The 242,604-nt window shown below is 32.5% G+C and overlaps 6 protein-coding genes, 1 long non-coding RNA gene and 4 other non-coding genes across 15 annotated transcripts; 5 read left to right on the forward strand and 6 right to left on the reverse strand.

Moving 5' to 3' along the window:
- Positions 1-3,980: 3,980 nt before the first annotated feature.
- On the reverse strand, positions 3,981-18,458 carry LOC105322968 (centromere protein C). 2 transcript variants are annotated; one of them, XM_034455968.2, is made up of 24 exons: positions 18,300-18,458; positions 17,880-17,941; positions 16,981-17,069; positions 16,352-16,578; positions 15,794-15,843; positions 15,531-15,619; positions 15,231-15,313; positions 14,990-15,006; positions 14,582-14,625; positions 14,330-14,437; positions 13,289-13,634; positions 12,991-13,056; positions 12,101-12,379; positions 11,756-11,923; positions 9,512-11,376; positions 9,104-9,262; positions 8,645-8,797; positions 8,208-8,345; positions 6,993-7,100; positions 6,561-6,662; positions 6,289-6,423; positions 5,416-5,591; positions 4,736-4,826; positions 3,981-4,180 (listed from the first exon to the last, which is right to left on the reverse strand). In XM_034455968.2, the coding sequence occupies exons 1-24, from the start codon at positions 18,306-18,308 to the stop codon at positions 4,080-4,082; spliced, it is 4,665 nt and encodes a 1,554-aa protein (XP_034311859.2). In that variant the 5' UTR covers positions 18,309-18,458; the 3' UTR covers positions 3,981-4,079. The 2 variants fall into 2 exon arrangements, with proteins under 2 accessions (XP_034311859.2, XP_034311861.2); XM_034455970.2 differs by having other exon boundaries at positions 12,101-12,367; positions 18,300-18,454.
- A 150-nt stretch (positions 18,459-18,608) lies between these two features.
- Positions 18,609-34,983, forward strand: LOC105322969 (HAUS augmin-like complex subunit 3). Of its 2 annotated transcripts, none has more exons than XM_034455973.2 (14): positions 18,609-18,835; positions 22,649-22,843; positions 23,195-23,308; positions 23,740-23,823; positions 24,476-24,587; positions 24,889-25,080; positions 25,203-25,345; positions 25,472-25,606; positions 25,978-26,161; positions 26,405-26,557; positions 31,449-31,545; positions 31,858-31,996; positions 32,667-32,844; positions 34,767-34,983. In XM_034455973.2, the coding sequence occupies exons 2-14, from the start codon at positions 22,668-22,670 to the stop codon at positions 34,890-34,892; spliced, it is 1,833 nt and encodes a 610-aa protein (XP_034311864.2). In that variant the 5' UTR covers positions 18,609-18,835; positions 22,649-22,667; the 3' UTR covers positions 34,893-34,983. The 2 variants fall into 2 exon arrangements, with proteins under 2 accessions (XP_034311864.2, XP_034311865.2); XM_034455974.2 differs by having other exon boundaries at positions 18,616-18,805.
- Positions 31,865-33,063, reverse strand: LOC136269861 (uncharacterized). Its single transcript, XR_010707430.1, has 2 exons — positions 32,932-33,063; positions 31,865-32,826 (listed from the first exon to the last, which is right to left on the reverse strand). It is a non-coding gene; the product is annotated as an uncharacterized lncRNA (long non-coding RNA).
- Positions 34,984-52,017: 17,034 nt separating the features above from the next.
- On the forward strand, positions 52,018-66,040 carry LOC105322971 (transcription factor atf-2). Of its 3 annotated transcripts, XM_011421886.3 has the most exons (3): positions 52,018-52,130; positions 52,332-52,402; positions 61,723-66,040. In XM_011421886.3, the coding sequence occupies exon 3, from the start codon at positions 61,859-61,861 to the stop codon at positions 63,392-63,394; it is 1,536 nt and encodes a 511-aa protein (XP_011420188.3). In that variant the 5' UTR covers positions 52,018-52,130; positions 52,332-52,402; positions 61,723-61,858; the 3' UTR covers positions 63,395-66,040. The 3 variants fall into 3 exon arrangements, with proteins under 3 accessions (XP_011420188.3, XP_011420187.3, XP_065921732.1); XM_011421885.4 differs by lacking the exons at positions 52,018-52,130; positions 52,332-52,402 and adding an exon at positions 52,512-52,918; XM_066065660.1 differs by lacking the exons at positions 52,018-52,130; positions 52,332-52,402 and adding an exon at positions 61,031-61,051.
- Positions 66,041-69,936: 3,896 nt separating this feature from the next.
- On the reverse strand, positions 69,937-70,100 carry LOC117685012 (U1 spliceosomal RNA). Its single transcript, XR_004598752.1, has one exon. It is a non-coding gene; the product is annotated as a U1 spliceosomal RNA (small nuclear RNA).
- A 1,775-nt stretch (positions 70,101-71,875) lies between these two features.
- Positions 71,876-72,039, reverse strand: LOC117685001 (U1 spliceosomal RNA). The gene has a single exon (XR_004598744.1). It is a non-coding gene; the product is annotated as a U1 spliceosomal RNA (small nuclear RNA).
- Positions 72,040-73,797: 1,758 nt separating this feature from the next.
- Positions 73,798-73,961, reverse strand: LOC136270449 (U1 spliceosomal RNA). Its single transcript, XR_010708198.1, has one exon. It is a non-coding gene; the product is annotated as a U1 spliceosomal RNA (small nuclear RNA).
- A 4,163-nt stretch (positions 73,962-78,124) lies between these two features.
- On the forward strand, positions 78,125-78,288 carry LOC136270460 (U1 spliceosomal RNA). The gene has a single exon (XR_010708209.1). It is a non-coding gene; the product is annotated as a U1 spliceosomal RNA (small nuclear RNA).
- Positions 78,289-81,886: 3,598 nt separating this feature from the next.
- LOC136270288 (protein draper-like) lies at positions 81,887-114,040 on the forward strand. Its single transcript, XM_066067527.1, has 11 exons — positions 81,887-82,023; positions 98,558-98,782; positions 101,968-102,210; positions 102,415-102,549; positions 103,128-103,352; positions 106,559-106,801; positions 108,032-108,169; positions 108,303-108,443; positions 108,541-108,675; positions 111,016-111,133; positions 113,662-114,040. Exons 1-11 carry the CDS (start codon positions 81,960-81,962, stop codon positions 113,816-113,818), a joined length of 1,824 nt encoding a protein of 607 aa, XP_065923599.1. The 5' UTR covers positions 81,887-81,959; the 3' UTR covers positions 113,819-114,040.
- Positions 114,041-144,638: 30,598 nt separating this feature from the next.
- LOC105345728 (receptor-type tyrosine-protein phosphatase epsilon) lies at positions 144,639-184,870 on the forward strand. The gene is made up of 26 exons (XM_066067549.1): positions 144,639-144,764; positions 145,505-145,735; positions 145,975-146,214; positions 149,513-149,650; positions 149,730-149,870; positions 155,366-155,500; positions 155,807-155,938; positions 156,109-156,207; positions 175,084-175,195; positions 175,595-175,677; positions 175,807-175,973; positions 176,063-176,150; positions 176,595-176,665; positions 176,861-176,897; positions 176,985-177,082; positions 177,204-177,332; positions 180,459-180,607; positions 180,687-180,822; positions 180,996-181,154; positions 181,273-181,366; positions 182,729-182,799; positions 183,111-183,245; positions 183,398-183,517; positions 183,613-183,761; positions 183,939-184,074; positions 184,257-184,870. Exons 1-26 carry the CDS (start codon positions 144,701-144,703, stop codon positions 184,326-184,328), a joined length of 3,186 nt encoding a protein of 1,061 aa, XP_065923621.1. The 5' UTR covers positions 144,639-144,700; the 3' UTR covers positions 184,329-184,870.
- Positions 184,871-220,001: 35,131 nt separating this feature from the next.
- On the reverse strand, positions 220,002-241,123 carry LOC136269848 (receptor-type tyrosine-protein phosphatase epsilon-like). Its single transcript, XM_066065253.1, has 26 exons — positions 240,965-241,123; positions 240,265-240,486; positions 239,420-239,671; positions 236,490-236,627; positions 236,264-236,404; positions 235,988-236,128; positions 232,838-232,978; positions 231,803-231,922; positions 230,641-230,746; positions 227,288-227,370; positions 227,032-227,192; positions 226,851-226,938; positions 226,646-226,716; positions 226,481-226,517; positions 226,299-226,396; positions 225,104-225,232; positions 223,908-224,056; positions 223,682-223,817; positions 223,304-223,462; positions 222,607-222,700; positions 222,290-222,351; positions 221,916-222,050; positions 221,636-221,755; positions 221,383-221,534; positions 221,079-221,214; positions 220,002-220,795 (listed from the first exon to the last, which is right to left on the reverse strand). Exons 1-26 carry the CDS (start codon positions 241,026-241,028, stop codon positions 220,724-220,726), a joined length of 3,207 nt encoding a protein of 1,068 aa, XP_065921325.1. The 5' UTR covers positions 241,029-241,123; the 3' UTR covers positions 220,002-220,723.
- Positions 241,124-242,604: the final 1,481 nt, after the last annotated feature.

Consider the following 242,604-nt stretch of genomic DNA (forward strand, 5'->3'; position numbering starts at 1 on the left):
TTTGTCAAGTAAATGAGCATCAGTCACCAGAATATCACAACCGCAAATAGTCAAATGAGTAGCATAGTTCATATTTGTCGGTTATCTGAGTACCATAACCATATGATGGTCACCCGAGTACCATAGCTCATAATGGTCACATGAGTACCGAAGTCCATATGATGGTAAACTGAATACCTAACCCCTGATGGTTACCTGGGCATCATAGCCCAAACATAGCCTGTCATTGATCAAACGTTTAAACCAAATCAAATGCAGGATCTGCATGTTATTTCATATTCCTTGTCTACACTGTAACCCGAAGACAATGTTCGAAAACAATCACACTTGTTAAACGCGAAAATATGAAATATTGTATAATAAATGAAGTAGTATTCCCGAATGTTTTAAAGATAACGGTATGTGTCTACTTGAACGTGAAAATATGAAAAACTATATGTTTAATAAGGGAAATAGTATTCCAAAATGATATCTATATGTGTCTACTTAAACATATGTAGAAATCAATACATTTGAACATTATATTTTAATTATAATGCCATGACGTTCCAACCGAAAGTTGAATCCCTTTTCCATGTCATGGCTTTTCACAATTTAAATGGGAATTAATATTTTATCATACATAACTATGATTAGATAAGATTTAATTTTCCTTACTATATGCAGTATATGGCCATAATAACCCCATCCAAGAAGTTAAACCAAGAGACGAGGAACAATTTGTGAAAAGTTTTAAAACCATTAATTTAGGTTTACTCTGACATCAAATTGATTTTATTTGTCCTTTTTTGCAGTTTTGGACCCAATCATAAGGGAAGAGAAAAGCACAAAGTCTAAATTTACATTCCTCTTCTCTTAACCAAAGAAGCTTTAAAAAATCCTAATAACTAACACCCAATGTTTTCAAGAAGAAGTTAAAGACGACGACGGCGATAACCAAATGCAAAAGGTCACCTGAGTGTCCTGGTAATTCTTATTCTTTGGAAAATCAAATAAATGTTATTTCTTGTTCATTTCTTCCCTCAATTTAAATGACTTTTACCGGCGGTAATTAAAATGTCATTTGCGTTTTGTTTACATGGAAACATCAGCTCGACTCGGACAAAGTTTCCAATTGTAGCACAATAAACACCGTTCTCATTACATGCACATGAAACTTGCCTCGACATACTTACGAAAAATTGCCCGACCTAATTACATTGTAATAGGCTTTTTTGATGTCCATGATTACTAATTATGAACTTCAGAAAAGGAAAGAATATACCACAGCCAAGTTTGTCTCTCGTGAATTGACATATTTAGGTGAATCAACTTGACGTGAAATTATTTTTACATATCACAAAATGCTGCCAGATGGTATGAAATAACTATACTGGCACTGTACCAGTTATCGGCTAAAATTTAACGTTTTCTTTTCGTAATTTCTTATTTCTTGATATTTTTGGATAAAACTTGACATACTTTAAAAAGTGAACTCCTTATTTATCAATCTGTTAGTTTATATCATTATTTAGAACCCAAAACATCTTGTTTTGTGCTTTTAAGCACGCCCCGAATTTTCCTAGTTTTTACGATTTACTGTACCAGTTATCGGGTTCGTGATTATAACATAGTAAAAATCCGTGTTCATGTTGATTTTATACTCTGCTAAATGTAGTTTGTATTATGCCCCTTGTGAGGTCAGACTAAAGTATTTGGGGTCATGATACATTATAAACAAAACTCATAAAATAATTCGTTTATTATCATACGGTAATACACCAAATTACCAAAAAAATACACACTATTCAATACATAATTGTGAAATCAGGCGTTCAATTGCGCTACGAATCTCTCGGAAATTCGTGAATTCCTTTTGTTTATACATGTTAAATGTATCGATTTTATATGTCAAATCAAAGAAGGGATATAATAACGTATCACAAAGAGGTAATATTCTATTTTTAACTTATTACGTCACGTCCCCCACTGCTGAAAGTGCAAAGATGTAAAATCAGCGGTAAACAATGATCGTTTAAGCTCATGTATAAAACATATTCAAGAAAGTTTTCAAGCAAACTTACTTTTCTTTATTCGAAAAAGACGACTGAATTAAAAAAATCTTGGATTGTCGCGTGCTATAAACCCGAACTCTCAGTTTAGCCGATAACTGGTCTTAGCCGATAACTGGTACAGTACCAGTAGTAACTGCTTGAGAAATGCATTGACATATTAAGGTAAATCAACTTGACATGAAATTATAATTACATTTCAATTATAGATTTCACAAAATTTATCGTATGGTATGAAATTCCAAGCTTGACAAATTCTGCACTTTCATCCAGTTGGATCGTTGATCTCATTCCGAATTAATATGCAATGTTTGAATGTAAAAACTTTTTAAAAAAATCAAAGTACTGAAAGCCGGGCTCTTTTGATGTGTCAATATGCATATTGTGTATTAAAGACTGAAAATCTCTCTCTTTCTCTCTCTCTCATGCTTTTAATGTCGGCAAAGTGTCAGAGAGCAACCAAATTTTGTAAGCGGTTATAGACAAAAATGTCTGTCTAGTAGAAAAAAATTCAACAGTTGCTGCCTTAAATTTTGCAAAAAGTATTATAAACTCAATTCCCATTTCTTCAATGCCCAGCAAAGTAGTGCATGGCAATTCATGCGCATTGTACGTGTCCAAAATGCATGCAGTCTTGTTTTTTAAACACGAAATTTATGAGAAACCTAAAAATATAGACAATTCTCTCGAAATTAAAAATAAAACAAAAAAAACCAAAACTTTTGACAAAACGTGGCTCTTTCTGTAACTATTTGGTATGGCGGAAGCTTTTACTTTGACGCTGTTCGGTTTTTTGTTTACATTTGAAGTACAGTATAACACGCTTATAACGAAGTCCCAGGGACAGACAATTTTACTTCGTTATAAGCATAATTCGTTATATCCGTCAAGTTTACAACGTGTAATAAAGTCACGGGGAATGAAAATCTCACTTCGCTATAAGCGTCAATTCATTGTAAGCGTGTTCGTTATAACCGTGTTTTACTGTAGCGCTATTTATAGTAACATTGGCGATTTGCCAGCCTACAGCCAGGACTCTGCTTTCAGCAGAGCCCGTCTAAACAATGATAACCTTACACATACCTTATTCACAAGTTTTTTTTTTTTTTTTTTTTTTTGTAAATAAAATACTTTTGTCTTATTGAAGATTTCTCAGTAATGTTTTTATTAACACTATTTGACTATCATTTCATTTTAGAAATATTACATGTATTCATACTTTGATTTTGTTTCAGTTATTTAATGAATACACAACAAATTCGAAGTAATGGACTGTTATTCATTGTTTTACAGTGCCTATATATTATTACACACAATTGGACCAAGTAGCTTAAAAGCACGTGTCCAACGTATAATTAGAAAATCATGCATTCTTTGAAAATGTTAAAAATCTTAAATACACATCATGTTAAACACAATTTCTTCTTTTTTTATAGTTCCATGTTTATTTATATACTTATGAAAAATGATTATACATATTATTTTACATAATCATATTACATTTGCCCAGGCAAATAACACCAACCTTAGTTAAATTTTGCGACATGTTTGATCATATATAGATAATTTGTATAATTTTTAAAAGAATTATAACAAATTTGGAATCTTTTAAAGATTTTTTTTGTTTTCAATGTTACAAAAATGATTTAATACCAATTTGAAGGTACAATATAGTTTTTCATAAGCAACTAATTACACTAATACGATCACAAAGCAAATATACATTGTTTCTGTTTTGTACAACCAAGCAACAATCAGAAAATGTTTACTGGTAAATCTGATAAAACAATTATATAAAGAGATACATAAATACCTTCATTTAATTAAATGAAAATGTAGCACATAGCCTGTAACCTTGTGGCAAACTACAGCATCATGGTCACCTAGATGTATGACACTCTTGGAACAGCCTGCTGATAGACAGTGTACAAATATGACACTCAAACAATGTCCTGTTGTTAAAATTGGCTCCTCACTGACCTAATTGGAATAATGCGCCCCTTTAATGGTTCTGTTCATGAATGGCATTCATTCACTGGAACTTGAAGATTCGTCCTCTCCGAACTTGTAACAGGAGAACGTTAGCCGTGCCTCCTCTCTCCTCAGATTCTCCATACTGTAGGTGTTACCTGAAATAATCACAGTAAGCTTATAATGACGTGTGATCAAATACATGCTTTTAATACTGGCTAACTTTTGATTTTAATGGTGAAAAGACAATATCGTTTCCCAAAGTTGATTGAAGCTAGACACAAATGTACATGCAAGAATACGTTATATGAATCATGATAAAATATTTTAAAACCAGTTACATTTAAATTCTCAGTATTAATTTCTAAATGTTAAAACATTCTTCATTTCCCAGGTAAAGTTCGATAATAACTTTGATTTTAACAAACTACAGGCACTTGACTGTGTATTGGGCAGATTCTTGACTCATTTAATAAAGAATTATTCTTAGTCTTGACTCTTGAAAGAAGTCTGTGCTTGTCAGTTTATTGCTATTCAACATATGAAAATTACAACAAGGTCAGCCACCTATTGTACAAAATTCATTGATTGTACCAGGTGGCTACATGTACATGTCTATAGATTGCATCACAATAATTTTAAATGAAATTCAAATGATTTCAACATTACGATGAGAATAACTACATACGAGATGAGCAATTACAGTCCTTTACCTTGTGGAATAAAAAACATGTCACCAGCCTCCATAATTCTCTTGGTTCTGTGAATGGTCACTGAAATCTTTCCTTTGAGCAGACAAAACACCTGTAAATAAGTGCAACCGTTTGAGTATGTTACCTTACAAAGAATACAGTGTGCAGGGCTATTTTTAATCTCATGTTATTTTTGCCCTATGTACATTTGCAAATGGCTTTGTCCAGTCTTGAATTCGCCCAGACATAGTAGTGTCAAAAGAGATAAAATTTGAGACATTGGAACTTGCCCTGTCTTAAATTCACCCACTGATAATGAAGACACAAGGGGTGAATATAATACAGGGGCGAATATTTCCCTGTGTACAATATGTATCATACCATGTAGATTAACTTGTGTTGCAAGTATACATTGTATAGCACATGAACATGCTACAGTATAGAAAGAACAATTATTAATAAAATAATTGAATTGATTGTAATGCAATTATTGAGCATCTTGCATTTCAGTGTAACATACATGTACATGTAAGGCAGATTAAAAGATTCGGTTAATTATAAAATAATAATCACTCAGGCAGTAAAAATTGACTGAATATTCTTTTTATAAACCACATTTTTTAAAGAAAACCACAAATTACCAAAAAACCCAATTTTTTAGAAATAATTTTGATAAAATAAAAAGGTCTACTTGTTATTACCATGGTTCCTTTATTGACAATTTGCTCCGGCTTTGTTTTCAGCGGCCTCAAGTACAGGCTACCCATCATAAACTGCTTCTGATTCAGTCGCAGAGACATGACGTATGGGTCCGATGAAATCGGGTCGTGTTTTGACGGCCCAACAAACACCTCTGAATCCTTGGAACTGAAGCACTCTGAGGAAAATAATAATCATAATGTTCAAGTTCTAGTACATTACAATTATGAAACCTGATTACCTCAATGGATGGCAATTGCTTGATTAACAATCATTCTCCTATATGAGCTCTATGTACATTAAAACTAAAAATAGTACAAGTATATTTCTGTAAAAGGTTTACATTTACAGTTTATACAAGTATGTGAAAAAATGAGAATACTTGTCTGAGTTTTCAATTACCTGGTATTCTAAGATAAAGTCCAGCAGATGTGAATAAAGTACATGTATATGTACAATCATTCAATGACAAAGTGGGCAAATACTGTGAACACCAGATAAAACTTGCATATACAAGTACTTAGTATATCAAGGGATATAACTTAAAATCTAAAATGCTAAGACTAATAAAATATTAAAATTATTTTAAGAATATAGTGAATATAAAACAAATCCTATGTTTGATAAATGTTATCATTTTATTAATACAAATCTTTTCTACAAAAGTATCATCTTATAAAATAGTCTTTCTAATGATAATAAAAAATTTATTGATTAGGGACCCAAATTTTTAATTCCATCTTGATTATGATTTTCTATAACCTTCCTAATATAAGTAATTATGTCCATAGCAAAGCCAGTCTGTGAGAAAATATAGCATTTCAGTTAGTCTATGAAAAACAATTCCTTCCTTTAAAACCCAATTTCTTTCCTACCCATAATGACTTCCTCATCTGTACCAGGGATCACGACCGGGATTTCTGAATCACTGCCGTCCTGAAGCTCAGGGTCCAGAGTGGTGTGTACTGACAGATTTCTCCTGGGGGAGGGGGTACTTTTTACCTGTTTACCTGCAGAAAAAAATTACCAAATACTTATATGTGGTCTACAAAGTAGGTACCTTTATTTAAAGCTATATATCACACTTAACTTAGATGAAATCTATCAAATTTGTGACAGATGTGTGATTTCAGAGTACAATATTGACCTTTTTGGCGTCTTCGCTTGAGGACGTTCTTCCTCCGTTTGGCTTCCTGGGCCATCATTAGCATCTCTACATGAGATGGCACAACTTTCTTAATGCCAAGACCTAAACAAGAAAATAAGAAAACAGAAAATTAAAATAACCCCATAGCTATTATCAGAAAACCAATTTACAGAAACAATATCAAAAACAATTTTATGGGAAGACAATACCGTAGTATCCAAATGTTCATTTAATGAAATATATTCCACACAACTTTAGAAGCTGCAGAACCATAATTAAGATAATAAACAATTGTTTTGCAGAAATATGTATCCAGAGGCTCAGTGAATAAAAGAAATATATTTTGCACAGCTTAAGAAATTGATGCATTTTTGACATGGATAATTGTACATTGAATCAAAGAAATGTATTCAGTACAACTTGTCATTTCACCTGACTTTCTTCGTTCATACACCAATCGCTCCCCTTTGTACCAGGCCACGGGTTGGCAGCGAACTCTTCGTGACCTTCTGAGGCCATCAGAGGCATCCTCAGGAAGGACTGGTAAAACACAATCAACATTAAAACATACATCACCTGGTTAAAGAATTTATTTTTCTAATTAATTCTAAATAAAATTTTTAAGTCTGTAATTTAACAATATCATTTTTATTTTTTTCTTCTTGCCTGCAATAACACTATATATTTACATTCTAAATATTTTTTGCATGTAAAGTGCCTGGAAAGGTACTGCAGTTATAAGACTGTAACACACACAAGGTACTCAAAGGTTAAAATGACGAGTTTTATTATGACGTCACAAACGTTGAACGCTGTAAAATGTAACGTCACAAGCGAGAATCAAAGTTCACGCTTGCGGCTGTTACAGTGGCTCTTCCATTAATTAGAACTTACCCTTAGGATAAAACAGAAATTTTGACCTATAAATCACATTTGCAGACAAGGCAAGAATTAAAAAAATGTAAATATAAGCATTAAATCATTATTTTTTGAAAGATATAGTCTCATTACTGCAGTGGTGTGTGCATACAAATTTTCATAACGCGCTAGGGCACGTTACTTAATTTTTATGCACAAACCACTGCAGTTATGAGACTATATCTTTCAAAAAATAATGATTCAATGCTTAAATATCGATTTTGTACTATACAGTCCAATAGTTTCAAATGTTTGATTGGGGCCCAAGCGGGGTTTGCTTATTCATATTCAAATATGCAATTGTACAGTTGCTGAAAATAATATAAATATAAGTAATATTAAAGGAATCATTCTTTGGATATTATGAGGGCTTTATTTGATTTAAAAACCAAAATTATCACCTCAATATTCTCAAAGAATGATTTTTTTATTCCTAGTGTTTTTTTTGCATAGATTTCAATTAAAATATTGGTTTTATTCAATACAATTATTAAACAAAAAAGACTTTGTATCTCTCTCAATGACATACACATATACATGTATAAAGAAAAAAACTCCTCCCTGAAACAAACTTTAGTTTTTTTTTTTTATTAAACTACGAATAAATTGCCACTTGTTGGCAATATGAACTGTTCTGGGAGTATTATCAAAGTTGCTGGAGATCACACGTCAAGTACATAGTACATGTACTTTACGTTTTGTATAAAATAAATTCTTAAGTGACCTTACATATTTTAGGCTGTGGTGGCATTAACATCTGTGGAACAGGAGATTCACTGGTGGTTGTCTGGAAGATGTGGACAGGTGTTGTATTGAGAGACATCGATGACAGGGAACCAACACTGGTGGACAGTCTCTCATGCTCTCCTTCAAAAACATTCCAAAATAATTTCGACAATGGGTAATTTCAGAGAGATGAAAAACTGCCATATTTCCTGTTATTTTTTGCGATGGTCATAGGTGTATTTTCCATTTTTAGCGATCAATTTCACATTGTAAAATAATAACAATTATATCCACTAGTTTTTGTTATTAGAAACTTTTAAAATTGCTAAATTTGACTGACACAAATAAACGAGGTAACCCTGATACATATTAACCCCATTTCCTTAAATTTTGTGAAAAACCCCTGGATATAAAATATTTCATGTAAGTTATCCACTAACCAGTTTGAAAAGACTGCTCCTGCACTAAATGGTTGATGGTCACCCTCCGCTTCTTGCCTCGCTTGACTGACCCTGGCTGTCTCAGTATCGGGGTCAGACCTGGACCAGGGGATTCCATAAAACTCATCTGCTTCTTTCGAGCAACTGGAGTTTCTATCACAAATAGAAAATGACAAAATGATCTCACTGAACAATCAGTACATTTTTGTCTGTTTTTACACTAAATTTCATTGTAAATAATACATTCATATAGAATATCAACACTTTTGAAAATGCATTGTTAGTTAGTAATGTATGCTCTGACAAATATTAAAGCCCAGTGTTGAAGTGATGAAGCATTTTTTTTTTTTTATTAAAGACACAAATGATTGTAAAAGTATCCATTAAATTAAATTTAATTCAGCTAATGCACATACAAACAACAAAACTTAGACCTCCAAATCTATCGAGGATTCTTACTGTCAAATGTGGTAAAATTCATGGTTGAGTTTTTGACTAGGGTGCGGTTCCTTTGTCTAAATGAGACCCCGCTCTTCAGTAGGTCTTCATCAACCTGGTACACAGAGACTGGGGTCATTGCCAGGCTCTGTTTTCTGCTTAATGCATTTTCCTGCTGAACTAAAAATCAAAAGAATTACACTGTTCAGTTTTCAAAAATTACAGCTTACATTTCAACAATACATTCAGCATGTATCACATTTGACACACTTCAGAAGATAAGATGTTCATCTTAAATGAGTAGATGCTATGAGATAAGCAGTTTGCAGTGGTGTACTTTGCTTACTGTTTTTTGATAGCTTTAAATGTCCATCTCTTGCATATAAAATACATGTACATGTATAATAAATGACTGCTCCTAGATTTTACCTTCATCATGAACACTAGGCTGGTCATTCATTGCTTCATTGTCATCCATATTTGTTCCGTCCTCAGCTTCCCTCAATACATCACCATTTGTCAGGTCTACTGAATCTTCATTAGCCACTTCTGCTGCAACTTCCTCAGGCATTTCCACTTCATCTAAACTCTTATTCAAGTTTTTTTTGCCTGATTTTCCTTTCCTTTTCTTAGAGGTTGTTAAACTTTTTGCCTTGTTTTGCCCTGTTTTATTCTTTATGGAACGATTTCCAGTTTCATTGTGTTCATTTTGATCATCATTATGTTCAGCTTCATTCTGAACATCTTCAACATCTCCCTCCTCCATGGAATTGTCAACTGAATTCTCCATTTTCTTTTTTGATTTTTCAAGTTTCTGTCTTCCCTTTGTTCTTGTTTTCCTTTCATCAGGTTTGTCTTCTAGTTGTTGACTCTGCTTCTGTCCTTTTCTTTTACTTCTTGTGGATTTTACTTTCTCCTTTTCCACATAAAGGTCATTGGGGTCAATATCTTCCACACTATTAATTTCAGAATCCTCTGGAAGATCCTCCTTCCCTGGAAGACTCTCCATTGTGCCAATAAAAGCTGAATGAAGACTCCTGGATTTCTTCATTGATTTCCTTCTACTAACATCAGCATCGGACTGACTAGGCACATCTTTTCTTACTGACCCTCTCCCATTAGAAAAACTTTTACTTTGGAACTTGTTGGATTTCTGAGCACTGTTCAGTTTTCTTTTCATCGAATCATTCCTGGTCTTGGCTTTTCTTGTTTTATAGCCCAAACTTTTGGATCTTGAACTCTTGTTGCTATTGTCCTCCTCTTGCTTGTCATGGTCATCTAACAAAAAACTGTGAATGTATCTACTCGCATGAATCGAAGCATTTGTTTTAGGAACAGTAACTTCTACACTATTATTAACGTCTGATACATGTGATTTGTCTGTGGATGACTTTCTGGACTTTTTAGTTGGTAACTTCTGACTCCTATTCCTAGGCGTCTTGTTGGTAGTTAAATCAGAATCAGACACACTGCTTTTGCTTGTTTTAGAACCTCTCCTTTTTTTGGTAGTAGACACACTTCCTTGATTATCCACATCCTTCTCTGTTACACTGTTTCCACCTTCTTCGTTGCCATGATGCACAGAGTCCTCTGCCATTGTCACAGCAGTGACACTTGGAATTTCCACAGAATTTCTTGACACTCCCAATGGAATACTGTCTTTGGTAGAGCTAGATTTCCTTTTTCTCACTGATTTTGAACCATTTGTGACTTCTTCCTCTATAACTAACTCTGATGCCTCTATATCACTAAATACTTCATTGTCTTGTGTATCCACATCATCTACTGATTTATCAGAAACTTTACTATCCCTACCACTTTTTCCTTTAAGTATTTTTGGACCATCATCATCATTTGATTTTGATCTTCCTCTAGAAGCACTGCTGTCCTTTCCTCTTTTCTTTCCTTTCAATTTCTTTGGTGGAGAATGAGGTGGAGGTTCATCGCTTGCCTCTACATTGTCTTTCTTATTGACATCAAGTTCATTTTTTCTTTTCCCTCCCACTTTGGGCTTTCCCTTTTTCCACTTCTCTATCTCAATGTTTGGATCCACTGAATCGTCCGCACTGAAATCTGAAGCTGTGTCCTTTGCACTCATTGATTTGACCAGGAGACTTGACTTTCTTTTATGCTGAGTCTTGTTTGTTGCCTTGATCTCTTGTGTTTTACTGTGCGTGGTCTGGGATTTCTCTGCCCTTCTGTCTTTGAAGAACAAAAACTCCTGACTGGCGTTAGATGCCGTCTCGTCATCTTGTTGATCCAACTCTTCTTTCTCCATATTGTTCCTATCATGACTAAATATCATTCCGGAAACAAAAATATAAGATATGAACTGATATGAATTTCATTATCAAAGTACACTGTATATAACTGCACTAATCTTGAATTGTTAATACAATATAGGAGCAGGACTTTTGACATTAAAAAATTGGTTGATTTTAGTTTGGCTGTTTCAATAGTAAACATATCAAGTGCATGCACCAATAAATATAAACATAAAATAAAATTGATGGGTATGTACATGTTATTTCATAGAAATGCTGTAAATGAAAAAATGTCCAATGATTTCCAAATTATCAATTCTGCAATTTTGATGGAAAAAATTAAATAATCACTTGTTAGCCAATTCTTTGAGTGTGTGGCTATAACTTTACACAACTTGGGAATGCGTACCTCTCTATGACAGCTTTTGTTAGCTCTCTATGGTCTGATGAATTCAGTTCCATGGAACTACTATCCATACTCCTTCCTCGAATTTTCCGGGACGATTGTTTTTCACTGGAATCCAGCTTAGATGTTTCCAGTGGCAACAAAGAGGAAAGAGATTTTCCACGTGCACCCCTTTTAACGAAAAATGTGAAGTAGAAATAAAAGAATAATATAAAATTCCTAGACTCTCTTCCTATCCATTAATTTTTTTTAATATAATTAATCAATTGAATAAACTACTATCAGAATTTAATCATATTTTATTACATAAGTGACATGAATTATTGTAACAAATCACTTTGTTAATACCTTGTTCTTTTAACTAAGGATGAATTCTTGTTCTGTATAGATTTTGAACTTCTACGACCTTGGCCTTTGACCTTGACCTGTTCATCATCTGATTTAGCTTGAGATGATCTTAATGTGGCAGATGTTCTTGTTTCCTGAGAACTCTTCCTGCCCCTTGATTTCCGATCTGTTTCCTCTTCATCTTCATTAACAATGATAATATCCACACTATCCGCATCACTGTCTGGATTTGCTCCTGGTACTGTCACTGGTATACTGGCTTCACTTCTATAAAAAACCCTTCATGACCTATACTTCAAATTTCATAAAATACATGCACAAGACATTGTTTCCTGTCTTCTACAATTTAGAAGTTGGTTGAAATAGAAAATTTTCTTTCCTATAGTTTAAGAGAATGATAAATAAATATAAAATAAAATATCCAAGTATTGAACATTTGATCAGTAAATATGCAGGTATTTCACATTTTTACTTTTTAACAATCTCCAATCCTCAGCAATGTTTGATAACTCTAATTTATATGGAGTTTTTTAATTCGTACCAAAAATCTGCCTTTTAAATAGACAAATTTGATTAGTCTTGTAGTGTTAATATTACAAACAGCTATTCAATGAAATGCTTGGCTAAGTGGTTCCATAGAGACCTACTACATAAAGGTAAAGGGGTTCAAGCCACCGATGCACTGGTACAACCTTTTTTTTTTAAATTTGATCTCAACTTGTATATGCATTCCATTATATCCATCAGTGTAATGCATATTTGTAAAATGCATGGATATCTTCACTAAATTTCTTTTTATTTCATTTCATTTATAAAGTTCGAAGGACAAAGAATATTTTTATGGTGAAAAAAAATACTTTGAGGCTGAAGATCTGAGGACCTTAACTCACTTGTCTTCTGCTGTTGCTTTAGATGATCTCCTGCTGGCATTGAAGTCAGTGACTGAAAATGATATCCTGCAACGAAATGCCAAAATACACATTTAACATCTAAATATAAACATAAGCAAGATATTATTAAGGAATATCATTCAAATAGAACCCCTCTCAGGTATTTATTGTTATAAAGACAAACTGCACTTACATGTAGCATGATTGACTTTGGCTTACACAATGACGACTCAGTTAAAAAGGCACTTTTCCTCTGTTCATGAAACATTAATACATAGGTACTCAGTCTTATACAAACCTTTTGCGAGTCCTGAAGCTTGGCACAACACTATTCGTGAAATCCTCCGACTTTGTTATCGACCCTGTCTTGTTGCCGCCAATGTCCATGTGGGAGGCTTTTGTGATCTCTGGGTCAGTGGCGTGTTCCTCTATTCTACCCTGGGTGGGTGTTTGACCACCAGATCCATCCTGCGAGGGACTCCCCTGGGAATGAGTGCCTGTCCCTGCGGTAAACTCACCAGTTTCTTCGTAGGACTGAGTGGGAGTTTTTTCATTGGTCTGGTCATTGTCTGGAGAATTGGCACTGGCAGTGTATGATGATTTATCTGCTTTTGGGGTCTTTTCATCTTCAGATCCAATAGATTCTAAAAAAAATAAATTGTCATGTATTGATTTAATGGACAAAAACATCTTTGAAATGGGTTTGACAAACAACTTTAGACTAATACGTATGGTTAACTGATTGATCTCAACATCAATGACCAACAAATAACACATTTCTTACTTTCTGGGACTTCACTTTTATTGGTTGCCTGAATATTCTTGACTTTCCAGAGGATAAAAGTGGTCATTCAATGTGGGATAAGGCATGATTTTTAACATGGAAAATTAATTGTGGACACTAGCAACTTGAAACAAGATTTCATCCAATGAGTCATTAAGCACAGGTGCAGAGCACTGGATAACAGTTACAGTACACAGGATTATTTTTGACCCATGTTTTTTTTTTTGTTCTAGCAAACTGTTTCGCCCCTTCTTGAATACACAGTATACACAGATACTCTTTCTAATTAACACAGTATTGAAAACTAAAAATTGCTTTGAATTTGCCCACTTTTAAATTTACCATTTGACAAGGAGAGTGAACAGTGAAAATGAAAATAAATAGGGACTAATATTACCTTGTGGACAGTATCTCCTTTCTTGAAATTAGCAAAACTTCTAGTATATTTCACCAGGAAAATACATAACAAAGTGTTTTTTAATAACTCCTCTATTAAATGTGTGAAATAGAGAGAAGACAAAATGATTGCTGTAATCTATTAAGAATGTTACATACCTTTATTACTGGCCATGGACTGGGTCCGTGTATAAGTGGGTGTGTCTCCCTCCTTCTGGGTGCTATCATCCTCCATACTGTCTACAGACCTGGTCCTGATTCCGGACGCTAATGCCAGCAAAAAGGAAATATCTTTAATTATTTCAGAGCAATTTTTAAAAGTCCTTAGAGTGCTTTTTGAAAAAAAGCTGGTATTTTTTTCTCTTTGTAATGTAAGTTATGGTATTTCATTATAAATATCTTAAAACAGACCTGAATGGGAGGCTTCAGCACTTGTAGACATGCTATCATCATAACTAAAAGATAATCATTAAAATTTTAAACAAAACAGACATTGGAGATTGTTGTTCATCCCAGGAGAAATTAAACTCAGATCCCCAGTTCTTTAAAATAAAATTATTGGAATATATTATACATTGTAATTGCATATCAAACAAAACAAAAAAATCACGAAATAATTGTAAGTACAGTCAAACCTCATTATCTCGAACTAGATGAGGTTGGTTAAAAACTTTGATATATCCGAGTATTCGAGATATCAAGGGTAAAATACTTAAAGTTTAAGTGTTTGGGACTTAAAAAATCACTTTGACATATCCATTGTATTCGAGATATCAGTGTCCGCGATACCGAAGTTCAACTGTATCTAAAATCACTTACTGTGTATGATCTTCTGTCTACAAAAACAAACAAACAAGGATTACCGTAAAATCATCAAACATCATAAAAAAATTGTGTTTTTTTTGCCAATTGATTCATGGAAGGCTTTTTTTTTTGTCTAAAATCTACTTAATATTTAATTAAAAATCTACCATAACTAGTAAAGATGTTTGAGTCTGAAATTTAGTTCATGTCTAATTAATTAAAAATCTACTGAAGATGTTCATCAAAATGGATTTACCAGTTTGGAAGGTTCTCTTGTGAAGTTGGTCCCCGTTCTTGACAGATAACTGTTCATTCCTGAACTGCTCAAGCTGTCTGGCTCTGTTGGTTATAGAATCTATTTTACAAATGTCATCTGAATAATCATTGCATGTCCATGTACATGGGTATGCAGCTAACTTTTAATACACAGTGCATTTTTATAAACATCCCTTAAAATCTTTATCAACTTTGCTTGTAGAAACAAGATGAGTCACTACAACATAAATTAAATGTTTAGGTGTACAATTGTACCTGAATAGTTTGTGTCTTATTTTACCTGACTCTGATAAGTAATCTCGGAAATCTTCAAATCCATCTGCATTTTTCTTTACAGTTTTACCAGCTAATATTTCGATGCCAGTTCTCCTATAAAATTAGAATAAGAACTTCAAAATCATGTAAAAATTAAATCTTATTATCAAATGACAATGCTTATCCAAATTAACAAGACTTACATTGTACTTTGAAGCTTGAATGATAATAAAATTAGCAGAAAATTTTAAAAAATATAGATTATAAGAAACTGGAAAGTCCACTAACCATCCATATTTTCTGCTAAATGGATTTACAACCTGTCTTCTATTATTTTTCTGGAATGGCAATTCATATTTGATTACTAAAACACTGACTTTTATGTAATTTTTATGTACTTTTATACAATTCCAATATTCAAGTAAACAATAAACGGTAATGACTCCTAAATGACATTGATCAAATTTTTAACAAAGTACATATACAAATATTTACTTTTTCAAATGCATGACTTCTTTGAATCAAAGTAAACAATGTGCCTTAGTGCTTAAAATGTTGCCACATACATGTTAACATAAAAAAACTACATGTTAATCTTCTAGTTCCAAGCTGTTTATGGATATCAATACTCTCTTATGCCAACTATTAAGACAAACAACCCTGTATTCATATGTTGAGTTTATGAAAATTTGCCACATTCATCTTCTACATGCAAATAAAACTTTAGTAAAAAAAAACCAAAAAAACTATGAAAATGACACTGTTCAATTTTTCAAACCTTTTGTACATTTCTAAGCTATTGATTATCTAAATGTAATATCAATACTCAGAAAGTGAATGCCTGACCTGGCTGTTATTGATTGAAGATATCCCGAGCGTGTCCCCATTGTACACCTCCGACAGTGCCCCTCCCTGCGAGGCCTGGCTACACATGGAGGAGTACGCTGTTGAATGAGCAGAGGGCTGGGGCAGATATTTCCCCGCCAGCTTTGAATGGGGATAGGGATTCTGTCTGTTCTCCTTTAGCACCGAGGCATCCTCCACAGCGGAAAACTCTGAGGTGGTCTCTGCCTCTGTGATACACAAATCATCCTGTCAGTCAATCTACAGGTATATTGCTTATATCCATTTTAATACTGTAAACATTTTATATTTAGTGTGTACTACGTTATTGGTAGAAAATGGTTTTTCAATAAATTAGTGTGGATTTGAATTGGCGTACAACCATAACTTGTTTGCCCAGAGGAAGGGCCATGTCCCTTTAATAAAAGCAAAGCCCCTCTGACTTAAGGTTGCTTTGTACCTAATGTCATGATCAAAATGTTTTTATAGATGAAGATGAAAATGTTTAAGAGTCTTCAGTTAATTATGACCAAGAAGACTGTTGTAACAACAGAAAATTGGATTAAAAAAAATTGAATCCTAGAAAAGACAAATACAGATTTACAGTAATGTATCTTGGATCTATATTTTACCTGACTCAGATAAGTAATCTCTGAAATCTTCAAATCCATCAGCATCCTTCCTGATTGTTTTACCAGCTAATATCTCAATACCACTTCTCCTGTGAAAAAAGATAAATAAGAACTGGAGACTACAGTTTCATTTGAAATAGCTGTCTCTATCTGATATCCTTTTACTGTGGAAAACAATTACAACAGAACCTGGTGGACTTTGGGATATTTTTTAAAATTAATTTCCTTGAATATTAAACTTCCTTAAATTGTGTTAAATCTAACAACATAGAATGACTAATAAAATTAACCACCTTTGTCTTTGAATTGCATATTAAGATATTACTAAACAAGACGAAAGGTTTTTTTCCAGATTTATACTGATACATGTTATAGCATACACATGTACACAGTTTAAAATGAATGTAAACATATAGAGCATATTTTATGTCCAATATGCCTTGTAGTATAAATATGCTTAAAAATTACAAATGACTATGTATGATAAAATGCTTGGGGTAGAGGCATTTTTAAACCAAGGACATATTGTCATATTCAGGTAATAGCACCCAGTCTGATCTCTCATTATTTCTACCATCCTGTTACATTTCATGATATGCCAACCCCTGGAACTGACAGGTTGACTCCTGCCAGGGAAAGAATTAACTTTGGGGATGTTGATTTTTGATGGCAAAAATCATTTGAGGGGAGTTCATTTTGTTAATGGTCAGACCCATTTGATTACCAGTGCCATATAGTTCGATTGGCTTACCACCTGACTAGAGATTCTGGGGGCATGTGTTCAAATCCTGGTCTTGTCAGTCATTATCTTTCCCAACCCAATACACATTCATACCACATATACAGGTACTGTTTAACGTAAATAATATTATATACATCATGCAACATTAGAGACATACCATCCGTATTTTCTGCTAAAGGGATTAACAACCTGTCTTCTATCCGAAGCTCTGGTGCTTTTCTGAAATATAAATTGAATTATCAAAATATTGCTCTATTATTATACATATGAAATATCCAGACTAACACAGTAGTGAATGTGATTTTCATGTTGTGTAGATTCCATAAGGCATTGTAAATGTAATATCACGGATATTCCTTTAAACTCAATGTTCATCTAAGTCAAATTTAACATGTTTAAGTACACTTCCCTACATGCACTGCAGGTAAATCAGTGAAAATGAGTTCAGATTAATATAAAATAATAAATTCATATTGGTACACTGCTGATTGAGGCAATACCAACGCAGTGAATACAATGAGTGACTAAAATTACAAAAAATTATATTTTACTATCGTTACAGTAAACTTTCTCCTACCTGTGACATCTCAGTGCTATAAAATAAGTTATACTTGTGGAAGTTGGACTACGCTTTTTGTTTTTTCCGCCATTTGTTCGGTTTAACGAATGTAAAGTTTAAAATGAAAAAATGGAGTTACAGTTTCCGGAAAGACCATCACTTACAAATTAGTAAAATTTCTAATACAACGAATATAATTTAACAAATCTTCTTGATAAGTTCCAAAATTATCGATCGTTTATAAAAATAAAAATTTCTATTAAAAAACATTCGAATGTTAGAACACCGTCAACACGTTTGATTTTTCTGCTCAAAATCTGTGTGACAGAAGCGCTTTATCTTCCCGCGAAGATTGAAGTTTCTTTACGACGAAAACATTCATACTAACAGAGTTACAACAGAGTTTTGGGATTAATTTATCTCTTTTCACGCCAGCTACTTAGATTCATGGAGTCATACAGTATACAATATTGCATTCGGATAAGAGAATAGATCATAACTACAACTAGAAAGACTTGCATAATGTACGTGTACACTACAGCAAAAGTGACTTGGTGAGTGTATGTTATGTAGTGATAGTAGTTTGTCTACTTTCAACTTCATGAATACAATTATTTCACTGCTCCAGAATGAAGTTTCTACATAAAAACAAGCAGGACAAGAGATCTTTCCTTAGTTTCTGCTTCCACCATTTTTTGTTCAATATTTGTTAATTAATATCAGGTCTAGTACAATCATTATAGACAGGTTGGGACCAATCTCCCAAATGGGATATAATAGCCCGTTTGAGATACAATAACCCAAATGGGATATAAATTTAAAGTGCAAAAAAATATTTTTTTTTAATTTTAAAATTTTTGATATAAATCTGCATTAATGTGAATCAAATGCAACAACTTTTCGTTAAGAAGTTTTTCTATGTCTATAGTTTGTAAGATTGATCCCCAAGAAGTTTTGGATATACTGAGGGATCAATCTCTGTGATAGTATAGCTACAGTAAAGGTGTTTACCAAAAGTTGTTCAATGTATTGTTCATCTATTCTAATGCGGATTTATATCAAATATTTCAAAATCAAAATTTTTTATTTTTTGCACTTTAAATTCATATCCCATTTGGGCTATTATATCCCGAACGGGCTAATATGTTTTACGGTGCGACCGTTGGGGCGAGCACAGCATGTGATCAAACAATGAATTATAATAAATTAATAGAATAAAATTAACAACGTGAAATTTGAATGCCAAAAAATAAAACATACCTATTTTTCAGTAAATTTTATTATTCATAGTTTATAAGATTTGTTATAATTTATTTATTTATATGTAGAACAATAGTTTAATCTCAGATACAATGTTGTTAAATAATAAAGATTTTAATATATAAATATTCATTGCACTGCATCTCCTCTTTTAAAGTGATTGTGATTATGATTGATTGATTGATTTCCCCCTTTTTTTTTGCAGTAGACATTTTTTCTTAAACTTACATATAAAACTTGACTCATCATAGAGCTCCCCCATGCTAAAATTTTTTTCATTTTTGTCAATTTATACATAGAAAATCGACTTATCATGGATTTGCCCCTCCACTTAAAAAAAAATAATTAATGTTTAATTTTATTTTTAATTTACGCTTAAAAATATTTGCTTATCATTTTAAAAGAACATGGTGTTGTCCCCCCCCCCCCCCCCCCCCCCCCCCCGCATGTAATAAATGGAAGTGAAAATAAAGAAACCATTGAACTGCTAAAGAGCTGAAGGATTAGAATTTTTTATGATTTATTTTTCGTTTTGCTTGCAAAGATTTTTTGGATGAGGCTGCCATCCACCCACCCACCCCTTTAAAAAAAGGCGCTGCTACGTATAACGTTACGTTTCAGGAATTACTGTAATTATAGTGAATAAAATATTTGTGAGCATTCATCCAAATTAGTGCAATTTACAACTGTTTCCTGTATCTGAAGAAATGTCCTTATTCGTCAGCTGTTCTTTATCTTAGCCTTTGCAAGATTTTAAGAGGATTTTGGTCATTTCAGCAGATTTACAATAACTTCAATTAGAGTAATTTCCCCTTATCAGTGCTTATTGTGACGTCAAAGCTGACGTTGGTTAAGTGTCGTCTTACTCTTTAAAACTCCCCGGAGAAATAAAAGTATGCAAAGTATACTGTTTTATTTACTTAAAAAGCATGATGTTCTTAAAATTACACATCTTATAAGCTTTTCAAAGGTTTTACTTTGATTCTCGGGAGAACGTGATGTTGGAACGTGAGGTTGGAAACCATTGGTACTATGAATTGTGGGTCAAAATTTACTGACTCCGAAAAAATATATCGGATCAATGTGTAAACGTTTGTGACGTCACACGATTATTTTTGATTGAAAGTGTACTGAGGTGAACTTTAGAGGTAACATTGACTGTATGTCGCTTACATCGTTATTGTTTTTACTGTCTAAATTTGTCTTGCTGATTCTCGTGAGAGTGTGAAGTGATAAAAATTGCCATGATTACAGGGAACTACTGGGACGATTAAAACGATGCATTACTGGTCCGATTTACTGACGCCAAAAAAATCCGTTGAATGAATGTGCAACTAGTCCGAATTTTCTATTCACACACGCCTTGCCGGTAGAGCTCGCTTCGCGCCGGCGCTGTGTGCCGGCGAGCTGCGCTCGCTATTATATCCCATTTGGGAGATTGGTCTCAACCTGTTAGATTTAGCTACAGAGTTTGAATTAATTACATTACTTACATCTATAGCTTTATTTATCTACCTGAACATGCTGAAGTAGGATTTATTTATCTACTCAATGGTACTTTACATAATTGAGCATTTATTTGCACAAAATTTCGAGGTGCAGCAATAATTTTCAGCTTTATAAATTCACCTGAAAACAACATGAACAATTCATGCAAAAAATAACTCTTAAAGATGTTGCTCTTTCAGTGCAATTGCAGTCAAAGTTTTAAGTTCAAAGCTTTGTATGACCTGTTTTTGTGTGACCAAACAGCTACTTCTTAAATGAAATAACAAAGAACATTTTTGGTTAACATAATAAATGGTTGGTTATAATTCAGCACAATGTAAAGTAATCACACTTATCCATGCCTCGTCGCACAAAAGATGACATACAGATACTCAATATATCTAGATTGAGGGTTAATCGCGACTTTTTGTCTGTTTAAGCATTGCATAAAAGTAGTTTATTAATTAATAAACCTAACTGCTTCAATATAAGGTTGGTAAATAAAGCTATGAAGATAATTTCAGCTATGTAGCTAAATCTAGTGATTGTACCCGACCACAAATTAAGTTCATCCACTATGAAAAAAGTCCAGATTTTCTGATTTGAAATGCCCCCTCTACCACTTCAGGTTTCAATACACAACCAAAAATAGAAAGCAAAACCAAAAGAGATAATGGGGCATGACAAAACAGAAATTTATTGTAGTGAGTGAATGTAGTTTGGGTTAAAAGATATTTATGATTATCAAAATATTAATAAAAGAATGGAAACACATTAATACACCAAAGTTAAATTGCAGTCGGTTTCTATCCTAAAAAATATATTTTGTAAAAAATCTTGCATTCAAGTATTGATTAATGTTACTTTTTTTTTGATAGACAATGAATTTTACCTTATTTGGAGAATTTTTTTAAAAAGTAGATAAAAATAATGTGTGTAATGTTGTAGACAACTACAACATACTTCTTGTATGTGTTTATGTGTAATACACATGTACAAGCTAGTCCAAATCTCTGTTTTTCCGAAATCTTTTAACCCTTATAGAAACATACTTGTCCTGAAATGTCTTGACCCTACACCAACTATACTCTTTCTCGAGTTTTTGCTTCCACCAGTCCACTTTTTGCTTGATATTTCAATAATAATAAATACCTTTATGCTCAAACTACGTTCATCCACTAATTTGAAAAACGTTCAGATTATCTGTTTTGAAACGCTGCCTTCTACCGCTTCAGGTTTCAATACACATCCCAAAATAGAAAGTCTACGGGGATTTTGCATTGCATCAGCCTTTAACAAGCCCGCATGATAACGTTGAAAGGGGTCCCAAGTACTTCCGAATGGAGAAAAGATGTAAACATTTCCCATTATAAATCTCTTTAAGAAATTTGTTTTCGTTCCTGTAAACTTTTATGAGTGAAAAGGGATAATTTGTTAATGAAGATATCTTTGATATATTCCATTTCATCGATTTCAACTGTACTTCTTTCACATGTATGTGTATTTTTATCAAAAATCATCAAAAAGTGATGGAAGCAATAACTTGGGACAGACTATAGACTGCAGAAGTGAAATACATATATGTAATATGAATACTTGTTCTACTTTGATCTACACAGGTTTTGAGCTGAAAGAAAGATGAGTGCGAAACAAATGATAGCAGTCCTCCAGGAACTGGGATATCCCAAGGCCAGTAAGCTGGATCCCAAAGGTCTGGAATGGATGTTTGAAAATGAGGCAATGCTGCCATTTTTGGAATGGTTCTGTAACAGTGTGAGCACTGCTAATTTTCTCTCCAAGGCCGAAGTCGAACAGTAAGAAAATGATTTATTCCTCATTTTGCATCCCACACAAGTATATTTATGTCTTATCCCAGCTGAGAAATCTCTATGAACATGTCAACTTTAGTTGCAAAGTTAGTCTGTTTTATAAAATGTTTGAAATTCAATTTCGAAATGAAATTGCAAATCATTTGCTCACAATATTATAATGAATTTAAGTCTCATACATTGATTTCATTTTATTGACAATAACTACTCTCTGCAAACAGCTACAAACAAATACACATTGTATACATGTACGATCATAACAAAGACCTGTTGCATAATGATAATTTTCTACTAGTATAAATTGTATTATCTGATTTGAATTCATAAATTTTGTAGATTTCATTCATTTGAGAATTCAGAGGAGGGTATTTTGGAAGGAGAACAGTTAGAACTTGCTTTGAAAAACATGAAAGTTTCTCAGGATGAACATGTTTCTGAGGCCCAGTTAGAGTAAGTAACTAAGTCTATTGTTTACCAGATGGATGCAGGTTATAAAATTAATCGTATGTGAAGTTGAGGAATTTCATTATGGTATTTGACAGACTACATGAGTGCACTTCATTTGAAGACTTTTAAGATCATTGTAAAGATTATCTTTACAATTTATTTATTATCATTTAGTTTTTCCGAGAGAAATGTGATGGCAACTTGTATAAGTAAATCTATTGCTTATATCTATAAGTGAATGGTGACTTGCTTTGTTCATCCTGTTGGGTTATTGCTCTTTACACACAAGAAACTTGCAATGAATTGATTTTGCACTAGTTGACCAATCACCTTTTTTGTCTACAAGCAAAACCAATTGTATTCCATTTTTATCTTTGAAAAGAACCCCTTTAATAGATGTATGTAGTAATATACAAGATATTAAATTATCTTAGACAAGAAATTGAGCAGTTGACAGATAGTTTGGAGAGAAGTCAAAAACGAAAGCAAAGCCTTATTCAAAAAAGGAACAAGTTGAGGTAAGACTTTTTTTTTCACTGCTGATTAAAGATTTTTTCTCGTGATTTTTTTTTTTGCAAAATTAATTTTATATAATATATTAAGATTGGCCTTGTTATGTGCTTCAGATACTGTAAACGTACTACATTTGGCTGTGTATTCTATTTAGCGCTTTTGGCGGAACGATACTTTCGCTAAATCAAGTACCGGTACATTGCTAAATGCCATGCATAAATGTATAACAATAGTTACATTCAGGAAAACGCTAATTCAAATCCACGTCAACTTGTTCAAAAACTAATTTCCGCCAAATATCGTACACGCAAAATATGATACGTTTACAGTATTCAAATCTTTTCAACTCACTAACTACTCTAGATTCCTTATTTTATGCGAGTACTTAATTTCGCGATTTAACGGTTTTGCATCAAATTCCAAGAATATAAAATCGTGAGCACCGAATTATTTTCATAATTCCAAATAGTTTAAGTCTGTTTGACAAATAAAAGTGAGATTTTGAAATCTGTGAGATGTGCTTCTCACGATTTTACGTGGATATTAACTCTTCCCATTAAATTTGGAATTTACAGTACTTTATGTAATCTGTGCCTCAAATGGTAGATGAAAATAATGCACTTTAACTGGATGTTGATTTTTTTTTATAATTTTTAGTCTCCACCACACTTCACTGAGTCATACACAGTCTAAACTGTCCCAAACAGAGACCAGAGTAAGAGCTCAGTATAAACGAAGTCTCGATCAAAACCAGACAGATAATGCAAAGGTAGGCAAAGAACGTGAGGAAGTTAATTTAGAATTAAGTAATAAACCATCAATATTTGTATTTAACTACTGTAAAATCTTGTTGAAATCCAGATCAAAACCAGACAGATAATGCCAAGGTAGGCAAAGAACTTTAGGAAGTTAATTTTAATTTAGTAATAAACCATCCATATCTGTACATTGAAAGTCTTGTTTATCAAACAGGAAAAGGCAAGTAAATTAGAGGAGGGCTGAAGATCATCAATACCGTTATATTGAAATTTACACATAGCTTGGTCAATGATAGAATATGTCCTTTGTAGATTAACACTAGTTTGGAGCAGTTAGTTGAGACAGTTGGTCAGCTGAGTGAAATTTATGAGCTGCCTGTTCAGGAAAAAGCAGAGGAAGCTATGCCAATGTTTTTATCTCAGCTCTCCTTAGATGAATATCACCAGAAAGAGGAGAGATTTTCTCAGGAGTTGTCTCACTTTACAAAGAAGAAATTTTTTGAGGTTAAATTTTCATTTTTTTCAAAACATTTCTATTAAACTTTAAAAAAAAATGATTGATAGAATTAAACTAATGGTAATAAATATTGCTTGTTCAAATTACAATTGACTTTTAATAATTGCAGGGTATAGCAGATGTGGCCGGCCAGAGTGAAGGATCTCGTTATGAAATATTGGAAATTAATGACCCCAGTATTTCATTAATTAAAGGGGGAGGCCAGGAAGTCAATATAAGCCAATGTAAAGAATTGTCCAGAATACAAAAAAGGTGAACATTTCTAAAATTAAACTTTTAAAGTTAATATTATGGTGACTTCAAGATTAAGTATATATACTTGTGAGTATTTTCTTTTGGGATTGGATGAAAAGCAAAAGCGTTCTAATTATTTTTTAGTTTTCCTGCTGCTAAACTAAAACACATAGAAGCAAAGTTAGCAAGTACCCAAGCTGACCGTCGTTTAGAAACTGCAGAGGATATACTGAAGTTAATTCAAGCTGGAGAGTTTGCCAAGGACCATAACTCTATCAAGTAATTCTTGGAACAATTTGAATGCCAACTTTTTATTGTTAAAGTAGTATTTAATCCACTGATGAAACTTTCATATAGATCAAAATGATTGATGAGGTGATGAGTTCTTGATTCAACTTATTGAATATTGCTCTAAAAGTGTTTAAAGTAATTATAAAACTTCCCATTAATTAACGTATCAATGTAGCTAGTATAATGCTATCATGGCTATATAATTCTAGGTTCAATGATAAACTTGATATTTGATCTATTTTTAAGTACCTGTACATGTATTTCCATGGTCCCTCTAAAGTTTATTTTTCTTTCAACACTTGATTTTGATCCTCATTACCTCATTGATATGTCGTAAACTTGCTTCCTGTTTCTCTAAGTGAACGTTTAAGTGACACAGACTCCTCTCTACAAATGGTGGTAAGGGACCTAGAAATTTTGTCCCGAGATGAGATCCCAGGATTAATTCAGGAGAGCCTAAGTTCCCAAGTCTCCCACATTCTAACAGGGGATTACAATCTCAAGCTTGCCAGGCAGGATTACTTCATTTCAAACCAGGACCAGGTATAGTTTGTCTTGTAGATCATCCCAATTCTGGATCTGTTAAAGTAATTTATTTGTTTGGATTCATGTGTTTGGTTGTTATTTGGATTCCATGTATACATGGAATAGTATGCAACCCGTAATCTGGGTCAATCACTGGGTCTCATGTGATATGTTTTACATACATCAGATCCATTTTTTTTTCTAACAAACGCAAGTTATTTAACGCTACACGTATAATCTTTTCTTCCTTCCGTTTTGTAGGTTATACATCCTTTAGTTCAACAAAGAGCAAGGAACGAATTCCTTACGATGGCCTTTGAGCTTGAGAACCGTAACCATAGAGACATCCATCGACTCCTTGTGGCGGTCAAGCAGCTTCTACAGAATCATTTAAAAGATTGGCATGCTAGAATGGTAATGAAATTCATGATTTATATGTATTTGTTCATCATATAATAACATTTTATTATGAGACATTTCTAGTGTTGGTAAAGGTTTATAGAATTTAACCTGTGTGTGACTTATATGACTTATGAGCTCATGAATCAAAAGGGGACTTACCCGTAATCCCTAGTGAATGACTTGCACTATTCAATTTTATTGTGATTTTCTTCAACCTTTTAAGAAAAGTTCTCTCAAACACTTACTGGTTATGAATTTGCATTTTTTCTCCCACTAATAAAATCATAGCTAGCAAAACTAAAATCATGTCATGATGACCTGCATAATTAACATTGCCTCAAGTGTAAAGGGTTGAAAAGGGAAAGTGATGATATAAGGAATTTCTTGATTTCTTTTATTCTTCACATAATAATGCTTGGTTAATAAATATATTGAAAACGTTCAAATGCTTTATTAGATCCAAAAAACAGGATGTATATATCAATTAATTCTACATCCAGCATTAGCAAAAAGACTCTGTAAGAATCAGTAGTATAAATTTGCTCATTGATGTATGATTAAACTAAATTAAATTGAAATTTGGACATAAGTTCAAGGCAGGTAGAGATATTGCCAATGTGAAACCAATATTTGTCTTGTCAGAAGGTCTACAAATTTCACTCATTTTGAGGTTCTATGACCATAATCAAGGCTACGTCATCATTCATCCAAAGAGGTCCCACAAAGGTATTCCGAAATAAGTTTTTCTTGGACAGCTTGGTTTAAAAGAGTTCTGAATCCTAACTTTTCAAGTTATTTAGTCAATTCACTCCAAGTCAATTATCTGCTATGAATATCTGATCCTAAATTTTCAAAAATCTGTAGTGTTTTAATTGAATTCAGTTATGTTGCCAAAATAGTTCAATTTAAAAAAAAATGAACACTGTCAGCTTTCATGTACTGATAGCCTGCAAAACAAGCATGGGATGTACCGGTAAAATGGGCTTTATGAAGTCTGTTGTTGAATTTAAAGTTTGTGCATAAAAAATTCCTTTACCTTGAAAGTTCAAAGAAATTGGGTCAGGTGCATGTTAAATGGGTTTGGAGGCAACTGGAATTTTTTTGTTAGGCCTTTTAGAAAGTAAGACATCATTATACCTGTATATCAGGTTTTTCCGCGAGTATCCAATTTCCACTTTGTTTGAGATGATTTCAGAATAGCGGAAAATAAATAAAAGTAAAGGACTATATATGGTTTTAGCCTAAAATGGCCCCCTAAAATGAACATTGTCATGTTACTGTAATTCTTTGTTTTATTTGTACAAATATACATTTGAAGTTTTTTCATTATTTTCATTTTGATTTAAGTGCCCACAATTTAAAAATATGACATCCAAAAGTTTACCTTTTCCCGCCATTTTCTCATTTTTAGCATAAAATGGCTTGTTTTGAGTCAGTTTTTCTTTAAGGAAACATTGAGCGACTGCTTGAACAAACAAAATATTTTCACCAAAGATGTATCTCTCCAATACTTATAAGTGACAAAAAGTTCGTTCTTGTTCAAAGAGTCGCTCTTATATTCCCCATTCGAAAAAAGATAAGAACAATGTCAATTTTTGATTGATTTTGATTGAATTATAAAAATAGCGTCACTTCTGGCGTCATATACAGCCAGTGAGTGCATATCAATCAAATAAATAGGTGAAAAACATTTTTCATGTCATCTCTTCTATAAAATAACACAACAAATTAATGTACCGGTACCTGAATCATTTTAAAAATAGCGAATTTGGGGGGCCAAATTTGACTAATATCATATATATAGTTCTTTGGTACAAAGTCTTGTTCTTGTAACAGAGTTCTCTCTTTCCTTACAAAGTAAACAGTAAATAATGAAAGTACGATGAACTGTAATCAGATAGTAGAGGTAGAAAATGCGGGATCAGGGCCTGGGACAAGCACCAGATAACAAGTAAGCCTCTCTGTTTATTTAATAATCCACTGAAAAGCTAACTAAAGTAGTCAGAATCGTGAAATATATTCTCACTATGACTTTGAAATAGTGAAAATTTGATTTGCGCTAATTTTATATACCGGTACTATTCTAGGTTCTGATTTGTGGAAAAAACATGACTAAGAAAAAACCTGATATTCAGTATTCATTCCATTTATTCGTTCTATTTACATGTATCATACATATTTCTTATTTTTTTTGAAAGTTTCTGTATAAATTTTTCAATATTGTATTTGACTTTTGAATTGGAGTTGTTGATAAAAACTTTTATCTCTTTTCTTTGTTAAACATTTAAAAGAAAAATCAAACAGGTTGATGGAAGTCATAAACATATAAAATCATTAAAGAGGGTAAAAAGGACTTTGCAAGATTCTACATGTATATCTGGTATTTTTTTTTGGGGGGGGGGGAGGAATATGAAATGGCCACATAAAAGGTAATAAAAGGCACACTTCTTGCTGATTGATTGATTGTTATCAGTGCTGGCTCTCATAAAGGACATGATCCTCTGAAATGTATTGCTTATCAGGCAGTTGACCTCTTTTTATCTAATCTAAAAATAATTATAATAAATAACTGGTATTTAATATACAGAATTTAACCTTCAATGTAACAGACTAATCACTGCTGTTTTTGTTATCAACTAGAATAATGTGATTCCATGTCACACTTTTTATTGTGGTTCACGCAGCGGAAGGAAATGTGTTGGTGTCCCACAATTAAACGTAGGTTCATCAATTTTTAGCAATTTCAATGAAACCCAGCCCTATCGCCACTTGTGATAAATATGTTATTTTTGCCTACTTGCTGAATATAGCCTTCCTTGAACTACTTATTGATCACCTTATACCGAATTTGTGGGTTATTCATGCAACAGTGCATATTTTATTTTGTACATAGCAATGTTTTTGTAAATAGCTGGTTGACACAGTGAAGAATGAGTTGAATCAGCGATATGGTTGATTGATAATGATAGTAGTAATTGCCCATTGAGATCATATTTGTAGGTAATAAAATTATTTTCGCAAAAGAAATAGGTTTATGAATGTTTGGCCTTTATCCGTGATAGTTTTGTGTTTATTTGCAAAAGCTACACGTTTATTCGCGAAAGTTTTGTGTTTATTCATGAAAAAAACCATTTGTTTTATGTATGAAAATGAGCTCAATGGGCTTTGGTAGAATACATATATTACGTTAACAAAAATAAGAAATATAAAAAAATTCCAGGTAACATACTGTTGTGATAGAAGGATTGATTGACGGTTGGAGAGTGACAAGAATCTTTTTAAATTCAAACTCATTTTTAAGTGTGAATTAATGTACCTACGATGTATTAATTATTTATTTTTGCTTGTACTACAACATGAAGATATCAACTGGCCTAGAAATGGGTAGAATCTGACATTATGTAGATAAATGTTAACAAAATATGGTAAACAACTTGTTTATTAGGTTGGTTATGTTAGTTGACATTTAAAGGAAGTGAACATTGAGAAATAATCAGGGCTAAAATCTGTCAGTATGATGTAAATAATGATTTCTGAAAACCATATAGACACAGCTTTCCTCCGTAATAAGATATTCCAATAAGAATAACTAATTCGGCACTGCAATATTGTTAAATTTATTACCTCCCTGCTGGGTTTTCTCAAAGCATCTAAGAGAGGGCAGCACCAATGCTGACGTCAGTGAGACACATTGCATTTTTACACACACTTAGTAACAGAGTTAAATTGCCATCATCAAAATTGGAATTAAATTAAAACTTGGAATGAATGTAAAGAGTTGTTTTTTTGAAACAAGGTTTTTGGAGGAAGATATTGGAAATCAAAACACCAGGGAAGCAATTCCTGATTGCTGGTAAACAGTACTAAGGACACAGAGATATATTGTGTTGAATAAATTTAAAAGGGCATGGTCATGATTTTGGTCAAATTCTACTTTTCTGGTTTTATTATTTACAATGCATTAGGAATGCATTTCTAATAATCAAATGAAATTTGAGAGTCAGTTGTAGAGTTATAAGCAAGATAAAGGGCTCACAATTTTTTGTCCTATAAACAAGGCTGATGCCCTGTTTTTGTTTACATAGGCTCTATATACCAGTAAAAAATCTTTTTCAAGCTAATTTGTTTATCTTTTTATTCATTTTAAGCATAAATAAACAGTTCCTAATGGTTAAAACATTCATTTTAGGTCTAAAGCTGGAATTTTCAACATTCAACATGTAAACAAAAGCTTTGTTTACATAGCAAAGAATTGTAAGCTCTGTAACTCACTTATAACTCAGTGAGTGACTCAAATTTTGGTTGTCTATTAAAAATGCCTTACTGAAAGTTTGTTAACATTAAAATCGAAAAAAAAAATTTTGACCAAAATCGTGACCATGCCCATTTAAAGAACTAGATTCGCAACCTAATCAAGTACCGGTATTTAATCATTGTTTCAAAATAAAAGAAAGAAAAATAATCTGAATCTTGGAATGCAATCAATTTACTGGACTTAATTTAATTAAAAAGGGTCATAATTTCATTGTGAATGTGCATCCAAAAACTAAAATGTCTTATTAGTTATTTTGTTTACTCACGAATATTCTTTATATCAAACATATTTAAAACAAAGTGTTGTAAATATAATATCATAATTTTACATTAGCTTATTTTGAAAATGTTTTCAAAATAATTGTTAGAATTGTTTCTTTACTTCATAATTCTCCAAGATTTTTTTTCAAAATAATATCTTATTCAATGGCTCTCAAAATACACATATGGCATATTTTTATCTTAAAATTGGTTTGCCTTGTACATTGTATTAGATTTTTTTTTTTAATTTTTGTTGTTTTTGTCTGTTTTTATATTCAATGACACATAAACCTCAGATGAATCCTTTATCTGTTTTTTCATTTTGTAGAAAATGATGGATGATCCTATGTTGACTCCAGCTAAATACAAAAGAAGTACCATTGACTCCCGGGATGGCTTTGCTAAGAGACTTCACAATGTGCTAGGTATTGTAAGGATTTCTTGAGGTTAATCTGAATATGTTGTAGTGTTACTTTATATGATAGCAGATTCACAAATTTGGTCAGTTGTATAGTTTACATAATTATTCAAAGATTATAAACACTCAATACCTCATTAAGGTGAAATGAATTTAAACTTAAATGTTTTACATATACAGGGATAGTAGCATGCTTTCTCATGTCCTTCACTCAAAGTTATTTTTTATAAAATTTGTAAATAACATTCAAAAGAACTTTATCTTGAAGTGATGTTGAGCTAGAATGGTCAGCTTTTAATTGTTGTGATAACTTTTTCAGAGGTAGACAATGCTCAGCAGTTATTCCTTACTTATTCAAGTCTGGAGGAGGGAGCTGATAGGTTGAAACAAGTGTACTCTATGAGCTGTAACCAGGCAGAGACGGCACTTAGCAACAAGGAGGAAATACTGGAGGCTTTGTAAGTCATAACTTGCAACATGTATAAACAGTGGAATCGTTTGAAGTTGTTGGGGCCAATGTTCCTTGATTGTAGGTTATTTGCTTATTAGTGGGGATGTAATTTCATGGATCCATTTGTTTTCAGTTTCAGTAAGATAAACTCTTTCAAAATTTGTTTTCTTAAGGATGTAAATTCGAGGGGGAGTGCTACCCATGAAAACCCTGAAAATTGAGCCACCATGAATTCTAATGATTCAACAGTAAACAAAGAATCATTGCTCTAAATATGAAAAGTTAAACAACAAATATATTGGTATTTCAAATGTGGGTGTAAGAATAGAGGTTAAGTTTTGTTTTAATGTGACAGCAGGATTCAAATGTAAACATACAGTGAACAAAGGAGAAAGAGAGTTGATATACGGTATGAAGTCCATCTTTAAAAAATTGTTTAAACCTAAATTGAGCCAAAAGTTATCAAAAAAAAGAAGAAGTGATCACTGGTTCATGATTGAACACTCTGCAAGCCATTAGATATTTTGAAGAAAAAGATTGTCTTGAAAATCTTTCCAGGTTTTGTAGTTTTTTGCCAGTTGATCAGAATAGTTTCCAAATAGTGTAAAATATTAAAAGATAAATTACAAAAATAATGTTAAAAAGAAAGAAATAAGTCTAGGCCTTCTCTTCCACAGAGAACAAAATATGCACGGCTGTGAAGAAATGATCTACTCTGGGTCTAGTACCACGCACGGTCAACCATCCCTGACACCACCTCAGCTTCAGTCAGCCATGACACAGTTAGAGGGAATGCTGGGAAGGCTGGAACATAGCATCAAGGATATTGTCAGAAATCTAGAGCAGAAAAAACAGGTAGGCCGTAATTTTTTAGTCAATTTATAATGCTTTCGAATATCGGTAAGTCTGTTCTGCTGGATTCAAAACAATAAAAAAAACTACCATTATCACTGTTTGCTGTAAATTAATTGGTAATATATGCCCTCCTTCAAGAAGGAAGGGCATATTGCTCTGCAGCTGTCAGTCGATCGGTTAGTCCATCATAAGTTTCCATTCAGTTTCTTCACAGAGATTCGGTATGAATGACTAATTTTTGACAGAGTTATGCCCCTTGGACTTAAAAAAATCCTAATTATTTGCAGTTTCCGTTCATTTTCTTAGTAGAGGTTGCACCCACTGAAATTAAATTTTTGTATACTGGCACTGTACCAGTTATCGGCTAAAATGTACCGTTTTCTTTTCGTAATCCCTAATTTCTTGATATTTTTGGATAAAATTTGACATACTTTAAAAAGTGAACTCCTTATTTATCAATCTGTTAGTTTATATCATTATTTAGAACCCAAAACATATTGTTTTGTGCTTTTAAGCACGCCCCGAATTTGCCGAGTTTTTACGATTTACTGTACCAGTTATCGGCTTCGTGATGATAACATAGTAAAAATCCGTGTTCATGTTGATTTTATACTCTGCTAAAAGTAGTTTGAATTATGCCCCTTGTGAGGTCAGACTAAAGTATTCAGGGTCATGATACATTATAAACAAAGCTCATTAAATAATTCGTTTATTATCGTACGGTAATACACCAAATAGTATACTATTCAATACATAATTGTGCAATCAGGCGTTCAGTTGCGCTACGAATCTCTCGGAAATTCGTGAATTCCTTTTGTTTATACATGTTAAATGTATTGATTTTATATGTCAAATCAAAGAAAGGATATAAAAACGTATCTTAAAGAGGTAATTTTCTATTTTTAACTTATTACGTCACTTCCCCCACTGCTGAAAGTGCAAAGATGTAAAATCGGCGGTAAACAATGATCGTTTAAGCTCATGTATAAAACATATTCAAGAAAGTTTTCAAGCAAACTTACTTTTCTTTATTAAAAAAAGACGACTGAATTAAAAAATCTTGGATTGTCGAGTGCTATAAACCCGAACTCTCAGTTTAGCCGATAACTGGTCTTAGCCGATAACTGGTACAGTACCAGTACAGATTTACTGAATATCTAGATCAAGTTCACTTTTGGGTGTGATCAAGCAATTTTTGACAGAGTTTTGTCCTGTTGATTAAAAAAATTCCAATTATTTTAAGTTTCTGTTCATTTTCTTTACAGATGTCTTCAAGGGAGGGGGCATAAGTGTTTCACAAGCATCTGTTGTTGTTTTCTTTTCTGATTTGTGACCTTAATTTAAATGCTCATTTCTTTAACGCAAAACAATTGCTCCAACCAAAATTTTATACTATTTTGTTTTCAAATTTTGAAAAGTTGAAGGGTGCTAATGAACAATCAAATTCACAAACAACATTTTATGAATTATAACTAAAAAATTCACTGTTTGTGATTAGCTTTGAAGTGATCCATTGTTATTAAAAGTCACGTGATGTCGATTTAAATGTTTTGTTAAACTTTTTGTATCAGTTGATTAGGTTTAATATCATCATGACTGAGTTGTTAAAGTATCGGGCTTGTGAACTGCAGATCAGAAGTTTGAATCTGCCTTGGGCTTTTGATCATATATTCTGAATTAAATTTTTGAAATTACATGTATATTTTTTATCCAGAATTGCATTTTTTGGCCTATTTGGCAAAATGACATATATTTCTTATACATCCTGCTATCTTATTTTTCTTTTTTTAAGAAACTATTTCAAGGTGTACTGAGCCACCTTAATAAATATTTATATTTATATATGAACCTATTGTTTATTAACAAATTTAATGAAAACATGTGTTTTATGTGTGGGCTTGAATTTTGTTGTTATTTTTCAGACTTTGAAGAGTGACCCATTGTTATACAAAGAAAGAAAGCTCTATGTCTACTTCTTCACCAACCCAGCTTGTTTAAGACAGCTATTTGATGAAATGTCATCCCGATTGCAGGCCCAGAAAATGTAAATCATCGTCAAATTTATTTCCTGATTTCTGCTCTCTAGCATGATTTGAATCACATTGTTTAGAAGGATCTATTTTTTTGTTCAAAGGAGAATAGCTTATGGTGACTGATTACTCTTGATTTGAGTATTTATTCATTGGATCTGATAATTTTTTTAATTGTTGTTATAGAAATTAAATAAAGTATTTCTTTACCCTAACTGATTGCTCAATATTTGTTAGAGTTTCTTGAGTTTGTTTTATTTTTCAGTGTAAAGCTAATAATATTGTGTTAAGGGGGATGTGCGGCCATCTCATACACATGTGGACCAACATGTATAAAACATCCCTTAAAATGACTTGTTTATGGCAAAAATTGACCGAAACTGCGGTGAAAAGCTTTAAATACGAAATCAATAAATATGAGGTTTTACATGTTGTTTCACATGCAAATTGCTTTCACAAGTACACAACAATGCCTTTGTTAATCACTTAGAACTGCACAGCTGCAGTTTTGATCAGTATAAATAAGTCATTGGCCTAAACTCTTTTGACCAGTCAAATGCAGCAGTGAAGCTTGCTTGTTCCCATATTGAAATAAAGACAGTTAATGGTAGTAAGCTGTTAAATCATGGTCACTTATTGAAAGTGACGCGAAATATTAGACACAATAAGCACATCTACAGGGGCTGCTAGACCCCCAGTTTTAATCAAAGGTGCATTGTATGGCATTGTTGTAGGTTTATATGTATATAAAGAATGAGGTAAATATTCTGGACAGGACACAAATAACAAAGCATTTTGATATCAGCAATTTTATGTTTGTCAATGAGCAATGTCGGTTTTTTTTTTTTTAAAATTTCATGCTGTCACGATATTATAAGGGCCGGATTGAGGTGGTTATTATTTAGCTACATAAATCTTCTGTTAACTAAGAGTCGCGTTTAAAGATAAAGGAAAATTTGAAAGCCAAATATTTGGATTAAAAGTAGTGTCTGGTCAAAATTATCATATGTAAAAGTTAAAGGCAGATCTGGTTGGTTATTCGTTAACCACCCAGCGTACTCAATAAATTAATATCTTCCGACTTTTTCTTTAATGTCTTTTAGGATTTCTTTCATTTCTCTTCATTTAAATAGACCGGACCAGAGTTTAGTTTTTCAAAATTTCGTCCTTTATACCGTCAAGGATTTGACAAGGCTATAAAAGTGTAAATGGATGGACCCGCCAGCCTGCCTGTTATCTGTAAATCTGAATACGAAAGGTTGCTTTGCTTGTATAAGCGGTTCTAGGAAATTCTCGCATTTCTTGTTCATTTCAATATTTCCACTTACCTGCCTCATTAACTATTTGGAATTTCCCTCTTGGTCCCCATACAATGCGTCTTTATAATTTTTAGAGTGACTACGGTATTACCTCCAGTTATCCCCCTTAACTATAACTCTTCAGTTTTCTCTCGACGCCATTTTAGACATGCGGTTTTCCTCATACAGTGCAAATAAATTTTGATTTTGGCGTTTTTGGATGTAATTATCGCGTCTGGAAGATGGATAATGAGGTTAATGATTGTTCTAAATGTTCCGGTAAGATGAACGTACTAGACGATCACGTTTTTTGTTATAAACATCGTCTTTGTATCGAGGCCTTTCCATGCGACACGTGTAGAACGTGGTCCAAAGACCAAAAATGAACATTAAAGTGCCTCAATCCGTTTGTGGAGACGGTATGGCAGTCCAGGACACACGTCCGTCTGTGGAGGCGGCAGTCTGGGGGACAAGTAACATGGAAGAGTCAGGCCCATGTCGGGAATTTCAACAATGATGGATCAGTCTCGGAGGTCGTAAATTTATCAGACATTATTCAAGACCAAGTTAGGCAACATCTTGAATTATTGCTCAAGCGTAAAGACGTTGATATAAATTTCAATGATCAACATACAGTCACTGCAAACGAGATAAGGACGACCGGTAAAAATGAAAGCGCCAATTCCTAAATGGCGACCATAGACAGACCTCATTTTGACAAGTTTAAGGCTTACGATGAACAAATGTCGCCCTTTGAGTCCAGTGCGGCAGACGTTTTTTGTCTGTTAATGCACAAGACTGACTATGAGGATATTGATTCAAATGCATCTATGACAGGTATGTGTACTATTTCAAATGCACCGGTAGAGGTGCCTTTTGGTACACCTGATTCTTCTGATCCTCTGCAGTGGAACTGTTTTGTATCCAAGATGGCAAAAGTTCTCAATATTGACATTGAAGCTGAGGATCCGTTGGAAAATGAAAGGAAATCGTTTATTTCTTCACGATTGAAGGGAGACAAGAGTGACAAGAAAAAGTCTCTTGTTAAAATGCCTATTGAAGGTACACTTCTTGACATGATCAAGACAGCTGAAAAAGAGGCAACCTCTGGGCATTTGAAAAATAGGTCTGTACGTGATAGAGATGACAAAGCATTTATGGTATAAAAAAAGATGACTGATGCATTTTGTAATCCTCCCAAATTGGATGACAATATTGAGGAGGGGTTAGTTGTAGGTCAGAAAGGTAATTTTGGGAAATCAAAAGTTTCTCACGCCTTTTCATAAGGAGTTAGACAATGATTTTCGTCGAATTGACAATTCAGCAAGAGCCCTAACCAGAGCCATTTCATATGGTACTATGAAAGCGGCATTTTTAGATGAGGCAGAATGCGAGGATGATAAAATTGAAGGACACAAAGCTCTTATCAACTGTTTCAGAAGTATGGTTGATTTGACAGCAAGAGTTATGGCGAATTCAGTCCTGAGTAGAAGGAAAGTTTTTCTTAAGAACGTAGATTTTATCAGCAAAGCGACAGAGAAAAAATTGCTGAAACTCCCTATTTTTGGCAGCCAGTTGTTTAAAGGACAATACTTTGAATCTCTCCATACATCGGCAGAGAATTTACGAGATGCAAGAGAAACTCAAAACGTTTACAGTACGTCAAAGGGGTTTAATAAGAATTACAAGGGTGGAGATAATAGGAACTCTACTGAATTTGGAAGGAAGAGAAAAGCAGATGTAGCTGAGACTCATAAATCTGCAAAGATCAGCAAATTGAATGACACAGGTTTTCCTTTGACTGATCAGGGCAAAGATACTTTTCGTACTGGACAAGAAAGCAGAAGGTATCCTTTTTCCAGGAAAACTTTTGGGGGTCCAAAAAGGCGTCCACCTCCAAGGAAGTAAAGTATCCACGCAGTTACAGTCAGTCTGTAAATATGTTTCCCAGTTAGGGGCACGCTTGTTAGCATTCCACAGGAAGTGGACTTGTATCACTCAGGATCAATGGGTGTTAGAAACCCTAAGGGAAGGGTTAAAATTGGAGTTCATAATTCAACCCGTACTAAAGATCAAGGAAACAAGTGTACCAAGGTATGGTATTCACGAGTCGGTTATTTTAACAGAAATAAACACATTATTAGGAAAAGATGTTATAGAACCTGTACCTGCCAGTCAAGAAGACGCAGGATTTTACAGCACCATTTTTGTGGTGCCAAAGAAGCAAGGAGGGCTTCGCACAATCTTAAATTTGAAACCTCTAAATCAGTTAATTGTGCCTCGACATTTCAAAATGGAGACGCTGTGTTCAATTATGAAAGCATTAAAAAAGGGGGACTTTGCTATCTCCCTGGATCTGACAGATGCCTATTTTCACATTCCAATTCACATAGATTTCCAGAAATATCTACGATTCCGATTTCTAGGCCAGAGTTACAAGTTTCGAGCAATGCCGTTTGAACCGTTCAGCTCCAAGGGTCTTCACAAAAATATTGGCAGTTCTTGCAGCACACTTAAGGAAAATGGTAATCCGAGTTTTCATGTACCTAGACGATTGGTTGCTGGTCAGTGCAGACAAAACAACTCTTATAAGTCAGAAGAACTGTTTTACAGCTGGTTCAAGAACTGGGATTGTTAGTGATTTGGGAAAAATTATCTCTAGTGCCGTCCCAACATATAGAGTATCTTGGGGCACATTTCAATCTTGTAGAGGCCATGCAATGTGACACCCACGGAAACCAGATTTCAGAGTATTCTAGACATTGTGGAGTCTCTATTTACAAGTCAACATACTTTAGCAATTGTGATTCTCAAATTATTGGGACTGATGGCTTCATGCATTTATCTGGTTCCGCTGGGAAGGTTATACATGCGCCCTATACAGTTATACCTACAAGCATTGTGGAGAGCGAAGTTTCATCCTCTTACTCATATGATTGTGATTCGTCCAATTCTGCTTCAGCACCTACAATGGTGGATGAATCGAGAAAATTTCTTCAAAGGAATGCCCTTACAGGACCCTCCAAGTCAACTAACATTGATAACAGATGGATCAGAACACGGTAGGGGAGCACATATGGAGAACTGGGAGACAGCAGGGATCTGGCCTCATCAATATCAGTAGAAACACAAATTGGCTAGAACTGAAGGCTGTGCAATTAGCCCTTCAAGAAGCTCTATATTTGATGAAGGAGAAAGTCATCCTTATACGATCAGACAACACAACAGTGGTAAGTTATATCAACAAGCAAGGGGGGACACATTCACCAGAACTCTGTTATCCAACTTGGGAGTTGTTCCAGTGGTGCATTCAGTACAAATTCACAATACGTACTGTTCACATTCCAGGGAAGAAGAATTTTCTGGCCGGTGTACTCTCTCGGGGGAAAGTAGTAAGAATGACAGAATAGTGACTCAACAACACTGTGGTAAATTTGTTGTTTCAACAAATGGGAACCCCATGCATGGACTTGTTTGTAACTGCAGAAAACAAGAAGTTACCAGTCTATTGTTCTCCGTTTCCAGACATGAAAACCTTTCAAGTACCGGTAGATGCGTTATCAATCAGTTGGAAATGGATGTATGCTTAAGTATTTCCACCCCCAATTCTTGTACCCAAAGTTCTGCACAAACTAAGGGAAGAGACAAGTGTTGTACTTCTCATTGCTCCAATGTGGCCCAGGCAGTCGTGGTACCCTCAGATATTCAATCTTCTGATCGATATACCTGTCAAGTTACCACTGTGGCCAGATCTTCTGTCTCAAAATCACAATCAGAATTTTCAATGAAAATCTAGAGACTTTCAATCTTGTAGTATGGAAACTGTCAAATTGCGGCACAAGTCAAAAGGATTTTCTGAAGAAGTTGCAGATATTATGGCAAATGCCAGAAAGACTTCTTCACGGACAGTTTATGATGCAAGACTCATAATGTATAACGGTTGGTGTAAAGAACAGGGTGTCAATACCATTACAACATCTATACCAGAATTAGCAGAATTTTTATGTACCAGTTCAATGTTAGAAAGTGCAAACCTCCAACAATAGCTGGATATAAGTCAGCAATTGCAATTATACTTCAGAATGGAAGCAGTGTTGGTATAAATTCAGAGTTATCGTCATTGTTGAAAGGTCTGTTTAATAAATACCCATCAACACGTCAATTAACACCAAATTGGAATTTACCATTGGTTTTGTTAGCTCTAACAAAACATCCATTTGAACCCCTAGAGTCAGCTGATCTAAAGTTTTTGACTCTGAGGACGGTTTTCCTGGTCGCCATTGCCTCAGCTTCCAGAGTGAGTGAGATTCATAGTCTTTCCTTAAATGATGGTCATTTTAGAATGGAGAGAGAAGGGATAAAAATGTTACCAAAATATGGAATTTTTGGCAATGACGCAAACAATGAATAGACCTTGGGAGCCTTTCTATATTCCTGCTTTCGATTCATACGCCACAGACTCTGAAGATTTGAAACTATGTCCTTGTCGTGCTTTGAAGATTTATATCAATCGAACAAAATCTATTCAAAAATCAAATAGATTATTTATTTGTGACTTACCAACAAAATAATCATTAGGAAGCCTCGAAAGACTATTACAAGAGGGATAGTTAGTATGGTTCGTTTTGCATATGATAATGTAGAATTGGAAACATTAGAAATAGTCAGAGCACACGACACCAGGTGATTATCAACTTCGTGGGCCTTGTTTTGTGGTGCATCAGCTAATGACATTTTAAGAGCAGCTCACTGGGCATCTGAAACTACGTTTGCTTCGTTTTATCTGAAGAATGTTCCAGATCACCAATCCATTTTTGCCAAGGCAGCAATCCTGGACTCATCCAAGAGAGGGAAGCAGAAATAGGTAATTATATTACTTTGATCACTTGCTTTTTCTCTCCCACCTCCAGATTGGGCTGCAAATTCCTTTGCAAATAGTTAAGGAGGCAAGTGGAAGTATTGAAATGAACTTGGATTTTTGGGCCAAAAATCCGTGTTCATGAGATATTTACACTTACCTGCCTCACCCGCCCACCTGCCCTCTCGATGAAATGATAATGTTAATATTTTTAGTTCGTCGAGAAAAACTGAAGAGTTATAGTTAAGGGGGATAACTGGAGGTAATACCGTAGTCACTCTAAAAATTATATAGACGCATTGTATGGGGAGCTAGAGGGAAATTGCAAATAGTTAAGGAGGCAGGTAAGTGTAAATATCTCATGAACACGAATTTTACCCCCAAAAATCCAATTTTTAATCAAAAGGTTAAAATGTGAGAAGATGTCATTTTGTAAAAAAAATCTTCAGTTGCATAAACACGGATATTTTCTTTGTACATACATGCAAGAATTCCCTATAATGTGTTGTAAAATGTAGATAAGCAATAAAATTGTTCTAATTATTTAAAAAAGATGACTGCACTTAGCGCCGGGTTTTTGGTCCTTTTCGGTTGCTTCTGTTGCATTTATTTCTTAACTTAATATCACTTAAAAAAAATTAAAGAGTCTAGTCAATTTCCAACATCAATTAAGATTTTAGACTGTGATACAATAAGCTCATTCTATGTTTTCCTCCTTAGAACTTTAGAAAAAAGGAGATTTTTCTTTTATCTGCCCTTGATCAAACTTAAGATTGATATTGATATGCATGAGGTGGAACTGACATTATTAGAATGGTACTAAAATTAGACTAGCATGAATAACAATGCTATCAAATTTATGTGATCACTCTTTCAACATGACCCTATCTATTCTATATTGTATAGTATACTATTTACGAAGCATCAAAGAAAGCATTTTATTGTTTATACATGTATTTACATCTTTTTATCACCAAATTAATAAATTGATTGTGAATAGTAAGCTTAATTCGCTTAATTACTGTTAACGTGCATCAGTATGTTAGCTAAAAGAAACTGCCAAATCGTCTTTCATTGGAACTGGAGTCTGACATCATCATGATTATTTCGTGTAGTCCGTGATTTTTCTTAAATCGCTGTAGGTTTCGACCAATCGATACACGGGGCGTGTCGATTTTAGTCTCGATTTTTCTATACAACTATAAATTGAGAATAATTTCCCGTAAGAAATAGAGGGAATCATACTCGGTAGATGTACATATATACGTTGAATACAATAAATACGCTGATGAAGGACAAGAGCATATACACCGTATACAACCCCCATCGCGGGAGAGACGACAAAGAGTATGCGGGAGTCAATTTCAACGTATGGGGGAGTCGATTTTCTCCGCTTCGGAGACTGGAGAAATTTTGGACACGCCCTTTGAAGGTATTTATTACAAGTATTTCCAAAAAATATATGCTGCGCGGAGGACGGTGATAGTCAAATTTTGTGTTGGTCATTGGTCCGAGTACTCTATGCGAATAGTAGTTTCTAACACTTCGAAACTACATGCATTTGGCAGATTTCAAATTCAACGTAGTCGGGTAGTCAAAATATGCATGATTTGTAAAATATACGACTCTCTCTTTGTCGACGCCCCCGCGTTAGGGGTTGTACACGGTGATATACATGTATCATCACGTGCAACATTACGGTAACAATCTTTTATATATTAGGACACGTCGTTTCAACCAATCAGAATAAATAAATAAATCAATTTATGAATAAGATTACGTCCCTTTTTCAAATAATTCGATTAACACTTCAAGGGGACGTGTGGATCCTATCACGCACGCGGAATTTGCACGAGATTCTCATTAACACAAAAATCCTAGCGGCTGCCTTTTAATGGCAGTCTATCTTTCTTTTCTTTTTTTGTTACTTGATGTCAACTTTAAAGATTAAAATGCTCGAAGAACCCTCTTTTTTCATACTTTTGATAAGCGCTTTTTAAAAAATATTTTATACTGTGCCTCTGCCACTTTACAACAATTGTTAGCCAGTTTATGTACATGTACCTCATGCATCATCATAGTGTGGGTAGAAGAAGGAAAATGGTGAGTAGAAGCACATGTTGTCGTAATTTGTTTTATTTCATTTTATTTAAGAATGCAAATTATGTTATTTACATAGTCAGCTTTTAGCTACAGAATATTGGTATTTTTTTGCCCCTAATAGCTAAAATGTTTTGGAAATTATTTTTAAAATAACTGTAGCATTTAAAAAAAATTAAATGTTTATTTTAAAAAATAATTAAATTGTTCATTTTTTGATCAATTTCTTATTGACCTTCACAATGATATTTTTCATATAGTAATTCACTAAAGTTATACATATTTTTGTTCATTCTTTTTGTTTTACGTACAATTCCATAGTTTTTAGTAACAAAAACTCAACCGAGAGACTGAAATAAAGTGAATTTTCTTGAAGTTAAACATTTCTGTACTTGAAGGCTTATGAGTGCTGCTAAAATTCATGAAATGAATTTTAATTATTATCATTAGTTAAAGCTAGGATGTCTCTTATTGAAATTGGTATGTAGACCTACACGAGAATCAAAAGTAACATTCGACAATTGTGTTGACTTTACAAAGTGAAATTGCAAGTTACAAACGGGAGGTAAAATAACACGAAAAGTAGGTGGATGGGAAATAGTAAACTATACATTGGTAAATTTCTAACATGTGATGGTGCAGCATGCACACGATAGAGACAGTCAACCGAAATGTCAACCCTTTACAGGGAATTAGCTAGTGAAATGTGAAAGGGTAAAAAACTCAGAATAACCAGATTGGCCGGATACATAAAATAAGGAGTGAAATAATTCAAATTGCAGGACATCTCGAATTTATATAAATATTGCCTGTTTGGGAGGGTAACTGTTGAAATTGACACCCCAAGAAAACCATTGTCAACCGACGCGAAGCGGAGGTTGACAATGGTTTTCGAGGGGTGTCAATTTCATCAGTTACCCTCCCTAACAGTCGCTATTTATTTTATTATACTGAATGTCTTTATTTTAGAGAAAATTTTACTGCTTTTATATAGAAATGAAGTGAATTCCTCGGCTAACTGTACGCGTATAATTTACGCGCATGTATCAATTCGTTGTGTTACCCGTTGCCAAGTGTGTTGTTAACGCAGAGGGTAACAGAACGGATTATCAACTGCGTCTAAACCAATCAGATTTCAGTATTTAACATGAAAGTATAATAATTTTTAATGCCTCCGAACTGGATACGCACGTCTCATTTGATTGATATTTGGATTAAACACATAAGCATCAAACAACATACTTTCATATTACTTTATTTTCTAAACTGGCGTCTTAAAATTTACCGGACACAATGCCCAACGGAGTTTTAACTTTTACCGGACACATTTCGCCAACTCGGTCGGATCTGTCTGTCTGCTAAATAGCGTGCATACGTAAAACGGTAGTTTTGTCTTCGGAAATAGCCGAAGAAAAGTGCTTGATTCCGATTTTTTAAAATTTATTCTTTTAATGCCTTTAATTTTCCGAAGTTGATAAATTGAATTGTTTTCTGCTAACTTATTCAGTCTCTAAAAGATCTGTTTCTTTAATATGAGTTTATGTTACATCTACTAATTTGATAAGATATACGTGAAACATTTCGTATCTCCTAATTAAAGAGTTCTATACTATTAGTTAGTACATTGTACTTTGCAATTGTACTTTGATATTTTCATCTTAATTAATTTCAATTGAACATTGGAAAGTTTTTGATCGAGATTCGGGGCAAAACACATCGACAAGCGGTAGTCATTTATGATCGAGTTAACCTTTTTAACAAAATTGCGGACAATATGGTGGCGCCCAGGGTGATAGAAAATTTTTTGGCCCTCAGAACTGCTGATTCAACTATCATTTTTCACAGATTTTCTTATATACGTGTAACCTTAAAGTCGTGCTTCTCGGGGCGGGCTTCGCTCGCCTCTCGCTGTGCTAGGTGTAAAGAGGACATGCAAATAAAAATGATGTTCGTCTTCAACAACAGCATGACAATTAATACAATATCTTCCATCTTTGGGAAAAATAGGGTGACAATATCTGCCAACCTTTATATGTACTTTAATGTATTTTTGCTAAATAGGAACTAAGGCAATCCTAGTTATAGAGTTCCGAAGTCACACATCCCCTGGCTACAGTGAATTACTTTTTTAAAAAACTGTCCGCTGCCAACTAACATGTTGTGAATAATTGTAATGAATTTCAAATTTAAAGTAATGAAATGACGAAAAACAAAAATCAAGTTTTAAAGATCCTGTTTATTTGTTCCTTTGAAGAAATAATGACATCATCTCTTGACCACTTTTGGAGAAAGGGGTCTTGTACATTTCGCCGGATGTAGGAGGTAATCCGTTTGACATTCAATTGGAGACTTTCTTCAAACCATATGATTGGAACTTACTTACTAGTACTTTACTTTGGTTTTTTCATGCCTGATCGCACATAAGTATGGCAGCCACACTGTCCCTCCACCCACTCCGATCCTTTGATGGTTACCAATCTAATCTTTCAAAAGCTTTTATGTGTTTGGAACAACACATGAATTAAAAGTTTTCTGTATTCAATCTACTACATTCATGAATTTGATACATGTTTTCTGCAGTGTAATTAAAAAATTTAAAAAGCCATTTATACAATACGCACACGGTTTTATTTTTTTGGGCATGAATAGAGTTTGACCCAATGTGAAACCATTTTACAGTATACAGTAATACAGATAGGAAAAATGTTTAAATCGCAATAAACCTTGTATAATGGAGTTGAGATTTTGAATTAAATACGTGTTTTAAACACTTTATATGTAAACGTTCAATAACATCAATGTTTAGACTAAGTGCTTTGCATGATATTGCTTATCTTATGAATGATACCAGTAGATGTTCAATGACAAAGCAGATTAAAAAGAGTAGAATTGCTATTTTGCCTGTTATCACTTTGCTGTTTGTGTTGCCAAAAAACGTAGTCTAAATGTTCTCTGTATATTGAATGATTGGGAATTGTCTTATGCAGTTTTTGAAAGTTAACATAATGACCAAATGTTAGCGTCACAGCCTGTATTTGTTCGTTCCGATGGACCCCCTATTTACTAATTAAGATGATTTTTTTTATGAATATAATTATGTGAATATTCATTCCTTGTCTTATAATTACATGTGTTGCATGTATGCATAATTGTATGTTTTGAAATAATCCTCATTTGAGGGAAATAAAGTCTGAATGAATGAATAAACGAATGAATGAATAAATGAATGGGTTAGTGTAATTAAAAATAAATTTTTTGAAATTGGTCTAGGGCATATACGTTATGAGCAAGAATACAACTTGTACATGTGCAACTTATTTTCCTATCATAATTAATCAAGGAATTATTGATCATTTCATTCAACAACTTGTAGAACAGATGAATTCCTCATCTTGTGGTTATTTTTACAAGCATATTATTGATCAGTTTTCATATGTTGATATTATTTATAAAAAATCTCATAGACTTGCAATTGAAAGTGGGCATCACACGAACGTATTAAAGGAAAGACGTTTTTGTAAATTTTGTTCTGATATTGACGATGATTTCCATTTTGTTTTGATGTATCGTATTATTAGAAAAAAACCCCAACTTTATACAAATTTATACACTTATTAAGTGGTCAACATTTTAAAGAACTGTGTAATTTAGGAAAGTATCACCACCTAACGTTTAAAACTTAATAAAGAAATATTATCCGGGGTTTTTTCACCTGTTATTAAAAGAATTATCATAAATATATCGCCAATGTACTTTTTAAATGTACATGTACCATACCATTGTAACATTGCATTTTAATTATCTGTAAAAACCTATGCCATAAGATGTATGTCTTGTGCAAATATAGAATGAATGAATGCGCACAAACGATGATTTAAGATTGATTTAGCAGAGCGTAACCTTTAATTGGAGTAATATTATTTATGGAAAAATTATTGCTACAAATAAAGGCATTATGACTTGAACTAAGCTCAAATTATTACACTACGTTGAATATTGACGACAGATGTATCGGCATATAGAAAGGTATGTCAACGTTTTAGACTAAATTGTTAAATGAAATATTGAAATCTCTACAAGCAAGATTAGACGAGAACTTTTAGTATCATATTGTAAAATATCTTTAAATATTAGGTCTACTGGAACTATCAGTCTATTTTTTTCTAATTTGATAATGTATCACGCAGGGCAATAGTATTACCATGATCTTGTATTCGCGAACTATAAAAAGTTCTTTATGAAAGGAAATGGTAAATGGTTCGCGTTTCCCTTTCTTTTATTTTTTGAAGAATCGAGGTATTATCAACCAAAATAACTAAAAAGGTTGTCTAATATTTAGTCTGTAAACGTCAAAATATTTATGCTGACGAATTTAGATGGATTCTTTAAAATTTTATATATTCAATGGATCTTTTCTCTTTTGAAATGATACTTTCATGGGTAAAAGATGGGTATATGTTCTTCATGATTACATTTACTCAATTCATATACAGTATATTTTATGTTATAAACCTTAAATTGTATTTTTTCTTTAAAAAAATAGACCGATTACCTACTTTTAAAGTAACTGAGCCTGAAATTTATATTAAATTGTCCAAAAACTACTCTACTCTATGATTAAGATTTTCTTAAATGTGAATTTGTAACTAAATTTAAGGAATAAAGAATTATTCCTTGGGTATCATAGCTGATCAAAAACATCAGGCGTGATCAAATCCAATAAAGCCGGTAGGACTTTATGACTTTATGATAGTTTATGATGTTTTTGTTTACATTGGTTCAATAAACCGGTAAGAATTCAAGCTGATTTTTCTATCTGCTAATGCGTTTTAACATAAAAATAACAGTTCCTAGCGTTTGTCACATTCAATTAAGGTCTAAATGTGGAATTTTCTTATCAACATTCAATTGTAAACAGAAATATTATCTAAGCTTTGTTTTCATGAAAAATATCATTGTGAGCATTGTATCTCGCTTTTAACTCGAAACTAACACTGAAATTTTGGTTGACTATTAGAATTAAAACCGGAAAATTGAATTAATCAATAATCGTGACCATGTACATTTTAAGACGGACAGTTTAGCTTGATAGAAATAAAGAGTTGGTTTTAACCATCAATCTTTCAATGGTATTTCGGTTCGAATTTATTTCATTAGTTTTTGAAAATGTATCAATTTTAGTTCAGTATTGCCCCCCCCCCCCAAAAAAAAAAATTTAAAACGATGATATTAATATAACATACATCAGATTAGATATGGGTGCTAAGAAAAAAAAAGAGGGCTGCAAGTCCCAACTCATTCTAACTTGATTGTGATAGTTGTTTTTTTTTTCGTTTTTATTTGTTTGTTTGTTTGTTTTTTTTTTTATAAAATCATATGATTCCTATTCCTGTAATATTGCATTATAGTTTATATCTTATTATACCTCACTATAATAATATAATATTATATACCTCATTATGAAAATTCTTTATGACGCGAAATTTGATTGGTGTGAATAGTCACATGACGGGGCAAACAAAACGTCTTGTCTCCCGGGAAATAAATGTCATATCCCATCTTTACGGAAGACTCGGGGGGTTTTCATTTCATTGATATAAAAATGCCTAGATGAGCATACAACGTAAATAAACATGGTTAAACATGGTTAAAATCTATAATATTTCAAAATTCTTACATCAGAAAATTGAACTATATGTAATTCGAATTCATGAAAGATAATGACGAACGATTTTTTACAGTTGAAAAGCTATTGTGACTCGACTTATTTTGTATTAACGAGTGGCGTTTAGTATAATAAACAATTTGATGCATGCATGACTGTCTGGGATATATGAAGATTTATTCCCCTCGAAAAATCATGTTTCCCTTGGGCGTTGTACTCGGGAAATTTGATTTTCCTTGGTGGAATAAATCTTCATATCTCCCTCGCCATCATACAATAAATGTATTATATCTTATCACATTATAAAATATTATATTATAAATAGTATGATATACTATCGTTTTGAATCATATATAATTTTGTATCATTTTGTTTCATATTATATAATTGTTAATGAATCAAGATATGACATATAACATGCAATGAAATACTCAATCATGTATGTGATAAAATGTTCGATAAGTCGATAAAAAGGGGCTTTACACAATTGCATACGAGCAGAAGCGACTGAATATTCGTGCCGAAATAATCGCATTTGAAAAAAGTATTCGTACAAAATCCGCACGATCTAAGCGAGCATTGTGCGATGTAAACGCATTTAATCTTGCGATATATCTTGCGTCTATATGCGACTGTTGTACAATGAAAGCGACTGTTGAAAGATAATGCGATAGGATCGTGCGAGTGACCAGGTGATCGTACGATTGAACGTGCGCCAATGCGATTTGACGTGCGATCATGCCTTCTATGGTACGAATGCTCGTGCGAGTCAGAGGGGGAATATACCTCCCATTTTCAACGCTCTTCAGTAGACATAGATGAAAGCGAGAGAACATGCCGCTCAAGAAGAAACAGAGATGCAGCAGAAAGTATTATTATAACTCAATATGTTTTTCTTTTATATTTGATTGGTCTAGAAATTCACGTTGCAGGGCGATTTCATATGAATGAAAATGCCGATATGAGCATGTGATGTATGATTAAATCAAAAATATTTAATCATTATGATTCTATATATATCACAAAACCAACATAACTATCTATGATTCAAAATTATGAAAGAAAAGTGAGACAGTGACAGAGGAAATCAAACAATTTTTAGAAACCAACGTATTTTGTATAATTATATGTTTTTCGTTTATTCAATAATATTCAGGGAATATGAAGATTTATTCCCCCAGAAAAACAAATTTCCCTCCGGCGATGACCTTGGGAAATATGATTTTTCTTGGAGAAATAAATCTTCATATATTTCCCTCACCATCATGCAACAAATGTATACTGTTGAATTGTTGTCTGAAACAGAGATGCTTATACAGGGTATATATACTAGTGGCAAAGCATGGCATATTACTGATAAGTCGTGCAATGATAGTAAAACGTTGCAAGATAACATGAGACATGTTGAGCAACAGTTTCATGATCACACGACAACTGCGATTCATCTTTCGACCTTTAAAACTCGTGCATTACTCTTGCGAGTACACAAAACGTTGTAAAATGTTCGTACAAATGTTCGTGTGTTGCACTGCGATGATTTGGATCGCGTTCGGTCGCGTTGGAATAGTGTGCATGTGAGACGTGATGCGAGCACTAAAACGCATGCAACGAATGCGAGATGAGAGAGCTCGTGCGAATCTAAAAAAATCCTGTCGCAAAGTGTTGTATAGTGCTCGTGCGCAAATTGTGAAAGGGGCTTTACTAGCGTAAACATGTTTCAGGGGGTATTAGTATGATCCCTAAATCATATTATTTACTTCAAACTACAAAAAATTGATATATCCGCATTTGAACCGCAATTTAACTGCGTACGTGAAATAGGCTGACATACGTGGGGTAAAGCATTGCATCTGGCTTTATCACGTGCTGTTCAGTTATATAAAAGGATAAATTAAATGACAACGTGCCCCAGCTTCTCCGAAATGATACACATTAGCAAGTCACTGAGAGGGGGAAAACATCAAACAATCCTGTTTAACACAGAAAACATTATTTTCCTTATGTTACGTTAATATATTAGATAACACTACAAATGTCACACCTTCATTTATCTTTCATCGCTCGATATTTAGCGATTTTTTTTTCAACACCAAGTTCCGCATCCATAGTCACATCAATACTGCTCAGCACCGATGTGTTTTAAACGCTTTCAGCGGTCATTTGGGGTGAATCTTAGGTGAGGTCCTTGAGATATGATAATACCGCAGCTGCGCCTGCGCACTTGTTCCCTTTACAACTGCAGTCAACGTCATGCATTCCTCTGTTTTATTATATTGGGGCGACCTTAATCGACCGCAAATCTCCATTTTCTCGCCAGGGAAAGAATAAACAAGTAAAAAAGTTTATCGATTGCCGCTCATCGACACTGAACTAACAATCTTTCTACTAGCCCTTGCGTTTTAGAAAATGCAGGAATGATAGTGGCTCAAGGAATATACAAATATTAAAAGAAAAAATGAAACATTTATAAATGATATATAAGAAGGCATTATTCACTAAAGTAAGAATCTAAAGCATATTGATAGCAATATAAAGATAGAGCAAATTTGCGTTGCTATGGAGAAGTTGATATTGATCTGTTTCTGTAAAACGCATGAATGAAGGAATGAATTTAGATCGTGTCCAGTGAGGTCAGCGGGAGAGTGAGGGCGAAGAGAATGTTACCCTCTGATTGACCCATCCACCACACAACCCCCCCCCCCCCCCCGAAAAAAAATGAAATGAATGCCACCGACAGCTGTTTCTAGCAAAATCGGTTATCTATCCGTATACTATAGTACGTACTACACATTATAGTGTGATATTTACAACATTACAGTTCATTTACAAGCATTCTGTTTTTTCGCATTTACGCCTATGCAAAAAAAAAAATAAAAAAATAAGTAAACAAGACCGAATCAGGTTTTAGTGCATATAGGTAGTTGATCATTATATCTCACTGCATGATTGCACGCATGAATCATATTTTATGAATGAACAGAGTGGCGGCCCGCTATCGCCCTCTCTGTCTTACACTTTAGAATACTTTACGTTGTTCCCCATTGTGTTCCTTTATCGCGGATCAAATTCAACAGTTCACAAAAACAAGCTACGACACATCTATCCCAGTGGGGATGACACGCAACCCCTTTTGTATTCCCAAATAATTGACCTAGTTCTTATTTTTTTACGATGTATTAGTTACGCGCCCATTATATAATTTGTATGCGCACGCATTTGAATTGCCAGGTCACACAAGCAGTGCTGAAAAAAAAATCATGGCTCCGAATTGGGAAAGATACGATAGGGGATCCTATGCGACCTAATGGCGTTGCCTCGGATGACCTTTAAAACAGGTAGAAAATTCTTTTATAATAAGATGGCCTCGGTCAACTTTTGTTGTCCAGTCCGAGTCTTTGTTGTTAAAACGATCTGTTTCCCGGTTATATTTGTTGTCCTCAATCTAAGGCCAGTGAGGTCACGTCGGTTCAACTGCAAATCACGTGATCCGATATTTTTTGTCCTCTTAAGCATTACATAATATGTTCTTTGGGCAGATTCTACCTCAGAAAGCCATGAAAGTAAGTCCTTCTCGGGCAAGGATACAGAGTGCTTGAAGCAGAAGGAGGTGAGATTATAGTTATTTTTAATTATCTTTTTGTTTGAACTTTTGGCCTGTGTTTTTGGGGTCACGATATAGTGTTTACTTACTTACGATGAATGTGTTTTACATGCGAGTCAAGAGTGTATGGCATTAGTTGATACAGCTTCCTTTTGGTGGGTTTGACTTATTGAATAATGATAAGCCCTTCACGTGGGATTCCTTTCATCGATATGTATGACAGTGATAAAAATAGCCTTGCCGTGGTGCAGCTTTACTAACTAGAGTATTGTTTTTGAGACATACTTCAGTACTGGCGTAATTCGTCACGTGCAGTAAATGTAAGGCCGGGTTATCTCGAGGAGTAGATCAAACAAAACAACCTTGCCCTTGCAAATTACATAATTCTTTTGGAGTATTACGTAAATCAGATTTGTTCGCATAAGTTTATTGTAAAGTTTCCAGAAATAAAGCACATTTGTCTATGGCCTGCTTCGTAAACACACCGATATTGTGGGAACAGCGATCAATCGAGAGAAGAAGGTAAGTGATTGTGAAATTTCCTTTAAAAACATTGTCATGGATGTGATGTAATGATTAATAGGATCATAATTCATTTACGTCATTTCTGATACGACCCATATGGAATTTTTTCGTTGAATAATTTGGAGTTAATATTGCGTCCTTTTAATTTGCGACTCTAAGTTCACATGTTTTTGATTCTTCTTTAATGCACGTTATTGCTAATACAATGAATTTTTAAATTAAGATTTTATTAGCCCGACTTTTTGTCTGGCATTAGGGGTTAAGTATATGTAATTTGTCTAAGTATGTTAATTTTCTTTAGATTGTTTTTATTCCTAACACGTGCTATAGAAAATTCAGCCAAGTTTTTAAAAAGTTAAATCCATTATTTTTTCTTTGCAATTAGTTCAGGTTTAAAACCCTGCGCCGTGGTTATTCATCTGTACTGCGATTTACAAAACATAATCATAAATATTACGTATATATTTCAGTTCATGAACTCGTGTGTTATGGACTTTTTAAAATATGTAGGAATATGTCTTTACGTTTTCTCGTAAAACATCGCAATGAAAGTTTAAATGCTTAAAATTTACCACAGGTGATTTCCACATTTTTACGCTATTTTAGAGGTTTGCATTCATTGTCAGCTAAAACGGACAGATGTGCCTCGATATCCACTTTCAAAATATCAAAAAATGGAATAAAATAGAAATAATTGTAAAGAACGAACAGCTAGGGCTCTTGGGGTCATTCTTTCTTCTAAATGTCACACTTGAAAGGAGGCTTAGAAACAAAATACGATCGCGAGAATGCTGACCAACGGAGGGAGAGCTCTCGCGACTCTTTGACCTTTCTCTCTCTTTCTCGTTAAGACTTTGTATTTTTCTTCTGTATTTTTAATGATTCGGAATTTGCAGTAAATTGAGTTGCTGGTCTGTGAGTAGCAGCAGAGTGTACTGAGCGAAGGGGAGAGGAGACGGGCGGCCGTGTCCTCACGGTGACCTTTGGCCTGCTAACCAATGCTCTATCAATGATAGAATCACGCTGCTCACTTACAAGAAAAGATACTACGATATGTGTACAAAAAATTGCTTCTTTCTTTGTTTTTTAAATATACAAATGTACACGTTTTGCTTTAATTCAGTACTCATTAGTAATACATTTTTATTCTTTGTTAAAAAAAACCCCCTAAAGTACACACTCAATATTTTTTTCTCGATTTTTTATCTGTAAAACTTGATTGATCATTTAGCATTTATTCAATGATATCATTAATAAACTGCAGGAAATTACAAATAATGTAGGCTAGGTAACTTGTAAATCCATAATTAATTAGAATGCGTTTCATAGATATATTACAAAATGTTTGGTGTAACATTATGTTATGTAAATGTGTAATTTATTCAGAGCTATTTTTATGGGACACGAACATTATATTTTTTAAAGTTCAAGCACGAGAAAGCAGATAGTGTGTTTTTTTTATTTCAATGGTTTTTATTGATTTTTACCGGGAGCCATTCCAGGCTTATGAAACAACGACTTTTGTGTAGCTTACATTTTGTAACTTACTAAGTATTGATGCGTTATATATCTCCATTTGTTTCCTTTTGAAAGCATTCTTCGGGACGCAAACGAGACCATGCATAACAAATCCGCCCGTATTTTGTTTAAACTAAATTGATTTTTCCTTGTTCATTCATAATCAAATGGAATATTAATGTAACGATGAAATAAATGAAAATCATGAACAATTAACGCAAGATTTTAAATTAGTTATAGGGATGCTATAGAAAAATATATGTTCAAATGCAGTTTGTGTATTTCCAAAATAAGTTGTTAAACATATAAGAAGAAACAAAACCTTCAAATGTTTTTTTTCATTATCATTTGAAAAAGCTGAAATTTACTTTAAATAACTGCTGTAACTGGTGCAAAACCACGGTGGAAGGATTTTAAAATAGTCCTCATTCGCGTTTCATGATACCGAGAACAAATCACGTGGCGCAAAGCCTTTCATCATTTGCATCCCACAACACTGGAATGCAATTCCATGACGCAAGGTTTTCGTTAATTTTATCCGCATCCATCGATACACTTTAAACGCAATGATTTTGTAATTTATTCGCGTCCCAGGATCCTTTGACGCAAACATTTAGTCATTCGCGCCACACAGGGTATACTAAGATACAAGGCCAAGGAGCAAGAGCTTACAGTAGAACGGAAGTAAAATTTTCTCTCAGGGTGAATTCTTTTACATTTCTTAAAGAAAGAATATTTCTCTCTACCGCCCACTTTTGAAATTATTGTTCCTAGTCCTATATTTTTTCACTATAGTTTCGCGTGACCTTTTACAGATATAAAACAACAACGAAATCTTGTATCTTTAAAGCAACCCTCACAATTTACTTAAGGAATTTTTCTTCGATTTAAAAAAATCGTTCTTACTGATGGATATGTTTTCTGATGGACATGTTTTGTGTTTTTCATCGATCGGTATTAGATTTATATATTCAAATCTTTTTTTTTTTTTTATCTTTATACCAGAGAAACGGCATCGGAAAAAAAAGTGAAATAAAAAAGATATCCGATTATCCGTATTTCGAGATGAAAAAAAAAATAAATAAAGAAAAGTATATTCATTCGTTCATTTGAAAATCAATGGTGTAATATATTCGCGATCTGGGTTAGCTTTGCACTTGATCTCGATGAATATATAATGTTCATTTATAATACATGTTTATCTTTTTATCAAGTTTGCGCGCTCATACTGTGACACAGAGATGCATAGATGTAAACTCAGTTTTCCTAGTATTGCTGTGTTTTACATATACTGATAAATCATCAGATGTTCCTCTATATTAATTGTTCACTTTTATCTATAGAATTTTGAATCTTATGCTAGCTTTCTTTGACTGAAATTATTAAATAATGAATCTGATTATTAGAAACTAAATTTCCCAGAAGAAGTAAAAGCATATTTTGCATGACACGATTTAATTGAAATATTTATTCGAATTATTTATATTAGCCGAAACGTTTGCCATTGATCGAATGGCACTTCCGATTTTAATATTTTGAAACGTTACATCGTCTTTCATGATTCAATATTTACATTAAAAAAAAATCAATCCCATTTTGTGCGGCTTTAAGGAACAAACTAGACCATAGCTTATATTGCCTGAATTAATTTTTTCACTATTCTGAGAATATCATTTATTTGAAATTATTTCTCTTTACGAGAGATGTAAAGAGAAAATTCCTAATTCTTTTGACCTTTACAATCGTAACTTAATAGGAAAATGACGAATTGTAAATCTGTAAATCTTGCAACATTTTTGCCATGTAATGCAAAAATGTAACTGTTAATCATAAAATAAACAAGGGATGGGGAAAGTTGAATATTATAAAAAAAATCTGTTTTATCTGGTTGGTAAACTCAGCAATACAGTTGTACACATGCATTGTTTTCTGAGATTAAAATGGACAGCAATACAGTTGTACACATGCATTGTTTTCGGAGATTAAAATGGACAGCAATACAGTTGTACACATGCATTGTTTTCGGAGATTAAAATGGACCGACCATTTTGTTCTCGATCTTTTGGTTTAAAAATCCATGGCACCAGCTGAAATTTACTTTAAATAACTGCTGTAACTGGTGCAAAACCACGGTGGAAGGATTTTAAAATAGTCCTCATTCGCGTTTCATGATACCGAGAACAAATCACGTGGCGCAAAGCCTTTCATCATTTGCATCCCACAACACTGGAATGCAATTCCATGACGCAAGGTTTTCGTTAATTTTATCCGCATCCATCGATACACTTTAAACGCAATGATTTTGTAATTTATTCGCGTCCCAGGATCCTTTGACGCAAACATTTAGTCATTCGCGCCACACAGGGTATACTAAGATACAAGGCCAAGGAGCAAGAGCTTACAGTAGAACGGAAGTAAAATTTTCTCTCAGGGTGAATTCTTTTACATTTCTTAAAGAAAGAATATTTCTCTCTACCGCCCACTTTTGAAATTATTGTTCCTAGTCCTATATTTTTTCACTATAGTTTCGCGTGACCTTTTACAGATATAAAACAACAACGAAATCTTGTATCTTTAAAGCAACCCTCACAATTTACTTAAGGAATTTTTCTTCGATTTAAAAAAATCGTTCTTACTGATGGATATGTTTTCTGATGGACATGTTTTGTGTTTTTCATCGATCGGTATTAGATTTATATATTCAAATCTTTTTTTTTTTTTTATCTTTATACCAGAGAAACGGCATCGGAAAAAAAAGTGAAATAAAAAAGATATCCGATTATCCGTATTTCGAGATGAAAAAAAAAATAAATAAAGAAAAGTATATTCATTCGTTCATTTGAAAATCAATGGTGTAATATATTCGCGATCTGGGTTAGCTTTGCACTTGATCTCGATGAATATATAATGTTCATTTATAATACATGTTTATCTTTTTATCAAGTTTGCGCGCTCATACTGTGACACAGAGATGCATAGATGTAAACTCAGTTTTCCTAGTATTGCTGTGTTTTACATATACTGATAAATTATCAGATGTTCCTCTATATTAATTGTTCACTTTTATCTATAGAATTTTGAATCTTATGCTAGCTTTCTTTGACTGAAATTATTAAATAATGAATCTGATTATTAGAAACTAAATTTCCCAGAAGAAGTAAAAGCATATTTTGCATGACACGATTTAATTGAAATATTTATTCGAATTATTTATATTAGCCGAAACGTTTGCCATTGATCGAATGGCACTTCCGATTTTAATATTTTGAAACGTTACATCGTCTTTCATGATTCAATATTTACATTAAAAAAAAATCAATCCCATTTTGTGCGGCTTTAAGGAACAAACTAGACCATAGCTTATATTGCCTGAATTAATTTTTTCACTATTCTGAGAATATCATTTATTTGAAATTATTTCTCTTTACGAGAGATGTAAAGAGAAAATTCCTAATTCTTTTGACCTTTACAATCGTAACTTAATAGGAAAATGACGAATTGTAAATCTGTAAATCTTGCAACATTTTTGCCATGTAATGCAAAAATGTAACTGTTAATCATAAAATAAACAAGGGATGGGGAAAGTTGAATTTTATAAAAAAAATCTGTTTTATCTGGTTGGTAAACTCAGCAATACAGTTGTACACATGCATTGTTTTCTGAGATTAAAATGGACAGCAATACAGTTGTACACATGCATTGTTTTCTGAGATTAAAATGGACAGCAATACAGTTGTACACATGCATTGTTTTCGGAGATTAAAATGGACCGACCATTTTGTTCTCGATCTTTTGGTTTAAAAATCCATGGCACCCGCCTAAGGCGCGCTCCTGCATCTGGTCCCAAAATATTATTCTCAACAGTTTGGGACTGACGTCCATATTTAGGCAATCGTCTTTAGAAATCATGCATCTCATTGCCTGAAATTAATAGTCAAACACATGTTATCACATTAGCAATTCTTCATAGAAAAACCACATACGTCTAGTTTTTTAAGGCATATTCTTTGAACAGACTGCAAGGTATATGATACATAAATACAAACCGTCACGAAATAAGTGCACGAACAGACTCGGCATTTCTGAAAATCTCAGGATGACAGCTGATGGCAGTAGTAATTTTTTCATTAAAAAAATTGATCTTGTTTTTAAGTTACTTTACATTTAGATTTTTTAAGCTTTATTTAAAGATGGGTTTGTAATACATGCGAAACATCGGCTTTTTAGGGCAAAAGGTACTAAAAATTATTTGTGTACAGGTCTTATTTTTGTTAATTCATTACTAATTTCTCTATCCTTAAAAAATCCCAATATCGATTCTTTAATGCAAATATATGCAAAAACATGAAACATTGATATCCTGAAATACAATATATATGTAATTTTACCTCCGAAGTCACTCAGATGAACAATGGGTCTTCGTCCACATTAAAGGAACATTTATAAACTGTTAAACTTATGACCATATATACCACCCCATGGCTTCATGGGCAGACCAAATAAGCAAAAAAGCATTATTTTCGAAAAATTTCTTCTCTACTTCCACACATATTTGAAAGAAAGTAAATGCATGGTTAGGATGTCCATTAAGCCCTCTACCAAAATTTTGAAGTTCATGACCGCAGGGAATGGGGTTCAGGCCCTATGGCGGGGCCAATATGATTAGATGACCATACAGTGAAAATGTATTAAATCTTCGAAAATCTTTTTCCACTTCCATATTCATTTTAGATAAAACTAAATGCTTGGCTACAATGTCCATAAATTCTTGTACCGAAATTGTGAAATTCATGGTCCCATGGTCAGAGGTTCAGGCTTTAGACCAGGGATATGGCCATATGGTTAAAAATGTATTATATATTAAAGAAATTTTCTCCACATTCACAGCAGGGGAAGATAAACTGAATGCATGATTATAATATTCATGCAGCCCTCTACCTAAATTGTTAAATGCATGACCCCTGGGAATGGGTTCAGGACCCCTGGGTAGAGCCAATATGACCACATAGTGAAAATGTATTGAATTTTCTAATATTTTCATCTGTTTTTCACAACCGTGGGAGATGAAATAAGTTATTGTTTTTATGTACATACTGTCCTGTTCCTAAATTGTAAAGTTCACTGGGGAGTGGTTGCTGTTTTTTATAAGGGGGGGGGGGGGTGTGACAAATATGGCGGTTTAGTAAACATGTATTTTTTTTAAGGTCAGACTGTAGCACTTTGTCCTCCTTTAGCAATATTATATTTTTTACTTCTACTTAAAAAACAACAATTAAGGTAAATTGTCACATGGCCATATCAAATTAATTATGTGTTTTATTCTAGGAAATCTAGGAATCTAGTAATATGTTTTCTTTTCTAGGAAATCTAGTTACTTTAATTTCTTGTGCATTTTATGCTTGTAGAAATGACCCGCATGCATGAGTGAAACTGAATATTCTAAAAGATTGACCATTAAAGGTCTGCATGTCTCTATCAAAATTTTTACAATGTTTGTACCCTTGAGCTGGGGTATATTTAATCCGAAATTCCTCCGACTTTCGCCCCCCCCCCAGCCCCCTCACTCCTTTATGCATAAATGTTTCTCAAACATCAAGTAGGGGGGGGGGTAACAGTCTCAGGTAAGGGTGGCCGTGTAAACCTGTAGGCATCTTGTTTTTTCTACGGAAATTTAATCTGCAAAATGTACAAGGCTAGGACATAGACGAATGAATTATTCTAAAAAAGCTATAATTTTACGTTAATTTTGCCGCCATGGAAGAAATGACATTGATTCTAAAAACAAAGGAATGTAAATGCTATGACTTCCCGCTAAATTTGCTTTTATTTTGAATATAATTTTCGTATTTTCAACCTCAAAATTTTAATATTATAAGACTGACATCTGTTCTTCCGTTTTAATATTTACATTTCAGTGTACATTGAAAAGAAGCAAAAGTTTAGAAAATAATGATATTTTGGAATTGTACAACGATAATTGCCCAGTTGAGTTATAATGTAAACAAATACAATAAAATTGGAGATTTGTGAAAAATTGCTTTGGTTCATCGACTGCTCGAACCTGTGATTTTCATACGTTGCATTTTTTTGGTCTCCACAGAACCAACTAATTTGTGGGACCTGATATGTAATGATACTTCAAACTCTGCAAGATTGATCCACATATTCGACATGAAATCAAAATCTATAGCAGGAACAAAGAAACATCAGGATATTTTATTGATATCTAATATTGCCAAGGATCGCAGATCGCTAAAAGATATATTTTTACTAAAAAAAGAACTTTAAAATGTTGATGATTTTTAAATATAACAATCGCTTGGTATGACACACATTTCTATTTATAATAATTTCCTGTGTTTTTATATAGAACTTTTCTCCTCCAAAATGCTTAAATATTCTCAAAATAGGCATGACAATGAAGTTACAAATTATGAAATCAAATTTAGGACTAAGAAGTCTGTAAAATGTACAAAAGTAAACATTAATTTTTTGCTCTAATAATTAAGATAGAGGAAGTAAATTTCATAAATTAAAGTCCTTGTTCATTATTCAAAGGAAGCTGAGACAAACCTTGCTCAACAGGAGAGCTGTATGATGTGTTTCCTCGGCGTAAGTGTTAGTGTGTCATTGTTTGGTGTTATTGATATCTCCGATGATAAAATTATCTTAAAATTATTATAAATCTGAATAATGCCGGACTATAACGGGCTATAACGAAATCAGTCCTCAACATCTACACAAAGGCTGATGAAGTCTGTTGATCTTTCGTACAAACCTATCCTTGCAATGCACACCATTAAAGGTGTCTGATAAATATGTAAAAATATGACACGGTTGCTTTTGGTGTGTCATTTTACACTTTAAAGAAACCAAAATTATTTTGCGTGAACATCCTTCATTCAAAGAAAACAATCTTCATGTCTTAAGTCTTTCTAATATAGTCAGATATGCCCTACAAGGTTAGAACGCTCCTCTAATAACTGTGTCTCGAGCTGCCCTTTCCTTCCTCAATATAGGGCAAACTTGGTAGAAATTGTTCCGCCTTACCAAATGTAGCACATTACATGGCTTCTATTCTTGGTTATGCAACGCATTGTTTGGCTGATCATGAGCTTATCATCAGCAATATGAGCACATATCATACATGAACTCTCCAAACATGATACTAGTGTCTTAATGACCTGGAAAAGGGGAAAATGTATTTTAAACATTTAACCTTGAAGAGCGATTGATCCTTAAATAGAGAGCCATAATATTTATTTTTTAATTTTTTTTTGCAGGACCGGATTAGAAGCAGCATTTGCGGACGGAGAACTCAGGGAACTTATATACAAAGAGCGCAGAGAGTGCTCTTCATATAGTTATGCGGACTTTAACTCTGCACTTAGAATTGAGAGAAAACAAGAATTAGTGACAATGGAGCAGGAGGATCAATTTAATGAAAACGCTGATTCTCTTGGAAGTAGCTCAGACACAAACTCACCAAATCCTACCTCGAATATACCGACCTGCATCGTGGCTCCGACCGCAAACAACAGATCATCGGACAAAGGTGCGTCCAGTGACGGTTCCAATCCGTATATACCATCGAGAAAACAACGTGAATTCATACCCGAGAACAGAAAAGATGACCATTACTGGGAAAAGAGACGAAAAAATAACGAAGCTGCACGCAGATCCCGAGAAAAGCGTCGGTTTCATGATGTAGTCTTAGAAAATAGAATAGTAGAACTAACTCGAGAAAATTGTCAGGTAAGGAATGAATTGTTTGCAATTAAGAAACATTTCGGCATACCTCTAAACGAAACATTTGATATTAACGAAGACAGTAAAGCACCCGCGTCTAAAACAAGGGAGAGGTCATTATCACCTGTTTCCAATCATCACGCCAGTTCTTCGATGAACATGGCCTACCTATCAGCAGCCAGAAGTAGTGGGTCCATGCTTCACGGTGCTCAACCGCCGACCATGGTTCCCATGCAATCGTCCATTCCACTACCGATCTCTCTACAAGGAAATTACAACTCTAAAGGACCAATGTCATATTTTATCGCGGCCGTTCCATCGCCTGGAGCCCCGGAGACCTTCCAGAGCCAGGTATCATCAAATTCTCTCACTTCACCTCATATGCAAGACAGATACCCGCAGCAAAGTTCCAGCGCATCAAATAATGAAGAATTAGGCACTAGTAGAAGAAAACTTTACCTCTCAGGGGAATCAAACGAAACTCAGGGTCGTCAATTCAATTCCTCTCAATCTACCTCACAATATTCTCCTCCGTATTCTTCAAGAAACATTCAAAAAGCAACCGAATCTAACGCCTCCTCTGTTAAGGAAGAAACCGTTCCCCCCTCAGATTATACCTCGGATGATCATACCCAGGATGAACCATTATCTTTGACTGTACGAAAACGTGGGGACAGTTTCTCAGGTAATGAAAGTTCTGTATCTTATTCATCCCCAGATAGCCCCGTATCACAAAGTCCACCAACGATGGCATTACCGCACAAGCTGAGACATAAAGTACCGATGGACTTTGGGTCTGCTTTTCAGGGTGCAGTCTTTGATCCCGTTTCGAACGGACTCACACAGCTTTCAGAAATAGCTCTTGCGCAGTCTGGTCCTCTTTCCCTCGTCAAGAAATCCAAGCACGACGATTACGACTCCTCTTCAAGAAGTGGGCGGATGAACACGCGGTCACTGATTGACCCGAAATATGCCGAGAGACGCCGAAGAAACAACGAAGCTGCTCGAAGATGTCGAGAAAACAGAAAGAGTTTAACCAAAATGAGAGAAGCAAAGTCCAGCTATCTGGAAACAGAAAATGGAAAGCTCCGACACGAGTTGGACACTCTCCAAGAGGAAATGAAGCAGCTTAAAGACATGATAGATAGAAAGAAAACGGTAAAACCGGACCCGGCGGACGATGATATGCCGGAAGAAAATAAATGAAACATATCAGGCGATTATTGGTTAAATGCTGGATTGAACAACGGGTATCAAGTTAGATTTGGCAATGCTAGATCATTTAGGTTATTGATTTGTTTGTTTGCAATTTGAATATGTTCGTTCTTATTTGGACATTTATTTTAATTATATAGTTAACTAGATACTTCATGAATACATTTATGAAAATAATGCAGATGAAGCTAATGTGATGTGTTTCCGCAGCGTAAAGTCTTGAGGTTATTTACATATAGAGTATATATAGAAACATAAGCGATGAAATGCGTGTTCGATTCTACTCCTGGTAAACCAACAGTGCTCTTTATTTTATGTTTACATGTTTGCGGGTTAAAATATTTTCACAAGTATTCTTAAATTTTCAGGTTAAGAAAAATGAAAAAAATGGAAATTTGTTAAATTTAATCAAATATTCTTAAATCCTACCTCTGGTATGCCGGGTCCAATTCGTTTCTGGTTCGGACTGGAAAATGATATTTGAAATCAATCAGGTCGCTTTATTACGGGTGTAGCCATTGTAAATATATTTTGTTTTGTGATTGAATGTGTGTATGCTTCACTTTTTCTTCTTCTAAAAAATGTTTATACACGTGTGTGGTGTATGGTGTTAAACTTTCAAGACTTTGTTTTCTATTTGTTTACTTTAGAGGTTTTAAGTACTGTATTTCTAGAACGTTCGTGCATGAACAATAGACAATACTATTCTTGTTGATTGAAGAAAAATTCAATTTTGAAAATAAATTAAACAGATTTTTACGATCTAAAAAAGTGAATTTAAAAAAAACTTGTATCATTCTGCTTGAAATGACATGATTTATTTTTGTACTAAAGTTACCCGCAGAATTGTACACTACCTTACCATGTACACATGCTATTGTAACAAATGAAGAGAATTTGTATTTCATTAGTGCTAAACAAAGAAGTGCCATATAAAAATCTGCCATACTTTAAAAGCATGTGCTTTCCCTCACGTGTCAGGTTTATATAACAATCTGTTCCTGTACGCACCTTTAAAAGGATTGGGAAAGTGTGACCTATATACAGCGTGCTTTTGTTTATTCATTAAAACCTCCTTTTAACTATAGTTATTTTTATTTTTAATTGTAACGTTAAAACGATTTTATTTTTACATGTTGCCATCCGTGTTTAATTTGGCTCAGAAACATTTGATTATTTCATGTTGTAATGTTTTTTCAATAGTACAGGTACAATGTGAGCATTTTATCACGTGTGTTTTGAATATTGATTGATTATTAATTAATTAATTATCATAGTATTTTGTATTGCGAATCCAATGTTATAAGTTGACGTTTTGATTAAATGAAGTTTTTATTGAACAAAATGCAGATCAAATCCTATTTATAAGAATAAAAATGTCAATCAATTTCTATTTTGTAACATAAAAATTAATGAAAAAAATTTGCAACTTTGTAATGTTTTAGGTCTTAAAAGACAAGTGCTTATGTGATTTTTCGAACTAGAAAGTTGTTATGGTATCAAGTTGAAGAACATATAATGTATTTCTGACTTGCGAATATTTTTTGGTTTTATTGTGCCATCATAATCTGTTGTATAGTGTTTTGCCATTCTGACATAATAGTTATTTGTTAAGGTAGGTCTCCTCTCTCTTTCTTTCTCACTTTCTAACAGTGCTGGAGTCTAGCGTGCGTGCTATTTGTATATTTTGAACCATTTTAACAAGACCTTGGACTTTCAGTAGGACGTAACTATCTATTTTTTGCGTCAAAACAAGTTAAAAATGACGCTGGTTTCAAGCGAAATATTCACCGATTGCATAGTCTTAGCTCAAAAGCTAGACAAATCTTGTTGATTTCAAAGAGCAATGGCCGAGTGGCATTCAATGAAATAGATAGGCCTACGTCACATTGCTGTTTGACACCACTATCCAAAGGCCAAACTCTTGTTAAAATGGTTCTACTTTACATGGCTAGTAAATTTGTTACTGATGCTGTTTAAACTGCTTGATCAAAGGGAGACAAAGTCTACTTTTACACTTTACAACTTTTGATTAAGCCAGTGACGATATGTCTTTTTGTAGTTATTTGCAAGTGACAAACAGTGGTTGAGGTGTTTTTCTCCTTGATAAAGAGTAGGAATGTGAACTAGGCTTGTATGATGCTGTTTTTATTTTTACCTCTGCCCTTTGACATTGTAATATATGTACATGTAGTTCAATAAGCAAATATGATTTTAACATATACATATAGTTTTTATAGGTAAATATACCTGAAATAAGATTTCCATATGATTTTGATATAAACATAATGCAAATGAGACACTTTATTTTAAGCAAATTACACGTGTATATGATTAAGAAAAAGTTGAATTTGGTCTTGTTTTCATGGGTACTACTATTTGTTAACTAAGAAACCGTCATTCCGTATACTTTTATTGAAAGATTCTCCGGAACTACCTCCAAAATTATCAGTTTGTTTTATAATGCGCATGAAGTAGATATTAGAAATTTATTTGTTACTAAAAATAGCAGAATTTACAGAGTCTATTTATGAAGTGTGTTTTTTTTCCTTCAGATTAATCTACCTCATTCTCTAGTTGAATGCTTTGTTCTATATCATTTCAGAAATAAATACAGCTCATCTATATAGTGGAGAATTGTTTGTTTTGGTTTATGCTGTTAAGAAATTACAAAGTACATTTTGCAGCAGACCTTATGGCGAAAGCAATTACTTGGGGTCATTAACAGCTATTCTTCCAAGCTCATCATCACCATGATATTAAAATCTTCCTCAATTTTCATCGGATGTTATTAATATCAGTAGGTTGATGAGCAAACATATTACATAAGTACTATTTTTGTTTTAGTTGTATAACATCAGTTATGACTGTATCAGTATTAATTGTACCTTGAACTAGAAATGACACTTGAATAGAGGGAGGATTTTAGAAGTGATTCATAGGAAAAGGTGAAAAAGGAAATGTAAAGTTTAAACAATACGTCAATAACGACAAGCTCATTTAAACGACAAGATAACTTAGGAGGGTTGTTCGGCAATTATTGAGAGAACACGGATATTATGAATTTTGGAGAAAATCGGCATTAATATTGAAGAAACAACAACAAATACGAGATTGAACAAAGTAATAATACAAAAGTATTTAATATTTTGTTTACGACGATACATAAAGAAGTCGGTGATCAGGGTATCCAGAACAGGCATAAATTCCCGAAATTAAAAATAGTATAAAAACCTACTTACTTATTGTCGGTAGAACTACAGTTAATGATAAATGAAATATGAATGATATATGTTAATTTTGCCATTTGATATGACTAACTTTTTTGAAAGTTCCACTAGAGTTTGAGTAAAGTAAGGAGTACAAATATATTTACTAAGCAAAAGAAAAACGACTTCGACGGTAAATAAATTTGGCGTCAAGGCGGCGCAGCGAATATATTTTAAATTGGTGGAAATCTCGGAAGACTGCTATTGCTTAAACAAAAGCTATACGATCTAAAGGGAACTAAAGCTTCAGTTTTTCGTCCTTAAAAGGACTTAATATTAAATACTTTTTACACACTAGCCGATGTCAACAGCTTGACTTTAGGGTAGAAATTACAACTCGATTTTTGTTTTTACAAAAAATCAGGAATGTAGAGAATATGTTAACGTTGGCATGTTAAAATTAAAACAAAAAATGAGGAATGAAGAATAATTCTAATTTCCGTTTGTGTGTACGGTGTTTAATAGATGGGAGCAACGAGAAGCACATCTCCGCTAGCCAAGATTTTCTGAGGAGCGGTGCGGATCAGAAACCTTTTGCTAGCGAAGATGCGAGAAGCGTTAAAATGACGTTTGCGGTTGCTCCGGGTCACTGGATGAAAACAAGTTTGTCAGCTTACCAAGGATGATCTCATGATTTCATGCACATTTTGGTTAAATCTTTCGGTTTATCTCTCCCCCCAAGATAATAATAATAAATGTGCCAGAAATTTCCGAACATCCCTCTTATGCAGTTTATTTTCATCTTTGTTTACATCCTTTTCTAAGGCAAATAAATAACTTCATTGTACCTCTCAAGTAGTGTTTGTTTAAAAGTTATAAGGAAGTTAACAAAGTGACATTAGGTTCAGTGAGTTAGAGTACGACATAGAAATCTTAAAATGGTTGTACAACTTGTCCTTAAATAACGAAAAGGCTACAATGATACATTTCGAACAATTTTTAAATTATCCCGAAAATAAGACGCATATTATAAAGGTACGGTTTGTGTGGAATACGAGATTTAACATAAATACGCCGATTTAATTTGCACCTGGTCATTTCATCAATGAGGATCCCACGACGTTCATTTGAGTTCTGTAACAAAGGTTTGATATACACAAATATGAAAAGCTAATATCATTAACACATGGTCAATATGTTCCTATTTGATCTAAAATAGTAAGCAGAGTGAAACTGTACATGTTAATCACGGTTATTTTTTCCTCGTGTGATAATTTTAAATTACGTCCTTAAAATCTTATTATAGTCGGAAATATTAAGTATATAAGGAAACCACCTGATCTTTGCGATTAGACGTACCAGAGAAACTTCCTGTATCAACAAATTTACTGTAAGGAAAATGCACGTTAAAGCTTCGTAGAGAAACATACCACTTGGTATTATATAAATTATGTTTCCTATCAAACAATTTACGTATGTGATTATATTATTTTTAAATCGGGCTTATATGTTGTCCCCGACACCGCAGTGAACTATGTATGTAATTTCAGGGACATTAGTCTAACACAATCCGTATTGTGAAGAATGAACCTGGTCGAACTATGGTTGTGTAAACACGTGCATAAAAGTGCATTTTTAGATTCAGTCAGATACCAAATGACGGAAGACATGTAAATTGTCAAACTACTCAAGGGATCATTTAATAAGTTGTGTTGTACATCTGTCTGTGTTAAACATAATTATGTAAATTTATTTATAAAAGAGATCAACAAGATCTAGGGTAACTAGATATCTTAGCTCTTGTTAATTGAAAAGGTAAGGTGGATAGTGGGATGGGGCTAAAAAGCGAATATAGAATCTGTTAATTTGAAGAAATATTTGTTTTAATTGAATTTAATTTACGAATAAATTTTATTGCATTTCATTATATTGCACCTTTTCCATATAAAACAGACCTTGGATCACTAATGAATATTGTATATACAGATATAGAAAAAAATCTTATAACAACATATTTTGATTAAATAAAGACAAGAATAAACGACCAAACACAAAGCAACAAAATTATTCTATTGAAAACAAATAAGTAACATCAATACAAAATTCAAAAGAAAAATTACAAAAAATATTGCTTATTGCAATATAACAATTATTCATATATTTAGAATGCAAACTAAGTGTTTAAATTAAATTGTCGTGGTACAGGTTAAACATAAAACATTGTGCCGGATAATTACGCCAGAGCCAAGATGGCAGTTTTGCTTCCGTCTAAGCTGCATATATGGAAAAATTCAGATATGACATATGATAGACCAGTTTACAACCTCCTTTGTTATCATGTTATCATTTACCTTTCAAAAAAAATTCCTACATGCATATAATTTTTCCCATAGGAATAACAATATTCCTATAGGAAATTTAAAATCTCCTATCGGAATAAAAGAGCTTCCTACAGGATTTTCAATTCCGATAGGATTTGATAAGATCCGATAGGAAATCTTTATTTCCCATAAGAAAACTACATGTCTGAAGTTAATTTCTACAGAAAATATTATTCTCCTATAGGAAATATAATTCCTATTAGATTTTAAGAAAATCCTTTAGGATTGTCAATATTTTCGACGGTTAATATCTCAACTGTCAGGCGAAACACACTAAAAAGTGGTTATATACTCTCTACACAACAGTCTATCATTTGATATATATATATATATATATATATATATATATATATATATATATATATATATATATATATATATATATATATATATATATATATATATATATATATATATATATTTTACCAAACAGCGGGCGCAAAAATGTCACCTTGGCACTGGCTTAGTTATCCGGCACGGTGTTATGATATTTCTCGCTGTTGAATAGTTTACAAATTAAGATATCATGGTTAAAAAAAACCTTTTTGTTTTAACACAAATATAAAGGTGTGTCTACAATAATTTATTAGACACAATATTATATTGTAAACAAAATATGTTTTAACTTTAACTTATCATATTTGCTACATGTTTGCAGTTATCAGCTGAATATTTTAAAACAATTTTATTACTTTTAACATAAAATATGCATTTAATAAATTGTTTGAGAGTTGTTGCTTCTTCTTTACAATAAACTGTTGTAAATAACATCTCTTATGAATTTTTGATATTAAGTTACATTTGTATAAATAATTATTTTAAGTTTTGTATCTCTTATCTGCTTTTAAAAAATTCACACAGTCTTAATTTTCATCAATGGCTTGGTTTTATTTCACAAACTGTAGAATTGTGTTTAATTGCTCTTCTGTTATTTTTGATTTATCAGGGGTTAGCGCGAACGCAGACCCCCACACTAAAAAATTACGTGTCCGAGTAACCCGCATTTGGGGTTATCGCAGACTTCAGCCAAACCGGAGTGCAATGGTAAGGCCTCGATCTGGGGGAACCGCCTTGCTGATCATGGTATCCCCTACACCAGGTAAGTATGATTAATCATGGTTATAATGGTCATTATATACCAAAAGTAAAAGACTAGTATTTGATATGAAAAATCATAATATTGGATTTACATTTTTTTTAATTTCTCAATTAAATATGACAAGAAATGAATGGCTAAGTTTTTATTTTACTCTATTCCATTTATTTTTGATTACAGAAATAATTTATCATGTGTTCCTCTTAAATATTGAGAAATATTTTGCTTTTACAGTATTTTTCTATCAATCGAGAATGAATTCTACAAAGTGGATTATCTACCTTTGATATTAAGATGATCTGAAAAGAAGCGTTTGTTTGTATTTCTGTATGTTTGTATATATGTATTTATATCTTTTATTTTCATCATTTACTATTTAAACTGGTTTTCCCTTTTAAAAGAGTCAATTTGCATTTCATTTTGGTTGGGTAAATGGGTAAGTTTTCAAAACGTCTCACATATTGGTGTAGAGTTATCTTTCTCTCTGTAAACCATTTGCATTGATACATATGAAGAATGTTATTATTTTACATCATTAGCAGTAGGGTTTTTTTTCCGAAAGGTAAGATTTACATACTATTTATTCTTGTAAATCATATGTAATGAATTAAGATTATTTAAAATATTAAGTCAAAACGTGTACTTGCTGAAAAAGTTTTTTACGTGAGTGTTCAAATCCTTTGAAAACAAATAGGAATCATAAAAAAATGATATTCTTTACTATCCAAGGTCATATACAACAGTAGAAAAATACTCATACTCTTTTGCTTAATTATTTTGATGAAGTTAATTTGTTACTAGCTATATCATTTTATTTACAATGATGAAACTAAGTTGACTTAGATACTTAACATTATAAGATATGAAATATGATGTGTCTTTCAAATTACTTTAGTTCGCTTTATTTAAAAGAGCTTCCTGCAGGATTTCAATTCCGAAAGGATCTTATAAAATCCGATAGGAAATCGTTATTTCCCATAGGAAAACTACATGTCTGAAGCTAATTCCTACAGCTAGGAAATATTATTCTCCTATAGGAAATATAATTCCTATTAGATTTTAAGAAAATCCTTTAGGATTGTTAATATTTTCTGTAAGAGAATCGTTTCTTCTACGGGAATTATCATTTTCCTTTGGGAGATTAATTTTTAACGGTTAATATCTCACCTGTCAGGCGAAACACACTAAAAAAGTGGTTATATACTCTCTACACAATGGTCATTTGATATCTATGGATTTTTTTTTTACCAAACTGCATCTTAAGCAGACGCAAAAATGCCACCTTGGCACTGGCATAACTATCCAGCGCAGTGTTATGATATTTCTCGCTGTTGAATAGTTTACAAATAAAGATATCATGGTTAAAAAAACCTTTTTGTTTTAACACAAATATAAAGGTGTGTCTACAATAATTCATTTGATACATCATGATATTGTAAACAAAATATGTTTAACTTTAACGAATCATATTTGCTACATGTTTACAGTTATCAGCTGAATATTTTTAACCAATTTTATTACTTTCAACATAAAATATGCATTTGATAAAATGTTTGAAAGTTGTTGCTTCTTCTTTACAATAAACTAGTAAAGAACATCAGTTGTAAATAACATCTATAATGAATTTTTTATATTAAGTTACATTTGTATAAATAATTATTTTAAGTTTTGTATCTCTTATCTGCTTTTATAAAATTCACACAGTATTAATTATCTTCAATGGCTCAGTTTTATTTCACAAACTGTAGAATTGTGTTTAATTGCTCTTCTGTTATTTTTGATTTATCAGGGGTTAGCGCGAACGCAGACCCCCACACTAAAAAATTACGTGTCCGAGTAACCCGCATTTGGGGTTATCGCAGACTTCAGCCAAACCGGAGTGCAATGGTAAGGCCTCGATCTGGGGGAACCGCCTTGCTGATCATGGTATCCCCTACACCAGGTAAGTATGATTAATCATGGTTATAATGGTCATTATATACCAAAAGTAAAAGACTAATATTTGATATGAAAAATCATAATATTGGATGTACATTTTTTTTAATTTCTCAATTAGATTTGACAAGATATGAATGGCTAAGTTTTTATTTTACTATATTCCATTTATTTTTGATTACAGAAATAATTTATTATGTGTTTCTTTTGAATATTGAGAACTATTTTGCTTTTACAGTATTTTTCTATCAAACGAAAATGAATACTACAAAGTGGATTATCTACCTTTGATATTAAGATTATCTGAAAAGAAGCGTTTGTATGTATTTCTGTATGTTTGTATATATGTATTTATATCTTTTATTTTCATCATTTACTATTTAAACTGGTTTTCCCTTTTAAAAAAGTCAATTTGCATTTCATTTTGGTTGGGTAAATGGGTAAGTTTTCAAAACGTCTCACATATTGATGTAGAGTTATCTTTCTCTCTGTGAACCATTTGCATTGATACATATGTAATATGTTATTATTTTTCATCATTAGCAGTAGGGTCTTTTTCCGAAAGGTAAGATTTACACATTATTTATTCTTGTAAATAATATGTAATGAATTAAGATTATTTAAAATATCAAGTCAAAACGTTTACTTGCTGACAAAGTTTTTTACGTGAGTGTTCAAATCCTTTGAAAACAAATAGGAATCATAGAAACTCATATTCTTTACTATTCAAGGTCATAGACACCAGTAGAAAAATACTCTTTTGCTTAATTATTTTGATGAAGTTAATTTGTTACTAGCTATATCATTTTATTTACAATGATGAAACTAAGTTGACTTCGATACTTAACATTATAAGATATGAAATATGATGTGTCTTTCAAATTACTTTAGTTCGCTTATTTTAAAAGAGCTTCCTACAGGATTTTCAATTCCGAGGGGATCTAATAAAATCCGATAGGAAATCGTTATTTCCCATAGGAAAACTACATGTCTGAAGCTAATTCCTACAGGAAATATTATTCTCCTATAGGAAATATAATTCCTATTAGATTTTAAGAAAATCCTTTAGGATTGTCAATATTTTCTGTAGGAGAATCATTTCTCCTACGGGAAGTATCATTTTTTTTGGGAGATTAATTTTTAACGGTTAATATCTCACCTGTCAGGCGAAACACACTAAAAAGAAAAGTGGTTATATACTCTCTACACAATGGTCATTTGATATCTATGGATTTTTTTTTTTTTACCAAACTGCATCTTAAGCGGGCGCAAAAATGCCACATTGACACTGGCATACATATCCGGCGCAGTGTTATGATATTTCTCGCTGTTGAATAGTTGAAAAATTAAGATATCATAGTTAAAAAAAACTTTTTGTTTTAACACAAATATAAAGGTGTGTCTACAATAATTCATTTGATACATCATTATATTTTAAACAAAATATGTTTAACTTTAACGAATTATATTTGCTACATGTTTACAGTTATCAGCTGAATATTTTTAACCAATTTTATTATACTTTCAACATAAAATATGCATTTGATAAATTGTTTGAGAGTTGTTGCTTCTTCTTTACAATAAAGTGGTAAAGAATATCAGTTGTAAATAACAGCTATAATGATTTTTTGATAGAAAGTTACATTTGTATAAATAATTATTTTAAGTTTTATATCTCTAATCTGCTTTTATAAAATTCACACAGTCTTAATTTTCTTCATTTCACAAACTGTAGAATCGTGTTTAATTGCTCTTCTGTTATTTTTGATTTATCAGGGGTTAGCGCGAACGCAGACCCCCACACTAAAAAATTACGTGTCCGAGTAACCCGCATTTGGGGTTATCGCAGACTTCAGCCAAACCGGAGTGCAATGGTAAGGCCTCGATCTGGGGGAACCGCCTTGCTGATCATGGTATCCCCTACACCAGGTAAGTATGATTAATCATGGTAATAATGGTCATTATATACCAAAAGTAAAAGACAAACATTGGATATTAAATATCATAATATTGCATATACATTTTTTATTAATTTCTCAATAAGATATGACAAGATATAAATGACTAAGAAATTATTTCATAATTTTCTATTTATATTTTATTATAGAAATATCTATCATGTATTTTGTTTTAATATTGAGAATTATTTTGCTTTTACAGTAGTTGATTCTCAAATGAGAATGAATATTACAAAATGGATTATCTACCTTTATTTTTTGTTGTGTTTGAATGTGTATTACCGTTTGTCTGTATATATGTATGCAAGTATGTATGTATGCCTTTTATTACACGATTTAGTGTTTGAAATGGTTTTTTAAATGAGTCAATATGCATTTTATTCTAGTTTTGTAAATTGATATGGTTTTAAAATATGTCACACAATAATAAGTTATCTTTCTTGCTTTACACCAATTTTTATAAGTACATCTGTAGTATGCTATTATTTTACATCACGAGCAGAAAGTTATTTTTTACAAGGTAATATTCACATATTTATTCATTCTTATAAATCATATCTGATTTATCAATCTTGAGTGATCATATCCTCTGAAAACAAATAGACTTCATAGAAGATGATATTCTTTACTATCCAAGTTTACAGACATCAGCAGAAAAAACACTGTTTGCCTTAATTATTTTGATAAAGTTTATTTGTTACTAGCTTAAGCATTTGATTTACAATGAATAGAAAACTAAGTTGACTTGTATGCTTACAATAAGATATAATTAGTAGTAATTATGTCCTTTTCTCTCTATTTATTACCGCGTTGATAAAATATTCTATATAAAATGGAATTTTATATTTTTTCCATTATTTTTGGCATTGTTTTTAACATATTATGTTTATTTTTAATAGAAGAAATCATTGCCTTTAACTATTAAAATAGAAATTCATTGCACTATTTGTTTCCTTTACGTAATTTCAAAATAGTTATGTTCTACGTCGACTTATATACTTCCGGCTAATTGATATATATTGCAAATACATTAATTGAATAAATGTTAATGTTACCGCCGTAACAGTGCATAGAATTGAAACGAAGAAAAATAATCATAATGCTGAATTTAAAATAATACCAAATCATCCATACTATACAAATGGGAAAAAAAATCGGTAAACATTTGGATATCTAAGCCTGATACCATCGAAATATGAATTTGTTTTAAAACTTCATTAACATTTGAGATTACGCGAAAAACCAAGCAAGACATCATTGTAAACTCAATTCATGTTAATTAGGTAGGTATAGGTTAAATTTTTACTATATGCAAAATCTCTTTTTTAATTCCTCTCAATCATTGCTAGGCTCGAATGCCTAAGACTCATTTACAATATTTTTTTTAAAAACAGGTTTGCTGATTTTTCAGAGATGCTTTCATGAAAGCCTCAATGCACAAAAGAATTATGAACGGCATTGTAACTGAACTATGTTTTATAATTTATGATTACATTATACAATAGAATGTGCCTTTTGATAATACTTTAGTTCACTAGAAATATAAAATATATCCCTTGATTTTCATTTTCATTTGCATACCAAATTGTATTGACACCCGTTATTACTGGAAAATTAAGAACCTATTATTACCAAATGATGATATATACAATAAGTTAAATTGGACAATCGTCTTGTCATTGAAAAGTCAGCTCAAAGAAAGCTCATCTAATCAACGTATAGGTTAATTGAATAAAAGACATTCCCTCTTTTCAAGTAGCTCCTACATCTTTTTTTGAAATTATATTTTTATTTTTAAGAATATGAATGGGTATGTCACAAAATGTTTATCAGATTATACTACTAAATTAAAGAATTTAAGTGATAGAATAGGATATTATGGAACTCACATTTTCTCAATATTTTTTAAAATATAAGATTTATGTCTCCCCTTTCAAAGGGGAGACATATTGTTTTTGTCGACTTTCTCTTTCTTCTTCTTCTTCTTCTTCTTCATCCAAATTTGTCCAGGCCGTTACTTAAATACCCTTTGACATTAAGACTTCAAACTTGGAACATAGGTAGATGGTATTGAGAAGGAGTGCACGCCACCAAAAGTTTTGACCTTGACCTGTTTAGTTCTTCAAGGTCAAGCTTTTGATAAAAAATATTGTCGGGACCATAACACAATACTCCTTTAACATACAGACTTTTAACTTGTATCATAGATAGATGGTATATAACCTAGTTTAACCTTACCAAAATTTTTGACCTTGACCTAGAATTTTTATTTCAAGGTCATATTTGAAAAAACTTCATTGTTCAACTTCTGAATATACTTTGACAGAAGGACTTCAAACTTTAAACAAAGAACAACAATAATACACTTAGGTGTACTATTGAATAATATTTGACCTTGACCTTGTTTTACTCAAGGTCAAATTAAGAAAAAAGTAATAAAATTTTGTCTGGGTCATAACTTTATTACCCTTTGACATTAAGACTTCAAACTTAGAACATAGGTAGATGGTATTGAGAAGGAGTGCACGCCACCAAAAGTTCCGACCTTGACCTATTTTGTTTTTCAAGGTCAAGCTTTTGATAAAAAATAATGTCCGGACCATAACACAAGACTCCTTTAACATACAGACTTTTAACTTGTATCATAGATAAATGGTATATAACCTAGTTGAACCTTAGCAACATTTTTGACCTTGACCTAGAATTTTCATTTCAAGGTCATATTAGAAAAAACTTCATTGTTCAACTCCTGAATATACTTTGACAGAAGGACTTCAAACTTTAAACAAAGAACAATAATAATACACTTAGGTGTACTATTGAATACTATTTTACATTGACCTTGTTTTACTCAAGGTCAAATTAAGAAAAAAGTAATAAAATTTTGTCTGGTTCATAACTTTAATACCCTTTGACATTAAGACTTCAAACTTGGAACATAGGTAGATGGTATTGAGAAGGAGTGCACGCCACCAAAAGTTTTGACCTTGACCTGTTTAGTTCTTCAAGGTCAAGCTTTTGATAAAAAATATTGTCGGGACCATAACACAATACTCCTTTAACATACAGACTTTTAACTTGTATCATAGATAGATGGTATATAACCTAGTTTAACCTTACCAAAATTTTTGACCTTGACCTAGAATTTTTATTTCAAGGTCATATTTGAAAAAACTTCATTGTTCAACTTCTGAATATACTTTGACAGAAGGACTTCAAACTTTAAACAAAGAACAACAATAATACACTTAGGTGTACTATTGAATAATATTTGACCTTGACCTTGTTTTACTCAAGGTCAAATTAAGAAAAAAGTAATAAAATTTTGTCTGGGTCATAACTTTATTACCCTTTGACATTAAGACTTCAAACTTAGAACATAGGTAGATGGTATTGAGAAGGAGTGCACGCCACCAAAAGTTTTGACCTTGACCTGTTTAGTTCTTCAAGGTCAAGCTTTTGATAAAAAATATTGTCGGGACCATAACACAATACTCCTTTAACATACAGACTTTTAACTTGTATCATGAATAGATGGCGTATTACCTAGTTGAACCTTACCAAAAATTTTGACCTTGACCTAAAATTTTTATTTCAAAGTCAAATTAGAAAAAACTTCATTGTTCAACTTCTGAATATGCTTTGACAGAAGGACTTCAAACTTTAAACAAAGAACAATAATAATACACTTAGGTGTACTATTGAATAATATTTGTTAAATTTGCCCCATATTACAATTCTTGGGGAGAAGGGGAGACATGTGTTTTTTTGTAAAAAAAACAATACCCACTAGTTTTTATTTCTTTTTATATGCTTTTAATGAGATATATTTGTTCCTTTTTATAATCATTAAAAATACATATAAAAAAAGGTAGATAATCCATTATATAATATGCATTCTCGTTTGAGAGTATAAGACTGTAAAAGCATTTTAATATTTCTCAATATTCAAAAGAAACACATGATAAAATTTTTCTATAATCAGAAATAATTGGAATATATTAAAAAAATTTCTTAGTCATTCATATCTGTCATATCTTATTGAGAAATTAAAAAAATGTACATGCAATATTATGATATTTAATATCCAATGTTTGTCTTTTACTTCTGGTATCTAATGGCCGTTAAAATCATGACTATTCATACTTACCTGGTGTAGGGGATACCATGATCAGCAAGGCGGTTCCCCCAGATCGAGGCCTTACCATTGCACTCCGGTTTGGCTGAAGTCTGCGATAACCCCAAATGCGGGTTACTCGGACACGTAATTTTTTAGTGTGGGGGTCTGCGTTCGCGCTAACCCCTGATAATTCAATAAAAAAAATAAAAATATATGTAAACTGTTGAATTAACGGTTGCTTGCCGGATAATTCTTTATTTTGAACAGTTTTGTATATTTCATTACAATGAATTAAAAATCATACACGTGTGTTTGATATTTCTTGCATAAACTGTTCTTGATTATAACCTGTAAAACAATTTAGGAAACGTCATTGCGAAAAGCTTTATTCTGATTAATAAATATTGAAATATGTTATACATTGATCTCTAATATATAATTTTTTTCGTTTCGTTGCATAGCCCGATGTTTTATACCAGATGAAAGATCAATTTAAAGAATTAGTTTCCAGCATACAAAGTATAAAGCAATCAAAGAAAGAAAAGGAAGAGAAGCTGCTAAGCGATGCACTTTATGATATACTAGTCTTTGGATAATTCAGATCTCCTGAGTTTTACTTAAAAAGGCATTGTCACAATTTTGGTCAAATTCTATTTTTCTGGTTTTATTATTCACAATGCATTAGGAATGCATTTCTAATGATGAAATGAAATTTGAGAGTAAGTCTTTAATTTATTAGCAAAATACAGAGCCCCCAATTCTTTGCCATGAAAACAAGGCTCATGCCCTGTTTTTGTTTATATAGAGTTAATATACCAGTGATGAATCTTTTTCAAGTCAATTTGTATATCTTCTCATCCATTTTAAGCATAAATTAACAGTTCCTAACGATTAACATGTTCATTTTAGGTCTAAAATTGGAATTTTTACTTCAAGATTCAAAAGCTTTGTTTACAAAGCAAAGAATTCTAAGCTCTGTAACTCAATTGCCACTCAAATTTTGGTTGCCCATTTAAAATACCTTACTGAAGCATTGTAAACATTAAAATCGGAAAAATATTGACCAAAATCGTCACCATGCCCCTTTAATGTGTATATTGTCAAACTACTGAAGAATAAAGATACTGTTTATCAAGTTAGCGGGGTATTCCTTGGGTTTTCTTTCAAATAGTTTACAGTCATTGAGTTTTACAAGGTTAAAACAATCCCTAGAACTTCCCAAGCATTTGATTTATTTCATTCACTGAATGTATGACATGTTAATTCATTTAAAGAGCTTTATGTTTTCTCATGCTGCACAACCTCACTGCAGCTCTGTTTTCGCTGTCTTATAAATGAACTCAACACATGTGCATGATGAAATATGTCATTTATTAAAAATGACGAAAGTAAAGAAAAATATAAACAACATAGTAGGGGATCAGACCTCAAAACTGTTCACACGAAATGTTAAATAACTTATCAATATGCTGACCCCCTTAAATTACAGAAAAACAATATTTTAGTAGAAATTATATACAATACATACAAAACCAGGCAAAAAGATGGCACCTCAAAAAAAAATTTGCCACCAAATGTGAATTGCATAATGACAATTGGCAATTCCATTGTGCCATCCAAGGTGAGTTGTGCGCTTGTTGATGCTGATGTGTACACATACACAAATCACAGTTTATAGTCAAATGTACCAACAGTTAAACTCTGACTTGGCATACTGTTACCAGCAGTTACACATTGATCTGGCAATAAGTGCATATAATTCATTATACTATTAACCCGTACAAATGTAAAATGAAAGACAATTCCAAGGTGAAACCTGCAGGCAATCTATTAGACTAGCTCAAAAGTTGTACTAACAATATCTAAAGACACAATGTGCAACTGAAAAATAGCAGTTAAACACTGTCCTATCATTACACATTACTACACCTGTAAACATACTATAACTAACAAAATAAATTGAGACACCCTCCTTATTTTACGTACAAGATTCTCTTATGGAAAGAGTAACAAACATAAGGACATTTTTTATACAGACCAATAGCAGCAGTTAATCACTGGCCTACTATAAATAAACTGCAGGGGTAAGAAAGAATATAGTTACAAATAATTACAGTTTCAACGATTGTATTTTAATATATCTGTGTAATGCATTGGCGTTCCTGCGGCCTAAATTCTGAATAAAACTCTTAGAATAGCCTAACTGTGCAGCATGTGTTGCTGCCCCTATCCGAAAACTGTGCCCTTTATATCTATTGGGGTCAAGACCTGCAAATGCTATGGCTTTCGAAAGCTCACTGCTAACATAAGAATAGGTAACTGGAGAGCTATTGATCAATTGAAAAAAGGGGCCTGAAACATGTTGAAATTTTGATCTATATCTATATAGATAATGTACTGGACAGAAATTTATGTTAAATAACTTCTCAATATGCTGATCCCCTTATATTACAGAAAAACAATATTTTGTTCAAAATTATATACATTATATACAAAACCAGTAAAAAGATGGCACCTCAAAAATAAAATATGCCAAAATATGCAGAATAACAATATTTTGTATATATATATGCAACTTTCAAATATTGGAGTGGTGAAACGGGGATGGAGGTGGGTGTATCAAAACATTACTCGTGCAAACACTCTCAGAAATGAAGACAGAATGACCCTACTCTCACTGGTCAGATATGACCGCATCAAAACACGTGACCATATCGTTTAATTTGATTGGCTATTAAATTTATTTTGGGGAGAATTACACCATGGAATTTTTTACAATTACATAATAGGTCACTGGGAGGTTTTTAGACTAGGGATTTGGGCTAAAAATAGACGTGGACAGTGACCACTGAAGGGAAATTATAGCATTCAACACATAAATACAATTATTAACATAATCGTTGTTTCGGGCCTGGTTTCCAACAGCATATTTAAGGAATGAATTCAATATTTATTTGTTTTATACAATATAAAATGGTTTGGGACAGTTTACGCTTTATAAACCGCGAAGCGGTTTATAAAAAAGCGCAAACTGTTTCAAACCATTTTATATCGTATAAAACTAATAAATATTGAATTGATCGCTTATAATTTAATTTTTTTACTCTTTATTGTAGATAAAAACGGTCATTTGACCTTTAAAATGACGGCAAACTGTACAAAATTCAAACGTAACGTCAGGCGTATTGATACGTTTTTGACGTTATTCTTACTATGACCTAAGCAACATTCTTAATACGATATAAAATAATTTTTTAGCCAATCAGAAAGCGCGTTACAACTAGAATTAAATTATATAGCTTTAAATATGAACTGGCACACAGTTACAGAAACAGAGAACAAGTCAGTGCTAATGCTTGATGTAGTATGTGTTGATATTCTTACACAGATGGTGACAACTTGAATACAGTTATGTTGTAACATTGATAAGTACATTTGTGAAAAAATATTTTCCAAGCAAGTACTGTATACAGGGAAATGTTCTCTTCCATTTTGTTTTTGCCCCTTGTTGTGAGCGGGCGAGTTCAAAAGTCTCAAATTATTTCTCTTAAAACACAACGGTGTCTGGGCAAATTAAAGACGGACGAAACTGTTTGCAAATGCAGAAGGGCGAAAATTACGAGGGGCGAACATAACCCTGTATACAGTAATATGAATATTGTTTTCTATCCTTTACTAAAAAAGTAATATCAATGAAAATGTACTAAATATCCAAGATTTACAAAAATAGCTTAAATCTTACTTGTTATTGGCAAGAGTTAGCCGCCATATTTATACCCTCCAATTTACTTCCTGTGACGCATATTCAATCAAACGGCTATCGACATCGATTTTTGGATAATTCATCCGACAAGACCATGCAAATTGTAGCTGTATGGATCTTGTGGACATTCGTTTCTACGATTGTGACATGGGGATATGGTACGTAGTAAAACTATTTCGAATATAAACTGACATACTCTTAAGATGGTTCCGGAATTTTTATATTAAATCTTTTAATTAAGAAATATACACAAGTTTTTTTTCTGTAGATATAGTCATAACATGAAGAATTTTACATACATGAACTATCTTGCAAAAGAAAAACACCTCCAATAGTCCAAATCTTGATTGTAGGTGATGTAATGTGAAATTCAAATTTAATCTGAAACAGTGTGTGGTTATCCTATAAAACCATGCAGATATAACTGTAGATTCAAAATTCAACATCTGGCCATAAAAGGGTTCACATATAAATGCATATTGTCATTGCGTATATGTAAGGAAAATCATCTCAAAGTACTCAAGATTTGTGATTTTTCTATCGTTCTGCTTCCTATCATTTACTTTAATACATGATTAAAAATTAAAATAAATCACATCTTACCTACTCCCTTTGCTTACCGGAGTCATAATTGTAAACACAATTTTGATAACGCGTCTCCGGCCAATTTCAATATTCTGCAGTTTTACATACATTTTTCAAGTAAAACAAGTTACAAATATATATATATATATATATATATATATATATATATATATATATATATATATATATATATATATATATATATATATATATATATATATATATATATATATATATATATATATATATATATATATATATATATATATATATATATATATATATATAAGGTTTTCAGTAGACGATAACACAATAATCCATTTCTTTCAAATTAAATCCGGAGCGCTTTCGCCTGATCGGCTCTTCGTGGATTTCAAATTGTAACAGAAATAACAAACGTTGACGTCGTTATTATGACGTCATAAAGTAGACAATGTCACGAACAGTGTAAACAATATTTGGAGATGGCGGCAATTTTTTTTTTTACAAACACATGTTAACGTAATAAAATATGTACAAATGATATTGTTTTAAGATAAGAGGTTAATAAAATGAAAGCTAAATAAAGTCAATGCAGAATAAATAATGCAATTATCGATTAAAGCCCCAAGTTCGGAAAAATTTAATGCAGCCACTGTATGACACACACTGCTGATTCGATAATTGCATTATTTATTCTGCATTGACTTTATTTAGCTTTATTTAGCTTTCATTTTATTAATGAACACCTTTTACGCGGATTTCGGAATACCTCGAATCTTTTTCATCTAATCGATGCTTATCCACAGTTTTGACTTCGACGTTATGAACACGCGAGAACACATTTGAGTGAAAATACGCTGGTTTGGAAATTTAATTTTCCAATGTATTACCATCAATGTACAAGCTTCTCCCATGGAACTAACTGACCAATCTTAACTTAATTTTGTAGAGGAAGGGAATAAAAAGTGGAAATGTATTACTCCCTTCGTCCAAAAGGTTATCAATTTTAAATTAATACCGTTAGAATTGACGATCTTAAAAACAAATATATATTTCTTCTGCTAAATATCAAACGGGGGACAGGATGCAATGATATGATGAGAAACTGAAATGATTTAGTTTTACTTTGATTGATGGGGTTCTAAATTATGGGTAAGGGGTATTTTAATTATGTATTAAAAGCATATGTGAAGTTAGTGTTTACCATTTCGTTTTAAAGTTATGCATATTCATATTTTTAAGCACATTTCTACGAAACGCGAGATATTATGATTTAAACATTTTAAAAAACAATGAAATGTCTTCACAACCAGAACAATGTCGGTATCTTTGCTGGTTACTTTGGAAAATGTGAAATGGATCCTGAACTAACTTTATGTTTATATTGTCACTCACTATTTGCTAATTTTCCACTTTTAAGTTTGCAACGTGATTTATAAATATACAATTTTGAAAACGATGCCATATATATCAAGATGTACGATTCCATTACCTAAAAATTTTACTATTTGTTTCATATTTTTGCAATAAAGATTTACTTGTGTACCATATTATTTCTTCGAACAATTAAACAAGGGTAATTAAAAATACAAAACAAAAAAAACCCTCAAAAAACAACCAACACATATATTGTGATGAGCTGACTTTTTTTTTTTAAATATAAGCTTGTTTTTCTAATCAACTAACAAGTAAAAAAGTCGTATATGCGCTTAGGTTGGTTATTTATTTTTGATTTTCGGTTTCTCCTTTTATGAATAAACGTTCATTGATTTATTTATCTATTATATCATTAGTCATCTTATGAATTGATTAAATGTTTTGAAGAATAATGAATTTTACCCGCGTACCTTTTTAAAAAATTTTGTTTGTAAATAAAAAAAAAAGCAGCAGAATTAAAGTAATTTTCAATCATTTTGATAAAGAAATAGATGAGTGGTTGTATATTTTTAAATGATGGTTTTACCTTTAAATGACCGTAAAAATATGTCATGTGGTCATCTATAGTTTTTGAGATATGGGGCCCTAAAAATACATATTTTTTATAATTGGATTTCAAACATCTGGCTCTAAAACAACAAAGGCTCCTACCCTGCATGGGGGCTTAAATTTTCGGTCTCATCTACTAGTGGTATACCACTATCACTGTGAAAATATGGTTAATTGGTCATCTCTAGAATTTGAGATTCGGGTCACCACTCATAGAACACTATTCAATCATTATAATGGGGTTTTAAACATCGGGCCCTGAAACATTAAGGGCCCCTACCCTGAGGGCTGAAATTTTCAGAGTCATCTTCAAGTGGTAAACCTTTGCCACTATAAAAATATGGTGATATGGTCATCTCTAGTTTATGAGACATTGGACCCTAAAGAATATGCACTATAAATATTATAATAGGATTTTAAAAATCGGGCTCTGAAACATCGGAAACAAAATTGCTCTAAAACAGAGGTTTAGCCTGGATGAAATTTTCACAGACAAACAGTCTGATAGATTTATCAAGAAATTCTTAAAACATTCTCGTTTAATACAATTTCAGAACACAGAATTATGAATATAAGTGTTTAACTTGTAAAACTTTTTTCAATAAAATACCTAAATTAAGTTCTATGTGTAATTCCATTACACACATGTTCAACTTTCAGCACCGTCTATAAAGATAATAAATCGGCAAAACGAAACTGAACTTGTACAGATGAATGCAGATATACATGTATGCAACATGGGAGTATAGAAACATTGATTTTAATCCTTACTGGATTTCCATAAATATTTTTTATAAAATCTGAACCAAAAACGTGCGGGAGAAACCCTACTATGGGGGAAAAGCTACTATATAGTAGCTTTTCCCCCCGGGGGGAAAGGCTACTATATAGTAGCTTTTCCGGGGGGAAAAGCTACTATGGGGGAAAAACTGCTATACAACACCGTTATGATAACTTCGGATATAACAAAATATAATCAAATCGATAGATATCTCTAGGCATTAATAGTTTCTAAATTGCTTTGATTACAAAACTTTAACATAAAACTAACACTTATTGTTTTCGTCAATATAAATTGGTAAATTGCATTTTTTGAATAAAAATACATGTATGTAGTAGAAGATCATACAACATCGTTGGAGTAGATGGTTGACTTTCCTATCACAGGCACCTACATTATTAATTAAATTTAAACATTTTTTATTGAAATTTAAATGGCTTGTATAATACAGCGTATGTAAATCCTTTCAAACATACAAAGCCAAGAAGTGGTGATATAAAATAACCTAAAGTCATAAGTTTATATTATTACTTGTTTACAGATTATTTACAGATGATATTGTGTATATAAGACAAGGGATACTTGGATATTAAAAAAATGATCTGAACATATATCATATATGATTGTAAGACATTTTGTTGGTAGACATGTTCATTCACACCTACACTAACAAGCATATCACCTTCATTTATACTTGCAGAGATACAAACATAAGAATGAGATTTTCATGATCCGGCCCAATTGAAAAGAAGGTACACTTTTTTAAGTTGTTTAAAAAGCGCTTCTCTTTGTTGAGTGTATTTTGGACATAAAAAAATTTATATTTCCTTCAGATTCAGACCAACAGTTTAAACATCGATTCTCATCAATTAACAAATCCTTACTTAAGTAAGTTTTTTATTTAGATTACTAGCTTTATTCCGTAGCTGACGTAAAATAATATTTTCTTTATTGCCTCAAACTGAAGTGTTTGTAATCTATTGGTATTTTTTGTTTTTAAGTTTTGACTTTAAGATGGATAAAGTTTATGAAATATTCGTTTGTGCATGAAAATTATTCCATTATTTACATGTAGACGGAACAAAGTTATTGTAATAAATAGTCCGATATAGTGTTAGACAGGAAAAAAATGTCATTCCACCTAAGATTATATGCATGCTCAGTTGGAAAATATGATTGAATTAAATCTAACATGTATTTTGGTGCTAAACCATTTAAAATCTTGTAGAATAGAATTAGTTTATGTTTATCCCTTTGAGATTGTAAGGTTTCCAATCCAAGTTCACTATGTAAAATGATGTTTAAACAATTCAGAGTTTTCCATGATAAGTTGCCCCACACATCACCCCATCCCAATCTTGGTCTGAAAAAAGCCAAACTTTATGAAGTGTTTCTCTATCAATTCTATACTTGAGTAATCTCAATCTATTCACCTTTTTGAATGCCTTTTCATATATAACATTACAATGTTTAGATCAACCATCTTCCACCTGTACAATTTTATTATTTCGTCAGGGAAATATTCCGACTTCTTCAAATTAAGCACAGGTACCTTATCTTATGTATTTCTCTCTTAATACAAATAGATATACCCTTTACCTAATATAACAGTATAGAGGTTATATTTTTTTTAATTATTAGGACAAATATACAACACCATGTGCCTGTCGAATAAAGCTATGTTTAATTGACTGAATTGTGACGATAACGGTCAATATTTATTAGATAATATTTGTCAGAGAATATGACAGGTTTAAACATTAAATTCTGTCACAAGAGGAAATGATAATCAACTCTATGTCAAAAACTATTTTAGCAGACTAGACCGTTCCATTCCGAAGAAAACGGTTATCCTCTTAGCTTTAGTATTGTGATAATACATGGATATCATATTCAAAATTAAATAATTAATTGGACAAATCAACCAACTATAAATCAGCCACGTCCGCATATGTATCGGACAGTATGAAACTGAAACTTTCAAACATGTGCATGACTGAACATTTAAACAGTGTAGAGTAAGTTACAGTTCAGAACAATACTCAGAAGTTTGGATCAATTCTCAACAGGATCAATTTTCAACGTGTAGAGGTCATCAAAGTTTAGAAAAAAATCATACTGTTGAAAAATGACCCCGGGTATAAATTTCGCGATCTTAGTCTCAATTTTTAACGTTGAAAAATGACCCCCCCCCCGGGTCAATTTTCAACCCGGGTCAATATTATTCGTTACACTGGCTTTAGATTTGCTTCTGTGTGCCTAATACACTTTGGACCCCAATGCTCTTACAGACATGTAAACGCTATAACTCATTACGCTTCACTGTAAGGTAACATTATTTTGGGATAAAATTTTATATTTATACTTTATTGTTTATTTCAATAGGAAGTAAGAATCACAATATGCAGATGTCCTGTACCACCTTAAAGCTGCATGTTATTTACCTAATAAAATATAGTGCAAGGGATTTTGAAGAATAGGTCATAAAAATACATGCATATTACATATTATTTACATGTAGACGGAACAGAGTTATTGTAATAAATAGTCCAGATTGTTAATGTGCATTAGGAGAGAACAAGCAATCAAGAAATGATTTAAAATTTGCTACTGTACACATGTACGATTGTTAGAAGACTGAATCTTTTGGCGCTTTCCATTAACGTTGCCTCGCCGGCGACGATATCGGGAAACGGTGACGTTAATGGAACGGTTGGCAACGTCACAATGCTCTAACGATGACGATTGCAGCTTAAAACTGACACTTATCATAAAATTTGATCCAGAGACTTTGGCTATTTGCAGTTTTAATCTATTTCAATGTAGTAGGACAAATTTTACATTGACGCCATATTGTTTCCTAATCAACAACGGTATATTGCGTTGCCACAATCGCTCGCCGGCGATGCGCGTTCCAGCAATCGGCGACGAAGGCAACACCGGCAAATGCGGCGATGCCGGTGAAATGAAAAGAACCCTATAGAACCAGGTTTGATTGGGGGGGGGGGGGGGGGGTGGATATGGAATATAAACATTTATAATTTGAATCATTTATTGTTATTAACTTTAACTTGTCAATGAATATAAGTTATTGATCCCAAGGTAGAAATATGACTTCTGATTATATCTCAATAGATCATTTGTCAATTATGCAAGGTGTAAGGTGATTTTTTTTAAAAGAATAACATTTTTTACAGGTTTATAAAACTTTCTAGACCCCAAATTATATTTTGATTTTATTAGATAGATCATTCGACAATTAAGAAAAGTGTAAATGTAAGGTTATTTTCATTTTAAGCATAAAAAAGAAAGTTTTTTAAATTTCATTTTATCTGTAGTTTTAGGAGGGATACATGCTCGGATCCAGAAAATTTTCCAGGGGGAAACGATGGGGGGGGGGGGGGGTGGGTGGGGGGGGGGCAGTTTATATTTGAGTTTGTTTCGGGGTGGGAGTTCCAAGTCCTATATTTGACATATTTTAAAGCAATATGTGCTGCAATTTTCATGATGACATTTTTTTAACGAAAATGTTATTTTCTACTAAAATGACAAAAATATCATGGTTTTTAAATTTCTTTTCGCCAAATTTTTGTAAAAAGGGCCGTTCAAGAGCCTTAATTGGAGCGAAATTGAATTATTGTCGTCCTGTACAAAAATTGATTTGCTATATGTTCCTTCGAAGAAATATCCTTTCTCTGACAAAAATTAATGATTTTTTCCAACCTTATTTATCATAAAAGTTTAAGTTACATGCAGACTTAACATACTATCAGGCTTTTACAGCAAAATAAAATTCAAAAAATACAGCTCATATTGCTTTAATTCAATATAAAATAAGACTAGGCCATACTACAGTCATGAACATGAATAGTATAGAACAAAACACAAACTAATACATGTATATATACATAGGAAGTATTACAAAATATAGATGATAGATCTATATCTGGGTTCATAAATTAAATCATATATCATGTACATATATATTTTTGTTTCTTTGTATCATGTACATATATTATTGTTTCTTTGTTCAAGGCATTTCAGATGGTATGTAAGTGTTCTTCCTGAAATTATCAAATATTATGAAAACCATTAAGATCCCCACCTTAATCCAAAGATATTATTCCTCCTTTGGTCATGGCGCATCAGATCATTATGGTATGTAAGTCATGACCCTAAGTCAATTGTCAATTATCTTTAAATTATTGTTGTTCAATGATCCTATCTCTATTTAATCTTTATTATTAAGTCTCCCAAATGAAATTTGGAGACTTACTGTTTTTGCACGGTTCTTATTACATGTATTCTTCTTTTTCTTCTTTTTTTCTTTCCCGCTTTGAACTTGTTTCTCAAAGATGGCTGAACAGAATTGTACAAAACTCTAGGATATGATAGGCCTGCATATATAGTTGTGCACCCTGTTTTGATTTTTTCTCATTTGGGGTTAGACAGCCATTTTTTTTCGGGAAGGGGGGTTAAAGGGTGTGGGGTCTAACATTGAACCTTATGGTAAGAATCGTAGACTCTTTTGTAAATGGTAACTTGAAAACGGACAAAAATAATAATATAGGGTTTTCATAATTATATATTGACTGTTACTGGCAATATAAGGGGTTTATTAGATCTGACCCCTGGGGTCATCCCAATCCCCCAGGAATTTGAAATAACCATATATCTCAGAAACTGTTATAATCATGACCCCTAAACCTATACATTCATGTTTCTGATGTCAAGGGGCATCAAATGTTATGTAGGTCATGGGCCCTGTGGGTGGTCCTGACCCCCTCGAACAGCATGTCCCTTAATATCTTCAAAACAGTTGAGATCCCCACCCTTAAACCATATATTTTCTTATTCCTTGTGTCAAGGGGCATCAAACGGTATGTAGGTCATGGGCCCAGGGGATGGTCATGACCCCCCTCGAACAGGAAGTGCACGAATATCTCGAAAACGGTTGAGATCCCCACCCCTTAACCATATATATTCTTGATCCTTAAAGGGCATCAAAAGGTATGTAGGTAATGGGCTTCAGGGTTAAATTTAATTTTTGAAAACCGTAATGCACATCTATAGAACAGTTCCTATTATATCCCAAGATATGATGTGTCTATCCATTAAATCATAAGAGAAGTTCTAGGATCTATGTTTTTTTGGAGTGATAAACGTCAATTTTCTGCTACTTTTTGACTCCCTGGATGAAATTAAAATTTTTAAAACCTTACTGCACATCTATAGAACAGTCCCTATCATATCCCAAGATATGATGTGTCTATCCATTAAATCATCAGAGGGGTTCTAGGATCTATGGTTTTTTGTTGAGTGATAAACGTCAATTTTCTGCTATTATTTGACTCCTTGGATGAAAATTAAATTTTTAAAACCTTATTGCACATCTATAGGACAGCCTCAATTATATCCCAAGAGATGACGTAGCTACTCCAAAAGTTGTAAGAGGAGTTCTGGGAACCATACTTTTTTTTGCCAAAAAACGTCATTTTTTGTTGCCCACTGATCCCCTTAATAAAATAAATTTTGGAACCTGATCACATCTCAAATTGACACCCCTTATCATATTCTAGAAGATCATTTGGCTACTGCCCAAAAAAATGACGTTACCATTTACAACAGAGTCTACGATTCTTCCTACAAGGTTCAATGTTAGACCCCACACCCTTTTGACCCCCCCCCCCCCCCCCCGAAAAGTGGTTGACTAACCGAAACTGTTTAAAATATATTAATGGACCCCTTAGGGTCATGACTTACATGCAAAAATGATCTGATGCGCAATGATCTAAGGAGGAATAATATCTTTGGATTAAGGTGGGGATCTCAATGGTTTTTATGATATTTGATAATTTCAGGAAGAGCAATTGGGATCATGACCTACATATCATGTGAAATGCCTTGAACAAAGAAACAATAATATATGTTCATGATGTATGATTAAATATAGATCAATAATCTATGTTTTGTAATGCTTGCTATGTATATATACATATATTAGTTTGTGTTCATGACTGTAGTATGGCTTAGTCTTATTTTAAATTACATTAAAAAATTGTCAAATATATGACTTGGTACCCCCACCCCCAAACAAACTCAAATACAAACTGTTGCCCCCCCCTTAATTGTCGAATGATCTTTTAAAATAAAAATATAATTTGGGGTCTAAAAAGTTTTATAGACTGGTAAAAAATGTTAATCTTAAAAAAAATTACATTACACCTTGCATAATTGACAAATGATCTAGTGATATATAATCGGAAGTCATGTTTCTACCTTATAATCAGTGAATAATATTCAATGACAAGTTAAAATTAATAACAATGAATGATTCAAATTACAAATGTTTAAACTTAAAAATCAACCCCCCCCCTCCCCCCAATCAATCAAACCTGGTTCTAAAGTCTCAGTCTTCTTACATTCTTACATGTGTACAGTAGCAAATTTTAAATCATTTCTTGAATGCTTTTTCTCTCCTAATGCACATAAACATTTTGGAAATTGCTTAATTCAATTTTTAAGATTTAGAAACAAAATGTTATATGCATGTGCATTCGCCCATTTGGGGCAATTGTAAAGTCTCCGAAACAAAGCAGTGTCATCATTAGGCTAGGAATTACCCAAATGGATCAAACACTACATATGAATATGATAAAACACTTTATTAATTCTAGTTTTAGAATGTCAGGGTGTCTCCAAGGGGGCATAACATATTCAACTTGATGCGCAATGACACAAAGAGCAAGAATATATGGTTTAGGAATGAGGATCTCAGAAGTTAACAAAATATGCAATGTTTCATCATTTTCTTTTTCATAAAGGGGGGGGGGGGTTAAAGACAACACCTGGGGGTCGTGTATTTTACACCATTTGATGCATCATAATGACATTAGAAGTATATATTTTGTATTTTCCTGTTTCATGGGGTCAGAACAGTCCCATAAGGTCATGGCCTACATTGTATTTGATGCATTATAATACATTAAGAAAGAAATACTCCTTCCTTCCTTCCTATTATAGCTCATATAAAAATGATAAGTTTCTACACTTACTTACATCACTTACTTACATGTAATACACAAATTTAATAAGAAATTGTTTATACAGGGTCAATATGGGGTCAACTCAATAGTGTAAGTCTGAAAAAATAATTTTTGCAATTAAAATGACAGAAACTTTAAAAATGTGATATGATAGGTAACGATGATAAGCCTATTTAAATATTAAAAGATGGTGATACATTATGCTGTCAAAGGGAGATCACTTATTTAGAAAGTGAAAGTAATACTTAAGTATGCTGGCGTCTCATTATATTGTGCTACTACATGTATTATGCTTACCTATATTGGTCAACATCATAATGATAATCCAATAAAAGCACAATAATGAATTCCTTTAGCTGATCCTCACAAAAGGAATGTTTATGCATGTTAACTAATTCTTTTCTGCATATGGAAAACACATGTACATGTATACGCGAAACCCATCTAATCGAAGAGCTGGGTAAAACTAGTACCCGCTAATGAGACCTGCAGACCTGTGTTGTGTACGTAACTTCAGACAAAGATCAGTTATTTGAAACAAGCATGTATTTTTATGACCTATTCTTCAAAACCTCTTGTACTATTTCATTAGGTTAATAACAGCTTTATGGTGGTGAAGGACACCTGCATATTGTGATGTATACTTCCTATTGAAATAAACAATAAAGTATAACTATAATATTTGCCCCCAAAATAATGTTACCTAGAATTGAAGCGCAATGGGTTAGGGCGTTTACATGTCTGTAATAGCATTGGGGTCCAAAGTGTATTTTTGGTAATTTTACTATTGATATAAATGAATTTTCATGCAGGAGGGGGTCTGGACCCTCACTCTCACCCCTTTTCTAAATATGTGCACATGATGATGTACATGTAGGCACACAGAAGCAAATCTAAAGCCGGCAACCGCCACGGGGAGGGGTCATAATTTAATTTTTAATTTTGTTTGTAATAATTATATAGACCATTATACTTTCTATGACATGAAATGTTAAGATTATTGATTAACTGAAAATTCACTGCAAACAGTTCAACCCCAAATTGCACATTAAGTACTGCTCATGTGTATTATAGGAAGGGATCTCGTCCATCAGTTATGAAAATTATTATTTTTAAATGTAATACCGTAGCTTGCATGTGGCCTTCTTTTTTAATTAAACTGGTACAAAACAATGTTAGTTATGGGCAAACACTTGGTGCGGGTATTACTGTCTAATGACAGCATCTAGTTAATTTTGACTTGTCAATGAATATTAGCTATTGATCCCAAGGTAGAAATATGACCTCTGATCATATCTCAATAGATCATTTGTCAATTATGCAAGGTGTAATGTAATTTTTTTAAGAATAACATTTTTTACCAGTTTATAAAAGTTAGACACCTAAATTATATTTTGATTTTAATAGATCATTCGACAATTAAGGGGGTGGGGGAGAACAGTTTATATTTGAGTTTGGGGGTGGGGGTTCCAAGTCATGTATTTGACAATTTTTTAATGTAATTTAAAATAAGACTTAGCCATACTACAGTCATGAACATGAATAGAATGGAACAAAACACAAACAAATACATGTATATAACATAGGAAGTATTACAAAACATAGATGATTGATCTATATCTGGGTTCTTAAATTGAATCATATATCATGTACGTATTATATTATTGTTTCTTTGTTCAAGGCATTTTAGATGGTATGTGGGTCATGATCCCAAGTGTTCTTCCTGAAATTATCTTGACGTATTGATTTTGTGCAGTTCTTAATACATGTATTATTATTCTTCATATTCTTCTTTTTCTTCTTTCCCGCTCTGAACTTGTTTCTCAGAGATGGCTTAACAGAATTGTACAAAATGATAGGCCTGCATATCTAGTTGTGCACCCTAGTTTGATTTTTCTCATCAAGTTGTGCACCCCGGTTTGATTTTTCTCATTTTGGGTCAGACAACCACTTTTCGGGGGGGGGGGGGGGGGGGGTCAAAAGGGTGTGGGGTCTAACATTGAACCTTGTAGGAAGAATCGTAGACTCTGTTGTAAATGGTAACTTGAAAACGGACAAATATAATAATATAGGGTTTTCATAATCATATATTGACTGTTACTGGCAATATAAAGGGTTTATTAGATCTGACCCCTGGGGTCATCCCCACCCCCCCCCCCCCCAGGAATTGAAAATTACAATATATCTCAGAAACTGTTATAATCATGACCCCTAAACCATATATATTCTTGTTTCTGATGTCAAGGGGCATCAAATGTTATGTCGGTAATGGGCCCTGTGGGTGGCCCTGACCCCCCTCGAACAGCAAGTCCCTTAATATCTTCAAAACAGTTGAGATCCCCACCCTTAAACCTTATATTCTTGTTCCTTGTGTCAAGGGGCATCAAATGGTATGTAGGTCATGGGCCCCAGGGGTGGTCGTGACCCACCTCGAACAGGAAGTGCACGAATATCTTGAAAACGGTTGAGATCCCCACCCCTTAACCATATATTTTCTTCTTGATTCTTAAAGGGCATCAAACGATATGTAGGTAATGGGCCTCAGGGTTAAATTTAATTTTTCAAAACCGTAATGCACATCTATAGAACAGTCCCTATCACATCCCAAGATATGATGTGTCTATCCATTAAATCATAAGAAAGTTCTAGGATCTAAGTTTTTTTTGGAGTGATGAACGTCAATTTTCTTCTACTATTTGACTCCCTGGATGAAATTAAAATTGTTAAAACCTTACTGCACATTTATAGAACAGTCCTTATTATATCCCAAGATATGATGTGTCTACCCATTAAATCATAAGAGGAGTTCTAGGATCTATGGTTTTTTGTTGAGTGATAAACGTCAATTTTCTGCTACTATTTGACTGCCTGGATGAAATTTAAATTTTAAAACCTCATTGCACATTTATAGGACAGCCCCAATTATATCCCAAGAGATGACGTAGCTACTCCAAAAGTTGTAAGAGTAGTTCTGGGAACCATACTTTTTTTGCATAAACATTTTTTGTTGCCAGCTGATCCCCGTAATAAAAAAAAATTCTGGAACCTGATCACACTTCAATATGACACCCCCAATCATATTCTAGAAGATCATTTGGCTACTGCCCAAAAAAATGACGTTTTTGAAACCAGTTTTTTTTGTAAAATAAAAAACGTCAGTTTTCAGCCATTAAATGACCCCAAGGACAAAATTGAAAATTCCGAAACCTTATTGCGCATTTATAGGATACCCTGAAACATATTCCAAGAATTCATTTGTCTACTGTTGAAAATGTAGGAGGATTCGAGGAAGAAGGTTTTTTGTGAAAAAACGTCATTTTTTACCAATTATTTGACCCCAGGTCTACCAGAGAATTTTTTTTACAAAACAACATGACACCCCAAATCAAACTCTAAGATTTCAGTTTGCTGGCTTATAAGATGTAAGAGCAGTTTGAGAAAGTAAAACGTGACAGACTGACGGACGGACGGACGGACGGAACAGGGTAACAACAATATGCCCGAACTTTCTTTAGAAAGTGCGAGTATAAAAACAATAAATAATTCAAATTATAAATGTTTATACTCCACATTCACCACCCCCCCCCCCCCAATCTAACCTGGTTCTAAAGATTCAGTCTTCTTAATACATTCTTACATGTGTACAGTAGCAAATTTTAAATCATTTCTTGATTGCTTTTTCTCTCCTGATGCATATTAACATTTTGGAAATTGCTTTATTCAGTTTTTAAGATTTATAAACAAAATGTAATATGCATTTGTATTCGCCTATTTGGGGCAATTGTAAAGTCTCCGAAACAAAGCAGTGTCATCATTAGGCTAGGAATTACCCACATGGATCAAACACTACATATGAATAAGATGAAATACTTTATTATTTCTAGTTCTAGAATGTCAGATGTCTCCAAGGGGGTATAACCTATATACAATTTGACGCCCAATGACACAAAGAGCAAGAATAAATTATATGGTTTAGGGATGAGGATCTCAGAAGTTAACAAAATATACAGTGTATCATCATTTCCTATTTGATAAAGGTGGGGGGGGGGGGTGGGGGGTTAAAGACAACACCCTGGGGTCATTAATGTACTTTACACCATTTGATGCATCATAATGACATTAGAAGATAGTTTGCATTTTCCTGTTTCGTGGGGTCAGAACAGTCCCATAAGGTCATGACCTACGTTGTATTTGATCATTATAATAATTCAGAGAGAAATACTCCTTCCTTCCTATTATAGCTCATATTGAAATGATAGGTGTCTACACTTACATGTAATACACAAATTTAATACGAAATTGTTTATATATACAGGGTCAATATGGGGTCAACTCAATAGTGTAAGTCTGACAAATGAAAAAAATAACTTCTGCAATTAAAATGACAGAAACTTTACAAATGCGATAGGATAGGTAACGATGATAAGCTTAATATTTAAATATTAAAGATGATGATACAGTATGCTGTCAAAGGGATATCACATTTAGAAAGTGAAAGTAAAACTATGTATGCTGGCATCTCATTATATTGTGCTACTGCTACTACATGTATTATACTTACCTATATTGGACAACATCATAATGATAATCCAATTAAAACACAATAATGAATTCCTTTAGCTGATCTTAACTAATCCTTTTCTGCATATGGAAAACACATGCATGTATGTATTCAGTCGTAAAACCATCTAATCGAAGAGCTGGATAAAAACTAGTACCCGCTAATAAGACCTGCAGACCTGAGTTGTGTACGTAACTTCAGACAAATATCCGTTATTTGTAACAACCTGCAGGACACCTGCATATTGTGATGTATACTTCCTATTGAGATAAACAATAAAGGATAAATATTAATTAAATATTTACCCCCAAAATAATGTAACCTAACATTGAAGTGCAATGGGTTAGAGTGTTTACATGTCTTTAAGAACATTGGGATCCAAGGTGTATTTTTGGTAATTTTACTATTTATATAAATTAATTTTCGTGGGGGGGGGGGGGGGGGGGGGGGTCTGGACCCCTCACTCCAACCCCTTCTCTAAATCTGTGCACACGATGATATACATGTAGGCACACAGAAGCAAATCTAAAATTGGCAACCGCCAAGGGGAGGGGACATAATTTAATTTTCAATTTTGTTTGTAATAAATATATAGACCATTATACTTTCTATGACATGAAATGTTCAACTCCAAATTGCACATAAAGTGCTGCTCATGTGTATTATCATATAGGAAGGGATCTCGTCCATCAGTTATGAAAATTATTATTTTTAAATGTAATACCGTAGCTTGCATGTGGCCTTCTTTTTTAATTAAATTGGTACAAAACAGTGTTATTTAGGGGCAAACACTTGGTGCGGGTATTACTGTCTAATGACAGCATCTAGTTAATTTCTTTCCCAACATTTTATAAGTGATAGGCCTATAGTTTGTATGTTTAAAAAAATAAATATAGTAGAAGTCTTTATTTTTAAGAATTAGCCATTTGATAGGGTTGGTATTTTTTACAACTACGTAAAAATGAAAAGCAAGTTCGCTAGCTTCCAGTAAAAAAAAATCGGATGGACGACCTGGAAGATATAGTTCTGTACGTGTTAAAAAGTTGCAATTTATGGCACAGAAGTATTGAACTTATGAATCTTATTTCCTAAATTTAACCACTGATATTGTCACTTTACTTGCCTCTGATATTGTGAAATCGCTGATATACTTCCCTTTTTTTCGAGGTTGATTAGTGTTTTAAAAAGAGAGTATGAGGCAAGTAATGCAACGATGGAAGTAGTTAATTGAAGAATTTTATGGTACTAATTATTTTTAAAATTGTGTAAACATAGGGTTAATCAGCCAAAAACTAGCGCATAGCTTGTGAATCGTAAATTGCAATTTTTTAACACCAACGTAACTCTTTCGTAGTCCATCAGAATTGTTTTCAGACTAGAAGCTACATACCTGCAGCTATTGCATATACTGCCTTGAAGACACAAGTACAATATTCTGAAGCGTATAGTAGTTAAAAAAACCTTCTGAATATGCAGAAAGTTAAATACTGATCTGCTACTGATGTAATTTTATTTATCTCAAAATCTATACAATAATTTTTGCCAGTAACGATAATACACATTTTCAGTAAAGTGTGTACAGAACTATAAGTGATGAAGTTACTCGAGTTGGGACCCGCTTTACGAATAAAAAAACTACTTGAAAATTAAAAATCACTCTGAATTATATTATGTACAATAAAAGTAAAACAAATGGGATTGTGAATTAAAAACAACAACATATTTTGTAATAACAATTTATGCATTAACAGATGATTTATCATCATCCAAGCCAACAAATCAATACAGGTCGTCAGGAAGTTGTTCACATTGTTATGCGGATTATGCAGTTGACAGAATCATAAGTACTTGTATGAGGACGGATGATATTGGTTTTACATCATCAGATAGTATTACCTGGTGGTACGTAGACCTTGGAGGATTAAAGAGTGTATACAACATCAGGATACAGTTTAAGGACTATGGAGATGAATACAGTAAGCTTTTATGCTATTTTAATAAAAAAAAAAAATGCGTTAAATTTCGAACAAAATTAACACACTTTGAATTTTTTTTTCAAACACTAATTGCGTTAAATTTTGGTCCAAATCAACGCTTTTTCAAAATGCGTTATGAGTGTAAATCAACATTTTTTTTTACATCATGTCACTTTTGTCGTAATCGGGGAAAAACGGAAAAGTCCTTGGACAATTAGGTTTATGATTAGGTTAATAAGGCGTTTAAGGAATTAAAATTCTGATAGGGTTTAAACAAAACTCCCATAGAAATTTAAAATCCGATAGGAATTCTTAATTTCCTTTAGGAAACAACCTCTCTGAATCCAATTCCTGCAGGAAATAGTATTCTCCTATAGGAAATTTATGTCATGTATGATCTTTTAAAATCCTAAAAGATTTTAAATGTTCCATGTAGAAAAATTATTTTTCCTGTTGGAATTAATTTTTTTCTATGGAATTTCATTTTTTAAGGTAAATATCTAACCTGTCGGGTGTGACATACTATAAAACAAAAGTTGTTTTATACTCTCTAGACAATAATAATATGAATTTTTACGGGTGCAAAAAATGCCACCTTGGCACTGGTATAGTTATATGGCACAGTATTTATGACTCACTTACATATTTGATGTAGCTGCGTGTATTTTTCTACAAATTGGTAAAAGTTCCTAAGGAGAAATACATCAGCGATTTTAATAGCGTTTTTTGGGGGTTAAATTAAAACGCTAGTGTATGCCTATTGTCAAATTTTAAAAGATAAATGGTTTAAAAATTCTAACTTTGCTGACATATTTATAACAAACCAGCTTCTCTTTAGAGAAGTTAATTTAAAAAAAAAAGATAGTACAAACACAAAATAAACAAGTATTTTTTTAAAGCAATGACATCATTGGAAAGATTTATGGTAATTTGTAACATACTTAGTAATAAATACAGGTTTTTCGCATATGTGATACATATGACATCACAAAACTCTAATCGGCCTCCGGGGCTGATTCAGGTTATCAGACCTAGAGGGCTAATATGGATCCGTATCACACTCTTGCGGGACTCCTCTGCCTTTTTTTCGTTTCGACATTTGTACATGTTTACAGAAGAAAATAAAACACTTGTTACTGTCGTTAATTTTCAGTGCAGTGGAAAACTTCAAATGCTAACAAATGTTTTGGAGCAGTTTACTTTTAAAACCTGAAGAAATTCCGGTTCTGTGGCTACATGACTGTTTGTTAAAACAATTATACTTCATATTTTCATTCATGTACAAAATACTTCCAAATAATATTTACAATCAATTTGTTCAAGTTTGTGCTTTTTTAAATTTTATTACTTAGTATGTAATAAATATAATAATAAATACCCTTTTTCCATATCACAGCCTGCATCGACTTATATCATCCCTCCGGCTGATATTGGAGTCTATGTAATACCAAAGCGTTATATTCAATAAGCATTATAAAAAGGATATATCACGTCGTTAAATCGAATTCCGAAGTAGCATGGAATAAATAAATTGAACTTTTAGGAGGCAATATGCACTTCCGATTAAAAGGAAAAATCTTAATCCTTGTGTAACTTTATAATATCTAAAGGCGAATGCATAAGAAAAATGTTTAGTATTCCACATGTAATTAAAGATTTACATGAAGCTGTCCCTGTATAGTGCACAAGTGTCCCCCTGTATGCTACACAAAGTGCGAGGCGCATTGCGTGCGCTAATAGTAAAATTTTCTGGATGCCTCATACAGACCGACGCTGATCACAAAACTTTGAATAAAAGTTTAAAGAATCAAAATTAAAGAATTCTAAGATTTCTAAAGATATTCTAAAACGTTTTGGATTATTAAATGCAATTTTTCTTGGTAATTTGGGCAAATCTAAGTTAAGAATATATAAAGTCTTTTTATCCATGATGCTGGCTATATTTTCTCATGCTTTTTATTTTTTTATATTAGATATAATTTTTTCTTACTAGTTTAAAAGGAACTCAGTAGATACAATGTTATTCGGTTAATAATCGGTTTTTGTGCCAAGTTAAATTATTTTAAACATTGTTTATGTTGACGATTTATCAATTTATCAATTAATTACTGTTGATTTAAAATCAGCTCCATATGTATATTTTACATCTTCCTTAAATATAATTTCAAATGCGTTTGTTTAAATCGGATATTTTATCTAGATAAAGAATAATTTAAACCACACGTCTTGATTATGTAACAAAAAATTGACGCTTTAGGATTTGCAATGTTGTTGATTTATGTTTTTGGTGTTTATTGTATGGATATAATATAAAGGTCCATCTTCATCAAATATGAAGGCCAAAATATGGGATACGGGGTTAATAAGTTTCTTAAAAGATAGCCCATTATAACAGTATTATACGAAATTTCCTATTTTCACCAAGCAAGGTAAGGTTGTTAATGGTCGTGTAAACCCGCCTGGATATTCCCGGGGCACCATCCCCACCAAATATGAAGACAAAATATGGGAAACAGCCCCTTGAAAGAAATTCTCAATGCTTCAGAATTTGATGATTTTCTTACCTTTTTGCCAGGATTGCTAATTGTGTCAATGTTCAGGTCAGGTCAGAAAGTATTAGTGTTTACTATATAACTGTTTTTTTTTCGATTGAAAAAGGAAGTTTATATGGATTTTTGAATATACGTTTATTTGCATGTTTACGGTAATTTAAATAGAGAACCGACCACAGAATTTTATTCGCTATTCGAATAGTGAACAGCAGAAATCGAATAGAACTCCAACATCCGAACGCCGAGGCAATGGTAGGGGTTTATAGTTATACTCGAAAAGTAAATTGTTTCGGTAGAATTCGATCTGCATATTACCCTATGGTGACACCTGTACAATCCATAGCGTCCTAAACTTTTTGGGGAACATAGAAGCAGAGCTCCCAGATAACGTCGCTAGTACCTTTTTATGCCAGCTTGTCTAATGTGACAGGTGCCCAATTTAACCTCTTGTGTAAAACATGCACAAGTTAAGTAACTTGCCAAAGGTTAGATTGATATCGCGATAGCGACAGACCAGTCTCGAGCCCGAGTCTTCCGTATCCCAATCAGTCGACGCTATCAACCGCACTTACACCTCTACGAAATAATAACCACTTAAGAAAAGATGTTTTGAATAAAACCTGTGTTTTTCAGCCAAGAGACAGAAAGGTCGCTTTGCCGGGTTTTCTTTGTATGTGTCCAACACAACAGACAGACACGATGGATACCTTTGCTACAAGGACGGACCAGAATTACCTCCCTTAGATTTCAACACAAGTTGTATAACACATGGACATTATGTTATTTTTTATAACGAAAGACTCTTTTGGAGGCAGTATCCGATCGGGTACTTAACAACTGGAGTTATAACAGAACTCTGCGAAGTAACAGTAACGGGTATGGTTTTTTTTCGTTTCAAATTTATTAATAGAATTTGTAGTTTAATAACCATAAAACCATTTCATTAAGCATTGAAAAGTAAAAATCAATCAAAACAATAAAGAAAAGAATGCATTGATTTCAAATTTAATTATTATGAAAAGTAAAGAAAATTATTTGATTTATCAACTCCTTTTTAAAATGAAAATATTACTTTGGCAGGTTGTTCGAAGGGTGTTTATGGGGAGAGTTGTAACAAAACTTGTCCAGACAATTGTATTGAACATAAATGTGATATCATCAGCGGGACTTGTTTAGAATGTTTGCCTGGATGGGTTGGAGATTTTTGCGATAGAGGTAGTCAAAATATACTCTATAAGATCCTGATGAACTTCCAGTCAATGAATGTACATTTTATATAGCCTATTTAATTCGGCGACAAAAATAACCGTAAATTATTTCATTATTATCGACGCAAACAGTTATTATTATAAGTTGGTTTTCTAGTGTTTTAAAGACCAATATTATTAAAGTTGTACATTTTAAAAGAAATTAATCGAAATCTTCTCCCGAAACAGGAAATATAAGTAATGAAAACAAATCAGATCGGAATATGTCTAACATATATAGGAACATTAAAACTCACCTGCGCTTTATTCACAGATGAATGTCCAAAAATAAGCAATGCGTATCTTTTTTTTTTTTTTTTACATCATACACTATTATTCATATAATAATATTGTACATTCAATATGAAACTATCCGTTACAAGCATTTCCATATTTTCAGTATCGTCTCGTTCACTCAGCACTGTACAATACCCTACCTAGTTATTGATCTGAAATAGTTTGACACATTTTCGTGTTAGTAGTTAGGAATTTTATTAAAAAATGATTGATGTAAAACATAAAAATTCAATTTCTATTTATTGATAGACCTGTTATCAGCAAATAAACCCGCTTCTCAGTATAAGACAGCCACAAATTGTTATTCGTGTGATGCAAACAACGCTGTCGATGGGAATATATCAACTTGTATGCGCACAGAAGACATTGGTTCAACCTCACTAATGAAAACAACATGGTGGAGCGTGGACCTTGGAGATATACATAGGATATACAACATTAAGATACAGTTTAAGGGCTATGGAGATAGTTTTTGTAAGTAACTACATGAATATCCCTACAAACAACTTGAAAAGAAAATTCGAATGGCAATTACGAACCAAACTTATTACTTTTTAATTTAAAAAACATGAAAAAAGTATAACAAATCTCGAATACATCGTCCTTCTTAGTCATATTCTTTTAGCGTGAACATCAACACGTCATTTCGGGAGGCATTTTTGACATCTCATTGTAAAAGCAGCATGCAATCTCATCACGGAACGTGCTTACGTCTTCAACATGACGTCAAGTCGACGAAATGTAGAAAAAAATGAAAATCTCTATATAATTAATATTTTTTACTGTTTAGCATTTCTCCCTTGTTCAACCGAATTTCATACTACATCTTATTGGCTCACAATTATTCGAAAAACAATAGTTAGATGTTTAGGATATTTTTATAATTCTTTTATCACCATGAACCAACGATAATGATAAATGTTTTTACCAACTATTTACTGAAAATTAATGGTCCTTTGGATTGTTTGACGTCCGAAACAAGGTCTCTACTCCAAAAATGTTTTGCCAATAATAATTTTCTACACAAACTTATTCCAGACGTTATCTTACATTTTACACATCATATCGGTGTTTTAATGAGTCTGATTTAACTGTTTTGCATCGTGACGTTCTGCGATGTCATATTTATCATTAAAATTGATGAACTTTATAATAGGATCCTGTTCATCAAAACATTAATATCAAGCTAAACTCACGTCTTTGTAATTTAATTTGTTGTTATATGAAATATTTTTTTAAATTGTATTTAAAATTAAGCAATTGATATTTGTATTTAAGGTATGTAAGGTATCTGATCTGATATCTGGTATAGCCCCAGATTCAATGAATCTTGATGCATAACAAATATGTAAGGGCTTAATAATCAATATACGCCGACATCATTTTCACGTTTAAGCATCGGTATGTAAGAGCAAAATGTGTTCTATAGTATGCATTTCATTTTTCTGTTCTTGAAGAGTTGTCCCCTTTTGCTTTTAATCGATAAAAATCAATTCTAAAATAATCTATCAGGTATAAAATTTGTTTCAATAGTTTTTCTATTCATAATGATTAAATACATTTTTCCACCAAAGCATTTTTTGATAATCTTAGTATTTTTCATTTTCAAAAAATAACTTGTTCCCATAGATCTTAATGCAATCTTCAGTAATTAATTACTGCCACGAATAAATATCAAAGTATTGAATACATGATGGATATTCAAGGTTAGAAAATAAGGTCCTAATATGGATCAGGTACATCAAAGAGGAATAGTTCGAGTGCACATGGCTTTGTGCAGCTTTTTATTTTCATGCAGTCGCGTGGGAGTTTTTCTGAGTGAAAGGATACATTTCTATGAAAGAAACAGAATTTTGTGTATAAGTAATGATATGTTTTCTTTTGTTGTGTAAACATATAGGAATATAAAACAATGCTACTTTGTCACATGCACCGAAGTCCTCTAGAGAGTGCAGTATGGCGAATCTAGACTAGATCTTGTTTAAAATCATTTTCAAAACCAAAGGATCGTCTCCAGAGGCACAAAGTACACATGTTTGTATTATGAATGTGAAAAAAAAACTTTTAAAAAACTTTCAAGCACGGGAAAACAGAAGTAGAAACATCTGTGAACACTATACGGTAGGCCTAAATACAGTTTACGCTAGACCTATTGTGAAAACAAAAATGATCACGTCGTATATTCAATATTATGAATATAATGTATTAAAATTTATTAAAGATGTCATTATTTTGAAATGAAAGTTACTGAAGATAAATTCATCCGTTACATCCCGACTAAAATAGCCACTAAAACTCATCACAAAACAGGATATTTAACTATCAGCACAGGCCTTGAGCAAAATGTTATTATGTATAATTTTTTTCTCTTTATAGGTAAATTTCCTTAGCAACGCTTTGCATGACTATTTTTACAGATTTATTGCTTAAACATGACCTTTTTATTTGTACATGTAATTATGCATTTATTTATTTAAATAAAAAATTAAAAATGTTGGATTTTTAGGCATTTATATTATTACAAACGTATATAGTTCTTTCAACTTTGTTTTGTGATGTGTTTTTATTCAAAATTAACAAATTTTGTGACGCTTATGAGTTGATAAATTGTGATTTTATACGTTTACTTAAGTGGATGCAAAAAAATGGCGCTTTCGACAACATTGCTCTCCGGTATCGTAAATATGTATAAAGTCAAAGAAAATAGTACAACTCGCTCATTAATTCGCAGCAGTCATTGAATTTTGAATTATATAAGAATATATTGACGGCATTGAAAGAAATACATCGACAGTTAAAATAGTTTTATTTCTTTCAAAAATGATTTCACTAATGAGTTTGTACGTGAATTTATGCAGCGAGAAATAGGGTATTGAAAAAACCACTTTGATATTATTGTCTATTATTATTATTATATTATATTATAATATCATATATAGGATAAAATTATATATATATATATATATATATATATATATATATATATATATATATATATATATATATATATATATATATATATATATAATTATTCAAACTAATGGTTATGGTCAATATTTTTGAAATTTTGACCTTTTGAAAAATATATTTCAATTAATTTGAAAAAAAAAAATTACATCAGAAATACGAAAATTATGGTTAACATGTGATAATTTGGCGCAATTCTTACGAATTTCAATAGAGTCCAGTAGTAAAAAGTATCTTTTGTGAAGCCTAGGAAATTTGGGTAAATAAGTTGTTTAAATCGACAATAATTCATGTGGAAGAAATAAATCATGCAAGAAATTTCATCAAAATATCTAGGGTGAAAAAAATGGGTCTCGGTTTCGTGGTTCAATTATTATGCAAATAGAGGTTAAGTGTTGTTGTTTTAATAATTTACGAAAACAATTATCTATGGCACTTGCCATGATCCAGTCTAAAACATAAAACATAAGATTTGGAAAATTTGGTAACTTTAAGTTTGAAAATCTTAAAATGATTATTTTATGCAAGTTCATAAACTTACATACATTTTATCACTGTTTTACACCTTGAATTTAAAAAAGAAACGTCGCTTTGAAGCTACGGCATTCATCACCATACGACAGTTCGCATTGCGCAAAGAAATTGTTTTGTCAGGTTCATATATCCTTATAATAAAAATAATTGTTTATTGTGTATAATTGATTTATTTACAGCCCTTAGACAGAGGGGACGTTTTGCTGGGTTTTCGTTATTTGTATCAAACACAACAGATAAAGAAAATGGATACCTTTGTTACAAGAATGGACCAGAGTTACCTACCTTAAATTTTAAAATAGACTGTGCAGTACATGGACGTTATGTTATATTTTACAACGAGAGACTGGATGGAATAACATATCCAGTAGGATACGTTACTAATACAGTAGTAACAGAGATCTGTGAAGTCATTGTGACAGGTATCTTAAAATTTAAATTGATAAATTGTCTCTGCAACAAACTGTTAAAATTTAATTATGACGGATCGGATCGGACCTAATTTGCTTTGCTCAGATTTATCGTGCACCTAAAAGGAGTTATTGTAACGGACCTAGAATTCTCATTATTCGTCATAATCACAAAAATACGATGAAAAATCACTTATGACGCAACATGTAGCTGTTCTGCGTCATCAATACACACTTTATACAGTACAGGTAGTGGCTGAACTTGATATAATTAGACATGCTAAAATACGTTTCTAACATTATTTAACATGTACAGTTTTCTTAAGGGGATGTGAGTTTTATATTAGGTCAAATGATTTATAACATTTACAAAGATTAGTTAAAAGAGTTTGAGCCAGTGAAAAAATCATTTACATTCAGATCGTTTCGATACTTGTTAAACCGTCACTGTGCTTACGTTTTGAAGTATTTTATCATAAAAATGTTTATTACACTTTAATAGTTTTGTTTTATAAATGCAACATCACAATGATGTACATAAGCTTTTTTTCTTTGAGTTTGCGCAATACTTTTCCTAAAAAAAGAAGTCGATCACATGGTTATATTTTACATGATATCAATTCAAAATCATCTTATAGGTATCATATTTCAATCTGGATAGAAAATCTATTGCAGAAGCTTTAAAAAATTATTTAATTATACAGATTTATTTAGACAGATTTCAACAGTTTTGTAATCCATTTTATCATAACAATATACGCTGCTGTTCCCAGTTTATCTTTCATGAAAATGTATACATCAATATTATTAGATTTCGGCTTTTAGATCCGTTTCCACTACCTTTCATTTTAAATATCCGAGAATCCACTTCATTTTCAAAGAAAAAAACCCACTATGTTTGTTTTTTTGTGCTGTTTTCTTTGTTTTGATATTAATTTGCATTTACAAAATAATCACGTTCTATGATTTCTCTTAATAATAATAATTATTATTATCATAATAATAATAATACACTTCCACTATACTAAGATTGATATTTAAAATTTCCGACATTTGGTTTCAAAAAGGCTGAGATATGAACACTAAAAGTACAAATACGGAGTTGGAACACTTGTGTCGATTATATTAAGGCATTCTTATAAAATATGCCACTGCTACCGTTTATTCAGTAAAATACAAAATAAAGAATTGCATTGTTTAATTTACAATTAGAACATAATTTATCATAAAATACTTGGATAGGTTGCTCAAGACAAAATATTAAAGAGAATACATGTGACATGCCCTGTCCAGACAACTGTCAGGAAGATAGATGCAACGTCTTGAATGGAACATGTGAAGATTGTTCACCGGGTTTTATTGGACAATATTGCAACAAAAGTAAAATGCATATTCAAAGTAATTTTCATTCAAACATTTTTTTAAACTTATTTTTTTGTAAAAGAAAAATCGGGGAATGAAAAAAAAATCAGAATCATCATCCAGTTCTTAAGGTTTTTATTCCTTTTTGTAGGTTGTGAAAATGAGATGTATGGGGTAAATTGCAAATACCATTGTAGTGGCCATTGTTTAAACAATGGCACGTGCAATTTTATCACTGGATTTTGTAACAATGGCTGCTCTTTTGGATATCTTGGGGACATGTGCAATGAAAGTAAGAAATTATTGAAAGTACTGAAAACACACGTCTTTTAAACATTTAAGTTTTAAGTACAGTATCTCACCAAAATGTTAACATATTTCATTTACAGCTTGTAATGTCGGATATTTTGGAATGCATTGTATTCAGAGCTGTTCTCCTAATTGTCTTTATGATGTATGTCGTCATTATGACGGAGCATGTACTTGTAAACCTGGATGGAGTGGATCTCCTTACTGTAACATAAGTAAGTTGAAATTCACATGTACAAATCATCTATTGATTGTCGTTATGTGCAAATTTGAATTTGAAGGATACATGAATTCCTTTCAAGCTTGTACTTTACTTCAATGAAAAATAACAATAACAAACTGTCAACCATCTTATAAATCTGAATTACAATGCTATGCGAATTTACAGATGGATTTATATTTTTACGTTTATTATTACAAAGGTGCTTTAGTACAACATTATATAAATCCCTTATTCTAAGGTGACAAAAGAGGTTTTTTTTTAGCAAATGTAAAGCAGATAGTGGTCATATTTCTAATCTAATTCTTTAAAAAAATTTCAAATTTGCTAAAAATGCCTTGTATGCTCAGAACATACGGTTCTGACTCTTAAGAATATTTATGCAGTTCAAAATAAAATATGTACAACATTTATTTAATACTAAGTAGAATAACTAGGGATCTAAAATATTGTTTATAAATTGTCCCTTTTTCACCTTTCCGGTCCGGAGCAATTGTCACAAAATACTATAGAAGTTGTTGGTTAATGTCTACCCATAAAAATAATCACCAATTGATTGGGGAGGGGGGGGGGCATACACCTTATCTTCGAGTAACATTTCGTGTTCTAAGCCTACCTTATTTTTCCGTGAATAGTTTGGGCCCAATTTCGCATTTTCATTCCATATCTGATGAAAAGTGCTACCAGTACTAAAACGTCATATATCAATGAAATAAACATGATCTCCTCTACCTACAAAATAAATGCAGCAACTATTCTAGTAACTTATACCCCTCAATTAACCATCAAAAACCTCGTGTTTAATCCTTATTTTAAAGTTTTACCAGGTCTTTCGAGCGAAACTGTCCTTTACCACCTAACCCTATATGAAAACGAGTTTCCAAAATTAGCATAAAAAAAACTGGATACATTTGTGATTTGATTATCTAAACAATCAAATTTTATAAAGATAATAATTTTAAGTATATGTACAGTTTTCATTTATTAAATATAATTTAAGAAAAATACCCCTGTCTTACAACACTTACAATGAAAGAGTCGGCGTAATATTAGTCTTAAAGTCAGTTTCTTCAGAAAGAGATTTTGTTTGTACAAAATGGCTTAAGATCCTTACGCAATTGGCGCACAACACTTTGCGATCGGAATGTTTTAGCTTCTTACGAGCTCTCGCATACTTCCTACGATGTTTCGTTTTCGTTGCATAAGTATTAGTGGTTTAATTACGTCTCCACAGAATATTGGACTTGCACACTAGTCAGATGCCCGAATACGATCCCAATTATTGCAATGCAACGCACGAACATAAGTGCCAACGTCTTACAACGTTTTGTGTACTCACAAGAGTGATGCACGATTTGTAAGGTCGTAAGATGAATCGAAACTGTTTATGCGTGTGTTTAGCGACCATGAGACTATTGGTCAACGTGTATCATGTAATCTTGCAACGTTTTACTATCATTGAACGCTCATCAGATTCAAATTGCCGTGTTTTGCTGCTAGTATATATACCTTCTATTGAATGTTGCTTTTGTCATCTTCTTGGGCAGAATCTTCATTCGCATTCAACTTTTTTACTGAAGAGTGCCGGAAGCGGGTGATATATGTACTCCCTCCGACTCGAATGACAATGAAACGCATGATCATACGAGCGTTGTCTGACGAATCTCATCGCCAGACGTTTAATATTCCGATCACCTGATCACTCGTGCTATCCTATCGCAATATCTTACAACACTCCAACTCTTTTTACCGTTACTTAGGCTATCCATTTCACGCAGCCGAAAAAATTGGTCGCCATGGTCACGGCTTGACTACATGTACCAAGCGGTCAGCGGTTATCTAATAAAGTCGCATAAAGACGCATGAATTATCGCAAGATTTAATGCGTTTGCATCGCAGAACGGTCACTGTAGATTGTACGAATATTGTAAGAATATTTTTTAATATGCGATTATCTCGGTTGCACGAATATTTAATTTTGTCGCTTCTGCTCGTTCGTCAATTGTCAAAGGGCCTTTGTAAATCTCATAGTTATATTTCCTTCGAATACAAATAACGTAACGTAAGTGTCATTAACGTTTGTTTTTGTAGATACTGTCGTCGTTAATGTGTTGGTCAAAGCTTTTGATTTTGACTTATGTTAAATATATAAACACAATTTTATGACAAAGTGAAAATTATATATATATATATATTTATATATATATATATATATATATATATATATATATATATATATATATATATATATATATATATATATATATATATATATATATATATATAAAATTCATGAATATCAAAATAAATTTAGTAGTATTCATTATTTTAATAGCTGTTACAGAGACGAACGGGTCCAATGATAATGACAACGAATCCTCGTACATTGCTGGAATGTCATTTCTAATCATTATAAACATTTCTTTAGTCGTTGCCTTTTTGTTTTTTGTGAGGTAAGATATCATCTGGTGATTATGAACATTACCAAGCACATACAATATCGTTTTATTTTAAGGATTTAGAAAAGTTTAATATATGGTAAATACATAATTATTTGTGTGCTTTTAATTTCCTAAGCAAAAACAGAGTTTATTAATTAACATAATTTAGTCTTCTTTTTATGTGTGTATGCTTTAAGGTACCGGTGGGTCCCTACTCGCGTAATGTCATCACTGATAGTTCTATATGGTAGTATACACTTGTACATTTCATACAGTTTCTACAAAAATACTCAGTTTATCTCAGGGATATCTCTTAGAAATAAAGACTTACCCGATTTTTTCAAAACATACAATCGGATTCACTCAGAAATTTTTGGAAAAAAGTTATTAATGATATTTTCCCAAGGTCAGGTTAATTGAAAGAAATGGGGTATACATAAAAGTTGTAGAAAGAAAATAAGTTAGTATATTCTTTAGCTTTCCTTGTGCAAAGAAACAAACTTAAACTAGCAAGAAAAATGTTAAACAATAGATAACAAAAGTAAGTTAATTTCTTTTTTCTATTTGGTATTCTACTCCTAGATAAATTCTTTTGAATCAATTTATTAATAAAAACTGACAAACTGTAAAGTGTTATCACATCATATTTGATTAAAACGTATATTTAAATTTTCTTTTACTTGAAAATGTATTTTTAAAAATGCAAAAACAAATAAAAATTGTTTGGAAATGTGTTACCTAAAGGGGGTATACATAGTGTAGAATTTTCGGTAAGGAAAATAAGTAATTATGAATTGATTACTTACTTACTTTTAATTTTTTAAAGGACATATCGCATGTTTTTCAATTTTCGGAATTTTTTAAATAAAATCATTCTATACTCATTAAAAATGAAGTTTATTAACGTTTTCATAAAATATTCTGCCTAATTCGTGAGTCTGAAAGCGATGAAATTCAAATGTCGCGATATGCATATTTTCTCTCTCGATCTACCCGCCATGATATGTGACGTCATATGCGACCTCAAGCGAGAAGGTGCTGTTAGCCATCTTTGTAATTGGATTAGATTTAAACGACAATTAAACTAATTATCACCTATTAAATTGCCGATAACGGGACATGATGGTGTTCTGTGCCTCCTGCGGGTGATTTAGCCACCGAAAATGGGGATTTCGACTGTTGTTTTTTTTAAGTTTCCTTTACGAAAGTATGCGGAAATCTTGTGACAAATAGGGGTCTATCTGTCGACGATAGGATTTATAAATAAACATTCAATTCATATATTATTAATTATATGGTACATTTTGTGTAATTATAGTTTCATAAATAAATCGTATTCATTTCTCAAAAAGAAAAAAAAGAAAAGTGTATGCACAGGGGCCTGTGTACAAAACGCAAATTCATCGGAGAAAAATAACGAGAGGGGACGCCATTTTGGATACCGCCTCGCTTCATTAGCTGTTTTCTTTTTCTTATTGTTAAACTATACGTTCATGTATGCGTCGGTTTTTTATACATGATTTCTTCATTCATACATGTAGCTCACCTCTGCAGAAATCATAATTTTAGTACGGAAGGTGAGATTTCTGTGAGTTTTATTTTTTGTGGGAGAAGTCATGGATCGAGTTGTCGATATTGATTGTTTACGCGAGAAATAGACAAAGTTTGTTGATATACATTTATACGTAAATGGATAAAAAAATACGGAGGTGGGATCTTACAGAAATAAACAATAATTAAGGAACACGTTCTTGCCTTCTTTTATAATCCATTGTAATATAGAGTAAACAACCTTAGAAAGTTGTGATCAGAAAGAAGCTTCTTGTGCACCACAGTTTTACAATAATGAACATTCTGAGTCGTTAGGAACGCCAAAAACCAAGACTGTTGTACAGTTTAATAAATAAACACCTTTAACAGATTTATTTGAGCTACAATCCTTACTAAGTTGTGTTTACAATGTTTACACGTCGATCAATTTGATCGTCATTGCCGACTTCATCGTCGGTTTTTCGGCAATATCATCGCTTTTTATCCGTACTAGTGGCTCAAACATGTACAACTGAATAATAAGATTCTTTTTATTTAGTCAGCATGTAAAAAAAACAACTTACATGGTGAATGAATGTCAAAATTTAAAGAAGATAATGCTAATCCTACAATTTGTTTACAATCAGCTGTTCGAAGAAGGTCGCATGTGACGTCACTGTACCACGTGACACGCTATCTAATTAACGAGTTTTTAAACGATCGGGGCTATAATTTAAATTGATATTATGGCTAATTACCGCTTTTATACCGTTAACAAACTGTTAGGAGTAATTATTAGATACACAAGGAAGCCAAAAAATGTAAAATGTCGTATACTTTAGAAACATGCGATATGTCCTTTAAGGTTTTAAAAATGATAATATCAAGACAACAAAATTGTTTTAAATCAAATCATTTAGTATGAAACCACCTTAAAGTAAAATTTATCCATTAAAATGAAATGTTATAAAGCGAAATTTGTTATTTCCTTACTATGATGTTTATTTTAGGAGATACAACAAACTTGTAAAGAAAATGTTCTCTTTACAATACGCCACCATAACCATGACTCCACCCCAGCAAAAGAACAACTCTAACTATGAACAGCATTATCAAGAATTGTGTGTTGCCGAAACTGCCTATCACAATCTCTCACTTACAAATTGAAATCTCTGTACAAATTTCGAGTCCATTGAATGTTGTTTCATGTTTTGGGGATTTTTTGTTATATTTTACCTCTGACTGCATATAATAAGACAAACAGATAAAAATGCATTTTATTCTGTTCTTACATTCTTGTACGAAATGATTTAACGATCTTTCATACCTGATTCACTTAGAGATACTAAATATATATGTATACATCATGTCAATTGAAAGGTATCGTGTATAATTTCTTTAATGTTCATATATTATAGGTTCTTTTCCCAATTTGTTGTGATATATACCGTATATCCGGTTTTTTCGCGTTTCACAAAATTTGCGAAAATGGGGAAAATATATATATATATATATATGGTATTTATGTTCTTAAGTTGTTTCCTACCGATATTTACCAATTAAAAAGTCTATGAATAGTTCCAAATGTATAAAATGTATAATAATTCCTGAATTTGTGAAACCTATAAATTAGTAAAATAATTTTTTAAGTCGCTGGGCTTTGACTTTTAATAAATCTTGATTTTGATTATAGAATATTCTATGACTGGGCTATAAATATTTCGTAATATATTAGCTGCCCCCAAGAGATGAAATCAGATCTGAGGTACATGTTTATTGTTGAATGTTATCAATTTTCAATGGCGTTATTACTCCCGTTTTCCGTTGCAACAATGCACATGTTTTTACACTCCTTACTCTAATACATCTTGTGTGAAAAGGTCAAATTTTTGTGCAAAGCAGGATTTTGAACTTGTCATAATTTATAGATACAAAGTATGAATGTACAAGTTATCGTTACATAAATAAATAAACAACTTAGTTTTGTATAACTTGTGAAGCATGTGTCTTGCATATGTGGTTTTGACATTTTAAAATCAGAATGAAATTATCTGCCATGAAACTTAATATTAATATAAAGTTTTATGGACATTACTCAAGAATAGTTTCAATAAAGAAATATCAAGTAGACGTATAAGATATAACAACGTTTTACACCTCACGTCGTATCATACTATCAAACTACTTAAACACTGTTTAGCGAAGCTGTTTTTTTTTTTTTATTTCAAAACAATTATGTAAATTACCATTAAAAGATTTTAAGTTTAGGTGGAATAGTAGAATGCTTCAATCAAATTTTATTTTATGGATCGTAAAAGTATCATTTGTGAAAATCTATTTCAATGTTCAAAGAAGTGTAGATGGACAACATTTATTTATACGAATTCTTTAGTGTTTTTGTTGTTACTGCAAGGAACTTAATGTAAAAATTGAAATTTTGTGTGAATAAATGATATCAATATCGTATAAATCATTTCCAGTTATGTCCGTAAGCTAATTTATTTTAATAAACTTTGAAAATAAAACTTATCCTTTGTTTATATTTTCAAACCTATGGATAAAGTCTTTTAAAGAGACGTGTCATCTAGAGAAAAAATATGCTTATAAATAGGCAGCTATTTAAAAAATAAATTTAATTCACGAATCTTCTTTTAAAAAAAATTAGGCCAGGAAAGCTCGAATTGGCATGGGAACATCCTCAGATAGTGTAGATTCAAGTTTGTTCAAATAATGGTTCCTGGGGGGTATGGCAGGGTCACAATGGGGGGGGGGGGGATAAATCTTTACAAAGGAATATATAGAGAAAATCTTTAAAAAATCTTCTCAAAAATTATTAGTCCAGGAAAGCCCAAATTGGAGTGGAAGCATCCTCAGATAGTATATATTCAAGTTTGTTTAAATCATAGTCCCCGGGGTAGGGTGAGGCCACAGTGGGGGATGAACTTTTACATAGGAATATTTAAAGAAAATCTTAAAAAATCTTCTTCTCAAAAACTATTAGGCCAGGGAAGCTCAAATTTTGAGTAGAAGCATCCTCAGATAGTATATATTCAAGTTTTTTTTTAAATCATAGTTCCTGGGGGTAGAGTGAGGCCACAGTGGGAGATGAATTTTTACATTTGAATGTATAGAGAAAATCTATTAGGCCAGAAAAGCTCAAACTTGTGTAGAGGCATCCTCAGGTAGTGGAAATTCAAGTTTGCTAAATCCTAGTCCCTGGGGGTAGAGTGAGGCCGCAATGGCGAGATGAATTTTTATATAGGAATACTTAGAGAAAATCTTTAAAAATATTCTGGGAAAGTTTTTAGTCCCAAAAGCAGTACATTGTGTTAAAGCACCGGTTATGCAGATTAAAGTTTGATCAAACCATGATTCCCTCCAGAAAAGTGGGGCCACAAAATGGGGGGGGGGGGGGGGGGTTATGGAATATAGAAAAATCTTACAGGTACAACAACAAAAGGGGCTTGGTATTTACCAAAATAAAATATGGCAGATTTTTTTTTTTCGCCAGATCTACTGTACTTAGTTGTCTAGATATTTTGATTTTGACGCTGTTATGCTTATTTGATCAGAGTTAATGCTACTGTTGCTCAGGTGAGCGATGTGGCCCCTGGGCCTCTTTTTTTTTAAGTCCATGTTGTCACTTCACGATTTACTAAATGTGCTATGTTATAACAATACGACACAGGTAAACAGTCTACAGTGATCGTATCTATTTGTACTATACATTTATTTGTCATCATTTAGATGAGTTTTATTTCCTCTTTTATTGAATATTCCTTGCAAATGCAGTGGTTGTCATATTTTGTTTAATTTAAACGTGTTTCTATTTCCATTGTAATGTGTTAGGGTAAATAAATGACCTAAATGCGGTGAATCATGGTTAGTGCTCTTGTCCTTATATAAAGCGAAGGGGAGGGGTGTGTGGCGATGCTCGTAGTAAAATAATCGAAAAATAACGTGGCGCTGTTCGGAGATAATAGGAAAACAATGCGTATTTATAAAATCAATTCATGTCAGCTCTTATGGGTCTGGACAAGTATTTGTTCCAACTTAGAGGGTTAAAAAACTAAAGTTATTGAAATCTATCTAATTGCATGTGTCAAACTGATTGAAAATGTTAATTACATTTTATAAAACCATTGTTATTTTATTTGCAAGTAACTGACTAAATCATTAATATTATTGATATCATTTGGTCGGTACACTTCAAAGTACTTGACCACAATCCCCTTGTTTGCGATCATAATTGTATGCTTCCATTTAAACTTTATATGGAGAAATGGTGTACCCTTCTCAGAGTTGTATAGTGGCAATACTTTTTTCATGTAATGGCGATTTAGATATAAAAACTTTCATTTAAAAATGAGCTGTCTGAATTTTTTTTGTCCTCATTTTGTTTTGTTATATACTCCATCTGGGATCATAATATGCTTGTTTATTTACATGAAAGGTTAAATTGGCGGTCTCTTTTGAATCTATGAATCTAAAGATACAAAGCGGGTAGGGAAAAAGTGTGTTTTGGTGATCAAAAAGATCATGATGAGAATGTATAATTAGTTTCATGATTCTTGTCATTTTAGGTTAGGTTCTTTCTCATATATTTGCCAATTTTTTATTGCGAGATTTGTCAAATAAGTCTTGTCTATTCTTATTACTTTGTATTTAGAATTTTCAACAATTTTTAGAGAAGCTTTCAAATTCGCAACTAGATTTTTACGTATTATATGTCATCTGGAAGGAGTATGTTCAGGTTATTCTTTTACCTTTTTAAAGCCGATTTTTTCACTGCTTATTTATTCATCCATTTTCTCTAACATAGTCCTATATTCGGCAATTTTGTAATACAATATTGAGGAATTTAAAATTCGAAATGTAAATGACTGGATCCGATGATACAATCAAACACAGATAATCTTTGCATTGGCTTAACATGTTTGTTTTAATAGAAATACAAGTTTTGACGTAATCCAAGCAATTTTATATATAAAATATATCAGAGATGGCAATCTGTTATAAAATTGCTAATCAGTTAATCGCATGACGTTCCGACCGATTAATCGGTTAATTGTATCAGAATGTACTTTCTGGAAACATATATGTTTTTATTTTATTCTCATGCAAACTTTATTTTTACGTGCAAGAAGACTCAACGTACATGAAATTGTTTGTATGGTCATGTTTAATGAGAACATTTCATTATTTTTTAAAAAAATGAGAAAATAGTTATACGCATGTAATGAATGAACTTGCATTAATTATCATTGACAAATATTTTTTATAGTTATGTGGCATTGTCACTATCATGATATTAATCAGTCCTTTCAGTTTTTGTTCAAAAGTACTATCTGATCTATAAGGACAGACGAAAATCGGCTTTGAAGATTGTTAATAATGAAATTGGTTGTTATTCAAAGCTCTGTTGAAATTGTCAGGACTATTATCTACACTCCCCATTTATCAATTTGTCCTAATCTTCAACAGCCAAGACAAATCACGGACTGCATGAAATAATTATGATGATGTAAAACCATTGAAGACGATTTATGCAGGTAATGAAGGTATATATGTAGCAATAATTGCAGAAAAAATTACATAACCCGCTAAAGCGATTTATGTATTTTTTCTACAATGTCGCTACCTTTATGTCTTCATAAATCAACAAAGAAGGAATTTTATTGTTTAAGTATAACCAAAACAAACTTGGTGTTTTAATAATACGTCGAATTATTCCTCAGATGATTTATCAACGAATAAGTTTACAATGCAATACAAAACTTCTGTTTCCTGCCCAACGTGTACCGGCGATAAAGCTGTCGATAGAGACATACACACCTGTACCAGGATTGAAGGAATTGGACAGACTTCCACCGATAAGAGTACCTGGTAGTATGTAGACCTTGGTGATGTATACAATGTGTACAATATAAGGATACAGTTCAAGGACTATCCACAGTTCTGTAAGTAGTCACACAGAGCATTAACTTTCGGTATAAAAACCAAAAACAATGGTCTTTTAATTTAAAGGGGTTTAGTCGCGATTTTGGTCAACGTTTAATTTTTTGTTTTAAATACTTAAGTGAGACATGTCTGATAGTCAACCAAAATTTGATTGTCAGTCGTAAAATTATAAATGAGATACAGAGCACACAATTTTTTGTTATGTAAACAAAACTCAGGTCATGTTTTTTGTTTAAATTTTGAATTTCCAATTTTAGACAAAAAAGTGACAAAAGCTAGGAACTATTTATTTATGTTAAAAAAGAATTAGCAGATAGAAAAATCAGCTTTAAAAGATACTTTATAAGTATTTTGAAACAATGTAAGGAAAAACATGGAAAAAGCCTTGTTTACATAACAAAGCTCTGTATCTTGCTTATAACTATACGATTTTCTCTACGAATACTCTCGAATTTTAATTGATCATTACAAATACATTACTTAAACTTTGATAAAATTTGACCAAAATTGTGACCATGCCCCTTTATATGTTAAAAAGTTATATACCTTTGATTGTCGTTTGATGTCTATAGATATGGATTACGATTAATTTTTTGCACGTTTGATTGCTTATTTTACAGCCATGAAACAGAGGGGTCGTTTCGCCGGGTTTTCTTTTTATGTGTCTAACATAACTGACAGGCACAGTGGTGACCTCTGTTACAAGAATGGACCAGTGTTACCTCCCTTGGATTTCAATACAAACTGTATAACCCTTGGGCATTACATGATATTTTACAATGAAAGGTTGATTGGAACAAAGCATCCGGTATGATACGAAACTGCGAATGTTTTCACAGAGCTGTGTGAAGTAATAGTGACAGGTATTTGTGTTTTTGCTTATTTAAATTTACAATTAACAAACCAACTAACTATATAATCATAAAGAATACAAACTTTATAAGAAACAGATGTTAAATTATCTTTTATTACGAACGAAAGAAAGGAAAAATATACCCTAAAGGCTACAGGAATAGAACTGTTTACATAGAGTTGTGTGAGGTATGTGTGTCAGATATGCTTTAAAATTAAATTCTAATGAAATAATTAAAAAAAAAATATATTTAAAAACTATATTAGTCCAATAAATGTTTTAGCTCATTGGAAAAATATATCATGTAGGCTGATAGCTGCAAAACATATTCAAATTTGTTATTTGGTATTGACGTTATGTTAGAAAACAGATCAACGTCACGAAAATTTTCATCTTTTGAAACAGTTACTCTAAAAGTGGTTCTCATAACATCATCACTTTATGATTAGTATTTTGTACATGTGTAGCACATTTTCGTATAATTAAGTAGTATAAAACGGTAAACAAACTAACAAATCCAATAGAACTTACGTAATGCACAAATAAGTTTGTATTATTAACTTCTTTTGTAAACAACATGCAGATTTTCTTTTATTTTGTCGATGCGTTTGAATCCCTATGCATTGCCTTAAGGATGACCTTTACTCAGAATGAAAAAAAAATCCACTGATGATAATGAAAAGCCATCTATTGTATGTTATAGACCTTTGTTTGTAGTTTATTTTCCACTTTCAAAAAAGTAGGTCAATGACCTACATTTTTAGTTAATGGCCATTGAATATTTTTTAAAACATCAAGTAAAATCCCATAAAAGTCTACACTACGATTGTGTGTGTTTTTTTTTATAACTGTACAAATATCACAAATAATTAAACACTTTAAAAAATGAAACACAGTTTACGAATGGTAGTGGCACTAAATAGGTACAAAGCATAAATATTTAAACAAATTTTTTTTTAATATATCCCAGTCTGAATTTCCTGTATTAGTTTTTTAAATTCCTACCCATTTGTTATCCCATTTTTCAAACAATTGAATGATGATAATACCAAAACATTTATAGTATTAAACTTCTTATATTGACCTTATTCTATTTGCAGAAATTTATATGAGGTCAATGATAAAAATTTTGAGATATTGTGTTTTTTATCGTTTTTTAAGCGTTTTTCGATATTTTTACAATTCGTGGCATTCGGTTGAATTAAAGATAAAGTGAGGTAAAACCAACAAAAAATATGGAAAATTTGACAGACTTAAATAATAAATCTTAACTTTTAATATTAGAGTACTGCCAAAAATGTTTAAGCGGAAAACAAAATCTGAAAAATTTAGTCCGAATTTCCAACGTAATTTTGTTTTTACCGGGTACTTAATACTTTCAGCGGGATCTACACGTAAGCTAAATTTCGATAAAAATTTTAAATTAAAAACATTTTTACATTTACATATTATTTTACTCTCCTATCACGCAATTAAAAAAGTTTCGAAATTCTGAACAACTGATATAGATAAACATTATTCTGAAAATATATTTTTGTAGACCTTTTGCTTACTTTGAAAATTGTCATTTCAGAACAATTATACGTGTAGTTATATAAGTAATCAAAATTGTATTTATTTTGATTTTTTCTGGTAAGGATGTTTCCGTCTTGGTATTTATGGAAGTAACTTTGATAAACCCTGTATAGACAATTGTCCAAACCAAGGTGTAACATTTTCAATGGTCCCTGTTACAGTTGTGCACCTGGATGGATAGTCGATTTCTGCAGAAATGGTAAGAAAAAAGTTAAAACCTGTTTTCATGACCTCTGTGGACTACTATGGCCATGGTTTTATGTATATTGAAATTGATCTTTTAATACTTCGTTGGAGTGTCAATCTTGATGTTACGACTTAACATCAATTCTCTGTAAAGACCAAAATATTACTATAGGGTCATGGCACACACTATCTCAGATTTTGATGAAGCTTTCTCAGGTGTTTGATACTCATAAGGTATGACATTATCCACCATCAAAATAATGCATATTACCTTGGTTGCCATGATCGCCAATTTCAATTATTTAGGGCCCAAATACACAGTTTTTAAGTTGGAAAATAAGGTAAACTCAAAGTCACAGGGCATGCTATTTTATTAATTTTCAAGATATTTCACACATAATATACATAGTACAAATATAGATTGTCATGATGCAAGAGAAAAAAAAATCTCAATGTCCTTGTTTATTTTAAAGCTGGTGGCTCAAAGATGGCCAAAATTTCTAAATTTTAATATTTCAATTTTCACCCTGTATTTTTGAAAGTCTCACAAAAATATTATTTATAAAAACCAGAGTGGGTATGTTTTTCGTTTTTGTTTATTTTACTTCCAAAATTTGGAAATTTGACACCTTCCCATCCCCCTAAAAAAATTATAATTTTTTTTTTTAACAATAGGTTGATCATAAAACTCCTTAAGAAATACTTTTTTTGGTCAAGTAAATGAGAAACTGATTAAATATTTTAAAATATTTTAAATTCAATGTATCAGGATGATTTAATTTGGCTTTATAAAAATTGTTTCTATATATTTTTTGCAAAGGGCAGATAACTCCAAGCAAAAAGACCTTATCAAAAAGTCTTAACAAATAAGGATAGCAAGAAATTCTGTATTTAGATATTTTCCATCAATGAAATAGGTTAACTGCTTGAATATATAATAAAATTTATGATTTTTACCACTTTAAGAAGGCTTATATTGAGTTTTTGGTATGATAAAGGTCAGATAACTCCAAATATCAGCACAATTGGAAAATGATATATCTTTTCAATGCAACTCCAGAAATAAAAATAAATAATTTTTCAAATAAATATTAGAAATATATTCCAAATCATGAAAATAAAATAAAAATACACAACAAAGTGACAATTAATTAATGTTGAGTTACTCAATTTTTTAGCGAGTTCAGTTTGTTCATTATTTGTTGATTAAGCATTGTATATCTGATTGTCTTGCTGGTCTGGGTATTCACTAGATTGTTCTGACCATTTTCCTCAACACTCTGCAATGTTGAAAAAGTAAAATATTACATGCATGGATCATTAAATAAAATCATTTACATGTATGTATTTCGCATAGAATACCACAACAGACAAGTTCAAATGTGACTGGTTTTTTTTCAAATAAGAAACAAAATCCTGAAGAGTTTATGTTTACATGTACAAAAATCAAAAAGTGAAAAAGAGGAAATGGCTTTTAATTAATATATCAAGTTATATTGATTAATGTTATTTTCACTTGGATTATTAGTCTATAGCTGCATGCACTTATTAACAGCTGCAACTGAATTAGATTTTAATTATAGCATAACAGGGCTCAACATTAACAAAAATATTAACCTGTTCTTCGGGCAAGTTGCTTACTTGTGCAAATGCTATTATGAATTGTAATTTGTCATTGAAAAGTATGGAAAATTATGAATGGCATTTGAAATAAATTAAAGCAGCATACACATAATCCTACAATTGTATTTTAATATATTTACAGCAAATATGAAACTTTTTAAACATTTCCAAATTACCTTTATCTTCACTTTTACATTTACATTACATTTACTTTAATGCTGTTAACTTTATATGTACATTATAGAATCAAAATTAAGTAGTCTGTTCTAAATTTTATTTTCCTCACAGTTTGCTGAATTAAGATGGCTCAAATCAGGAAAAAATAAAACTAACCCCAAAACAACTTAGGTATGAAATATAACATGATGCAAAAGAAGTATACAAATCAAAGAGGTGAAAAACTTTTTTTTCGGAGGGCGTGGGGTTCTATTACTTTAAGTATCAATATACAGATAACCTAAAATTATCAAATAAAAAAATAATAACCACTAAAATTTCGCATTGCGAATAACATGAAGGACCTGGGTGTTACTGTTAATAATTGGAGAGGTTTTTTTTTGGGGGGGGGGGGTTAATTTTGTTTGCCAGGGGAATCTGATACCTGATTTTTAAATTTTATTCTGTACATTCAAACCTGATGTATTCATTGAGAAAATCAACAAGCGCTGGAAGCTGGAACAGACTATGATTGGTTGAAAATTATTTGATTTGGATGCGAATATACATACCTTGACCGATAATAAGGACTGCTATGAACTGCATGTTATCTCCATAGACTGCCTTTTTATGATCCTATTTTTCACTTGTTCATGAGGGTTCTCAAAAAGAGTAAATCCTACATGATGGGGATATAGATCTGGTATTTCAAACATATTATATATTAAAGACAATTTGGGTTAAGTTAATTAAACCACATCACTGACACCAGATCTGACTTTCACATAAAACGCATGGCAATAATTGATTTCTGTAATTATATATATATAATCGCCGTGGGTACGAAACAGTATATCCTCAGAGCTATGCTCATTATGGTTTGACACTCTTGAAGAGTACACACTGCGATTCTTTCCATCTTCCACACCATCAGTACAGGGTGGGAATGTTTAGTTGTATTGCATTCCAACATACGTGTTGCAGGTTGGTAGCTCTTTAGCTTCCTTGGTTGAGTGCTGGATTTGTATGTCAGATTACATAAACTTAAGTAGAGGAAATCTCTGTCTGTTTCATTTGATCAAGATTGTTTTAATTGTACAAGACAGTCACATGTTTACAAAAGGTTTGAATGCAGCACAAGTCGGTACTTAAGCTAAATCCCAATAGAGCATGGTTCATTTCATATTCACCAATTCATTAGAGACTCACTCTAAATACACTAAAACTTAAATCAAATGCTTTCTCCACCCAATTGGATCCATGTTTTTCCAACGTCTGCTTTTGTCATTTTGTTGTGACGTCTTTTTTGTACTTCAACACATAAGAGTCAACAAAGGGAAGTAACTTTAAGTTGGATTTTGTGGAAAAGCGATAAATTAAAATAGTTGTAAGTGAAAGCCAGTGAATATACCCAAGCCAATTTTGGTTGTATTTATTAGACCTAGGTCTTATCTTATTAAAAAAAATGTTTATTCCAGCTTTCAATTGCCTGTTTAAAATTTAATTGATATTATTTAATGTGCCTGTTTTTCACTAGTTTATAAGCGATATCTATGAAACACAAACCTATGGTATTGTTATCTGTACATTTCACTGAAATCAATTTATGTGAATAAGTACATTGATTACTTGCTTATAAAATTAAATCAATGTCATGATCAAACCTTTATGCATATAGGGAGCATACGAGTTATTTTTTATATAATGGTACTCTATATGTCATTTTGACCAGAAGCAAAATGTTTCAATGTCGTTGCTATGGAAACTGAGTATGAACTGAGAAAAATATACCCACAGAGAGCCTTCATATGGAACACCCTTTCAAGTCAGAGAGATAAAATTCAATTCCATGATAGTGCGTGGCCACGTTTTTTTGGTCTTAACAGAGAATTGATGTTAAAATGAATGATAAAGTATGTTGGACACTGTAAAGACAACGAGCCTTGTAATCATAACAACATTTCGTGTAGCATGGATGTTTAGATAGGTGGATTGGAGTGTACTGCGACAAATTGGAATCAAAGTAGTGAAGTACTGACGGGAGTTGATTTTATCGATTATTATTTATCTTATTCATTTTGCTTGGCAAGTAGTTTATAATCTCTATTTGAATTACGCAGTCATTTTATAATATGGATTGTCGGACTTTTCCGACAAGAATTTCGAGAAAACCTCTCATGAATCATGTTGTGTAATATTTAAAAATAGAATTGATTTCATCAAACTATGTATCGGTATTCGAAATATATCAAAAAGGGTATGGATCCAACCAATACTGAACTCTAGTCTCGTTCAACCAGATGCTCGACTGTCTCCGTTAATCTCCGACAAGTAAGAGATACCAGGTCACGTGATAGCTTGATGATGCAACCTCTAAATAAAGACTGACTCTCTGATTGTCGGAGATGTACGGAGACAGCCGATGGTTAAACGAGACTATATTGAACTCTGGCATAGGAATACATACGACTGCAAAAAACTTCTAAATTGTTCGTAATATTTAAAATCTGGCTATTTCTTAGGTATTAAAATAAGTTTCCTGTAAAAAATGCTTCAGCGTACATTACATCGAATTTATCGATTATTTTTAAGAACTCACTCTTGTCAGCGGTGATGATTTGTGCCTAGGTCCAAACACTGTTTCAGTTTCGGTTTGCAAGAGTAACTGCAAAGGATAGTTGATTAAAATCATCTCCCAAAAATGCAAGGTGTGTTAGTTGAAAGCAAATACCCCTTAACGTGGCACATAATTATAAATGTCGATGAGTTAGAGGGTAGTTTGTGATCCCGGGCTGCTACATATCTATTAATTGATTAATTAAATATAGATTACACACAGATAAATGAACTAGTTCACTATAAAAAAAATCTGAAGTCGTGTGAGATAGCAGAAATAGATTAACATATTCTTGAAGGCATTGGCAAAGTTAAATACATAACAATGTAACACAGAGAAATGGAGAGACCGACGGCAGGATAAACTGTTTTTGCAAGCATTAACATTATTTCAACTCCTTTATAAAAATAGAAAATCAAAGTTTATTAAACAATTTTGGTTTTAAAAAAGTTTCTTATTAAACTTAATTTAAAGTTTAACTTTGATTTTTGACTAGGTTGCGGCTGTTCTGAGACCAATTTTGCAGGGATAATTCTGTCCAATGTGTACAAAAAACCAAATTCGGTTAGTGTTAACAAATGTTTAGAAAATTAATGTATGATATTTGTTTATATTTGTCTAGAATGTTCAACTGGTACATATGGTCCAGGATGTCTAATTAGTTGCAGTGGGCATTGCTTAAATGACAAAGCATGTAACACTACCACCGGAAGATGTGATGCTGGCTGTAAACCTGGATACACGGGTGAAATGTGTGATACAGGTATTTCGAAGTAATGTGATTTTTGTTTATTCAAACCAATATTCATAAAATTTTAAACATTTTCCCTTGAAAATAACAAAACCCTCAACAACCATAATTATACCCCCGCTCCGAAGGAGAGGGGGTATACTGTTTTACCCTTATGTGTCTGTCTGTCCGTCCGTCCGTCCGTCTGTCTGTCCGTCCGTCTGTAACAAAAATTTCAGCAACTATTTATCGCAGATGCTTGAAATTTTTACACAGTGTTTGTTAAGGCATGCCATATCGTGGGATATGTTTTTGTACCAATCGGATGTCAACTTCCTGTTAAATGACGATTTTGTTTATTTTTAGCCAAAATTTTCAAACAAATTTTCGTCAAAGATTTCTCAGCAGCTATTTATCGAAGATGCTTAAAATTTTTACACAGTGTTTGTTAAGGCATGCCATATCGTGGGATATATTTCTGTACCAATCGGACGTCAACTTCCTGTTAAATGAGTACATTGTTTATTTTAGCCAAAATTTTCAAACAAATTTTCCTCAAAGATTTCTCAGCAGCTATTTATCGCAGATGCTTGAAATTTTAACACACTATTTGTTTAGGCATGCCATATTGTGGGATATATTTATGTACCAATCGGATGCCAGCTTTCTGTTAAATGTCGACTTTGCTTATTTTGCAAATTCACATCAGAGCGGGGGTATCACTAGTGCGCATTGGCTCACAGATATCTTGTTTTTTATATTGATCAACGTAATGACAAAGTCATGATCAATTACAAAACTAACAAATATTATTAGAAATCCTAGAAAAAGACATGCTTTGTTGTTTTCTCGTAACTAACAATTATTAACGATGAAAGTAAAGAGAAAATGATTTACCGGGATACCCACCCATAAACTTCGGGTATGTGTTTTAATAGATTTTGTTTCAAAATAGTAAGCAATTTTTGAAGTGCGGCCTTCCAATCGTGCATACAATGTTAAGATTGATTTTGACACATCTGTTTAAAGGACATTGTCACAATAATCATTATTATGGTCAAAATTTATTTTTCCTTGTTTAATGCTTACAATGATTCTGTAAGGCATTTTAGCAATCAACCAGAATTTTAGTGTCGGTCGTCGAGTTATAAGCGAGGGCTATGGTACAGAGATGACTATTAATGCCTGTGTATGTATATTTAAATATTTTGTAGTATTTGTTGCATTGAGTGTTTTCTGACTATTACAGATTGAAAAGTAGGACATATGTGTTGGAAAATTGATTTATAAATTGATGTAAGAAAACATTCTTGAATTTGAGTTTAATGGCAAATTTTTCTCTTCCTGTGCTGTAGATTTACTACTAATGATTTTTTATCCGAAATGTACTACTGACTATTTTAAGACATCTTTAATTGAATTAAATTCGATGAGCTTGTACACTTATACATGTATATACTGCAGCATATAAAAGAGAAAATTAAAATAGTATTAAAATTACAAATTAAAAACGAATGTGCACTCGTCATAAAACAGTACATCTAAATTTCTAGTATGGCAAATTGCAGTTGGTTGAATATTAAGGGAGTCTAAGCAGATTGATCCGAAATACGGAAGCTAATGAAGGGTGACTCCTACTAAAACCATTAGGATTTATCTTTTCCTACCGTAAACAATATGTGACTCTACCTTAAGTTTTGGTTCCTCCTTTTGCAATTTACAGTAAAGAGGTGGTCGCAAATTAAGAAGACAGAAAGGTCGTTTGAGCTCCTGTGATACTCCTTTTAAAAACCTCAGTTCTTGTTGTCTGGGTCTGGGTAACATATAGCTGACATCATTTTTTTTCAATTGTTAAATTTGCCCCATATTAATACAATCCTTGGGGGAGAAGGGGAGACATGTGTTTTTTTGTTAAAAAAAACAATACCCACTAGTTTTATTCGCATTCGTAGTTTAATTCATAAGGTGGGATATATTGATATCTTATTACGAATAAGCTTTGCGAGTACTTGATGGTTTTTTAACCATCCAAACTAAGGTCAAATCATGTAAGTCTTTACAAAAATAATTAATTCTGAAATTGAGTGAAATAAATTTTGCACACCTCAATGGTTTTTCTCCAAACCTAATATCCCTTTAATTACTTTTGTCATATACCTAAAACGCGATCGATTAGAAAATAAAGACATTCATAACCCAAAAAATTAAGACGTCTAAAAGAACTGTTAATTTTATGAATAGCCTGTTGTTGTTTGTTTCAGAGGATAAATCAATCTCGTAAAAAACCTTAACCATACGTCACAACTACCAGAACATCACAACAATCAGAGACCAATGCCAAGGATGGCATCAATATCAGAAACTGTATAAAGCAGAACATGCCTATCACAATCTCTCGCTAAGAAACTTCTAGCCAGGATTGTTAATTATAACAGAAGGTCCAAAAACCAATGGGAATTTTATTTTTATTTTACAGATTTCAAAAATGTTTGCAACGCGCTTTTACATGAAACAATGGTAACATTTTGGTATATTTTTCCATTATTTTGTTATTATATTAGATTGGAAGTGATAATGCAGTTTTAACTATCAACCTTATATTCAAATTTGTAGTCTTTAGATTCTAACTCTTTTTTGGTCTTATATTTCTTTTTTGAACAAATATGAAAATGATTTTCAGTGTTTTGATGGTAACCTGTACCTTACACTCCATTGTACGTATCATGCTCAAATTCCTATATTTCCTATATCTAGTCGTGTAACTTTGGTGTGACTACATGTTATCAAGTACACACTGTTACAACTGTCTTGCATTATAGTCCTTCATAATGTATTACAGGCACTGCAGATATTACATTCACCACACACTTTCAAAAAAGAAATTGAACCATTGTGTCGTTACTCGACTGAACTACTTTTAAAATTATTTCATCCATTTCAGACATTAATCACCGTTTAGATCAAAAAGGTTGTTTTGTTTTTGAGACTTTTTTCCGTTGGGTGTTACATGTGTTGCAAAAATATTTGTGTGCATTTATTTTGTTTGTATGTAGAATCCACTGTTCAGGGAACGTGGTTTTATGGCTTTAAAAATATTCTTTTATAGTTCTAAAATCATATAACCAATTATAATTAAATATTAAAAATTTAAAGACATTTAAAAAGCAAAAATACAGTATATCTGGATATAAGTAACAAAAAATTATCATGCAAACTAATGTGGATTTGATATTTTTATAAAGCCTGCTATTACTTTCTCTAAAACCGGTTATATTAACATGAAAGATAATGAAAGCTTTTGTATTGTTTATACTATGCAATACCGTAACATATGAATAAAATGTTTGCTACTTTGTTGACATTAAATGTTATTTGCTCAGTGGATTAGATTAAGAACAATAAATAATTTAACAGGTCACAACTAAAAATCGGTCGAAAAGTACAAACAGATTATTACTTGTTAGAAATTTCATTGAAAAAAGTTCGAAATAATTACAAGCATACAAAATGGTTTTTTCCTCTTAATTAAAGATCGGGGTAATGAAGTGTGTTGATAACGAACAGTTTTCAAAATCGAAATTCCAAAGGAAAAAATACAAAACAGGAGATTACAAACATGGACTTCTACAAAAAATTAAAAGGAAGGATCATGTGCCATGGAAGAGTAAGCATTCTCTGCCGACCGGTCACACCCGCTGTGTCCTCTTGTCGTATTCGGTGATTAATGGCCCAACAATTACTACTACGATGTTGTCAAACACGTATATTTACATCTACCGAGTATAATCCCTTCTATTTCTTACGGAAACCATTAGTTAATTCATAGTTCAATAGTTAATGCATAGTTCAATAGAAACAACCCGGGACGCCGGTGTAATGAAGAATAATGACCCCCGTAGAATAATGACCGGGGGTCATTTTTCTACGTAGAATAATGACCCCCGGTCATTATTCTACGCCGAAAAATGACCCCCGGTCATTATTCTACGTAGAAAAATGACCCCTTTGCCTGAAGAATAAGTGTCATTTTCATAAAAATGAGCACACTCCACATGAAGAAAAGTGACCCCTGTAGAATAATGACCCCCTTGTAGATTAAAGTTTTACGGTATATTTGTTTTATTATTTGTGAAATAGTCTTTACACTATTGTAATTTTTACTGCTGCAGTTTACAGAAAGTAACAGAAATTATAATTCATATTCAAATAAACTTAAAGTAAAAAAAGGGGTATATCTTAGAAAATAAACATCCTTCCGTTATAACAAGATATTGACGTATTGCATCGGGGTGTGTTTGTCATCTTAACAATTACGTTTACATATATCTATGGTGTTCCGATAGGGCCACTTCGACCCAAGTTGCAAAGGCGATAGTGCGAAGGCGAAGGAGCAAAAGCGCGAAGATGCGACGATTAAGCGCGAAGATGTGATGCCTAAAGTGCGAATGTGCGAAGGCGTAGGAGCGATACTACTATCGCTCCTTCCCAACTTACACTTTGGCCTTCGCATCTTCGCACTTTCGCCTTCGCCTTTTTTGATTGCATTCAGCAAGTCTCGGTCGATTATATAGATTTTAATACAGGCACCGTACTCGCAAAGGTTTTCCGATTAATCCATGCTATTATTGGTACGCATGCGCTAGGCCATCGCGCTTACTATGAATGTTTATAAATATTTTAATGTGTACATGTAACATATATTTTTACCACTGCTGGCTATGCCTTATCATTATCTACTCCACACAAAATTTAATGTCCGCCACAAAGTGTACATATGCACTTCTGAACTGCTGTCACTTACAAGCCGTCTGTTTACCGTGGACCGACTCAGTAACATTCTAATTTCATTTTGCGACACCCCTTGCTCAGGCATGGATCTAGAGGGGGAGAGGGGGTCCGCCCCCGGAAAATTCAATATTAATAATTTTACGCAGTAAAACGGGAGAGGGAGTCCGGACCCTATCCTCCTGGATAATTTATTTTTATTAATTTAAAAAAAAAAAAAATCCAAAATATGCCTCGGAACCCTTTAAACGATGGAGAGCTCCGCAATTATAAAACATAGGTAATCACAGATTACAAAGCTCACCAAGACGAGGCATCACCTTTATGAGGCATCACCTTTATGAGACCACCTTTATCATATTATATGAAAACCATCCTTTATGATCTTGGATATTCATGGATTCTGTTTTGAAACAATATCGTATATTATCTGTTAAAAATGTGTATGATAATCATATGTTCACATGTTAATCAATACAATAATATAAATTAAAATTGCATCCTATGAACCTTACAATATATATCATATATTATCATAACATACCGTAAAAAATTGTGATATGATATTGTAACGTATGATATGGCATTGTAATGTGTTATACATTATAATTGTATTTTATCAATTAATAGAATATCATAAAACATAATACAATATAGTATTATATGAAACAATATCATATTGCAATAATACATCATAACATTGAAACATATGATATTATATTGTATAATTAAGCATTGATTTATTATTTTTTGAAAGATGTGGTCTCATGACTGCAACGGTGTGTGCATACAAATTGTATAACGCGCGCTAGCGCGTTATGAAAATTTGTTTGCACTCATCGTTGCAGTTATAAGACCTCATCTTTCAAAAATTAATAAATCAATGCTTATATTTACGTTTTAAAACATGTATTTCCTTCCCGCAAATATGACTTTTTTAAAAAAAAGCTCTGTCTTATTCAACGAGTAATGCGAAATTAACGGAATTGCCACTGGAACAGCCGAAATATGCTGACAAAAATAGTGCACAGCGTTTTGAATTCTAATAACACAATTTTATTTTTCTTTCTGTAATTTAATGAATTTACTCTTGGTAAACTAAGAAATTAATCAATTGAATTCATTTAGCTGTCAAAATATATTTACATCAATGTAATATTTATCAACGTAAATATAATATCAGGTCGTTATCCGGTTTGAAGTCGCGAGAAGAGTCAGTTCCTGTTCTTCGAAAAATACTGAAGGAATACTAAATGTATTCATACGCACCAGATTTGGTGATTGGGTCTTCTGTGTTGTGCGTAAATATCACTTTAATCAACCAATGCAATTTAATAGAGGGAAAGAAAGTGAATGTAAATATTATAGTATGATATTGTATGATACTGTTTCATATTTGATACATAATATGATATTGTATTATACATGTATAATACAATGTAATTTTATACAACATTGTATCATATAAATGATACAATATCATGGGATAAAGTAAAATATTATATAATACAATCATATTATAAAAATATATCATATCATAAAATACAGTTGCATATGATATGATAATATATCATATAAACCACTATCATATTATACAATATCGTATGTTACGATATTTTATAATATTTCAATATCATATATACATTTTTATGCTATATAATTCTATATTACAGAAACCAATATCATATTATACAATACTGTATGATACAATATCATAGAATATACAATATAATATCATAGGATGCAATATTATATATTGCAATATCATATGTAATAGTATCATGTGATTAAATAATTTATAAATAATACGATATAATATTATACAATATTGTATTATAATAATCAATACAATACATAACAATATCATGATACAACATCATTTCATAAAATATCAAAAAAATTGATACAATATTTTATCGTATCATAAAATCAATAATAATATAACATATGGTATTATATTGTATCTTATTAAACAATAGTGTTTTAAATCATACAATACTATATCATAGGATTCATGTTACGTCATTTAACAACCACATCTATCTATCAAACAGGTTTGAGTGAGGAAGGAGATTTCTGAAGCATCCTTGATAATGGGGATCAGGCTCTGCATCTAAAGCACCCTCTGCGTTTCATTTATAATATAGTTAAATCAACTATGCAAGCTATCATCTATAAAACATGTGACATGTCCCAAAAAACTAAACCTCATCAAGAATCATAAACCTATGGCTCTGATTCAGCATTCAAGACTGTCAGGTGCATCAGTATCATAAGACGCATCATCCATGCAAGATTGGTGAGGTAAGCACCAGTAATAACTAAGATATCATCATCAGAGGGCACCAGCAATTAAAACTTTTACCTCCTCCAGCATCTCCAACCTATGGCTCTGATTCAGCATCCATTCCTGTCATGTGCATCTGTATCATAAGACACACCTTCCATTCAGGTAAGGTGAAGTTAGGACCTGAAATAACTAAGATATATATTTTGAGTATCCTTAATAATGGAGATCAAGCTCTGCATCTGAAGTTACATCTGCGATTCATTCATATTACAGTTTAATCAGCTATGCAAGTTTGAAATAGTACTATTATCTATTAAACATGTTACCTATTCCAAAAAAAACTGAACATTATCCAGCATCCGAAACCTATGGCTCAGACTCAGCATTCAAGCCTGTCAGGTGCATCAGTATCATAAGACGCACCATCCATGGAAGTCTAGTGAAGTTAGGACAAGTTATAGCTAAGATATCATCATCAAAGGGCACCTGTTTCAAAAACTTTAACCAGCTCTTAAAATCTTAACCTCCTACAGCATCCGAAACCTGTGGCTCAGATTCAGCATTTAGGTCTGTCAGGGTATCAGTATCATAATACGCACCATCCATACAAGTTTAATGAATTTAGGACCAGTAGTAACTAAGATATAATCATTAGAGGGCACCTGCAACAAAAACTTTAACCAGCTCCAAAAAGCTTAACCTCCTCCAGGATCCGAAACCTATAGCTCAGATTCAGCACTCAAGCCTGTCTGGTGCATCAGTATCATAAGACACACCATCCATGCAAGTTTGGTGAAGTACGGACCAGCAGTAACTTAGATATCGCTATTAAAGGGCACCTGCAACAAAAACTTTAACCTGCTCCAAAAACCTTAACCTCCTCCAGCATCTGAAAGTTAGGAACCAGATTCAGTAGGTCCAGATGCATCATCCATGTAATTTTGGTGAAGAGATGAGTAATAGCTTAGATACAGGAGCTGCAACTAAAACTTTAACCAGCTCCGGACGCCAACACCGGGGGTATAGCATATGCTCCCATTGACTTCGTCTCGGTGAGCTAAAAAGGCGAAAGCGCGAAGATTCGAAGGCGAGAGTACGAAGTTGCAAAGGCGAAGAAGCGATAGTTGTATCACTTCTTCGCCTTCGCAACTTAGCACTTTCGTCTTCGTATCTTCGCGCTTCGCCGTCGTATCTTCTATATTCTTCATATTGTTCATGAATTATACTTGCATTGAGGATTTCCACAATACAAACTGCTGGGTATACTAGTTCATCACCCAGAATTAATGATGAAACCAAAATTATGAAAAGTTTACTCCACTATTAGGCATTATAACCAAGCTGAAGTTAGTAGGCACTGACAGCAGCCATAACGCCAGTAGAGGTTAATGGCCAATAAGGAAAATCGTCAAAGTACTGGGAGTACTCGTACAGAAAATATATTTTACTTTATCCTCGGCATACTTTAGATAGTTTAGTTAATATCAAGATGATTAATGCTTCAATAGTTTGCATGAGCATTGGTAACTTTGGATACAATAAAGATCGTTTGATCAAAATCAAGCGGGATATAAACCCCTAACATGGGCCCTAACCTCTTATCAACGCTTTTAGAAACAATCTTTTCTTATTGTTATCGATCAGTGTTTATTATCTATTAAGATTTACTATAGTCAGGTACTCTTCACAAATTTTCTCTAAAAGAATAAAGTCTATTCATGATCACAAAACAACATTACAACAAATGTTTAGAATATTGATGTTCGTGTATTACGTAGAAGAAAACAAAACTAACGGAGAATGATTTTTTTTTAAAAATCACTTTCCCCAAGAAATGTAAATAAGAAGTATATATTCATATTCCTACGTTACCTGCCCCCTTAGTCTTTTTCCATAAAGATATATGCACCATAGATATGTATCATTCTTCGATTGACAATTCATTCACCAATGAATATTGTTTATATCATTACAACAATTTTTTCATGTTTATTGTTCGTTAATTATCACAAAATATTACCATTTTGTATGAATTTTTCTTTATTTGCGTCATTTCCCGCCGTATGTCGACGAGAGAAGTAACGTAACTGTTAACAATCAATTTGTGGCAATGTCAGAGTGTATTGCGCGTACTTGCTACGGATATGAAAAACTATATACAGCGATTTATTTACAAGTTCGGTGTTTATAACTTCAAAATCAGTTGAACAGAGTGAAAAAATTAAGTAATTTCAAAGTCCTATCTTGGATACAGGGTAACCAATTTCTATTCATGTTTACGGGGGGGGGGGGGGGTCATTTTTTTATGGGGGTCATTTTTCTTCATGTTTAGCATGAAGAAAAATAACCCCTGGGTCATTTTTCATCAGAAAAATCCAATTATTCTTCAGCTAGGGGGGTCATTATTCTACGTAGAAAAATGACCCCCGGTCATTATTCTACGGGGGTCATTATTCTTCATTACACCGGCAGGACAAGAAATAGGTACATGTATGAATGCATGTGCTCTTAATGTTCCTTTACAAAACTGTCCCTTGCGAATCGAGAGTTTTAATTCCAATCTATCGAGCAATGTTTCTCAAAGTCTCAAAGCTAAGATTATCAGTTCTGCCTATATTGACTTGGCCCTGTTTCTCGACAATACATCCCTCCAAGAGGATGCTGAAAAACAAATATGTTTCAATGAAAAGGGGGAATTAATTACAAAAGGATCTTCCAAGGCTAATGCTAAGATCAACTGATTTAACAATTCAAGTGGACAGACGCTTTTATTGTATACAGATTTATATACACTACTGCCCACCCAAATTGACTACATGGGCTACTAAAATACATGCACGATGTCAGATTAGGGGCCTCGCGATGTACTGAGGGGGACAATTGTTGGAAAAAGTATGATGAGAAGTTTAGGCTAAGGCGAAGTGTTGATACATCAATCCCATAGTCAAAAATAGATTATAAATCATGTTCATGCAACACAATACTCAACCCCGGCCAATTACTAGTCTTACAACTGCCACGCACAACAAATGCTACAATTCTAATTTCAAAGGTAGCTGCGATAGGCTAGGCTGTCAATACATGCATAAATGCATCAGATGTGGGGAGGGTCATCCTCAATACTCTTGCCCCCTGTCAAGTTCTATTTTTCAAGCCCCAAGGGGCACCCATCCACAACAGTTAAGACCTCCAGGATTGAGTCGACCCCGTTTTCAGCCTCCCCTTCCCATCTCTACCTCATTTTGGCAAACTTTTTGACCCCAAAGATTTATGGGCCCTAGGAAGAACACCTATTAGGGTTCAGAAGCTTTCAAAGTACTCGGATGAGTACCCAGATGTTAAGGCAGCATGTTTTCTCAGGAATAGTTTTGCAAAAGGGTTTCAGTTAAATTACACTGGACCGCGGTTACATGTCACATGCAAAAATTTAAAGTCAGCTTTTTAACATCATGATGAATTGCTAGATAAAGTTTGTAAAGAAATAGAACTGGGTCGTATAATGGGTCCATTTGTTAAAGTACCATTAGCCAATTTACACTTGTCACCAGTAGGAGTTATTCCAAAATCAGATGGGGGGGGGGGGGGGGGGGGAGGTGGCGCATGATTAAACATTTATCATTCCCAGATTCAGGTGAAATAAACTTTTTTATAGACCCTGAATTATGCACGGTCCAATATGCTTCATCTGAGAAGTGGGGCCCTATTAGGAAAACTAGACGTCAAGAGTGAATTTCGTCTTATTCCTGTTGATCCAGCAGACTTTGATATGCTAGGTTTTTCAATTGATGGGCTTAATTATATGGATAAATGTCTTCTTTTGGGCTGCTCTATAAGTTGTAAAATATGGTAGACATTTGCAACTTTTCTGCATTGGCTAACACAGCATAAGACAGGATTAGATACTTTAGATCATTATTTAGATGATTTTATTTTTGCTGGAAAGGGGGGAAGTCTGGACTTTGCAATTCTAATGACACAGTTTACATCACTGACCAAAGAAATTGAAGTACCATTAGCTGAAGACAAAACTGCAGGCCCCACAACACAACTTACATTCTTGGGTTTTGAAATTGACACAGTGAATATGATTGTTAGAATCCCTAAAATCAAATTACACATTTTGATGGAGTTGGTTGAATTATTTTTAGGTAGGAGTAAAGTTACTCTGCAAAAAATGCATTCATTAGCAGGTACTTTGAATTTTTTCTGTAAGGCAATTAGGTCAAGTAGTGCTTTCATTAGAAGACTATATGATTCTATGTGTGGATGTTTTAATCCGCATCACTATATGAGGCTCTCAACCTGAATTAAAAGTGACCTCAAGATGTGGCTTATGTTTTTGAATAGTTTTAATGGCATAACATATTTTTCAGAGTCAGGTTGGTGTGGTTTAAACATTTTAGAATTTTTTACTGATAGTGCTGGATCAATTGACATGGGATGTGGGGCATATTTCCAGGGTAGATGGTTTTTTTCTCCCATGACCTAACCATTGGAAAGATCAGGATATAATGAGGGACTTGACATTTTTAGAGCTTATCCCAGTGGTAATAGCAATAGAGTTATGGGGGTCATGATTTACAGAATAAAAACGTTTTATTCAGAGTAGATAGCCTACCATTGGTTAGTGTTATTAATAAGCAGTCTTCAAAAAAATAAGCAGGTTATGGAATTAGACATTTCGTGTTTAGACTAATGTTGCACAATGTCCTATTTAAAGCTAAACACATAGCTAGTATTAACAATAACATTGCAGTCTCTCTCTCTCTCTCTCTCTCTCTCTCTCTCTCTCTCGCAAACATTGGCAGCAATTCAGGAAGTTAGCACCAATGACAAACAATTTTCCAGAGCCAATACCAAGACAATTAGTCGGCATGATCTACAACTTCAAATAAATAATTTACTGGCAGCATCTATTTCAAAAACACAAAGACGTGATATGAAACTAGTTTGAGAGCGTTTGAAAAATTCCGCCTTGACCTTGGGTACCAGCAAATCTGGCCTCCACCACTTGGTGCAGTTTATTGCATATTTATCCTGTATAGATTACACTTATTCTACAGCCAGGGCTTATGTATTGGCTATTAGTTTTCAGAGTAAAATTTACAATATTGCAGACATTACAAAAAACTTTATAGTGAGTAAACTTCTCGAGGGTATGAAAAGAATTAGGAAAATCATTGATTCACAGCTACCAATTACATTGTCTTTGCTTACAAAAATTGTTCAGATATTTCCAGCAATTTGTTATAATTCCTATAAAATAAGGTTGTTTAGAGCTGCTTATGTATTAGCCTTCCATTGGTTTCTAAGGGTTGGAAAATTTTCTTTGTCAGTAGGCAACAGCGTACATTCAATTCTACAAGTATTTGATGTACAGTTTGAGTTGGATTTCTCTAGCGTCTATATAAGAATAAGATCTAGAAGTTCAAAGTCTGATCAACATAGCAGAGGTGTTACAGTGGCAATAACCAAGATTGGTGGTATTTTATGTCCAGTTGGGTGTTTAAATGATTTCTTGTTAGTCAGAGGCAAAAGTGATGGCCCACTGTTCATCCATTCAGCATGTTCAGGAGGCAGGGTTTTAACTAGGTATCAGTTTTCTTCTGTGTTGGGAAAAGAAATTGAACACCCTTGGGATACAAGAGAGGTTTAAGGCTCACTCCTTTAGAATTGGGGCAGCTACAGCTGCATTTGAGGCTGGTTGTTCTCCAGAAGCTACAATGAAAGCAGGTCGCTGGAAATCTAAGGTGTACAAATCATATATTCGTTGTCCAGTTTTAGGTTCATGTCAATAGCTGCTAAGTAGCATTGAGAGAGAATAAGATATCACATTAGTCAGATTACATGTTTTCATTTCTGAAATATTTTTCCCATATTAACTTTCTCAAAGTATTGCAGAAATTGATGTTAAGGTCTGGTGTGTTGGCTCGCCAATCATCAACCATACGTTTACTGAAGCACTATGCAGAGCTGGTGTAACCAATTTGTGACTAGAGAGACTGGGCATAAGTATATGGTGGAAGGGTTATTCTGTATTGAAATTTCTGCATCTTAATTAAGAGCAAGCTGCGTTTACTCAGAGAAACTGAAGCTGCTCCAGACATCCTGGTAATGCATGCTGGGAGTAATGATATTGGTCTTAAATGTATTCAATTATATGAGTTGATTGAAATTGTTTGTGATCACTTAGACATTAATAAGCAACGATTTCTAAATTCAGTATTGGTTTGGTCTCAGATACTTCCATGTAAAACTTTGAGGCATTCGCAGGATGTTGCGGCAATGAACAGGTCCCGTGTACGAGTTAATAGAGCAGCTGCTCTGACAAATTTAGCATGAAGGGGATGCTACATCAAATACCCAGACTTTTTGAAAGACATTAAGAAGTTTTGAGACCTGATGGGGTTCATCTCACTGAGTTGGGTTATAAACTTTTTCTAAACAACATTCAGGGGGGAACTAGAGTATTTTGCTCTAAATATTTGACGTGTTTATCCTAACGAATTCTGAATAGGCGATATTGGATTTGGGTCAGTTGATTGGTGGCTCCACCCAAGTGTGAGATGACTGCGCGTTTTCTTAGGCAATTCGCACGCGCACCAAATCAACTGATGCCTACATGTATCTATTGTTGTGCTGACTTATTGAAAAACATTGTGACAATTGATTTGTGCATGTAAAGTTGCTGAACTGTTGAACCAGTGAATTGTGTAAAGTTGTACTTGTCGTATTATATAATTTTCTTTTCACAATAATTCAACATAAATTGTATTAAATAAGTATAAATACTGAAATATGTGACCATCCGCAGTAAACAAGTCGTCAATTTCAAACTATAATTTTGATTATATATGTTGATTGTTGATTAATATTTTTTATGACTTGTTTGAGTGGGTTTGCCCAGATGTCAATGGCATCCCACATTTCATTTATGCCACGGCCAAATAAATCTTTAAACATAATATTTTTTTTGGTAATTTTTTTCTGTGTAAATAAAAAATAAAATGCTTTTTTGATTATTCATACAGGTTACGAAGGTAGCGATCATTGCAGAAAAAATTTACATAACCCGCTAACGCGGGTTATGTATATTTTCTGCAATATCGCATATTCTGCAAGAATCCCGAAAGAAAGCATTTTATAGTTTGAGTATTAGCACAAGGAATGCCTGGCGAGAAAAAGTCACAAGATATAATCAATTCGTTTATAATTTCCTCAAAATGAGAAGTTGTTATCGACCCATTTTACTCGCTGTTGAACAGTTTACTATAAATTAGAGTCATTTCACATGTTCACGAGTCTTTTAATAAAACTTAAAGCGTAACGAGAAAACAAAAAGAACAAAAACGTTCAAACAAGTGACAGGTTAAAACATATCCAAATAGTTTAAAGAGTAGAAGTATTGTTTTTTATGATTTATCTTAATGACCAACAGCAGACTGGGGCCTGGTTTTTAAATATAAAAACAGTTGTATCTTTAATTGTAAATGCCGAACGGAAATAACTAAGTATATTGTACGAATAACGGACAGAAACTTAACATGACGACCATGAGAACATTTGCATTATTACAGTACAGGATTTTATCTTACTGTAAAATGAATCATTTTTCGTCATGTGCCTGAAAGAGTGAAAAATAGCGACAAAAGCATTCTGTCTTAAAGTCTAAACACAGTTTCAATTAAAGTTACGAAAGCAGATACACGTGAATATTTCAAAATGGCAGCCTGCAAGTACTAGTCAGTCTTTTAATTGAATAAACAAATCTTAAGTTAAATATTAAAAAAAAAAATCTTTTATGTTTGAAAAGGCTGGCATTTCGATGTTTCTTAGTATAATCACGAATGACCAGCTTTAGCTGATAAGAATATAATTTGATAAAACTTGATATGTCCATTCAAAATCTTTTCGTTCTTTCGATACAGGAAAAATATATACAATTAACAAAAGTTCTTATATAATGTTATTCCTATATAGAATAAACAAATTTGTTTGTTTTGCCGTTGGAGTTACTTATTTCCACCTAGTGAAACTGTTACAAAATACTGATATTTATCGCAAACAGTTGACAAGCACACGCAGAAAATTACTTGTTTTGAGGTTTTGTCCCGGGTACTCGTAATTGATTTATAGTGGTATTGTCCTATTTTATCTGTGCTATTTATGAGAAGACATATCTTATCAACGAAGGGTTTAACATTTCACATTATTTTATCTCGTATTTTGTGAATAATTTTACATATGTATTTGGTTCCTGTACAAGTTTTGCGAAGTGTATTAAATTTTGGCGAAATGCTTTTTCCGTAACTTAAGTTTTAATAGCTTCCTGTCGCTATAATTGAACACTGAATCAGCCTTTAAAAGGTGTTATTTATTTAAGATTGTACAATACAAAACGATTGAAACGTGTAGATCATTGGGCATGACTCACCCTTGAAAACATTAGGGCAATGAGTATAGACGTTTCAGGACGATACATTTCGAGACAAGGACGTTTTAGAATCCGGTAAGACGTTAAGACCTGGATTTTTCAGGAGTTGGACTTCACACATTTGGACTTTATTTCATTTCTATAACTTGCAAAAAAATTAAGATGGTTAATTGGATTCAGCAAGCGTTTCTGATGAAATATATTTAAAGTAAACATAAAAACATAACATCAGAAAACTCGTGAAAGTTGTATGTTTCTTAATAAGTTTATATTGTTAGGTTTGACACAAGTTAATTATGTAGTGATATAATGAGAGGAACGTAAGTAGAATTGAGCAGTTTGAAATTAGAAAAATTATGAACTATTATAAAATCGTGAATAAATATAAACTTCTTTGAAGAATGCAACTATAATCTTAAACACTGCTGCACCAGACAACTCAGCAAATGAATTCCTTTCATATATATAGCACGACTATGTTGTAACAGTTCTGGCGTGTAATATATTTAGGTAGCATAGCCCACTCTACTGGAAAAGATTTGTATTTGATTGCTCCTGGTATAACGAAGACGCATGAACTGGCCTTTTTAAAACGGGAAATAGTATTGTTCATTGAATAAACTTTGAGCAAATCAATGTCGTCTAGTTTTAATAGCAGCTCCGTGCAATTCTATCCTGATAAAATAAACCATTCAGTAAAAAGAGGCCTATGGGGCCACACCTTTAACAATTTCGAAATTTTTGAATATGAAACTTTCCCAAAATTGTAAAACAAAGAACAATTCTCATATACTTATCAGCCTTTTTATTTGGGCATCTTATTCTAAGATCTAAAATACATCAACAGACCAATCTTAATTATTCTAGGTCTCGATGTTTCAAAAATAACTTATTTGTAAAATGAATCATAAAAAGTGTAAGACGATCACTGTGAACTTCATATGAGGTTGTGAAGATACATGTATGAAGATGCTCATACATAACAATCTCACAAAATTTAACATCGTAGTTCTTGAGAAGAAAATTTCAAAATATTTCCCTAACTGTTTCTATATTGAACCTTGATCACATGTTTGGGCCTCAGTATTTGTCCAGTGGTACGGTTTGAACAAATAAGAATCTTAACTATCTAAAGATGCTTGCAAAGTAATTTCACAAATTGTGGCATTGTTTTTCTTGAGAAGAAGATTTTTATGTATTTTTCCTGTATATTTCTTAGTTAACTTTGGAACCCCTCTTTGCGCCTCAGTTTTGACCCGGGGTCAGATTTATTACAATTTAGAATACTCACTCTATATAAAAGCTTTGGTGTAAATATCAGTATTTCTGGTGCAGAGATTCTTAAGGAGATTTTTTTAAACATGAACCTATTTTCGCGGTTTTGTGATGATCTCCTTTTGGAAGAGGAATTAACCTTTTATTTAGAGGGACCTAGACAAGATTTGAGCTCAAAAATATCAGATTTTTTTTTCCATTTTTAATTTGTCATTGACACTTTTAATGCTTTGTCAAAATTTTAAAGTTAGAAATCGAGTGACAAGGAAGATACAGAGTTCGAAATTCTTTGTAGATGCTTTGTATCAAGTTTGCCCAATGTTTCTAGAGAAGAAGTCAAAATGTGAAAAGTTTGGACGGACAGACAGACGTGCAGACAGAAGAACAGACGAGGGATAACAAGTGATCAGAAAAGATCACTTAAACCTTCGGTTCAGGTGAGCTAAAATGTGTTATAATGTTGTCTCAGGCGTTCAATTTGCAACTTGTGGAGTCTTCTGAAATTGTTGGGGTTTTTGTAATGCACATTGAAAGTAAAATCAGACCCCTTCAGCGTTTAAAAATATTGTAAAATTGTTATTTAATACATTTTACATTCTTCTCGTGTTTTTAAAAGTGTTTATAATACATATAGTTATACTCTCTATAAGCAATAACCCGATTTTTTTGTGCAATGAAATAAACTTGATTACTCATGAGATGTATTTCTGATACATGTACGATGATAACCATTGAATGTTATAGAACTGTATAGCTTGAACCTACATCCAAAACACATTTGTTTAGATTATATATATCATGCAGAGGATATACCGCACGCTATTAGCATGAGTTGAAGCAATCCTTAATCAATGAATGATTTTCATAAAAAGTGTTGACTTGATTTATATGACTACATTGAGCTCTCGACTCGGGTTTGACTAGTATTAGCAAGAATACGTTAGCCCTTGTTTTTATACAATTCGTTGAATAAAATATGAATTGTTTAGTAATGCCATTTTGGATGATGGATTGCTTTTAAATAAAATTTCGATTCATAGAGGACACATGTTATTGCAAACGCTTTATTTATGTACCATACCTTCCGAAAACTGAAATGTTGTGTCGTAATTCAACATGTTCTGCCAAACGGAGATATCATATTTTTTCTGCATATATTTTTATAGTGTGATCTCCTAAAGATGTAAATTCGATTTCATTTTGTATAAAAAAAAATGAATGTTAATATTTTTCATATATTTATTCGAAATGGAATGATTATGAATTTTGGAAATTAAGAAAATTTAACAATATCCGATTTTTAGATTCATTAAAGTTAAACTGTACAATTTCAAAATTATTCTTTTATTAAAAAAAACAAGTGTTGTAATTGGTCTTAGAATATTCTTTTATTGACACCACAGCTTGTTTGGTGAAAAAATAATTGTTTCTATTTTTTAAATTGATTACAACATATTGATATTTGGCCACACTTATCCACCATATTTTAAATAACTTCCTGATGTACCTGTATGTTATATAATCACTTCAAAATTGTTTTTGTTTTGAAATAACAGCACTTATAATGAAAATTAGAACTGTGTGGCTAAATTGGACATTCTTCACCTTTATTGTCACATCCGGATATGGTGAGTTCTATTAACATCAATTTTATAATGTTTAAAAAGTCAATGTTCTGTACTTTCGATTTTGTATTGTATTTAAGAATACCATTTTATTCGCTACTGGGAAGTAACGGGAATTTCACTTAAATCCGTTTGACATTTTTGTACGTGTTGTTGCATAAATGATTATTGTTGACTTATAGAAAGTTATAAAGCTATTATGAACATTTATATGCTCTGAAAAGAAGGTATTATATATTGCCGAAAAAAGAAGGAACATTAAATTTAAAATGAAACTACATTTGTATATCTCTGGATATGGCATTAAGCCTGTAACTCCTGCAACTATAGTCAGAAGCTCTATCACTGAGCTATCCAGACTAATATCCACGTTCCGCATATATATATATATATATATATATATCTCCCAATTCCTGCCGTATTGTTTATCAACATCATATCAAATTATATCATATAGGGTAAGATAAGATAAGATTAAACGCCATTTTCGAATTCGAGAACCTTTTTTTTATACTCTTTGATTACATGGCTATGTACATTATTAAATTTCATAAATAACCTGTTATAACAACTGACAACAGCTGTTGATGTTACTTTTTATGCAATAAGTCATTAATATTTAAATGACCAGTAAGGTCGGTTATTAAGCAGCCTTACATTCTTTTGCTCTAAAAACGGAAGAAATGGCAGGCATTTTTATATTTTCTACTCACCACTCAAATGAATGAAAACATTTTCAACAGATAATCTAGCATTAAATAAAAACACAAATCAGACCAACGTAGCCACAAGTTGTGCAGCATGTGTTGCCAAAAATGCTGTAGACGGAAAAATAAGCACCTGCATGCGGACAGAAGCTATCGGTTTAACAACTAACAATCAACACGAGACATGGTGGTATGTAGATCTTGGGGGTGTATTCAATCTGTATAACATCAGGATACAGTTCAGGAACGACTATGGGATGGAATTTAGTAAGTAATTAGTCAAGATCAAGTCTTATAAAATAATAAACTTTCATGAAAATGATTTGGAAAAATCAGACATACATGTATCGATATCAATTGTTATATTAATATTTTCAAAGAAATATTTACAATGTATATAATGCTTATAAATCAAAATGGGTCTGTAAATATACGTGTATACACAATGTAGCAACAACTTACAACTTATCCATGTATAGTATACATTCAATGTGCAAATTTTACAGCGATGAGACAGAGAGGTCGTTTCGCCGGGTTTTCATTGTATGTATCCAACACTACTGATCGACGAACTGGATATCTGTGCTATCATAATAAGGATGAATTACCTCCTTTGGATTTTAACATAAACTGTATATCACATGGACGCTTTGTGATATTTTACAACGAGAGAAAGGGTGGAGCCTATCCTGATGGATCACAAACGTCGTCAGTTTTTACAGAACTGTGCGAAGTTACAGTGAAAGGTATGCTGCGAAAAAAATATTTTAATGTTTACGAAACTAAAGAATTAAAAAAAAGCAATTATCTCTCTGAAGCGTAAAAAACTTTGTGTTTGTAAAACTTAGTTAGATCGTCGTGATACACTGATAACCATAACACTAAATGATAGTTAAAGGAGCAAATTCTCTATATATTTATTTGTTTTCATATACGATTCCCTGAGCGATTAAGTAGGAACCAATAAAAAAATACATCATATCTTAATTATTCACCAGCATCACAAATTCTGTGTTTTCATAATGAAGGTAAACTTTTTTTGAGTCACATTAAAAAATCAACGAAAAGTGATCTTTTATTAGGGTATACACATTTAATACTGAAAATTTCTTATCAAACGCGAGGAATTAATTAATAATATCCGCGTAAAATCGCGAGAAGCACACCTTGCGGATTTCAAAATATCGATTTAATTTTTCGGACAGATGTAAACTGTAAGGAAATATGATGAAAAAAAAGTGTTTGCGATTTTATATTCTCGCGATTTGATGCAAAACGAAAGAATCGCGGAATTAAGTACTCGGGTAAAATAAGGAATCTACAGTACATTTTGAGACTCATTAATTTTTGTATTTGAAAATATTTATATTTTAATTATTTCTTTCTTATTGTCCTTAAATTTTTATAACGAAATTGCCACTTGTCTTTAATTTTGTTATGTTTTGTGTTTTAAATTTATGTTCAATCTAATATGAATAGAATACATTAAACGATATTATTTTTGTACTTTTTTGATCTGCATGCTTTGTAACTGTTGATGCAGTTTCTGTCATAATATGATTTATCTAAATTGTAAGGGTAATATACATTAACGTAATAATTTACAATAACTTGAATTATGCCAAGATGATTTAAAGATTGCCGCATCGTAAGTCATATTAAATAATTTTTAATTTATTGGTTAGTCAATTTTTAATAAAATCTACACGAGACTACATTTCAATAAAACTAAATCTGCATTACACGTGTTTACTTTCACAGAAGTTTCACAAGTCGTAACATTATAGATCTTTCTAAAAGAAATTAAAAGTGTTCCTTTATCAAAGTGTAGCGATATCAATTTTGAGATTGGTATTGCTACACTTTAATCTTGAAAATAACATGAATTAAAAGGTTTGCCAGCTTTAAAGAAAATTATTTTGATCTTGTATCTTTGCAGTAATTAATCTGATAATGAGGAAGGAATCAAAAGATTTTCAATAAATCATATTGAAATTGAACTCCGCACCAATAAAAAGGCTCTTGCTTTAAGTCCATGGGTCATTGTGTACAACAATTCCGTACATGGAAACATCGCAAATCATAGATCAGAGACGTTACACCACTCATTCCACTAAGAATTTTGAATCCCTCTTAGAGCTTAACTACTAGTCGGATGGTCCTAGTTAAAAAATTTAGATTATACGTACAGTATATTTTCGTTTTCAGATATTTAACTTTGATGCAATACATGTACCTTTATCGGATGCTTTATATTTAGCAAACAATCTTAGATCATAGCTATATGTGAGCAAGTAGATTCTATCTAAATCGTGAAATATATAACACCAGGGCCAGGAGTTCTGATATTTATTCTTCTAGAAAAAATTCTCTATCATAGGGATCTAAATGTATAGCTATTATGAGCCGAGAGGAGTTCTTGTGAATAAATATAATTTCTGGTTTCTCTCGAATCTGAATTTTGGGCTCCAATTTATATGATTGTGTTTGATATGTATACTTTTAACATACATTTGACTAAAAAATCAATTAACATAGGGGTCCAAGCACTCATAGTACCTGCCCTAAATTTTTCATATACATATTGATACTGTATATATTAATATCATTAATATCATTAATATCAAAAGTAGAAAGACAACAAAGGTTGATTGCTTACTAGGGTCATTATGTCTCTATTACACACATATTTGATTTTGTGTAAAAAAGTCACACCTGTTGCTATGCTATCAATATAAGGAAATTATTTAATTTTTGTTAAACATTTAACTTTGATAGAGATATTAACCATATTGTGGTATTGATTTCCGACATAATGCACAATTGCTAAAGAAACTATTGCTTAAGAAATAAATGAAAAAATATATATAGCATTGCAATTTTATTTCCTGAGTTGCTATTTTATTTGCTTTTGTGTGAAAGTCTCGGATATTAGATCCTCCTTATTTTTTGATTGATTTTAACTGTCATTCTGCACAGAAGAAACAAATATTTTCAAAATACCTCAAAAATACAGGTGTTTGTAAATTTTCTCTCTTAATCATAGGGATAGTTTTCAACTATATAATTTTGATCTCCGTAGAAACTTTTTTTTTTAAAAATCCAGAAAAGCTGTATAAGTGTTCAAATTAAAAACAAAATGAAAGTGTTATAATACATTAAGTCCAATACCTTCTTTTATCACATCAAACAGATGGCTTCATTAAAAAAAAAACCAAATTTTATAATAGTTTTAAAATAAGATTTTTTAAAAAGCTCGTAGGTTTGCTAGACACCATTACAAATTCCCTTAAAGTACGTTATTCACCACTCTTTCTCGTAAATATAAAATAAGCTTAAAACCTCTTTTTCATAAGCATCATTTGAAAGTATAAATCGCAAAGCTGCTCCAGTACTATTTTCACACATTTATTCCTTATTACGTTTTGCATATCATAGTTTATGTAAAAGCTGATCTCGATGTTTCCTTTCAAACTCTTGATTGGAACTACCCAGGGTTTGCTGATTATGTAATTTGTGTGAAATTTAAGATTATAATAATATATCTCACCTCTATTATAAAATCGATCAAACAATTTGTCTTGCTGACCCCTCCCACTTACCGTTTCACCAATTTTTTAAATTTAATTAAACCAATTTTGAATATTGCCAATGCATATACGATATGATTTATGTAAACAGCTTTTCTTAAAAACTTACCAATATATTAACCCCTTGTTAAGAGGAATTATGACTCTTTATTCTTCGGATGGTTTTCTTCTTTATGGTAAGTTATTCCAATGGATTGCTTGAGAGAATGATTGTAATGTAAATTATAATTAATGGGTAATTTTGAAAGAGGAATTGTACGAAATGTATTAATGTAGGAATATAAGTACAATTTGTAGTATTTCAAAGATTGTTTTGTTTTTAAGAAATTGGTGACACAAGCAGGAAATAGATTACATGTGATATTTTTGTTATCATAAGAAATATGTGTAATCACCAACCACTTTATAAACATATATATATAGATAATTCTCATGTTTAGATGCATTTTTTAAGGATGCGTAGGACTTGATGTTTATGGTAGTACTTGTGACAAACCTTGTACAGAGCATTGTCCGGAACCAAGGTGTAACATTTCCAATGGAGCGTGCTACAGTTGTGCACCTGGATGGAAAGGAGATTTCTGTAAACAAGGTAGAATCAACACTTGTTTGAGATCTGTGTAACGTGTGTGATGTATCTCTTAATTGTTAACTAGTATTTTTTTATAAAGCGTGCTCTTCTGGATATTATGGCAAAAAGTGCATAACAAAATGTGACGGACATTGTTATGAAAACAAGCCTTGTAATCATATCAGCGGGTTCTGTGGAAACGGATGTTTGGATGGTTGGACTGGTGTAAAATGCAACCAACGTAAGAATCAAGTTATCTTTGTAGACATTTATCATACATCATAATATAAATGTATATCCTGGCGTTACCAGTTTTCGATAGGGTAAAACTTTTGTCACAAATAAAAATATTTGCATCTATTTTTCTGCCCAAAGTTATTTACACCAGCCTTAATTAACAATAAATAGGTGATTTTCAATGATTTTAAAATCATCAAAAATCAGGAATCGATTTGAATTTCTTTCGATCTGCCATGATCAGAAATGTTTTGGCTGACGTCACCTATTTTCGATAGCAAGTATGGCGTGCTGTTCGGGATATAAAAACACATAAAATTAAGTCTGTTTCGAATTCATTTTAATCAGTCTTAACATACAAACAAAAATAACAAGTACATTTTCTACGACTTTTTATAAAATTTGATGAAAGTGATCATTGAAATCAATGGTAATTAACTGACAGAGATTAAAGTCATACACAATGAGGGCATGTGATTTGTGTGTCCCTTCGGATACCTTTTTCCTTGACACAGTAGGACAGATGAACCCAATGTCCACAGTGACACTGACCCCACCTAACAAACTCTATGTAAGGCTTAAACTTCAACTGTTCAGGCTCTAGTTTATCACATACGCAACACTTTTCCTCATCAGCAATTGACTCATGATCCGACTCATCTGACAGACCAAGAAATGGACCTGGTGAGGCATTTTGAGCTTTGGAAGGACCTGCTGTATTTCTTTGAGTATTTGATAAGCTTGGCTTCTGGGGCCCTTTTCTAAAAAAGGCCTACGTCCAGACGTAAGCTTAGTCCGGGCTAAATCAGGGACTAAACCAGACTAAGTTGCGTTTCACAAAAAGGCGGAAACTTAGTCAGGACTAAATTTGGGTTTAAATCTTCGCCTGCTAATGGGAAGGCGTAAATCCTTAGTCTGTGCACAAAAATGGCGAGTGTTTTGTTTTTAAGGCAAAATAAACAGATTTTTGGTTTGTTATACGTGTTATCAAGGTAAACATTCACATTTATTGAAATATTTGTACATGTACGTTTAACTTTAAAAAAATACCTATTGTTCGATAACTGTTCATATTTTAATAAATTAAGATTGAATTAATTTGATAATTAATGGGCTTACCTTATTAAACGCATATAATATACATTACTACTCGTTAATGGAATCTACTTTAACTATGAAGAATTAAAGATGGGTATACCCCGATAAATGATATAAACACAATAATGAAAAGATGCTATAATTCTAAATTAAACATGTATTCCCCAACAAGATAGATGTATACATAAGTATGAATAGATTATTGGTTTTTTTTTAAAATCAATACTCAGTATGCATAGGCTAGAATTTAATGTTTCTAATTAAATTTGAACCTATGAAACGAAACTGATTTCAAAATATTGAGAATACTCCTTTGGATAGGAGCAACACAAAACGTTTACAATTGTAATTTGTCCTTGTGTGTTGTTGTATATTCTTCACCTACATGTATATTACTTACAACTTTACAACACGTATACATTCTCATTTTCATTTTTTTACTCCTAGTATCTTTACAAAACCGTATGAAAGCTACATGTATTTTGAATGTTTATGAACTTGCATTTAGATAGATGCACAATCAATTTTTGTTAAAATGTTACTAAAAATATGTTTTGAAGCGTGCAGAGTCTGTATCAATTGTAGATCTATTAACAAGCGTTTGTCAAGTTCTTGAGGATTCTAAAATTTCACATGCACACCTTGAATTTTCGGAGCTCAAATTCATTAATCTTATTAATTCTAGGATTAAGTGTTCAATTTCTTTCATATTAAACATCGATTTTAATTCTTTTTAAATAGGTTTGGTTTACATGTACTATCGATGATCTTCGTGCATATGCATATGTGTTGTTTATTTGTACTCATTTAACTGAATTGGTCTTTAATTACTTGAATTCATGATAGTTTTGTTTCATCATATTTTTAAAGATGTATGTATATCAAGGGATGTTTTTTATAATTTCGAAGTTGTCGACTTGCAATACAAAAACGTTGTTTTAGCAGTTTCACAACAGTGTGCATTATTTACAAAATTCACTAGCGTGCATTTGTTATAGTTATTTTAATTAATATACTGTATACAGGGTTATTTTCGTCCCGTGTAATTTCCGCCCTTCTACACTTGCAAACAGTTTCGCTCTGTCATGAATTCGCCCAGTCACAGTTGTTACTTAAGTTACTTAGTTAATATTAGACAGTGCAAAACAACAAGTCTTAAATTCACCCGCTGACAACGAGGGTGAAATGATTGAAAATTAAACGGGGGAGAATAATTCCCTGTTTGCAGAATATATTATCCCCCCCCCTCGAAAAAACCAAAACAAAACAAAAACAATCAATCGATTAAACCAAAAACAGGAAAGGGAGTTGGGGAGACCCTGGCCACAAATGTTGATAATTTCTGTCTTGTTAATTGTTGGAAATATCTTTCAAAACTATTATCATTTGAATCGCAGAAAATCAAGAATCGTTTCCATGTCGTTGTCTACATTCTTTCATTATTGGAACAGATGATGGAACTTTTCTTCCTTCTGTAGACATGGACAAGGTTCATGTGATGTTAGTTATACAGTAGATAGTTTCGATTTCAGTTGGTTGCTGTTTATAATCCATGGACATATTATTTTCTATAAAGAATATAGTGTTATGGTAAAAAATAATCAAGCCTTATCTCAGCTGATAGTGTCTAAATATATCTAAATGAAGCATACTTATCATTCTGCAGATGTATGCGGGCATATCTACAGTACCCTGTCCCTGTATTCTATAACTATTTGAAGTTTACACGAACATTGAAGTTAATTTCTATGTATTGTTTCGTCCAATTAATATGTACAATTGTGCCTCAACATCATCTACAATGCATTAAATATTGAATTGTCATATATTTAGTTTTTGAAACCTCTTATATATGCCTTTTTCATATCAACTGTTTTTCTATAAAATTTCATTATGTTAAGAAGTGTATAGGCATTTGTTCTACTTTTATAAATATACACAGTAATCAACGACTTGAACTATGCACAGTGTTATAGAATAACGTGCGTACTTTCGGGTACATGTACTATATATATGAATTGGAAAATTGATCTACCACATAAAATCATAGCCTCAAAGCAAAGCAAAATACGATATGCGCATGCTTAGTACTCAGCAGAGATGTCTAAGTTCTTCGACATTTAAACCCTAACTTATGCCGCTTTCAGAAACGCAACTTAGACCCGACTAAATATTGGCGTAACTTCGTTAGTCGGACTAACTTAGGCCCACATTTACGCCTTTTTGAGAAACGGACCCCAGGAATTCAGCTAATTTATTATTTTCCTTTCCTTTCCCCTTCCTTTCCCCTTTACTTTCCCCTTACCTTTGGATGAATTTTCTGTCTCTTCATTGTATGCCTGAAATTTTTCAAAGACAGTGATGGCCTTTCCTGCAATTATTGAACTTAGATTTCTTCTTGGCTTTTTTGGCGTTTTCCAGAGCCAAGAGAACATTTCCACCGCACTTGTTAAAAAAGCTATCAGCAGGACAAGTAACTTTCTCATCAGTGGTTATATCAGTTGTTAAAGTGTCACTGAAGTCTGCCTTGAATACCAACGATGGTAAAGTCTTACTTTCACTGATTGAGGATTCATTTATTGGATATATGCCAGTTTTCCTAGAGGCTGATCTTAAGTTTTGGGGACCAAGTGCAGTGTCATAAATTTTACATACAAGTCTGCATATATTGTATCTTGTCACCGACCGACCGGCACTTTGACGCATGAATTTATGGGCTTACTGTTGATAAAGGGTCTCAAACGACCAAAAACACCCAACATCCATTGGCTGCAAGAGATGACTTGTATGGGGAGGCAAGACAAAAAGAATTATGTTGTTCTGTCTGGCCCATTGGATTAGTGAAAGGGAGGTATGGCTCCTATGACCGTCATACAGTAGCAATATTGGCTGTTCTGGGTTTCCAGAGTGTACATATTTGCAAAAACGATGTTTTATGTAGCTGTTGAAATTTCAGTGTTTCAGTAGCCTGTGTCACTCATAGCTCCATCACAACCAGTAGTAGCACCATCTAATAATTCTGGCAAGAAATATTTGCCTGGAAACACCAGAAATGGGGGGAATATTTGACCCCACAGCATTTCCACACCCAAATACAGTAATGGTTTGGGATCTCTCAGAGGTTACAACTTGTGTTGCCATTCCGTTAGCTGCAACAATGTTTGGAGCTTTGATCCACTTGTATTTATTCCCTTTTCATCAACATTAAATATAAGTTGAGGTTTATCTGCAAGTCCATGCTTGTCAATGATGGCTTTCAGCTGTTTGAAGTACTTTGAAATACATTCTGGAGATGTAGCTTTAGCTCTAAGTTCCGACAATCCTGATGGTGTAACAGCGTGTAGTTCAGGCCACCTTCTCATAAAGTAATAGTACCACTTTATTGTCAAGTCTTTTCCTTTTTCTCTTATGCCAAGATCCACAGCATAGTCTGAAGCAAGATTCAAGACCTATGCACGGGTATATCCGTAACCTATCTCGGACATCGTTTTTATATGCTCAACTATGTACGATTCCTGTTCCTGTGTGAACAGTGGTGGAGGTCCTGATGAGACAACATCAATGCTAATCCGTCCATCCACCCTATCTCTTAAAGTTGTCAGGGGAACTTGAAATTGTTTGGCAGCACCATAGACACTCGTCCCCTCTTTTATAGCTTGGAAAGCATTATCTAAGGCCTCTGAGCTATAATTCTTGTAACTCCCCCTCTGAATGGAAAATATCTAAAAGAAATAAGCAAAAAATTAATAGAAACAAATTTTTTATGCATAGAAAATGTTCTTAAATTTATGTAAATATGGCTATTATGAGTTTCCATACATTTTTCAATGCGGAAGTTGGTTCGAAGTGAGGCTTATCTATTTATAGAACATTGCACTAAGCTTTATAGCAGACGACAACATGAGGTGCTACATATATGATGCCGAATTCATAATGAAAAGGGATGGATTTTAAGGTGGATTTTTTTTACATTAAGGAAAAGGCGGTTTTTTTAGTAGATGAAAAAAATAATAGAATCTTACCTATCTAAAAGGCATAATTCCTGATCTTTTCGGCTTTTAAATACTCGTAACAACTGACGCTAATTTTGGAAGAATCGTTCCGAAAAATGAAGTCACGGTTTCCGGAAGATCGTTAAAAATAGCAGCCTATCAAAATTAGGATACTATCGAAAATAGGTAACGACACTATACAATAAAGAGAGATGATAGCCTCCTACAGTTTCAAACAATAGAAGCGTGTTTTCAATTTGTAGTCTTACTTTGTATTCCAAATTCACAAAACTAGAAAAATGTCAAGATATGATGAAAATCAATATTTAGTATAAATTCTAAATGTACAATCAATTGATAATTCCTTTGCCTTATAAAAAAAATAAAAGATATGCCTTCACATATTTAGCATGTCCACCGGGAAAATACGGTCCAGGATGTATAAATAGCTGTGCTTGTTTTAACAATGCAACATGTAACATAACAACTGGAAAATGTGACGCTGGATGTGAACTAGGATACACTGGGGATAAGTGCAATAAAAGTATGTAAAATATGTACATGTAGGTAGGTAATGTAGAAAAAAATTGTTAACGACGACAAGAGCTGAAATTTAAAATTTAGGTTTGAAAAGTCCTGTGTGATAATATCCTTTTAAAATTTGCTGAATTGATAGATAGATAGATAGATAGATAGATAGATAGATAGATAGATAGAGTTATATATATATATATATATATATATATATATATATATATATATATATATATATATATATATATATATATATATATATATATATATATATATATTATTATATATATATTGATATAAAATATGTTTTTTAAAGGCTGTGAAAATTTGGCAGATTGTAAGAGTCCTTGCAATGGACATTGTTTCAATAATGATCCTTGTAATACAACAAATGGACTTTGCTCTAGTGGATGTGCGCCAGGATATGTCGGAACGTTCTGCAACCGAAGTATGTTTTTATTTTTTTTTATACCTAATAAGTTGTCTGAATTAAAAAGATTTATTGGGGAATTTTGATTTCTTAGTTGAAAAAAAAAATTATAATGAAAATTGAAACATGATAACCTAATTTAATATCATCTACTTGAATTAGTATTAAAACGAGAACTTCTTTTAAAGCATGTGGTTTGGGAACATTTGGATTGAACTGTATGCAGAACTGTTCCTCTTTATGCAATGATAGTATATGTCACCATATTAACGGATCATGCAATGAAAGTAAGTAAATTTGATAACAATTGTATGTAAGTTTACAATTATCAAAATGCATCTATGACTTGATTTGAATAATTAAAACACTTTCTTTAAAGTCAACTTCGTAAAAATGTCTTAAAGTATTGTATTATAGTAAAATAAAAAAAGAAAGTAGTTTTAATTGGAAACTTTTAAAAAGGTTCCATGGCGCATATTGGGCCGGTGAAGGGAATTTAAAAGCATCGAAGTAATATTGTTACAGCCATTTTGCACTTTTACACTAGTTCTCTACATTAACTTTGAATCAGTATGCAAGGTGTCAGCCGATTAAACTCATATCAAACGAAAGTAGGATATCCCTTTATCCCATCTACTCCACAGTTGGGTTCTAAACAATAATAAGAAACAACTAGATACGATCTCGTTACGAGTAACGAGTAGGTCGTCTTCCGTTCAATTTTTAAACGATACGATTTAAATATCGATGCAATTTCAGATAACCACTCCATTTCCGATATTGTATACGATCGTCAATATCCTTCAAAATGCTTAACAAAGAGTTTTGTTTTTTCACATACAGCACATTTAAGATTAAAGATTTTAGTCCCCTAGAATCCCTTATTACGTCATGAATGGGTTTGGAAATGAGTTTTACCAACCTGATATTGTTACGATCAACAACTTTGTTTCTATATACATTACAAAATTTTAATCGTTTTTAAGTTATTTGTAATAGAGTTTACAAGGGTTGTGGCCCCTAATTTAAGAGGCCACCTCCTTTTTCTTGATTTCTTTGAAAATGTCTTAAGAATACTTACAGTTTTTGTTCTTACACCCATCTATAATTGTTATTCATTTTTGAGATACAAATGATTGAATATTTTAGGGGCCAGTCCTCTAGATCCTTAATGGGGACAGACATTGGTGTTTTGATTAATGGAATCGATTAGAATCATCAATGCAAGCATTTTCTCTTCTACAATGCCTAACAAAATATGTCTCCTTCTCTAGATATATTGCGTCAAAGTTTAAGTACTTTGGCCCCTAAAAATCCCTAAATACGTAATAAATGGGCGTGGCAATGATTTTACCTGAGAGATATTGTAACGATCAACAACTTTGCCTCTATAATGCATTACAAAATCTTTATCGTTTTTAAGTTATTTGTAATAGAGTTTACGAGTGTCTTGGCCAGCCCCTATTTCTTGATTTTGTTGGAAAGAGCTTTTGATCATCTACTACTTTTATTATACATGTCTTAATAAAATATCAACTCGTAAAAAGATATAGATCAAAACGTATGAAAATTTTGATTCGAAATTCGTACCTAATTTTCGTGCCTAGGCGAGTTAAAAGAACTGGCGCCACTGGCGCCAAAAAACTACTTTCTGCACACCTTCAAACTATAGACTACCTATCCTGAAAATGTCATATTCATATCTCTGATAGTCTCTGAGTTTATGTCTGCACAAAGTTGGTCGTAAAAACTTACAAAATCGTCCGTAAATCGGAACCGGAAGTATTTTAAAAATTTCAAAAAAAAACTTCTAGAATTATGACCACTGGCAATCATCTTTGAAAAAATGGTCGAAATCGGCCAAATAGTTTTCGAGATATCGCGTGCACAAAATTTGTGGGAAAAAATAATAATTTTTAGACACGATCTCGTTGCGAGCAACGAGGAGGTCTTCCGTCTGATTTTAGAAGAGGAAATGACTTTTCCTTTTATCTTCATCAACGAAACATATCAGGAAATGCAGATGTGATATTAAAGAGCGATGGATGAAGAATTATACACCCCGTTGGATCCCTAATTTGAAGGACCAGCCCCATTTTATTTCATTTTAAATAAGAGGTCTTTTGACCTAATAACACGTCCAATAACCTGTAATAAAAAGAAACCGAAGAAAAAAAGAGGGTCTCCCTTTGTAAACGGAAGACCCTAATAACAATAAGAATAGAAGGGTCTTCCGCTGAAGACGGAAGACCCTAATAATAAAAGACTGTTTTTGTCTAAATCTTAATTGAAGAGTTTTTTTCAACTTGAACTTTAGTCCAACAACCATTTTATGTTGAATATTTCAGTTAGAAAATTAAATAAAAAGGAGAGAAAGAAATAGAGAGAAAGAACAAAATTTGGCTCCGGCGAGATTAGAACACACAGCCTTTGCAGGTGTCTCAAAACATGGCTGACGCAAAATAATTCTCGAATTTGTCTTTGAATTTGGGGCGTTTCCGCCTGGGAGAAAACTGAGTTTTTGTATGAGATGAAAAACAACGTGTGTGATGTCTGACTATTCAGGTTTGGTAACAGTGCGAGGTCATTTGAAATATTGATGCGTGTTTGTGTCTGGACGGGGGTGTAAAGACCTGAGCTTGATTTTCGTCGTAAATAAATCGAAAATAGAATTTTGAGGTGTGGATCTCGGATTCGGTCATTACATGTAGTACAGTAATCTAGAATTGAACTAGGTTGAAAATAAAGGTTCAAGATGAAAGATCCAGTAAAATCAGGCCAGAAAAACTAAATTATTTTGTGAATAGGAGGAGGGGGGGGGGGGGTCGGTGCGTGTACTGTGTAAATTTAATTTCCCAGTATAGGCAATAAGCGCCGTTTAATCTCAGGAATTTCGTCTTGATTGTTCAATCCGCTGCATATTTGGCAGAAAATGAGAATGGTGTCCGAGGTTCATTTTCACGAATTTTCATTAGGATTGAATGAAGGGCTTGAGATTTATGATTTTTTTTTTGCAGTACATGTCAATCACGACAATTGAAACTCAAATGCCAAAAACTTCATAACTCTGTTAATAATGAACGAATTGGTCTGGTAATTAGTACAGTAATCTAGAATGGTACTTAATTGAAATTAAAGGCCCAAGATCAAAGACCAAGGAAAATCGGGCCAGAAAAACTTAATGATTTTATGGGGGGGGGGGTGTCGGTCGGTGACTTCTATATTAAACGTAGAATATTAAATTCTTAATATCACAAATAACACAATTTCTAAACAAATACATCTGTTAGAACAATGTATAAGCGTTGTTTGAAAGATGTAACTATTGATTTTTTAACATCTGTTTATGTTAGGCTCAAACACTCATAAACGGCTGGTCAGTTTTCAAACCTTGTCGCAGTCACCCGTTCGTTTGTATAGTTACGTGTATAAACTTTGGAGGTTTTTCTTAATCCCAGACAGGCAACATATATGTATCAGTATATAGACATGCACAACAAAGGAAAATGTCCACCATCTTTAATAAAAATGATTTTTTAGCGTTGACTTCCAATCAGTATGAAGACAATCATTAAAAATTGAATTTCAAATTATTTGAATCCAAAGACATTATCCTGGAACTTGAAATAAATACATGTATACTTTTTGGACGCCAATGTTCATTTAGCCTCTATCCAATTTACTGCATGTTACCTGTACTAGTTCTTATTTAAATGCTAAAACATTTGTACTTTAGAGAGAGAGAGAGAGAGAGAGAGAGAGAGAGAGATTTTCTAGTTTTTTCTATAGTGTTTAGGGAATCAGTATATTAGCAACGTATGTCAATAAACACATTTATATACATGCATGCGTGTATCTATATAACTATGTGAAAAAATACTAATCAGTCCTCCTTTTAAGGTCATGTTGAATACTTACTTAAACGTGGGTGCATTGCTAAATATTGTGTGTGTCATTGAGATGGCGGCATTTCTTTGATGCCGGCAAAGCGACCCAGCGTACTGCAGGGGTACTTTGGCGGCACGTCTTTGATGCCTGCGATGCGAAGAGCGTTTGAATTTAGCGAACTGCTGACAGAAACAAGCTATCTATTTGTAATTAAAAAAGCCGCTATTATTTCTATATATAATCAATATAAAACGGAAAACATTAAAATCCATCATTTTAAAGATAAAATCGTTAAACAAAACAAAATTAAGAAAATGTCTTTGATACCGGCAATGCGACGAGCGTCTAAATTAAGAGAGCTGCTGACAGAAAAGAGCTCCATATTTGTACTGAAAAAAGCCGCTATTATTTTTAATTATGACAAAAATAAAACGAAAAACATTTAAAGCCATCATTTTAAAGACGAAATCATTAATCAAAACACAATTAAGAGAGAAAAACATTCGGCACTCAAGGACTGAACCCGGGTCGTCTGGGCACAAGTACTCTAACGACTGAGCTACGCGGACCTTCGCTTCAGGATTTTGGGGTCCAAAATCTCATGAATGCGTGGATCGATTTTAAAACAAATTTCATATTTGGAAGTTTTGAGGGCGTTTTTATCGAATGAAATAATAAAAAAAATTCAAATCCCAAAAATTGAAAAATTAAGGTTTTTCATTTCCTTCCGGTGACGACCGGAAGTAACGGCAGACGTTCGGATATGCGTAGTACACTGCGGCTGGACACTTTCTATCATCCCTGAAAATTTAATAGTTCTATCTTAAATACTTTTGGAGAAAACTCGTGAACAAGCAAAACCATAAAATTTTTAATATCTCGGGACCGGAAGTGACGACCAAAAAAATCCCACGTATTTTTCTTACAAATTTTGTCATGAACAAGATCTAAAAGTTTTATCAAAATCGGCTGAAGCGTTTTTGAGAATACGTGGGAGAAAAAAAAAAAGAATAATAACTAGACACCATCTCGTTGCGAGCAACGAAGAGGTCTTCCGTCCGATTTTTAGAAGAGGAAATGACCTTGCCTTTTATCTTCATCAACGAAACATATCAGGAAATGCAGATGTGATCTTAAAGAGCCATGGATGAAGAATTATACACCCCGTTGGATCCCTAATTTGAAGGACCAGCCCCATTTTATTTCATATTAAATAAGAGATCTTTTGACCTAATAACACGTCTAATAACCTGTTATAAAAAGAAACCGAAGAAAAAAAAGAGGGTCTTCCTTTGTAAACGGAAGACCCTAATAACAATAAGAATATAAGGGTCTTCCGCTGAAGACGGAAGACCCTAATAATAAAAGACAGTTTTTGTCAAAATCTTAATTGAAGAGTGTTTTTCAACTTGAACTTTAGTCCAACAACCCTTTTATGTTGAATATTTTAGCTAGAAAATTAAATAAAAAGGAGAAAAAGAAATAGAGAGAAAGAACAAATCTTGGCTCTGGCGGGATTAGAACACACAGCCTTTGCAGGTGTCTCAAAACATGGCTGACGCAAAATAATTCCCGAATTTGTCTTTGAATTTGGGGCGTTTCCGCTCCGGAGAAGAGCTGAGTTTTTGTATGAGATGAAAAACAACGTGTAAGATGTCTGACTATTCAGGTTTGGTAACAGTGCGAGGTCATTTGAAATATTGATGCGTGTTTGTGTCTGGAGGGGGATGAAAAGACCTGAGCTTGATTTTCGTCGTAAATAAATCGAAAATAAAATTTTGAGGTGTGGATCTCGGATTCGGTCATTACATGTAGTACAGTAATCTAGAATTGAACTAGGTTGAAAATAAAGGTTCAAGATGAAAGATCCAGTAAAATCAGGCCAAAAAAACTAAATTGTTTTGTGAATGGGAGGAGGGGGGGGGAGTCGGTGCGTGACTGTGTAAATTTAATTTCCCAGTATAGGCAATAAGCGCCGTTTAATCTCAGGAATTTCGTCTTGATTGTTCAATCCGCTGCATATTTGGCAGAAAATAAGAATGGTGTCCGAGGTTCATTTTCACGAATTTTCATTAGGATTGAGTGAAGGGCTTGGGAGTTATGAATTTTTTACAGTACATGTCAATCACGACAATTGAAACTCAAATGCCAAAAACTTCATAACTCTGTTAATAATGAACGGATTGGTCTGGTAATTAGTACAGTAATCTAAAATGGTAATTAGTTGAAATTAAAGGCCCAAGATCAAAGATCAAGGAAAATCGGGCCAGAAAAACTAAATGATTATATGAATTGGGGAGGGGGGGGTCGGTCGGTGACTTCTATATTAAACGTAAAATATTAAATTCTAAATATCACAAATAACACAATTTCTAAAAAAAATACATATGTTAGAACAATGTATAAGCGTTGTTTGAAAGATGTAACTATTGATTTTTTAACATCTGTTTATCTTAGGCTCAAACACTCATAAACGGCTGATCAGTTTTCAAACCTTGTCGCAGTCACCCGTTCGTTTGTATAGTTACGTGTATAAACTTTGGAGGTTTTTCTTAATCCCAGACAGGCAACAGATTTGTATCAGTATAAAGACATGCACAAAAAAGGGAAAAGACCACCATCTTTAAAAAAATTACTTTTTAGCGTTGACTTCCAATCAGTATGAAGACAATCATTAAACAACGAATTTCAAATCATTTGAATCCATAGACATTATCCCGTAACTTGAAATAAATACATGTATAATTTTTGGACGCCAATGTACATTTAGCCTCTATCCAATTTACTGCATGTTACCTGTACTAGTTCTTATTTAAATGCTAAAACATTGTACTTTAAAGAGAGAGAGAGAGAGAGAGAGAGAGAGAGAGAGAGAGAGAGAGAGAGAGAGAGAGAGAGAGATATTTTCTATTTTTTTTATATAGTGTTTAGGGAATCAGTATATTAGCAACGTATGTCAATAAACACATTTATATACATGCATGCGGGTATCTATATATGTGAATAAATACTAATCAGTCCTCCTTTTAAGGTAATGTTGAATACTTATTTAAACGTGGGTGCATTGCTAAATATTGTGTGTGTCATTGAGATGGCGGCATTTCTTTGATGCCGGCAAAGCGACCCAGCGCACTGCAGGGGTACTTTGGCGGCACGTCTTTGATGCCTGCGATGCGACGAGCGTTTGAATTTAGCGAACTGCTGACAGAAACAAGCTATCTATTTGTAATTTAAAAAAGCCGCTACTATTTCTATATATAATAAATATGAAACGGAAAACATTAAAATCCATCATTTTAAAGATAAAATCGTTAAACAAAACAAAATTAAGAAAAAACCAACATTTGGCATGTCTTTGATACCGGCAATGCGACGAGCGTCTATTTAGAGAGCTGCTGACAGAAAAGAGCTCCATATTTGTACTGAAAAAAGCCGCTATTATTTTTAATTATGACAAAAACAAAACGAAAAACATTCAAATCCATCATTTTAAAGACGAAATCATTAATCAAAACATAAATAAGAGAGAAAAAACATTCGGCACCCAGGGATTGAACCCGGGTCGTCTGGGCACATGTCCAACACTCTAACGACTGAGCTACGCGGACCTTCGCTTCAGGATTTTGGGGTCCAAATTCTCAAGAATGCGTCGATCGATTTTAAAACAAATTTCATATTTAGAAGTTTTGAGGGCGTCTCTATCGAATGAAATTATAAAAAAAATTCAAATCCCAAATATTGAAAAATTAAGGTTTTTCATTTCCTTCCAGTGACGACCGGAAGTGACGGCAGACGTTCGGATATGCGTAGTACATTGCGGCTGGACACTTTCTACCATCCCTGAAAATTTTAAAGTTCTATCTTAAATACTTTTGGAGAAAACTTGTGAACAAGCAAAAACATAAAATCTTTAATATCTCGAGACCGGAAGTGACGACCAAAAAAATCCCACGTACTTTTCTTACAAATTTTGTCATAAACGAGATCTGAAAGTTTTATCAAAATCGGCTGAAGCATTTTTGAGAAAACGTGGGAGAAAAAAAAAAAAGAATAATAATAATAGAGGAAAAGAAACAAAGCAAAAACAATAAGGTCTTCCGTTGGAAACGGAAGACCTTAATAATAGAGGAAAAGAAACAAAGCAATAACAATAAGGTCTTCCGTTGGAAACGGAAGACCTTAACTAGATACGATCTCGTTACGAGTAACGAAGAGGTCTTCCGTCCGATTTTTAGAAGAGGAAATGACCTTGCCTTTTATCTTCATCAACGAAACATATCAGGAAATGCAGATGTGATCTTAAAGAGCCATGGATGAAGAATTATACACCCCGTTGGATCCCTAATTTGAAGGACCAGCCCCATTTTATTTCATATTAAATAAGAGATCTTTTGACCTAATAACACGTCTAATAACCTGTTATAAAAAGAAACCGAAGAAAAAAAAGAGGGTCTTCCTTTGTAAACGGAAGACCCTAATAACAATAAGAATATAAGGGTCTTCCGCTGAAGACGGAAGACCCTAATAATAAAAGACAGTTTTTGTCAAAATCTTAATTGAAGAGTGTTTTTCAACTTGAACTTTAGTCCAACAACCCTTTTATGTTGAATATTTTAGCTAGAAAATTAAATAAAAAGGAGAAAAAGAAATAGAGAGAAAGAACAAATCTTGGCTCTGGCGGGATTAGAACACACAGCCTTTGCAGGTGTCTCAAAACATGGCTGACGCAAAATAATTCCCGAATTTGTCTTTGAATTTGGGGCGTTTCCGCTCCGGAGAAGAGCTGAGTTTTTGTATGAGATGAAAAACAACGTGTAAGATGTCTGACTATTCAGGTTTGGTAACAGTGCGAGGTCATTTGAAATATTGATGCGTGTTTGTGTCTGGAGGGGGATGAAAAGACCTGAGCTTGATTTTCGTCGTAAATAAATCGAAAATAAAATTTTGAGGTGTGGATCTCGGATTCGGTCATTACATGTAGTACAGTAATCTAGAATTGAACTAGGTTGAAAATAAAGGTTCAAGATGAAAGATCCAGTAAAATCAGGCCAAAAAAAACTAAATTGTTTTGTGAATGGGAGGAGGGGGGGGGGAGTCGGTGCGTGACTGTGTAAATTTAATTTCCCAGTATAGGCAATAAGCGCCGTTTAATCTCAGGAATTTCGTCTTGATTGTTCAATCCGCTGCATATTTGGCAGAAAATAAGAATGGTGTCCGAGGTTCATTTTCACGAATTTTCATTAGGATTGAGTGAAGGGCTTGGGAGTTATGAATTTTTTACAGTACATGTCAATCACGACAATTGAAACTCAAATGCCAAAAACTTCATAACTCTGTTAATAATGAACGGATTGGTCTGGTAATTAGTACAGTAATCTAAAATGGTAATTAGTTGAAATTAAAGGCCCAAGATCAAAGATCAAGGAAAATCGGGCCAGAAAAACTAAATGATTATATGAATTGGGGAGGGGGGGGGGGTCGGTCGGTGACTTCTATATTAAACGTAAAATATTAAATTCTAAATATCACAAATAACACAATTTCTAAAAAAAATACATATGTTAGAACAATGTATAAGCGTTGTTTGAAAGATGTAACTATTGATTTTTTAACATCTGTTTATCTTAGGCTCAAACACTCATAAACGGCTGATCAGTTTTCAAACCTTGTCGCAGTCACCCGTTCGTTTGTATAGTTACGTGTATAAACTTTGGAGGTTTTTCTTAATCCCAGACAGGCAACAGATTTGTATCAGTATAAAGACATGCACAAAAAAGGGAAAAGACCACCATCTTTAAAAAAATTACTTTTTAGCGTTGACTTCCAATCAGTATGAAGACAATCATTAAACAACGAATTTCAAATCATTTGAATCCATAGACATTATCCCGTAACTTGAAATAAATACATGTATAATTTTTGGACGCCAATGTACATTTAGCCTCTATCCAATTTACTGCATGTTACCTGTACTAGTTCTTATTTAAATGCTAAAACATTGTACTTTAAAGAGAGAGAGAGAGAGAGAGAGAGAGAGAGAGAGAGAGAGAGAGAGAGAGAGAGAGAGAGAGAGAGAGAGAGAGATATTTTCTATTTTTTTTATATAGTGTTTAGGGAATCAGTATATTAGCAACGTATGTCAATAAACACATTTATATACATGCATGCGGGTATCTATATATGTGAATAAATACTAATCAGTCCTCCTTTTAAGGTAATGTTGAATACTTATTTAAACGTGGGTGCATTGCTAAATATTGTGTGTGTCATTGAGATGGCGGCATTTCTTTGATGCCGGCAAAGCGACCCAACGCACTGCAGGGGTACTTTGGCGGCACGTCTTTGATGCCTGCGATGCGACGAGCGTTTGAATTTAGCGAACTGCTGACAGAAACAAGCTATCTATTTGTAATTTAAAAAAGCCGCTACTATTTCTATATATAATAAATATAAAACGGAAAACATTAAAATCCATCATTTTAAAGATAAAATCGTTAAACAAAACAAAATTAAGAAAAAACCAACATTTGGCATGTCTTTGATACCGGCAATGCGACGAGCGTCTATTTAGAGAGCTGCTGACAGAAAAGAGCTCCATATTTGTACTGAAAAAAGCCGCTATTATTTTTAATTATGACAAAAACAAAACGAAAAACATTCAAATCCATCATTTTAAAGACGAAATCATTAATCAAAACATAAATAAGAGAGAAAAAACATTCGGCACTCAGGGATTGAACCCGGGTCGTCTGGGCACATGTCCAACACTCTAACGACTGAGCTACGCGGACCTTCGCTTCAGGATTTTGGGGTCCAAAATCTCAAGAATGCGTCGATCGATTTTAAAACAAATTTCATATTTAGAAGTTTTGAGGGCGTCTCTATCGAATGAAATTATAAAAAAAATTCAAATCCCAAATATTGAAAAATTAAGGTTTTTCATTTCCTTCCAGTGACGACCGGAAGTGACGGCAGACGTTCGGATATGCGTAGTACATTGCGGCTGGACACTTTCTACCATCCCTGAAAATTTTAAAGTTCTATCTTAAATACTTTTGGAGAAAACTTGTGAACAAGCAAAAACATAAAATCTTTAATATCTCGAGACCGGAAGTGACGACCAAAAAAATCCCACGTACTTTTCTTACAAATTTTGTCATAAACGAGATCTGAAAGTTTTATCAAAATCGGCTGAAGCATTTTTGAGAAAACGTGGGAGAAAAAAAAAAAAGAATAATAATAATAGAGGAAAAGAAACAAAGCAAAAACAATAAGGTCTTCCGTTGGAAACGGAAGACCTTAATAATAGAGGAAAAGAAACAAAGCAATAACAATAAGGTCTTCCGTTGGAAACGGAAGACCTTAACTAGATACGATCTCGTTACGAGTAACGAAGAGGTCTTCCGTCCGATTTTTAGAAGAGGAAATGACCTTGCCTTTTATCTTCATCAACGAAACATATCAGGAAATGCAGATGTGATCTTAAAGAGCCATGGATGAAGAATTATACACCCCGTTGGATCCCTAATTTGAAGGACCAGCCCCATTTTATTTCATATTAAATAAGAGATCTTTTGACCTAATAACACGTCTAATAACCTGTTATAAAAAGAAACCGAAGAAAAAAAAGAGGGTCTTCCTTTGTAAACGGAAGACCCTAATAACAATAAGAATATAAGGGTCTTCCGCTGAAGACGGAAGACCCTAATAATAAAAGACAGTTTTTGTCAAAATCTTAATTGAAGAGTGTTTTTCAACTTGAACTTTAGTCCAACAACCCTTTTATGTTGAATATTTTAGCTAGAAAATTAAATAAAAAGGAGAAAAAGAAATAGAGAGAAAGAACAAATCTTGGCTCTGGCGGGATTAGAACACACAGCCTTTGCAGGTGTCTCAAAACATGGCTGACGCAAAATAATTCCCGAATTTGTCTTTGAATTTGGGGCGTTTCCGCTCCGGAGAAGAGCTGAGTTTTTGTATGAGATGAAAAACAACGTGTAAGATGTCTGACTATTCAGGTTTGGTAACAGTGCGAGGTCATTTGAAATATTGATGCGTGTTTGTGTCTGGAGGGGGATGAAAAGACCTGAGCTTGATTTTCGTCGTAAATAAATCGAAAATAAAATTTTGAGGTGTGGATCTCGGATTCGGTCATTACATGTAGTACAGTAATCTAGAATTGAACTAGGTTGAAAATAAAGGTTCAAGATGAAAGATCCAGTAAAATCAGGCCAAAAAAAACTAAATTGTTTTGTGAATGGGAGGAGGGGGGGGGGAGTCGGTGCGTGACTGTGTAAATTTAATTTCCCAGTATAGGCAATAAGCGCCGTTTAATCTCAGGAATTTCGTCTTGATTGTTCAATCCGCTGCATATTTGGCAGAAAATAAGAATGGTGTCCGAGGTTCATTTTCACGAATTTTCATTAGGATTGAGTGAAGGGCTTGGGAGTTATGAATTTTTTACAGTACATGTCAATCACGACAATTGAAACTCAAATGCCAAAAACTTCATAACTCTGTTAATAATGAACGGATTGGTCTGGTAATTAGTACAGTAATCTAAAATGGTAATTAGTTGAAATTAAAGGCCCAAGATCAAAGATCAAGGAAAATCGGGCCAGAAAAACTAAATGATTATATGAATTGGGGAGGGGGGGGGGGGTCGGTCGGTGACTTCTATATTAAACGTAAAATATTAAATTCTAAATATCACAAATAACACAATTTCTAAAAAAAATACATATGTTAGAACAATGTATAAGCGTTGTTTGAAAGATGTAACTATTGATTTTTTAACATCTGTTTATCTTAGGCTCAAACACTCATAAACGGCTGATCAGTTTTCAAACCTTGTCGCAGTCACCCGTTCGTTTGTATAGTTACGTGTATAAACTTTGGAGGTTTTTCTTAATCCCAGACAGGCAACAGATTTGTATCAGTATAAAGACATGCACAAAAAAGGGAAAAGACCACCATCTTTAAAAAAATTACTTTTTAGCGTTGACTTCCAATCAGTATGAAGACAATCATTAAACAACGAATTTCAAATCATTTGAATCCATAGACATTATCCCGTAACTTGAAATAAATACATGTATAATTTTTGGACGCCAATGTACATTTAGCCTCTATCCAATTTACTGCATGTTACCTGTACTAGTTCTTATTTAAATGCTAAAACATTGTACTTTAAAGAGAGAGAGAGAGAGAGAGAGAGAGAGAGAGAGAGAGAGAGAGAGAGAGAGAGAGAGAGAGAGAGAGAGAGAGAGATATTTTCTATTTTTTTTATATAGTGTTTAGGGAATCAGTATATTAGCAACGTATGTCAATAAACACATTTATATACATGCATGCGGGTATCTATATATGTGAATAAATACTAATCAGTCCTCCTTTTAAGGTAATGTTGAATACTTATTTAAACGTGGGTGCATTGCTAAATATTGTGTGTGTCATTGAGATGGCGGCATTTCTTTGATGCCGGCAAAGCGACCCAACGCACTGCAGGGGTACTTTGGCGGCACGTCTTTGATGCCTGCGATGCGACGAGCGTTTGAATTTAGCGAACTGCTGACAGAAACAAGCTATCTATTTGTAATTTAAAAAAGCCGCTACTATTTCTATATATAATAAATATAAAACGGAAAACATTAAAATCCATCATTTTAAAGATAAAATCGTTAAACAAAACAAAATTAAGAAAAAACCAACATTTGGCATGTCTTTGATACCGGCAATGCGACGAGCGTCTATTTAGAGAGCTGCTGACAGAAAAGAGCTCCATATTTGTACTGAAAAAAGCCGCTATTATTTTTAATTATGACAAAAACAAAACGAAAAACATTCAAATCCATCATTTTAAAGACGAAATCATTAATCAAAACATAAATAAGAGAGAAAAAACATTCGGCACTCAGGGATTGAACCCGGGTCGTCTGGGCACATGTCCAACACTCTAACGACTGAGCTACGCGGACCTTCGCTTCAGGATTTTGGGGTCCAAAATCTCAAGAATGCGTCGATCGATTTTAAAACAAATTTCATATTTAGAAGTTTTGAGGGCGTCTCTATCGAATGAAATTATAAAAAAAATTCAAATCCCAAATATTGAAAAATTAAGGTTTTTCATTTCCTTCCAGTGACGACCGGAAGTGACGGCAGACGTTCGGATATGCGTAGTACATTGCGGCTGGACACTTTCTACCATCCCTGAAAATTTTAAAGTTCTATCTTAAATACTTTTGGAGAAAACTTGTGAACAAGCAAAAACATAAAATCTTTAATATCTCGAGACCGGAAGTGACGACCAAAAAAATCCCACGTACTTTTCTTACAAATTTTGTCATAAACGAGATCTGAAAGTTTTATCAAAATCGGCTGAAGCATTTTTGAGAAAACGTGGGAGAAAAAAAAAAAAGAATAATAATAATAGAGGAAAAGAAACAAAGCAAAAACAATAAGGTCTTCCGTTGGAAACGGAAGACCTTAATAATAGAGGAAAAGAAACAAAGCAATAACAATAAGGTCTTCCGTTGGAAACGGAAGACCTTAACTAGATACGATCTCGTTACGAGTAACGAGTAGGTCTTCCGTTCAATTTGTTAAATGATACGATTAAAATATTAATGAAATTTCACAATTCCCCCTCAACCCCTTTCTTTCAGATAATGGATACGATTGTCAATATCCTTTACAATGCTTAACAAAATGTTTTGCTTTTTCACCTACAGCACATTAAAGATTTAAGATTGTAGTTCTTTAAAAACTCTAATTATGTCATCAAAGTGTGTGACAATGAGTTTAACAAACTGATATTGTTACGATCAACATCTTTGCATCTATATGCATTACAAAATCTTTATCGTTTTTAAGTTATCTGTAATAGAATTTACGACAGTCTTGGCCCCTAATTTAAGGGGACAACCCCTTTTTCTTGATTTTACACGAAAAGTCTTATAAATACTTACATTTTTTGTTCTTACACCTATCTTAAATTGTTATTCATTTTTGAGATACACATGTTTTAATATTTTAGGGGCCAGCCCTCTAGATCCTTAATGGGGACAGACATTGGTGTTTTGATTAGTTCAATCGATTAGAATCATCAATGCAGGCGTTTTATCTTCTACAATGCCTAACAAAATATGTTTCCTTCTCTAGATATAATGCGTCCAAGTTTTAAGTACTTTGGCCCCTAAAAATCCCTAATTACGTCATCAATGGGCGTGGCAATTATTTTGTCTGTTAGATATTGTTACGATCAACAACTTTGCTTCTATAATGCATTACAAAATCTTTATCATTTTTAAATTATTTGTAAAACAGTTTAAGAGTCTATTGGCCTCTAATTTAAGGGGACAACCCCTTTTTCTTGATTTTACACGAAAGGTCTTGTAAATACATACATTTTTTTGTTCTTACACCTATCTTAAATTGTTATTCATTTTTGAGATACAAATGATTGATTATTTTAGGGGCCAGCCCTCTAGATCCTTAATGGGGACAGACATTGGTGTTTTGATTAGTGCAATCGATTAGAATCATCAATGCAAGCATTTTCTCTTCTACAATGCCTAACAAAATATGTTTCCTTCTCTAGATATAATGCGTCCAAGTTTAAGTACGTTGGCCCCTAAAAATCCCTAATTACGTCATCAATGGGCGTGGCAATAATTGTTTCTGTTAGATATTGTTACGATCAATAACTTTGCTTCTATAATAGATCACAAAATCTTTATCGTTCTTAAGTTATTTGTATTAGAGTTTACAAGTTTTTTGGTCCCTAATTTAAGGGGCCAGCCCCTTTTTCTTGATTTTGTTGGAAAGAACTTTTGATTATCTACTACTTTTGTTATATATGTCTTAACAAAATATCAACTGATAAAAAGATGCAGATTAAAACGTGTGAAAATTTTGAAAAAAAGTTCGTACCCAATTTTCGTGCCCAGGCGAGCTCAAAGAAATGGCGCCACTGGCGTAAAACAAAATAAAAGTGCACAACTTCAGACTATAGACTACCTGTCATGAAAATTTCATAGTCATATCTCTGATAGTTTCTGAAATCAACTCTGCACAAAATATGTCGTAAAAAACTACAAAATGGCCGATAAATCGGTACCGGAAGTGATGACAACAAAAATTTCAAAAACATATAAAATTCAGATCATGACTCATCATCTATGAAAAAATGGCTGAAATCGGCCGAATAGTTTTCGAGAAATCGCGTGCACAAAATTTGGAAAAAATAATAAGAAGAAACAGTACGAAAACTATAAGGTCTTCCGTTGGAAACGGAAGACCTTAATAAGAAACAGTACGAAAACAATAAGGTCTTCCGTTGGAAACGGAAGACCTTAACTAGATCTCGTTACGAGTAACGAATAGGTCTTCCGTCCGATTAGTTTAATACGATACAATGAAATATCGATACTATCTGCCAAATCTGAAATCCTTGTGAAACTATTTTTTTTTTAATCTCGAGACTGGAAACGGACGAACGAAAGTGATTAATTGAAAAAAGCTAGTAGTTCTTGTACATTTGCCTAGTGTATATCACTGTTTATTATGCTAGATGAAACACCTAAGAAAATCTGTTATACTTGTTAAAAACATGGATTGTTTGAACCTTCCGGTGAGCACCGGAAGTGACAGTTGATAAAATTAAACCCGTTGAACACATATTCAATCAATTGTCTATCATTCATAAAAGATTCATGTCTCAATCACTTACAGTGACTAAAATCTCGCGGATATCAAATTTATAAAATGGATAGCTACTTAAAATATTTGATATAACTCACCAGAAGTAGAATTATATTGCTTATTTAACATTGTATAGTTCAAATATATAAAATCGTGTACTGATATATTCATTCCATGTAAAATTAACAAAATAAGGGGGAAAAATAATTTTTAAGTGCTTCCGGTGACAACCGGAAGTGACGACGAATCAATCAAAATAAGGTAAACCGTAATACATACTTTAGGCTATTATCCAACAAAGTTTGATTTTTCAAGTCGTCATCGTATTTGAGGTCTCGTGGAGTCATTTTTTTTTTGTCTCTTGACAAGGAAGTGGACAAACAGAAATTCTTAGTGAAAATAAAAGTTAGTATTTCATGAATATAAGACAACTGTACTTTATTGTTTATGAATTTCACTAAAATTGTCAAAGAAATAGTTAAACTTTCAAACAGCTTGATTTGTTTGAACCCTTCCGGTGAGGACCGGAAGTGACGGTCGACAAATTGAATGTAGTTTAACACATTTTTTCTATCAAATGTTTATCATCTTTCTTAGTCTGGTGTATTGATCGCTTGACTTTCTGACATCTTGTGGGTAAAACAGTTATTTAAAAAACGCTATCTGAGATATTTGAGATATCTCACCGAAAGTAGATTTTTTTTAATTTATTTAACATTGGATAGATGACATATGTAGGGATTAATACTTATACTTTAATTCAATATGAAATAAAATCAATGCAAAAAAAAAAATATTTTTAGAGTGCTTCCGGTGACGACCGGAAATAATGACGAACAAAACAAAATAGTTTGAAAACCTCTTCAACGATAGATCTTTAATCCTACAAAGCTGAATGCCCAAGTCGTAATCATTATTGAGACCTCAATGTCACAAGATTTTTTGACGCGGGACAGGAAACGGACGACAGGAAATGAACTTTGGAAAAAATGAAATAAATTTCTTGGGATAAAGTTTTGTTCTATCACTCCTGCAAATTTCAAGAAAATCTATCCACCCATCTCTGAGAAATCTTGTAGACAAAAAATGAGGAACAAATTTCGTACACAATTTTCGAGCCAAAGTGAGCTCTTAAGGATGGCGCCACTGGCGTAAAACAAAAACAATAGGCTCAACTTCAGACTATGGTCTACCTATCCTGAAAATTTCATATTCATGTCTCTGAAAGTTTCAGAGTTTTAGCACAAAATAGGTCGTAAAAATGAACAAAATGGATGATAAATCGGTACCGGAAGTGACGACAAAAAAATTATCAACAAGAAAATTATCAGAAATGTATTAAGTTCATATCAAGTCTAATCATCTGTGAAAAAATGGTGGAAATCGGTCGAATAGTTTTCGAAAAATCATCTGCACAAAATTCGTGGAAAAAAATAATAATAAGAAACAGTACGAAAACGGAAACGGAAGACCTTAATAATAAGAAACACTACGAAAACAATAAGGTCTTCCGTTGGAAACGGAAGACCTTAAATAACAATGTAAATTAAAGGTCACAGAGCTATAAAATTGGCTGGTTGTGATTAGAACTTCTAAGAATTTCTTTGGGATTAACATAAATCGAAAACAAGCAAATCAAGTTCTTATCTCCGTAAACCTAATTGACCCTGTAATAATGTTTTATTCCGTCTGCGACAGGCTCCCAAAGGTGATAAAACAGGAAACATACTGGAAAAAACGGAGCGCATTAATGCATATCATTAAGCAATGACAAAACTTTAACAATTTATCTTTTCACATCAAAACTTAAACCTTCCCAAGTTTTAATAGAAATAGCATGCAAGCGATAACATTTAAAATAATATATTTGACTTTTAGCGCCTAGAATACAGCTACATTGTAACACAATTTCTAGAAATATTAATTTGTGTATTTGAAATGTTTTGTCAAAATTTGATAGTCAAGAGACAAGCTACAAACAAGGTACAGAGTTGAATTTCTTTGTTTTGCAAACAAATTTCAAATCTTGATATTGTTTTATTTATGTGTTATATTTGTACAAGTTTTAATCAAATGTTGCTTTCTTTTTTCAATGATATTATTTATGAACCCATTGATAAGTTTATCGTGTTTGCCACAAGTCATTTTAAGTAAAGTAATTACCAGTTCTTTGACAGAACAAGAAATTGCAAATTCCTTTCATGAATTCCACTTTATTTTAAATTACATATTAAACTCAAACTTTGTTTACATAACAATGAATTCTTGCTTATGCATGTCGCTTGTAACGTGACTTCTAGCACTCAAATTTTAGTCAATCAATCAAATTAGCAAGTAAACTATTTTATGCATAAAAAATAAGAAAAATAAACGTTACAATAAAAGTTATAAAGGTTAGAAATAAACGCTCAAATCTGGTCTTCATCCCTCTAAACAGGAAAAGTGTATATCTATGTAAAGGACTATTCTGAAACTAAATAATGCTTACACAATGTAAAACGAATATATAAATAAAACTTGATCAATCACACGATTTAGTGATTAATACAAGAGCACTCTATTTGGATTTACAGAAACAGTTACACCCCTTAAAGCAGTTCCAACGAGCAATACAGGAGCAATAGCAGGAGGGGTGATCGGAACAGTTGTTGTTCTCTCTGTTCTATTTGGGATCCTATATTTTAGGTAAAATGATGCAATAACAGTCCTTCGTTTATTTTTATATACCCTTATTGATATTTATACAAATGAGCGGAATTGAAATAGCAATAGGGCTGTTCAAAGCGAATTGCTGGTCGCTAGCTAAAACTATACTTGCACCTGTAGTGAAAGGTATAACAAAACAGATGTTGATTGGAACTTGGTCAATGTAAGACTTGTTGGACCTTTAGACAAAAATGTTGCTCATACCTTTGATCTTTGGCAACATTTTTTGTCTTCTGGTCCAACAAATCATTTATTGTTATCGTACCCAGCTTATAACTGGTAATGAGAGTACTTCGACATAGGCAATATATACAAAAAAAATGAAACTGGTTGTGTTTTTCTATATTTTTATCAATCATAAACTGTTTTCTGTTTTAGGTGGAGACAAAATAAAAGTAAAATGTCCGACACATTAACGAAGACGGTTGAGTTTTCTAACATGGATGAAACATTAATTAAATGTACAATTACATATTTGTGGCTTTAAACAATAATTCAAATGAAGTTTACTATTTGTATATTCATAATTTTGAATAAAAAGATACTTCGACTAATAAAGATATATATTTCTATGTTTTGCAAATTAACAGCAAAGCGTAAAAGAGCTGACAAGAATGGAAATCATAATATCCCACATAGTGAAGAAACAACCCAGAAAATTGAAAGGAAAAGTAAAACATCTAAATCCCCTGTCATAGAAACTTTAACAAAGGCTCTGAATGGAACCCACAGCAAAAAGATGGAGGAAGAATATAAGGTGATTTGAATTTATTATTTAAACGTATCAAACATTATTATATTTATAAACAAATAATTTGGATTGTTATTGAGAGTACAATTTTACAGGCCATTCCAAGAGGAGAGTTACACCCATGCGTTGAAGGGAAAAGACAAGAAAACTTGTCAAAGAATAGATATACTACAATATTTCCATGTGAGTAGACAAAAGAAGTCAAACAAATGATGTTAGTGAGGATTGCGTTTTGGAAAAGAATTTTCTTAATAGTTGATCAATAGTTTACATGTGATTTTTTTTATGCATTTAAATGCACGTACATTGTAGAAAATTAAGAACTCCGCGTATTTCTAAAGTTTCAAAATGAATGTAGTACATTTCTTTGAACAAAGATTATGACTGCTTACTTTAAAGAACTTCTAATCAAAAAACAGTTATAGAAATAGTTTAGGAAATATTTTAAATTAATATTAATTTTGAAGGAAAGGCCAAATTGCTTTCTATTCAATCCGTGGCATCTACATGCTACTTTGATAAATCCAATATTCGATTATGATTCTTCAATACTGTTTTTAACTACAAATTTAACACCTTTTGTTTGACTGACGAAACATTTAAGTCTTTTGCTTTATGCATTTAAAGATGATCATTCCCGTGTTATTCTTGCATCCTCAAGAAATGAATCGGATTATATAAACGCCAACTACATTGAGGTAAATTGACATTACTTGCTTTACTTTACTGTATAATATATTGCAATATACTCTTGCTATTAACAAAGATAGACCGTAAAAAATAAAGCAAAACGAATTTTAGTGATATTCACGGACATCCATTATGTTTATACAGTTTAACACATGTTAATGCTCACTTTTTTGTATTTCAATAAACCACATATAATTAAATAGGATGTGTTTGGAAAGAAAGCTTACATAGCAACACAAGGTAATAAACACCTGTTTGTAAATTAAAATAAAGTTGAATAGTATTGCATTAATTGATAGGAACTAAACTCTTAGATTCTATAATCAGGACCAAAAAAAAGTACAATCGTTGATTTCTGGAGAATGGTGTGGCAAGAAAAAACACGAATAATTGTTTGTTTCACAAATATCAACGAAGCCAGTACTGTATGTATTAATCATTTCGTAATACATAATATATAATTTTTTCATTGTGCATGGTGCATGTATTTTGAGTGAAAGATGTTGCAAAATTTATGGTGTGAATGATTCTTTTGTTTTTCCTTAGAAAAAAATTGCAAAGTATTGGCCGGACCATAACGATACAAAACAGAATGGAGACATTACCATTCGCTGTCAATCAGAAAAAATATACGCTGAGCATATCTTAAGACATCTTCGAGTACATACCAGCGTTGTACGTAATTTTAAGTGTTCAATGTCTCATATGGAAGTTTAAACGATCTACTTAATAGTACAAATACAATAAAATTTATATTTTATTGCAAAATATGATACGTATAAAACCCATCATTTAAAATGGGAACAATAGCTTTAAACAAATGTTTCATTCGACAGACTTCTTCAGCTTTGATTTTTTAGCTCACCTGAGCTGAAAGCTCAAGTGAGCTATTCTGATCACTTTTTGTCCGTCGTCCGTCCGTCCGTCCGTCCGTCTGTCCGTCCGTCTGTCCGTCTGTCTGTCCGTCTGTAAACTTTTTACATTTTGAACTTCTTCTCTAAAACCGCTTATCCAATTTCAACCAAATTTGGCACAAAGCATCCTTATGGGAGGGCGAATATAAATTGCAGAAATAAAAGTCTGCTCTGTATTCAAAGCGGAGAAAACCTTGAAACTGTAAAAAAAGGGGGGTGCATTTTAAAAAATCTTCTCAAGAACTACTGATTCCGATTCAACGTTGTTTAGCATAAATTATCCTTATGGGAAGGAAAATATAAATTGCAAAAATTAAGGTCTAATTATGTTTCAAATCTGAGTTATTACGAAAATAATAATAAAGGAAAGGCGTGTTTCAATCAGTTTAATAGCTTCGGATTCGGCATTCGGTAAAATAGGTAGAGAAGACTTGGCCTAGGCAAAACAAAAGATTGGCAGTTATTAATCTGCCAATCTCATTAAAATTTCAGGATATTTGATGGACCAGTATATTTGTATTTGCTGTAAATATTGCTGCAAAATAATGCGTATTTGGAATTGACGATTGCCGATCTGCCCCGGCTTTTATTTTGCCACGGCCCAGGTTTGCGTACCCATTTTACCAAGACTCGTATTCCATACATCTAAAACGAGGTTCTTTGTTTAAAGCAGCCATGACATTATACGAAAAAGGGTCGATCTGACTATGATGAATTTGCTTGTTGTGCAACAGTTCGCGAATGAAGGGAGAGTTTTGAAACATGCAAAATGTATTTGTGCCGATTTTGTGAAGTAAATTGAGGCTAAATATTTCAATGCGTTGACAGTTTTCACACATGACGTTGGTGTTAGATTGTTCTGATTTTCGTTTCGTTTTCATTATTTATGCTTTGTAACCTGGGAACTATCGTCTGTATTTCGTGATTTTTACATATCAAATCAAACAGAGACTTCGGTAAATCAAACAGTTAACTGTTTACCTGCGCAAATTAAGCAAAATCTGATGTATCAAAAAAGTACTGAAATACAATTCATTCTATCGGTAATTCGGCATTATATTTTGCGTAATGGTATATTAATGCAATAGGTTTTGTTGAGATGCTCGGCATTTTCTCGAGTTTATTCAGTTTAAATAGAGTTTGATATCGCTGTCGGAAATATGTAGGTATATACATGTACATGTATATATATGATTCATTTCGAAAAAATAAATTGTGTTCTTTATTTGTTATAGTGCATGTTTCTTGTGTTTTATATAATTGTTTACAATTTCTATTTACTAACCATATTTGAGTGTTAAGCTTCGAATTATAAGCACGATACAGAGATTTGCTCACAATTCTATGTTTGTACACAGATCTTAAAAACTAAAGATTAAAAAACTAAAAAAAATTTCAATATTTATTAAGAAAATTTTCAAAGTCTCTTCTTCCAGAAACCAACTTTAACAACTTATTGCATTGTAAACTTAACCTTTTTTAGCTCACATGAGCCAAAGTCTTCTCAAAAACTATTAGGCCAGGAAAGCTCAAATTTGAGTGGAAGCATCCTCAGATAGTGTAGATTCAAGTTTGTTCCAATCATGGTTCCCGGGGGTAGGGTGGGGCCACAATAGGGGATCATGTTTTACATAAGAATATATAGAGAAAATCTTTAAAAATCTTCTCAAAAACTATTAGGCCAGAAAAGTTCAAATTGAAATGAAAGCATCCTCAGGTAGTGTAGATTCAAGTTTGTTCAAATCATGATCCCCGGGGGTAGGGTGGGGCCACAATTGGGAGATCAAGTTTTACATAGGAATATATTGAGAAAATCTTTTAAAAATCTTCTTCTCAAAAATGTTTGGCCAAGAAATCTCAAATTGGCATGTAACCATCCTTAGGAAGTGTAGATTCAAGTTTGTTCAAATCATGGTCCCTGGGGGTAGGGCGGGGTCACAATGGGGGATGAATTTTTATAGATAGAGAAAATCTTTAAAAGTCTTCTTCTCAAAATTATTAGGCCAGGAAAGCCCAAATTTGAGTGGAAGCATCCCCAGATCGTATAGATTCAAGTTTGTTTAAATAATAGTCCAGGGGTAGGGTGAGGCCACAATGGGGGATGAATTTTTACTTAGGAATATATAGAGAAAATCTTTAAAAATCTTCTTTTTAAAGAATTTTTGGCCAGAAAGGGTTTAAACTTGTGTAGAGGCATCCTCGGGTAGTGTAAATTCAAGTTTGCAAAATCACAGTCCCTAGTGGTAGGGCGGGACCGTGATGGCGGTTTGAATTTTTACATAAGAATATGAAGAGAAAATCTTTAAAACTATTCTGGGAAAGTGTTCGGTTCAAAACTCAGTACTTAGTGTGAAAGCAAAGGTTATGCAGATTTAAGTCTGATGAAACCATGATTCCCTAGAGAAAAATGGGGCCATGAAATGGGGGGAGGGGGGGGGTATATAGGAATAGAGACAAATCTTCTTACAGGTACAACAACAAAAGGGGCTTGGTATTTACCAAAAAATAAGAGGTTGATAAAAATTGGCAGATTTTCAATTTTTTTTAGCAAGATCTACTGTACTCAGTTGTCAAGATATTTTGATACTGTAATGCTAATTTGATCAGAATTAAGGCAATTGTTGCTCAGGTGAGCGATGTGGCCCCTGGGCCTCTTGTTTTTAAATTCTTATACCGAAGAAAAACACATGTTGGATATACAATATATTATTAAAAAAATACATGTAATTTTTTTGCCATAAAGATAAAATATAGAAATACCTACTGCATTTTTGTCTAGGTGAATGACATTTTACAGCTATTGAGCCTTTACTGGGTTTTTTTATCCTTTATAATTAACGTATTAGCATTATATAACTAGAAATATATCAATTTCATCATTACGCAGGACAAGACAGAGAGAGACGTGTTCATGTTTCACTACACACAGTGGCCGGATCACGGGGTCCCAGAACCACTCAGTCTAGTGGTGTTCCATCGTCACGTGATGAAAACTGCACAGGATCACCAAATAGGATACATTGTGGTACACTGCAGGTAACGTCTTTCTTTCTTATTTCTTTCTTTCTAAAATAGTCATTTAAGACAAACGTATGTACAAACATATCTTTTTCAGCGGAGGAACAGGTAGGACAGGGACGTTTATTGCATTAGATGCCGTGTATAAGGAAGGGGAGAGAACTGGAAAAGTAAACGTTCAACAGTATGTAGAAAAGATGAGGAACGCTAGGATGAACATGATCCAAGCAGAGGTTTGCTTGCATTATTGGAAGATTAAAATTGAGATTAAAAAAATAATAGTTTTAATTAACAAACAACGTTATGAATATCATTTGTCTGATATTGTATATAGCATAGATTGTTTACAAAAGGGTAATAATTCTTGTATCAACTGCTTGTACTATTTTTAACCTTTTTTGACTAGGATCAGTACAAACTTTTGTACATAGCATTACTCGAGTCCTTTAGAGGAAGGTCACACACAATATTGTCAGAAAAATTTCTTCAAGAATTTCAGAACTCTTATAGCGACAACCGTCTTAGAGATACTGGCAACAAATCTCCTATCGTCGTTGAGTTTGAGGTATTTCAGTAAATTCATATTTTTTGTGTTACTTAACTTAAAAAGTATTTAAAACAGAATCAGTGATACTGTAGTTCATTAAATGTACTTTTAATGATGATATTTAATTTATTTTTAGGAACTATCATCGATAAAAAAAGAATACACACAAGAAGATTATAAATCAGGTCGTGCAAATATTTCGACAAATTACGTCCCTAGTGTCTTACCAGGTATTTTTTCATCAATCATAATCTATATATTATAATTAGAAAATTAAACAATGCAATCTAAATATGAATTGTTTTAAACCATATTTAAGATAAAATAATGTATCAAGGTATGGCTAATAAAGCAGTTTTTTTAAGCATGATCATTAAAAAATACTTCAAAAACCAAGTTTTAAAACCATGTCAATTCCACGTGTTAGTTCCAGTCAAAACGATGTGTATTGCCTCAAATGTTTATTTTAAAGAGATTAATGCGGCTGTTCCTGGGACCTCCCTTGCACATTTTCACTGCATGTTTTTTACATACAATATATAACGTATAATAGTAATATTTGTATTAAATTGCCCTTCAAATATTAGGAATATTATTCAAATTTTTTTATAAATAAGAGAAGAGTATTAAAAATCCTAAGAAAAATTCTGTCGTCTGCACGTGATTCCTATGATCGATACACATGTAAACATTACTTACTAAACCGTTGGGGTTACACGGAACAGCCGTCAAAATGACATAGATTTTATCTCTGTAGGAGAAACAATATGTAGAAATACTTGGCTGTTAGCAGAATATATATAAAGTTCTTGTTATCGTAAATGTTGCAGGATAACCACCGAGGTCGAGAAATGTTGTTTTGAAATATAAAAGCCCAGGCGTTAGCTCGTACTTTATTTCTTAAATATACCACGAACGTCATCAATAAATTATCAGATCTTAAACACATTCTTAACTCGAGTCGATCATGAGTTTATGACTCAAAAACTTGCTCTTTATAAAAAAACATTGATAACACGGGTTAGTGTTCTTTAAAGCGATGTGTATTCCCTTTTAAGAAAGCTAATCGTGGCTGTTCCTAGACCCCCCCCCCCCAAAAAAAAAAAAACAACAACAACACGTTTTCACTGCTTGTTCATCCAAATAAAAAAAAACAGATTAATACGTTTATTATCGAATTCATTAAAAGAAATTAATAAAACAAAATTCATAAATAATTTAAATGTGTTTTTCTTTCATTGTAACATATATCGTCTGTATTCGATTCCGATCGATAGTCTGTGATCGATGTACTTGTAAACAATCATGCCGATGTACAAAATAGTTGAGCAAAACTTTTGTGGTTACGCGCAGCGGAACAGCCGTCTCAACCAATCAGTTTCATCTAGCTTGAAAATATTAGTGCCTACTTCGTCTATCTATAGATATACCGATCAGCTGATAGTCGGAGCTGTTAGTAGAATACAAATAATGTTCTTCTTATCATGAATATTGCAGAAAAACCTCCCCGGTCTCGAAATATTGTTCAGAAATATAAAAGCCGAGGCGAAAACTCATAGTTTATTTCTTAAGTATTTCTTTTTACCACACAGTTGAATGTTACCTTTGCTCGTTAACCAACACGAAAAATAAAAACACTTATTACAACGCAATCTCTTTGCAGGTATGATTTTTCTAAGCAACTGTCTAAATCATTTTGTATGAAAAATTAAATATTCTAAAAGATTAGATCGGTTTAAATTTTTATGAGTATAAAATAAAAATCTGGGTTTTAACAAACTCCTTGCGCAAGCTATCAAATTATATGCTCATTTATTATAATTGCTGAAAACATAAAAAATATTTCTGCTAAAACCTTACTGTAATATGTTAAATGCGTTTAAGCCATTTAGAGGAAATTGGTTGAGTGTTTTGAACAATGTTAATTGATTTAAGCAAATATTGTACTACTTTGCTTCTAATAATTGGTTGCAGTCATTTACAATACCTGACCGATTCATCAGTGCCCAGTTTCCTCTCCCTGACTACTCAGAAGACTTTCTGAGACTTGTGGAAGCCTACTACACTCCTACCATTGTATCCCTCTGTCCTTTAATAGAAGTGGAATCGGTATAGATTTTGACTATTTATACATAGTGAAAAAATATACTATATTGTAGGAACCTTCCAAATTTTTTTGTCACTTTTGAAATACTATTTTAGATAAATGGAAGATAAAGTTAAATAGAAATGGTTATGTGTTTAATGTTTTTCATTTTCAGACTTCTCTCTGGCTTCCAACAAAGCATGAAAGCAAAACGGTGGGGTCATTTATCACATCAATATCTGAGAAATCAAAGACTAAATCCATAGGAAGGACTAACATTACGTTGCAGCATAAGGTTTAAACTGTTTATCTATCTAACAATGTACACAAAAGTTGAAGTAAACGTATGATAAATACACTAGTCCCTGTGTTACTCTGTTACTTTTGCAGGGAGGTGGCAGCATGCCAGTTACTATACTTGAGTGTAGACAGTGGAATGAGAATGAAATCGAAAATGCCAGCATATTAGTTGACCTAATACAAGATACAAAGAAGGAGGAAATGGCTTATCCTGATGGAAGAATTTTAGTTCTCTCTAGGTTTCATATAGACATTGTTTATATTCAGCTAAATGTTATACCTTAAAATTGCAATGTAAATCATTTGAAATTTTAAAAAATCTAAATCAAAATTGATTAATACCATTTATTTACCATTACATGTAAACTAACATATAAGAGTACAGATTTGAAGATTATGTGTCTGTGTGTTAACAGTGATGGTGCCAAACGGTGTGGTCCATTCTGTGCTGTATTTAATGCCCTGGAACAAATGATGATGGATGAAGAAGTGGATTTATTCACCATCACACGGCAGCTTCAGACACGGAGACCAGAGTTCTTATCAAGTCTGGTATGAATTGTCGTTAGCAGAAGTTTATTTATAAAAGTATATATCAAACGTTAATCTAAATTAACAGTTTTGTAAAGAAAACAAGAATATGGTATATTATGTATGATTTTGTGTATGGTTGTAACAATCAGATAAAACAGATGACGTAACGCATTCGTAATATTTTTTTCTTAATGTTTAAGGAGGAATATCAACTGTGTTACGGTGCGGTAGCAGAATATTTACAGAATGACAGTGTTTATGCGAACGCATAGATGTTGTACTGCATGTGTTTTGTACACCGTGAAACATTTATCAATCAAGGATTCCATATTAATTAAATGGACGTAGGATGATGAAAATGCAATAAGGCTAGATTTTATAAAATGTTGACATACAAACATACAAGTTTTGAAGATTGCTCATTTAAGATTTGCGTACAGCTTATATTGAAACAAACTCATCAATCAAAAAGTTCGTTAAAACTACATGTATGATGATGATTGCAAAATGATTAAATGAAAAAACTTGAATGTTAAACATATATTTCTTTTTTAAATTTGCATACTAAGTATTGTAAATTCGGGAATTGAATAGTGTTTATTTGATGGTTATAAACGATTTATTTGCCTTATTTAAGTTTTGTAACGATGAATAATATCGAAATGATTCGAGTTTACTGATTGAGTAAATATTGGTATTGCTTGAGCTTTGTCAATTTAGAATTTTCGTAGTCTTTCGTTTTTAAAACAGACTTATGCTTCATTAGAACATACAATTTTTAAGCTTACAGTTTTAATAAAATTTAATCTACTTTACTGTTGTTTTCACTTTCATGAATAATTTAACAAAATCTACTTTGATTGAAATCTATTTGTGTTTGTTTTGAAAATTCTATTTTCATTTAGGTATAACACAATATTAAACACTGTTTCATTATTTCAAATGTTTTCAAATATTCTGTAATTTCATGAAATCAATGCTTATTACATAAAAACTGTTTAGAACATTAAACAAATCCAGTCATTGTCTATTAGTGCTGAAAACATGCTGATTGTTAAATGAGACGCGCCTCGTGTCTTTTCGTTAGAGATTGCATGCTCATTTACATTGATTTCCATTTCTATTCGCATAAAAAAGTGTTATTCACTTAAGTTTTAATATATTAAGAAGAATTTGAGGCCAATTTTGTTTTTTCGAATAATCAAAGGATTTAGTGGTCACTACTAAACCCTGTTTTAGTATAAAAAAAAAAGCAAAATAAATAAATAAATAACTCAATTTAAGCATTTGTTTGTAAAATAGGTAACACATAAACCACGACGTGTGTGCTAACAGCAACGAGATATTTCTCCTTGAAAATCAATTTTTTGACAATAGTTACCTCGTTTACCCAATCATGTAAAGATATATATTTCTTACAATTACACATGTAGGTTTAAGCAGGGTTAAAAGATATTGTGTACCCTTTTATTTATTTCCAACTCAAAAAAGAAGACAAATGTTTCAATTTGAAAACTCAGCTTTAAATTGGTCTCGTGATATCTACCTCTTTCCCTCTTTTAAGAAATTCATATAATCAAATAGAAAAATATTTAGATCGGAAAATATTGTAGTAACATGTAAAATAGAAAAATCCCAAATAAATACAAGATTCACGAAAGTAGACTGTTAATTTGCCGTTCCTTCTTACGCTCATGGGCAAAGGTGTTAAAACGTCATGTCTTGAAGAAATAAAACGATACTCAAATAAAAATAAAGAGATATATATGTAGGTTTTTTTTCTGAGTTTAACAGGTTCCACAATCGATGAAAAGTTTAATTTTAAACTATTTAACAGGCATTTTACTCAAAATGATATTTAAAAATTTAGCGCAAATAAAAAAAAAATATACCGAAGTGAGTCAGATTTTGAAAATCTGTTCCTTAGCTATAGCATCCCTTATTTTGATGAACGTTAATCGATTAATAAGAATATTGAGAAGTGTTTTTAATTAATTACTTACAATAAGGATGTCAATTGATTGGACTGACAGGGTCACTTTTTCTGTTTGTACAACTTTCATATTCCTCAACCTGCATTAAATACATGTTTACATTGGTATGCATGCATAAAATGTGCGTGGTCGTACATCATTATCTTAATTTATGCAAAGAACATGATTATTATAAATGTGCTTGGGTTCAAAACTTTTAACGCAACCTAACAGTATTTCTTGCTTGTTTACCGTTCATAATTACTAGCGTTTTATGGCGCCAGCTAATCTCAGCGAGATTCGTCGAGACTGAAAAATTTTTGACGGACGTCTCTTCCGAATCTCAGACCAGTGCCACACAAAGTGATTCGGGAAAATTTGCCCCAACTTCTGCCGGTTGTTATGTTAGAAATACGCTGAATTAAATCATCTGCTCGCTTCAACTTTTTACTTTGAACATCCCTTTACCTCCCTATCAACATAAAATGTTAGATTCCTACCGTTAAAAGATTTATATCCCACAAAATATGAACTTGTTTATTTTTCAATTCATTTCCACTCTCATTCACATCTCCAATGCTGAAGAGTTCCAGTCAAGGTCATAAATAGACCGTTTAAAAAATATGTCGTATTCGTAGTTTTACATAGAAAACTATTATAGGGCAAAAAGAAACTTTATAAATGCATTTAGATGTCAAGTTATTTGCCAAAAAAATAAAATATGGAATTTATAATAAATAAAAAGGAAATATCCGGTATTTATAACTAAACCTTTTAATTTTATAATGTAATATTCATAAAATGATAAGGTTGAAACCTTTGAGTACGACATATTCTGAAACAGGCTATTTATGACCTTGACTGGAACTCTTCAGCATTGGAGATGTGAATGAGTGTGGAAATGAATTGAAAAATAAACAAGTTCATATTTTGTGGGATATAAATCCTTAACGGTAGGAATCTAACATTTTATGTTGATAGGGAGGTAAAGGGATGTTCAAAGTAAAAAGTTGAAGCGAGCAGATGATTTAATTCAGCGTATTTCTAACATAACAACCGGCAGAAGTTGGGGCAAATTTTCCCGAATCACTTTGTGTGGCACTGGTCTGAGATTCGGAAGAGACGTCCGTCAAAATTTTTTCAGTCTCGACGAATCTCGCTGAGATTAGGCGCCAGCATCTACGCAATTTCGCCTGTACTTGAAATATATATGTTGTAGATATGAGAGAAATTTTCTTATTTTGTGTAATGCTAACACAAAGTAATCATATGTTAAAGTTATTTAATGTAATTTGTGGAACTCTCCAGGAGAAGAAGTGATAAAAGTTGGAAGTATGGCGACTTAGTTGTGCCTTCTTTACGTGGTGTTAAAGGTTTGATAATCGAGCGATCGACATAGTTACTCAGGGATTGTGAAAGACGCCTCCTTTAAAGATTTATGACTTTTTTAAAACTACTAACTAGAACTTTCTGTCGAGACGGTCATTCATAACCTCATCGGATTTCATCTCTGTGATGGTTGTGGATATCAAAGGTATAAGGAATACGATAAATACAGTGAGGTCGCCTTTAACGAATCACGAAGTAAATTCGCGTTGATAGTACGTAACCAAGCCCGAGTTAAATTCATAATACAACATTGTTTTATTGTACCATACTTGAATCATAACATCATATATTTCTTTCCCAACAACCAATGATTAATCAAAAAGTTATCGCTGTACTTTGATGGACGATGTTTTCTCCTTTAGCGGATCATTTTCTCCATTACCGAATCACGTGATATACAGCTGATTATTTTTTGTTAGGGACAATGTCGAAATATTTTTTTTTAGTTTTAATATGCTTTAAAGCATGGATAAGAAAAATGGAAAGGCTATTAATTTTTTTCATTTTGAGTGAAGTGTTCATTCTATTGAACCCGACAATTCATGAAAAAATAATAATGAATTCAATGGTAAAAAAAAAATGACTGCATGATTTGTAAACTTTGATCCACCAAATTATTAAAAACCGTTTAGTTTTTAGTCATCAATATTGTTAATTTTATGAGATACATGTATATGAACATCTTTTCATGAAATTACAAAAAAATATACAGTAAATGAATCGAGAAAAAAAAACGACATACGACATACGAGGGTTTTACCAAAATTGCATAGACACAGAATGATGAAGTTTGTGTTGCAACGGGTTTAAGTTATTTGCATTGAAATTATGTGTCGATATTAATTAAATACTGTAGTGTATCAGATTGGGTTTTCATAACATATATGTAAATTAACATATAGAAACTTGAATATCGCAAGGAAAATAACTCATCGAATAAGAATAGAAAAAAAAGAAGAAAAAAATGAATTTAAATTTCTGCATTGTTTTTTTTATTTATTCAAAAAAATTTAGCCATTCCGAATTTTTTAAAGATTTTTTAGCACGTACGTTAGAAAAGTTGAAGTTTGAATACACAACGGTAACTAATTTTAAAAAAGGTTTTAAAGGATCTAGAAGCATATCCTAGGGCGATTTTAAAGTAAACAACCTAAAATACACAAAATTGCCTAGAAATGTGTTTAGTGATTGTATAAGTTAAGCAACCAAAAAACAAATTTAAATAGTTTCATTTAAGGCTTCAAAGATGTATCTATACTACTATATTAAAATAATAGACTCGAATTTTTAGTCTTTAATACCGAGAAATCGGAAGAATACTGTCTTTTGTTTTATATATTTTAAACATCTTTGGTACTTGAAGATTACCAATTTGTTTTTATTTTTTCTCAGTTAAGCTTCGCTAATTAATAATCAACGAAAATTCCTCAAAAAATCCCGGAAATCACCTGGATTTTTTGGATTTTACAATCTTGCACTTGCGCAATACATTCACACTAACGGGATCTTTAGTTTATATTTGTTTCCACAATATCACATCTGCCTGAATAAACTCAGAAATGATAATACAAATACGGGTAAATTTTCATTGGACTTTCGCTATATATTTTGTTCATATAAATTAATGATTTCTTATGAGAGAAAGTATAAAATAACAAATATACATTTCAACTAAGCACTTACTTTCATCTTCGTGATGACAAAAAATATTTGATTACATGCAAAAATGTTACATTATATTTGTTAGGAGAGTGAAGATAGAATATGTTTTATCGTAAAAATGAATAATGTCCTACAGACCCAGTTTTACAAAGAATATACGATTACGTTGGTGAAAAGGTGTTGAGTTCTTCCATTCTATGGATTAAAATTTTTAGTTGAAAGGTATTTGCAGTCTCAAAAAGGTTTGTTGTGATGTATTTGACTGTTATTTGCAAGGCAACATCATTCATTAACTTTCTCGAAAATCGTTCCAGAGCGATTCTGCAATTTTCTGCTACTTTACGGGTATAAGTAAGGGAGGGGCTTTTCCCGAGACACAGTTAGGTTATTCAAACTAAGGAAAGTGTAGTGAAATTAATAGCATTATTGTAGGCTTATAGCTTTGTTATGTAAATGTCAATAATAAGGTGTATCGATGTACCTATTTCTAAATGTTCGATATGCAATGTCAACCCGTGCACGCACGGGTCAAAGTCTAGTAACTTAAAAAAATTAGAGAATTAAAGACCTTGGCTATACTAAATACACCATACATTATGGTGTAATAAGAAGAAATAGTTTAAAGTTTTATAGTTTAAAGTAATCAAACTTAGCGAGATATTATTGAAAAATATACCAAGCCAATGATATTCTTTTATTGTGTAAACACTTATTTGTGTTTCGTCAATGTTGTAGAAATTTAATGAATACGGCCATCAGAATCTTCACTTACACAATAAACTACCATTATACATCTACATGTATATCAATTCGAATTTTGAATTTTAATTATTACTTAATTGGATATTGAAATTGCTAATTGTAGAAAATGATGAATTTAATAAATTAAATAAAGTAGAGTTAATAATGTTTTTATAGTGCGTGTGTGTGTGTGTGTGTGGGGGGGGGGGTGTTCTGATAGTTTAAGTAGTTTGAAGTTTTTATATATGCACCAAGTTTTAATAAAAGAAATTTGCTGACACTAGAATGGTACGGTGCGAATTTTTAAATTTGATTTGTGCAAAAATATGAAGATATTAAGCAATATAAAAATGCTTGCATTTAATAATAAGTGTTAGATATCCATAACAACCTTTATATACAGTGAATAAGAATACAGAATGTGTTTGCTTTTAACTTTCAGACAACTATATTGAACAAATTTATGATAATACAACATCCTGTTTCTCTCTATGTTTTCCAGCATTGCGATCGTCTAGTTTGTGAGGAATTTCTTAATTTACCCTTTATGACAACTCATTATCAGATTTGACTTGCTATCCCCGTGTTAAACGTAAATACAAAGAATTATTTGAGAACGATTCTCTTTCTAATATATTGATATTTGGCTGAAATTTATCACCTTACTAAATGATCAAAATAACTTCCTGTTGCATTTTCAAGTTGATATTTTTTTTAAAAACTTACCTTATAAGATACAAATATGTATATCGCGCTCGCCTGTACAATATTGATGTCTACTACTAATACTGTGGTTTTGGGATATGGTAAGCTTGAAATTTGGAAAGTATTTATCAACTACCAATGTATGCACCTTTTTTTTGTGATCGGCTTCAGCCGATCACTATTGTGTCCATATGAGGCATCCAGCAAATGCTTCCACGTGCGCACGCATTCCGCTTGCATAAGTAGTTCTTATAAAAACTTGAAGCTTTGGTTTACTATTTATATAACATTTTACTTAGTTTTATTTCAATTCATTTACCTTAAGAGATGCAAACATACATTAAATACAGTTCGAACTGTTAATTCAAGAATGCACATTTTGTCTCACGCGTAAGAATTTCGATCGAAAGATTCATTCAGTAATGCAGTTGACCTCGATGATCTGACCTCGATCATAAGAAGATGCTCCATGAACTGACCTCGATCTATTGATGTTGCATAATAGTAGCTAGGAAGACGGCTTGATTCATAAACAAGGTTACGTTATAAAGCGACCTCAATAGCAAGTAATGATGGCACTCAATGTTTTTCAGTCGCGTTCAATTATTTTAATACAACTCTTTCTTTCTATACGTGTAACTTATGCACTTTGAAGAGCCCTACTCAGTATTCTGAAGAAGAAGAAGAAGAAGAAGATACATTAACATTTAATAATTACGTTGAAAAATAAAACTAGACAATGAGTTTACGAACGGCTTTCTCCAAATGTATTTCAAAATTAAATTTGTTGACGGTTTATAATGATGAAATTATGGTGTACAGATTCAAAATATAGTACTTTTTAAATTATTTTACATCAAACTAATGGTTTTGATTGCTTCTAGCTATCTATATAAAATTATTGCCGATCATTCCTTTAAAAGGAATACTTGATCAATAAGCCTATAAGAACACAATTCTGTTATTTTAAAACTATCAAGTTGTTGAAAAATATAGATTTAACAAATACAGTTGACAAAAAAATATGAATTAATAATTAGGTCAGAAAAAATATCCTTAGACAGGACATCGGTGTTCAAAGTAGCGAAGAGTATGGACTGCTTCTTGAACGGCAATTTTCAAATGTATCTGTTTGTTTGTCTGTTTTCTCTAAAGTTGTCTATACTATCGCATATACAATCATATTATCTAAGGGGAGATCTTTGCTCTCAAAACATATGGACACGTGAGATGGCTTCGCCTCCTATAAAATTTCTTCCAACTTTTAGTCAAAATTTGGATGCTATTTCATACAACGAATCAAAAGTTTGGCTATCAGAACCAACATTATATGTTTTCTATGTGCTTAAATCATATCTAATGCACTTTAAACTCTTTAAGGTCTTGGTGTAAAAACAAATATGTACATCAACAATTTATTAACAGATGATTTATCAGTCAACAAGAACACAGCTCAGTATAAATCATCATTTGCCTGTTATTATGCCTGTAGTCCATCAGATGCACTGGACAGAAATATAAGTACTTGTACGCAAACTGACTTTGGACAAACTTCACCCGATCAGCTCACTTGGTGGTATGTAGACCTAGGAGCTGTTCACAGTGTATATAATATCAGGATACAGTTCAGGGACTATAAACAGAATAGTAAGAATTGTAACGTTTCTGGGTTCATGTATTCGGCTGCTCTGCCCGAGCAATTTTATTAAGAAATATGTAAATAAACTATAAATTTCTTAATCAAATATTTAATCAATAATATTTACAATATCCCACTCTATTATGGAGCGCGCCCGCTTTCTATTAGCCCTAACAGCTATCACAAGCTAATATAAGAAAAAAATCAAGTCTCGAAAGCCTTATACAGGCACATAAGACTAATCCTAATACCAAGGGTTTGTCCTCATCTATTACGAAGTGAACACCTTCAGCTTCAGACTGCAACTGTATGGAACGCCTCAACTGCCTTATATAGATAATCTCCATAATATGATGATACTTCAATATTACATGCTGATACTTCAACATTACATGATGGTACTTTAACATTACGTGCTGATACTTCAACATTACATGATGGTACTTTAACATTACGTGCTGATACTTCAACATTACATGATGGTACTTTAACATTATGTGCTGATACTTCAACATTACATGATGGTACTTTAACATTACGTACTGATACTTCAACATTACATGATGGTACTTTAACATTACGTGCTGATACTTTAATATTATATGCTGATACTTCTTCATTACATGATGATACTTCACTATGCGGTGGTTCTAAAGATAGGGAGGCGTCGCCTCGGGATGGAAATACGCTAAAACTCAGAACACGTAAATGCCTGTAGAGGTATAGAGTATGCTGTTAAGGTTTTAAGACTGGGTTGTTTCTCTGTTTCAGATAGGACTAAGACCCACTGAGACTAATTTAAATCTAGATACTCAACAAATGCTACTATTTGATTAAGTGTCTTTTGAAAGGGTTATTTTAAATTTTAAAAAATAGTTGCTTGGTGAGACCATTGGGGCTCAGCGCATAAAAATCAGGGGGAACAAAAGTCCCAAAGGGAATTTTTGGTATAAAAATGCGCATTCAGAACCCAATCTTTTGGCGCTCGGTCAGAATGGACAGCTATAAATATTAATAGCACCTAAACAAAGACTTCTGTCATTTATGTTAGATTAGACTTATGGGGAATGATAGGCTCTCCCTGGAGATCCACGTGTAGGAGTGGGTAATGGAAGCACTGATTTGTTCAACAGTACAGTTACTGCTAAAATCAGATTAAATAGCACTAAATGCAGTGCTCTATCCTTTGCATGAATGGGGCCATGATCTTATAAGCTGTATGTGTGGTTGTCACATGCCTGAATACAGTTGCACCCAAACAAATCCTATTTGTTCCGACATTACTTTTATTCAGTAGAGATCCTCTCTTATGAGCTGTACTGTGTACTTCTTCAGTGCCAACATTTTTTTTACATGTATTTTGGCAGATGCGCTAAGTTACTGGAATTAAGCAATATAAGCACTGCAAATGCTTCCTGAATTATTCTCTTTTTAACCAACACGCCTGTTGCGGAAACTTACATAAATCATAATATAAAAAGAAGTTTTAAAAAACTGATATTTTATTTTTCTAAACAAGGTGAAAACACATATATAACTATGGAAAATCGATCATATGTAGATTAATAGATAACATATTTTAAAATACGGGGCAACTGACACCCCCCCCCCTTTTTTATTTACTTGTCGAGATTGAGTGGTAGGTTTGCACCCGTCACAATAAATGATGCTATGTGCGTGCACTGGGATCTGCTGGATGATTGCTCGTACCCTGATTCCCTTAAAAGTCCCTTGAACAGTTGTATGCACTTGCTTGCAGGATTAAAACATCAACCTACGACATAAAACGTACTTATAAAATTGACATCAAATTTGAAGGCGCCTATTAAACAAGGACGACTCGGGAGTAGTTTGACACATAAAGATTTCGGCGCAGGTTCTTACAAATATAATGAAGGTGACCGTGCCCCAATTCCCTCCAGAATCCAGTTTCACCCGAGCGGCACAAGCTCTATTTTTGGCAATATAGATTTTAATAATAACAAATTGGGTTCGAAAAGTGTCCATTTTTATACATGTACAAGGAAATAAAGGAAGTAATAAATGAAGCTTGTTTGAATTGTTGTGTAGCTTGACGTAAGTCCTATACATTGTAGACACTTAATCAAATAGTAGCATTTGTTGAGTATCTATATCTAAATTAGTCTCAGTGGACCTTAATCCTATCTGAAACAGAGAAACAGCCCAGTCTTAAAAACTTTACAGCATACTCTATACCTCAAACATTTACGTGTTCTGAGATTTAGCGTATTTCGATCCCGAGGCGACACCTCCCTATTTTTAGAACCACCGCATAGTGAAAAACCATCATGTAATGAAGAAGTATCAGCATATAATATTAAAGTATCAGCACGTAATGTTAAAGTACCATCATGTAATGTTGAAGTATCAGCACTAATGTTAAAGTACCATCATGTAATGTTGAAGTATCAGCACGTAATGTTAAAGTACCATCATTTAATGTTGAAGTATCAGCATGTAATATTGAAGCATCATCATATTATGGAGATTATCTACATAAGGCAGTTGAGGCGTTCCATACAGCTGCCTTACAACCTCCATTGTAGCCGCTAATGGGAAAAGCCTACCAATTATTTTCCCGTAGAACTCCATACAAATGTTATGACCTCTCAGTACTTTACTATAATAGTTTCAGTCAAATCTTTGGTATCATATGAAACTTTAATTCAAGACCTTTTAGGAAATGACAAAAAAAATTTTAGGGTCCCGTGGCATTTATAGGTCAAATTTGCAGTTTTTTACAACTTACAGCGATAGGCAGTAAATGTCACTCTACATAAAAAATCAACCCCCAACTCTACAATTTTTTCTAGTGTTGCTATATTCTTTAAAATATTCCCCCATTCCAACATTTATTTTGAAAACTAATATTTTTACTACAAAATTAGAATTGTCACATACCTGAATTCAGCCAATCGCGAAACGCCTACCCGTTCATTCCTTATTACAACGTTCTATAACTTTTCTCTGATGTAAACATCCGGGGGTTTGTTACTCTCATTCCTATAATATACTATCACAACCCACGAGATTAACGAGGATCGAAAGGGAGTGATAAACCGGAAGCGCTTATTACTCAGCTCCAGTAAACAGAATGGGATAAATGATCTCGATCCCGACATTTGTTTCAGTATTGATATACATTTGATTTTCAAAAAGGAAGTATTTTTACTACATTATCATTCATCTATGTAAATATCAATTTTCTTAAATTCATTTCTTCTTCATTTTAAGAACATTTAAAAAAAAACGTAAAAATACGCGTTTTATATTTCATAGCTATGAGACAGATGGGCCGCTTTGCTGGGTTTTCGTTGTATTTGTCCAACACAACTGAAAGACAGAGCAAAGATCTGTGTTACAAGGATGGACCGGAGTTACCTCCCTTGGATTTCAACACAAACTGTACAAAATATGGACGTTACGTTATATTTTACAATGAAAGGCTGATCGGAAAAAAATATCCAGTAGGATACGAAACATCAAATGTTATCACAGAGCTTTGTGAAGTTACAGTGACAGGTATTTACATATTGTTATTCAAGTACATATAATAAAAACACAACCTAATCCTTTTTTCCTCATAACAGTAAAAATCTGAATTTTTAATCCCGAAAAGGTTGTTCTGAATTTGGTGTTTATGGAAGTCGATGTGATATACCCTGTCCAGAGAATTGTCAGGAACGAAAATGTGACATCAACAATGGAACCTGTTTGGGGTGTACACCTGGATGGGTGGGGGAATATTGTAAAATAGGTAAATTTTTTTTATCAGTTTCACATGATCAAGCTTAATGTATAATTGTCATCTATGCATATTCTATTTTTTGAAAGATTGTCCCCCCGGGTATTATGGTCTAGAGTGTGAATCATACTGTACTGGACATTGCAAAGATAACGAGCCATGTAACCACACCAATGGGCTGTGTGACAACGGATGTTATAATGGGTGGACCGGAGAAAACTGTACAGAAGGTATATTATTTATAAATCAACAGTCAATAACTCGGCTGTTTATTAAGCGTATATTGTATAATCCAGTTTGTTCTCGTATAAATTCTGTAGCTATTGAATTTGTTCGTCAATTATTTCTAAGTAATTTATAGTTTAAATTTTTTAATTAGGTAAATGCATACAATAATTAGGTCAATATCATGAATTTTTGTTCAGAATGTCCAACAGGCACGTTCGGATCAGACTGTGAGAACAACTGTAGTGGACACTGTTTTGGTGACGCTCCGTGTAATAGAACCACCGGAAGGTGTGACACTGGCTGTAAACCTGGATACACTGGAGAGTTGTGTGACACAGGTCTGTGGAAATCAAAGTACATGTAGATAAAATAAGTTTTAAAACCCAAAATTAAGCGGGTTTTAGGATTAAACTTCATTAAACAAAATTTTGGTCTGAATATGTACAGTCATATTAATTCATATATTTCTTTAAGGGTACCTATGGCAAATTTTGGCAAGATTTACAATTGTTAATGATTTTCAAAAAATGACAATAATATTATTGTGATACCCAGGACATGCGAATATTTAGTTTTGTCTATCTTTATAAAACATTTGGATTGTTTTATTTATTTATTGGTACAGGAAAAAAATGAAAATAACAAACTGTCAACTATCTCAAAAATCCATAAACGAAATACAAATCAAAGCAAAACAACACAAACTTCTAAAAAGACAGAGGTAGGATCAGGTGCCTAGGATGAGTGAGCATCCTCTGCTGACCCGTCACACCAGCCGTGTGCTCTTTGTCGTAATCGTAAAAAAAGAAGTCCGTAGACAATTAGGTGATTAATTATGGTCTAACAATTAGTATGAAAAACGACAGTCAGCAAGCGACCCAGTGGAAGATTGTATTTACTGACAAGGTTGTTGTATCGACCATAGAACTTAGGAAAAGATGACTTCAAACGAGACTGTTAATAGTCCTGTTTTATCAACTTGGTGTCACATGTATATTTTTACATTTTATATATTGATAGATTTAAAATATCAACGAACGGAGTGGTTTAGTCCCACACCTACAATGTCCATTATATCTTTATTATAAAATCGAAATGTGAGTTGTTTGTCAGGAGATGTTTTAATGACAGCCTTTAGCTAGATCTGATTGTTGAACAATGACTGTACTTTGAATGTCAAAATTGATTTTAAGCTTATCCGATTGGTTTTACGCAAAACATATATAATGGAATATTTTTTTTTACCTCTCTTTCGAATTTTGAATTTATTCGGAAATGGCCCAAAACTGATAACTCCTCAGTGTCTGAACCACAAGAGTGATATAAATAATTCAGAAAATAAAGTGTAAACTTTTAAGATAGTACATGTTAAATTTATTGGACTAATCAGTTGCATAATGTTAGCTGAGTAATGTATTGGCGTAATATATTTTATATATTAAATGCCATTTTTGGAACACTGACATCTGCTAATTAATTTTTCATTTCTGACTACAGGTTGCACAAATGGAATGTATGGCAGAGATTGTATCACACAATGCAGTGGAAATTGTTTACATAACCTTCCCTGCAATTCAACCAATGGGCATTGTGATAGTGGATGTGCTTTCGGATATCTAGATGTTTTTTGTAACAAAAGTAATACATTATTTATTCTAAGTTAATTATATTTTATTACAAAATGAATACAAAATATTTCATGGAAGTAAGTAGAGAAAGCGATAGTGTAAAAGTATTTGCATAACAATTTGCATGTAACGACAAATCATATCAAAAACAGGGAAAAAATCAAGTGTAGAGTAATATGTTTTATAGCTTGTGATCATGGAACATATGGACTGGCTTGTAAGCAAAACTGTTCAGCTGACTGCAAAGATGGATTATGTAACAACGTCGATGGATCTTGCATTTGCACGAATGGAAAGAATGGATCTCCTTTGTGCATTGCCAGTAAGTTACTTATATGATGTTCGTATGTAGTTTTTACCTAATAAATCAAAATTATTCTATTTATAAAACATATTATGAGTACATGTAACCACTTTAGTTTAAAAAAAAAGAACTTGCCTGATTAAACAGATTTATTTCACTGTAAGCAAGAAGTACTTTATATAATATGAGAATATTTCCGTAAAATATTAAAAAAACAAAAACAAAATCAATTGAAAGAGAAACATCACTAATTGTCAGTAAGTATTAAATTATAATTATTTGTCGTTGTACTTTTAGTCTAACAAGATAACCTAAATTAAAATAGTTTTATTTGAACAAAGGTATTTTTGTTTTTGTTTTTCTGAATGATAGAATAAAGGAATACCTCAACAGGATGTCAATCGGCTTTCTACTGGTTGCTTATGGAAAAGAAACACAATTTCGTAAAATTAAAATGAGGTTTTTTTTGTTCTTTAATCATCGGATAGAAAGTGAATTATTAAGAAGATTCACTCACCATCCGGCTTATTTCGGACTTGCTCTTATTGACCAATCAGGATGCTTGATTGAAATTCTTAGGGCTACATGCAATTCACAGAATTTCTTTTACGAGTTGACACTGATTACTAAAGACCAAAATAGATTATAAAGTCAATTAAATGAATTTCAATGTACGTTATTTATCAAATTGATTAAATGCCATGATTTATTTTGAAATAAAGGTAAAACCATACAAATAATTTTTCTCCCTTAAAAAACAAAGAATTATCACTTTTAACAGTAAAAATTTTTTAAAAAAATTGAAATAAAAAAAATTTAAATGATTATGAAATCAAAAATGTAAAAATAAAATGCTAAAAACAGAAAAATTGATGCATGCTGAATTAAAATTCAGAAGTTATAACCAAATTGTTATAGATAGTTTTAAACTCTTTTGATTTTAAAACTCTAATATAGCAGTAAATTAAGTATATAGAGAGATAACACTTGGGTGCCAACTTGGCATCCAACGAAAGATACCTGAAATTGGTTATGTGCCCTGTACCATATTCCTATTTCTTCAAAGTTCAGATATGATCATGGGTGGTAAAGAATTCTATTTGACAACACGAAGGCGAAATTGGAGTACGCAAAACAAAATACCGGTAATCATCTGGTTGAATTTTGCCGATCATTTGATACATTTTGATCTAATTTACAGCTAATCTACAGTCAAATGATTGCAATGAATCATTTTACATAACTGGAATTTCGATATTGGGTATCATCACCATTGCATTGGGCGCTGCATGCATATTATTATTTTGGTAAGATTTTAGTAAAAGACTTTCGCCAAAGCACAGTCAATCACCGATAACTTCAATCTTATTGAGATTGTCTTGTATTATGCAAATTTATTTATACATATTGTCCATAGTTTTTTAAAATAAATGTTTGAAAATATCTGGATAAGTCACTTATTAAATATGAACTTTATACATACTCTAATTTGCACACGTTAATTTTAGACTCTATTTTTCAACAAACATGTACATATTGCATACTTGACAATATGCATAGCATTTTTTCAGTTGATATATTCTATGCTTTTTATCTAATTTTGTATATAAAATGAAAATGCTAATGTATATGTTCACATATTAGGAAATATAAAAGACTAGTAAAGATCCTGCGCTCATTACAATATACCTCTATACCAAGGACATCACTACAACCGGAGAGCAGAGACGAAGATGGCCAGCAATATGAAGAACTACGTGTATCAGAAAATTCGTATAACAATACCGAACTAAGAAGTTAAAATTAACAAGTTTCAAAGTTTAAAGCCATAAGTCAATTTTTATGTAATTGATGTAACTCGTTTCAGATGTTCTAAAGAAAAAAAACTAGAGTTATGTAATCATAAATATTATCATATTCATCCTTTTTCTGAATGCGTTATTTAAGCTAACGTATAATTTTTCAATTCGATAGCGATGTTGGAACTTTTTTTTCAAATAAGCATTTTTGCACGCGCGTTAATACCTCATCAACACATTTAAGCAGGATGTATATGCACTGTATAAAGGCCTGTAGCAACGGTTCAAATGTGAGATGGGGGGGGGGGGGCAAAAAAAATAGCTGATATAATGCACAAATCCTGGAATTGCCAGTGTTTATTATGACAAGTGTTTGTGTTGGAAGGTCAAAATCGTTGTGGGAGTGAATTACTCCCGCACTTGCACCATTACGGAGATCCTATGGGATTGTAGCCCTCTCCCAAAAAATCCCTGCCAGCTGCCATTAAGATTAAAGTAGGGTAAAATATTTGCTATAGTTATAAGTCTCATTTTGTTAATTAACTGTACATAATATTTTTCTTTATATGTACATGTATTTAATGATAATGACATAACTCAAAAAAAAAAAAATATATATATATATATATATATAGGATATCTATATTGTGTGATTTTATATTTGCTTTATCCAACGAGTTGAAATGGTGTATATATTCGCGAGGCTTGCCGAGCGAATGTAACCATTTGAACGAGTTGGATAAAGCAAATATAAAATCACACAATTATAGATGTTCTATTTATCTCATACAATTTGATTTATATTATGAAGCTTTTGAGACAGTCCCTTATATGACCCGATTTAATTTTTCAAAGATCAAAGACGATGATGCAACGTTGTGTTATGCGGTTATTGTGACCTTGCGCAATACAATTTAGTACGTCATTTCTGATATAAATCTAACTGTTTTGATGTAAAGTTTCACTGAAATAAACCTTGACATAATTTTTTAGCTCTAAATTATTTTTCTTAGAGCCTATTTACTTGATTAAATAGAAATACTGACCAGAAGAATTGAATAATCAAGTTTGTTGACATACACAAAGTTTGAAATGCTCGTTAGTTTGAATTGACTCGAACGAGGAACAGTTGTTGATGTTTTATAAAACAAACACTAGGCCTAGCCTAATGATTCGAAATTGAAAATAGTGAATAAGGATGCTTACTGGTGGTGGAATAAAAGTCTAATAAACATTATTTCGGTAAGGCTAATTTATGATGAACTCCTTGATAGTTAACGTAATTTGTAGTTTTATAAAATTCACAAAGCAAATTGAAAGTTGGAAGTGGGCTAAATTCATCAAAAATCTTGACAAACAAGAAAAAAGGGTCTTGTGGTTACGGTTATGAATAACTTTGCAAAAAAGATGGGGGGGGGGGGGGCTAACCTCCCCTCCCCCCCCCCCACTCACAATAGCCCCCGGTTCAGACGCCTGTTCTACGCAGTTATGTATTTACCTTCATATTTGTAATTTAAATCTTTGACAAAATCAATTTTATATTAATTTTTGGGGTAGATATAGCTATATTGAAAGTACTAGCAAATCTTCGAAAATAGGTCACTGAAGCGTTGAAGCGAGGGGCTGTGTCAAAAGTAGTTCCGACCGGAAGTATTTGATATAGCATCACCCGTGTGATATAGCAATGGTTTATCACACGGGTAATATACACCACACGTATGATATATATATATATATATATATATATATATATATATATATATATATATATATATATATATATATATATATATATATATATATATATAGATAAAAATTAAATAAGAAAACACGAAAAACGTTCAATATAGCTTAAGCGCTTTCATTTTAAAATCATTTAATATTTATTCGTTTGATGAGATATCGGCGCTTCTGATTGGTTGAAAAATTTCTTTGATACTGCATCAATAAAATTTTTGCCGGATCTACTTTTCTCAACTGCTCTGATCTAACACTATTTATAGAACGGGAATTTCCAAGATAAACACTGTCAACAAAATGTAAAGTTGTGTCTGTTTTATTGTCAGCAAACAAAATGCAAACTTGTGAATATAAAAACTTGAATGTTTAACCTTCAAAAATAAACAAAACACTTTGTTTGATTCACGAAATAGAAAATTAAGCTTCTTCTAACGATTTCGTCTGCTTGAGATCAATCAACATTTACAGCGAGGCTGGCTGTTCCTTTTAAGGATTTCAATATTATAACAAACATATAGGCATATAAACTTTCACGGTAACACTGCTGTTCAAATTTGGTAACGATAATTTTTAAATTTACACACGTAGATGATCGGTCATCAAAATAAGCGTCGTAAAGAAAAGCTATGAGTAATGCATCAACTCCTTCGGTGAATTCCAAGCGGCAGATATATACCATTTAAGTACATCACTGGCTATCTAGTTACCACAAAGTTTACAAAAGTCGCTTATACATACTATTCTTTGTCAGCTATTTTCGTCCACGATCGCTTTTCCTTGGATGGTTATGTCCAATTGCATATTCCAGCGATCTCACATGAAAACTAGTTTTAATACGAGTTTTTCTGCACAGTGAATAATATCACAAGCTATCGCATGTATTTTCCTTTCGTTTTCAATTCAGTCGGTTCAGATTTTAACTCACTATTTTTGTTTAATTCATTAAATTCAGCAAGTAGCTCTGCATCAGCTGAAGGCGAATCCATTTTGAATATTGTTGCTGTTGTTGTTTTGTATTCATACGCGCCGCTTCATTTACATTATTTACATTTTTGATCAATGACACTTCACATTTTTTTATTTGAAAATGTTTTATTAAATGATAAGAAATGAAGATAATAATTTTTCTATTGATCGACGTATCAAAGAAAAAATTGACCGGAAAACTTTTTCATCAATGCGCTACGCGCATTGATGAAGTTTTCCGGTCAATTTTTTCTTTGATACGTCGATCAATAGAAAAATTATTATCTTCATTTCTTAAATCTTCAGAAGCTATATAATGGTAACATAGTAACGTGACGTCAAAAAACTTGAACGTTGAACGGCAATGTCTATTATGACGTCATAGCTAGATTTAGCGAAAAAAAATATAATTTGCAACATAGTAGATAACATACAATTCAATACATTATTATTACAAACAGTTCAATTTGGGTTTAAAAATACGGATGAAATGTTTTTCTTTTTCTCTTCTTTGTACATTACTGTCACTCAACAGTTTTGTTTCCCCAATATAGTACTCGTTGCAGCCTGGACATGTTATAACATATAATACATTCTTAGTGTCACATGACATGTCCGTCTTTACGATGAATTCTTTTCCGCTGAAGTCGTACTTAGATCCCTCTGTAATATGGTCACAGGTCCCGCATCGTGGGTTTCTACACTTAGTAACTGTGTGTTTAGTATCAAAATGGGAAGTGCACAATATTCGTTTTAGATTTTTAGGCTGACGTCTGCTGTTAATGAAGTTCACATCTTTGTAAATTTCTTTCGTGGATTGGTCGTTGATGAGGATATTATTAAACTGATGAATCATTGGCGTAATGTTCATATTTCTTGGATTAAAAGTATGTACAAATGGAATAATATCAATGGTTTTTTCCGGATGTTTACTGGCTAATAATTCCGATCTATCATACGTCCTGGCTTTACGAATTCCGTCGTCAATGAGACCTTCGGGATAACCTTGGTTAGTGAGGTAATGTTTGAGTTCCCCGAGGCGTATGTCTTGGGTGTTTTCATCGCTCACAATGGTACAAATACGTCGAGCTAAATTATATGGAATAGCAGTTTTTGTATGATGAGGGTGACACGAATTAAAATGAAGATATTGATGTGTGTCAGTTGTTTTGTAGTATATATCAGTAAAAAGTTTTGAATTCTTCTTTATAACCAGAACGTCCAAAAATGGTAATTTGGTGTCACTACTTTCTAAAGTAAATTTGATGTTGGAATCAAGGTTGTTCACAAGTTGATGAAATATCTTTAAATTTTCGTCACTATTATTCCATAAAATAAAGCAATCGTCTAAAAATCGTTTCCAACTAGATTTAATAGATCTGGCTTCTTCTTCTCCCCAGAGTGAAAGTATTTGTTCGTGTAGCTTTTCTTCAAGGTATCCAAGAGTAAGAGTGGCGTATGTTGGTGCCACCTTTGTCCCCATTGCTGTACCTTTCACTTGTAAATAATGATTTTTTCCGAATGCAAAGGTGTTGTTTTGAAGTATTATATGTAATCCTTCGAGTATGAATTCTTTTGTAAAGCGATCTTGTAGAATTTCAGGATGCTTGTTGATCCAATAGCTCACCGCTTTTATTCCAAGCTCTGTTGGTATATTAGAATATAAACTGACCACGTCAAATGACACAAGTTTTGTGGTATGTTGAACACTTTCAGGCAATTGGTTTATAAAATTCACATCATCCTTAATACAACTGGGAACTTTTTCACAGTAGGGTTTTAGTAAAATATCAATCAAATGACTTAATCTTTGGGTGGATGAATTAGGTCCTCCTACTATAGGTCTAAAAGAGAGGTCTTCTGGATTTAGGCAGCAAATATATTCTCTAGTCTGGGTTTCTACAGCATTTTTTATTTGTAATGATTTATGCACTTTTGGTAGTCCGTAGAATTGACTTTCTCGGGCATCAAAGTTAATAAGATAGTCTCTCTCCTTTGTAGTGATATTTGTCAAATTTTCATTCACAATTTGTTTTATTTTTGACAGAGTTTTTTTCTCTTGGTTTTCTTCAACGTGTTTATAATATACTGGGTCATTAAGCATATCTAATATTTTAACTTCATAATATGCCTTATTCATTACAACAACTACGCCTCCTTTGTCGGCCTCTTTGATAACAATGCTGTCATCATCACATAAATCTTTTAAGGCTTGTTCATCTTTTTTCGAATATATTTGCTGCCTAATATATTCGAAAAAAGATGAACAAGCCTTAAAAGATTTATGTGATGATGACAGCATTGTTATCAAAGAGGCCGACAAAGGAGGCGTAGTTGTTGTAATGAATAAGGCATATTATGAAGTTAAAATATTAGATATGCTTAATGACCCAGTATATTATAAACACGTTGAAGAAAACCAAGAGAAAAAAACTCTGTCAAAAATAAAACAAATTGTGAATGAAAATTTGACAAATATCACTACAAAGGAGAGAGACTATCTTATTAACTTTGATGCCCGAGAAAGTCAATTCTACGGACTACCAAAAGTGCATAAATCATTACAAATAAAAAATGCTGTAGAAACCCAGACTAGAGAATATATTTGCTGCCTAAATCCAGAAGACCTCTCTTTTAGACCTATAGTAGGAGGACCTAATTCATCCACCCAAAGATTAAGTCATTTGATTGATATTTTACTAAAACCCTACTGTGAAAAAGTTCCCAGTTGTATTAAGGATGATGTGAATTTTATAAACCAATTGCCTGAAAGTGTTCAACATACCACAAAACTTGTGTCATTTGACGTGGTCAGTTTATATTCTAATATACCAACAGAGCTTGGAATAAAAGCGGTGAGCTATTGGATCAACAAGCATCCTGAAATTCTACAAGATCGCTTTACAAAAGAATTCATACTCGAAGGATTACATATAATACTTCAAAACAACACCTTTGCATTCGGAAAAAATCATTATTTACAAGTGAAAGGTACAGCAATGGGGACAAAGGTGGCACCAACATACGCCACTCTTACTCTTGGATACCTTGAAGAAAAGCTACACGAACAAATACTTTCACTCTGGGGAGAAGAAGAAGCCAGATCTATTAAATCTAGTTGGAAACGATTTTTAGACGATTGCTTTATTTTATGGAATAATAGTGACGAAAATTTAAAGATATTTCATCAACTTGTGAACAACCTTGATTCCAACATCAAATTTACTTTAGAAAGTAGTGACACCAAATTACCATTTTTGGACGTTCTGGTTATAAAGAAGAATTCAAAACTTTTTACTGATATATACTACAAAACAACTGACACACATCAATATCTTCATTTTAATTCGTGTCACCCTCATCATACAAAAACTGCTATTCCATATAATTTAGCTCGACGTATTTGTACCATTGTGAGCGATGAAAACACCCAAGACATACGCCTCGGGGAACTCAAACATTACCTCACTAACCAAGGTTATCCCGAAGGTCTCATTGACGACGGAATTCGTAAAGCCAGGACGTATGATAGATCGGAATTATTAGCCAGTAAACATCCGGAAAAAACCATTGATATTATTCCATTTGTACATACTTTTAATCCAAGAAATATGAACATTACGCCAATGATTCATCAGTTTAATAATATCCTCATCAACGACCAATCCACGAAAGAAATTTACAAAGATGTGAACTTCATTAACAGCAGACGTCAGCCTAAAAATCTAAAACGAATATTGTGCACTTCCCATTTTGATACTAAACACACAGTTACTAAGTGTAGAAACCCACGATGCGGGACCTGTGACCATATTACAGAGGGATCTAAGTACGACTTCAGCGGAAAAGAATTCATCGTAAAGACGGACATGTCATGTGACACTAAGAATGTATTATATGTTATAACATGTCCAGGCTGCAACGAGTACTATATTGGGGAAACAAGCAATCCACTTCGGGCCCGTGTGCGTGTACACAAACAACACATAAACACCCCGGGATATCAACAGATACCGTTAAGTGAGCATTTGGACACTTGCGGCAATAAACAGTTTAAAATATTTCCATTTTACAAACTGTTGAGTGACAGTAATGTACAAAGAAGAGAAAAAGAAAAACATTTCATCCGTATTTTTAAACCAAATTGAACTGTTTGTAATAATAATGTATTGAATTGTATGTTATCTACTATGTTGCAAATTATATTTTTTTCCGCTAAATTTAGCTATGACGTCATAATAGACATTGCCGTTCAACGTTCAAGTTTTTTGACGTCACGTTACTATGTTACCATTATATAGCTTCTGAAGATTTTAAAATGAAAGCGCTTAAGCTATATTGAACGTTTTTCGTGTTTTCTTATTTAATTTTTATCTATAACTCGCCGACCACTGTGGATTTTATTGTGTTTCAATATATATATATATATATATATATATATATATATATATATATATATATATATATATATATATATATATATATCCAAAGTTTCTTTTTCAATGAATAATAAAAAACTTTAAGTCACTGTTTCAAAATATTTCGACCGTTGTGTTGCTATAGACAACAAACACCGACTGATGAAGACCGGTTACACGGTCGAAATATTTTGAAACAGTGTTTTAAAGTTTTATATATATATATATATATATATATATATATATATATATATATATATATATATATATATATATATATATATATATATATATATATATATAAATAAACTTTTATGACTACATATTACATGTCTATCGTTAATATGTTATGATAAACTTATGTACATTTACCCGACTGTTACATGTTCATGTATGTGTCTGGACTATTTTGTATATAGAATCTCTCTTTTAGACTATAATCTTGTATGCCCTCTGGACCCAAAATTGAAAATAAAATTATTATTATTACTTTTTATTATTGCTTTGTTTCTTTTTCACTATTATAATTATTGGGTTTTTTTGGTCACGTTTTCTCAGAAACGCTTTAGCCGATTTTAACGAAACATTCAGATATTATTTATGACAACATTTGTAAGAAAAATACACGAGCGTTTTTTTGGTCGTCACTTCCGGTACCGAAATATTAAAGAATTTATGTTTATGCTTGTTCTCGATTTTCTCCAAAAGTATTTAAGATAGAACTTTGAAATGTTCAGAGATGGTAAAGAGCTTACAGCCGCAGTGCCCTTTGCATATCCAAACGTCCGCCGTCACTTCCTGCTGTCACCGGAGGAAATGAAAAACCTTTATTTTTCAATTTTTTTCACTTGAATTTTTTTTATGTTTTTATTCAATAAAAACGCTCTCAAAACCTCCAAATGTAAAATTTGTTTTAAAATCGATCCACGCATTCTCGAGATTTCAGGCTCCAAAGTCCTGAAGCGAGAGTCCGCGTAGCTCGGTCGTCAGAGGGTTGGACCTGTGCCTAGGCGACCCGGGTATAGTCCCCAAATGCTGAATATTTTGTCCTCCTCAACTGTGTCAATATTTATGATTTTATATTTGAAAGGATAGATTGTACTTTTTCCCAATTTGATTTTATCAAAAATCTTAATAATAGCGACTTTTTAAAGTATAATTTAATTCTTTTGAAATTCTTATAGAGGGTTAAATGGGATTTGATGACGTGTTAAGAAATGATAGAAAAGAACAACTATACTACAGTCTACTTTAAGATGCATTCAACATTCAAACGGAAGACCTTTCGTTGCTAGCAACGAGCGTTAAGTTATTATATATATATATATATATATACATGTATATATATATATATATATATATATATATATATATATATATATATATATTTGTTTTCCCTTGGACTGAAATGTCACATTTTCATTGGTTTAAACATAGCACGTGATTGCCTCATATATCTCTATATTTGTTCTGTGAGAAATAATATTAGGCAATATGGTCGTCATTGGTCCACGCTTCGCTTACTCATATCGACATTTCATAGTATTTTATACATAAACTGCATGCTGTAAGTTCTTAAAGTATTTGGAGTTGTTGCCCTTTGAAATTCTTTAAAATTAGAGTAGTTGCCCTTAGAATATTGACGTCACATTGTTTTGTCTGGAGCAGAACAAAATGGCAGCGTCGAAATTTGCTCAAATCTCTGCAGAGGAAAGGGAGAAAGCATTTGAAATTGAATAGCAACAAAACATTGTAAGTAAACATGGGTAAAGCAAAGATTTTGAAAGAGTATTTGAAAGGTGAGATGAAAATTTTGAAGAGTTTAAATGAGTTAAATTTGAAAAGATGTAAGGCATCTTGTACATGGCTTTGCGTAGATCATCGCTATTTGTGAATAAATATGTCGCTTGATAGTCCTCGAGAAAACAAAACACTTATTAGGTTAGTTACTGACTCACTACGGAAATATATTGGGTTGATCAATCTCATAGAAGGCTCGGCTTCGCCTCGCCATCTATGAGATTGATCAACCCAATATATTTCCGTAGTGAGTCAGTAACTAACCTAGTAAGTAATAATAATAATAATAATAATATATATATATATATATATATATATATATATATATATATATATATATATATATATATATATATATATATATATATATTATATTATATTATATTATATTATATTATATTATATATTTCTGCTTATCCTCAGATTATTTTGAAGTACAAGGCTAAAAGCTGTTATAATAAGATATTAGCCTTGTCTATGGTATAACAAAGTTAAAGTTACCATCGTAACGAAAATTGTACCCATGTTGTGATGGTTTAATAGGCAAGATAAATTCTGTAAATTAATAAAGGAGGCTTTAGCATAAACAATTTTGTAGAATAATAAAAAAAAATCGTCTTTTGAATTCAGCATAAACAATTTTGTAGAATAATAATAATTTTATGTCTTTTGTATTCTTAGATGATTTTTTCGAGGACACGTAATTATTCTTCTAGCCGTTATCTGGACTTTCTCTTGTGAGCAATTATCACATACAATATTACCATACTCCAGAAGTTGCTGAATAAAAGCAAAATGAATGCTCATAATTATATGACATGACCATCTAGCATCACTTTAAAAGATAAGAACAAGATGACAGTAGGTTCTACATTCATTAAAATACTACCATTCAAACCAAAGTAAACAGAAAGATGATTATTAGACCTTCTTGGGCAAGTTTAAGTTTTATTAGGATTGAAGTCCAAAATCTAGGTGGAAGCATATGTATTAATTTATTTCGATCAGCTGTCAGTGAAATTGCTGCCTTGTTAACATCTAAACGAAGTATCCACCATTTTTTTTTATTACTGTATATGAAGTATATATGATAATACAACCTAATATATTTGTTCACATTTCTAAATACATCAAAATAAAATCAATTTAATAAGTGATAGGCTTAACTCTATAAACGTTAAGTATACACATAAGTTCTTGGAATTTAGTTAAAGAATGAGTCATACACTCAATACTAAAAGAGAAGCTTTTTAAAAATATATGACCGTATCATACATGTAGCAACAACACCGAATACATACATTTTACGTCATATAACTAAGTAAGTACTGATTATGATTTTTTTTTTTATCAATTATAGTCGGATAAAAAATGTTGTAACATTATTGGAGAAGCGTTGTATTCATATTCACATCATACGAAGATTCTTAAGCAGTAATTGTACGAGTAATATAAAAGACAGAATATGGGACCAATGTGTCTATACACATATACATGTACCTTTCAAACGAAAAATATAAATGTTCAAAATGTTGAAAATATTACTTCAATATGGTGCAACTGCGATATACAACATTAAACAGTTTTCATTTGCGTTTTCTTGTGAATGAATTTACATTACCATATCATGTATAACTTTGGGTTTTTTTATTTTAATTTTAACAAAATGTGATGGCACATCAATCATTCTCGATATTTTTTTAAATCCATATACATGTACCCACCTTCGCATGTGCTTCGTAACTTGTAAAAATTTTCATGGCAAACTTCTTGGCATTCAAGGAAGATACTACAATAGGAATCAACCCTATCCCTTATTCTGGAATAATGACTTTTTTAACATTTCTCTTTTGATCCATTAAAAAAGTAATACATTCTTTAATTTATATAAATTAATTAACAAAAACAGAATATTAATCAGAATATATATTTGCTTATATTGACTGCTTATAATTTTGTACATTTACATTTCTAAAGTTAAAAATGTTTAATTTTTAAACTCCTGTTTTGACAATGACTACTTTAGAACCGTAAAGTACAGGTAAAAGATCCATCAACTCAACTCATGTATTATGGATGAATAACATCATAATATGATCAATCATGACGGCATAGCAGAGTTAGTACATCAAAGCATCATTGCAATGATAGTCACGTGCTCAGTGTTCCGGACCTCCTTAAACGCTTTACAAGGTTAGCTTTTTAAAAAGCTAAGAAAGTCAGCCAGCGGAATTTTAATTTTATGTCAAAAGTGAATACATAATCTAATTAAAACCCCCACAAGATAACTAATTTCCAGAACAATAATAGATATGCAGGTGCACATTTAGTTTGCATCCTTATTTTTATGGCTGTACAGGTAGGTGAGAAGATAAGCGTGTAACAGTGTACAAGAATGTATGATCGCACAAACTTTGCAAACATAGCTCTATGAATTTAATGGTCTCGTCGCAAACCACTACCAATATATTTACTTTCCAATCTCACTATGAGAGTTGGTTAGATATACACAGACTCCGGACTGTGGCTGCAGAGGATTCCCATTAACAGTCTTTCAATACATAGATGCGCAGCTTGACATACTGGCTGGAAACTGAAAAGTTTCATATAACATCTTCGAATTTCCCTAACACGAACTGTCTAATTTCTTCTCTGAATTCCAATTTACGCAAGCGTAATTGAAGTTTTATTCAATTTAATTAGTCAGCCCGCGGGCTGACTAACCATTCCTGAAACTGTCTATATCTGTATTCCAATTCGTGTTAACACTTCGGTTGCAAATAACGTAAAACAAAATATTAAAACCACAGGTGTAATAATTGATTGTCTGGTATCAACAGAAAACAAGTATTCCTTTTAAAGGAATGATCGGCAATAATAATAATATTGATAGCTAGAAGCAATCAACATGATCAGTTTGATGTAAAATAATTAAAAAGGTACTGTATTTCTACAAAATATAGAATATTTTGAATCTGTACACCATAATTTCATCATTATAAACCGTCAACAAATTTAATTTTGAAATAAATTTGGGGAAAGCCGTTCGTAAACTCCTTGTCTAGTTTTATATGTTTAACGGAATTATTAAATGTTAACATATATTCTTCTTCAGAATACTGAGTAGGGCTCTTCAAAGAGCATTAACACGTAAACAAAGAAAGAGTTGTATCAAAATAAGTAATGCGACTGAAAATCATTGAAAGCCATCATAGTTTGCTATTGAGGTCGCATTATAACGTAATCTTGTTTTTAAATCAAGCCGTCTTCCTAGCTACTATTATGGAACATCAATAGATCGAGTTCATAGTTCATGGAGCATTGAGGTCGGTTCAACGAGGTCAACTGCATTACTGAATGAATCTTTCGATCGAATTCTTACGCGTAAGACAAAATGTGCATTGTTGAATTAACAGGTCGAATTGTATTTTATGTATGTTTGCATCTCTTAAGGTAAATGAATTGAAATAAACTGAGTAAAATGTTATATAAATACTAAACCAAACTTCAAGTTTTTATAAGAACTACTTATGCAAGCGCAATGTGTGCGCATGTGGAAGCATTTGCCTCATATGGACACAACAGTGATCGGCCGAAGCCGATCACAAAAATTATATCAGAAAAGGGATCTACGCCACGGAATATTTTTATTTTTGAAAAGCAACTTTAACAGCACCATTTTAGTGTACTGCTGGTCAGTTCCTGGTATTCAAATTAAATCAGTAACTAAACTGGCACAACGGAGTCCGATAAAAATGAATGTTATGAACGAGTTACATGTACCTGTACCACCTTTAGCTGCTTGTACGACGCTTTATTCTGATGACAGACTTTGAACGAGTTTTAATTCAAAACTCATCCTTAACAATTTTAAATCATGTTACCATGACCATATACTATATATATGAGTGAAAGGTGATATCACACAGTATCAATAATCAAAAAAGAAAAAGCAAATGAACAGTTCCAAAGTTTCTTTTCAAAACAATTTTAAAACATGCATATACATAATATACATATACATAATTCGTGATGTTATTCACTGTGCAGCAAGATTCGTTATACTTTTGAACTGTTCATTTTCTTTTTTGATTATATATATATATATATATATATATATATGTGTGTGTGTGTGTGTGTGTGTGTGTGTGTGTGTGTGTATGTGTGTGTGTGTGTATGTGTGTGTGTGTGTGTACATAATACATGTGTATGTTTATTTGAATTATTCTTAAAAACAGCCACTCTTGCCGTAAATGTTAACGTCGTCTAAAGATGACAAATTGTGAAGACACCATATTGTCCTTTCGTATGTTGGGATATCTCTCCCCCTTGTGTGCAAGTTATTTTTCTATCAAATATGTCGACATGCAAGATAAATATGTTGACATGCAATATAGTTATGTCAACATGCAACATAACTATGTTGACATGCAAGAAATTGCAATCTGATATGAATTATTCAAAATCTCAAAAAATCTCAAATATCGCCCACCTGTGACATCCAAGATGCTAGATGCTACCTTTTTATGTCGACACGCAACTTATTTATGTTAACATGCAAGATAAATATGCTGACATGCAACTTATTTATGTCAACATGCAATTAATTTATGTCGACATGCAACTTATTTATGTCAACATGCAACTCACTTATGTCGACATGCGAGATGAATATGTCAACATGCAACTTAGTTATGTTTACATGCGAGATAAATATGTTGACATGCAACTTATAAGTTGCATGTCAACATTACTAAGTTGCATGTTGACATAAATATGTTGCATGTCAACATATTTATCTTGCATGTGAACATAACTAAGTTGCATGTTGACATAAATAAGTTGCATGTCGACATAAAGAAGATATGTACACAGTACAAGCATTATTTTTTCCTTTGTAATTAATAAAATGTTATTTTAAGCCTGTTGTTATTTTATAAGAATTCATATTGGTTAATTATTTTAGTTAAATTAGTGGGTGAAGTTGATCAGTTTACCGGGATAAAGTGATGTCGGAGTTTATTAGATGCATCATTTTTTGACCCAGGCTTATACATAATTGTACATCCATGTTTAAGATATATACTTTGAACAGTTATCATTTGTGAATGCTTTAAACAAACTAAAGGTTGGAAAAAATGAAATTACTTAGTGTGGAACATGATAGGTAAACTGCATGAATGCAATTTAAGGAGTAGTGTCACATCCAAATTTTTCCATGGATCTTTTCAATATCTCTTATTTATTTACTGGTACATGTATTTTAAGAAGGAATGTCACATTTTTTTTTACACAACGTATCTTTAAATTATATCTATCTTCAGATGATATTGACAGAAATTTACTGGTACAATACCCCGTACAAATACAAGGTACATGTATTCATTGAACATTCACACTTTCTGACCCCTTTGGGATAGAGTCTGAACAAATAAGGGAAGCATCTATGTTAAAACATGTTTAAATCATATCATAGAGTGTATTTGAATTTGCAGACTGAAAGCAATCAAAGCATGTTTACATTACATGAAAGATACTGCTTTATTGCCAAGATAATATAAGCAGTTTGTAACTATAGCAGATATCTATAACATCCCATATTTTTTTTTAGATTCAGCTAAATTAAATATAAAGGAAATATTTTGTACATCTATGTGATTGTGAAATATACCAAAACTGTATCTTAATACAATAAAAATATTTACAAGAAACCATGCATTTTTAAAAGCATTTAATTTATCTTGACAAGAAACAAAAAAAAACAAATACTATATACACGCAAAGCAAGATATTTAAGTCATTAACTTAATTTATAATGGAAATCAAACTACTGTACAAGATATCATCATATCAATACATACAATAACAACTATTGGTAAACATATTGCATAAACTGTTTTTATTACAAAGAATACATAAATTTAAGACCATAAAATTGTTAATGAGCCGTGAAATATGCATGGTACATTAAATTTGGCCATGTCCTCTTGTGTTATGATTATACACACAGTATACCAATAGAGAAAAGATGCTGCTTTTAGAGTTGATATAAAATAAAATTTATAAACTAGTAATGAATATCCCATGGCCCTAGATTGTTGACATCCTCCAGGTTTTCTGCTGGTTCATCTTGCTCTGGTGGAGGTACCCAGGTCCATGGTTCTTCCTCCCTGGCATCTCTCGGTTCACACGGTGAAGTCACTTCATCATAGTGTTTTAGCTTTTCTTGAACAATTTGGACAAAGCCAGATTTAAAATCAGACTCTTTCATACCTTTTGTTATACCAGAACAAAAATATTTGAAATTCAACACAAGCCATAATGCGACAATGGTTGTCTTCATTAAGGCACCTTGTTCAGTCAGGTAGGGCATTCAGAGCTTTCCAGAAGTACATCATTGATACAGTCGTAAAAATACGCAACAATTTTGTCTTTTGAAATCCCAATGCATGGGATCAGGTGATTAGTATAATCAAGATAAATCCTTTTCTGATAGAATGAAGAGACAATACTTTGTGCTATAATATGTTCTCTGTCTGTTTTTAAAGCTACAATTTCAGCTTCATTTCCGTAACCATTAGAAGCACATGCCTTTTCCTTAACAAACGTGATTGAAGTGTCCATCATGGCATCTACATTTCCATGCCATAATTCTGGAGAGCCTACAATAAAAAATGTCAAATAGAAAGCCAGACCTTCCATATTATACTTTTTAAGCAACCATTATCCATTAGATCTGTAGGCATACATGTACCTTGGTACATGTACCATTCTTTAAAGAAGCACCGGTTGGTTGAAATATTGACTGGGTGGTTCCTATGAAGTTAATTACTGTTTATGTAAAAGGTTTACATAGCTGAGAACAACAACAACAACACTTGAATAGTCAAGCAAATTTTACATTTATAAGTTTAAAAGGTTTTAAGGTCTTCTTCATATATTTTGTTGCAGAGTTTGGATGAGTTTGAATGAAACATACCAATGCTAGTATCACTATATATCCCACTGGGATGTTCACCACACTGGAAGGGACGTGTAAAATGCTGCGTCTTATATCCACTGTCCATTTTGTAAAAGGAGGGAACAGCTAGTTTGGAAAGTAGATGATGAGCCAATATAAAGGTACACTCTGATTTCTGAGCACCACATCTTATTTTCATCAATGATCTGTTTGCATCTGAAAATAAATGAAAACTACTTTATGTATAACTACTTCATTATTTTTCAAGTGCATGCATTGTTATTTAAGAATGATATATATATACATGTACATGTATTACGTACTAGTCTAAATGCACTTTTGCCAATAACTCATGAATGCACATAGCTACATATATTTCTGTTTGTACTGACCTTCTAGTTCATTAGACAAGAAATGTAATAACTTGGCAAATGCAAGTCGTGCACCTTTCCTTTGAGGCAAGCAAGACTCATTTCTAGGTTTGACATAGCTTGTCAGTAGTTCTTCTCCATGCTTGAAAATACTTGAAAATGAGAATTTACAATTTCAGAGTTATGCATCATCCTATGCTCATGCTTGTATCGATCGATCAGTCTGACAAAAAGCTTTTGGGAAGGTGTAAGGACCAGTCGCATTACAATTCATGAATTGGAAATCTTCAGCAAACACAGAGAGTAGTCATTCCATGTTTGAATAGCTTTGATGCAAATATATTTACATTTTCAGGGGCGGATACAGGATTTGTAGTTAGGGGGGGGCGTGGATAAAATTATTGAGGCAGGGGGTCTGGGGGCCGCCTTGAGGCCCCCCTGGGTCCAGGGCAAAGCCCTGGTGGGGGTCCAGGGGGCGCAGGCCCCGGAAGCTCCTGGGTTTTCGTGTATTTTGAAGGTAAAACCAGGCTCAAAATAGTGGTATTTTTTCAGTTATGTACACTTTACACAAAAGTATATAACAATTTGACACATATTGTTACTTATACCTAATACATGTATTGGATTAAGAACAAAATATTTTAGGCATTTATGAACTCCCAAAATTAACCAGGTTATCAAAGTTACAACATTCTAATGACGTTACGGTAGCAGACCCCCTATTAGCTGTTAGAGATATCTGGTGCATCAAATCTTCAATATTCTTATATTAAAATAGTCTATTTACCTAGAAAAAAATTCAAAAAATATACAGTTATTCAGAAATTTTTGCTTGCATCGCAATATGGAAATGACAGCGCAGTCTAAACTTGAAACAAAACTGCTGGGATTTCCAGTCGATTCTTGGTCGAAGCCCCAAGGTTCAGGGCCCTGGGGAATTTGATGCAGCCACCATAATAAAATGACCAACACTGCTTGTTTTAAACACAGTTTAATTGGTTTGTTATCAGAACCTGCAACATGCATTAGGATTAGTTGTTTATAGATGTTTATAGAGCAGCAGAATTACAGTCAGCATAGCACAGCTAGTGTATCAATGAGGTGTAATATTGAGTCAGGCATAATTATAAATAAAGTGAAACACAAAATGCTTACTTTTCTATGTAAAATTTATCAAATCATCTACAGTCATGCATACTTTGAAAATTTTAGGAGGGGCGTGCGCCCTCCACGCCCCCCTTAAATCCGCCAGTGATTTTTCAGTGTCTATGCATGTGATAACACTACGTATCGATTTTGTACTATATAACTCATAAAGCCAAATTGAGGCGCCAACGGGGTTTGCTTATTCATATTTATACATTTAATCGTACAATGGTTTAAAATTATATAAATATAAGTAATAAGGAATCATTCTTTGAATATTATGGGGTGATAATTTCAGTCAGGGCGTGATCAAATCTATCATAAAGCCCTTCGGGCTTTATTGGATTTTATCACGCCCCGACCAAAATTATCACCTCATAATACTCAAAGAATGATTCCTTATTCCTTATTTCCAAGAATTCCAGTAGTTTTACATCAGAGTAGAATTCTTTAAATATTCATTTATTTGTATATTATATATAAGTTTAGAGAACGTGTAAAAACCATGTCGTCACTAAAACTGATGACGTAATACGCGAAGAATTTAGGTGATTCCCCTAGTTCACGTACACGTACCCGTACACGTTTGAAATCTCAACCTCTCTAATATATCAACGCACTTTGAATTTTTTTTCAAAGTGCGTTATGAAGGTTCATCAACATTTTTTAGTATCGACACTCTTAACGCACTTTGAAAAAATATTTTTATATCACATATTCTTGAACTGAATTTTTAATTTGTTGATAGTATGATGATTTGTTAACACTCGTGAATCTAATTTACCGTATTAAGTACGGGGATGGGGTGTGGGGGAAGGGGGGGAGGGGGAGTAACCAAAGATACAGGTCAAATACCAGTGCATCATTTACATTGTAATTGATTACAAGACGAAGGTCCCTTGTCACTCATTTTTTCTTCCAAAACGTATGATATTCGGCAACTTTGGGTATACATTTAAGATCGGAAAAAGAAATATGCTCTGCATGTATAAGTACATGCAATGTTATTGAAAAAAATGAGCTGGCCGAACAAGAATTTCTCCATTGGTATGTTAAAGAATCTATGTGTTACAACAGTAACCCTCTTTTCGTATTCTAATAAAAAAAAATCACTTCAATAAAATAATATTAACATTAACGAAGATTAAATTATTCTAAACTTAAAAAAATAAGAAGTAAATTTTCTGCATACTCAAAAAAGGAAAATGCAGTTGCTAAGCGATGAAGTTTATGCCATATTTTGATAACTCAAACCTTCCGCATTTTTCTTTCTGTGTAAATTGTCGATAAATTGTCTTATGAGAAAAGAAAAAAAATTCTCATCTAGAAACTGTTTATCAAGTTAGCTGAGAATGCAACGAGTTCTTTTTTAAATATATCACATTATTAGCTAAACAAGGTCAAAACAATCATTTATTGTATATAAAACTATCAACTATTTTCACTAAACCCTGAATTTTTTTTTCAAAGTGCGTTAATTTCGACGATATCAACGCACTTTGAAAAAAATACTTTTTTTTTAAGTTCGTTGACTTGGTCCCAAAATTAACGCACTTTAAAAAAAAATTTCAAAGTGCGTAATTTTTCAAAGTGCGTTGTAACAGTGCCCAAACTACGTTCATCCACTAAAATGAAAAATGTCCAGATTATCTGTTTTGAAACGCTCCTTCTACCGCTTCAGGTTTCAATACACATCCCAAAATAGAAAGTCCACGGGGATTTTGCATAGCATCAGCCATTATAAAGCCCGGATGATAACGTTGAAAAATTGTCCAGAGTCCTTCCGAATGGAGAAACGGTGTAAACATTTGTGTTCGTTCCTGTAAACTTTTATGAGTGAAAAGGTATATTTTGTCAATAAAGATATCTAGGATATTTTCCATTTTATCGATTTCAACTGAACTTCTTTCACAGGTGTGTGTATTTTTATTAAAAATTTTACATAAATGAATAGAACACAATTCTGCTAGTAAAAACAACACATTTTTCATTTGAATGTAGAAAACCTAATGTAGTATAAAATAGAAGGAAAACTATGTCTATATACATACGCTTACCCTTTAAATTAAAAAAACAAACTTTGAATTTATCCTCTATACTTTAAAATCAACGTTGATTTTATAGCATGAAGGCTAACAGTACGCGTATATGGTATTAGACCTATTATTCGTCATTTACAAAATTAATAGCGGGGGGGGGGGGGGGCGATGAATCTGATCGAAAAATTTACTGGGATATCGAAAATCTAATTTCGCGTGTGTGGGATTGGGAGGGAGGGGGTTCTTATTACATGTATAAATACACGTAGGTCTTTTAGGGGTCAACAGGCAGATATTACTCCCGTCCGCTTGGCAAATATACCCAAACGCAAAGAGCGCATGTAAACTATACAAATCAACAATATGAATTTTACATAGTTGGATTAGAACCCTATAAATTTTACATTTTTATTTTGTCTTAATTTTTTTAAATTTCTATTTGATGATGAAAGTTTACTTAAATTGCACAAAGTTCTTTTTTTGGAAACTTGATCTGTGCCGATATAGTAAAGATGATTATTTGAATTACATTTCAAATATCGCTTTATGTTCTCCGACTATCTAGTATCCATTCAAAATCAACACACAGACAATGTACGCGGGTTTATAATGAAAACAAGCATCTTATTACATGTAGCTCTAATTTGTTTTATTGCATGAACTATTAAATAGCATTTGATGTAAATTTTACAAATTTCAAACAAATTATTTTAAAACACTGTAGATTTTAAATCTCAAAACAAGGCAAATATTAAAATATACAAAAATAATTTTATAAATAAATTTGTAGAAGCGGATAGGAGATTCGGTTTTAATCAAATTGAAAAAAATAACCAACAAACATAAACTATGTCAGTACTAGTGCAAAATGTAGAGATTTATGTTCTGCTTGACATGAAATTACGTGGAAAACAATTGACGATATTCTAAAATTATTCACTAAATTCAACAATAATAAAAAACACATAACACATAAGCATATAAATAAAAACAACTGCAACAAATAAACATTTTTTAACAACCAACAATTAAGAATACAACAATGGTGTGTAACTAAGATGACACTTTCTAAAATGTGAACTTAACAGCAAGAGACAGTGGTATATTCATTGAATCAAATTATTCAAAGTTTAAAAGTCAAATACAAATGCTAAGTTCATCTAAATTAATTCAATGATCAGATATTATTTTACATAAATAAATAGAACACAATTCTGCTAGTAAGCACAATACAATTTTCATTTCAATTGAAAAAATCTAATGTTGTATAAAATATAAGGAAAACTATTCTTCATCACAGACTGTTTTAGAATCTTGCATACACGTACTACATTCTGAATACGGAATGAAATTGTTTTGTTGAACAACACTCCGAAATATTTTCCAAAAAGTCTAAATGTTTGCATACAAAGTGTCATTCTGTAGGTAGTCTGAAATCGTGTCAAAACAAAACTGGTACTCCTCCTGAAACAAAAACAAAATAGTTAACACAATGATACTCCTTCTAAATCAAAAGAAAAAAATGATACACCTTGTCAATACAAATATGCTGCTTTCTTGATACAATTTAAATATCGAACCATAATGTTAATTACTATTTAGAAAAGCCTTTGCTGTGACATAAACTGTAATGATCGATTTCAGTCATCAAAAATGTAATACAAAAATTAATAGCATCACAGGTTTTTGAACATAAAAAATGGAATAATCACGACAGCTAAAATGTATAAAAAAGGTTTAATGTTACCAGACTGGACAGGAACTCCGGTCGTCGTGTCTGAAGCTGTCGTGTGATGGTGAACAAATCTACTTCTTCATCCATCATCATTTGTTCCAGGGCGTTAAATACAGCACAGAAAGGACCACATCGTTTAGCACCATCGCTGTTAAGAAACAGACAAATTATTTTATCTTTGTTACTCTGATAAGCATTAATTTGGGTGAATCAACTCTTCTACTAGTATATATCAACACAGATACTCGACAGTATCGAATCATATTGTTTGGAGATTTGTTAACAAAGAAAGAGCGTATGCTTTAATATATCAAACCTGGAGAGGACAAGTATTCTTCCAGTAGGATGGGTCCTTTCCTCTATTTTGGCTTCTTGAACAAGGTCAATCAGTATTCTTCTACTCTTGCTGTCATACTCATCTTCCCACCCTTTACACTCCAGTAGAGCAACTCGCATGCTGCTGCCTCCCTGTAAAAATTGACAAGGATTATGTATTATTATATTCATTTGTTCAGTCTTTATTGATATTTGTAAGTATATTGTATAACTGAGTACGTAGTATGAGAAACCTTTTGCTGTAACGTAAGGTTAGTCTTGACCACATATTTTGCCTGTGTACTCTCAGCCAATTTGATTGTAAAAGGTCCAACAGTTTTTTGTTGATTCTTTGTTGGTAGCCAAAGAGAAGTCTGCAATACGAGATATTAAATAACTTTTGATTACTGCACGTAGCATAGACACGTTAATCAAATGATCATTGCTAGTTTTTACTTATTGAAATTGTAATAAAGCGCTTTTCTCTATAAGTATACGCAAACCAATTTTCCTTTAAAGAATGTAAGACTATACCGATTTCACTTCCCCTAGAGGATACAGCGATACGATGGTACATGTATAGTAAGTCTTCACAAGAGTCAGGAAGTGTTCTGTGTAGTCCGGTAGAGGGAACTGGGCACTGATGAATCGGTCACATTGTGTAAACGACTGCAATTCAAAAACACTTCAAAGTTTTCAAGTGATATCAATGCATATTGATGATCTAAGGATGTTTAAAGAGATCATTATCTTTTGACTATCAAGAGTTGGAGCAAAAATCTGATTGTCATCGCTTAGATATTGCTCCTCTTCAAATACAAGAATATCATACTCAAAAGCAGGAAAAGCCAGATATATTTCTGTAAAGTCTCATTCCTATTCACTGTTAGTACTGTATATTTTTATACCTGTAAACATACTGCGTTGTAATATAGATTTTCTGTTGTTAATGGACATAGGTATCTCTCAACTGCATTCATATGAAACAAGCAAAACAGTTAGTGTAAAGTAACCCTTTGATATTTTTATCACGACACGGCGTTTTATCAATAGAGGTTGATACAACCCTCAACAAACATATGATACATAAGATCACCTATAGATATAAGATCACACACTCATTTAACAAGTGTAAAGGTTGAGCGACGAAAAAAGTTAACAGAAATTAAACATGTATTTATGGTTCGCCATGAAAGTCATACAACATTTATGTAGTGTAACTTACCTGGTAAGACACTTGGAACATAGTTTGCTGCTATGTTCGACATTCCAGATTTATAATCCGCATGAGAATATACTTTCCTGAAGGACAATAGTTCCTAAAAGACATAAAGAAATGTAATAAACGCAATTAAAAGAGGACACCAATTGGATCACATCATTTAACTGATCCAACTTTCTTAAGTAGGTTTGTAATAGATTTTGTCAAAGATTTGTTTCTAAAAAATTTTAAATTGCCTATTCTTTGACCAAGCATAAATATATTTTTTCTTACAATAAAGGAAATACTAAACAATAACCCCCTTCAAAACGAAACAAACGAACAAAGAATTTTTAACTATATTTGAAACTTCTCTCATGGTCACGAAAAGTAACTGTTGAAAATAATTCTACAAAATATAGCTGGGAAGTTGGTTTTTCACTAGTTTTTTAATCACCCTTATCTTCATATTTTCTATTTTTATTTTTATGCAATGAGTAATGCATAGTCTTTTACTTAAACAAAATTAAATCTCTAGCTCAAATGATCCTTTTAGATAAAAAAAACTGCATGGTTACTGAAAGTATCTCAAAGTTAAAAAAAATACTTAAAAACACAGAAGACAAAAGTTCTCAAAAAAGACTCTCTAACACAGCGTCTTGGTCAGGTGAGCCAAGATATGGACTAACAAATTACTTTAATTTTAAATATTTTAAAGTACCTCAAACTCCAAAGCAAATGGTGATATTTTGGAGACGTCTCCGTGGTTCAAGTAACAAGAGGGATCCTGAAATTCCCTGAGAAAGAAATCTACCGGTACAGCACGGAGTCGTCCTCTGAAAGCCTCCAGTAACGCCATATACACGGTCTTGTATTGGTCCTTCATAAAAATATTAAATTTTTATATGAATATGCACATATAAAGACATATTATAGTGCTGCTCATCTCATGCCAATTATTCCTTTTACTTTTAAACCAAACAGATAGAACAGTAATCAATTCAATATATGATAATTAAATTAAAATCAATAATTTTAATACAATGAATATGATCAACCAACTTTTCTCACACATATCGAATAATTACAAGTCACTTACTTCTCCTTGTATCATGTTTATCCTAGCGTTTCTCATCTTCTCTACATACTGTGGAACGTTTACTTTTCCAGTTCTCTCTCCTTCCTTGTACAGGGCATCTAATGCTATAAAGGTCCCGGTTCTACCTACACCTGCACTGTATGAATAGAGGAATACTTTAAGACCCGGTCATTACTTGTAAATACAATCATAGAAGCATACGGTTTTTTTTTTACAAGAAAGTTACCTGCAGTGAACCACAATGTATCCCATTGGATGATCCTCTACAGTTTTCATCACGTGACGATGGAAAACCACTAGACTGAGTGGTTCGGGGACCCCGTGGTCTGGCCACTGTGTGTAGTGAAACATGAATGCATCTCGTTCTGTCTTATCCTGAGAATATGAAAAAGTAAGGTGTAAAGATTTTCTAAAAGTTCCTACTAACCCATCTGAAAACAATGTCAATCGTAGACTCAAGTATAGATATGCAATTTTACGGTATCAAATCCAATCAAATGTAAATCTAATTTCCTCCAAACATTTTTAAAAAACGTACAGGTAAACGTTTTTGCCTTTTGTGTTAGAGCAACTTTTTGGAAATAAATAACCCTCTCTCACACACACGATATGAATTTCAAGTGGTTCACGATAATAGCTGTTCAGCTTTTCTGGCATTCAATTTTAAAAAAAAAAGAATGTTGCATCGTCATTTTCAACGAGCATTATACATGCTGCCATAACAAATGCACTAATTAAAACCATTTTTCTTGGTTCCTTCATCAGTTTTATTAGCCTATTGAGATTGCACTGGAATTTTGCTCAGAGCGTTTTCTCTTTTGCCCTATCTAATTAATTTGAATTGATTTAAAGGTAAATTGTTAACAATAATAATAACCGTGATATATTGAGAAAGCAAACAGAATGCATCATCATCCAGCAAAGAGTGAACAAACGTCCAATATACAAATCATCTCAACACATGCGCCAACATTCATTACATTATTATTTTATCTTTTACCTTAATTCTGATCCCTTTATCTAGATAAAAAAATGTGGTATAAAGGTTTGTTTTTCAATTTAGAGGCATGAATTTTTAAAGTATTGATGGTTTTTCTAACTTAATTCCCTAATGCAACGCGGTTTTTTATTTTCAAAAGATTACGTCTCGGTTGATTCAAATTTCACCTTAAGTTATTTGAGAGAGCTTAGCGAATCAACACGTATGTAAATTATGTAAATTGCATTTTTTTTAAAAACCGAGAGGAAAAATGAAACAATTCAAGAGGAATTAAAGTGTTTCTACTTGTATGATATGGAAACATTAAATCATGGGTATCCATTCCTTATGACATTCATTGTTCTTTTTAGAATGAAACTAAAAAAGAATTGACATAAGCTTGAATAATAATTATAAAAATTGTCAAATAAAGTTCAACTTACTGAAATGTTTTTTATTCTAAGATGCCTGACGACATTTTCTGCATAGGTTTGTTCTTTCTGGCAGCGTACGCTGATGTCCCCTTCCATGTGTTTATCGTTCAGATCCGGCCAATACTTAGCACATTTTTTCTAAGGTAACACTTACAAATTAGTTAAAATGTATAGCAATCGCTCCAGTTAGGCAATGAAATATACTTTCTAAATTTCAATGACAACAAGCACAAAATATTTCTCTATTATTTGTTTCAAACATATAAACAAGAGGCCAATGGGCATGCAAATCGCTAACCTGAGCAACAATAGGCATGATAAAATCAGCTAAATGGAGTCATAATAAAACTATATGGACAATGTGGTATATTACATGTAAATCCTGTATAAATGAAAGTCCATTACCCCCCACCCCCCCCCCTCCTGATATTCTTGTGTTTATGATTCAATCCCAGGTGGTTTTATAGTCATATAAATGTTGAGCAATGAAGTTCTCAAAAAGATCCTAAACAATTGTTTATAAACGGGATATAAACCTACATCACACTCTGAACCCCTTGTTAGGCCCAGAATCAGCAGTATGTCAAAATGCTTGCATTTAAGTAAAACCATACATTATAACATTTCAGTTTTTGTGAATATTAAAATGTTCTCCTTTGTACAACTAGATCCCAAATGTGGCCCCACCCTACTCCTCAACATTTTGATTTTAAAGAATTTGAATCCACACTATCTGAAGTTGCTTTCACCGAAGTTACAGCTTTTCTAGACAAATGGTTTTTCAGAAGATTTTAAGATTGGTCTTTATATTCCTACGTAAAAATTTGTCCCCCCCCTTGTTGTGACTCTATCCTACCCCGGGGATAATGATTTGAACAAACTTGAATCTTCATTACCTGACGACGCTTTTATACAAGTATCAACTTTCCTGGTTGAATAGTGCTTGAGAAGAAGATTTTAACAGAGTACTCACTATATTCTCCTATGTAAAAATTCGACCCCCCCCCCACATTGTGTGGCCCCATCCTAACACCGGGAGTCATGATTTTCGCAACTGTAAATCTACACTACCTGAGGATGCTTCCACATAAGTTTCAGCTTTCCTGGCCAAATGGTTCATGAGAGGAAAATTTGTAAGGATTTACTCTATATATTTCTTTGTAAAATTCAGCTCAGGTGAGCTAAAAATGAAAAATAAACTTACAGTCTTGGCTTCACTAATATTTGTGAGACAAACGATGATTCGTGCGTTTTCTTGCCAGACCATTCTCCAGAAATCAGGAATTGTACTATCCTTTGGTCCTATTAAGAAAACGATATTTAGTAAAAAAAAAAAGTGTGACATCATCAGAAATAGGGCAAAATCTAGTTTTATGAATCATTTACCTTGTGTTGCTATGTACTTTTTCTTTTCAAATACATCCTGTTAATAAAATTCAGAGAGATGAATATTTATGTATCAAACATTGGAACAGTAATTATCAAACATTATTTAATTTTGTTTTTGGCATTCAACAAACCTACATGTAATCATGTTACATGCAAACATACCTCGATGTAGTTGGCGTTTATGTAGTCCGATTCAGTTGTAGAGGAACTGAGAACAACACGAGAGTGGTCATCTGTGAATAATTGAATATTGAACAGTAGATCATCTTTTGTTACATTTCTTTCTAATATATGGTAAATAGAGACCATATATCTAATAGCTAGTATAAAAAAACTGCGTTATCAATAAATCACTAATGAGACTTACATGGAAAGATTGTAGTATATCTATTTTTGGATTTATTTTCTTGTCTTTTCCCTACAATGCACGAGTGTAACTCTCCTTTTGGAATTGCCTGTATAAATGTATTTAATGAATTAATTCTTAATTCATTTATTCAGTCATGTCAATTCCACCTGCAAATATGATGATATTTTGTTTAACAAACCTTATATTCTTCTTCCATCTTGGATCTTTTGATTTCAGACAGATATTGTGTCAAATTATTAAAGTTTTGAGAATCTTTTGAAGTTAATCTTTTGCTTCTCTCTTTTGTTTCTGATTTTAAAACGTCATTTTGGATTCCGGTCTTAGCTGATTTTCTCTTACCTGTAATTTATCGAATGTTTTTATCAATTCTTTAATTAACGTTAGCATGTGTTATATAATTTAATTAAAATTATTACAAATTAAAAGACATCTACTTTTGATCAATGTTTCATCCATAGCTGAAAATCCCATCGTTTCCTCTCTTTCTTCAACCTTTTTACTTCTATTACGTCTCTGCCTTGAGGTAAATCCAAAAACTTTAAATTTTTTGTATAAACAATGTCAAATTTATTTCAATGAAATATAAATTGTCTAAAAATAAAATATTAACTAAAGTCGAAAAGATATAACTCAAATCGATGTCACATCGCTCAATTTGGAATAGGTTCTGAAAAACTACATTTCTTTCCCTTTCTTTATTTTCCAACATATAACTGTAAACTCCTCAATACTCAATTTTCGGTTAATAAATCATATAAGACAATGCGTTGACGTCACCATGAATTTCATATTTTGTAACAAAATAGGAGGATGTCACAAGTAGGTTCCAGCTCGAGACCCTTAGAACTAACGTTCTACTGAATGAGCTTAAGGATTTACTAACTAGCTAGTGCTAGCAGGGGCGTCGCAGTATTGTACTTTATAAAATATCATATTTACATTTACATTTTTCTCTAGTTTGAAAAAGGTCCAGTTCTAACTAGTTTATTGACCTGTCGAATCCTTTAAGAGCCAAACAAAATCACTGACTGCACGAAATTAGTTCAGACTCAAATTCTCATACAGAAGATTGGCTATTTCTTTTAGCGTACTGATGCACCTAACAATAATTTAGTTACTTTAACACACTTTAACATACTCTTTTATATATAATATTCATTCAATACTTTCTTATAGGAAATATGCAAAATATAAACAATGAAATGCTTTCTTTGATGATTCATGCAGACAGTGAAGTTTGCGATCACTGCAAAAACAACAACAACAACAAAACCATAACCCGCATGAATCGCAAGAGAAAGCATTTAATTGTTTTTAACAATACTTGCACAGGAATATCACAAATTATAGCGTCTTGAGAACCTGAAGGCAGCCGTTCAGTAGTAAAAGGAATTACATCACAACCATAAAATCTACTTATGAACTACATTTACTCGTATTCCAGTATCAAAGTACACATATCCGGGCCCATTTAATGTGTGTTTAAAACATTGTCATTAATTGGCATTTTACAATGTAACAGACTAAATAGAGTAATCAATTAACGGATTTTAATCGCGAATTAATACATATCTCTATTGATATCGAAAATACAATTAATCATGGGAGGGTCAGATATTTAAAACCCTAACTAAGAGTAACTATTGTACATGCTTTTAAAACAATGCCTATAACAATTTGTACACTTGGTTTGATAACAGAATCTATAATTACAAAATGACATAGGCTATAAGTGTAAACAATTATTCCGCCGCACAGCAACTTTACCGATGTTCATATATATAAGATGAAAACTTACAATGACAAACTGGCATGCTACACACTCTAAGTTTCCTTTCATAGAAGGAGTCTTGTCTGATTTATAAAAGAAATAGTCACCAAAGCCTAGAATCTCACAAGTACTATATTTTTGGCGGAACACTGGTGTAAGAAAGTATCACATGTCTTTGAAATTCAAAATTACTGTAGATAAATGAACTTAATAAGCATCTTTGAAACAATAACGTTAATGTTGGGTTTTTCAATTATTGTGAAGTTATAATAAGATACTTGGATTTCAGAATGTGGTTTTAAAATAGGATTTTCTAAAAATTTACATTTTTATAAGCTTTTCAAGGCGCTCATTCTATAAAAAGATTTGTGTAAAAAAATCACTGAAACAGATTTCCCCTTACTAAATGGTCAATATATTATCTTTTCTGTCAGTTTGTATCTACATGTATATATACATTTTCCGAGACAAACCTCTAAATATTTACTTGAATCTTACCTTTACAGACAATCATTATTGTATAAAAACGCAATGCGTAATATGTGTATATATGTTATAATTGTATTTGTCTTGACATATAGGCCCAATGGGCCGGTTGTTTCATTATCTATTTTTTATAACATTTTGTAATTTGTTAAAACACATGTCACTATAATAAATTATTTGCTTACTTATAAAGTCTTCATAATATGTAACAATCAAAATAGGATGCATAGAAAAATAATCAAAATATCTTAAAGTTTAAATAATTAGAAGAATATCAATTTTAGTTTAAATATTTATTGCAATTTAGTAGTATAATCTAATAGACTTTGTTATAATTTATCATTTCGTTGAGGAATAGAAAATTTATAAGTTAAGCTGATGTGCCACACGAATAACTTCATATATTCTTATCAAATCCTTTCAGTTATATTGATATATAATGACCTTGACCGGACCTTGTTGCAAAACAAGATGGTCAACTTTGATGAAACTATAGCTTATACTATCACTTGGGAATATGGTCTGTTTAACTGTGAAAATATCACGAATTTCTGAACATAAGAAGTATGTTTGATTATGAGAAGACTCCTTCCATAAGTTAGAACTACAATTTTGTGCAGAGAATGATTTCTACTGTTGTTCGGTCAACATCTGGTAAACCTGGCTATAGCTCATGCATTAAATCGACCACTTAAACATTGTAGTCTTACTATTGTAGTTACAATATGTACATTCAAATGTTTACGTCAAATATGTACTTTTCACGCTAGTGACCCTTGAATGTTTATCGAAAATTCTGTCAAAATTATACACTCTTATCAGATTTTTTTTTTATTGGTATTGAAATTATTACAACCTGACAATAGTAACAAAAGGTATAGAGAGTAAAAATAGTGCTTAATTTATTATATATTTAAAGAAAATCCTTGCAAATATTACTATACTTTACTAATAATTGATTGATGATTAGAACAACTGAATAATGGAAGTTTTAGTGGATTGTATAAAAGTACTTATATTGCCTTCATTTTGTTGGTCTAATATTGCATGTCAGGCAGTAGTGTGCAACTATACACGATATTTAACAAAAAAACAAAATGTAAAATGATACGAAAAAACATAGAAACTCTATTGTGATTATATGACAACAACATTTTTTTATGTTAAATAAAGATTTAAAAAGAAATAGTTCCTCGGTTAGATAGTATTTGCCTATCTTCATCAAATAAACAAAACACGGATATAAACATTAATACTTGTTTATAAAACTATTTTCTCTAAACAATTTTGACCTCTGATACTGAACTTTAAACTCAAATACAGAGTTAAATTATTCCTTATATTAATATTTAACTTATCAGAGTCACTTTTGATTGAAATTGATTTAAGGGTCATGGAAAATTAGTTTTAAAAATATGACAAAAACGTCGACGACAGACGCCGGGCAAATTTTCGAAAGATAAAACACCTGGTTAAGGTTATCTACGAGTAAAACACATAATAGAATAAACAAATTATATGTATACTTACCTTAATATATAAAACATGATAACAACAATAATTAAGAGGAATACACTGGCACCAACTGCTCCTATAATTGCCTCAAAATGTGGGCCATCGGATTCTATGTCTAATTCTACAAAAAGTAAATAATTTTACATTGAAAAAAAGCAAGAAATTAGAAGACGACAGGATAAAAATTAACCCCCCCCCCCCCCCCAAAGACTGATTACTTAAAAACAAGTTATTTTTTAAAAATGTTATTTTCTTCAAGTGATTACAGTACGTCGTTTAATTAGTAATCATTTAATGCAAATTTCAGACAAAATCCGATTAAACTCAAACGGATGGCTTTTGTTAAAAAAAAATGTAAATCGATGGTTAGTCTATGCAAATGTTGTAAACATTTAATTTATTTTTCAAATTATTTAATTACAAAAAATATTGATATAAATGCACAGGACGGACAAAAATAATTTTCGATACAAGTGACATATAATATGGAAAAGGAAATTGATTTCCAGAACCAAATATTCAAAAACAAAATTTGGAACTCAAAAAGAAAATTGAAAACAGGCTTTTTGTGGAAAAATATTTAAATTTAAAGAACTGTGAATTTGACAGACACTTGGAGAATATTATTAAAAGAATTTAGCAAGTCTTTACTATATCCCCAATTAGTTGTTCACAGACTGTATGATGCTTTTTAAAATGTTTAAATAAATCTTTTAAATAAGCAAACCCTGATAAACAGCAATGTCGCAAAGCAACCATTGTCCCATCAGCTTTTTTCTCTCCCCCTTCTTCTCTTTCATAAATAAAAATCTGTACATGTACGTGCTAAATATTATGTTCATGCTGTTGTTTGTGTATTTTAGAGCTGTCAATTTATAAGTTGGTTTGCATGTTATATTTTTAATTCACTTTTCTTTTTTTCTTTGTGTTTATATGCATAGTATTTCACTCAATGTGTTCTGTCCTTTCTTACCCCCGCTAAAACATTAAAAAAACTTTCACACAATTGTGAATTATCATATATCTATTCGTGCATGTCTATTGTATGTAAAAAAAAATGTTGAGATTCCAAAAGAAATGTAGTATGTAAGAGAGCTGTGAAAGTCATGAATAAAAACATAAAAAAATGTTTTGCATCTATTTTTCTTGCTGCACAAACTCATTCTATTTACTTAACCGTTCTTGTCACTCCTTGGTCCTTCACGCCCATTGGTCGGGTTCATGTCACAGTTTTCGTCTGTACAATCCCTTCTGCATTTAATACTACAATTCATGCCATAGACATCCACAGAACAACCTACCACAAAAGGCACATTAAGAATAGATTCGTTTAAACTTATCATAACGTATTCCTTCTGAAGCGACAAAAGATTAATTAGAGGTACCGAATGTACTTTCCATGATATAAGACCAAACTAACCCTTGATTTTGCCTGTAATGTTAATGCACATGTATTACGTTTATGCTAATTTAACGACGATTTACTTGTAAAATATTCACTCACTTAATTTTGTGATCTCAATATAATACATAAATTTTGTTACGCATTTTCCTTTAGATCTATTAAGAAATACTTGTCTGTCGTTATGATGCGTGCTTTAAGTCAAATCATATTCTTGTTAATCATTTTTGGATTTTTTTTTAAAGACTATCTTAATCTATATATTTATATCTAAATATACATCTACAGTTATTTCAATTCAATCCAGAAATGGTTAGCAAGAGTTATAGTTTAGTAAAGTTGTTTACACATAAAGGTCTGTATGATTGTCAATTAGTATTTTTTAGATTCCTTTTAATAGAAGAACATCAATAATGTAACCTTTCAGTAAAATTAGTTAAGCAAAATACTACTAGTAATCGAAGTATTCCAATTACAATACGATCGTCTGATAAAATTTAACACATAACACAAACACATATTTGATGCAAAACTAGTGCTTAATGGAAACACACGTTTGTAACAATTTGAACATGTAATTGGAACAGAGACACCATTCTGACTTAAGATAAATAAAGTGTCGAATTATTTTGTACCCTATATGTAGTTGCTTTGGTTGTGTTTCCAAATGTATATGCACTATTTGCACATTTAATCTTTAAAGCATGGAGTCTTTTATCAAAAATATATACCTGTTTCAACAGGTTTCCAAGCACTCGTGTTTCTAATTGAATATGATTCATTTAACAGATGTAATAATAACACACATACTTTTGTTGCAGAAAGGCTCTACATATCCTGAAGCACATCCACCATCACAGTGCCCTGTTGTTGAATTGCAAATAACGTTATGTAGGCAGTGTCCACTACACTTACTGCTGCAACCTTTACCAAACGTTCCGATTCCACAACCTGTCATCATTTACAATATATTGTTAAACTAATAAAAAAAAAATGAAACATTGTACTCTTTATTGATAATCATATTTCCTACCTTCGACCTAAAAACTTTATGATAAACGTGATGCCTTCAATTATTTTTTATCAACTTTCCTTTTTTATGTAGCAATTACATTACGCCAGTCCTTCAACAACTACACTAGCTGCCTTTAAAACAACGTGTTATATTCAAAGTACTCACAACTATCCACAAATCATTCCTCTACAGCACCAACTTACTTGAGCGAACTACTTAAATTGTCCGCTTCGCGTCGGTTGATAATGGTTTTCTCGGGGTGTCAATTTCAACTTTTACCCTCCTAAACAAGCACTATTTATTTTATTATACTAAATGTCAATTTAAAGAAAACTTAACTGCTTTTCTATAGAAATGACTTGAATTCTACTGCGAACTGTATGCGCATCATTTACGTGCATGTAACAATTCGTAATGTTACCCGTTGTCAAGTGTGTTGCTAACGCTGAGGGTAATAGAACGGATTATCAACTGCGTCTAAACCAATCAGACTTCAGTATTAAACATGAAAGTATAATAAAACCTTTTATTAGAGTTTGCGCTGTAGTTTTCATTGAAGAAATATAATGACATCCTGCACTTTGGCGTGTCCCCCCGTTTAAAAAAAAGTTGATGGTTAATTTTTAAATTATATTAAAACAACATCAACATTACCATTACTTATTAACATCGTAAAAGTAACATTTTTTAACAAAATATGTAACGAATATATATGTACTTCGTTATCATGTGTTTTGCCATTGTATGTTGATTTTTTAAAATTTGAATTATGATTCAGATATAGTGCCTGAGGAATGGATTATTGGTATTATTAAACCAATATACAAAAATAAAGGTGACCCTCCCCTCCCAGTAAACTATAGACCGATCACTTTATGAAGCTGTTTAGGCAAGTTGTTTATAAGTATACTATGTGCACGTTTGAATATTTTTTCTGAGAGTGTAGAATTAATTACTGAGGCCCTAACGGGCTTTAGGAAAGGATACAGAAAGGTAGATAATGTATTACTTTTAGATTTTTTGTGCAAATTTATGATTTCTAGCAAGAATTTTTTTACGGCGCTTTCATAGACTTCAAACAAGCATTTAACACCGTATGGAGATCGGGTTAATGGACCAAATTATAACAATGGTGTAGGTGGTAAATGTCTTAGATTTATAAAGTCTATGCACAAAGGAATCAAATAAATGATTAGTATTGGACACGACACTTCAGATTTTTTTATGTGTAATATGGGGGTCAGACCTGTTCATTCTTTGTATATTAACGATTTAGAAAACTACCTTATACAAAATGGTATTAAAGGAGTTACTAGCCTCAGCGAGAAACTGGAAACTGAGATGTATACCATGTTAAAACTGTTTATCCTTTTTTACGCTGATGACACAGTTACATTTTCTGAGAACCCAGATGATTAACAAAACATCACTGAACTTTTTTTCTGAATATTGTGATCTGTGGAAACTTCATGTAAACATTGAAAAGACTAAAGTATTCATCTTTTCAAAAGGTCGTGTTACAAAAAGAATTTTTTATACAGAGATGTACCTCTTGAAATTGTGAATGAATTTAAATATCTTGGTGTTATTATGTCTCGTAGTGGATCTTTTAAAAGTACGAAAAATCATTTAACTGAGCAAGCCTCAAAAGCTATGTATGGTGTATTTAGAAAAATAAGATATTTTGATTTACCAATCGACTGTCAATTTGATCTGTTTAATAGTGTTATTAACCCAATTTTATTTTATAGTTGTGAAGTATGGGGCTATGAAAACACAGATATTTTAGAGAAAGTTCATTTAAAATTTTTGTAATTTGTACTGAATATTAAGTCCAGTACCCCAAATTGTATGGTTTATGGGGAAACTGGGCGATATCCTTTGATAATCTTTATCAAGGTAAGGATAATAACTTACTGGGCTAAAATTTTAGTGGCGCATGAATGTAAACTTACGCATATAATGTATCGCTATTTTTATAAATGTTTTTCTGTGGGTTTGTTTATGCACCCATTGTTGAAATATGTTAGAGATATTCTTAACTCTTGTGGTCTTTCCTATGTCAGGATTAATCAAAGTTTTTCTAGTACCAAATGGCTAAAATCTATTGTTAAAGAGACACTCATAAATCAGTTTTTACAAGATTGGTACAGGAGTGTAGAAAATTCACCCAAATGTTTTAATTACAGAATCTTTAAGAAAAGCGTTAGACAGGAAATTTATCTTACGAAACTTCCAAATGATCTAAGATTCATATTAACAAAATTTAGAACCTGTAATCATGAATTACCTATTGAAACTGGGAGATGGAATAACATAGAAAGATGTCATAGAATTTGTTCATTATGTAATAAAAACACTTTGGGTGACGAATACCACTATGTTATGGAATGCCAGGCATTGTCTTTACTCCGCAACAAATTAATTGAAGAAAAATGTTCAACAAATGTTAATACTTATAAATTTGGGAACCTTATGAATAGGTTGACATTGAATAGAATGACATTGACTTATTAAAGAAAATATTAGCTCGATTTATTTAAAAAAATATTAGCTCGATTTATTTAACTCTGTACTCTTCCTTACTTGACCCTGCATTTGTACATTTGTAAATATTTTTGTTTTTCATGCATCATTGATATGGTTTGAGAGGAATAAACATTCATAACTAATTGGATAGAAAATCCGTTCCAGAATTTAAAAAAAAAATAATTAATTTTTCTCTTACAAGAATGCTTTTCCCCCATTATGTTCAATTAAAAAAGAGAAGTAATACAAACAGTTTTTGAAATGATTCCAAATAAAAATCTAATTCGATTAATATGTTATTTTTGCATTGATTTTGATATATCTTTTGTAACTCTAACTCGTATAAAATGTTTATATAAAAACTATTGTAGAGGTGAATTGGGTCAGTCGTCCTTAATATATAGATTTCATCAAACCTGTTTCACATAAGTCTCCAGTGTACCCAAAGTCGCATCCAGTATCACACTTTCCGGTTGTTCTGTTACACGTAACGCCATCCAAACAATGTCCACTACATTTATGCACACAATCTGGTCCATAATTTTCCGATGCACATTCTGTAATTTATAATAAGATATATGCCTAAAGAATATGCATTGAATAAAGATATAAGATTTGTACACAGTCTTTCTTAATAGCTAAGAGGTTTCGTTCTGCTTAAACCATTTAATAATTATGAATATTCTGAGAACCTTCTGTACAGTTTGATCCAGTCCAACCATCATCACATCCATTGTCACACAAACCACTGGTGCGATTACAACCGGCGCTGTCTTTACAATGTCCGACACACTTTGATTCACACTGTAGACCATGATATCCGACAGGACATGCTTTGTTAAAAAGGTAAAATACACCAGTAGCACATTATGCAGAGTTTCATTACCAGTATTTTGAGAAGGATTTTAAATTAATTACCTTCGTCACATTGTGCTCCTAACCACCCAATTGTACAACCCAAACAGGTTCCATTGATGATGTCACATCTCCGTTCTTGGCAATTCTCTGGACACGGTTTATCACAGTTAACTCCAAAAACACCAGAAGAGGAACAACCTTTTTACAGATTACATGTATAAGTACTGATTATATTATAAAGCAGAAATTTAATAAAATGAATTTAAATTACTAACAAGAGGCCCATGGGCCACATCGCTCACCTGAACAGCAGTTCCTTGTAACATTACATTTCGTAGCATATGCTTTTTCTATTTTAAACATTGGACCCCTTTCTGGGGACCCAGTTATGGTCCGAGGTTTATGGTTGGCTTTAACAACATAAATAGTAACATAGGAATTAAAATGTGTAGCACTGCGGTGGGACCGCACGTACACAACCTGAAAAAGAAGAGAAGAGTTCCACTTCAAGAGGAATAACTCTCAGACTATACAGAACATCAAGAAAGATAACTCTTGGTTCCACTACATTAGAGTTTACACAATTTGAGGATCCTTGCAAAGTAATCTCACAAACTGTAGCATTATAGTTCTCGAGAAAAACTTTTTAAAAACATTTTCAATATATTTTTCTATGTTAAACTTTGAACCCCTCTTGGGGCCACAGTATTAGTCCAGTGCTAAAGTTTTAATTATTTGGAATCTACATTATTTAAGGAAGCTTGCATAGTTACCTCACAAGCTGAAGCATTATAGTTCCCTAGAAAAAGATTTTTCAACATTTTCCCTCTATATTTCTATGCTAATTTAAACTTTGAACACCTCTTGGGGCCCCAGTATTAGATTGAGGTCACGGCTTTTTTAATTTCGAATCTACACTATTTGAGGGTGCTTACGTAGTTATCTGACAAATTGATGCATTGTAGTTCTCGAAAAGAAGATTTTTAAACATTTTCCATATATACCGGTACTTCTACATTTAACTTTAAACCCATCTTGGGTCCCTAGTATTAGTCCAAGGGTCACTATTTTAAAACTGTCGAACCTTCATTATCCAAGGTTGTATGCATGATAGTAATCTCACAAATTGAAGCATTGTAGTTCTCGAGAAGAAGATTTTTTAACATGTTACCTTTATATTTCTATAATAAACTTTGACCCCATCTTGGGGCCCCAGTATTGGTCTGGGGTCACGATTTTACCAATTAGGAATCTACATAAGCGAAGGATGCATGCATAGAAATTCCACAAACTAAAACATTGTAGTTCTTGAGAAGAAAATTTTGAAACTTTTCCTTTATGTTTTTTAAAATGTTTAAATTTTGAACCCCTCTTGGTGCCCATCAATTGTCCGGGAGTTACAATTTTTTGAATCTACATTATTTAAGGATGTACATGTATGCATAGTAATATCCAAAACAGTTGCACTATAGTTCTTGAGAAGAAGATTTTAAAACATTTTCCTATATATGTTAAAATCTAAACCCCTACTGGGGCCCCAATTTTTGTTCGGGGGTCATGATTTTTACAATCTTCACTATATATACAACCTTTTATGTATGTATTGGCATTTTTGGTGAAGTGGTTCTTGAGAAGAAGATTTTTAAACATTTTTCATATGTAGTTCTATGTTAAACTTTGAACCCCGCCTGGGGCCCCAGTTTTGGTCTGAGGGTCACGATTTTTACAATTTAGAATCTTCATTATACATTCAAGCTTTTGTGTAAATATTGGCATTTCTGGAGCAGTGGTTCTTGAGAAAAAGATTTTTTAAACATTTTCCTATGTATTTCTATGTTAAACTTTGAACCCCGCCTGGGGCCCCAGTTTTGGTCCAAGGGTCACGATTTTTACAATTTAGAATCTTCACAATATATACAAGCTTTTGTGTAAATATTGGCATTTCTGGTGCAGTGGTTCTTGAGAAGAAGATTTTTAAAACATTTTCCTATGTATTTCTATGTTAAACTTTGAACCCCGCCTGGGGCCCCAGTTTTGGTCCGAGGGTCACGATTTTTACAATTTAGAATCTTCACTATATATACAAGTTTTTTGTGTAAATATTGGCATTTCTGGTGCAGTGGTTCTTGAGAAGAAGATTTTTTAAACATTTTCCTATGTATTTCTATGTTAAACTTTGAACCCCGCCTGGGGCCCCAGTTTTGGTCTGAGGGTCACAATTTTTACAATTTAGAATCTTCACTATATATACAAGTTTTTGTGTAAATATTGGCATTTCTGGTGCAGTGGTTCTTGAGAAGAAGATTTTTTAAACATTTTCCATATGTAGTTCTATGTTAAACTTTGAACCCCCGCCTGGGGCCCCAGTTTTGGTCCGAGGGTCACGATTTTAACAATTTAGAATCTTCACTATATATACAAGCTTTTGTGTAAATATTGGCATTTCTGGTGCAGTGGTTCTTGAGAAGAAGATTTTTAAAACATTTTCCTATGTATTTCTATGTTAAACTTTGAACCCCGCCTGGGGCCCCAGTTTTGGTCTGAGGTCACAATTTTTACAATTTAGAATCTTCACTATATATACAAGCTTTTGTGTAAATATTGGCATTTCTGGTGCAGTGGTTCTTGAGAAGAAGATTTTTAAAGACATGCACCCTATACTTACTGTTTCGCAATTATCTCCCTTTTGAAAAGGGCTGTGCCCTTTTTTTTAACAATTTATAATCCCCTTTCCATAAGGATGCTTTGTACCAAATTTGGTTAAATTTGGCCCAGTGGTTTTTGAGAAGAAGTTGAAAATGTGAAAAGTTTACAGACGGACGGACGGACAGACAGACAGACAGACAGACAGACAGACAGACAGACAGACAGACGGACGGACGGACGGACGACGGACAACGGGTGATCAGAAAAGCTCACCTGAACCGAACCTGAACCTTATTAAAAGTGTCTGTAAAACAGTTGGAATAAAAAGAAAAAAATAGGTATACCTGTAACTGTTACTTCACATACATGTAGCTCTGTAAAAACATTGGTGTTTTCATAACCAATAGGATAGGTTGTTCCATTTAGTCTTTCATTGTAAAAGATAACGTAACGTCCATGTGTTATACAGGTTGTGTTGAAATCCAGGGGAGGTAACTCTGGTCCGTCCTTGTAACACATGTATCCCATATGTCGATCAGTTGTGTTGGACACGTACAAGGAAAACCCAGCAAAACGACCCATTTTTTGACTCATGGCTGTCAAATGATTCATAAATTAAATAAAGTGAAGGGAACGAATTTGGTTTAACTCATCAACATGAAATGATTTCAACACTGGTTAATTCAGAATTTTGGGTTGTTTTAATGTAATTTTCCTGTTCAGATTTTTAAATAAATTTGTTTTGCCTCGGACTAGAATGTCGTGACGTCATTGGATGAAACGCGTCACGTGGCTGTCTTACAAATTTCTTTAAAAGGCAAGCGTCAAAATTTATAGCGCAACATGGCGGACGTAACGTTATTTGAACTGATTTTCTACACAAACGTTTGTTTACTTATCAAACTTTAGGTCCTCGACAAAACAAAACACTTATTAGGTTTGTTACTGACTGTTTAAAGAAATTTGTGGGGTCGGTAAAGTCCATAGAAGGCGAGGCGGAGCCTCGCCTTCTATGGACTTTACCGACCCCACAAATTTCTTTAAACAGTCAGTAACAAACCTAATAAGTAATAGTATCTGATAGAAACAGACATCATATAGGTACATTTGTGTTTCCAAATTTAATAAGATTAAACATTATATCGATTATGATCTAATGATAAAACATATTATTTGTGTGAGTAGTTACTTATATCCTCAGAGTCTGTGTACTGTATCCTGATATTGTACAGACTGTATATATCTCCCAGATCTACATGCCACCAAGTTCTCTTATCGGTCGAGGTAGTTCCAATAACTTCCATCCTGGCACAGGTTTGTATGTCTCTATCAACAGCTTTACTAGCAACACACGATTGGCAAGTACTAGCTCTTTTGTATTGCTGTGCGAGCTTATTTTCTGATAAATCATCTGTTAAGAAATTATTCAACACACTTTCCCCCGACTTGTTTGTTGTCTAATAGCTTATAATTAATCTGATTTTGTTGTAGGTTTATGTATCTTAGATTCTAAAAGTACATGTATATGATATACTGATTAACTAATGTATTTAAAGACCTTTTTTGTTTAATCGAATATTTAAATCATTCACAACAAACAGAAAAATACAATGAGTAACTCAACATTTAGACGATGAACCCTAGTTGATCAGACAAATGATAATATAAGTAGTATTTTATATTGGACCATTATCAACATATTCTGAGATTAAGTTTACCTAGATAACACAGTGTATTTATAATTTGATAAGGTTTGGATGCAATCATAATTATATTATTAACCATTTTGATACTTATACCTATTAATAATTGAAATTTTCTGAAACAAAACGAAAGTAAACAAATACTGATTACGTTTAGAGTTAAATATGAAAGAAATGTTAACTTACCGTACCCCCTGGTTACAATAAAGTTCAAGAATGTCCAGTTAATCCACAGAATTTTTATGAGCATAATGTCAAACTTTGTGATTTCATAGTTTTCAAAACAAAGTAATTTCTACAGGTATGTGTAATAAAAAGGTGAACCAGGAAGTTATTTAAATTTCTAGATAAGGCGGTAAGTTTTGGTAATCTATCGATACGTTTTGACTGATCAATCTTAAAAAGGAAATAAGAGGTCCTTCTGCTACATCGCTAACGTTCCTATAATATAAATATTTGACAATATACGTTTCTCTCTTTGTCATATCAAAAATATTTAATATGTCTAAAAGTTCATTAGGTTTATGCAAATAATTTACCCCTAATAATAGAAATAACTGTTCATGGACCTTTATTCTAACCTGGTCCCTTGTCAATATGAAAAAAAGTTTATTTCTTGAGACAGATGTTTTTTTTGCCTATCTTTTATATGGATCCTTTCGAGCAAGCAAAGAGTAAAGTGTTAGCTATTGATTTGCAAGTCCCAAGTTCTAATATTTTGGGCAGTGTACATGTATAAAAAAAACCAAAGCAAACATATCAAATGTGATTTTTTTGGTGACATCTGCTTGTCGTAATCTATTAAGATCGTAAAATGTTTTCCAAAAGATGGTCAGGGACCTTCTGGAGAATACATATTATTGCAGGGAAGTATGGAGAAGTTAAATAGAATATTCTATCGTTAAAATGACGTATGTCCTACGGATTCGGTTAAACGATAGAATTTGTCCCCTATACTAGATTCGTAGCGAATGAAAAAAATTCGCGTTGTATCTCGCCTAAATTTTCATATGATTGGTCTCACATTAGCTACACTGTTGCTTCTTTATAATTCTATCTACTACATTTATTGTTTTTGCAACGAAATCACTCCTGTGTTTAACATCACGTTTGCAAATTCGCTGCCTACGGTTGCCATGTTAGTGATAAAACCTCGAGACATTCAGAGTATGATATCAAGCAAATTGGCATGCGAATTTAAACGTAGAACTAGTATATTAATAAAAATGCATTGTTATGACCATTTAATGGATATTTTGTGGACTTAACTACATACACATATTCAGAGAGGCATGTAATGTATGAAAATGGGTTTCCCCCCCTGCAGATTATTTTCAACAGACTTAAAATCGACGCGAAGCAGAACCGCTTCGCGGCTGCTACATGGCAAATATATGGGACGATTTCTTACTGTGACATGAGCGTAGCCTGATCACGGTAGGATTATTCTTGAGAATAATCATTATTGCTGGGAAGTATGGTGAAGTATGTCAGAATATCGAGGAAAATGTTTAACTCTCCTTTATTCACAACACGATTCTTTATTTTTATTCAAAAAATACCAAATACTTATACAACACAGATATTATATTCCTCATAACACTTGCAAGTAACAATAAATTAAACCTTAACGAATATAAAAAAAAAGATTGACATTTATTACATGAATCATCAAGGTTACTGACATTTGAATATACAATACAATGTACCAACCAGTATATTTTTATGGGTCTGATAATTCAGGTGTAGAATCCACAAATAGAAAGAAACACGCGTTTGGCAATCCAATTAGGCATAAACATTGTTTTAAGAAAGGATTTAATTAT

Source organism: Magallana gigas, chromosome 7 (genome assembly GCF_963853765.1).
Source record: "Magallana gigas chromosome 7, xbMagGiga1.1, whole genome shotgun sequence".
NCBI lineage: Eukaryota > Metazoa > Mollusca > Bivalvia > Ostreida > Ostreidae > Magallana > Magallana gigas.

Excerpts from the sequence above, each read along its gene's own strand:
- LOC136269848 (XM_066065253.1), bottom strand. The coding sequence starts at position 241,028 with ATGCTCATAAAAATTCTGTGGATTAACTGGACATTCTTGAACTTTATT. Across the intron at positions 240,487-240,964 it reads TATTGTAACCAGGGGGTACG|ATGATTTATCAGAAAATAAG; the intron begins GTAAGTTAACAT and ends ATTTCTTAACAG. Across the intron at positions 220,796-221,078 it reads CGGAGTTCCTGTCCAGTCTG|GAGGAGTACCAGTTTTGTTT; the intron begins GTAACATTAAAC and ends TTTTTGTTTCAG.
- LOC105322971 (XM_011421885.4), top strand. The coding sequence starts at position 52,860 with ATGGCCTGCTTCGTAAACACACCGATATTGTGGGAACAGCGATCAATC. Across the intron at positions 52,919-61,722 it reads CGATCAATCGAGAGAAGAAG|GACCGGATTAGAAGCAGCAT; the intron begins GTAAGTGATTGT and ends TTTTTTTTGCAG.
- LOC136270288 (XM_066067527.1), top strand. The coding sequence starts at position 81,960 with ATGCAAATTGTAGCTGTATGGATCTTGTGGACATTCGTTTCTACGATT. Across the intron at positions 82,024-98,557 it reads GATTGTGACATGGGGATATG|ATGATTTATCATCATCCAAG; the intron begins GTACGTAGTAAA and ends ATGCATTAACAG. Across the intron at positions 98,783-101,967 it reads GGACTATGGAGATGAATACA|CCAAGAGACAGAAAGGTCGC; the intron begins GTAAGCTTTTAT and ends TGTGTTTTTCAG.
- LOC105345728 (XM_066067549.1), top strand. The coding sequence starts at position 144,701 with ATGAAAATTAGAACTGTGTGGCTAAATTGGACATTCTTCACCTTTATT. Across the intron at positions 176,151-176,594 it reads ATATACTACAATATTTCCAT|ATGATCATTCCCGTGTTATT; the intron begins GTGAGTAGACAA and ends ATGCATTTAAAG. Across the intron at positions 176,898-176,984 it reads AGCTTACATAGCAACACAAG|GACCAAAAAAAAGTACAATC; the intron begins GTAATAAACACC and ends TTCTATAATCAG.
- LOC105322969 (XM_034455973.2), top strand. The coding sequence starts at position 22,668 with ATGAGTGCGAAACAAATGATAGCAGTCCTCCAGGAACTGGGATATCCC. Across the intron at positions 25,346-25,471 it reads TTGTCCAGAATACAAAAAAG|TTTTCCTGCTGCTAAACTAA; the intron begins GTGAACATTTCT and ends ATTATTTTTTAG. Across the intron at positions 26,558-31,448 it reads AAGATTGGCATGCTAGAATG|AAAATGATGGATGATCCTAT; the intron begins GTAATGAAATTC and ends TTCATTTTGTAG.
- LOC105322968 (XM_034455968.2), bottom strand. Across the intron at positions 15,620-15,793 it reads TTTAGCAGAAAATATGGATG|GAGAACTGGCATCGAAATAT; the intron begins GTTAGTGGACTT and ends CTAATTTTATAG. Across the intron at positions 15,314-15,530 it reads AGATTACTTATCAGAGTCAG|AGCCAGACAGCTTGAGCAGT; the intron begins GTAAAATAAGAC and ends TATAACCAACAG.